The sequence below is a fragment of the Myotis nattereri genome (assembly GCF_964212035.1).
Source record: "Myotis nattereri genome assembly, chromosome: 17".
Classification (NCBI taxonomy): domain Eukaryota; kingdom Metazoa; phylum Chordata; class Mammalia; order Chiroptera; family Vespertilionidae; genus Myotis; species Myotis nattereri.
Window position 1 is genome coordinate 18,498,797 of NC_138092.1, and position 288,358 is coordinate 18,787,154.

Genomic DNA, 288,358 nt, shown 5'->3' on the forward strand with positions numbered 1-288,358 from the left:
ACGCTGCTCTCCCTGGTGCCCCACGCAGGGCAGAGGGCGGAGCAGTAAGGGGCGTGGATGGAGCCGAGACGCGCTGTGGACCCGGGAGCTCCACCACCGCGCCACCCGCACCGCCAGCAACAGCCACTAACTCCCAGCCCAGCGCCAGCCTCCGCCGCGCCCGACGCCGCTCGCCCCGCCCCCGGCGCTCATTGGCTGTCAGACCCGCAGCCTCTCGCCTATTGGTCCAGACGGGACGTGTGTGGCGGGGGGCGGAAGTGCGGGGCCCGGAGAAAACCCAGAGACCCCCTCCAGGAGGGCGTAGAGAGGGAGGAGCTGGGGGAGGGTTTCCCGAGGAGGCGGCGGCCATGGCAGCTGCGCGACGGCAACGGCGCCTGCGACGGAGCGCGCGCCCGGCTTTGAATGAGCGGGGCTGGGACTGAACCGGCGCAGCGCGAGCTCGAAGAGGCGACCGGCAGCGCGCACGCGCGCGCCTTGCATGCGTGTGTGTGCGCGTGCGCGCGCGCGCGGCCCGCGGCAGCTCGGAGCCTCCGCCGGGCGGGCGGGAGGGGGAGGGGCAGGTGAGTGTGTGCGGCTCGCGCGCGCCCGTGAGGGGCTTCCCTTCCCCATCCCCGTCGCCACCCTGGCCTTGGGGTGCCCTCTGCCCTTGTCCGGTCAGCCCTCCTCTTCGCTCCGCACTCGGCGTCCTCCCACCTTCCCCCTCGGCCCCCCCTTGACCAACTGCCTTCCTGGGATACTGTTTCCGGGTCAGAGTGGCCTGTGGGGTGAGGGCAGGGCGATTGGGAGTGGGCCCCGGCGTGCAGCCCTCGCCATGCCGCGCTCACACCTGGGGGGAAACTCCCGAGACACCCTGCCGCCTCCCCGCCCCCGCAGGGAGATGTGCGGGTCCTTTCCGCCCTGTCTTTGCAGATCTTGCTGCTTTCCCAGGCAGATGTTTCCAAAACCCAAATCCCAGCCCACCGGCACCAACTTTTAGCAGTTGAGAGCCTGTCCCAGGGCGCCGTGCGCATGGCGCCGGGTTGTGTAACCCGAGGACGCCGTTGTCGTTTGGCTCATCTGTGCAGTGGGTATGAGCCTGCTGTTGACCAGGCAGGTGCAGGCGGGTGGTCTGACATTGTCAGGCATTTTGGTGATGAGACGCCTTCCTTTCGGGTCATTCCTTCCGGAGGCTGGAGCCCGCCTGTGGGAGCGCCTCCGTGGGGTCTCGTCCTGGCGGGCCGGGCCTCGGTAGCCGGATCCGGTTCGGTGTTGGGCTGGGACCCGCTTCTCGCGTTCCGTTTCCCGTGGCCCTTCTCTCGCCACCGCCAAACTGTGGTTTTGGACATTTAAGTGCATTCAAGCAGAGTTTCTCTTTGGAGCCTGGTGGTCCTCCTTCACCTACTTCAGAGAGTTGCAGACGTGTCGAGGATATTCTGTGTTAAATCCTATGTGGTGTTTCAGATGTTGGTCTGAAAGACATGCGCAGTGTGTGACAGTCTTAGGGGTACAGCTCCTGGGGAAGTGTTGGCTCCGGGGTGCACCGACGCAGACTGTGGCTTGACTTAGTTTAATAAATGGTTATATGGTGGCGACTGAAAAGGGGCTCCCCTGTGGCTTACGGTGATTTGCAGGGAAGAGAGAGAGAATCTAATCTTTCAGTGTCTAATGCAGAATTCTGTTTTAACGTTGTAGGTGAATCTTTTCCCCTTGACATAGCTGAGGTGTCTGCCCTGTCTTTTGATTTCCTAGAGATGTCATTTCTACCAAGGCCCCGCGGATTGGTTGGTTCGTGGTTCCGAAACTTACTCTGCGATAGCGCAAGTGTTTGTATTTTCTTAGTAATTTTTAATGACATGTTATGTTTAAATTTAGATGATATTAGCATATCTGAGTTCTAGAAAATGCTTTGAAGCAACCAAAGTGCAAGTTAGCCTAAGACACATGCTTATCAAGTTGGTGATCTCAAGACCATTTCAAAAAGCAAGCGGAGGCGATGAGTGTAACATGAAAGGTTTCCCAAGTGGGATATGGCGTGGGAAGAGCCGGAGCTTTGGGTTCAGTCCCTCTAAATCCTGGGTGAGTCTCTGAGCTTCCCTTTCATCTGTTCTTAAGGTTCCAGTGAGGTGCTAGGACATACATTGTCTAGAACAGCGATATTGAAGAGGCACGCTGCTCTCCTGCAAGAATTTTTAAAGCATGCAATACCTGACTATTTAGTCAGGGGCACTGATCTCATTTCCCTTAGATTGTCAAATTAAAAATGACAACAGCCAACACAATAGCTATCTGGTGTGAACGAATCAAATTTATACCTAATTTTTTTTTTTGTCGCATTGGCAAAAATATATATATTTTTTGGTGTGCTGCAGAATTTCATTAATTAGTTTATGGGTGCTGTGAGATAAAAAAGATTGAAAATCGCTGGTCTAGAACATGTCGGGTGCTCAAGGAATGTTAATGTCTCTCCATCCAACAAATATCTGAATCCCCTACTATGTGCTCAGCATTGGCTAAAATGCTAAATTAAGCAAGACTGATGGGGGCTCTGCCTCCTTCCCTTGTATTATCACAAGCTTGGGACAGCTGAGCAGTGAACACAGCTTCTCAGTACTGGGTCAGTAGTATTTCCCATCATTCTTGGTAGAATCTGTTACAGAGTAGGTGCTAAGTATATATCTTCAAGGAATTGAATTGAATTTATTATATATCTTCAATGAATTGCATTGGAACATCAAGTAAATAGGAGTCCCAAAGAATATTCCTGTCTGCAAATCAGTGTAATTGATAAAATCAAGTGATGCTTGATAGTTAGCTTGATTGCATTTCCCCACTTAAGTGCAACTGGTTGGGAAATTTATCTTGGAAATTATAATATCACCAAATTTCTAAGAATGTTTATTGTTAGTAAGGTATTCTTGGCTTTTGAGTTAAATAGACCTAGGTTTGAATGAAAGTCATTGGGTATGGAAATATGCTTACTCTCTGTGCTTCAATTCTGTGAAATGAGAGCAATAATATCTCATAAGATGATTTGATGAGTTAAGTGAGAATATTAGATAGTGCTTGGCACACAGTACCTGGTCAGTGAATATTAGTTCCTCTCTCTCATTAATCACAAAAGCAAGTGTTTTGTAGAATGAGAAAATTCTTAATTGCTAGTATTTCATATTTTTTGTGCTCATAATTCAGAGTTTTGTGATTGTTGCTAATATAAAAAATACACTTGATTGTAGATTCCATTGAATTTTCTACGTACACACAGTTTTACTTCTTCCTTTCCAATCTGAATGCCTTTTATTTCCTTTTCTTGCTTGATTGCATTGGCCAGAACTTGCACTACCATGTTGAATAGAAGTGGTGAAAACAGACATACTTGTGTTATTCATAGTCTTAGACAGGGTCATCACCTTGCCACTAATATTGTTGTGTGTCGTTCAATAAGTATTTTTCAAATCAAATGACTTCAGTGGTAACTGGAAGTAAAATTTTCAGTTGTTTCATCAGCAAAAGTGGATCTATTATTGACAAAATATTCTCATCCTTGCAGTAGTTTCATGCCATTGTGGTAAGAAAAGATGCTTGATATATCAGTTTTCTCAAATTACTTAAGGCTTGCTTTGTGGTCTAATATATGATCTATTCTGGAAAATGTTCCATGTACTCTGGTGGTCTAATATACGACCTATTCTGGAAAATATTCCATCTACACTGTAAAAAAATGTGTGTTATGCAATTTTTGATGAATTGTCCTACATATATCTGTTAAGTCAATTTGGTCTAATTTTCTGTGTGGATGAACTATTGATGTGAGTAAAGTATTAAAATCCCCTATTGTTATACAGTGGGGCCTTGACTTACCAGTGTCCCGACTAACGAGTTTTTCAAGATAGGAGCCGTCTTTCTCGGCCGATTTTTTGCTTTGAGTTGCGAGCTAAAATTCAGGTTACGAGCCAGCTTCAGATACCCCACCGCTAGTTGGCGCAGTGAACGTCACAGTGAACGCCACAACATCAGCCCAGCTTCACGTGTCTCACTCGTTCACTTTTTGATTTAACATACGAGTAATTTGAGTCACGAGCTCCGTCACAGAACGAAATAAACTCCTAAGTCAAGGCCCCACTGTATTACTGTGGATGTCTCCCTTATGACCATTAATAATTGCACATATTTTAGTGCTTCTGTGTTGGGTGCATAGATATTTATGATTCTTATAACCTCTTCTTGGATTGGCCGCTTTGTAAATTATGTAATATCTTTATTTGTCTTCTTTTTACACTTTTTTGTTTTAAAGTCTATTTGTCTGATATGAGTATTGCTACCCCATCTTTCTTTTTATTTTCCGATGGAGTATCTTTTTCCATTTCTTTACTTTCATTCTGTTTGTGTCTTTCAGTTTGAAGTTAGTCTCTTGTTAGCAGCCACTCTATGTCTTTATTGGAGCATTTAATCCATTTACCTTTAAAGTAATTATTGATAAATGTGTACTTAGTGCCATTTTGTTATTTGGTTTTTGGTTTTGGTAGTTTTCTATTCTTTTCATCTTTTTCTCTCTCTTCCCTTGTGGTTTGCTAGTTTTCTTTAGTGTGTGTCAGGGACACCCTGTTTTTCCTGCTTGATCTCGTTCAGGAAGCAAAAGGCTCAGGGCAGTCAGTGTACCTGGGAACAGCTGTGGTGATCTCGCAGGTAATCCAAATCCCACCTTATGAATGTGGAGGGAAACTTAAACAATGATGCTCACTGGCTCCTGACCGCCGAGTTCCTGCAGCTCCTGAAGGGTTCCCATGGCTTCCGAGTCTTCTCTATTTGGTATCTTCCTCTTGTTGTTCAGAGGCTGTTTATTCAGCCCTCAGTTGTACATGAGTCATTGTTGTCTATGTATGTGTGTATTTGGGAAGGGGTGAAATGACTTCATTGTCCTCCACCGCCACCATCCTGGGCCTCCCATGATTTACATTTTAATTTTAAATTTACTGTGCTATATTTGTGGTTTATAAAGAAAAGAAAAAAATATGCCTGTTTTTCACAGCTTATAATAGGACTTTTAAGCTTGACTTCAGAACAGGAATATAGCTTATAAAATCAACTTAATGCATTTATTTTGTGTGCCTTTTCCACAGGTTTTGGTTCCCATCATGGCTATCACACAGTTTCGGTTATTTAAAGTTTGTACCTGCTTAGCGACATTGTTCTCCTTCCTAAAGAGATTAATATGCAGGTAAGTACACTTTATGTTCAAATTGACCTGTTTATCTTCTTCCTAGTTAGATACTTTCATCTGATGCATGCTTTTCATTTTTATCTTAATGAACAACTCTTAATTACTAAGGTCCTTAATTCTAAAATTGGAGAAGATCTTTTGTAAGCCTTATATTACTGTCCACAGTGCTTTTACCTATGCTTGTTTTGAGAGTTCTTGAAATACATTTTTTCTCCTTTTGTTAGATCTGGCAGAGGACGGAAATTAAGTGGAGACCAAATAACTTTGCCAACTACAGTTGATTATTCATCAGTTCCAAAACAGGTAAGTTTTTTTCAAAAGGTTGAATCAGTGTTTTGGAATCATATTTTTCAAACTGGATTTCAGATCATTTAGTATGTCATGAAATTAATTTGGATTTTTGTTGTTACATATTTTGATTCTAAAGTTTTTACTTGGTTCTTTATTTTATTTCCTATTGTTTGGTTAAGATTTTCTATTTTTTTCTTACTGGTTTCAAGAGTGTGGTTGCTTGTTGGACCACTTTTATAATAGTTATTTTAAAGTCTTAGTCAACATTTATATCACCTGAGGATTTGTGTCTGTTGATTGACTTTTCCTGTGTGAGTTGAGATTTGTTGATTTTTATGTGCTGAATAATTTTGACTTATTTCACAGACATTTTGAATATGTTCGAGACCCTTACCCTATTTAAATACTATCAAGAATGTTAATAGCCCTAATCGGTTTGGCTCAGTGGATAGAGCATCGGCCTGTGGACTGAAGGGTCCCAGGTTCGATTCTGGTCAAGGGCATGTACCTTGGTTGCAGGCACATCCCCAGTAGGGAGTGTGCAGAAGGCAGCTGATCGAAGTTTCTCTCTCATCGATGTTTCTAACTCTCTATCCCTCTCCCTTCCTCTCTGTAAAAAAAAAAAAAGAAAAAAGAAAATGTTAATATTGTTTATGTAATCAGGCAATCAACCTGATTAGGCTTAGGTTGTAAGTTCCAATCCTCCTTTTGTGGGCTGTAGTTCTAATGTCAGTTCAGTTTTCTAAGTATTTGCTTTTGTTTTGTTTTGTTTTAATGGATATAACAGGATGTCCAACTCAGAGTAAAAGTATTTTTTTTTTTAACTTTTAATGTAGTTTTGGTATGTGAAATAAAATTTATATTTTCCTGTTGGTTAAAAATGTTTGAAACCTAATGTTTTGGCAAGCCCATTTTTCTAATAAACAATGAATGAAATGTCAGTTAGGTTCTCCCTATATGGTGACAGTATTGATCAATTAAATTTAGACAGATATTGAAGAGTGGACTTCCTGGGATGAAGATGCTCCCACAAGTATAAAGATTGAAGGAGGGAATGGGAATGTGGCAACACAACAAAATGCTTTGGAACAACTGGAACCTGACTATTTTAAGGACATGACACCAACTATAAGGAAAACTCAGAAAGTAAGTTAAAGATTTGTGTTTTTAGCAATTAAACTATGAAGCTGCTTTTCATATTCCCATAGTTAAAATTAGACAGTATAACTAGTACTGTTAGAAAACCTATTTCTTATCATTGATCTGTCATGTTAAAGGTGAAAGTTTATATATTCAAGTGACCTAGACACAGATCTAGTAAATTGTACACCTTTAAAAATTATATCTAGGCAAATTCTGCTGTATATCAGAATTTGTGGAGACTAAGCTAAATGAAATACAATTCTAACCTTAATAGTGTACACAATTTAGTGATGTCTATAAACTAAGTGCTTTCTGTTGTTTGTAACCATTATAAAACTGAGGCAAGGCTCTGAGAACTTAGAGTAATTATAGTTTTGTGTTAGTCATCCATACTTTATTTAATCCCTTTTGAGTTGAATATGGATGATCACTTAAAGGGAATTATTAAAAAAAGAACAATGGCTGAGTATTTTTCTTTTTTTTAATCAAATAGTACATATACTTAATAAAATTTTTTAAATCATATTTTACAAAAGAACTTTTATTGAAAAGCAAAGGACTGCTCCCCCATCACTTTTCATAGGCAGTTTTACTTTCCAGAAGCAGCCACTCATACATAACTTTCTGTTTAGGCTTCTAGTGCTTTTCACTATATTTACATATCTCTGTCTGTCTGTCTATCTATCTATCTATCTATCTATCTATCTATCATCTTTCTATCTTGCTTAAATTGCTGTGCCTTGATTTACCATTCACAAACATTGTCCATTGATTTTATACTATGGTAAATGAGGGTTTATTTCATACTACCCTTACCCTTCTTCCCCCTCTTTCAAATTTTATAATGTTATTATTCCAGCATACCTCATGAGTTACTCTGCTATTTAAAAACACACACACACCTAAACTTTCATTTCTTGTTCAGTCAAGCACAGAAAAATTTTTTTATAAATATGCTTTATAAATGAGGAACTTATTTGTTCCACATTTCTCTTAGAGTTTTTCACCCTCTTCTACCTTTCATCTAGTTTCAGCTATATGTTTATTTTTCAAGGTTGATAACATTTACATGCTATAATCATAATTGTTTTTGTTGAATTATCTAAATGTCTCAGTGCTGAAAAGCATTAAGTTGTGTGTTTTTCAAGGAGTTTAAGTGAGTTTCTTAGTATTTTGGAAGTATATTGCTGCTCTTATTAGTAACCCAATATATTACAATAGTACCCTAATAAATTAATTAGAATGAAAATACTTTTAAGTTACAAAGATAATACTACTGGCTTGAAAAAGTTAATGTATTTATAGATATCTACATGCATAGGGGGCTGGTTATACTGTAATAGGATATAGCTTTTTTTCTTATTTAATACTGTGACTAAAAGTGCCTAATAATATTTTGGGGACCTGAGGTCTAAGAAAGAAAGCAGGGAAAGAGGAATGAGGAAGAGGAAAATATATTATTACTTTTTAAGAGAAATACAGTGTTTCTCACTATGCAACTGATTTGTGTGACAATTAAGAATTTTGGTACTTTTTATAGACTAAAATTTTTTTTACATTGTAAATTTTAAAAGAAAAAAGGTAGAACATATCCTATCCAATAACAAACATGGTAATTAACCGTACCTTTGCTACACCTCCCATTGGCTAATCAGCGAGATATGCAAATTAACAGCCAACAAAGATGGCGGTTAATTTGCGTACATAGGTGCGAAGCGGCTCCTGCTGGAGCAGCGAAGGCTGAAGGCGGCTCCAGCCAGAGCAGAGGCCTGGGTCCCAGGTGCCAGAGGAAAACTGGTGCTGGCAGCCAGGAAAAGGGAAGGCCTATTGCACAAATCTTTTCGTGCAACAGGCCTCTAGTTTAAAATAATTATAAAATGCTTGGTTAGTTAATTATTTTGTCTATATTTATGTAATGATGTATAAAATATTCCTGTAATTCTGTTTCAATTAATCTTTCAGATCATTATTAAGAAGAGAGAACCATTAAATTTTGGCGTCCCAGATGGTAGCACAGGTTTCTCTAGTAGATTAGCAGCTACACAAGATATGCCATTTATTCATCAATCAGTAAGTATGTTAATGGTATCTAAGCAAGGATTATTTTGATTCTGTTTTCTTTAAAGAAGAAGAAAAACAATAAAAATGAATTGAACATAGTATTTGTATTTCTGTTACTTTGAAACATGTTCGTCAGATTGAGGGAGGCTAATCTGGAGTTTTACTACTCCTGTTCTTTATGAGATTGTAAATTACATTAAACAGAGTCCCATTGTATACATGAAAGATAGAGACAACATGTTATTTAAAAATACGACCTTTAAAGAGATTACCACTAAAATTTAACCATAACAGCAGGTTATTTTTAAGTGAGTTGTGAATTGTTTCCCTAATAGATTTTATTTACCTTTAAAGTATGATTTGACTTTAAATGTGTCTGACTTAAATGCAATACCTTTAAGGCTAAAAGTAGTGAGGAAAGTATATAACTGCAGTTCTCAACCTTGGAAACGTATCAGAATTACCTCTGAACTTTTTAAATCCACCAAGGTCCAGACCTAAGCTTAAACATGCTTTGATAGATTATTGATTAGTAATTTTTAATTGATTATATGCATCACCTATTGTTGTAGAACAACCCCACAGGGAGTGGCTTAAAACAATAATAAACATTTTCTTCACATACAGCTTATGTGGGTCAGGAATCCAGGGGAGACTAAACTGGGTGGTTCTGGCTCAGGGTTTCTAATGAGTTTCCAGACAAATCATTACCTGGGGCTGTAGTCATCTGAAGGCTCGCCTAGCATTGGAGAATTCATTTCAAAGGTGATTCACTTACATGGCCAAAAAATTAATGCTGGTTGGTTTCACAAAGCCTCAAATCCTTGCAATGGACCTCTCCATAGGGTTGCTTGAGTTTTCTTATGACATACTGCTGACTTTCCCAGAACAAGTGATCCCTGAGAAAAAGAGCATGTAGGGGTGAAGCCACAATGCCTGTTTATGACTTAGCTCTATCAGTGACACACTGTCACCTCCACATTATTTTATTCATTGGGCACTAGTTACTAAATCCAGCCCGCATACAAGGGGAGAAGAACTAGGCTCCACCTCTTGAAAGAAGGAGTATCAAAAAATTTGCAGACATAGTTTTAAACCACTACATCTGTCTGTCTGTTCATCTATCATATTTGTTTAAACTACACAGATGCTTCTGAGGTCTCTCTCCAGGGGTCCATGTTTATATACATTTTTTATTCAGTGATCAGAAACTGTTTTTACTAATGCCAGATGTTATGCTAGGTGCTAGTAATGTCGTGGAAAGTAAGCATAGCAGGCAGGTCCTTGCCTCAGAAGAATGCATTCTCATGGGGAAGGTACAATGCTAAATAAACGATCACACACATAATAAATATTACAAACTTGGATAACTCCTATGCAGGTACATGATCATACAATAGCACAATAGCACCATAGATATTTCTCTAAAAGAGCATAACACCAGAATGTGAAATTTTTTATTTTCTGTTTTTGAATTGTAAATATTCATATATGTATGCTCCATATTGGTAAAGTCATTCAGAATTCCTCAGTGAATTAGTACATGTATACCACCTAACAGTAATTATGTGATATTATAACATAATTATAGCTCATTATAAAGTTGTAAATCTGTAACTGCTTAAAGAGTTGGGAAGGGGTAAAAAGTGTAGGTAGAGATTGTCTTCAATGCTTTTCCTCCCAAGCAGACAAAATAAAGGGTATTGCCTAGGAGAGAATGGTAGTAGACTCCTGCACTTTGTTCACTACAACAAAAATGTTTTATCACCCATTCCACAAATAAGGTTCTTCTTTTAAATTGCACATTCTATTTTTTTGGGGGGGAGAGGGGGGACTTATCATTTGTATTGTGATAGCTCTTTTTTATACTAAGGATATTAACTTTTTCTGTCATCTTTTACAGTATTTCAGCTTTATATTTTGGTTTGGATGTTTTTGGTGTATTTAAGTTTTATATAGCAAATCTATCAATCTTTTACAATTTTTTCTTTTTTTACTTAGAAGGCCATCTCTACTAAAGGATCAGATATCACTCCTTTTTATAGTCTTAGTAGTTGCATGTTTTTTATATCTAAATTTATATACAGTAAAAAGTCAAAAACCTCAGTGGAAAAATGGATAAATTTACAAATAAAATAGATGTAACTTGACAACATGAAGAAAAATAGATCTTACTAGTTCTCAAATTCAGAGTAAAATAATAAGACATCATATTTAGATGTTAAAGTAAAGATAGAAAAAATAATGGCCAGTATTGACAAAGGTACAAGGAAACAAGCTTTTACCTACTGCTGTTGGGAGGATAAGTTGGTACAACTTTTCATTGTATTTTGTTTCAGTGGCTTTAAAAATCTTTTTTTTGATTTAGCAGTTCTACTTTTTAGAAATTTATATTAAAGAGATAATTAGAAATAATTTTAAAACAATTTTAATAGGATATTACATTTATGGGTAGGAGGAGAAAATTTAACATCTTTCATTTTATTTTTAGGTGTAAGTGCTGAAAAAGAGAACATAATAAATTTGTTCACAGATTGGTTCTAGTTATTTTATGCACATAATCACTTCCACACCTCACTAGAAACATTCCAGAATGAGCATTTTCATTGTCTGTGGAAGAAAAAAGTGAACTTTTAGAATCTGGGAAACAGTGGGAAATAGTGGCCAGCCTGATGGTAAGTAGGACAGGCAAAGAAGCACAATATGGAAGCACTCCAGTAGAGTAGGTTTTGTCCGATTCCTCATTTTGCTTGGGACCCCGACAGTAAGTGTCACTGAGAAATCTGTACAGTTCTTCTGCTGAAGTGAAGATGACTGTGCTAGTTTGAAACTTGGTTTTTCTCTTCATCTCCAGCACAGAGTTGCCCAGTCAGGCATCTCTAATTCCGTCTTCTCCTTCCGCCACTTCAACCCCAACCCCTTCCTCTTGTCCATTCCAAACTATAGTAGGCAAAAAAGAAAAGTTATGTTAAAGGAGTATTCTTTAAAACAAAGGAGGAAAAAAGTGGGACTTGCCCAGGACTGGTGAGTGCTGAAAGTCAGGAACCCCTCCGTTGCAGGCAAACCAGAAACAAATCATTTGGGCCTTGTGTAGGACTTGGTGACATGGTATGGACCTGGAGCAGATACAGGGGGATGACAAGGTCTGGATTATATTTTAAAAGATGCTCTTGTTGACTGCTGAGGGGAGAAAGTATGGCTCTTTATATTGTAGTTTTGTTTTTTTATTGTAGCCTGAATTAGGTGACTTGGATACCTGGCAGGAAAATACCAATGCATGGGAAGAAGAGGAAGATGCAGCCTGGCAAGCAGAAGAAGTTCTGAGGTATTTGAGTAGCATTTACATTGCAACATGAGTAGAAGGACTAGATTTGTTCATGTTACACTTGAGGTCAAGAAAGTTTGTTCTGCCAAATGGTACATTTTTCTTCATTCTCATTTGAACCTAATATAGGATATATATATTTTTTAATTTCAGACCATGTATGCTATTTTATGTGGTTAAAACCTCACAGAAACCAATAATGTATAGTATTATAGAAGCAAATTAATAATTTTTAATGGCAAATAAGATCTTTTAGATATATATACTATATTTATACTTCATTCCCTGTAAAATATACTTATCTCTTGAAATGTCCTAGTATGAAATGCGAGTCACCACTATGTCACTGAGAAATCTATACAGTTCTTCTGTTGAATTGAAGATGACTGTGTTAATTTGAAACTTGGTTTTTCACTATGTATTCCTCCAGGTCAGAAATTATACCTTCCTTTTTGTTTTCTCATGGACTGTCATAGTGCTTAGCCCCTCAAATATGAATTAAAATAACCTATATAGCATTCTACATTTGTGTGTGTATCTGAATTTGATGCATTCAAAGCCCTATGAGGTAGATAATGTAAGTCAGGTACAGCCCATTTTACAGAAAAGAAAATATACTGGAGGGTTTCAGGTTTATTTTTGTTGGTTGGTGTGTTCTTATTTTTTTGTTTTTGTGAGTAATAAACTTAATTCTTGCTAGCTGGATTAGCTCAAAGAGTAAAAGTAAAATTTGCTTAAGAGAATTTGTGACTATCATCACTGATGAAAACTAGCTATTTAAATGTATCTAAATTATGCTTGCACCTTGAAAGATGAGATAGTAAAATACAGCTATTTTATTTTAAAAGATTGCTTTTATAATAGGGATAGAAAATGAATTTCCCTTTATCTGACTATTTTAACAAAACGAACTGATTTCATTTTTGTATGTTCTTTGCTTGTCTTTATCAATAAATTACTACTACCTTGAACAACCAGCAGAGGGTGCAGTTAAGTAACTGGAAGGCATAACTGACTTTCTATTTTGGTCTTGTCCTTGTTTTCAGGCTCCCCACTCCAACTAAGGGGTCCATTTTAAAAGTCAGTAAAATTATGAGAGTCTTAAATATTTAGTTCCTATTTGATAGTTATTCAGTAAAAAGGAAATATTTTTAAAATTTCACACACCATCATTTATATTGTATGGATTGTCCAAAAAGATAAATCATTTATTTTTTTACTCTCTTTTTTGGATAAATCATAGATACTGAATTCTGAGTATTTTAGAACATACTGGGGATTCTACTAACCACAGGATAAAGGAAAGGGCTGTTTATTTTGAACCCAGCAATCCTAATGACGGCACTGTAGAGCATATGAGTTCACAAATATCTGAACATTCGCTGTGCAAAACCTTCTCTTTCCCACCCTATCCTCTTGTACCCTGAATGAAACAAGGCCAAAAAACCAAACGTAGTGTTTCACATGATACCACATCTTAGTCAGTAGAAGACATGCTTCGCGCTGCAAAGTTGCTTAAACTCCTACCACTACTACGATCGGTTTCATTAAGGAAGAAGACTCTGATACTTTAGTAATTCCAGATGTGTATCAACAGAAAATATATTTTGTCTGCAGTAAACTCTAAGTTTCTTCTTGTGCCAGAAACATTAATTGTTGATGTTTATATTTCAGCTACTGACCAGGTCAAGGCTTGATTATCCTATTTGTTTGTAACATAGACAGCCTTTTATAATTCTTTCCCTATCTTCCTTTTTACCATGGGCATTTTGACTTTTTTAGTACAGATTATCAGTTTTGCTTGAAAGTGGGAGGAGCTAGTGAAAACTAAAATTTTAAGAATTATTCTTTTAAAGCTAGTTAATTGGTGGTGATGGTCAAAATGTTGCCTAGCCCAGATTGGTTTGGCTCAGTGGATAGAGCGTCGGCCTGTGGACTGAAGAGTCCCAGGTTCAATTCTGGTCAAGGGCATGTACCTTGGTTGCGGGCACATCCCCAGTAGGGGGTGTGTAGGAGGCAGCTGATTGATGTTTCTCTCTCATCAATGTCTCTAACTCTCTATCCCTCTCCCTTCCTCTCTGTAAAAAAAGAAAAAAAAATGTTGCCTAAAACAAGTCTCTGCTTTCTTGAATTTTGGTCATTTATAACTCTGCTTACTCCCAGTTGTAAGTATAATTGAGATTTGTATATACATGTCACTTACCGTAGTCAGCTTGCTACTACATATATAGGTAATCTACACGAGATTTTTCTCTATATAACCTAATGTGGCCTATGCCATGCCCAACTGTGCTACAACTTTCTTCCTCAACCCTGCATGTTTCTTATTTTCTCATACCCTAAGCCTTTAGATCTAGGACCAACTTCTATTTCTCTCCTTAGGCTTATTGCATCAGCCACTGCTACTCTCATGATGTGCAATAAGTAAACATCCTGCATGCTGCCCCTTTATTAGTAGAGCTGTTCAAATGTTAATCCTTAAGTAGAAGTCATATCTATGTTCTTGACATCCTTCACTGATTTTTAATTATTACAGTAATGGGAGATTGAATCGTCAGTATCAGCCTTTTCTGAGTGGTATATAAAAAAAGCAGTGAAAAGAATGAAGACTTTTTACCTACATTTGATGCTGCTAAAAAGGCACTGCTATTTCTTTCTGGAATGTATTTGCCATTTTACCTGTGTGGTTTTTTCTAAAAGTGAAAATGGGAATATGCTTCTTTTCAGGCAACAGAAGATAGCAGACAGAGAAAAGAGAGCAGCGGAACAGCAAAGAAAGAAAATGGAAAAGGAGGCACAGCGGCTAATGAAAAAGGAGCAGAACAAAATTGGTGTGAAACTTTCATAACAAATGTTCTTCAAATGTCATAGTGCCAGTGGGAGAAATATGAAATCCACAACCCAAGCAACATTTGTATGAATCTAAGAGTATTTCCCGAGTACAAACACACTGTTTGATTTAATGCATTCATCAGGCCATTCAGGACACTAGGATTCTGTCAGAGTACCTTGAACTTGTAGTGATTGAGACTCAAAAGAACAAAAAAGACTTATGAGACAATATTTTCTTCAACATGTTCCATTATAAGACAGTTGTTTGCTGTAAGCAAATTATTACAAATGGAATATACCAGTACCTCTTCAAGCTGGTGTTTCTAGCTGAATAAATGGGTGTAAATAATTTTGTGGTGGAAAGAACTCTGTCGTCTATAATGTTCTTCATTGTGCATAATGATAAAATAAATAATTTTAAATATTCACTTGTTTCCATGATTATCCGACCTAAATCAGACAAATTTGCAGGGCTTTAACTTTTCTATTTCTCTTGTCAGAAGCCGGTGTTGGCATACATTTCCTCTAATTTGGACTGGCATTGTTTATATTCAGTACAACATTAAAGAATTCAATGATTTTAGTTTTCAAGAAAATAACATTAAATGCAACTTTATTTATCATAAAGATTTTTGTACATCATTGTTTTCTTTTAGATGGTGTTATAATGTTATAAATATAATTTATATTGCATGTATAAGCACATTGAAAATCAGATAAAATGGCAAACAAATTTGTTTTACATTATTATGACTGTGAGTTTTAGAAACTAGTATCAGTAGTTTTTCCTTTTTGTTCTAGATTTTTAGGATGTTATGGTCTCTTTAAAAACCTTAGTTCCTCCTCCCCAACAACCATTCATTTACAAATGCAGAAAGCCTTTAGTTCTACTCTTTCAAAGCATTCAGATGATTTCTGTATCAGTTTTACATATCTGGTGTAATGCAGGTTACCTGTGTTGGCCACATTATTGATTTATTAAATTATAAACCAAGATAGGAATAACAATGACTTTATTTTTGGTGTCCACTAGCTCTAAAATAGTTTTGAGGAAATAAGATAACTATTGTGTTCACAGGGGAAAACATGTAGATTTAATTGTTTAAAATCCCAATAATTTTTTTCTACACAATTACAAGATATTCAGCCTGATTTTCTAGGGCTTTTGAATTTTTAAAGGTTTATACTTTCTTAAAAGTTATTGCCCAAAATTAACATTTAGTGGATTTTTAAAATGTCATACCCTATAGGCCAAATATTGCTAATATATTTGAATTAAAATGATATTTCATAATAAAGTGACAAACAATACAATGAGGGCTCTCTAAATCCTTGGACTAATCTTCCAGAGTAAATGTGACTGGAATCAGCTGAAATTTAACTTTGGCAAAAAACTTCTTTTTATAGCCCCAAAACACATTTTCAGATATGTTTATTAGAGAATTAGATTCTCTAACTAAATAGAATTAGATTCAAAATTTTAATAACAATTTTGACTAACTAAATAGAATTAGATTCAAAATTTTAACTAAATAGAATTCTAACTAAATAGAATTAGATTCAAAATTTTAATAACATATAAATGTACATTTCCGTTATTTGTATTTATTTTTAGTTATGGGAATTCAATGTGATTTTCTAAGTTTGGGGTTCATAAAGGATAAACCTTCCCATAATACAATAAATTTACTCCTTTTCCCTAATACTTGACAAGTATCAAAGTCTGCTTTAGTCATGATTTTCATGTGTGTGAGATTTTGGTTCTTGTTTATTTAGAAATAAAGACTGTTTAGGAATTATAGTTTGTATAATTAATTAGGAAGAGATTTTTCTCGTGGAAAGAATAACAGTTCTGGACATATTTTTTCACTTCTGTTGGTATGTAAATTAAATTCCTTTATTAAACTGGTTATATTGTCCCAAAAGAAGTCATGGCTCTAAAAACATACGATAAACATTTCATGGTAGCAAACCGGCTCTTTAGCGTCTAAGTTTATGGTTTCTGTTTTTGTTAATTTTCATAAGAATTACCAGTTTTAGAAGCTTATTAGAAGTAAAAAAGAAATACTAACAGGCATAAATAGGATAAGTGAAGTGCTACCCATTGTCTGAATTGAGTATTTCATGTACTGAGATAACAAGTAATCAAAGTCATGTGAAACTTACTTTTTTTATATATTCATTCATGGTTTCTAGCTATTTTAAATTATTAAGCTTTAGCTAGGGATACCCACTAGTTGACTTAGCTCTTTTTAAGTAACATGTTTGAGTGGACATTTTATTTCTTTATTATTTTTTAAAATTTATCTTTATTGTTGCAAGTATTACAGCTGTCCCCTTTCCTTTCCCCTTTGACCCCCTCCACCCTGCACCCACCCCCCTCAGGCCTTCACCATACTATTGTCTGTTTCCATGGGTTATACACATGCATATAAATTCTTTGGTTAATCTCTCTCCACCCCTAACCCCTGCCTTCCCTCAGATTAGTCAGTCTGTGGACCTTTTATTTTATTTTATTATTTTTATTTATTTTTTTTGTGGACCTTTTAGAACTGACAATTAAGACTCAACATCTGAATTGCTCAGTTTTGGCATGTGCTCACTTCTGGCCAGATCAGTGACTGCTCCTGGATGATGTTGGTGGTTGGGAAGAAGGTGGTAGCTATATAGAAACAGGCATCTGGATGGAGTTTCCAAACACCACTCTGAACCACCACTGTAGTGTAAACCTAACCAACACAAATGTTATTTACTGAAGGGTTGGTCTGAACCAGATATAGCTAACACATTTTGTTTAGTCCTTGGGGGTAACATACTGCAATGATTTTCATTCTTTAGCACCTTGTTCAAAGAAAATCATAAGATGTCTAAGCAAAGGCAACAGTTAACCAAGGTGAGTGGTTCTGGCTGAAGCCAAATTGGGGGAGGGGGTAGGGAGCTCTAGGACCTACGGTTTGTTCAGGGGAAGGAGTTTCTCCCCACTCAGGCTGATTGGTGGGCTGCAGAAGATGATGGGTCTATGAAGAGCTTATTTTAGTAGCTAATGACTTGTTTTTGCCATTTACATAGATTTTTAAAATTTGAGTTGTTCTCTCCTAGTATGAAAGAGAGCTAGCTCTTTGTGTGTAATTCACTTTAATACAGCCAAGGCTGTTCAAGGTTACAGCAACAGCTAATGACTTACATTCAACTGTTTGTTTCAAAATGTGCTTTCTATGTTTTATCTTCAGTGCTGCTTAGTCATGGCCATTGGGCATGCTCAGTAACTACAGTAAGTTTTGAGAGTAGTAAGATGCTTTTACACCAGAAGTCTCAATCTTCAGGGCTGGGAAGAGACACTGTTCTAGGAAACCCTCTTACAAAACCTCACAACAGATTTCTACCCTTGCAGGGCTGCTGCTGACACTGCTAATCCACAACAGGAGCTTTTACAGAGAAACCGAAGTGTGTGGCCTACCCGAGATCATGTCAGCCATGGCTATTTACGCAAGTACTTTGCTGATATATTGATATGATCACACCAATTTGAGAGCTTCTCAGAATTCTCAGAGCTGCTGCAGAGAAGGTGCATTGTTAAATTGCCTGAGTTTGGAAATCATTCCATGGATATAGTTTTATGGATTAACTGAGACTGTAAGTGGCACATATATAAGTGCTCAACAAATGGTAGTTGTTATGAGGCCCTGTCCACACTTCTTTATGAGATCCTCTACACACTTTTCCAAATACTGGCTGTGCACTGATATGGCAGCCCCTTAATTTATAGAGAGAGAGTAGGAGAAGTTGCAATATTAATTTTTACCTAACCGTAAGTTGATCTGCAAGTTTAATAAGAAAACATTTATCATGTGCTCAGCACTGTCTGAGAGTCTTTAGTCAATGATTCCTTGCAGTCTGGTGAGGTAGACATCCCCATTTCACATGTAAGGAAACCAAACCTTAGAAGGGCAACATTGCATGAATGGAAAGGAAAATAGCTTTGAGAGCAGGTTGTGGTAGTGGTCAATTAGCACTCTTCAAACTGAGCTGCCAAAGAGCCTTTAGAATTTCCTCTTTAATTTTAAAGAACTCTGTGAAGATGATGTTACAAATTACAGTAGATAATACCCATTTGTGTTTTCTAAGATTTAATGAATATGAAAGAAATTAGCTTGGCTTCTATTTTCATGTAAATAACTATATTTAAATATCAATGCCATGTAATTATGTATTTCCAGGTTGCTTGGTCAGATATTATAATTAAAGCAAAATGAGATGTGGTTTATATTCACACATTTGGGTGGGCCAATTAGCTCACTTGATTGGATCATAATTCTAATGAGGCCAAGGGCACAGGTTTCATGTATGTGAAGAACAGTACTGTACCCAGGACCTTCGTGCTTCAAACTGTGTCCCTGACCTTGTCCAGTCGTCTTTTTAACATGTATCTTCAGGATCTGGTTCAGAGAGTGATTGGCACAGAAAAATATCATCCTCATGCATAGAAACTTCAAAGGATGTCCTCTGAATCCATGATTTGCTGAGAGAAGTTGTTATGGTTTCTTATTCTCAGGTCAGTTTTGCCTCATTATAATATATTAACTTCTTCCTATATTGGTTTCATTTGTTAAAATATTCAAACCTTAATTTGAATCCTTAATTTTTATAGCATTGCAGTTTCCAAACCTGTTGACTATTGCTGAATAAAATAAGTGTATACCTATATTATGGAGAAAAATGACATCATCATTAGATATGTTGGCCCCTGAAATAAATTTTTTAAAAATTTTTATTTATTGATTCTTAGAGAGAGGAAGGGGAAGAGAGAGACAGAGACATTGATTTGTTCCACTTATTTGTGCATTCACTGGTTGTATCTTGTGTGTTCCCTGACCAGAGATGGAACTAGGTTGGTGTATCTATATGACGTTCTAACCAACTGAGCGACCTGGCCAGGGCCTGAAATAATTTTTTTTTTAAATTAGCTCAGTATTTATGGTAGTGGTAAGTAAGATATACATAAGGATATAGATATATTTCAGTTGCCTCATTTAAGTTTAAAGTGCACAAGTGCTTTTTATTCTTGAAGCTCTGCGGTACATCTGAACCTCACAATTGCCTGCCTGTCTTAGTCAGAAGGAACCCTTCCAGAATCAGCTTGTACATGGTGATCCTTCTAAAACCTTTTTCCATGTACTGCTTTCAGTGGGAGATGGGAACATTATTAAGACTGCTTTCGTTTTTTCATTTTCTTTCTACAACAAACAAGCTAAAAATAATGTGCTGGTTCAGAAGAATTAAAGGTCAATTTAAAATGCCAGCACCTATTGTTTGCTCCAGAAAGCGATGCTGGCAAACCATTTCAGACACTGTGAGCTGTTTGATTGCAAGGAAGGGAGGGAGGGCCTTACCGTACCATCAAATTAGAGAAATATTGCAGTTGTTAGTAGTTTTCATGTTCCAGTCCATTACAGCTCTAGTCTAGTTGGGCAAACATTTAATTTTTCAGTTATTCAAATAGCTTTGATCAGAAATGACACATACAGGGAGCCAGAGTGAAAATATCCCCGAAGGTGGGTCTGATAAGATCAAAGGGAGGAACTCCAGGGCCTCCCGGGAGATGCCTTTCACAGCACTCTCTAGGGGAGCCCGGGTGTGGGTTTTGCCTCATCATTTTACTTCACCATGATCCCAGGTGTTATGTGGCCTCTACTTGGAGCGATAGGTCCTCCTCACAGGCCCACAGAGCACTGGCCAACGAAGTGCTGGGAGAAAAGGTCAGAAAACATCTCCACTGAGCGAGCATTCATTTGTTTAGGACGGTAGAGGGTTGAGTCCTTTGGCATTACCCAGAGTACTGTTTCTGCCAGCGATTTTCAATCTTTTTCGTCTCATGGCACACATAAACTAATTACTAAAATTCTGCAGCACACCAAAAAATGTAGTTTTTGCTGATCTGACAAAAAAAATAGGTGTAATTTTCATGCATTCACACTCGACAGCTATTGTTGTGTTGGCTGTTGTCATTGTTTTATTTGACAATCTAAGGAAAAAGAGGTCAGTGCCCCTGACTAAATAGTCCAGTATTGCATGTTTTAAAAATTCCTGAGGCACACTGGTTGAAATTGCTGATATACTTCAATGAACCGAGGGTTACAACCCAGGAGATCTTACATGAAATGGCAGTTGTTTTTTAAAAATCCTCACCCAAGGATATGTTTTAAAAAAATCTATTTTCAGTCCTAGCCGGTTTGACTCAATGGATAGATCATCGGCCTGTGGACTGAACAATCCCAAGTTGGATTTTGGTCAAGGGCACATGCCCTGGTGGCATGCTCGATCCCCAGTAGGGGCCATGCAGGAAGCAGCCAATCAATGATTCTCTCATCATTGATGTTTCTATTCTCTCTCTCTCTCTCCCTTTCTCTCGGAAATCAATAAAAATATTTTTTAAAAATTTATTTTTAGAGAGAGAGGAAAGGAGAGAGAAACATTGATTGTCCCTACAGGGGATTGAACCTGCAACCTAGGTATATGCCCTGACTGGGAATCGAACCTGCAACCTTTTAGTGTATAGGATGATGCTCCAGCCAACTAAACCACCTGGCTGGGGCTAAACTGGCAGTTTTCAAAGAACTGGTTTTCAAGCTGTTCTCAGAGGTGACACTGGAACCACCATAGAGGTTGAGAAGGAAGCACGGGCAGGGCTCCAGGCCATAAAACTTCCCTTCTATGTGTTTTATGTATTGGAGATTTGTTTAATGTTGAGTACACTTTTTTTTAAAGAGAGAGAATTTTTACAAAATTTAAAAACTACTGAAATATTCCAATCTTTTAACACAAACTCTTCTGAGTAGCAGTTAGACCTCTTCTGAATTTGAAATTCAGTAGAATCATTGTTATAACCATTAGTTATCACGATCATTGTGAGTGGGGCAGGGGGGGTGGGGGATCAGTAGTCACAGCCTAGCATCTCTTCCAGGGGTTTAAACATAATGACTTGACATAATTTTTTTTTTTATTCTATTTGGACTTTCTAATTGTTTTTCTTTGCAACAACTAGGAATTTGTTGACGTTCTTTCAAGCCTTCGTTGCTATATATTGCTATGTTTAATTGCCTAGGTTACTGCTTCCTTGTATACATGTTGCCTGGTAAGACTGGAAGTAAGTGAACTTTGTAAAAGTGCTCACGGAGCCAAAATAGAAGTCAGAAACTACCCCAAGACTTTTAAAATGAAAAAATCCTCAAAAGAAAAACACATCAGACCCAACCAGTACTTAGGGAGGGCCTGTGATAAATGCAAACCACAGACTTCCTTTTTCTCCCGCCCAAATGTCAGAAACGCTTGGCATCTGAGTCCACTGCATTTTCCCCTCCCTTTTTGAACAGCTCAACTTTGAAAGGTCAACATATCCCTTTGGGGGAAAATCTTTTCTTATAAATTGGAATGTTTGCACACGTAACTGTCGGGAATGTTTAACATTTGCTTTGATGGGACAGCAATGTGTTCAGTAGAGAGGATTTGTTCTTTTTTTCCGTTTTCCTGCCTGTTTGTGCATCACAGGCATCCGAATTATGGGAAGCAACTCAGAGGCACTTCTTTCTATGGGATCAGATCATCCTGTCCACAAACGCAGCCAACGCCTAGGGCTGTGGAAAGGCAAGCTATGCTGCATCTTGTATTTACTCCAGGGGACTCACTTGTGAAAGAATGTTCTGAATGAAAGCAGTAATTTTCCACAGACTATACATACTGAAACCTTGGAGAAGGGTGGAGATGGCAGGGGAGAAACAGAAAAACAGAGTAACTGCTGGGGTGGGGGTGGGGAAGGAAAGCACAGTAGCTGCTCCAGGCCCTCCGGTTTTATCTCTGCACAGTTTGTCTCAGTGTGGATAGAATATGCAGTTAACTTTGAACCGTTTGGTTTACAGAAGGATGCAGGTTAGTAAGACAACAAAACAATTTGCTCTTCATGATCTGCTGCCTCCAATTTGATAACATAAATATTTGTGGTTCATGGAGAATTCTTTACCAGAGCCCATCTTTCCATCCATCTTGATTTGATAAAGAACAGCGCTGAATTTGTGTGGTTATAATCATTTCTGTAGTAACAAGTGGACACCAAAATCACCCTTATAATTTTTCTTAAAGTAAAAATGGGTGGATTTAGCAATGACTAAAAATAAACACAAGGAGGGACTGTAAGGGAGATAACAGCGTCTAGGTATTGGTTTGGGCTGGACTACAGGAAGGGACCTGAGTCAGCACGGCTCATTATTTTGGGACAGTTCCGGTTATTCACCTCCCAAAATAGTTTCCATTCCATTTCAGCCAAGTCTCTGTACGGCTGTGTGCTGAGTGCCCATGTGTGTTCCAATGGGAGCAATGGTCTTTCTGAGATAAACCATTACCCCACATGCACATCCTTGTGCCCCCCATCCTATTCCTTCTCATGTTCTCAAGGGCTCCCCTCCTTCAGCTGATCCTCTCTCCTAGGTCATCAATTTCTTTCTCTTCTTTGACTCAATCACAAAGTGTATAAATGTGCTCTATCTCCTCCCAATATTGAAAACTAAAACAAACCCCTGTATCCATGTGTCCTTTTAACTATCACCTACTTATTTATACCCCTTCAGTAAAAACTTAGCCTAAAAAAAAAATTAGCTGCATGCATCAATTTCTACTTTCTCTCTTCTAGTCACGCTCCAGCCCACTTCAATCTGGCTTCCATGCCCATTTATCCAAAGAAATGATCTTGACAGTCACTCAGACTTCGTGGTCAAAGCCAGTGGACATGTATATGTTCTCACGTTACTCAGCTTCTTGGTAGGATTTCAACACAGTTGACCGGTCCACTCTTGAATCACTCTCCCTTTTGGTTTTCATAATACTACATGCACTAGTTTGCCTCCTATTGTTGAGGCAAAAATTGCTGCCTTTTATCAGGCTGTTTTGTTGGGTCTTCATCCTCTATCTAAATGTGGAAGTGCCCCAGACTCAGTCTTTGGCCTTCTTCTTTACACTCTCCCTGGATGATTTCATCCATCCCATGGTTTTAAATAGTAAATAAAGGCCGAAGAACCCCAATTTTATAGCTCTAGCCCTGACAACTCCCATGATTTTCACATTCATAAAAATATGCAATTACTCACTTGACATTTCCACACAGGTGTTTAATAGACATCTCATATTTATTTTCCCAAACTTTTCTCGATCTCTTTATACTTTTAGTAAATGGCACCACCATTGACACAGGTGCTCAAGTTAAAAACCTGAGAATCATCCATCCTTAATTTCTCTCTTCCTTAAATCCTACCTCACCCCCTCCCTACATCTAATCTATCAGCAAATCACAACAGTTCTATCTTCAAAGCTATATCTTCAGTTATTCAACGCAATCTCTATATCCACCTCCAAATTGTCATAGTTACTCACCTGGACTATTTACAATAGATATCTAAATGGTCTCCCTGCATCTGCTGCTCCTGCCTGCTTACAATGCAGCCAGAAAGGCGGGTGGGGGGGTGGGGGGAGAAGGGGAGGAGAAACCAGTTTATATTATTGTTCTGTTTAAAGTCCATTAATATTTCTCATTGCACTGGGAATAAATTCAACCCAACCCTACCATGATTTACAAGGCACCATATGAACTAGCTTCTTGTGCACTTCTCCAAACCTCCTCTTCTCCTTCCCTCTGCTCTAGCCACTGACCTCTTTGAAGACCCTATAAAATGTTGAGCCCTTTTCTGACTCTTGGCCTTTGCATTTGTTCTTTTTGCAACATTTTATTTGCCATATTTTCATGTGACAGGCTCTTTTTCACCCATCAGTGCTAATTTTCCTTTCCTTCACCTTATTTCCTTGGAAGCACTTACCGCTATTTAAAATGATCTTGCTGACATATTTTATGCCTTTCACAGGCAGAATCTAAGACCTCTCAAGGAAGAAACAGTATCCTCCACCACTGAAGACCAAGCCAGTAAAGTGCCTAGCATGTGAGTACCCAATAAGAATTTGTTGGATAAATTATTTCATTTAACAGCTATTGCTAGAATCCCTACTGTTAAGTCGATGCTGAGAGGAACCAGGCTGAATGAAGTTAAAAAACAAAATTTATAAATTTATTGTTACATCTGTGAACAGAAGGGCTGAGACAAGAATGTAGTAAAATTTCTTAAACACTCACGTCTCTTGACCTGGCTCCTGTGGGCGTGGACCTAACACCTACTATGTGCCATATACTGTTCTAAATTCTTGACATAATTTATGAACAAAACAGAACACAGATTCCTGCCTTCAGAGAGTTAATATTTTATTGGGGGATGGGCAATAACCAAGGCATAGTAGATAAAAAAATAAAGTATTAAAGGTAAAAAGTTCTACATGGAAGAAGAGTTTCTGAATGAGAAGTTAGGATATTCTCCAGGTCGCTTCCCTTTGTGTGGTAAAGTGGAAAGGTATTTGCTTTGCTGACCCTTGAAATCTTGGCTTCAGAGATGAATTAGGACATTCTGAGCACGTCTTTGAGGCTCAGCTCCCTCATCTGTAAAATGGAGTAATACCCACTTCCCAAGATTGATGTGAAGAAATGAATACAGATCAAATACTATCTCATCCTTCCCCAGCCACCTACCCTCACCCTATTATTCCAAGGGGAGGAGGGTGTATGGTCCTAGCATATTCTCCCTCTCCGCACCCTTAACATGCCTGGGAAAAAATCAACACAACTTTCCTGAAAATAGTCAACATATCCTTTCTGAATAAATATGTGGAAAAACAAGTGTATGGGTAATTTAAAAACAAACCAACCACCAAAGCTACTTTTACTACTTTTAAGAAACAATGTTGTTTTTTTAAAAAAGACAGGATAGGAAATCCTTACCTTTAATAATTATGTTTCCTCGTTCTAATTTCTTAAATTAATCCCATTTTTACAGACCACTATTGATAACCATGGAAGGATCTGCTACTCATTTAATCTTTTTTTATCTATTAAAATAAAACTGCAGAGATCATCATTTTATAGGAGGATAAAACATTTATTTAACTGGAAACACTAATCTTTATTTTCATCATGCCAAAGTGTCTGGTTACAAACCATTTCCAATAAAACACTATATATAAGAAGCAAAAAATAAGTTAATACACTGTAAACTTACAGACAGTTTCATCAATTAACAGATTTAAGGACAAACAAGCCATTTTTAGACTTTGGAGCTACATTTAGTAGAAAACGGCAAACACTCAAACTTTATCAACCCCAATGAAGACACTAAAGGATTAGTCAAGACTTCTTCAAACCAAGGGCGCAAATACATGTTCATTTTTGGTTACAGTCCCCTGCTATGCACAAGACCATCAGGAATGCTGGAACAATCACACATTGGAAAACAGCACGAAGCAAAGCAAGGAGATCGCATGCCGGCAGGACAGAAGCTGTCTGGAAAGTGCAAACTTTGCATTTTCTCTTCCTGAACCACCAGGGTAAGAACGGGCACCTCTGACGACACGCAGGGTCACGAGCATGCTTTCGACACCACACGGGTGGGGCTTTTGACTTGAACCAGGTCTCCATGCCTTTGAAGATACCTCCGGGCCGCCACAGGGAACAGGCTCCCACTAAACATAGTGCAAATCAAATACCGAGGAGCAACACGACAGAACAGAGACCGCCCTGGGTCGACCTGCTGCTTCTCCACCTGGCACCACACCTCCTGGGACCCACTGGCGCACGGAACCACCACTGCTCTCTAGGTCTGGACGTGGAAGGCGGTGCGGCGGAGCGAGTGCAGGGCAACCACGCAGCAGCCCCGAAGCAAGGCCCCGATGTTGTACACGGGATCCGTGCCCCCCCTCTGAGTACTGAACACCCACATCACGGTGGGCACCACGGGGGCAGCCACGGCCAGGAGATCCACCAGGAAACTGCGGCTCCAGTACTGCCTCCCCACGACCCCCGGGGCCCGCGGGATGATGCCGTCCAGCCTTTCTTCTGTGCAACCTGCGAAATCCAGCTCTCTCATGAGACGATCTGCAGGAGCTTGCGCCTCCACCGTGGCGTCTGGGGTCTCCACGGGAGACAAAAGGATGGCTGAGTTTGGATTCTTTGGAGTTAAATCAACCATCAATGCGGAGATGGACTCCGGGAAGCTTTCTGTGGAATCAGCTGCGGACTCAGAAGGCGATGCTGAGCCCCAGGCACAGGGGTCCTGGAGCTGGAGCACGTACTGAATGAGCTCGGAGACCACGGGGCTGTAGGGCACCACGTCGGTCTGCACAGCCCGCTCCACCACCACACGGCCCACCTCTGGACCCACCTCCGTGGGGATGATCGCCAGGACCTTTGCCCCAGGGGTGCAATGCAGCAGCTCCAGGTCGCCAGCCTGGGTGGCGGTGGCCGTCTCCAGCTCATCCAACAGATCTGAGCCATCCACCATGCTGTCTCCCACCAGCAGCTCACTGTCCGCCCCTTCCTCTGTGACCTGCTCTTCCGCGGACAGCCCATCTGCCGTCCGGCCAACAGGGGTGTCTCGGGGGAAGCTTTTCTCCGGGGAATCGCAGAAGTCCAGGCACAGCTCATCCCTCAGGGAGCCACTGTGCGCCAGCTCCATGCTCTGCAGGAGGGACTCCAGCTTCCTGTTCTGAATGTTGATGTCCACAAAGTATTTCTGAATGCCTTTGTCTTTATCGGCCAGGCTGCTCCTCATGGTCTCGATGACCTGTTTGAGCTGTTTGATCTCTTTCCTGGCCTCCTTGAGGGCCAACTGGGCCTCCACCCGGTGGCACTCTTCTTCAATCCAGTCTTCCCTCATCCGGGCCAGCTGGGACTTCAGCTCCACAATTTCTGTTTCCCTGCAGTGAGAAGAGGAGCAGACCCATGAGGCTGAGAAAAATGTCATCTCTGAGCCAGCTGACACACAGGCAAATGACCAAGCTCTTCCACTTGAAACACAGACTTAATTAAATCAGTTTTGACATTTTTTCTTTCCCAGGTTCATACCCATAAATAAGCCCACCCCCAACTGTAAAATAGCTAAAATAATTCTAGTACAGGAGTCCTCAAACTACGGCCCGCGGGCCACATGCAAGTACAAATATTGTATTTGTTCCCGTTTTGTTTTTTTACTTCAAAATAAGATATGTGCAGTGTGCATAGGAATTTGTTCATAGTTTGTTTTTAAACTATAGTCCGGCCCTCCAACGGTCTGAGGGACAGTGAACTGGCCCCTGTTTAAAAAGTTTGAGGACCCCTGTTCTAGTAACTAGAATCAGAATAAAAAACACTCCTATTGTTTTTTCCCCTCTTTTTGGAGCATCACTACATGTCAGACACTGCATTAAGTATTTTACAAGCATTATACCTTATTTAATACTTAATATTTGAGCCCGGCTGGCGTGGCTCAGTGGTTGAGTGTCGACCTATGAACCAGGAGGTCATGGTTGGATTCCTGGTCAGGGCACATGCCCGAGTTGTGGTCTCGATCCCCAGTAGGGGGTGCAGGAGGCAGCCAGCTGATGATTCTCTCTCATCATTGATGTTTCTTTCTCTCTCCCTCTCTCTTCCTCTCTGCAATCAATAAAAATATATTTAAAAAGACCAACCTTAATATTTGAAAATTTATTATTAGAACATATTAGAGTCTCTCAGTTGTCCTTTTATATTCCTACTAGAGGCCTGGTGTACAAAATTTGTGCATGGGTAGGGTCCCTAGGCCTGGCCGGCAATCAGGGCTGATCGGGCTTTCCTTCATTCTGTGCCACCTCCTGGTGGTCAGTGCAGGTCATAGTGAGCAATTGAACTTCCAGTCCCCCGGTCAAACACCCAAGGGGACACTTTGCATATTAGCCTTTTATTTATATAGGTAGTTTGTGGAAGGAAAGTCCATGTCACGTTTAAAAATATATACATATTGTTATTGATTTCAGAGAGGAAGGGAGAGGGAGAGAGAGATAGAAACATCAATGATGAGAGAGAATCACTGATTGGCTGCCTCCTGCATGCCCCACAATGGGGATGGAGCCCACAACCCAGGCATGTGCTCTGATCGAGAATCGAACTGAGACCTCCCAATTCATAGGTTGATGCTTAACGACTGAGCCACTCCAGCTGGGCCCATTTCACTTTCAATCACCTACCTAAGAAGGCAGAATTTCTCTCATCATATTCCAGTGATAATCTTTTCTAAAAAATTAAATCATAAAATGATACATGTTGCAAGGACTTTGTGAAAAATTGATTATTCTATCTTCTCTCAGGTAAGATGATATCAGATCCATCCTACACTGAAGAGAATCTAGCCTATGTTTTTAGATCCCTTAAAGGACTCTACTTCAAGATCTTTGTTGAAAATTTCTTCCTTACATGTAATGCCTTCCTATGTCCACACATTCTCAGGGATATGAAGACCTGGCAGTGAGGATCTTGACATATCTGAGGAGATGTTGTCAGTTTTGCTGCTTTAAGCTTAGGCTTGAATATTCTCCCTCCCATGACTGCTCAAACTCTCTCATGGTTTCCTCAAATCATACTCCAAAGACTTCCAGAAAATAGGGTCTGACTCTGGGCAACCTTACCCTGGGTTCACAGCTACCCTGGTCGGAGCTCTGCCCATCCATCCTAAAATGTTCCAGGGGAAAACCATCAAGCAGAGAATCTCATCTGCTCCAACTGTCACAGGTCTCTTCTCTCCGAGATAAGATCTCTTAAGCATGGGCTGCTTTGTTTTGCCTTTTACCTCAACACTTGGCCAAGAATAATGAACCTCTTCCTTCAGCACAGAAATAGCTGGCAGGAATCACAGTGCACACAGCCATCCACTCTCACAGAAATAAACAGGGCTCCCTGTGTGTGACCCATCGGGCTGGAAGTATGGATTGTTGCTCTGAGTGTTCCTGCCATTTAAATATAGTCAGGCACACACCCAACTCCTCCTGTCAAAGCTGCTCACACCCAGAGCAGGTGGTCCCCTCTAACCAAGGAGGGCCCCTGAACTCCTGAAACAGCCAAATCTTCTGAGACTGAGTTATGAAATATGACAGAAATGAAATCACATTTCTTCTTTTCCACTTTTCTACAGTGTAGTTTCATATTTCATTTTATAGAAAAAAACAAAACAAAAACAACAACTGTCCTAAACCACCCTGTGCGAGGAACTGGGACTCACCTCTCGTGGAGTCGGCGCTCAGATTCCTTCAGCTTGGTCTTCAGGTGTCTCACTGTCACCTCTTTCTGCTGCAGGGGAGTCAAATACTGTTCTGGATTTGGGGGCTTCACCCCATGATTCTCACCGCAGGACATGTACCTTCCAGACCGCCTGAAACAGCCCAAGTATCGCAATGTTACCTTTAGTATAAAAAGGCCAAGAAAGGCACAGAAAAGAGCTTGAGAAGAAGTGGCAGCCGTGTGTTGAGATCTTAAACTTCAGTAACGTGTGGCCTCACCATGAAAGGGGATGGCAATATACCTGCCAGGCTTAGGATGTTCAGTACAGGGAATATCAGGGTAGTGTGTGGGGAGGGTGACGGGGGAGAGGGAGGATTTTCTATGGCTTCTGAATGATCTCAGACAAAATAATACACAATGGTCCAGGGCTTGCCTGCCAGTGCAGAGTAGCAGGCTGTTATGTTAAAGGACAATGAGTGAGGGCAGGCGGGAGGGAAGGAAGGGAGCGAGATGACCTAACTTTCCACACAATGTGCCCTTAACATCCTGATTGTTACGCGTTGAATTCAAATTGTTCCGAAACCAGTCCCTGGAGTGAGTGTGCTGATTCGGTGGGCAGTTTCCTCCTTCTGACTGGAACGAGGCTGAGTGTGTTTGGGAAGAGAGGTGCCTGATGTTCTACAAACCACCCAGAGCTGGAATCCAGGCCCCTGCCAGGCTGTACGAGAGCTGACTGATGAGAACAGACGCCCAGAGGAAGGGGCTGACGGAGGACGGCTGGCAGCTTCTTCCCTGACTCTGGACGCAGCCCAAGCCACTGCCCTCGCCCTATTCCCCCTGAGCCTGCACTCCATCCAAGAGGGCCTGAGTCCAGCTCCAAGCCCTCTGTTCCTCATGTCCTGGCCCTTTTGGATGTGCAGTTCCTTCTTTCTGCCTCCCCACCCGCATCCCTCAAGGACTAACTCATTCTTTGTTTGACCTTCAGATCTCATTTCAATTTCACTTTCTCAGCGATCCCTTCAGAGTGGGACCCCTGGCCACCTTTTACATACACATCTACTTGCAGAATAATCTTAATGAGTTGTTGTCATGAGATGAGTCAGGTCTTTCTTCTCCTCTGGGTGGTACACACAGGGCCCATCTCTGTTGCTCGCTGCTCTATTCTCAGCACAGTACCTGGCACAACGTGGTACTCAACACATAACTGGTATCTAAATGAACACATGAGCGATACCATTTTCCTCCCTACCCACTCACCACTTGGATTGCTGAAACTTAAGAGAGATTGTGGCTGGCGTTCTTTCTGCAGCAGCCCTTAAACCATGAGCTGAGTGTGGGAAAGAGAAGTGTCTTGTTGCAGAATAAGACAGCGGATCAAGAGTTGCGTAACTATTTTTTAAAGAAAACTTACCACGTAGGATGAACCAGGAACTGGGAATTGAAAGATGATTAGTACTCACCTCATGATTGGGCTACAGTCACTTCCTTTGTAGGAGCCAGAGTTGCTACTACTTGGGGAAGAAGGCGCATAGCTGGGATGGATGTTGACAGGGCTCAGCTGATTCCTGCACAGCATGGACAGAAGGTCCTTCTCGCGTGGGGACGGTGGGCTGTTGCCAGACTTGTGCGATGAAGCTCCATTACTCCGCCCGTGGGGACCTCGGCTGAGGGAAGAGCATGAAAAAAAAAACACGTTAAGCCTTAACTGGTTTGGCTCAGTGGATAGAGCATCAGCCTGCGGACTCAAGGGTCCCAGGTTCGATTCCGGTCAAGGGCATGTACCTTGGTTGAGGGCACATACCTTGTGGGGAGTGTGCAGGAGGCAGCTGATCGATGTCTCTCTGATCGATGTTTCTAACTCTCTATCCCTCTCCCTTCCTCTCTGTAAAAAATCAATAAAATATATATTTTTTAAAATGTTAAAACCCTCGAGGCTATTGGTAACCACCGCCAATGCTTTACTCCTTAGAGCTAGTTACTACTAAGGAAATCCAACTTACAGAGTTAGAAAGAGGCAATGTAATTATTGGTACAAACTGCCCTTGTGAGCAGCTTTCTTCCCACCTGCCCGATACTTTCTCTCCTTGTGCCATTGGCACCGGCAACCTCTCCCTCTGCTGTTGTTTCAAATGGTTTCTGACCACAAAGCTTGTTTTGGATTAAACCCAGCAGCCTGCTCGGAACACAAACCATGTAAATATTGATTTGGTTTAGGTTCATTCTGGAGGCAGTTTTGAAGATGTGGTGTTTGTTCCAGGACACCTGTTTCAGCTTCAGGTGGGTTCAGACGATTGGGTTGGCTCATTTGGAGAATGGGGAAGTAGGGGACTGTCCATAAAGAAGGAGGAGAAAATAGAACAATAAACACAGCCCACATACATGTATCAGGTCTATAATTTTAACCACTTATTGTTTACCCTTCTCTTTCCATCCCCCAGAACTTAGCACAACCTTTATCATTTAACTGCTGAAATGTTGTAACAGCCCCCTCTTCGCTCCCTGGCCTCTGGTCTTGACCCCTCGGGCAAGGAGGCTGGTCCTGCGGCTGGAGTGGCCTTTCCAAAATGGAATTTGAATATCACTGGCCTCCCCCAAGCCATTCGCTGGCTCCCCCACCTCCAGAATAAAGGCCAAACTCCTTAGCATGTCCGCAAGGTCCAATCCCACCACCCTGTCCCACCCATCCTCTGCCACACCCCGCTCCGCCCTCTATCCCAGCATTCCAAACGACTTACAGTTTCCTGACAATCCTCGCTCTCCAACACCTTTATATTTTTAAGCTTCTAAGGTTCTCTGCCTAGAATATTCTTCTGCTCCCTACCCTAAGCCTCTGGGGTACCCCCTACTTTGAAACTGATGGGCACCTACTCCAAGCAGCCTTCTCTGGATTCTTCCTTCCCAAGGCCGGTGCAAGTGCCATTCCTTGTTGCTCTCTAATACTCCGTGCAAACTTCCAATGTGAAACGAACCACAATGCATCACAACTCCAACCCTCCTTTCCCGGGGGATGGGGGCATGCTGTGGGCAGAAACACAGCCTGGCCTTTCCTATCCCCGCTGCTGCCTGGCACACACTAGGTGCTCCCTGGAAGACTGGTAACTGAATACACTGGGTTTAAGTCCTGGCACTGCCACGTAGTAGGAACTTAACCTACGGGATATATGATAACTTCTCCTGTCCTCCTCACAGAGTTGATATGAAAAATCAAAGAATGCATATGAGGGCATTTGGTAAGCTGTTCAGGGCAATTGAACTATAGGGTGTCATTAGAGAAGAAACTTGTTTCCACTTCCCTGTTAATCTGGTTCCAGGGGAGCATTTTGAAAAGAGTGTTGGAACAGGACACAGAGCAGTCAGTCCTGCTTTCTGATGATCCCCTTGCCATTTTAATTACCGCCATGTCCAACCGACACATCTCAATGAGAAACGTGTGTGCACGGGAATGTGAGTGTGCACGTGGGTGCACTTGGCTCCCAACCCACAGTTATTTAAAATCAAGCACAATGTCAACTAGCTGTCAACCCATAAATCACACACAAAGGAGACATCACCACGTTGGAAAGTTAAAAGGTTCTTTCCTTTTGAAATCATGCAAATGGACTCGGTCTCCTCTTCCTGAAAAGGGGGCGCTTTATGGAGAACAGATGGGCTGATGGCTTTGTGACAAACCAACTTGAGCAGCCCCGGGGGTGGGAGGGCCTCGGGAGTAGCTGCAGAGAACATGCACCCTGGCTTGGATTTGCTTCTTCATACGTCCCTTCCAGACCTGGCACCAACTGGCCTGACCGCTTCTTACTGTGGCTGTGAGGAGTTTGGAGGATTAGCCATTACAAGTCAGGGCAGACAGGAAGGAACTCGCCCTAATTGTGACCTGGGGAATCCTCTTGAGTCAACCTTCACCACGGACCCCCTGTGACTCCAGCCCTATTCCTGGTGCTTTATGAACACTGTTTCATGTAACTGACCGTCAAGCTGGATATAAAGCTGGTACAGAGGTTATCTCCCTTGTGTGATCAGTGAAATACTCCGTGAAGTACTCAGTAAGTAACTGAGGCTCAGAGAGAGAGAAAAACAAACAAAACCCACAAACAAACAAAAAAACTGGCTCAAGAGCACAGAGCTGAACGGGGAATGAAATCCAGGTCTTTTCACGCTACAGAAATGCCTCCTACTTTACCCAAGTGGAATATACTGTTTTGAGCTTGTACACAGGTACATTAGGGACTGGCTATCTATGTGGTTATTACCTGAAGAATTTGCCTCTGCCTTCTTCAGTGTAGTATGTGACTAAGACACACATTCAGTTAGATGGGGATTTTGTAAGAACTCATCTGCTCTACAGACGAAAGCAAAAACTCTTAAGCTATTAAACATGACTGAAGTACAATCAAGCCTTCAAATATATTCACATGCATTTCAGGAAATGAATGACTAGACTGTAACAGCTAACTTTTTTTTTAAGAGAAAGTACATACTTAAAAATGTCTCTTCTGTTCCTTACATTTAGTTTAATCCAAAGTCATCATGGATGATGATAAAACATTTGGAAGGAGAAGCAGGGATTCCATATTGGTCGTGGCTGTGAATAGGCAAACCCAATGCTACCCCTCCTCAGCCCACCTAACCTCCCTGGTTTGGTGAACAAGAATGAAGTCCACAGGGGATAGAACTCTGCTGACCCCACCCCAGGCCTGCAAGCATGAGTAGGAAAAATGCGAAGTGAGAGACAGGGAGACGTGAAGATGGAAACCTCAGGAGAGGCATTTTGTCATGTCAGCTCTAGCAAATTGGAATGGTCATCACCACCATAATCAGCACCACCACCATCAGCAACAGCAGCAGGAGGTAGATGCCATTATTACCCCATTTTCCAGGAGAGGAAACTGAGGCTCAGGGCTCTGGGTCATGCACCTAATAAACAGTGGAGGCTGAACTCAGGTCTGACTCCAAATCCCAAGCCCTTCTTTTCTTCTCGCTTCCATCTGCCCCTGATCAGATAGGGTTTTAGTTTAAGGAAGAGAATACCTCAGATACATCAGCAGAGTTGGCCTTCTATAAGAGATCATTTGCAAATCTCTAATGTGTTGTTTTTAAAATCACCTATCAAAACTATTCTCCCCAACTCCACCTTGTCCCTCATTCCTCTCACCCCACTTTTGCCAATGTTCCTGCCATGCTTTCTCCCAGGAGCTAATTCTCCACAGAGAAAATTCCTTTCTAACAGGAGGAATGAGCCAATTAAATAGATCACAAGCTATTACAGAATTTGGCATGGATACTGGACCATTTACAGGAGTTGCCCTCAATGTGTGGATCACAAAGACTACGTGAAATGCTGAGCTATTCCATCATAGAAATCTACTCATGGTGCTGTGCCTGGGTCAGATTAAAAAAAAGTGAGAGCCCTGACTGGTGTGGCTCAGTTAGTGGGAGTGTTGTCCTGTACACTGAAAGGATACAGGTTCGATTCCTAATCAGGGCACATACCTGGGTTGCAGGTTCAATTCCCCAGTCACTGTTCATTCTCTCTCTCTCTCTCTCTCTCTCTCTCTCTCTCTCTCTCTCTCTCTCTCTCTCTCGTTTCTTCCTCTCTCTTTCCCTCCCTCCCTTCCTCCTTCCCTCCCTTCCTTTTTCTCTAAAACCAATAAGCATGTCCTGGGGTCAGGATTTAAAAAAAAGTGAGGATAATGGATAGAACATTTCCAGCTTCATTTTTCCATCTACTAAACATACATCTGATTTGCACATAGATTTAGCTATTTTATGTTTATCATATCAGTTTTTAACCACTTAGAGATATCATGGATTCCAGACTAGCATATTTTCTCTAAGTCACTCAGCATTACTGGCATTACCTTGAAATTTAACCACAAATACAAATTCCTTTGAAAGGCTTAACAAATTTGGCTTCTTCTTCAGGACATTTGTTTTTCCTTTTGCCTCTCTGCTCTTTGATACCTGTACCATGGGTATGGGCTAATTTCTTGAATGGGTTAGATAAATGGGTTATTTTCAGAGCAAGCCACATCTGACTTATACAGAGAACGTTTATATGCACCGTCCTGTGATCTCAGAGGCACTTTATTTCCAAAACAGATGGTGTTTGGGAACAGAATGACTGCTTTTTCGTGTGGACTTCACTCTTTTGTTACAGGTTTGTCTGGCTTCAGCTTTGTTTTCAATAAACTCTACACTGTGCGTCTCAGGTCCCTCTGTAAACATCAGCCCAAGCTGCGGCTTCCCCAAGAGGAATGGAACTATTCTCTTGCTGACTCCTGGAAATGCAAGGTTTTAGAAATGGGACAGCTTTCTTCCAGGAACGGACCTTAAAACATCGTGTAGTCCAACCTCTTTTGTACACATTTGGACACTGTGGCCCAGGAGAGCCAAGTGACAGCCCCAAAGTCTAGAGACAAATCACCCCCAAGTGCCTTGTGGCTCATCCGTCGCTTTGTTCAGGTCTCTGCTCAGAGCTCACCTCATCGCCGAGGTCTCCCAGAACCCCTCTATCTGGAACACACCACACACCCCATTACTCTCCCATAGCCTTTCCCTGCATGTTTTAAAAGTAATTATATCACTTATGCATTTATTGTCTCTCTTTCCCTGCTAGAATGAATATAATTTTCATGGCAATTTGTTTACTGCCCTATCTCCAGAACCTGTCTCACAGTAGATGCTCAACAAATACTTGTAGGATAAGTCACTGATGGTGGCAGAGAATCCCTGTCCTCCTCATGTGAAGAGGCTCCCATGTCCCCTGGTCTTCTCCCCTCAATCCAAGCAGCATCCATGGCGAACCCTGTTGATGCTTCCCGTGCTCCAGGCACTGAGCCCACACTTTACCTCTATCAGCCAATCTAATCCTAACAATGAACCTTATGAGGTGGGTATGACTATAGCCCTATTTTACAGACGAGGTGACTGAGGCTTAGAGGTGCTAAGCAACTTGCTCGGGGCCACACAGCCTGTAGGTGAAGCTGCTGTTCAAACCAAGGTGTAGCCTGACCCCAGAGCCCACACACTTAGCTATTTTGCTCTTTTGCCCCTTTCTGTGGTGGCCACTCATGCCTATGAACGTCATACTTCCCTCACCCTTTCCCCACGTAAATATTGTGATGCCCACATGGTCATTATGCTTCTTGCACAAAAAGAAAGAAAGGGAAGCTCAGCTGGAAGAAAGAAAGGGTGAATTCATAATCTAGATTCATGAGGGGAGGCGGGTGGAAACTGGAAGGCCAGCTGGGTACCCAGGTGAGTACACAGGTGAGTGAGGGAGAGAAAGCGGGTTGGACCCAGAGCCAAGGCCTGGATGAGAGATGACAGAGGCCACACCACGTGACCACAGGAGGACAGGTAGGGAAAACCACCCATTTCTAATCACTAAAACACAAACAAAAATCACTCACTGACCAGTAAGATATGACTGGACAGTCATCTGGGCGGCTCTATAGAAGCATCAAGTCCAGGTGAGTCACCTGTGCAAAGGGGCTTAATAATCACAGAGCAGGAGACAGTGCCTACTTGCGTGAGAAAGAGGAGCGCTTGCTTCCCGCGGCAGACATGTGGACCTCAGGAGCGGAAATGCTGCCCGTGCTGCTCGAGGAGCTAAAATCGGCTTCACTACCTGCAAAACAACAGGGGGGAGAGGCATGAGGGGAAGGAAACCCAGGACGCAGACGCGCTGGCCAGCTCCCGGCCCCCTGGGGCCCCTGGCGCCCTGCCCTGCCTTTGCTCTCTAACTCCGCACGTGCCAAGATTCCAGAGCTCCCAGCCCCTGGGCTGTCTTCCCCGAAGCAGCCAAGAGAAGGCGCACACAGGAGGACATGGTTTCACAAGCACAGCTTGGAGGCACAGGAGGCTGGCTGACTGCAGATGCCCGGCGTCCAGCAGACTACCAACAGCGACCCACGTGGGGGAGAAACGTGCGCCCGCCCTGTGAGTCACAGGCCCTCTGAGCCTCATCCACGTGCCGGCCCAAACTGTAAGCAACACGAACAGCGTGCTCCTCAGTCCCATAGTTCTTCCGAGAGTTTATCTTTGGGCTTTTGTAGTCAGCTAGCCTAGCCACACTTGCATTTGGCACTTCGGGGTCTGGAGATAATCAACCAGTTAGAAGCGGTCAGGAAGCAAGCCTGGGCTCCAGATAAGTGCTGGAACCGTGCTATCGGCTTATTGCCTTTCTCTGACTGCGGCTGCAGGTTTGCTATAAAACAGAACCTTAACGAAAAACAGGCATTGAGTGCTTCCAAACAGAACGAAAAAAGTTCACAGTGACGGAACCTCTGAATTACAGGAAAATTGGAAAATGTAGGTGTTTTTTTTGGGGGGGAGGGGGGTGGTGGTGGTGGAAGGATTGTTCATTAGCTTAGGAAGATCGCATTGTATCTTGAGTATAGACTAGAGTCTGGTGTATCATTAGGAGTGTGGTAGAATAATTAATATGGATCCCATCTCCAACAACAACAAATACGTGGTTCTGAAATTGTAATGAAAATATTCCAGGGCTTGCCTGGGGAAGTGGAGGGGAGGAGAAGAGAGAGGCGAGAGAGAATAAGTGGGAAGAAGAAAGAGATGAAATAAAAGATGAAATTCCATTTGCTTTCAGGAAGCAAACCTAGGTGTACAAGTTATTTGACCTTGTCTCTCAACTCCTACAACACAACTCCTGACTCTCTGGTCTAGAACCCAGGGCCAGCTCACATTAGTGAGTTGAGGAAAAAATGAATAATTTAAATCCCCTGAGTTTCTAACAGGCAGTGAACAATGATTATAATAAAAACGACGTTGTGAGTGCCTAGCAGGTTCCAGGCCCTGAACGAGATGCTTTCTACTCTTTATATTTTTGACAACTTTGTAAGGCAGGCATTCATCTCACTGTTCTGCAGTTGAGGAGACCAAGGCTGATTTGTACGAGGTTTGTGAGTGACAAAGCCTGCCCAAATCCTCGTGCTACTTGTATGAACCATGCTGCATCCTTAGCAAGGCAGCGGGGAATGCGGGGACACAGGAGAGTTCTACCATCTCGCTAACTGGCAAGATGAGCCATATGTGCAAGATGTGGCCAGATTGGCCCACTGCTGAGCAGATCCTGTCGCTGACGGGTTGTATTACTAGTAGATTTGCTAGAGGGGAAGGTAAGCAACAGCAAGGAGAGAGATCCCTCCCCCGGCTGCCAGCACCTCTCAGGAAGTCCGGCCTCTTCTGGGAAAAAGATCAAGAATGATCTCTGAGCACAGGAGACAGTAGTGAATTTCACCTCCCAGCAGAGTTCTGGGAGGATTAGGCTGGCAATTTATCAAGATGGGACAGGCCAGGCCTTCTGGATTTCAGAGACTTTATCTAATGATAAATTGAACTCCAGAAGCTCCCCGAACCTAATTAGTTGCCTCTGAGAAATGCACTGGCTAAACTCGTATTTTAGTCTCAAGGATGCACGATTGGTCGTGGTACCCAGGAACACACTAGTCTGGACACTCTCCTTCAACCAGCTTTGCATACTAGTAAATGACCAGGTTGGTTATTAAATCATAAAGGCAGAAGATTTTCAAAAAGAGATACTGTGTGCCCGGCTGGCATGGCTCAGTGGTTAAGTATCGACCTATGAACCAGGCGGTCACGGTTCGATTCCTGGTCAGGGCACATGCCCGGGGTTGCAGGCTCAGTCCCCAGTGTGGAAATTCTACAAGAGAAACAGACAATTGCTGAAAATCCACTGTTTCCTCATGATGCCTTTGATCCGTGGTAATTAAGCTCTCTGAACTGGAGGGACACTTCATTGCTACAGGAACTAAATAATTGACTCTTACGTATTTGCAGGCCCTAATGTCACCGTGTTCCTGTACTTTTTGAACTTATCTTCTGCACATATGAAAGAGATTAGAAGGCTCATTCAGGGTACCCAATAGATGCATTCAGGACTATCTGAATAATATAAAAGTGGAAAAAATATGTTACTTCTCAACTATTTCAGTTTATGATTTGCAAAATTATAACTATTTCCAGTTTGGTTAATGCAATGTAAAGTCAATGCACTCTATTTAAGGCAGTGGTTCTCAACCTTCTGGGCCTTTACATACAGTTCCTCATGTTGTAACCCAACCATAAAATTATTTTCGTTGCTACTTCATAACTGTAATGTTGCTACTGTTACGAATTATAATGTAAATATCTGATATACAGGATGGTCTTAGGCGACCCCTGTGAAAGGGTTGTTCGACCCCCAAAGGGGTTGCGACCCACAGGTTGAGAACCGCTGATTTAAGGGCTACACAGAAAAGTCAATTTTACTACATCACCTGATGTACTTTCCTCATTTGCTAAGGATGATAACTGAAGAGGAAGGTTGGAGACCTGATCCCCCCTCCCCCAATTTATCTATTAGCTGGCAACACAGACAAAAGGAAGGAGAGGCACTCTTTACTCATTTCCTTTAAACAGTGAATGCAACGAGGTTATTGTTGTGGATGCTGTAGTCCATTGCTCTTTTGGTGCTGAAATCATACAAAGGGAGTACCTAACCTAAAAATACGGGCCCTGAGCCAGACAGGGCCTCTCTGTGCCTCAGTTTCTCTATTGTGAAATTGAGATGATAATCATAGCACCTGCCTCATAGGGACAGTGCAAGCGATGCATATATTCATATAACCTGCTCTCCACTGTAAGCTTTCAATAAATGTTAGCTGTTATTACTCTGAAGACGTTAAAAAGACAATGTTTACTATACTATACGTTTCCTTTATAGATAATTTAGAAAATAGCAATGGTCCAGAGGGGAACATGTAGTCTATAATTCCACTACCAAAAAAAAACCCAACTATAATCTTTTGACATATAACTCTTTAGAATGCAGACTTAATACACTATCACGTAACCTAATTGTCTTTCTTTCAATATGTGAATATCTTGAAAGCAGACCACATTTTGTTTCATTAGATCAACGACTATGGAGGCTATTTCCAGTTTTCCTCCTATTGGTAACAAACGCTATGTGCCAGAAACCATGCTAAGCATCTACCACAGGTTAAGTCATTTCTTTCTTGTGATAGCACAGACCCTATGAGGTCTGGACATGTACAAGGCAGAGAAGTTGAATGACAAAGAAACAGTGACACAACTAATAAGAAGTAGAGGCAAGATTGGGACCCAGGCCATCTGACCCCAGGGTCCACATTCTTAAACATAGGCCTAACGTCAACGGGTATCCTTGGGCATATGAATTTATATCCTTGTCTACTTAGTTCTTTAATTCCCAAAGGTAGAATTTTTAAGCCAAAGAGTATGCTCAATTTCAACACTTTTAATATTTCAATATCATTAAATATGAAAGCTTTTAATCTTTTAATATGTAAGGTGTGCCCCCATCTGCCTGTGTGCAGACACCCAACTGGGAATCTCTGATGTCACAGGGAATGCTTGGACAAAGCACGGGAAATAAGATTTGGCCACTGAGGAGTCAAGCTTGAAAAGCGGAAGGGAATTTAAAATATGCATATCTAAGTCATCCTCATCAATACTGTCTTTGTTCCTTATCAATACTGTCTTGGATCAGCTGCTGCGGTTGGCAGAGCAGGATTCCAGGACTGCACAGGCAGGATGAACTTGACCTTTCAGATACGGTGTGGTGCCAGTCCTGATGCCTGAGCACCTGCAGGTGAAGGCCTCTTCCAGCTACAAGCGACGCTCGCTGGCCTCCAGAAATCCTGGTGGTTTTTCGTTTGGTAGTCTTGCTAGATTCTATTTTTCTTTTTAAAATATATTTTATTGATTTTTTACAGAGAGGAAGGGAGAGGGATAGAGAGTTAGAAACATCCATGAGAGAGAAGCATCGATCAGCGGCCTCCTGCACACCCCCTACTGGGGATGTGCCTACAACCAAGGTACATGCCCTTGACCGGAATCGAACCTGGGACTCTTCGGTCCCCAGGCCGACGCTCTATCCAGTGAGCCAAACGGGCTAGGGCTGCTAGATTCTATTGAGAAGCATTACTTTATTCATAACGCCAGGACACTAAGCATTCTCTGCATGTGATGGGGAGGCTGGGAATTAGAGAAGGAAAAATGCAAACAAAAAGAATATGTGCAAAAACGGATCACCAGACTTATTTTTAAAAACCACGACCTGTGATGTGGTCTCTCAGGATGTTATTATTTTTTGCCTGCTTTTAGGATAATGTGCAGTCCTCATACATCAGAACATCATTGGCCTCTGAGGACAGCAATCCTGACGTCTGCAGAGTTGTATTAAGTCATTCTAAACCAGAGCTTGACACAATCCCAAACCTTCCTTCATCCTTAGGGTGTCACCACAAAGCTATCAAATTAATTCAGGCTGGCCACCTATATCCCCATCTCAAATAGAGGCAGCAAATTAAAAAAGAAAAAAGAAAAACAAAACCAGTCCCTCATCCCTTCATCCTCTCATCCCCACACAGAGATACACAGATCTTTTATTTAAAGCTCTCCAGGGAGGAGAGATGAGCCATTTTCACTGAAGCCAAGCAGAGCTATTAGGGAGCAGCTGGGGCAGTGGACAGATGTAATTATAGAAGACACTATAAAAGAAGCTGCTCTATAAAGTGAATTCAGTAGGACTGACTTTTAGCTGCAAAGCTTTGGGGGGGGGGGGGGCGGGCAGGGGGCAGCCAAGGAATCCAAAAAATCCTTCCCAGAGGACTTTTGTTTTAGATTTTGCAAACTATTCCTTGAACCTTCTAGTGGTGTTTATCTCAGAAAGGGAATATTTTTTTATATGTTTTTATTGATTTCAGAGAGAGGAAGGGAGAGGGAGAGAAGGACAGAAACATCAAGGATGAGAGGGAATCATTCATTGGCTGCCTCCTGCACTCCCCCTACAGGGGATCGAGCCCACAACCTGGGCATGTGCCCTGACCAGGAATAGAACTGTGATCTCCTGGTTCATGGGTTGATGCTCAACCACTGAGCCACACCTGCCAGGCAGAAAGGGAATATTTGATCAAAATGTCAATCAGTTGATTGGAAAAATACATAAAAGTACTGTTGCATTTCAAAACAGAAGTCTTCCTGAAAAATTTTAAGTATCATTTCCATTTATATCATAATTTCAAAAAAGATTTGTCTTCATTCTGATTGATGTGCAATGATTAGAGCTGCCATAAACACATATACACACACATTTAAAAACAAAAAGTTCAAATTTAAAGTATTTAGAAGTGAATAATTTTGTACTGATAAATCTACATAAAATAAAATTACTTATAGGAAAATAGCAGTCAAAATCAAATAATAAATTTAAAGACATTATTTGCAACATACGACAGATAAAAAGCTAATTCACCAAAGCTCATACAAATTTGAAGAAAAAGAACAGAAAAATGAGCAAAGGACATGAACAGACGGATGACAGGACAATAGAGGGGAAAAAATGAGCAATATACCTGAAAAGCCATACAATTTCACAGATAACATTAAAATGGAAATGGAAATGAGACTTCTTTCATCTGATTGGCAAAAACGTAAAAAGTCAAAGCTTGCTAATAGTGGTTTTGTGAAGGGTTTGGGGAAACCCTTTGGTAAGGGTTAGTGAGAATATGAATGAAACAGCACACACAAAAGAAAACCGTACTGCTAGGGATTTATCCTGCATAGAAGCACCCAAAAAGACAATGTAATTATCTACCAGTAAGGACTCTAGTCATGAAAAGGAGTGGCACGCACCTGTGCGTGCTGAAGTGGAACGGTCGGAAAATCGCTTATTAGTTAAGAAAACATGATGCTAATTAGTGACTGTGGCATGTCTGCTTTTGTGTAAACAACCCTTCAAGTAATACATAACCTGGAGGGATTAAAAAAGATTTGATAATAGGGCTCCCCTTGGCAAGGGGACAGCAGGGATACAGAGACTCTTGTTTTCATTTTATATCTTTTTGGAACCATTTGGCTTTTCTAACCACGTGCACTTACTCTTATTATAAAAATTATAACCAGGGGCCCAGTGCAATTATGGGCAATTAGTTTTGTCTTTTTTTCTCTTTTTAAAAAATATATTTTATTGATTTTTTACAGAGAGGAAGGGAGTGGGATAGAGAGTTAGAAACATCGATGAGAGAGAAACAGAAACATCGATCAGCTGCCTCCTGCACACCCCCTACTGGGGATGGATGTGCCCCGCAACCAAGGTACATGCCCTTGACCAGAATCAAACCCAGGACCCTTCAGTCGGCAAGCCAACACTCTATCCACTGAGCCAAACCAGTCAGGGCTGTCTTTTTTTCTTAAAAAAAAAACACCCCAAACCCCACATTTCTTAAAAGAAAATTATTTTATAATAAAAGGAACTACACCATGTAATGTAATATTAAGAGGGATTTGGAGTCAATCTGCCTGGGTTTGGATCATGGAACTTTTCTCTATAGAGCCTTGAGTAAGCTATTTACTTTCTCTCTGCCTTAATTTCCTCACCTGTAAAATGGGTGAAAATGTTCATAGTAAGTCCTACTCCAGGATGGTGGAACCTAGGTGAAACATTAAAAAAACTAGAACAGTGCCTGGAATATAGCTAACACTCAACATATGTTAGCTTTTATTATCCCATAGCTAAAACTATGGGCACAGTGGCTATAGAGCTAGAAGGGGGCTTTTCAAACATCGTCCCCTTAATAAGCCCCACAGTGGGAAGTGCCTTATTCCACTTAAGTCACACATTTCATAAACACTCTTTAAAAAGGTGGTTTTTCCCTCAGCCATTCTCCTCCAAAATCTCTGGAGTTGCCCTGGGGTTAGAACCCTGCCTTCAGAGAGCCCCAAGGAAAATGCACACAGGTTTACAACAACTTCATCTTCGCAGAGGCCAGTCCCCTGCACAAGTAGCTTGGAAGGTCTGAGAAAGGGAGGGAAAGATCGTGGGAGAGGACGGACAAGCAGGCCAACAGGGCCAAGGCCAGCTCCACCTAGCTCACTCCTTTGTCTTGCGCTGGCTCAGCCACCTGTCCTGGCAGAGACACAGGCAATCCACCTGCAGACCAGGAAAACAGGTGATAAAGAGGTTGTACAGGGCTGCACACAGGAAGGGGGAGGAAGTGGACATCTGTGCCCAGGGCGAGAGTTTACGGATTTCCTAGAGGGACCCAGGATACATTTAGTCCCCTCTGCTTCACCACCAGGGCATTGGCCAACCTTAGTAGAGCACAGGGAAGGAGAAAGGGTGCCGTCTGGCTTTGTGAATGATCACCCAACTTCCCTGGGCCTGCTCCCTCCATTAGTAATAAATAAATAGTAAGAGGTGGCCCTGTCTACTTACCAGAGATGGCCAAGAGGAGAATGCTGGAGAAGAGATCAGTCAGTTCAACCAGCGAGCCACTCAGATGCCTTGCACTACTCAGCATTGCCAGAAGGAGGCGCCAGCCTGCAGATTCACACCCACAAAGTCCATCTAAAGAAGGTGCCCCAAAGCCCAGCTCTACCTCTCACTAGTTAATGTGTTCTTGGCCAAGTGTTTTTAAGTTCTCTAAGCCTTAGTTTCCTCATTTATGAATTAATGTATACACACACATATGTATTTTTAAAGAAACATCAATGTCAGAGAGACACATCAATTGGTTGCCTCCTGCATTTGTGGGCCGATGCTCTAACCACTGAGCAACTGGCCAGGACAGGAATGTGCATTTTTAATAATTTCCATAGATGGTTGTGAAGCAAGTGACCATGGACCAGGCTGTGAGGAGGAGCACTCCAAAGATAAGAGCACCTGGCATCTCTCCCCAGGTCTGGTCAGATTACAAGGGCTCTCCTCAGCGGGAAGTGGAAAGTGAGTGAGCAGCGGCTAAGGCAGACAGGCGACCAAGAAGAAGCGTGAATTTACAGACAAAGTGCCCAGGAGCGAAGAATTTCGTTTCTAGAATGACCTGGCTCCTCACAGCTCCCGGGAACACCTACGTGGCCTACACGCATTTTCAGGGGATTGGAAGGGAGATGGGGGCCCAGAGAAGGCGCAGGCTGTCCCAGTCGGGGCAGTTCCAGCCACATTCATGCACACACACGCTGGTTTGTAAAGCTTTGGGAGACTTCGCACTTCATCCATGGTTTGAAGTCCTCCCAATCCTGTTTGAAAGAGGAGGGGCCAGCTAGTTTGAAGTTGGGGGGTGTCAAACACTATCTGTTAGAAAGGAATACCTCACAATCCAGCATGCGTTCCATTTGGGTTATCCATCAGCCCTGACCTGCTGCCTTTGGTGGGTTGTGTCCACGGCTGATGTGCTAAATGGCACCAAAGGAACCAGACGGGCCTGATCGTCTCCCACATTGGACCAGCATCGGGCACAAGCCCTTCAATACGTCAGCCAGAAGGCAGCCCTCTCCCCCACCGCCCTCCACTGAGCTGCTCTGGGAAGGGTGCCATCCACAGCGTCCATGAACTTCATCCGCATTGATTAGTTGAGGGATCTGCTAATAACAAAAGCAAAGCCTCCCTGCAGAATTTTCCAGACTCCCCCATGTTCTTCCTCCCTGATTTCTTGCTGAATGTACTGCACGTGCTGAATTTCTTCGCCTTTAAAAAGCTAGCCCGAGAGCCTACGGCTTCTATTTAAAGAGAAGTGTTTATCCGGTGTCTACCAAAATGAGGTGCCCGCCCTTCGTGTCTGGCAGGAAAACCTAAATCAGGGAAAAGCAGCAGTCGAGGTGCGGTGGTGGGGTCGAAGCAGGGGTGTCATTGTGGGGGGTGTTAACAGGAGGAGGGAGGCGATGGCGGGGTGGGAGAGAGAAATGGAGGCTGAGATGCCACCGACACTGAGAAGTCAGGGCAGGGCTAGGACCTGTCTGTGGCTTTAAGTACAGAACATGAGCGAGAAGGAAAGCAAGGGGTCCCCTTTGACGTCACCCCAGTGTCCACTCTCCTCAGTGAGGTGGTGCCGTCTGCAAGCAGTTCGAGACCATGAATGGAATAAAACACCCGCTTGCTAGGGAAAAGATGACACAATTTACAACTCGCCGCGGAGACATGTAACCAGGGCTCGAACACATTTTGTAAAACCTCACTTCTGTCCTTCAGTACAGCTTTTTTATTATAGTTGACAGCATTTCAGATGTCCCCCCATTCCTTCCCATTTGCCCCCCTCCATCCAGCCTCTGCCTTCCCCCCCTGCCCCCAACAGGCCTTCACCACACTACTGTCTGTGTCCATGGGCAATGCATATATGCATATACATTCTTTGGTGAATCTCTTCCCATCCCCCCACTTCTCCCCCCTCTGAGATCTGTCAGTCTGTTCCATACAACCATGCCTCTGGACTTATTTTCTTTGTCAGTTTATTTTGCCCCTTAGATTCCATATATAAGTGAGATCATGTGATATTGGTTTTGATTGGCTTATGTTGCTTTAAGTACAGCTTTTAAAATTGACTCTAAGACCTGTAATACTCTCGACTGCTTCTCCTCATCCCGTCCCATCAGCCTCGGGACACATGCTGCAGAACTGCTCTCCACACCCAGCCTCCTTCCCACCCTTGGCAGCAGCACCAGGTGCCACAGTCCACGGTCTCCACGGAAGTCGGGGCCACTGCTGCTCACTCCCTTGGCTTTCCCAGCAGCACTCACCTTGACCTTCACTCCTTGTAACCGTCTGCCAGCAGCGTCACATCGCTGGACCTTGTCAGCACTCGGCCATGCTCCGTTCTCATATCTGACATCCTTTCGCCACCCATCACAAAAACCGGGACACTGACACTAACTCACGTCTGCCTCCCTCATCCTGCTCACCAGGTCCTTGCCTTCATTTTTACAAAAAAAATGGTCACATCTATATGTATTCCTAAAACATAGGTTTGTTTTCTGTTTTTGTTTTTTTTTTTTAATATAAACCCAGATGAGTTGGGTTTATTTCAGTTGCTCATCTAGCTAGATTTCCCATTCTGATCAACATCTATTTGCATTCCCAGAGGCAGGAGTCTCCGTGAGAGGACAATGAAGAGGGCGAGCCCGCTGTTACATAATGTTTTCTGTAGGCAAAAACCACCGCTCTGTGGGCCGTTTGTCCTTGTACCCCTCTCCCTCTCATTGTTATGGACAATCAACTGTTCAAAGTGAAACCAGGACCTCTGGGTTAAGCTACCCCAATTTTAGGACCCAACATGCCTGGTGACCCTTCGTCCCAGGGTTGTTCGGACCCTGGGTGGCCCTAAAAGATCAGGAATTACCGGTTGGGTTTGGCTTGGGTCACTCCACGGCCCTTCCCCTTGGTCTGGGCAGTGAGACCAGCTGACCCAGAGTCACCACATTACACACAGAACCTCACTGAGGGGAAAACACCCTTGTCCCAGGGTGAGGAGGACAGGGGACAGGGAGCTGCGTCCTGTCCTATGAGGATGTGCTGGTGCTTAATGCAGCCAGGACGTGGTTAAGTTCCCAGCTCTAATGCCAAACTCTGCACCTCGGTCACGAGGAAGGGAAACACCCGAGTGTTAGAACAGGCCCCCTGTTTCAGAGAGAAACTGCTCTGCCTTAGAAAGGCGAAAGCCAAAGTCAATAGTTCTGTCTTTTGATTGGCATCTTAAGCACCTAGGTCTTAGATCTGATGTTTGCTGCTTTAGAACATCCTGTGAATTTAAATAACTAAGTCTGTGGAGCTGGTTGGGCAATTATGGAGTAGATTTTAAACCATCCTCTGCCTCTACGCCCACCAGTCATCGTCCCATTCCTCTAAGACAGTGGTTCTCAAAGTGGGTTCCAAAGGAGCAGCCATTGGTCTCACCTGGGAACATGTTACAGATTTAGGTTCTCAGACCCCACCCGACCTATGGAGTCAGCAACTCAGAGGCCAGGTGGGGCCCAGTCATCTGGGTTGAACGAACCCTTCAGGTGTCTAAAGGTTGAGAACCACTTGCTCTAAGACCCCCTCCCATAGCAGCTTCCTGAATGGCTGCCTCTGAGAAACAGAGCAGCAGGCTTGACCTCGATTTACAACAGAAATATCACAATAATAAATGTGTCAAAACGTGCCTTCCACACTAAGACCGCACACCTGCATAGAGCTCCAGAGTTGGGAAATTTCTGTTTTCCCCACAAGTGTGTGCCTTTGCAGAGGGGTTGCTGGACCCTTTGAAAATTCACTCACAGTCTGCAAAAGGGGTCTTAACAAGATGACCACCACCCCGCCCTGCTCTGCATCACATACCAGGATGCAAATAGTTAGTGAGCACCGACCACACTAGCAAGGAGACTGCTCGTATTTTTTTTTTGGCACATTAACCCTTGAGGCTGAGCCATTCACCCACAATTGAACAAGCATTTTCAACAGAGATAATAGGATTGAATCTTCATTCGAAAATGAAAAGTTAACACATTGTGAATACACCTAAAGGAAGTAAGCATTGCTATTTTAAAACATCTAACAGAAAGGGGGTTTTCAGAGTGCTGTCTGAGGACCTGGACTATTTGCTGAAAATACAGATTCCTAACTCCTACCCCAGATCTGCTGACTGCAATTTCCCCCAGTGATTCCCGTAAGGGACATTTTTACACATTGCTCAGGTGAGCTTTCTCACACACCGAAGTTGGGGAACAGCTAAAATACATAGCTCTGGCTTTCCATATTTAACTATGAATCCAGGCACCTGCTCCATTCCGTCTGTTCAGTAACTCCGTGATCTGGCTGCTCCCTCCCAGGCTGAACGCTGCACCCCAGGCCCTCATCCTTTCTCGCCCGGAATTCTGAAACAGCCACACACTGTGTCCCAGCTGCTCCATGGCCCCGAGCCCTTCACCTTCCACTCTGCTCCGTAGCGTAAATCTCATTAGGTGATTCCCTTGCAGGAAACCCTTTTACAGCAGCCGGTGTCCTTAAGATAAAGCCCCAACTCCACAGCACGATTCACAGGCCCTTTTTGATCTCTTCTGCAGCCTCCCCCGCCCCCACCCCCCCGCCCCCGGCCTTGTCTCTGCAGTGCCCCAGCCCGTGGAACCATCACCTTTGCCTGAAGGCGGCACCTCGCTCTCTAGATTCCCAGATTTCACACACGCTGTTCCCTGGACTATTTCCTGTCTCTCTGGGCCAGGCTAACTACTACCTGTTCTTCAGGTCACAGGTGAGCCTCCACCTTTAACTCCTTCATGCTCTGACCTCACCCACAATGTAACAAGCATGTATGACACTGCCCTGCCATGTGTTTGCAATGTCCCAGCACACCGGTGTCAGCTCCTTGAGGGACACTGCATCCAAGTGTCTAATGCAGCATTTAGCACACAGTAGGTACTGTCACCTTAAAAGATTTCAAAGCACTACAGGTTCCTCCACTCTTGGCACTCAGCAATGGCTTCAGGGAAGGCTCTCTACTGACTTACCTCCCTCTGTTCTTCCCTTTCTGTTGGGGTGACAGACTAGTGTTGTGACAAATAGGATAAGTATTCCCTCCACTCCCACCTCCATCCCATATGCCCAAGTTGCTTAATACTCAAGTTTTCAGCCCAAAATTTAACATGCAAAAACCTGCAGCCTGGAAAGACCTCTGTCTTGTTTATCACTGTATGCCCCAAAGCTAGTGCCTGGCGCAGAGGAGACTCAGAAGAATATTTATTGAGTGAGGAAAGAAAGAGTACTGGGAAAAAATCACAGATATGTTTGTGGAAATAGCACAAACATATTTTTGAAACGTTGCAAAGGAAGGAGGCAGGCTGGAAGTGGATAAAAGCATGCAGGGTATCCAAGGAGAGAAAAAGATAAATTCCTGTCCAGTAAAATTATAGAAGAGGTCCCTCTATAAGGCAAGTAGGAGCAGCCAGAGTTCAGTGACGACCAATTCTCACTTCCTTTTCCGACAGAGTTAGGATTGCGGGCTAATGAACGGCACACGTGGAACTCGGGAGGCACTCAGTCAAAACACTTAGGATTGTCTGATGAACAAGGCTGGCACGCGCCCGGGATGACAGCACAGTTCAGCACCCGAAGGGTGTAGACTAATGGATTGCCTGTCACCCTCCAGGGAAATCTCTAGTAACGTGTCACCTGGCTCCGTCCTTGCCCTTATCCTACTTAACATGCTTTATTAATGACATGAATGAAAACAGGGGAGGCACGGTGCTGACGGCAGCCTACCTTACACAAGCCTCGAAGGCACAACCCACACAACGAATGACGGCGTCAGACACTAATGCGACTAGACACCGTGTACTGAAACCCACACCTGTCAAGAACTCTCCACCGGCTATTTCCTCTAATCCTTCCTCTCAAAGACATGCAGGGCACAGACGAGGAATGGAGGTTCTGAGTGGTGATGAGATGTGCCCCAAATCACAGAACGAGTAAACAGCAGAGCTGGCTTGTCTGACTCCCAGAGTCTGCTTTCTTCTCTGCCCACTCTGCTTGGTACCTCATGATCAGAATTCACCAAGATCTGAGAACTGGAAACCAAGATGATACTCATGATGCTCAATTTAGTCCATTTCAAAGATGTGTTCAACCTTGCATGCGTGAAGGCACTGGGTCACGGAGAAGTGGAGTTCTGATGCTCAAGGCTCCTTTTAGGAGGTGAACTATGGAAACTAAAACAACTAGGACATGCGGCAGGACCTGAGGAGTATAATACAGACAGCGGGCACTGAGGGAACACAAGGAGGAAGACCAAGTGTTGTGGGTGCGGAAGAGGGCAGACCTTAGGTGAAAGGGGTGACATGAGCGAAACATGGAGGATAAAAAACACACAGGGGATAATTAGAATATATCGAATCCCTTGTTTAGCTGGTATATAGTGATCAGATGAGAAAATGCAGCCAAAATGGTGCATTATACCCAGAGAATTGAAGAATGTGAATGCTACACCCACACAACTGCATGGGAGCATGGGACACTAAGCTAAGGGCATTTACTCTGCAGGCAAGAGGGAACCATGGCAAGATTTGAAGAGGGTGATGATATGAACAGAGGGATGCTTTGTGGACATACTAAGGCAGCTAACCTGGAGGAGGGGCTGGAAGCTGGAAACAAGGCAGGTGGGCATTACAGTTAGGAAATGGGTTGTGCAGAAAGGGGGGAGCCCAGACCTTTGAGTCCCTATCCACATAGTTCTTAGGTTTACAATTTTAACTGCACAGGTTCAAAATCATTTAAAACCCCAGGTGAACAAAAGGATTTAAAACAGTATAAGCATAAAGTAAGTTAAACATTAAGAAACACCTCACCTCATGTTATATACTTGATGGCAGGGCTGACACAGAAAAGAAAAATTGAATGAAGATATGTTTTTAGTACAAAGAGCAGAAAAACAAAACAGGAATTATCCCTATGAAATGAAAGAGGGGGAAAAGCCTCTCTCATATTGCCTGAGGACTATGTGAAAAATTGAATAATCTAGTCACAATGGCTTGAGATACTCCAAGATCCATGCTAGATTTACCACTGTGCAGTCAATCTTTAATGCAAATATTTTTTTATCTGCAAGCACAAACATCCATGAAATGAAACAAATAAGCTGGGTAAATTCTGGCAATTTTGGCATCTATACCGAGTGTTCAAACAAAAGCCCATGGAGACATGGAAGGCCTGGTGGTGTCTGTTTTAATTCAGACACGTGTTCAAGGAGCTAACACGAGCATCGGGGATAATGAAGTCATATGAAAATGCTTCCAGGAGCAGGCCTGGCAGCACAACAGAGAATTCTGGATCAGGGGATGGGCTTGCAGGAAAACAGGTGCAAGGCAGGTGGAACAGCTCCCACCCTCCTGGCCTGGGGCACCTGTTCAAGGCCCAGGGAGCCTAGCGCAGGCCCAGGGAGGTGCCACTGTGGCCTTGGGAGCTGGGTACCTGCTGGGGAGAGACAAGGAATTCTGCAAACCAGCTGAGCTCCCAGCACCAAGCACCCGAATTTCACCTCCCTCCATTGTTGATCAATTGAAAACTCTTCGTATTCTCAAGCTTCTGAACACAATGTTTCTGAATGTCCCCTGAAAGAGTTGGCTGGGAATTCTTGTGTGGTTTGTAGCAGGTGAAAAGAATGGCGCACACCCATGGTGAGACTGTGCTCGGCACACACATTATGCCCGAGTTGCCATGGGCTTACTAAGGGAATGTTCCCCAGGATCTCAACTCCAAGTGGCATCTGGCCCGGAGCCCTGCTTCCCAGGCCAACCCTTTGCTTGTCCAGCTGCTCTCCCCGCCCCCCAAACACGTCAACTTTTAAGTCCAAGTGCACTCAGTCTTCTCTCCACCTTCCAATGTTCTCCGAAAAGCCCCAACAGAACGGAAAAGCAACGCAGACCATGACCAAAAAAAAAAAAATAAGGCCGCTCTCTTTAGGAGCACTGGGCGGGTTGCATGGCGGTGAAATGGAGAGAAGTCGAAATGGTAGTTTGGAAATACCCCCACACAATGAGACAGCACCTGGCTGCTTTCGGTAGCCTACACCTATAGGCACCCCGACAAGATGAAACTAACAAGGCTCAGAGTGAGCAAATCCACTGAAGGTGAATTCCAATATCGCCTGAGCATGTAGAATCATGTAGAATCTCAAAAATATCTTCTAGGCTCTCGGGCATACCCATTAATTCACGAATGTCTAGCGCACACCTATTACGTTTTAGGCACCGTGCTAATTATGGAAAACACAAGGCAAAGACAACACAGCTCCATGTTTAAATTTTACATTGTGTTCCCACTTATTTTTAGTGACACAGAACCTAAGGTTGTAGAATGATGTTTAAGTGCAAAGAAATGATACAACGCACATTTCAATACAGTGGTCACCTCTGGGCGGCGGCGGGGGGGGGGGGGGGGCAGGGGCGAGGTGGGGCAGAAGGGAGATCGAGAATAGGATCTGGGCGAATCCACAGACAGGTGGTAATTCTTAGGGTGGAAGGTGGGGCACAGTGTTTGCTTTATTATACCGCATACTTTACATATATAATCATTTTTGTGCATATATATATATATATATTTAAAAAAGAAATCAGAGGAACATCAAAAACTAGTTTTAAATAAAAGAAATAAAAGGAGAGGAAGAGAGAGAAGGGGAGGGAGGGAGAAAGAGGGCACGCATGATCCATGTCCTAGAGGGACTCACATCCTAGTAGAGAAAAGTCACCCGAAAGGGAGTTTTTAAATATAACATGGCAGCCATAAAAAAATAATTTTGAAAGCTCTAAGGGCATAGCACTTAAGTTAACAGCAATGGCATGCTAAGTTGAGATCCCCAAGTGTCTTTTCACTTAAAAACCTGGTTTTACCCTTTTTAAGTGTTGGCACAGCATTACTTCCTCTGGATGGCTTCCCAGACCCCCGGATCTGGGTTCCACGGTCCTCATCTGTGCATGCGTCGGACCCTGCAGGTGCCACAGAAACATACCACACAGGGACAGGGAGCCCCTGGTGTACTGTGGCGTGGCTCACTGCCAGGCACAAGATATTTGGTGAAAAAACAAATGAGTAGCATTACTGGGTTCAGTTCTATTAAATCAGGGGTCCTCAAACTACGGCCCGCGGGCCACATGCAAATACAAATTTGTATTTGTTCCTGTTTTGTTTTTTTACTTCAAAATAAGATATGTGCAGTGTGCATAGGAATTTGTTCATAGTTTTGTTTTTTGTTTTTTTAACTATAGTCCGGCCCTCCAACGGTCTGAAGGACAGTGAACTGGCCCCCTGTTTAAAAAGTTTGAGGACCCCTGTATTAAATGATGGCTGAGACTTCGGAGGAAAGGAAGGGGGGAGATGCTAAGTTGGAGAATCCCATCCAAAACTCAAGAATGCCCCAGCTTAGCACAGAGGAACCTCTTTTCCGTCCCTGGTCGGCTGGGCTTGGCAGGACACCGGACGACAGGGCACCGCCTGCAGGCCCTAAACCTTGCTCTGTATGCACTAGCACTGCTCAGCCCGTGGCTTCCCTTCTTCCTTCCCTTCTTCCACCAACCAGGAGGGTAAAGCATTGGATGTCGGGCAGTAACCCAGTATCAGGTTCAGGCACAGCCTCTCTAGAACAGTCAGGCCCGCCAGTCGCCTTGGCAGAGAAATCAGATCTTGCTGGCAGAGCCTGCCTATCTCAGCCACGGGGATGAGGACAAGAAGCCAAAGACTCGGGAAGATCCAGTTTCTCTGAATAACGCTGCCACCACCCAAGACAAGGGGCCCCCTTCCCTTCGAAGCTGCCTTGAACGAACACCCTCTGATGACAAGGAACTCAGCAAACAGATTGGTTAACTGAGAGCTCGAGAGGATATGCCCCACAGTCCAGGACAACAGCACTCAGCACCCAACAAACATGTGACAAACGAGCACCATCAGACCATGTGCCTGTATGACAGCAAGTGGGGCTTGATTTTGGTCAAAGATCCGTAGAGTACAGATAAAAGGTCCCCACGACAGTGGGATATTGCTAACAATTTAACGTTAACCTTGAAACAAGGCTAATTTTATTCTAAGTACATTATCTGAGTGATATTGCATTTGAAATCATGTTTAGCAAAATATATTTAGTACTTATGGACATACATTGATTACAAGTTCCCAGCCTCTAGAGACCTCATTTTATTTATTTATTTAATTGAATTTATTGGAGTGACCTCCTATATAATAAAAGCCTAATATGCAAATTGTCCCCTCGACTGGGAGTTCACCTGGGAGTTCAACCAGGGGACAGAGCCGGCAGCCACTAGGGACCCTACCTGTGCATGAATTTCATGCACTGGGCCTCTAGTTAGTTAATAAAATTCTATAGGTTTCAGGTGTATAATTCTAAAATACATCATCTGTATATTGTACTGGGTGTGCACCATCCCAAGTCAAATCTCCTTCCATCAGCATTTACCCTCCTTCCCCCTCTTCTACCTCCTCCCACTTCCTTACCCTCTAATAATAAAGACCTTGCTTTAAATCACATCCTACAAATGTCCTTCCTGTTTCCATTCAAGCGAGTTGGTATAATCCTTGCTGCACATGCCCCATTCTTGCCAGGGCAAGCAGATGGAAGGAAGAGAATATGCCAGAAAGAAGAAATGGGAGATGAAAATGACATGGAAGTAAAAATAAAGCTACAAAATATAATCTGGATCGACTCTTCATGCGTTTGAAAGTCAGCTCTGGCAGGCTCTGCACATATGGCGTTAGTTTTATACTTTTCTTGGCTCAGATGTCACACAGGATTAGTGCAAAAGGAAAAAACCCCAGCATGGGGCCCATTTTTATACAGATTAATCAATCATTTCCCATCTCTTCCTCTCCCAGCATTCCCCAAACTTCAACTTAATGAAACTGCTCTCTTTTCAAAGTATGTCATTACTGCATGCGGAACGGAAATCCTTTCAGGAAAGGAAGGAAGCTTAAAGTTTGAACCCAGATTTTTAATTGCCACATTTTTAATTTGTTACAAGTATTACCTGACTTATGGTATGTGGCCTAGTCTTTTTTATCTTGCATATCCATTGTGGTGTCCTACATATCTATTGTGTTATGGCAGCAAAATTAATTGGCAAACCTTCATTCTGTAAGTGCACAGTGACTTAGCAACATCATATAGCCACACATTTGAAAAGAGAAAACTAATTGTATGGCTCACATTTTGTTACCTACATTTTCATGGACATCGAATGCCATCATTTCCATCAGGATGCTAAGCACTTAGTTAGAAGGTTCTTAGTAAGTATTTGATAGGAAATTTGATAGGCTGAATGGAACCAAACCAAAAAACTGTTGAAGCTATGAGGGACAGTCTCCCTTGACTACAAGGCATTGTAAAATGATAACACATACAGTAATCATAATACAATAGCAGCTAATACTTACTGTATACCATGTGCCCTTAAGTCATTGAATTTTCTTTTTTTTTTTTGAGTCATTGAATTTTCAAAGTAGCTTTTGTCATAGGTACCATCATTATTCCACTCTATAGATGAGGAAACAGTTTTAGAGAAGAGTTCAGGTATTTTGAGGTTGAAAAAAAGTCCTTACCTATGTGGGTTTTCAGAGAGAGACATACTGAGAAAGGGAAATGGGGCTGTGTAAATACTAATGCGGTGAAAAACTTTGGTTAAATGTCATCCACGTGGTGTCCATGTCTCCAAAACCATGGTATCTACAGAGTTTGCCATGTACCCTTGTTCATCTGCTGGATGGAAATTATGTCTATAAAATATTAAGGCAAGGCAATGACCTAAAACTTGGCCCCAATGACGAAGTCAGAGCCAGAGCAGTCGTCAATCATTACAAACCGGGTGGTAGCTTTTCACCATTTTAGGCAATTAAAATTGAGCCATGACCAACAGTTGGAAAAAATGACGTCACACTGGTTGCTCTTTGCCTAAATGGTCATGAGTACAGAAAATAAAAGAAATTTACAACCTCGCACAATACTCATTTATAGGATCAAAATAAATCTATCTTATACCAAGAGTACTTGGTTTGCTTTTTGTTTAGAGCTGCCAGATGCCAGCTATCTACTATGGACGTCTAAAAATCTAAATTTTACACAATATTAAAGTTACTGAACTGGAGTTGGGGTTACCATAGGTATAGTCTTCCTGCTGCTTCTACTAATTAGTTTTAACACCACAGGCATTAATCATTTGCCCAGCAGAGGAGAATCACTTTAAGATGACTCATGTGTTTTACAACATTGAAAACCCAACCCTTTCAGCTCTTAAAATGTACAGTAAAGAGGAAGTGTTAGATCAAACCAGTTAATAAAAGGAAAACTCTTCCACATCCCAGTTCCATGGACACGAAGAGTTTCAGAATTTCTACTGGATGCCACATGGGAAAAGTAAGTTAAAACTTCAGAGAGATGTGCTCTGAATAATTTCCACGGTGAACTGGCTGTCATGGTCACACAAATAGGCTCTCTCTTGAGAATACATGCATCGCGTCTCAGCCTACACCGAGGCCCACTGCAAACTCTGTGCAGTGCCAATTAGCATTAATTGTGGCTGTGTTCATCCATTCCCCGCACACCACTGGGCAAGGCCAGGCTCTGCATTTACAAATTCAGCAGGCAAGACTCAGGATTAGAAGAGCGTGCTAAAATGTAAGCATTCATGGTCACTGGTCTTTTTTTTGGCTTCAAATCATACAAACAGACCCACCTATGACAAGGGCTATTGAGAACAATATACGTGTGTATTTTTAATAGTTTATAGCAATAGACTCTGCATTCAGAATCTGTGAAAGGCAGAGTTGAACCATTTGTTTTTAGACTATGATTTTAGCCTACCCCAACGAACTTTACACACACACATACACAAAGAGCATATCCTCTGTGATCCCAATATAATTATTTACTTACTGTGACTAATGCTACTTACTTAAAAGGTAAGCTCCGTAGACTTTCATGGCAAACACTGCCTCTGCAAACAGCCTTCCACCACAGGCTGGGTGTGTCCTGTGCAGAAATACAGTGTGTGCAGCTCATCTCTTAGTGGAGTACAGTCTCGGAGTAGGGTATCCATGGAGACCGAGCCTCCTACATGTGCAGGGCAAGGAAGTTACTCTGCTGGGCACCATAGCAACAGGAGGCAGAGGGAATGCCAGCCAATCAGGGAAGAGCACGGGAGCTTCTCCCTGGTGACTGCAGCATTTCAAATGAAACCATCGCCTCATGAATGGACACAAAGCATTTAAAGAAATACCAGATTGTCAAAGAGAAGTGAATGCCTACACAAGTCAAGGCTAAGCCTTCAACAATGTTGGAGCACGACATTTAGAGTCATGGTACCATGATTATATCCCAGTGGGCAAGGGAGAAATTACATCCAAACCCCACACATTCCTAAATTTAACGGCAAGCTGGCGAGGCTTTGAGGCAAAGGCTGGGTGTACTCCATGCATTCCAGCTATTTAAATATGCAAGGCACTTCACAGTGCTGCCCGGGAGAGAGGAGCAGGAGAGGCCCGCTGTGCCAACGGGAGAACAGGATTGAGGGCCCTCTGCAATAACTGTCGGCATATTCCTTCCAAATAGGTTGCTTAGACTAAACACATTTATTAAGCTTCCACCAAAGTTCTCCATTTTATCAGAATAAATCGTAAGGAGGTATTCCTGACAAAATAGGGCTGATACAGACAAGATGGTGAGTGGACATTCAAATGCCTTCAAGATGTGCTATTTGGAAACGTGCCTCATCTTCTCATTTTTATAACAGTAATGACAGTGGTCATTTGTTGAGCACATACTGTATACTGGGCAAATATGGTCTCTACAAACCCAGCTTCTTGCCAAATGCTGACACTGAGTTTTGCAAAACATGCAGGATATGATGAATATAGTCTTGCTATATACCAAACAGATTTTGATTCTCACAGCAACCTGAGAAGGCTAAGTATTCATGATTCGTCCATATTATAAAGAAAAAAAAAATGTTTCTTTTGTTACAAAAGAAACCCTTCCACCCATGAACTCCTTTGCGGGTGACCTGGTCCACCCTATTCCATGTCTAAATAGAAGGTGAGGTACCCTCCGCCCACAACTACCTCCCAGAAAAGAAATCCCTTTGTGTTAGTGTCTTTCCAAAGCCTCTTATTATAGAGGTCTCTCTATAATTACCTTCTTTGAACAAAAAGTCTCCATTTGGAAAAGACTCATCAATCTGAACTGACCTCCATCAGGGCTAACCTGGGCTGCCTTCGGAGGTCCACTGCCAGGATTGTTTAATATGAAGGGGGGCAAGAAACTGAAAGACAGATTTTTAATTATTCCTGTGGTACAACTCCTCCAGCCTTTTAAAGATTACTCAAATAACAATTCAGTCAATGGCGAAGTTGTAGGGATCACAAAAACTCATATCCCTTGCTAACTGAACGGCTTTGGGTACCAAGGATAATCAGGTACAGAGGAAACAGCAAAACCCACTGTCTCCAAGCTATACATGGATGCTGCGACAACCTGCCTCTTGTCCTCCAATGTCCCTCTCCATGTCCCCCTACTTCCATAATAATAGGTGACTAAGATGTCCTGGGATATAATTAAAAATGACACATTTCACTTCCGCTTCCTGGGTGCGGGGTCCTTTCCCCCCTTCCTTCTGCCTAGTCGATGACAGTCAACGACACAGCTGCCTACCAGCCTGGGTTACCCAAATACCTAGGTGCTGTTTCACAGGAGACCAATGAGCTTCGTTTACTTTTAACATCTGTATTTTGTGTGGGTCTCTTTTTACAGTCACTGAACTCATGTCCTCACAGGACTTATCTTGACAACAGGCACCAGACAATGGATTCAGAACTGCTGTATGTCAAACAAACTGATCGGAAGTGAAGATAATTTGCTCTGGCAAAGATGAAATCACGTTTTTTTAATTAACTATGATGAACAAAGTCAATGTTTTTAAATTAATAATAGAGTATAAATACATTTAACTAAAGTAACAAATAAAAAAACCCACCGGACGTTGACTATTTCTTCCACATCCCTAAGGCTTACTCGAGTGAGCGAATAAATGGAACATTTTTAATCTCATCAGGAAAATAGGGGACCTTATATTCTGTCACATACATTGTATTCATATACAGGATTGGGAAAGGGTAGGCCTACAGCCGTGAGAACACAATACATGGAATTTATTCTTGTATTATCATTTATTCATTATTGTAATATTTCCATGCAAATGATGGTAAACGTACTTTTGCCTCACCCTGTAGCCTCCTTTCTAAGCCATCTAAATTTAGTGTACTTGCTTCCAGTTTCATCTCTTCATAAGCGAAGCTCCAGAGTAGCCAGAAGCATCCAAAACATACTAAAACTTAAATTGTGTCTCTCTTCTTAAAACCCTCCAATGGCTTCCCATCACTCTAACAATACAGACCTCACCTGCTACCACCCTTTGCTTTCTAACTCATTGTCCCAACCTCCGCCCGCCCCCCCCCCCACCCCAACTCTCCCTGGCCCCTCCTAACTCTCCTTACCTGTGAAGGATTATGGCTAAATTCTCAGCTCCAAGATCATCTCCCCAGACACTTCTGTGCCCCATCCCCAGTCACTGTCATCATAGCATTGCCTTGTTTTACTTGTCACTATCTGAACTCATCTGGCTTGTCTGCTTGTGTGTCAGCCATCTCTCCGTGTTAAAGGCAGCTCATGAGAACAGTCATCTTGTCTGTTTTTTCACTCCTCTACTCTTAACGCCTGGGACAATGGTGTCAGCACAGAGTGAATACTTCTTTTTTTTTAAATATATTTTATTGATTTTTCACAGAGAGGAAGGGAGAGAGATAGAGAGAGTTAGAAACATCGATGAGAGAGAAACATCGATCAGCTGCCTCTTGCACATCCCCCATTGGGGATGTGCCCGCAACCCAGGTACATGCCCTCGACCGGAATCGAACCTGGGACCTCTCAGTCCGCAGGCTGACGCTCTATCCACTGAGCCAAACCGGTTTCGGCTACACAGAGTGAATACTTAATACATATTTGTTGAATGAATGAATGCCAGCCAGTCAATGTATAGCTGGGATTCAAACCTAGCTTTAGCAGAAATCTTATATGTGGCGAAGTAAGAGGTTTATATTTCCTTTAGAAATAGAAAGTCTTCCTTAGACTCTTACATGGTGACCTCCTTCCCGCAATGCCACAAACATTCTAGTAGACTGCATCTTAGAACATAAGGCCACTGTTGCCAGGTAGGAACAGTGACCGCATTTAACCACAACTTTCATCCACGTAGCTTACTGCCGCACCTTGGCTGCTATCAGGTACAGGCTTAGCTGGTGGAAGACTTGAACTCACTGACTTTCCCAAATGAAGATACTGTATTTTTCAACACATCACTTTTTGTCAATAACCCTACAGTACACCAAAATGCCACACAACAAATTACACCGACAAAGAAGACCGAGGGATCAGGATACTTGTCCCTTCTGGCTCCTTACCTGTCAGGGAAAGGGCACGGTTTGCTCACACATACGGTCTGGAAATTCTCTCTGTCTGGGTTCTGGGTACCTCAGCCCTCCTCCCGCCCCTGAATGATGTGGAATGGCTCCAGCTGTTGCCGGGTATTTCACCATCCCTTGTTGGATCTCCTTAACTAGGTCTCTGCCTTTACATGCAGACGGCCTCTTCAATAAACTCTCCTCCTCACTAAGGCACAAGATCAGATTTCTGCATGATTTACAGCTCTGGGTTTGTGAGTCTGTGTGTGAAAGAAGTTTCCAGGTTTATTTCTCTTGCCAGCAGTGGGTGTGTGGTCTGCTGGAGTGTCTGCTCTGTATGACAGGCTATAGTGCTTCATTCTCTACACGTTACCGCACGTAGGAAGTGCTTGGCCGGCGCCCAAATCAGTGGCTAGATTCTAGAACATTGTACATGCAATAAATCCTAGTGAGCCAGGATTTGGATGGCAGGCACCTTTGGGGAGAAGAGGATTATAACTGACGAATTCTGAGGGAAAAACCACTAGCGGACAATTTGGGAGCATTACATCGACTGGGGGCATCATCAAAAGCACAGACGGGAGAGGCATGAGAGTAAATATGTAACCCCGCCATAAACATAAACACGACGTCCACTCATCACAGTTCAGCTTGGTTTTACTGCTCTGGTCTCTGGTGGAAAGAAGCGACAGACGTTATAATCGTCCACCACAGAACAGTCTCTGCTATATTCAGGGTGAAAGAAAGTTCCAGAGGTCCATTTCAGTATCAATGCAAAGCTCTTGTTTAAGCTGAGAAGGTCTAATGATCTTTGTTTACGCGATAGGCAGGCAGCACATAAACATTTTGACAAGTAGAGCGAGGACCAGTTCACAATTGTATGGAAAATACTGAAGACCTTAACATTTTTTGATGTTCACATCCTCATGGTATATTGTACCAATCTGCATCCAAATGGCCTTATGTGTTCAACTTCCTGTATGTCATTGAAGTTACACTAATGTTCATTGATTTGTTATCAGCAACAGCCAGCAGAATCTACATATAGACTGTATCAGCGAATTTATAAAAATTAATAAGACTTTTTTTTTAGGGCTATACAAACATTAGAGGAAAATAATTTCTATCTTATATCAACACATCTTTTTCGATTATCACACTCCTCTACTGCAATTAAAATCAATCCTTTGAAAGCAGATCTTTCAACCAGTGCAGTAGTTAGGAGTTAGGAGCAAACTTATTCTGTTTAAAATCCATTTACAAGCTGTGTGACCTTGGGTGAGTTACTTAACCTCTCTGTGCCTCCTTTTCCTCATGTGTAAAATAGGAGATAATGATTTCCCTTTTTAGCACTGACATTAAGGTAAAATGAGTAGAGTGCTCAGATTTTAGCCTGGGACAGTCAGTGCTCAATAAATATTAGCTAAAAAATGTTTAAAATCCAAATTTCAGTGTTATCCAAGCTCACAATTACGTGTCCTCACAGATATTTTCTTAAGTCTCCAGAATAGGTGACAGTTGTTATTTGAGGCTGGGCCGAGATACTGCAACCCCTTTGTAATTATAAGCTATTAGAAAAATAACGCCTTGCCAAGAGTGCTGGAAGTTTCCATATAACCAAAATCTTCTCTTTTTGGCACTAAAAGTCTAGTTTTTTCTACTCTACGAAAATATTTCTCTTAAGACCTTTTTCTGCCCCCAAACACATCATTTTCTGCCAATCCCACCACTGCAATGACTCAGCCTGTTTCTAGAACATTAATTACTGCACTAAGTGCCATAAAGCATTTAAACATTTAAATGCTTTTTAGTGGCCTTTTGTCTGCTCTTTCGTATTTTCCCATCTCTTTCCTCATCGGCAATGTACCAGCTGTCAAACTGTACTCTCGTCAGTGTCCTATAGCAACCATTCCTCCAGATTTACGTAAACGGGAATCACACGACATGCTAGACTTTTGTTTCAAATAAACATTAAGTTCGGTGTAAGAGAGTTTTAAGGGTTTCCTTGGAAATAAAGTGCATTGCATTTGTGACCTATCTATTTTAAGACTACACATGACCATTATTACTGAGAAACTACTTGTGCCAGGTCCAACGCCGGGCACTTTACATTCCGTCGTCTATTTAATCTTCACAACAACCCATTGTACAGATGCTAACCATTAAGTTTCAAGACTAAAACTAGCAGCTGAAGCGCACACTCGATTTGAACCTAGCATGCCGGACTTGAGAATCTGGTAATTAGAAAGCACCCCCTTCTCCTCCTCCCCCCCCCCAAGGTAGGACAAGTTAGGTCACCTGGGGAGAAGCCCTGTTAACGCTAAGCTCCCAACTCTCCTCTAGGCAGCGCAAGTTATTATAAGAATGGCCTCCCCAGGTAAGCTGTCCGGCTCTCATTTCACAGAACTCTCTTTGAAGTGAAAGCGATGCTGGTGATAAGCGCAGGGACGTCTGCAGGCTGTGGGCTGTGTGTGAAAGGACGTCTCTCTCCTAAGGGAAGCAGTGTTGATCGGTCCCTAACCTAGTTGGTGCCCTTCTGAGTTTCCTAGCAAATGCCCCCGAATGTGGAAAACAGCTTTTTTAAAGGAACCAATCCTCTGTTATTGTCGCGAAGTTATTATGCTTCATCTGGCCAGGTTTCCAATTTCAGTGGCCTGGGTGCCATCTGATAAGGGGATACTAACGTGGTCTGAATGCTGATAAAATATGGTGGGGTGGCATCTTTCAAATGCAGATCTCAACGTTTCAGTTTCTCAGTGTGGATTTCTTTACAATCAAAGTGGCCCCGACTATTTGCTCTTTACCTGTCCTCTTAATTGCAGGTGCTGGGTTTTATTTTCTTTCACATTTTCTTAATTTTCTTGATTTCAGAGGGGAAGGGAGAGGGAAAGAGAGAGCGAAAAACATCAATGATGACATAGAATCATTGATCAGCTGCCTCCTGCATGCCCCCTCCCCCCCGCATCGGGGATCAAGTCTGCAACCCAGGCACATGCCCTGACCAGGAATCGAACCATGACCTCCTGGTTCGTAGGTCGATGCTCAACCACTGAGCCACGCCAGCCGGCACACATTTTCTGATTATTCGTTTAACGTGTTTCACTGTTTCCTTTGCTCTGGAGAAAGGATTCAGGGCTTGTATTTGTAAAACATTGGCCCTGAGTCTTTTTCTTCCAGGGTAAGATACAGTGCTCCCCGAGCAGTAAATCAACATAAACGGAGGCCCGGGAATGCCGCTTGATGTACTAGCGGTAACCCAACTAAGGCCTTTCCTTTCTGAGTAAAAAAAAAAAAATCTCTTCGGGAAAACTGCAAACTCAATATAGGAGGAGCACCTGGGCCGAGGAACGTTCCAGCCCCGAGTCTCCCACAAGTTCCCAGCTGGGATACCTTCACCCTTCACTCCTTTCCTCCTGCTCTGTGCTGCAGGCCCGGCGTAGGACAGTGTTCTCCCTGAGGTCATGAGCTCCCTAAGAGCCGGCTGCCACTGAGGCCACGGCTGCCACATCTTCCCGATGCTCCCCCCACAGCAAACAGGACTCCTCGCACACCGTGCGCCCCCCATTCTCAGTGAAGGATGTACTGGACGCCTCCTGTACCGCAGGCACCCTCTTAAGCTCCGGAGAGTCCATGTCAACCTCTGCTACACTGACTTGTAGGCAAAAGGAACACATCAAGCCACGATCCAACTGGACTGTAGGGATGTTTCCTTTTGCCCTTTGGTGGCAATTTTCCATGAAATCCGCACAGGCACTGAGAGAAGCCAGAATAACAGAAGGCTCGCTGCCTCTAAGAAGTTCCAGGAGTCGTGCCTGGCGGAGGGCAGGGCTCCCACGCTGCGTGTGCCACCGTGCCCTGTTGGGAAGGGGCAGGCTTTGCTGCTCACCTTCCTGAGCCCTTCCTGGCGGCCTGTATGAGGTGCACAGCAGTTTGCCAGGATCTAGAACAACCAACCTAAAATTAAATGGGCTCCTGTTCTTTATTGTTCAAGGGCCATGAGCATCTGTCTACGAGGCACTAATTGCTTGCTATTTTAATAAAATGGTATTGGTTCTAATGAGACGGTTTATTTTTAAAAAGTAGAGCGTGTACCAAGATCGGTTTGGGCTGAGGAGAGACAGCCACTTGGGGCTAGGGAGGAGGGGGGACATTTTAACCTGAGAACTCTGTCTTCTGGTGGTTAACAGATTAGGTCTCTGTGCTTTATAAATGTGGGAGTCATCCAGGGGCCTCATTTTCAGGATTTCCTCTCTTCATATGTATGTGACTGACAGGTTTATTCTGCTGAAAGTTCAGAGAACTATAGGCCAAGATGCAGATTTTTCTAAATACAAAAAGAGCTTACTGTACAGAACTGGGTCCCATTCAAATGCTCAAACAATGTTTTCAGGGATTGCCTTAGGCATTTTAGGCAACTAAAAAGTAAGCTTTAACCTCTGAGCTTGGTTAAACGCAAATAAAAAATATATTTGCACAAGGTCCTTACCTGCTTAGGTGATAGGTATACCTATGAGTAATGAAGTTGGAAGCAGTTGACAAAAGTGGTGTGTCAGGCTCTGCCTCTGAGAGGCAAGGGTCATTAAACTAGGATTCATAAATCCTAATAAAGGAGATCTATGAAATCTCAGAAATAGTATGCAATATTCTGTGCTTATAGGTTTCCTTCTGGAGTATGGGTCCATGACCTTCAAAATTCTCAAAAGACAACTGTCCTTCCTCCCTCTCTTCCTCTCTCTCTCCCCCCCCCCCCCACTTCCTCTTTCCCTCCCTCCCTTACTTTTTTTTGTGTCTGCATTTTCTTCATAAAGACCTAAGGCCTTAACATTCTCAGCAAGACAAGTGGCTGATCCTTAGCAAGTGAGTTAACTTCTGCAGGATCAGGAAGTTGCTGGTGTGAATTCTGTGTGCACACGTAGAGTTTTAAGTCTTATGTTAACATCACTATTCTTTATTATGATTATTAAAACAAGGAAGGTCAATGGAAATCGTAACTCCTATTTTAAACTTAGTTTGTTCTTTTTGCACCACACCTGTCTTGTGTTTCACTATTTCCTTGTGCTGTTACCACTGTAAAATGATTTTAGAATGAGTGGTGGATATTTGGGGAGATAATTTGGGGTGGATAGCAAAAATGAAATAATCTCAGGTTGCATTCTAATCCTACGTTACTTTCACAATGAAATCTACCTTTTCTTTGCAATCCATGAGGCTGACATTCTTTCCAGCATCATTTTATCTTCTCAATCCCAGAGGCCACCTTTGCTGCATTTGAGGTCAACAAACGTTGACCGAGCCCCCAATATATACCGGCCCTGTGCACTAGGAGAACTGAAAGAGGATGACAGAGTGCCTACTCTTAAACTTACATCCCATGTGTTATGAAAAGACACTCATCACCATTATCCATCAGGGAAATGTAAATTTAAAGGCACAATAAAATACAATTCCCACTCACTAGAATGGCTATCATAAAAAAAGGTAAGCAATAACAATTGTTAACAAGGACGGATGCAGAGAAATCAGAGCCCCCACACATTGCTGGTGGGGATGTAAAATGGCACAGCCATTTTGGAAAAACAGTTTGGCAGTTCCTCAAAGAGTTAAACATAAAGTTACCACATGTGTCAACAATTTTACTCCTAGCTATATATCCAAGAGAAATAAATTCATGTCCATACAAAAACCCGTACCTGAATGTTCATAACATATTCTTCCTAATAGACAAAAAGCAGAAACAACCCAAATGTCCAGCCACTGTGAATGGAGAAACAAGATGTGTATATCACAACACCAAGGCAGGAGATTAGTAACCGGGGAAGCTGGAGGTAGCACTGGTGAGAGGGTACCTGGGGACTCTGTATTCTCCACTCAATTTTTCTATAAACCGAAATTTCCTTAAAAAAAAGTCTACTTAATAATGTGGCTTATCAACATAATAGAATGTTATTGATCCGAACCCATGCTATATTGATGAACCTTGAAAACATTATGCTAAACAAAAGAAGCCAAACACCAAAGGCTGCATATTGCATGACTCCATTTACATGCGCTGCCCAGAGCAGGCTGACCCATAGAGAGAGAGACGAGGTTAAGTGGTTGCCAGGGACAGGGATGGAAAGGGAGTGTGCAGGTGACTACTTGTGTGCACGGGGTTTCTTTTGGGGGTGATAAAATGTTCAGGAACTAGATAGTGGTGATGTTGCACAACGTTTTGAATACACTAAAACCCACTGAGTTGTGCACTTCAAAGGTGTGGATTTTATGGCATGTGAATTATATCTCAATATTAAGAGGACAACTGAGCTGGAGGAGGGAGAGAGGCAGGTCTTGTCCTTGGGTCCTGAGGAGAAGCCGAGTTTTGCCACCCAAAATATGCCTTTTGGGGAAATTAGTTTAAGCTGGTTATTTTTAAGAACCAAAAGAGTCAAGAAGAGCCTTTGACTTCCCCGCCCTCTCACCTGCCTAAAGGAATTTGGATGGAAGAACCTGCTTTTTCAGGAAGCTATCACCTTAGTATAATATAAACTAAGTGTGGCAGACAGGGAGAAAGCTGCAAAGTCTGGTTGTTAGACTCCCATCTGTGCCCCATTGTTTCTGGGTGGCCTGGCAAGAATTTGTTTAACAAATTTTTGCTCTTTTTCATACACCTGTGAATTGCTTACTTCCCCTTTGAAGCCTTCTTCTTTGTCCAGAAGTGCATAAAAGCTTCAACTGCCTGATTTTTCCAGGAGTCCCATATTCTTAGGGAACCCCCGTTTATACATTTGTAATAGGATTGGTTATTTTCTCCTGTTAATCCAGCGGTTCTCAACCTGTGGGTCCCGGCCCCTTTGGGGGTCGAACAACTCTTTCGCAGGGGTCGCCTAAGACCATCGGAAAACACATATATATTTACATATTGTTTACAGTAGCAAAATTACAGTTATGAAGTAGCAATGAAAATAATTTTATGGTTGGGGGGTCACCACAACATGAGGAACTGTATTAAAGGGTCGCGGCATTAGGAAGGTTGAGAACCACTGTGTTAATCTGTCTCAGGTCAATTTGATTATTAGACCAGCCAGAAGCACTTAGAAGAGTAGAAGAAAAATTATTTTTCCTCCCACACAGTATACAAGGTAATGGTTTTATTTCTTGTCTATAATTAACATGACATTCTTTACCTCACTGCCTCTGTCCTAAGTATTGAGGACACCCAACACTCTCTTTACCATATCCATCTTTCTTTTTCATATGCTGTCTTCCCCACTGCGTATCATTCCTTTTCTTTTTTATATGATTCAAAAGCAATAGATTATTAACAAATTCATCACGACTAACATTTATCAGGAGCCTAGAAAAGAGGGGACTTCTTTTTCACACAGTTTAAGTTTTGCCCTGAGATTAAATGACGTTCTCTTTGGTTGACTAAACGCAAGATGAAGAATAATCCATTAAGATATGCTGTGCACATCAATTATTCAGGAAGAACAAAAGTTGACAGAGATGGAAGAGGATGCCAGACCTTCCAATGGAAAAGGACACCTGCCAAGCTTTGCCTCCATTGAAATAAAGCTGTCTATAGCTCCTTGCACAGTAATGTCATCACCAAACAAAAATTAGAAGACAAATGTAAGGAAAGAGGACTCATGCAGGCTATTAATCTGTCTTTTCAGGCTCATAAATATGTATAGGATAACTGTGAATGTTAAAGAAAATAATGCAATATAGATGTTGTCTCATAATGCCAATGCTCATGTCCTTTTACTGAAAGGTTAAAACTTCAGTTCTACTGAAACTATATTTGCTCACTTAGGGTATATATTTCTGAGATATAAAATTTATATATTGCAAATTCTGAAAATTGACCTTTTCTAATATTTATGGTATTTCACCCAATACAATAATGATCTCTATTTCATTGAATAGTTTTTAATATTTTGTAATCCTTGAATATGTATATTTTCATATACATAACTGGTGTATCAGTTAATAATGTGGATTTTTTTTCAATAGATGGAGTTACACATATGTTGATATATATGCGATTTGATATGTATGCTATTTTGTTGTACTGACAACAAGATTCAAAACTTCATATGCCAAATTTTCTGAAGGTGTTAACATCATAGGTATCTTTACACTTAAAAATGTCAAATTTCGTGCCAAAAAAAAGAGCATTTGCGGGAAGTTTTAATTCATTACTTTATTTGGAAGAAAAGTGCTATTAGAAGTTATCATATACTTTGGAAAGCTTAAGGTGAACATGCTCCATCTCAAGGTACTTGTGAACGCTGATCTAAACACTTTAAAAGTGATGATTTCGATGTGAAAGACAAAGAACATCCAGTCAACTGAACAAGTTTGAAGACCAACAATTACAAGCATTATTGGATGAAGGTGTGTGTCAAACTCAACAACAACTTGCAAAAGGATTAAATGTTGCTCAGCAAACAATTTCTGATCGTTTACAAGCAAAGGCAAAGATTTTAAAGGAAGGAAAATGGGTGCCACATCAACTGAAAGAGAGACAAATGGAAAACCGAAAAGTCATCAATAAAATGTTGTTTCAACGGCACAAAATAAAGTTTTTTTGCATCGAATTGAGACTGGCGATGAAAAGTGGATTTATTTTGAGAATCCCCAAAATGCACAAAATCATGGGTTGATCCAGGTCAACCATCAACATCGACTGCAAGGCCAAATCGCTTTGGAAAGAAGACAATGCTCTGCATTTGATGGGATCAGGAAGGTGTGTATTATGAGCTTCTAAAACCAGGTGAAACCGTTAATACTCATTGCTACCGACAACAAATAATCAATTTGAACCATGCTTTGATCATAACATGAACAGAATGGGCCAGAAAACACAGCAAAGTAATTTTGCTTCATGATGACACACCATCACACACTTCAAAACCGGGTAAAGACACGTTAAAAGATCTTGCCTGGGAAGTATTAACCCACCCACTGTATTTACCAGACCTTTCTCCTTCAGATTACGACTTGTTCTGATCAGTGGCACACGCACTTTCTGAGCAGCACTTCAAAATGTAAGAAGACGTGGAAAATTGGGTCTCTGAATGGTCTGCCTCAAAACAAGAAAAGTTCTATTGGGACGGTATCCACTAATTACCTGAAAGATGGCGGAAATGTGTAGCTAGCGATGGACATTACTTTGAATAAAGCACTTGTGATGTTTCTCTTGAAAGTATCATGTTTGATTGCAAAATCTGCATTAGTAAGCAGTACAACTGGTACATATAACATCATATTCATATTTCAATCTTTAAAAGCAAATAAAATAACTAGGTTTGCAAGTATGCTCAGCCCTAAAGATCTGCATCAAGATAACCTCTTCTTTTCATAATTTGTGGGCACTTTAGATGGTACCAAGTAACTTCTTAATATAATTTATGTTGGGATTAATTATAGAGTTTAAGTGTCTACTAGATCATCCAGTTTACATTTCTTCAACGTTGCTCCATCTTCTGTGTCTTCATAATGTACTCCTATCACCATAATGACTCAATTTTTAACAACTAGTGCAGAAAATATTCCACTCTTTGTCCCACATCCTTTTTGAAAACAGATGTTTCTGGGTTCTGGGTGCAGCATTAGTGTTCCCTGTCTTGACATACAGGTGTTTCATTTCAAGTGTGAATTCACTGCAGTCATACCACGCTGATAACAAGATGAATATAAGTGCATTTACCTGGCTTTACAAGGCCTGACTTGGGTTCCTTCTTATATCGAGCTGACTGGACGCTTCCCTCGCCAACCATTCCAACTGTGCATTTCTTCCTGGTAAAGTCTTCATCACTTCCAGGGCGAAAGCCAACAGGACTGTTTCCAGCATCCGAGGGTGTCTTCACAGGAGACACGGACTGGCTACTAGGACAGCCAGTGTCATCTGGAAGACAGGAACCAGCAAGTGTTCAGTGAGGAGGAGGAAATCAATGGTGGCCGAGAGAAACATACAGTGAGCCATGCACATAAGTGCGCGCATGCGCGCACACACACACACAAACATACACTTTGCTTATCAAGCCCCAGGCTAATGCCTGTAAATGATTCTCCTTTTATTTTCCATATTTCGGTCAATCATTTTAACAGAATATATCAATGATCAAACCAAAAAACTTATATGCTTATATGCATAACCCATGGACACAGACAATAGTGTAATAAAGGACTTAGGGAGAGATGGGTGTGATGGAGGGGGTCAATGGGGAACTGGACATTTGTAATAGTTTCAACAATAAAGATAAATTAAAAAAATAAAAAATATTAATGATCAAAAAACATATTTTAAGGCAATACCTTATAAGCTTTTTGGATCACAAGTATTTCTGTAATATTCATGCTCTCAAAGCCTAAAGGTTTGTAATTTACTTTTGGGTCATAACTGTCCATGGATTTTTGATGGGGTTAAGTAATAATTCAGCACAGGAACCTGGATCATTAATGGGAAAGCTTCAGAGTTGTCTGTGTTAGAAAAAAAAGTTACTTGAATATTATTGACCACACCCAGTTTTTGATCACTAACTTGGCCCATCATTTGGTTAACAGAGTGAGAGATAAGAGAGCTGGCATTGTGAGTTCAAGGAAGCAGAGAGAAGTGGTCCTGTTTTGTTATTATGTATATCCAAAAGTCTTGCTGTCTGGGGTAAATAAGTAAAATGAATTTTGATACTCAAAACGTTCTCTTAACTTCCAAGTTACAGATTACCACTGTCATTATTATAAATGAATATGCATGATGGGAAGTGACCTGTGTAGATGCTTATTCAGCAAACAGGAAAGTTGTACTGCTGACTCCTGGAAGTGCTTTCCACACTTATTAAATATTTATGATGGTTGGTTAATTCAGGTATACTTTGATGAGGAGAACTTTATGGGAATTTAATGCAAATCAATATTACTTAAAAGTATGTCCACTCAAACTAATCAATCAGTGGTAATTTTCATTACTAAATATATCTTTGTTACACAAACATTTTGATGCCAGAGTTACCTTAGTAACTAGTTAGACAAAAAAAAAAGAAGACATTTAGTAAAACTTTTAGAAGTATTATACTTTTATGAATATTAAAAGAACTAAAAATAATTTGCCATCTATGGAAATCTGTCTTAAAACTCCATAGCTTGACTGAAGACAGAAATAGAACTAAGCCTGAATAAAATATACCAATTGTCTGAATTTAGGATCCATCTAAAAAGAACTGCCATTGCTTCATTTTTGGCCTTCATTTAAGTTTCTATTATGAAATAGCCTAGTTCCTGGAATAAGTGAACATGGTTCTGGTAAAATGATTTATTTCTCCTAATATCCTTTTTTTTTTTTTAACTTTTGGACATAGTGTACATAGGACCTCAAGAGTCTACTTCTGGAAGTGAATGGTGCTTAGTGCACTGCCTGTGCCTACTGCCTTTGCGGCTCTTTTCAATGTGCTATGTTCTTCCTGAACTCCTGAATTACAGAGTGATGAGAACCCCTCTTGGCTGCTCCTGCGCAGCTATTTCATGGCTTCTTATCCCTGCCTTTCTCTTACGTTTGCCGGTCCCATGTTTCACCCCAAAGAAATCCGAGCTCCTTCTCTAAAGGTGCAAAGCCATGACCAGACAGATGCCAGCGCTTTGACAAGGCTCCACAGGTCTGCACATAGCCTCAGGAGAGTCTCTCCTGGCTTCCTACCCCAAAGCAGATCAACCCAAAAGAATGCGGCCTAATCATTCAAAATTACCCATTGCCTTTAAAGTCTTTTCTTTATGAGTCGGTTCCATAAAATACTTCTTTAGAAAGAGAGATGGCCCAAATAAATAAAAATCCATGCTTCAGATTTTCTACCCTAAAAAGTAATTTTTTTCTTGGAAACTCAGATTTCAAAGTGACACTATTAAACAATTCCTGGTGTTGAGAAACTATCAAAAGTATGCTTTAAATAAACAGAAAGCATATGTGTCCTGTTTGGTTCTATTATCATTATGGTTAAAGTTAAGTAAGAATATGTTTGTACCATGTCTTCAGTGCTAGTAATTTCAAGGATTAAGTGCTTGGGTCTTATTAAAAATTGGAAACTGAAATTATTTAGAATGATAACAATTTAGGGAAGGCTGTAACAATTTTTCATTTTCCACTTGGAGTGTGTGCCTTACCTTTCACTAACATGTATAGCCAGTATCTTCAGAGACAGGTATTGAGAATAAAATTTTTAGTATTTTTTAACTGATTTTAGAGAGAGGGGAAAGGACAGGCAGGGAGGGAGGGGAGAGAGAGAGAGAGAGAGAGAGAGAGAAACATCAATCAGCTGCCTCCTGAATGCACCCCAACTGGGGATTGAGCCTGAAAGCTGGGTATGTGCCCTGACTGGATATGGAACCAGCGACCTTTTGGTGGATGGGACAATACTCAATCAACTGAGCCACACCCACCAGGGCTACCTAAATAAAATTTTAACTTTAGTTACCTAATACATCATTTGAATCACTACATAAACTAGTGTTGATCCAGCAGCTCTTACCTGTCTAATATTGTGCTTCATATTAAACAGGAAACCATAGGAATACAAGACATGGCCTTTCATTGGTTAAACAAATATACCAGTATATCAAGCCTCAGCACTGCACCAGCCCACAGGCATTACGCCCAGTCCCATTCCGATGGCGCGTATAAATAAACCCAAAGAAGTTGGGTCCATGGCACTTACAATGCAAGTGGTATTTCCTATACACTGGCAAGCCTATTAAGGCAAATTCATAGCCATGAAAATCTGTGAGCTAGAGAAGCTGGGACATTTGCCTGTTTTGTCTAGTGGGACGCACACTAACAAAGGAATCTGGCTTTGCAAAGGGCAGGGCCATAAATTTTCCTACCCCGGAGAGCACACTTCAAGTTATGCAAAGTAAGGCCAAAGCCAGGGCCAGAGAACTTCCCATACGGGAGGGCTATCTCATCACCAGTGACACCTGAAGTATTTTCCTCCACGCAGCACTGAAGGAGTGGTTATTTTTTCAACGTCATGTTTAAGGCCCCTTTCCCCCTCTCCCCCTTCCCTCTTCCTCCTACTCCTTTTTAAATTCCTGGTCACAGTTGGAAGCAGATCACCAGTCCAGATAGAGATAATTCTCCTTTCCAAAAGTCTATGTAAAATATTCTTCATTCACATTTACCCCGAGAATAGTGCAGACACGTTGATGTTCTCTGGCTGCTCAGGCCTAATCTTCCACGAGCCAAGCTGCACGTGGATCAAGTGCATATTGAAGAGATTTATTTATTGAACCGGCTTTGGGTAAACCCTTTGCCTGTGCCTTATTTCCTGCTGCTACCTTGATTCCTGATTTGTCCTGTAGAATCCAGAGATTTAGAAATGCAACATTTATAATAGCTTCTGTCAGTTAGGTTAGTATAAAGAAATTATCAGTGAAAGGTAGTTCTACAATGATTCCATGAAAAAACTGTCTCTGGGCAGGAAACGGCAGAAATCCTGAATGATCTACCCCAAAAGCGTAAGTTGTTCCAAATTTACAGAAGCGTGCCAGAGAAAAGTGAGAGCATTTTAGTCTGGTTTTGGCACCAGGGAAGCTTTGCTCCAAGGACTTTAGGAAGAGGGTGTAGAAGGCTGTCTGCATTGGAGAGGGAGGAGTTTTTCTTTTAAAACACATAGAGGCACGTGTGCACACATCCACTCACATACCAGCTCTTACACTATTGAGTTTTTACACTTCTTTCTCTATTATTCATGGTAAGAGTGACTCTACCACACACACACACACACACACACACCAGAACCATGTTCCATGCTTTATACAATGCAGGATACATTTAAAAATATAGGATGATTTCTTCATGGGGTCAACATTTAAAATCCCACTAACAAGAGCCACTGGTGAAACTCAGGTAAAAGTGGCCCTCATCAAGGCCACATCTAAATGACCACTAACTACAGTGAAGGAGACACATTTACTAGTACATGGCTTCCTTGATGTACATTACAGAATAAGTTATTTTGCTGTTGTTGGCCTTGTTTATTTGCTTTGGACCTGTCAATATGCAGGTCTGAGAACAGTAGAAAGAATATTCCCAGATCCAGGAACCCCCAGAAGTTGAGGCCTAACTAAAGTGTTGTAGGAGATATACCTACTAACTGCTCATAGTTATAATTTGGAAAATAATAGTTTCCAAATTATTGTTAAAGGAAAAAAATGTAAGGTCTATAAAGACAGATGGGAAGACCAGGCACCACTCATAGGTGGAATCTAATGAACAAAATAAACTGATGAACAAAACAGATCCAGAGACATAGAAGCATGGAACAGACTGATGAATCTCGGAGGGAATCGGGGGCAGGTGGGGAGAGATTAACCAAAGAACTTATGTGCCTATATGCATAACCCATGCACACAGACAATAGTATGGTGAAGGTCTGGGGGTGGGGGATGGGCACGGGGGGATGGGTATGGGGTGGAGGGGGTCAAAGAGAGGAAAAAAGGGGACATCTGTAATACTTTCAACAACAAAGAGAATATTTAAAAATTGTTTATCTATTTTTCCTCTTTGCATACATTACAGCTCTTTGAAAATATGGGAGATAATTAATAATCGTATAATTACTCCACTTACAGTTCTGAAAAAGATGTGCATAGGTATCTTTTAAAATAATTTCAATTTTATTTTAAATGCAGTAGAAGAACTTATTAGGAAAGAAAATCTATTGGGGTTTTTAAAATTTTAACTTAATATTTTTATTATAAAAGTAATAATTCTCACTGTGAAAATCTGGAGTGCAGAAAAGTGCAAAACGCTAAAGAAAAAAATAAATAGGTAGTATTTTCCTATAACTGTACTAGCAACAAAAAATATTTAACAATTTGGCATATTTCTTATTAATCTTTTCTTAACTACATATGGTTGTATCTGGTTGCTTGCTTGTTGTTTTGCTAAAATTTCAACATATATTATAGACAGTTTTATTACTCTGCTACTGACCATTTCTCCCTGGAATTTGTTAGCCTAGAAAGAAAGCTATTAACAACTAACAGGAGCCAACACAAAGGGGTCCCAGTTGGCCAAAGATGGAATAATTTGGGCATGAAAAAGAATAATAAATGCTACCAACTGATAACCATTGAATATTTTTAAAAATCTGATTCACAGTCGTACAGAAAAGCAAAACTAGAGAGAAAAAATATCCCTTTCACTCACAAGAATCCCAACCCACTGGAAATCATGGGAGGTGACCCAGGGACCATGCTATATGTTGAAATTTGTTAACTGATTTTAGGAGAGAGAGAGAGAGAGAGAGAGAGAGAGAGAGAGAGAGAGAGAGAGAGAGAGAGAGATTAGAAACATCAATTGAGTGCCTCCCATACTAGACTGACCTGGGATTGAACCCACAAGCTAGGTATGTGCCCAGCCAGAGAATCGAACCTGAAACCTTTTGTTGTGTGGGACAACATCATCTGTGCACCCAGTCAGGGCTATTTTGTAATTACGTCTAATTAAATTACCTGGGCTACAAACATAATCAATGCAGTAGAGGGATTAGTACCCACTAAGCGTTCTGAGTGTCACCAACAACAGAGGACAATAGACAGACATCGTGCACCTTCTGATGGTGGGAGGTGAAGCCCACAGCATGCCCCACGAAGTATTCTCACCACCAAAAATTTCCCCTGAATCTATTCAACTTTCAAAGCTAATGTCCACCTTATAAAATACGTGGAGAAGGAAGTAATGAGTTAAGTCAGGGCTTGGTGAACTGTAAGTATATAGCCTGCAGGCCGATCCTAGTTCGCTGTCTGCGTGTGTGTACAGAATATCTCTGAAACACAGCCATGCCCAATCCTTCACACGTTTACTCTGGCTTCCACGCTCACCATGGCAGAGCTGAACAACTGTGACAGAGATCGTCTGGCCAGCAAAGGTGGAAACAGGTACTCTCTGGTCCTTTACAGAAAAAGTCTGCGGGCCTCTGGGTTAAATGATGCCATGAGGAAGCAAACAGACACTTCTGAGACAATCGGGGCCATTTCAATGTTCTACATCATCAAGGAATTATGGTAAGTGCGTTAGCAGTGAAGATGGCACTATGATTATGTAAGAAATTGCCCATTTTTTAAAATAAATGCATGCTGATATATGTAGGTAGACATAAGATGACATGATGTCTGGAGTTTTGCTTTAAAATGCTTCAGCAAAGTAAAAAAGACAAGAAAAGGGGGATAAATGTAGCAAATATGATGATCTCCTGCTGTTGCTAATGCGGGTAAAGTGAATAAGCAGCATATTGGGAATCACTGCCGTATTCTCTCTGCTTTAAAGTACATTTTACAAAGTTTGAAAATATTTTATAAAACATGTTAAATGAGTAACTTTAAAACAGATGTAGACATTGTATCTTAAAAAATCAATTTCTTCTTGTAGGATACTTTAGGTTGTTTCTAACTTTCTCCCTATTAGTAAAATTGCTTTAGTAACATTTTTACAGATAAATATTTGGTCAAGTTTTTTTTATCATCTTAAAGAATTTATCTCTAAAATTAGTGGAATTACTAAGACTTCCAAGAAGTTTGAGACAACTTACATTCCTATGTTATTGTATGAGAGTATACCATTTATTAAATTCGTGTCAGTATTGAATATGATTTTGCTTGCACGTTTGCCGAGTTAATAATGGAAAATATATTTCTGATGTTTTAGTTTGCAGGTATTTAGTTATCAGTGAGGCTTCCTGTGTCTCACATGTTCATTGGCCTTTTTACTTATTCTATGAATTGTTCATGTCCATTGACAACTTTTCTATTAAAGTGTTAAGAATTTCTTTCTGACCTGGAAGAAATCCTTGTATGTGAAAGGCATCAGCCCTTTGTCATCTTTCACCCAGTATGCTGTTTGCTTTTAACTTTATAATGTTTTTTATTTTCAAACCTTTTTTATTTCTAGTTGCCAAATCTCTCCATATTTTTCCTTTGATTTCTTCTAATGCTTTAATGCTTAGACTCTCTTTCTCTACTCCAAATCAACCAAATTTTATATATTCTTTATTGTCTTTTTATAACTTACTTTTTCATCTAAATTTAGTCCTTTTTGATGAGGTTAGATGGTAACATTATTTTTTTTAATTCTTAGAAAATTTTTCCTTTCCATATTACTGTGCAATGTTTTTCTGATGAAATTTCTATAGCAATGAATGTTTTTTGCAAAGTAAACAAAAATATCTACATATATTTTAAATCTACATTTTAAAATACTGGGATTGCCCAAAGTGTGTATATTTTATACATCATTTCCTAACATTTAACTAAAGTGCCTGACAACCAGGGCTGTGAAACACATTTGGTGGCAATTATGATGACTAAGTCCCTATTTACTCTCCTTGAATCAATTACATTCACGAATAAAACACTAGGTTCTACATGTAAAATATTTCTTGAAAACCTAAGAAACATCTCTAAAACTTTTGGTTCTAAATTTTTGAATTTAGATCTCGGAGCTCATTACTGAACTAAACAATTCCAGAAGACATACGTAAAAATAACAGGCAGAGGAAAACGTGGTCTTGCCCCCATCAGATCTTGAAACATTCAGTTATGATTTGATGCTATTCAATGTTCAGTTGGACATTTTGAGGGAAAAAAAATCTTTGCTATTTTAAGGAAACAGTACTTAAAACTATATGGAAATGAACTGATTCTCGTGAATGACAGGCAGTAATGTTTATAGACTAGTTACTCATCCATTCAAATATTTATTGAGTATCTACTATGTGCCAGACACTGTTATAAGTGTTATTATTCTTACTACTTTAGATACTGACATTTTTGAAGATAGTCTGATGAACACAGATAAAATGCCACAGTTTACACTAACTGTTAATCTGAACCCTGTGAAATACCACAGACCATTCAAATGCATTGAAAAGAGGTACAGTAAGAAAAGTATTACAATGCACGGACTATAGGTAAGGTGAGAAATGTAACATTTATTAAGTAGTTATCACGTGGCAAGAACACTACTTTTTATCATATAATTTAATAATATGTCATTTTTTAGGTGGGAAAACTGGGGCTCAGAGAGGTTAAGCGTTTTAGTCACACATCTACTAAGTAACTGACTCAAGATTCAAACTCAGGTTTGCCTAAATGTTACGAAGTCCTTGTTTTTCTAACTACCACAAGCTAGCTGTTTTCAAAAATGTTCTATGCCGTTGTTCTAAGAGGAAACAGCAGCAATTTGGGGAGTGCTCAAATTAAAAACAGACAAAGGAAGCTGTTAAAAGGAGCCATCCCATAATAAACAGACCACAAAAATCTGAGGCAAGAAACTCTAGATGTTTCCAGTTTTTCCAATATTCTTGCTTCAACACAGTAACCATATAAATGCTTGCCATTCAAATAGCTTTGCATTCCAGGTTTCCAATAGCAACATTTGAACTTCTATTCCTTCATTTAATTTTAGCATCTTTTTGGAGTGAGAATTCACAAGTCTACAAGGCTCTGCACTAATCTGGCTTTAGCACTGTACAATGAAACACTACCTAATTACCAATGTTGAAGTGTAAGAATCTCATTCATCTATCCATCCATTCATCCACCCTTTCCACAAATAATTACTGACTTCCTATACCAGGTAGTCTGCTAGATATTAGGGGTGTAATGATGATCAAGACTCTAAGATCCTTGTCAAGGAGTTCACATTCTAGTGGTGGAGAGAGACATTTAATAAACAAGTAAAAAATACATAGAGAAGATACTTTGATTGTGATGTACTTACTGTTAATGAACAAATTGGGCGATATCAGAAAGACTATCTAGGTGGGAGGTGGGGAGGTACTTCATTAAACAGGTTGTCAAGGAAGGCCCTGAAGAGGCCATTGGAGCTGAGTCCAAAACATGAGAAGAAGACAGTCATGGAAAAGGCAGGGGAAAGAACTCCAGGCAGTGGGAACAGCAAGGAAGTTGGTGCATTGGAGAAACTGAAAGGAGCCCAGGAAGGCGGATGGGGAGGAAAGGATTGATGATGAAGTCGAAGGGAGGTAGAAGCCCGAGGATATTCAGGACGGTGGCCAGGAATCCTAAGTGCGTATTAAGTGCAGTGGAAGCCATAGCATGCATTAAGCAGATGACAACAATTTTGTTTGTGGAGAACAGGCTGTACTAGTGATAATACATCCAGCTAATATTTACTGAGTGCTACTAAGTACCAGGCATGTTCTAAACCTTAACACCGACCTTAACATCTAATATCCCCCTGAGGTCGGCATAACTCTCATCCTGCTGTGCAGAGGGCGTGAAATACCAGCACTAGCGTTTAAACCACCTGCCGAGGTCACAGCCAGGAAGTGGCAGAGCCAGGACATGAATCAAACAGGCTGACTCCAGAGCCTCCTTCTTAACCATATGCTGTGCGGATGCTTCAGGAATGAAAACACAGAAGCAAATAAACCCATGAGGAGGCCATGGCCATCGTAGACGTGTGAGATGATGTGGTTTGACTAGGGAGATAGCACTGGACAATGAGAAACGTAGATGGATTTGGGATAGATTTTGAAAACATAATTGAAAGCATTAATTTATGACCATGAAAAATAGGAGGGAGAAAGAATGTCTGCTAGGTTCTTTGCTTAAACAACAAGGACTATGGTGGTCATTTCTGAGTAGGGGGTGAAATCCAGACTTCTGTTTTTGATAATGTTAAATCCGAGGCACAAATTATCCACAACTTTGGAGATATCAAATAGGCAGTGAGATAGGTGATCCTGAAGCTCAAGGGAGAGGTCAGGTAGCATCACCATCCTATAGGCGAGGGATTTACAGATGTGAGTCCTGGGGGTTGGGGGGTGAGGGGAGGACCGGAAGAGAAGAGGGCTGAGGCCTGGGACACTATCACATTTTGGGGACAAGGAGGTGGGGGTGAAGGCAGCAAAGGTGACTTAGGACTGAGATGAGAGGCAGAAGGAAAATATATCCCAAGACAGGGGCGTGTTCAATTGTGCTGATTTTTGCTGAGAAGTTGAGGAAAATAAACGCAGACAAGAGAATGTTAGATTTTGCCAACATGGTCACTCACATGCTTAACAAGGGAAAATGCTGGAGACAGGATTTTGGAGAGGTTTTGCTATGAAAAGGAGCAGAGAAATAAGATGGCAGTTGCCAGCTGATGAGGGGGTCAAAGGGAGCTTATTTTCTGCAAAAGATGTGTGTACTTGCGCATAGGTGTGTGCTGATAGAAATGAGTGTATGTGTGCTGATGGTAATTCAAATGCAGCGTCTCCGCTAAGACAGGCAACCTCCAACTATAAAAATACAGGGGAGAGTGAAGCAATTATTTAATGAATGTCTCCCTGGTTTCTTGGAGACAAAATAATCATGACATATAAACATTCCCGGGATTTCTGAGCTATTTTGGAGCCTTGAGTGCTCCTGTAAAAGTCATTCTGGTGCAGCCCCGGCAGTGCAGGAGGAAGTGAAGGCATGAAGTGGGGCAGGTCTCCTTTCCTTCCTAGAACTCCTGTTCTCTCTGAAATAAGGCCCCCCACTTGGTTTTCCTACCAAGCGTCAGTCATGTTGTCCGAGTTGCACGAGCAGCCAAAGGAGAAGGAATCTGGAGAGGAAGATATCTTGGTTCATACATGTAATGTAGTGTGAGTAAGGAATCTACCCAGTTTTGGGGCGGGAGTTGCCGATGCTGAAATTGGGGAGCAGGTTGTCTCTATCATTGCCAGAAGACAGGTGAGCCCGACAAGGGTGGTGGTGGGGTGCAAGCCTTTATTTCTCTTGCTCTTTCTTTCCTAGGGCATGATCTTTACAAAATGAGCATGTTACTAATACTTCCGACTTTCTATCTTAGCAATATGAGTTCATTTGCCGTTTCCAAGCCATGCCTTTTCAAAGACTCCGTTGGTGTTTTTTTTTCGTTTGTTTGGGTTTTGTTTTGTGTTGTTTTAGGTTCCTTGGCAGGAGAATATGGCAGAGATGGAGAGGGAGAGGCAGAGGCAGGGAGAACTGGAAAGCTAGGATAGCTTACTCTCCTGAAAACCTTACAACAAGGAAATGCCAAACCACTCTAAGGACACCGGAGTTACAGTTGGCTCCCTTATAGAAATGTAAATATAGCCCCCTCCCATCTATTTCCCCACACTGAGAAGCTGAAGATGGTGAAGGTCAACAGGGATAAAAAATGGGAGAAGGCTGAGGAAAAAAACAATGCTCATTACACAGCATTCTGGGTACTTTTTTTTTCTATTTGGAAAAAGAATTGTTTTAGATAACATATTTGTTATCGTGGTATTTACTTCAGTTTAAAGAAAGAAACATGAAAGAAAAAAGAAAGACTATGCTCAGAAACAGTCTAATTCCAGCGGCATTCATGAAATAAAATTCTGAATTTTGAAAGTTAACCTCACAGGTGAAATGTCCATCCACAGAAGAATGGCTGAGTAAGCGATGGCCTTCTGTAGAGTGGGACGCGGTTGTCACTGCAATGGATGAGGGCACAGCCATGCACTGGCTCCCAATGACCGTGCAGGGACTGCCTGGAACACACACTCCAGGACAGGAGTCCCGTCAGTATTGTTCATCGCTCTCTACTCACCTACTAGGGTGGTCCCTCCCCCACAAGAGGGGTTCAATAAATATTTACTTAACACATGAGCAGGTTAATATAGCACAACCTCACTTTGGCAAAAGGCAAAACAAAATAAATCCTATAGCCCTGGCCAGGGTTTTTCAGTGGTTAGAGCATTGGTCCCTACACAAAAGGGTCTTGGGTTCGATTCCGAGTCAAGGGCATATACCTGGGTTGCAGGTTCGATCCCCAGCCCTGGTCAGGGAGAGTTCAAGAGACAACTAATCAATGTGTCTCTCACACATCAATGTTTCTCTCTCTCTCTCTCTCTCTCTCTCTCTCTCTCTCTCTCTCTCCCTCCCTCCCTCCCTCCTTCCCTCCCCCCCACCCCATCTCCTTCCTACTCTCTCTAAAAAATCAATTGAAAAAAATCTTTGGGAGAGGATTAACAACAGCAACAACAAAATAAAATAAGTAAATAAATCTTATAAATGTGACGACCTCCACTCGGACATGTGTTTGCACATTTCTATTACTTTTAAATTAAATATATATATAGAGTAACAAGCATGGAAAAATATCTAGTCCTCTGAAACACCTCAGAATCAACAGAACTGTAGGTTAGGATCCGCAGGGTCTCAAGAATTCTGTCAGCATCTAAGAGGAATCCTACCTGCATGGCCAGGCCGCCCACACAAAAGCAGAGGGAAGGATGGCTCAGCCAGCCAGGGAAGAGGAACCCGGGAACATTCATCTGAGGGGGACGAGCTGGATGAGCCCACCTCATGAGCACTGGGGTCACTGGGACACTCGGTTTGGGTTTTCTCAAAAGAGAGAGCGGTCAGTCTGAAATGACGGGCCCCCTTCTGGAGCCAGATCGTGGCACCTGGGCAGTGGAGCGCCTGGGCATGAGGATGGCTATCCCATCCTGTGAGCAGCAGCTGGGTAGGAGTCTCTGCTGGGCAGAGGAGGGGCCGGGATGTGTCTCCAAAGCAGGAGACAGCCAAGCTGAGCAGCAGAGGCGGTTTGGGGCAGTAACTGGTCCAGGAGCCAGCAAAGCCACTTAACAACACAGGCGCACCCTGCAGTCTTGCATTTCTGAAGTCACCAGCCTCCGCTGGGTCAGCGGGAGGGGACCAGCGCTTTCTCAGAATCAAAAGCACCTGTGGAGCAAGGTGGGGTGGTGGCTAGTGTCAGGCTGGAGTCCTGGGAAAGTGGGGATGAGACTTTGTGCTCAATTCCTTCTTCACTTTAAACTGGGCTGTTGGCTTTCCCCATGGTTTTCAAGTGCCAGCTCTTCAGTGGAGCATTTGCTGATTTTCTTAGCAAGAGATTTCTCTCCCAGCTGCCCACAGCCCTGGGGGCATGGTTCTATTATGGAGATCATTATTATTATTATTTGTTTTTTTGGCTTCACAGGAACTTCTCAGGACAGGAATGTTTTCTTCATTTAATAAACCTATTAAATTGAGGACTGGGTATGGTTCTAGTTGTTTTATTTCCCCAACGATTTAATAGATTTTATTAAATGAATGAAAATACATTACTTGTCCTATTCTCATAATGATGCCTTCTACCAAATTCCAACAAATACTTATTAAGTAACTGCGACATGTCGGCTACTTAATAAGTATTTGTTCCTGCCTTCATGGAGCTTATAGTCCATCAGCCTCCCGGGGAACCAGGTAATTGAATATGAAATTTTAAAACCAGGTCATGTGGTATGGCAGAGGAAGCCTCAAACCCCTGTGCTGCATTCACATCTGGCCTTTCTGTCCTTCCTTACATGCCTTTTTTCGGTCTACCCCAGTCTCATTACAAAGTTATCACTTCTTTACTATTTTCAATACCTCTCTCTCTTTATTGTGCATTTCCTTTCAGCCTGAAAACATTATCAAAATACCTGTCATCTGATGAACACCCTATCTTCACTACACACGAAACACTTGTTTTTATTCTGTTTCCTCTTTCTCATCCCACTTCGGCTTTTTGAAAAATGCTGTCCATACTCCATTTGTCACCTCCCATTCTATCTCGGCCTGACGCAACGTGGATTCCACGCCCACAACCTCCTGGGACTGTTTCTGCCTAAGTCACTGATGCCCTGGCGGTCTTCTCCCAGAGTGCTTTTCAGTGGAAACCTCCTAATCCTGCTGTGACCTCTGAACCTAATGGCTTCTTTCTTCTTAAAGGTCTTCCTTTGGGATTGGAGACACTGGCTCCCCTCCTTCCTCTCTGAGTGCTCATTCTCAGGTGCCTTGGTTTCCTTATTCTGCCTGCTCTCGCTTTATCTCAGAGTGCCAGCCCTGGTCCTCGCCTCTTCTTCCTCCATGCACTCTCCTCGGGCAATAGCGGCAACTTCCTTAACTTCAGCGACCAGCATCTCTGACTTCTTTTCTCTCCCATTGGTGCTCATCTGGAAACTTGGACACAATCCTTTCTCCTTCCACCTGCCATTGGTGACTAAGACCCATATGCTCTAGGCCAGCTGTGGGCAAACTACGGCCCGAGGGCCGGATCCGGCCCGTTTGAAATGAATAAAACTAAAAAAAAAAAAAGACCGTACCCTTTTATGTAATGATGTTTACTTTGAATTTATATTAGTTCACACAAACACTCCATCCATGCTTTTGTTCCGGCCCTCCGGTCCAGTTTAAGAACCCATTGTGGCCCTCGAGTCAAAAAGTTTGCCCACCTCTGCTCTAGGCCCTAAGCCTCATACTATCGTTTTATCAGTCTTCACTTAGACTGTCACAGTGGCCTGCCAACCAGGCCGCCCCTCCCATCCACTGCCCAACACATAATCAGAAAGAGCTCTTAAATTACAAATCTGGTCAGAACCCTTCTCTGCTGAAAACCCTTCATTGGGCCCGCAAGATCTTTGTGAATTGCACAGCGGCAGCCATGAGCCACATCCCACTATTTATGTCTGCTACTTTGCCTACAGAGTTGGTTAAAGAGCCGAGTTTTTAAATTTCTGAATATACCGTTAGAAGGTATTCTGACTACCATCCAGTTCTAGAGTCCCCCACGACTGTCATCCACCCAGGCAGCCTCACGCTTTACATTACTCTCTAGGTCCTGTATGCATCCTTGACCTCATGGATCAAGTTCTGACCGGACCTGCCCACCCTGCTAATCTCATTTCATGCCTTTAACTTCGGTCCACTGATGCCAAGGCTTGTGTTTATCCACTACACTAATAATGTCACTTCTCTGAATCCCTGGGCTTCTGAAATGTGAGAGGCTAATGCGATCATAAGTGGAACAACAAACTCAAATTACCAGGAAGGATTGTGTGTGTGTAAAAGGGGCAGGGAAACAAAACAGGTGAGTGCAGATAGTCATGTGGGAATCACTTTCAAAGATTTGCTCTCCATGTATTTTGGTGCCAGGGTTAGGGCAGTAAAGTAATAGATGTTTCCAATCCCTGTGTTTTGTTTTTTAATCCCTATGTTTTTAAAATATGTTTTTTATTGATTGCAGACAGAGGAAGGGAGAGGGAGAGATAGAAACATCAATGATGAGAGAGAATCACTGACCAGCTGCCTCCTGCATAGCCCCTTAGTGGGGATTGAGCCTGCAACCTGGGCATGTGCCCTGACTGGGATTCGAACCGTGATCTCCCGGTTCATGGGTCAACACTCAACCCCTGAGCCACACCGGCCAGGCAATCCCTGTGCTTTTTTCATCTTTGTAGCCTTAGCACACTCCTGATTCTTAATAGCATTAAATAAATGAGTATAGGATAATACATTTCTGTGGAAGTTTACAAAATTCTGAATGTCTTCCTCCTCCCAGGCCACAGTTTCTCTCTTTTGCTTTGTCTCTTTCAGTGTACCAACTATTCAGGGTACACGCAGGGCATACCCAGGATAGCACTTTCGGTGCACCCAAATCATCCTAGCACCAGCGAGAGAAAATACAAAAGAATAAAAGCCATGGCTCAAAATAGTAAATCCAGAAAAAAAGGATTCTATGGGAAAACGGAGAAAAATGTTTTCTCCGCCCCTTTACTTTTCTACTATTTAAACACAAATTAAATCCATTACGTAGAGATAAATATTATTATTTCTAAGACTAATGGCATGGGAGTTGTAGATAAACAACGAGAAGCTGTAATTTCTAAGGACTGTGCAGGCATTTCCCTTGTCCATACGCATGGGTTTAAATGGCCTGGCTGGGCCCCACCTCCACCATCTTGATCCTCACTCATCTTGTGATGCCACCTTGGGCACACCCCTTGCACTTCTCATACAGAATCCCCCAAATCACACAGAGACCACAGAGCAGCGAGGCTGACTTAAAAGTCATCTGGAAAACCTGTAAAATACCGATTCCTGGGCCCTCCCATTCTGAGATCATGGGGTGGGGCCAAGGCACCCACATTGTAAACCCATTTTCCTGAGGGTTCTAAAGTAGACCAACACCATACGCTGAAATTGAGAAATACTGTCATAAAAATGAGTAATTTGGGACATAAAAGATGTTCACATTGGGTGCCGTAATTTGCTTTCAGGCATGGTCCAACTCTGTCATGATTGCTTTCACAGTCCCTGCTGCTAAGTATTTTTTATTATTATTAAATGTCAAGAAAACTTTGCTCTTGTCCTCCTAATGGCAGTTACCACATCCTCACAGAAATAGTGCCTGTGTAGCCTATTTCATTAGGCACTTATTTCTGTGACTGAGGCAGCTAAGCACCTGAAATACATATTATGCAACTGTGTCTAAGTCCTCTCCTCATTAAAATGATACTGAAGTCTTAGGGCCTTTTTTTTTTTTTTCTTCACAGCAGGTTGGCAGTCATTCAATTATGCTGTAATTCGGTACTGCAGCTCACTTTTACTTAAGCAGTTCATCTCAATTCTGTTCATTATGTTCAAAGGCTTGCTTATATCCAGATGCCAAGTTTCCTCCATTGGACAAAAGCATGGCAGACATATTTCTGCTTGGCAAGGCCTGGCAAATTTTTGGAGGCGTTGTCATGCCATGGCAGAGCACTAGTCAGGTTGTAATTTGCCTTAATTGTTCTTCCCACAAACAGCAACAATGATTACTTCTAGGTCATGGGCACTCACAGAAGGATTTCTCCACAGCCACTGTAAAAACCAAAACACTTTCTGCCAACATCTTACTCAGGATTAGATTGCAAAGAATTTTGGATTCTGACCATTTAGTGTATTGATGGGGTAGATAGTTTTTAATGGGTTAAGCCATAAATTTGCCTATGTATCTGTGTGTGCAGATTAGAAACGTGGAAATAACTCAGAGAAATCACTGGTCTCCCATAAAACAGTGTTCTATATGCATAATTTGTTCCACCTGCCATGTTTACAAGGCACCCCAAGGAGAGCTCGCTTAAAACCCAGCAATCCATCTGCCTCCCAGTTCTAAGGGGCAATTATTGCCCCAACTAAGCGAAGAGGAATGCCCAGCATGCTGCTAACCATGTCAGGTGACTGATGTATGTGACTGACTTACTCACCCAGGTCATCAGCTTTTCTAATAGTGGCTGGAGTCGTGGTACAATGACAAACACAATTAACCAATGAGAGAGAACGAGAGAGAGAGAGAGAGAGAGAGAGAGAGAGAGAGAGAGAGAGAGACCTACCTAGATGCAGTGGGCCATACGCGGGACACAAGTCATAAATATGGATTTTATCACTTCTCATGGGAATGTTAAAACAAGAAACACGGGCACGGGGTTTGGGGGGAAAAAAGATAGGGGAAATTTATGCCAAAACATTGGTTAAAAACTGATTAAAAATAAAAGGCAAGACATGAAAGCAGGTGTTTCGTTACTATTAACTGTATTTCCTTATGCTTGTATATTCTTTTTTTTAAAAAAGTGTTAGTTAATATTTACTAAAAATATATGTTTTATTGCTGTGTACACAAAATAGGGCCTGGCCTCCAATATGTACAATATCAATTTAACTGTACCCAACTAAGGACTCAGTGACTAAGATGAATACCGGCTGTAAGGAGTAGACTTTTAATAGAATAATGTTCAAGTACATTGCAAAACACACACACACACACACACACACACACACATCTTCAAAGAAATTCTGCTCATAAGAAGCTATTAAAAGAAGAGCTCTTTGGGGACACACCCCAAATGAATTACAAAAAGTCACACACAACTCCTTCCTGAAATGAGATAGATACAACATACAAATTAGCATATAGAATATCAAGTCATTAAATGTTCCTTATCAAGGTTCCCATGGGAAGAAAGGGGGAAGGCAGTGGCATGTGGGAAGGAGCAGAGAAAAGTGAAAATGGACACTTTGAAAACAGTTTCCCGTTTTTCAATTTCGCTGATCTATAAAATGAGAAGAAAAATTTGAGGGTGGGGATGGAGAACAAATCCATTATCATGATGTTTTTCTTATAACACAGAGCCAGACTCTCAAAATAAAGGATAATCCTTTATATTAAAAAAAAGCAAACTTTGTGTAAACTCCCTATTATCCTCCTTTTATATATATATTTTATTGATTTTTTTACAGAGAGGAAGGGAGAGGGATAGAGAGTTAGAAACATCGATGACAGAGAAACATCGATCAGCTGCCTCCTGCACACTCCCTCATGGGGATGTGCCCACAACCAAGGTACATGCCCTTGACCAGAATCGAACCTGGGACCCTTGAGTCCGCAGGCCGACGCTCTATCCACTGAGCCAAACCGGTTAGGGCTATTACCCTCCTTTTAATAACTAAATATCTTAGAATATATGATGCTCTTAACAATGAATGAAATGCCTTTGGCACAGATTTGGGGAAAGAGCCTCTAGTTTGCAGTCCTTAAAAGATAATTTTCAAATTAAATTGCATCTCCCCCTAATCCTGCATGTCCCCTTTTCCATTAATGAATGTGATGATTCATGAAAGAGATAAGCTAATGCAGAAGGACCACTGTAAGCTTACGAAGCTATGGTGGTAACAGACACCTCTAAAAAATTACAGTTTCATTCTAGCAGAGGATGGCTTTTGCAATGTTTGCAGGTACCCTGGTCTCTGACTTAACTGCCATGATTAAGCAACCAACACATATTCTGGCCTTAGTGTTAAAGTGGCTGGATTAAAACCAGCTACTCCCATCTGCTGGTTGGACTGTTTTACATTTTCTCCCGCACTGCCTGCAGCTTTAATGCTCCCCACAGTACCAACCCATTTATTTCCCATCCACTGGCTGACCTCCTAGAGCATCATTAACACGCCCCCCAAGGCCTTGCTCCTGTCCGTTTTAGTCAGCGCAGCACTCGGAGTCCTCATGGGGTTTGTCAGGGCTCTGCGGGAAAGGCAAGCAAAGACGGAAAAAGCACCAGCCCGAACCTTGGGGAGTCACCAACACAGGAGGATGAGGCCCAGGAACGAAGGGGATCCCACCAGGAGACAGGATGCGAGGCTGAAGATGGAAAGGCAGGTTTACAGACACCCATCATTAGCTGCTTCCACCACTCAATTCTCAGCTAGTTAGTGGCAGAAGGATCAATATCTACTTTCGATTTTCATGTACAGCATTATGGCCTTAGTGGGAGACGGGTCCCCTGGGAAGGAGGGGTGATCCAAGGAATGGGTCTTGGAGAGAGTGATTCATGACCAAAAGTAATAATTTTATTGGTTTGTCAAATGTATTTTTTCTAAGATATATTTGGAGTTTTTCTTTTGTTTTGACCAACTTTTCCTTTTTTTTTTTTTTTTTTTTCTGATAACACTACTCACCCTGAAGTCAGTTAGAGAAAATGATTATGTGGAGAGAATATCAGTAATAAATGTGGAACTGAGTTACGTAAACAAAGCCATGTCAGTTTGAAATGATATCCCCTGGAGATTCCTGAGCTCCAAATGGAGCGAAAGCAAACAGCATTACATTCTGCAAATACGATTCCAGTTTCTAAGGATCTTAACTGCTCCAGCTGGTCAGTTTTCTTCCTTATCAAGCAAACCCATCAGTGGATTTCCATTTTAATCTAAACTCATATCATTCCAATAGCAATAAATATTAAAATATAACATTTTGATAGAATTTCCTTTCAGAACCAAGCAGATAATCTAAAGCTTTACAAAGGAAAAAAAAATAGGCAGCACAGTATTTCTAATATACAAGTTATGGATGGAATTCTTTTGTGAAAGTATATAATAAACCCAAAGTTGCATTTTAAAATCCCTGAAAAATGTAGTTTACCAATACTAAATATAATGAAATATTATAATCTGCTAAATTAGGGCATTAATCACAGTATCTTGATTCACATATTCCTTCTAATAATAGCTTAATCTTCAAATTACATTTTCCCTAAAAGTTCTAAAAATTATCCACTATGAAGCATTTTTCATTAATCATGAGATAGTCACTCATTTAATTTTTACCCAAATTCCTAGTACTTCTGAGATAATTCAAATCCTTTGAAGTTATGCGCTTCAATGAGTAAGTATAATAGGCTCTATCAAGTGACTATGGTGGGGTGGCACCTTCTAGAGCTATGAAGAGGTTTGTACTTTTACCAAATATGCTCAGAACTTTAAGGAAACTTCCTTAATCATGTGCCAAAACTGACATTCCTAGATCTTCATATTAAGAACCATCATTTGTTAAGCACCTCTATAAGCCAGGCACTGAGCTAGGAGTACACTTAGGTATGTGGTTTCATTCAACCTCACAGCAACTCGACAAGGTAGGTATTACCATCCCATTTTATGGATGTAACAACTAAGGTTTAAAGAGCGTAAGCAACTTGCCCAAGGGCACACAGCTTGTAAATGGTGCCAAAGCCAGGGATCCCCACTCAGGCCTGAAAGATTACAAAGCCTGTCCTCTTCCCTCTGTCAAAATTCCAAGGCCAGTCCTGGGATGTGAACCTCCTGGATCCTGAGGTTTAGGAGTTGCTTTATCTTTGAGGATTCCACAAATAGCAGTCCACAGGCTTATGAAGGTTGTTAGTTTAAAATGCAAGAGGATATGTTTTCCATATTTAACAAAGGAATACATTTTTATTTTATTTTTATTTTTAGTCTCACCCAAGGATACCCCCCCCCCAATTGATTTCAGAGAGAGTGGAAGGGAGAAAGGGTGGGGGAGAGGGAGTAGGGTGGGGAAGAGAGAGAGAAACATCGATTGGATGCCTCAACCAGGGCCAGAGATCCAACTTGCAACCCAGGTATGTGTCATGACCCAGATGGGACCTGAGACCTTGTGCATGGGATGGATGAGTCTCCCATGCACTGAGCCACATCGGCTAGGCAACAAAGGAATACACTTTTAAACAGTCATGGAAACAAGAAGTTAGAATTTGCATTGTAAATTATCAACTAAAATAACATATAAAAACAGGTATGAAATTCCTGGCCCATTTACCATGTACCTGCAATGCACACATTTCATACTCTTGGTCCATTCGCCATGTACCTGCAATGCACACATTTCATACTCCGGGCCCATTCGCCATGTACCTGCAATGCACACATTTCATACTCCTGGCCCATTGGCCATGTACCTGCAATGCACACACTTCATACTCCTGGCCCTTCGCCATGTACCTGCAATGCCCACATTTCATACTCCTGGCCCATTCTCCATGTACCTGCAATGCACACATTTCATACTCCTGGCCCATTCTCCATGTACCTGCAATGCACACACTTCATACTCCTGGCCCATTCGCCATGTACCTGCAATGCACACACTTCATACTCTGGGCCCATTCTCCATGTACCTGCAATGCACACACTTCATACTCCTGGCCCATTCGCCATGTACCTGCAATGCACACACTTCATACTCCTGGCCCATTCGCCATGTACCTGCAATGCACACATTTCATACTCCTGGCCCATTCGCCATGTACCTGCAATGCACACATTTCATACTCCGGGCCCATTCGCCATGTACCTGCAATGCACACATTTCATACTCCTGGCCCATTGGCCATGTACCTGCAATGCACACACTTCATACTCCTGGCCCTTCGCCATGTACCTGCAATGCCCACATTTCATACTCCTGGCCCATTCTCCATGTACCTGCAATGCACACATTTCATACTCCTGGCCCATTCTCCATGTACCTGCAATGCACACACTTCATACTCCTGGCCCATTCGCCATGTACCTGCAATGCACACACTTCATACTCTGGGCCCATTCTCCATGTACCTGCAATGCACACACTTCATACTCCGGGCCCATTCGCCATGTACCTGCAATGCACACATTTCATACTCCTGGCCCATTGGCCATGTACCTGCAATGCACACACTTCATACTCCTGGCCCTTCGCCATGTACCTGCAATGCCCACATTTCATACTCCTGGCCCATTCTCCATGTACCTGCAATGCACACATTTCATACTCCTGGCCCATTCTCCATGTACCTGCAATGCACACACTTCATACTCCTGGCCCATTCGCCATGTACCTGCAATGCACACACTTCATACTCTGGGCCCATTCTCCATGTACCTGCAATGCACACACTTCATACTCCTGGCCCATTCGCCATGTACCTGCAATGCACACACTTCATACTCCTGGCCCATTCGCCATGTACCTGCAATGCACACATTTCATACTCCGGGCCCATTCGCCATGTACCTGCAATGCACACACTTCATACTCCTGGCCCATTCGCCATGTACCTGCAATGCACACATTTCATACTCCTGGCCCATTCGCCATGTACCTGCAATGCACACATTTCATACTCCTGGCCCATTCGCCATGTACCTGCAATGCACACACTTCATACTCCTGGCCCATTTACCATGTACCTGCAATGCACACACTTCATACTCCTGGCCCATTCGCCATGTACCTGCAATGCACACATTTCATACTCCTGGCCCATTCGCCATGTACCTGCAATGCACACATTTCATACTCCTGGCCCATTCGCCATGTACCTGCAATGCACACACTTCATACTCCTGGCCCATTTACCATGTACCTGCAATGCACACACTTCTTACTCCTGGCCCATTCGCCATGTACCTGCAATGCACACATTTCATACTCCTGGCCCATTCGCCATGTACCTGCAATGCACACACTTCATACTCCTGGCCCATTCGCCATGTACCTGCAATGCACACACTTCATACTCCTGGCCCATTCGCCATGTACCTGCAATGCACACACTTCATACTCCTGGCCCATTCGCCATGTACCTGCAATGCACACACTTCATACTCCTGGCCCATTCGCCATGTACCTGCAATGCACACACTTCATACTCCTGGCCCATTCGCCATGTACCTGCAATGCACACACTTCGTACTCCTGGCCCATTCGCCATGTACCTGCAATGCACACACTTCGTACTCCTGGCCCATTCACCATGTACCTGCAATGCACACACTTCGTACTCCTGGCCCATTCGCCATGTACCTGCAATGCACACACTTCATACTCCTGGCCCATTCGCCATGTACCTGCAATGCACACACTTCGTACTCCTGGCCCATTCGCCATGTACCTGCAATGCACACACTTCATACTCCTGGCCCATTCGCCATGTACCTGCAATGCACACACTTCGTACTCCTGGCCCATTCGCCATGTACCTGCAATGCACACACTTCGTACTGTACCTGAACAGAAGCTGTTGCTGCTAATGGTCCTCCCTGAGCGCCCGGAGCTGCTGTGGTTGAACTCTCTGCTCTCTTCCTCAGAGAAGGGAGACTCCGAGGCTGGGGACACTTTGTGCTGCTGCTGGGGCAGATGGGGCCGAAGAATCAGACGGGGAATTCGGCTTCGGGAAAGCTCCTTCTCATGATGCACTCTCTGCTCCTTCTCAGAACCGAACAGCAAAAAGAAAAAAGGAAACTTGTTTCCCCATCTGAACTCCAGTCTCTTCCTTCTGGGCTCAGTGTCCAAGAAATCACATCTGTGAATACTGACTCTTCACCGAGTAGCCCTTATCTCTGTGGCTGAAATGAATTCCACCGAGCTAGACCTTCTAATCTACTGAAAAGCACACACTCCAGCAAGGATGTGCGCGCACACGCGCACACACACACACACACACACACACACAATGTACTCGTCCACCACTGGCTGGTATATATCTGACTCACCTTCCCACTGGCTTTTTCTGCCCCATTCAAGCTTGTGGCTGTCTCAAAGGCTTTTTAGTACTCTCAGCACACTACCTGATTTCCTCTAGACTTCCATTTTGCTGTCCCTGAATCAGCAGTGACAATGTGACTTCTGTCATCCTACCTCCTCACATAGACCCTTATACCTGGAACAATCCTCTCCTGGTAGATCATGCAGCCTTATCTTTCAATCCCTCCTCTTCCAGCCAGGCTCTTAATTATTCATTAATATCCTGGTACACAAGGCTAGTTGCCAACAGACAAGCAAACAAAAATCCAATACTCTGTAAGATGGCTCCACCTTTTACACCATGGTCAGCTTTTGTTTTCCTACGGGATACGCACAGGGAAGAGATTTTTCTGTCTCCTTAAAAACACAGCATTAAATACAGAGGGCCATGTCGTGGTTTTTTTTTTAAAAAAAAATTGCATAAGAAGTAATATCTTGGCAATGTCTTTCCAGTTTTAAGGTGCTTTCCCAATCATGATTCCATTTGTCCCTTATCCTTCAGGCCACATAGAGAACACTAATTTATATCCCTATTTACAGATGAGAAAGCTGAGGCCAAAAGAGGTAACTATAGATGCTTGGCCAACACAGCACATCACCTAGAAGCAGAACCCGAAGTCCAGCGCTTTCGGGAGTCACCACCACCCTGCCTTAGGAAAATGGATTCCTAGGAGGAGCTCTTGGCAAAAAAAAAAAAAAAAAAAAAAAAAAAGCCACTGCTCCCTCCAACCTCTGCCGCTGAAAACAGGCTGCGGATTAGGTAACAAACACTATTTCGAAACATGACCTCTTGCTCCTTTCCACGCTGCTTACCGGGAAGGGTCGCTGCCAAAGTAAACACCTCGGGGAGGCCCGCACAGGGCAGGCGTGGAAGGGAAAGCCTCCGCCGGGGAATCCTGAGGTCGCCCCGGCACCCAGCCCACCCGGGGCGCGAGCCCCGCCCAGCCTCCGGGTTTCTCCCGCAGATCGGGCAGCCAGCAGGTAGCACACGCCCGCCTCTCTGCCCAGCACCCGCAGACCCCGAACCGGGGCTGGGTGGCTCCCAGCTGTCCTTCTCTCTGAGCCTCCAATACCTCCAATGCCCTTTAATCATCACACGCACACACAGGATTTCAATTGAGAGCTAGATCCCAAAGCCTCAATTTCGGGAGATGGGATGAACCCTCCAAAGGCAATCTTTCTCACCCTCCTGTCAACCCCCCACATCTGTTCCTCCAGTACCATCCACCCATCTCATCACCTGAGCAAATGGCCCTCTGCCTCCCCATCGTCCCACCACCCCTTGTCCCCGTTTGCCCTGAACGCTCCCCCTCCACCTGTCCTCCCCCCCCCCCCAACCACCCCAGCTCACACCTGGCCGCTTCTCGCCCCGCAGTGGCCATCTCCCCACTCCCCCGGCGCCCAGGGACGCCGCCACCCGCGCCCGCACGACGTGCCCTCCTTACCTTGGGCTCTCGAAGGGGTCCCATCGCGCGGCCGCCCGCCCGCTCCTCGCGCCGCCGCTGCCGCTGCCGCCGTCCGGGAGGAGGCACCTGCGCGCACCGGGGCGAGGGACTGCGCTGAGCCGGCGCGGGCGCGGGTGCGGGGCGCTGCGGCGGCACTGAGCGCCGCAGCCACTGCCGCGGTTCGCGCTCGCTCCGAGGGCGCGCCGGCCGCCCGCCCCGCCCCGGCCGGACACGTGGTGCCGCGGGCCGCCCCCGGGGCGCCGCCCCCTCTCTCCCACCTCCCGCACCTGCCGGCCCCCGCGCGCCGGGTCCGCGCCTGGGTTGGCCCAGCCCGCCCGGTTTCCCCGCGGGCATGGCCCCCCAGTGCCGCGCGCCCCTCCCTCTCTGCGGACCCGGACCCGAGGTGGGAGGGGGGGGACAGGCGAGGCTCGGCACTTCTGCATCTGGGAGGTGCCCGACCCCCTCTTTGGGGCACCTGGTCTCCGGGTGGAAGGCTCTACACGTCGGATGGAAGAACCGGGAAAAGCTGCGCCATCACCACGCGCCAAAATGGAGAAGGGAAAGTTGTTCCCCGCCGCCGCTCCCGGCCCCAAGTCAGCTTACAGCTCCCCACAATTACCTCGCCCGCGAGAGGCAGGGTGGGCCCCTCTCCACCCGGCCCCAGCCAAGCCGAGGCTGCAGAGCTGACGCCGCTGCGGGGTTCCGGGATCCCAAGGGCTGCGATTCTTCTTGGCTTGGGAGGGGGGGGGGGATGTATCGGGAGGTCCTAACCCGACAAGGCGGTTCCCGTGGGACCGGGGAGCTGGGCTGTGCGGGGCGAGAGCAGCCTTTTCTCCAACTCTGCCCGCAGCCGCCCCGGAATGAGCCCAGGGTCACTGCTATGGGAAGGACACTGCCCTTGAACTCAGAGAGCCGGGTTCAAGGCACCACCCCACTCCCTGTAGTACCTTTATGCCTAAAATTCGTGGCCAACTCTGAATGAATGGCGTCTGAACCTTGACCTTTTTGGACTTCAGCTATGCCTCGTGAAATTGAGGCATAACAATCATAATAATAATAGTTATATCTACCTCAAAGGATAGCTGTGAGAACTAGATAACGAATACAAAAGAGCTGTGCCCAACTGACAGAACAGAACTTTCCCAAGGGCAGTTATGTCCCCTCCAAGTTGTCCATTCAGTATTTGCCTCTTACATGACTGGCAGAAAAATCATTGGTGAGGCAGACAAATTTACTCAAAAAAGCTCCAAATTTTACTCAAAACTCCAAAAAAGCTCCAACTGAGGCCTTCGAATAGGCACCATCAGCTGGGTCATGGGCCTTGGTTTATTTTTACACTGGGTATACTTAACCCTTACCCGGTGATGAGCTCCACATGTGTAATACATTTATTCAGAATTGGAGAGAACTGTAAGTAGCAATGTGGGTGGGGAACAGACTGATCCTTACAGCCAAGTGTCTGTCCCCCATTTGTCCTCCAAACAGCATTTTTCTCAGCCCTCAACTGTCAAGTTTACAAAAGTGCAGTATGAGTCTAGATAGAAAGAGTCTCGTCAGGAGATTCGTGGAATCAACGGCCTTTTTACTATTCCCCCAAAGAAATTCTATTTCATACATACATCTTCATGCCTTTTTAACCTACTTAGCTCTCTTTTTTTTTTTAATATATTTTATTGATCCCTTACAGAGAGGAAGGGAGAGAGATAGTTAGAAACATCGATGAGAGAGAAACATCGATCAGCTGCCTCCTGCACATCTCCTACTGGGGATGTGCCCGCAACCCAGGTACATGCCCTTGACCGGAATCGAACCTGGGACCCTTCAGTCCGCAAGCCGACACTCTATCCACTGAGCCAAACCGGTTTCGGCCCTACTTAGCTCTCTTAAGTAGTGAGGTTGGCAATCTTAAAATTCTTTATTTGGGGGGAAGGGGTAGATTAATTAATACTTTCTATCGCTATCTCAAATAATGGACTTCAGGAAAGTGATGGTCCATGATGATTCCTGCAGTTTATTATTTCCAAAATTATGAGCCTGAGGACATATACTGTTAGATAGGAATGAACTGCTAAGGCCAGAAGGTGCTTCTGAGTTCCTTACTGAGAACTGAAAATGAAGTCTGGGGGCCTAACAATAGAAACATCCTCCACTGAGCTATCCAATTCAGGGCCTCAGAGTCATTTTTGACTTCTCCTCCCTCCCGTGGTCCACATAGCATAAACCACACGTGATCTTCATGCTACCCTGGTAATAATGTCTTGAATCTGATTACTTCTGCCCACGGATCGACTGCATTATCTTCAGTTTAAGTCTCAACCACAAGCATTTCGGGTTACTGCAAGAGTGGTCTAACTAAAATTGTCTTGCTTCCAATTTTGCCTCTTATTCCTTTCTTGCCCGTTTTTTTTTTTTTTCATTTTTGCACAAGGTCTTTCTGAAAGACCAAATTAAGACATGCTTCTTCATTAAAACCCGCTAATGATCTCCCAGATGTCCTCCAAGTGATATTCAAGCTCCTTAATGTGGCACAAAGGCCTTTCATGATCTAGCCTTGTTTACCTCCTAAATCTCATTTCTTGCCACTCCTTTCTCTCCTACCCGGTATCCTTCCCCCTTCCTTTCCTCCCTCACTACTTCCTCCCTCACAAATGGATTACCCCCCAAACTGTGGAATGTTCAGTTTCTGGAGGTATACGCTCTCTTTTTCTCTAGACTATTGTACATGCTGGCCCCTTTGTCTAGACTAGAGCAACTCTTGCACCCCACCCACACATCCTCCCCAACTCCTAAAGAGACATTAAGTTTCATTTCAGAGACAGCTTCTCCCAGGAAACCTCCCCTCATCCCCCAAGAAGGGCCAGATTCCCCTCTTACATACCAGGACACCTGCATTTATTTTACCCCCCAGGAGAACTTTATGCTCTTGCATCAGAATTCCCTATTTATTTGTCTTCACCAGGGATTGTAGGCTGTGCCTAGTACACGTCCTGTCACACAGTAGGCACTCAATATATACCAGTCAAATGAATGAGTGAATTCTATAACCCCATAAGGGGCCTGCCAGTATAGCAGGAAGAACATAGACACAACTTCTGTCCTGAAAATGACACAGGAAAAGAGCTGCCTCCATTATGTCTTTGTATTTGATGATGAGGTGGTTGCCTAAAAAAATCCAACATGTGTTCAGTGAAAGCTTTTACTGCCGAAGTGCAGGCAGCGAGAGGCTGTGCGGTGAGTCTCCCTCTTGTCACCATAGCAACCCTGCGGAGGGAAAGGCTGATGAGTTAGTGCTCAAATGCCTCCTAGCTCTGTACTTTTGGAGCCCGAGCCTGTTTTTCCACTGTTCAAAAAGGCAAGTTTTACAAATGATAGTATCTGTGTTGCCTTTAATTTCATTTGTTTCCCGTGTCACGAAGAGAAATGTCTTACAACGTTTGGATTACACCATCAAAGAGATATAATCTAATACAGTATATTATATTCATCTTTCATCTGCTTTTAAAAATATTCCCATGCATCATTTCCAGTTTCTACTGACGTACTTATTTTATGGTCTGGTTTTGTAATTCTGTGGCTTTCCCTTTAGAAATGAATGTCATGCTGGTTTTTAGAAAATATCAGCTGCTTTCGAAGGCTAAAACCAACCCTTCAAGATTAAAGACAGCATTCCTGCCCAGGTCTGGGGAGGAACAGGGCATTGCAGATTGGGGGGAAAGAAATGTGTCTGTGTAATTATGCCTCCAAGTCTAGTATGAATTATTTGATTCTTTGTTTATGTGAAATTTGCGATCAAATGATCCATACCATTCCTCTGCCCACAACTTTGTATATTTTTAGAGCGCTTTCACATACATACTCTTATTTGAGACTCACTAAAATCCTGTGACCACCCCCTGAAACCAGAGACGTGATAAAGGACAGGTTTTTATGGACAGGAACCCCTGCTCCCAACCAGCCTGCAAACTTCCCAGAAAAGACAATACAAACACACTGCCAAAGAGAAAATGTCTGCACCGTACAAGCAAGACCCCTCGTGGTCCCCACAGCCGCTCTTCCTCGGCTCACCTCAGTACGCTGGGGGCTTTCGGGGACTCGGTCAGGGCTGACACCGCACCATCTCCTAATCCTATCAGCGGTGCCAGCAAGCGCTGCCTTCTCTCCGCGACCCGGTGCTGGGTGATCTGCACAGCAACGAGGAGCAGCTGACGTGCTCCACAACACGTCATGAAGAAAAGAAACTGCATTCTGGGCATCCTGGGATTTTTTTTTTCCTTTTTTTTTTTTTTTGTTGTTGTTGTTGTAGGGTGTAGGCCCTTATTTTTCTTAACCAGGGAGAGAGCCCATTCTTCCATAGGAGCGTGTGTGAACGATCAACCCTTCTCTTATTGTAGGTGTGTTATTGTTACTATATGGTTAAAGATTTTGATGTTGTAAAACTATAATGAGTAGAATTCTGCAAGATCACTCCCTGACCAGGGGCCCAGACAGTAGCTGGGGTAGAGAGGGGAGTGGTAACCTGAGGCTAGGTCGGCTGGACCATTCATCGGGTTTGGAGTGTGTCAATTTTATCTCTATTCTGCAAATGAGTTTTTAGTCACAGGCCTTAAGGGCAAGTCCACGTGAGGAGGCAGAGGTTGGGGGTTGGGGGCTTTAAAGACTGGTAAGGATACAGTCTTCTGCTTGCCCGATGGGGGAGCCGACATGAGGTATCCTCCCAGAATGCCGTCTGCTCTTTGTGACATTTTGCCCGTTTGTGAGAACAGAGAACGGTACTAGCCAGAGACATAAGTATGGTGACTGAACGAACTGGGGACACGTGGTTGGATAAGTAATTGACTTATTGGGATGGTAGATTAGAATGACTGAAATGAAGATGCTCTGGGAAGTATGAGTATAAAGGTTGCCATCCAGATAGGAGAAATGGAGTCTTGACCTAATGAGATGCTTCAGCTGACTGGACAAGACAGGCAGATGTGTGGGTCTTACAGACTCACAGAAAGGGCAAAGGATGTTGCCTGTAAGTAGACACAGGAAGGCCTCAGTCTGGAGGCTGAATCCTGAGCCTGAGAGAAAAGCACCTTCCTTGCCCAAGAGGCTGAGACCAGAAAGTATGAGAAGGACAGGGCAGTTGAAAGCTGCCTGAACACAGCACGTAGCAGCTCCCTGGAGAGAAGACGGGGAATGAGGGCTGAACTCTTCGCAGATGCTGCAGGGGCAGAGCAGGTGGTCCAGGTCGGAGGCTCTGAGGGATTCCTTCAGCATCCACAGCAGCCTGGGCCTAGACAAGAAATGTATAGCCTGGGTTCCCAGAGAGCAGCTCTGGGACTATATTTTAATTACATTAAAGTAAAGGAATCCGTTCTCCATCATTTATTTCCATGATTTTGTACTTATTTTCCCTTCAACTTTCTGGTGAACATGCTTTGGAATTTCTAAAAAAAAAAAAAAATCTGCTTTTATTTCTGCAAAAAGATGGGGAGGGAGAAAGGGGGGGATTTTGAGGTTGTCTGTTCAAAGGACAGGAGTAGTGAGTATTGCAAAATGGGGCGCTGAGCAGAGGCCAACTACTGTAAGACGGCTAAAGGAACCCTGGGGAAACCTTGGACACACTGCACTGGCTGGACAGACATGGTGGGGGGGTGGGGGCTGGGGGTAGGGAGTGGAGGATTGACATCTGCATTTGTGAAAATGAAGGCAGTTTTGATTGCTACTTTATGTCTACCTCCTAGGCATTCTTGTGAATCATTTTCCTTCATCCCCTGAAATCTCCTGACTTAGTAAATACAGCACTTGCTATGTAGTTGTAGCTCTTCTCCAATCCGGTGCAGAAAAATCCGTAGGAAAATAAACCCAGAATTTGGGAATCTGGCCTTTGTTGTTTTGTCTGTTCATGTGTCCTCTCTAGCTATTTATAGAATGCTGGTTAACCAAAAAAAAAAAAGGGGGGGAGCACTTTAAAAAAGATAACTTGAACAGTATCTTTTTAAAGGTACTAAAACTGCATCATCACAATTTTGGAAAAAAATATTACTCATCATTTCATCACCCTAACACCAATGACCCATAGTCCTTCTGTTAAGCATTTTTGTGTACTTGCTTTCAGGCTTATCTTTCAGTGCAGCACTGTTAAAATGAGAATAAAATTCTAAATGACATTGGATGGCATTTGGGGCCTCTTGACCCCATCACCTCTGGCTATTTCTGGGTGGCTGTGGTAGGCGCCCATGCCCATTGTTTCCCCAGAAGTTACCGCCTCTGTCCTTGGAGTGGGCACTAATCTTGGATACAAGCCACTCAGTCCTAAGCACTGCAAACTGCTGGGGCTGCTGAAAAGAAACTCGAAGCTCAAGGATAGCTTCCCAGGTCCCTGGCCCTGGTGGCAACTGGACCAGCCAAAAGTTTCAGGAAAAGCTACCGGTAATGTGGTGGAGAATTAGCAAATCCCAGGCTGGGGAAATGATCTCAACTCAGAAGCTGGTAGGAAATACACCTCAGACCCTTTCCATGAGAAGCCCAGGTACTGGCTTGCATAATGCAATGCTGATTAAAAAGTCTGCAAGAGATCTGTGATGGAAAAAAAAAAGTAGTTTAATAAAGGACATGGATTCTCAAGTGCCATAGGCATGGTGAGTCCTTCTTTACCTTTCTGACTGTGCAACCTTAGGGAAGATACTTAACCCCTCTAGGGCCCAGCATGTGACACTTGCATGTTGAAGGAAGGAAGGAAGGAAGGAAGGAAGGAAGGAAGGAAGGAAGGAAGGGAGGGAGGGAGGGAGGGAGGGAGGGAGGGAGGGAGGGAGGGAGGGAGGGAGGGAGGAGGGAGGGAAGGAGGGAAGGAGGGAGGGAGGGAGGGAGGGAGGGAGGGAGGGAGGGAGGGAAGGAAGGAAGAAAGGAAGGAAGGAAGGAAGGAAGGAAGGAAGGAAGGAAGGAAGGAAGGAAGGAAGAGACTAAGTTTGCACCAGTTAATGCTTCAGGTAGATTAACTTCTCTGATTATCATTTTTTCAACTATAAAAATGGGCTATTATAATAGTTCATAATACTGATGTAAGGATTTGATAAAAATACACGCGTAGCCTCCCAATTATGTCTGACACATGGTTAGAACTTAACCTATGTCCTTCCCCCTCAGGATCACCAACATTGCTGCCCGCTACCTGCGGTTTCACATTCTCCTCTTCCTAAAGATTTTAATTTTTTAACTTTTATTAAATGTAAACTAAGTTTTTTTTCAGGTGACTTATGAGATATAAAGAAGCTGAATTTCTCATTAGAAAATATATTGACAGGACTTTCTTCCCAAAGGTAGATTAAAAAGGTAAAAGGCATGAGAAATGTCCTGATACCTACCATCCCTTCATTCATCAATGTTGATTTTGCTCCTATTCTGAGACAGGCACTGGATCAGGCTCTGGCTCCAGAGTATTCAAAGTTGAACAGTGTTTTCCGTCCTCAAGTACCTCAGGCTAACAGAGGCATGGGCATGAGCACCACTACACACCATGTTAGTGCCGTGACAGACGGATGTTCTGAGAGCTTGACAATTTCCGAATCAGACTGGGATCTGGGGCTCTCAGGGGTGAGTTTTGAGATGAATTTCGAAGGATAAATAGGTGGTATTATAATTTTGGCTCCGTCAGAGTTCCTTTCTCTTTATTTCTCCCCTTTCCTCCCCTTCCCCCACCCCCAGATCTTCTTTCTACTTCGAGAGACTTCTGATGTCCTACATACTGTACCACAATATCTTTTTTTTACATTTTATTTTCAATCACAGTTTACATTCACTATTATTTTGTTTTACTTCCAGGTGTACAGCACGGTGGTGTGATAACCACATACTTGACAAAGTGGACCCCAGGTAGTTCCACAGTAGACTGATGCCGAGAGAAACTTTACTGTCTGACATAACCTTCTGGGAGAAAGGCATTTTGCTTCAGAGTTTTGATGACCTCCATAGCATCACACACAGCACCTGGTACCTCAATCAAAATTTTGTTAATTAACATTATTTAAAATTTCAAGAACATTGTCATACTGCCACCTATTGGTTCATTCGTGTATTATTCTTCTGACAGTCTTGGTTTGCAACAAGCTCTTCACAACAAACCCAAATATTAGTAGTGCCTTTATTCAAATTTTCAGAACACACTCCAAGTTTAAGGATAGACCTCACGTAATATCAATGAACATAATCAATATTCAGAGGGTATGGACTAATAGGCAGGTGCTCTGAGGTCTGATAGACACTGCTTCCAAATTCTCTTTTTCTCTTTACCTGCTGAACCACTGCAGACACGCGAGGTAAATCATATGTATAAGTCATATGGTTAAGTCAAATTCAGATAGCTCCCACCTTATCTGTGATTTAGGTAGAACTATTTTGAAACTCATGATTTATAATGAATAGCTACTTGGGAAAGAGAATGTTACGACCCCCACACTTCAACATCTTTTTAAATACCCTTGAGATCAGCCAATGTCCTCATGCTTGAGATGCTAAGTATAGAACTGCGAGTTCATTAAAAACCAATGTGCTATGTTTCCCATGGTAAACACTTGTAATTTTGCAAATCAATTACTCACCTTTTTTTTTCTGCCAACACTGTCAGTAGTAGTCCTCTACAGTTCTAAATTCAGAAATGCCTCTATAGAAAGGGATTGTGAAATGTTGCGAATGGGGAATAAATACAGAATTAAGAATCTGTTTTTCATTTTTGGCTTTTAATTATGCATGAATGGGTATCTGAAACATTGTTTTAAAATATGAAGATTATTCATTCCTAAATACAGTGGAGCTGATGCAAGTAGTAATTAGGCAGTTTCTGTAATGCTCGCCTAAGAACCGCCTTGCAGAGCTATACTTTTACAGCTGCCAGTTTTATCCTGTGAATTTCAGACTTTTTATAAATAAGTGGCTTTATTTATTCAACAAATATTAATCAAGTTTTCCTTGCTATGCACCAAGAATTCTGGTAAATACTGGGAGAAATTTTAAGTAGGTTGCCTTGGTAGAAGGAAAGGTGTGATTTTTAAAAATTTACGTTGTGCCTTCACACGGTGCCCTAAGCAGGGTTTGGCCTGTTATACGGCCAATTATCAGACGGTTAGAATGATGAACTCCAACCAAATATTAAGCCATCAGCACTCTTTTGGGGCAAGTTTAAAATAATAAAATAAAATATGATCATTTTTAACACTTATAGGGTAATGACAGCTCATTTAATAGTAATACTTTAATTTCTAGCTTTAAACTCTATTTTAAGATAAACCAAGAATAAAAATACAGAAATAAACATGACAAAAGAATACTATTAATACAGAATAAGTGCTCTATAATTTTTTTCTCTATAATTAAGAAATGCAGTCAAGTGAAAATTAAGCAAGTCTTTTTTCCCTGTTGGCTGAATCCCTTGAATTCCTTTTCCACAGAGCACTGCTGTTTCTATAAACATTAAAAACTAAACAGACACACGACAACCCCTGGATGGTCGGAAATGTACTCGTTTCATCATTTTATTTTGCCGTAATAGCTCTATTATTACACGTTGCAACAGAATAGTCACTTCTCCATAATTGACAAATATAGCCAGAAATAATGGTGTCTTACGGGGGGTTCAAACAGAAAATTCTATTTATTTTTTATCAGAAGGAATATGGCTCCCCTTCAAAACTGAGTTTTCTGATGATCTTTGGCCAGAAGGTAATTTGTCTGTTCTGTGAGTTTTAATATAAAAAGGTCTGCAGTTGTGCATTCCTGGCGTCGGGCCTTTCATAAAAATGTGCGTTAGATATCCAAGCCCTTCTGAAGCACTCAATTCCTGCAACCTGAGTCCACCCTTTTCTTTCCACCGTTGCCATTGAAACTGGAAATGACTGCAGAATACAAATCATATGATAAATATTGGAGAATTTTTCTTTGTAGCTTTCCAGCATTTCTGCCAAATTTCTTGCCTAGAGAGCTGTGTGAGGCTTTGAATCTGAAACCTTTGAGTGATGCCATTCTTGAGCCAACTGGGTAGCAGCCCTTCCCCAGGGATTAATAAACATTTCAAGTTCTCTTAAGGCTTGCTTATTTGTTGGCCATATATTTATATCCCAAAATGTTAAACACCACCAGATGCATCTTCTTTATGGAGTCCCCTCAACATGGGATACCCACAGTTCTGAATTGCATTAGTATAAATGAGGACCCTTTCCCTAAAATGTTTACTCACAATGCTACCCCCCATTTAGCTTGATCCTACTGAAAGATGCTACCTTTGGGTTTCTTTCTGCCCCCACCAGTAAACCACTGAGTCACCATACAAGGTCCCTGTCTTGATCCTCTTGAGGGCAGAGTAGCACTATCTTAGAAGGGATGTGGCAAAGAACCAATCACACACTGTCCTTCAGGAAGACAATGCTATTTAGTGAGTAGGTCTAATATCTCAATGATGAGAGCAGGATGTAGGACAGACTTTAGGCTAGTTAACATCCTCACTTGTAGGCCTGAACTTGTGATTTTCCCACTCACCATGCTTTTTTATTATTATTTTAAAATAATCCTCACCTGAGGATATGTTTATTGATTTAGAGAAAAGGAGGAGAGGGAGAGACAGAAAGGAAGAGTGAGAGAGAGAGGAAAAGAGAGAGAAGGAGAAGGAGAGAGAAGGAGAGAGAGAGAGAGAGAGAGAGAGAGAGAGAGAGAGAGAGAGAGAGAGAGAAATATCTATTGGTTGCCCCCCCCCCCAACCTTTTGATGTACGGGACAGCGCTCCAACCAACTGAGCCACGCATTGACCATGCTTTTTACAGTGAGGCACTAACAGAGGAAATATATGAAGAAAGGCTTTACCTGTCCTGTTTTTATGCTATAACCAGTGTGTTCCATCTGATTTCCTCAGTGTTGTTAAACTCTGCTAAGGTTTTTAATTCACACAAAAAAGAGGCTTTGATATAAGTTATAAGGAGAAGTGTGGTAAAAATGTCAACAAAGCCAGTGTTTTAAATGTGTCCATAGCTGCTAGCTTTCTAAATGGTGATTAAGACAAGCTATTGAAATAAGAAGAGCATTTCTTGCTTGAGCAAGTCTTCTTTCTTCAGTTGGAGATTAGAGTGAACGGATGCTGTTACCCATTAAACCAGCATGCTTGCCATTTACATCCACTCTAAGCTCTGAAACTAGCTTACGAATTATATTCTTCAAACCTTCTGCATTTACCTGCCTGGCCTCTATTGAACTCAATAATTTAACATTTGGCAAAGCTACCTTACCCACACAGAATGTATACACCATTTTGCGGTCAGACCCATTAATAAGGATGGAAAAGTACTGAGCTTGCTGAACAGTGATCATAGATCAGGTTTGACGACTTTTCCAGTGATGTGGGTGAGCCTTATATTTACTTTCAGGAAAGAAGTCTTGCCCCAAGTCTACTGCCGGTGAACATCTAGTTGGGCACGGAGAGAAAATTAGCCAAGGGAATTTCCAGTGTGGCCATTGTGTAGGCAAGAGCAAACAACTTGGCAAATCTGCTGCCTCTTGTTTGCCTCGGCACCTTCACTTCTGTTTAGGATTGCCAAGTTGACGTTCTCCAGTGTGTCCTGGTAGGAGCTTTGCAAAGCTCATAGCTCTTTGTTGCATTTCACTGTCCAAATGTTTGTTTACATTGTCCTTTTTTTAAGGAGGAGCCCACTGTCACTGATAAAAGCAGCGCCACAGTCCATAGCGGCCCCATTTGTTTTTTTTCTTTTTCTTTTGTACACAGAAAAAAACACATTTAATAACCTCAACTCCATTTCCCTTTAAATAGGTGCAATCTAGGGAACTGTTAGTATGAGAAGGGGAAAATGTGTATTTATTATTATTAATTAGTTTTAGAAAGGAGAGGTGGGTGTTTTTGTAAAACTGTTCAGCAAGCCGGTTTTTTAAAAAATTAAATTGATAGGATCCTAACTTCATTTGAAATGTGAAAATATAAATGCTGCATGGAAAAGGACAGAAAAATTAATTTTACTTCAATATCAAACGGTATGTTTATGAATCAAGCAGCCAAAAAGCCAATTAGCTGGACAACTGTGATGAAATGACTCTAAAATATACCCAATTCTGAGTCATCTTCTGGCAGTATCCATTTGGCTTCATTTATTTCAATAAAAAATATATTTGAAGACATCCCTCCAAATTAATGTCAAATTTAAAATAAAACCAGAACCATATTTTTGTTTACAAATCAAAAAGTAAAAGCCCTTTTTCCTATTAGTCAAGGAAGAAAATTGTTCCACAGTTATTTATAAATTCTTTAATTTTTCCCCATTTACAGTCATAATAAAAAGTTCCCATCAGTACATGGTAAAAATTACAAGTTATTTTAACATCAATTTAATTATTTATATTTATTGGAAAGATGAGTATATCAAAAACTTTCTGGACTATGTCTGTATCGTGTCATATCTCAAATAATCCAATTTGGGTTCCCAGTTGTCTGATATCTTAATACTCACAATCACCATTTTTCAATGCTATAACTTATTTTCTATGGCTCAAATGAGAATTTATTTCCAAGTGTAGTGTGGCCAGCCTGCATAACTATTTGTATGATTACCACCTGCCCAACCATAGGAAGACTTTTAATTCAAGGCTAAAAAAACGACAAGTGATTAACAAGAAAAGACAGGAATTAAAAATAATTTAAATGCAATAGTCTAAATAAAAATAAGACACATTAATTTTTCTACTCATTTGATGAGAATTAATAAATATTTCTGACATTACCATTTGACTCTAATCCCCAAATTATTTCTCACTAAGCAGATGTTTATTGACACTGATACTACTTTTACTTTTGACAAATAAAGGGGAACTACTCATTCCACAGTGAGTGGAGCTGGGAAAGACATGAATTTCTGAAGGAAACTCTGGACACAGAAAGTGAACACAGATCTGTTCACATACTAACTTATAGTGGCTGACTCTGGAAAGATTATGAAATTCTCGATATCATAGCCCAAGAACTGTAAGATGAAACAGGAGAGGGCTGAAGCTACAGTGATTAAAAGGAAAAAAGAGAAACAGAAGCGTGTACACCATACCGTGTATACATCCAGTTATCTCAGACTTCTCTAGCAAATGCTGCAATATGAGCACTGAGGAAGCACCTTCTGACCCTTGAGAACGTTAAGATAAAGTCAGTGGTCTCTAAGGTGCAGAGACGTTCCCCTTTTCAGGTGGAGAACAACTAAAGCAATGGTTCTCAACCTGTGGGTCGCGACCCCTTTGGCAGTTGAACGACCCTTTCACAGGGGTCACCTAAGACCATCCTGCATATCAGATATTTACATGACGATTCATAACAGTAGCAACATTACAGTTATGAAGTAGCAACAAAAATAATTTTATGGTTGGGTCACAACATGAGGAACTGTATTTAAAGGGCCAGAAGGTTGAGAACCACTGCCCTAGAGAGACAGGCATCCTTCCAACTTGGGCTGAAATCACCAGTCTTTGACTTGGTTTTGCTTATGCAGCCTCTCCCCAACTCTTGTCTATTTCCGGGTTGTGCTATGTGAGTCTGATCTTACCACAGGATTTACCTTGTGGACCCTTTCCTCAGAAACCTTCAGGGGCTCTCTGATGTCTACTAGAACATAATGTACACCATGCCTCTGGCTTTAATAACCTGCAAAGTTGCCTTTCCTTTTGCATACTTCCTTGGCTATTCCAGCCCGTTTCCAATTCCCATTTCTGACCTGGAGTATATGTGCCCCAGAACTTAGCGCTCCCTCTCCATTTGTTTTCTAGTAACGTGGTGTCTTTTCTTCTCAATCCTGAAGATAAAGGAAGAAAGTTGTTTACTTCCTCTTTACCCTCCCAAAGCACCTGCTCCCAAACATAGTGAATGGATTGTAAATAAACACTTGTTGGTCAGTTGATTAATATATTTTACAATATAGAAGAAGTCATGAAGAATATGCACCCTGGATTAAGGGAAATTTAGGTTCTGAAATACACTCTTGATTTCTGAGATGGTAATAAACAAAACAGCTACTACTCTTTTGGGTCAACACAATGCTTGATGCCATGGTTGGGGTTTCTGCAAATAATAAGTGAATTATACCAGGTACCAGAAATACAGGGTGTCTAAAAAACGTATACACACTTCAGCAGCTGATGACTCAATTGATATTTCTTTCTTTTCAGCTTTAACCCACTGGAATGAATAATTACTCAAAATGTGTATGGGATACCCTGTATAACGAGACATAAAATACAGTCTCTTCGGTCTCCTTCACTCATCTTACGAATAAAACAAGAATCAGGGCAGAGAAAGGACTGACATCCATAGGGGCATAAAGGGTAGAATGGGATAGGCTAGTCACTAGTCTGGAAAAGATAAAAATTCAAACTTTGAAGTACTGTTTCTAATGAACGCCTATAGCTTTCACACCACGATAAAGTGTAACTCAGGGGCCATTTGTATTCGAATTTTGATTAGACAATGCATGTCTGTATAATAGTAATGAATCAATTAGGCTTTGGAATTTGGCCACTGAGTGAATAATTTTGAAAAGAATGAGTTAGTTAACATATAACCTAACCAATATTTTATGAAAGGGTTTTTTTTTTTCCTTATTGGTGTCATCTGATTGCAATAAAAATACTTCTGGTGGTCCTTTATTATTCATCCTTGTCTTTCCTTCTCCCTAGTACACTTGTTACTTTAAATTCTCTATTTCGTTATCATTTTCTAATCTTGTGTGGGCTCCCCGGTTATATTTTTTAATGACTTTACCCTCTTTGCCTGCAAAGAAATACCAAAGTTATTTATTGACTTTGTTTAGTGCTGCTGTACTATTTTATGCTGAACAGGTTGCAGGCTGCCCTAAACTTCTCCCACCGATTAGAGTTTAAATCTGAAAGTATTGCACAATAGTAAGAACTATAGGGTTTTGCTTACTTAATGTCCAATTGGTATTGCCATTATCATTAACAGGGCTGATACACATGTAGCATGATCACTTAATATATTAAGCTAAATCAACAGGTAATTAGTACTTTTGCACAGTGCCAACCAAGAAGATTTCTGGCTTTAAAAAAATCGCATTCAGTATATGTTAGGAAACAAGAAATAAAACTTTGAAAATTTATGTAGAGATATAAGATTTATATAACAGCTATCATCAAGAGGAAAAAATCACATGAGAGCATGGGCTGATTAATGGCATGTGCATTATTTCTCAAAGAGTGTTGCTAGGAACTCAATTTTGTGAAATGTGTAGAGAGAAAAATAAAGCATTCCATTGTCAAAAAGGTCTGGGCAATGCTGTGTACCAAATGGCTATTTAAAAGTTCTCAACCCAGATTAAGCTATTGAGAGCCCTAAGAAATCCTGAGATAAAGAGACCAATTTGACTGCACTTAACTCAGCATTTCCCTATTGTAACTCTGGCAGTCCCAGCATTAGAAGAGGCACAGTCTGAGAAAGGCTGGTACAGGGGACAGAGTAAGTGCCAGGGTTGAGAAATGGGAGCGACCACTTGCTGTTGGGGAAAACCACTGTGAAGGAGAGCTATGAGTATGCTGAGTTACACCCTGGCAGGCTGAGGTGGAGATGGTGCAGAGGGGGCACCCTACTAGACAAAGGGAACATTGTGAGCAGAAAGACACAGAGGAGAGAACACTAGGCTGTTCCGGGAAGGTTTGGAAGAGCCTGTTTGGGGAATCAGAAGGTTCCTATAGGGCAGAAATAGAAAAATAGAGAAGCAGTAATATTATGTCAATGGAGAAACATTATGTAAATGATGCGATGTAACAGAATGATTAGGAAACTGTATTTTTATGTTTCCCTCCATCTATATACTAGTATATAAAAGCCTAAGCAACCGTCCGACCATCTGGTAGCTATGATGCGCACTGACTACCAGGGGGCAGATGCTCAATGCTGGAGTGGAAACCACAGGCATGGAAACATGGAACAGACTGATGAGTCTCAGAGTGAAGGGGGGAGGGGGGAGGGTGGGAAGAGATTAACCAAAGATCTTATATGCATACTAGAGGCCCGGCGCATGGATTCGTGCATCGGTGGGGCCCCTCGACCTGGACGGCAGGGATCGGGCCAAAACCAGCTCTCCAACATCCCCCGAGGGGTCCCGGATTTCGAAAAGGCACAGGGCCTCTAGTATTATTATAATTTCATAGATTCATTTTTGGTCATGAAAGAGATTACTTGATTAAAACTTGAATGGTCTAGGCCACCACTGTCCAATAAAAATGAGTTACAAATGTACATTTAAAATTCTCAAGCAGCAACATTAAAAAAGGAAACAGACTAACCAAACAATATATTTTATTCAACCCAACATAACCAAAATATTACCATGTTAATGTAATCCATATAAAATTATTAATGAGATTTTTCTTTTAGTCAAACCTTCAAAATCCAGTTTCTTTTTGACATTATAACACATCTAACACTACCTTATTGGCCATAAACTAGTTGGACAATACTGTCAATTTGAATAGTTTTCTTGTAATGTTAACCACAATTGAAAATTTTAAACTATTTAAATGGCTAAGACACATTTGCTTTACTGTTTTTAGAAATATTTTTAACTGTACTTAAAATAGGCAAATAAGGTATAATTATAGATTCAAAGTAAAAAATCTCCATTTTCCCTCCATATCAGCTAATTAATCTAAATAAATTAACTTCACACTCTTTTTTGGCTCTCTTTTAACTATTAGTAAGTTAAGAAAAGTTTGTAGAGTTGTGACAGTTAAACATGAAGGCTCTACTCTATATACCACTGATTTATAACCACATACACACTCTATGAAAGTATTTTTTTCGGGTTTTTAAAATTGCAAATGATTCCTCCTGCTGGTGCAGTTTCTTCACACTTCATCACATTTCTAAATAAGTAACTGAAGATCGCATGTCCTGAAGGCATTGTACCAATACTTCCAAATGCTTCTGTTCAATTTTTAGTCCATAAAGGCCATATTGGGGGAAGAGAAACTAGAACCCTGCTCTTCTTTATGTTTTCCAACAAATTCTCTTTCTTGAAAGCTTGTACATTTCTTGCTTAGTTTCCAAAGCACATTTAATACCCGTCAGAAGCTGAGTGAACATGGCACATTCTTTAAATAAAAGCTCTGCAAAATCTGCTGCTTTAAAAATGGGAGATGAATGCCAAGGCAACTGCTGTGCTTCTGAGTGGAGAGCTCTTCTCCAAATGGCATGGCATAGGAATGAAAAATACTCAACAACACAACATAGTCTTTGAAAGTTCATGGCTTTAATCCAGGGTTTCCGAACATCAGTACTATGAACGCATTGGGCTGGATAATTCTTTGTTGTAGGGACTGTTTTTGCATTGCTTGGTGTTTAAAAGCATCTCTAGCCTCTATTCCCTGAATGCCAATTGCATCCTCCTCTGTTGCCCCCATCCAGGTCTTGTCAAATCAAAAGTACCTCCAGACATTGCTAAATGTCCTCGGGGGACAAAACTGCCCGATTGAAAACCACTGCTCTATTCTAAGTCTGAAAATTATATATGTACAAATATAGTGTGAGCTCTAGTTTCAGAGTACATACCCATTAATATTAATTCTCGTATCCCACCTTCTCAATCTCAACAATCTTGTTTTAGCCTGCCCTTTAATTTAAATACCCCACCTCATTTTTACCTGAAATTGCTATACTATCATGATAATGTCGACTTTCATACACAATCATTACGTGCAACAGAGTGAATAGATGTAGCAGCTTGAAATCGCTTAGATATATTTCAAGGGTGTTTACTGAAATTGTTTTTATAATGACCTGTATTCCCTAACTAAGCAAGATGGACACTAAAACTTCACCACCTTCCATTTGGTATCTTTCAATAGTAGCACAAGGAAGATGCAGTAATTCATGGCTTCAGTAGTACCTAACACCTTTCAACCACATAAAACTCTTCAAAGCAAGATTTATACTGCTCCTCATTTAACATCATCTTATACCTAGTATACCTTATTCTTTGTCATGTGTAAAACTTGGAGAATTTAAGAATAGCGAAAGCATATCCCAAGCTTTTAGGCTTATGCATTTGTTTCAAAACGACAGTAAAGGCAGACAGATATATTAAGAAAGCAAGAATATGGGGATTTCACAATGGCAGCATCTGGAACAATGTATATAAACTATTTGTTCTCTACTACCCCCTGGTGGTTTGTTTTTTAAAAAGAAAGTTTTTAAAAACACCTTAAAGAACCATTATTCTAATCACTGATAATATCAGTAGCCACCATTTCTTGGTAAACACTATAGTAAGCTTAATGAAAATTCTCTCACTTAACCCTTAACAGTTGCTTGAGGTAGGTATTATGGCCCACATCTGAAAATGAAGGAAACTGAAGCTTAAAGTGCTGAAGAAACTTGTCAAAATTGATGTGTCTGGTCGAAATGATATTCAAATTCAAGGCTCAAGTTCACTGTGTGTGTTACTGTTTCCTGGGCAACTCTTAATGAGAGCTGGCCGGATACCATCAGCCTTGTAAGTTAGAGAGGCTAATGGACTTTTTGGCAAAACAGAGGAGTCTTGTCATATTCTCATTTAAATTAATCATATTCAACTATTCAATTTGGGAGAGAAGGCAGAGAAAGGAGAGAGAGAGATTTTTAATAGTGTAGGCATTTTCCAGCTTAGTCCTGGAAGTTACAGTGAAATGGGAGATGTGAATCAATTATTTCTTTAGTTCTTCATGGCTCACTGAACCATGTGTGTTTCTAGTGTTTAAAGATGGAAATATCTTTATACAAGGGTTCTGATTATAAACTAGCATGTTCATCTCTGGTATATAGCTAACAAAAAGTGACCCTATTCTGACTCTAGAAGAAAACTGGCCACATAGTGAATTTACGGCCAAATTAAAGAATCTTCAAAGATTAACTGAACTTTATTATTATTGCTGTTTACTTTGCATGCTTCTTTAAAACTTCAACCCAGCAAACAACGTGATTCTATCTTTGTACGTGTGTATGCATGGCAGGAGGCTAGGGGTAAGAGGTGATTTCAAGGGGGATGTCACTCCAGTTTTCCAGTAAGATAAATGAAGCCATATTCCTCATGGTATCATTTACAATAGAAAAATGGTATCCTGCTCTTTCAGGCCATTGCTGGCAAAGATGATTATATTTTAGAGGTTCCCAGGATGGTTGCAATTCAGACTGAACCAGGGCAACACTGAATGGTTGAATAGTGCTTCAACAGAGTCACAGTGGAAAAGATATGCTGCTCACTCAAGCTCGACAATTTATAATCTGGAATCCCCCTGATTTGTATTACTTGTATTTTGTGAAAAATAGAAAAGGTGTGTATTTAATTCAATTACATTACATTTTAGTTATAAAATGGACCTAAAAATCCACATGCAGGCTTATTTCCATGACCTATTTAATTAGTCTATGAAGCAACTAATCTACGAGATTGAAAGTATTTATTGGTGCTAGCATAAACACCTATAAAATCTGATTGAGTAAATTATATTTACACAGTATGGATATATAAAACATATCAGTGTATTGGAATTTCAAGTAGAAAACATCTTATTGTCATTTCTCACTTAATATCATGTGGGGTTTTATTCAAACACCATGTTTTAATTTCTGGGGTGCAAGTTAGAGATTCTACTAACGAAAAGCTTTTTGGGATTGATGCTTTCCTTTTCCTACTTCTCTTTCTGTCCAAGAAAATGTAAGGCAGCCAGAGGTCATTATTCATAACTGGAAAAAGCATATCCACTGTTTTTATAGTGTCCAGTTGAAGGGTATTTATTTATTATACTTCAATGACAACTGCCTCTGTGTATGTATTATTGACTGAGCCTGGATCCCAGCTACATATGTAAAAATTGCAAAGTACTTTAATCCTTCAATAAGTGATGAATGCTTATAGGCATGTTTATTTTCAGTGTAAATGCAGAGGATTAGACTTCAGCTAAATAAAAGAAAGATTAGTGAAATTAACAGAATTATGGACAGAACTCTAATAAATAACACTATGATGTAGAAATTAGCTTCTATAATTGGCTATTATCAACACAATATGTGTGCATCACTGTACCAACAAAAATATCCAAATTGAGCACTAAGAAGGTAAAATTCTAAGTTAAAGAAGTTTTGAAAATCAGACTTTTCATATTTATAAAAAGAAAATTCCAGAAAAATACAACTTAAATATTACCTTATATATTTTAGTTTTACAAACCATTTTCATGTATGCTAGCTCATTTCAATTCAAAATGTCTCTCGACCCTTATTGTACTATTTTTAATGAGCCTATTGTGTAATTTTTTGTTTTGTTTTGTAGATACTATTGAATGAAGATATAAATGGTGGTTCATGTCTATCACCAGTGTTTAAATAGAGTATCTTTAAATTAAAATTTTGATTAAAGAATATTTGCCTTATCTCTGCCAGGATATATTTTTACTAAACAACCCTGATTCCTCCCTTTTTTTTTTTAGTTCCTTTCCCTCCCTCTCTCCCTCCCTCTCCTCCATATATTATATCATTCTGGGAATAATATAATTATAGACAGGTTGTCTTCAAAGAAGTAATTGAGACAACACCTCTCAATCTATAAACCTTCTAGATAAAGCTACTTGCTCTTTGAAATTTATAGCATAGTAATTAGATATGAAAATCCTGACTTCAAATGTGCAATATTGGTTTTTCTTCCCATTAGAATTCTTTTTTGATAGCGTGAACTCACGTTTACATGCAGGAAACCATTCTTCACAGTAAAAGTCACATGAAGTTCAAAATAAATTTTATTTCAGATTTATCAGGTTTTCTCCTTATTCTGGGTATGGCAGAGTGTTTTAAAAAGGCAGGAAGGCTATGTGAGTGCATATTTCATAGGCTTCGTATTCATTATTCATACCAGTAGACAGAAGAAGTGTGTACACATGGAGCATTCTCTCAGATGTGTCCTCTGAGGAGCACACTCAGCCCTACACTTCCAAAGCGCTCTGCAGTGGGGCTGGAGGGCAGAATGGGAAGAGGGCAGGTGGTGTCATCAGACATATTCTTACAGAGATGGCCCAATGGGTTCCAAGTTCCACTGGGATTCAATCTTTGGTCACATGAATTAGGCCAATGGCACTTTACCCTAAAATAATTTGAGTGAATATAGCATTCAAAAAATTTCAAACTATGTGTTTCCATATGTTTTGTACTTTGTGTTTCAGAAATATTTTCTGAAATATGAAAATAAAATAATCTCTAATTAAATATGGAAGGGTTCATGTCACTTATTTACTTATATAAATTGGATTCATGTTTCTTAGAAGAATGTACAGCCTGTTTAGGCCTATGCATTCATTAATATGTGTCAAAGATGCTGTGGGTACTTTAAATAAACTTTTAATTGTAAAAACAAGAGCATGTTTCTTCCCGCCTTTTGAATTAAAGGAGGTATTAGTGTAAACCGTTTTCAGAAAACTCATTTATGAAGTCTACATGAACTAATAAACTGGGCGCTAAAATGTGCCATGTAATCTAAGAATAGGAATGAAAACCATTTTCCTTAATATTAGATTATATGTTTTCCCTGATCCACCTGCATACTTTCAGTATAAAACAAAAAGTTACATAAAAACAAGGAACCAAAAATGAATTTGAGAAGTAACTTCTTCCCACACCTCACTTCTGCATATATCTGAGGCAGATGCATAGTTGTTATCTCAGGAAAACACTTACTGACATTAGTAAACTACTCACATAGTTATTATTATTAGAAGAAACGTATCAAATTGTAGTAATTTTAAGGGTGCTGTGAATTTATTTATTTTATATGTTAAATATGTTTGTATTGGTTTTTAGAGAGAGGAAGTAAGAGGGATAGAGAGAAACATCGATGAGAGAGAAATATGATCGACTGGCTGACTCCTGCACACCACCTACTGAGAATCGAGCCCACAGCTCTGGCATGTGCCCTGACCAGGAATCGAATCTCTTGGCTCCTGGGTCGATACTCAACCACAGAGCCACACCGGCCAGGCAGGCTGTTGTGCATTTAATAAACTGTAGTTGAGCAAGTAATCTGGGGTCTCAATATCAATAGCATATTGATTAACTAACTCCAATTTTACAATAAAGCACATACTAGTATTTCATACACAAAATACAGGATGGGGCAAAAGTAGGTTTATAGTTGTTCATATGGAAACTAATACAATAATTAATAAATAATAATACAAGAATAACCTCTGTGTTTCACACCTGTATAAATCAGCAAGAATCCAACTGAAATAGAAAAAGCATTAAGTAATTTCGGTATTGAGATTTATAGTTTGATGTCAGGAATTGTAAGATTAAAAATTACTTAGCCTTGGCCAGTGTCTCAGTTGGTTGGCGTGTCCTCCTATACACCAAAAGGTTGGGGGTTTGATTCCCCATCAGGGCATATACATAGTTTTCTGGTTCAATCTCCAATTGGGACATGTATGGGAGGTAACCGGATGATGTTTCACATATCCATGTTTTTTTGTTTTCTCTGTCTCCCTCTCCTTTCCTATCTCTCTTAAAAATCAATGAAAATATATCCTCAGATGAGGATTAAAATGTCTTTTAAAATGTTTTCTTAATAAATTGAGCTGTGGACATGGCACCCAAGAAGAAATGGGATTTGTTTCTGGGTAATTAAGAGGGTGTCAGTTTGGCATTCAATGGATTGCTTTGGCAGTAACCAGTTGTTGTCAACAATTAAATTGGCTAAGATCTCAGAGTGCCCTTCTCCCTCTTGCTGTTAAGGAAGATAAAAAGGGGGGAAAAAGCTAGAAATAATGTCTTCAGTTGGATAGAGGCAAGTGGTATACAGATGAGTTAAGATGTGAGTTGTAAGCCTTTTAAAGAACTGTGTCAATAAATGACAATGGTTGTTCAAAAAACTAAAATAATTTACAACAGTTTAAAAACAATATATACAGGCCTGGCTGGCGTGGCTCAGTGGTTGAGTGTTGACCTATGAGCCAGGAGGTCAAGGTTCGATTCCCAGTCAGGGCACATGCCTGGGTTAGGGGTTTGATCCCAATGTGGGGTGTGCAGGAAGCAGCCAATTGGTGATTCTCTCTCATCATTGATGTTTCTATCTCTCTCCCTCTCCCTTCCCCTCTGAAATCAACCATATATATATATATATAAATAAAATAACATATACAAATTGATCCTTGGAAACTTTTCAGTTAAAAAATTTACAAGCCAAATACTTGTAAATATTTTCTGCAGCCTATTTGCTGCCAATACCAAAATAAGGATGCGTTTTAATAATTTCATTTTCCTTATTTCAACATTTAGGCAAATTAATAAACCTTGCATTTTCTGCATGATTTTTTTAAGTTACTTTGAATTCCTTTAATTATTTTGAAGTGAATTAGAAAGAAATACATATCATATTCCAGGCAAAGCTTTGAATTCATTTAGTTTAAACAACAACAGAGAAATCAACATACTATATGGGACACAGTTTTTCCATATCCATTGCTTAAGGCTAATCTGGGATGTTTTAATGTTACAATAAATAAACTGAAGAAGGAAGGAAAGAACTAACTTAGATTAAGTATCAGTTGTGCACCTGGCCAGATATTTAACATGATTATTCCATTAACCCTTTAGTAATTCCTTCAATAAAGTAGTAAATCTAGCCATTTGTTGGAGATGTGGAAACTTGCTCGGGTGTTCCCCAAACTGCAGGCTGAGATGGGTCTCAGGGACTGGAGAAATGTAATAAGCTGCTGAATAATTCAAACACTATTTTTATATTTAGTTAGAGATTTTTAATTTTAATTTTACTTTTCCTTACCTGACTCCCAAATACATCAGCATTTAGATAAAGCATCCTGTTTTACACTCTCAAAACTAAATACATTTGCAGCTCTGTGCATTTTATTTTATTCATCATGCCTTGTAATTCCAGATCATTGGATCAACCTTGATATCTCCCTACTTCCCTCAAAAGTGGATAAATCACTAGTATCTACATTGCTGCCTGGAGTGGAGAGGACAGCAGTTTCAAAGGACTTTTTAAAATTATACAGGAAGATGATTCTTCTAAGGCAATGGTTCTCAACCTTGACTAAATCTTAGAATTACCTAGGAAACGAAAAAATATTGTTGCCTAGGGCCCACCATGTGATTCTAATATACAGCTAAGGTCAGAAAACATTGTTCTTAGTTTCCATCCACACCAGTGGCATTATTCTTTTTGCAATTGTTTTGCAAAAACAGACCACGTGATGTCAAATAAGATGAACTTAGGGGCACTGGGTCAGTGTGAGGAATTAGGGACAGCACAAAAATGACAGCTTTCAATGTTATTAGAATGAGATAACTGGGACATAACAATAATCACCATCACCTTGGGGTAGATGCCTGAATGTCTATACAAACAGTATAAGACTTACTGGAGAGAGGCAGTCTTAAAGCAGCAGGCAACACACCTTTTCTGCCTTGCTGAGGTGGGAGTTAAATTGGCAGCTACTTAATGACAACTGGAATTGGAGTCTATAAGAAAACAGCTATATTTAAATCCAGTTTCACCTACAAGAGTCTTCATCGAGTTGTTGCTAGACTATTAAATTCATGGCAGCTATCTCTGGAAATCTACATACTGGATAGTTTAGCAATAAATAGTACAGCACTTATACTTAACAGCAGGTATGAGTCTTTAATCCGAATCTGTGACAGCTCCCAACCAGGAGAGCATGTGTGTAAACTCTCATAGACTACAGAAGCATTCAATTTGTACAATTGCAGTACAACTAACATCAAATTACTATTAATTACAATGCTTCTAGATCAAAGAGAAGTCTTTTTGTTACATGATAAAACAAAACCTATGGTCTAGAATAAATCTGGATAGAAACTCATTTAATTCACTCAACTGCTACCTAGCTAGCAGGTGTAGGAATGTCTACATGCCACTGCAGTTAACAGTGACCTCCTGTCAACCACATCAGAAATACTCAGTGAAGAACACAGGAAACAGTTCTGTATGGTCTGATAAAAGACAAGCTGCAGCCTACCAAAGTGAAAAATTAGGGTTACTTTTTACAACACATGATTTATATATATATTTTTTGCAGGTATCATAAATCAGATGGAGCAAATTCTTTGCTGTTTCAACGCTCATTTGGAAATGTAAATTTTCTTCAGATCCTTTCCAATTTCCCAAATTAGGCTCTCTGGAAAAGCCAGCAATGTTTTCCAAATGTGGTTTCATTCACCCCTATTTTCTTAATATTTTTATGACAAATCCTTGACAAAAATATATCCCTGCCCCCCAAGCAAAACAAATATTCCTCCCTCATCACCACAAGCAAACTTACCTATTGGCAAGGAGAAGTGATCAGAAAGCACTGGGTAGGGACATATAAAGAGCTGTAGGAGGCTTCAGCTCTGGAGCCCGGGTTGGAGTCTTATTTAAATGAACCCGAGGCAGAGGGCTGGAATCTGCACTGGTGGGTAGAGCTTCCTGGTGCCTCCCTTTGTTCTAAGTAGAATGCTAATGCTAATACCGCAGTTTGAATGCCTGCTTGCTCAGGGAACACTGATGCAGTCTGACAAAGCTTCCAGCTTAAATATCCAAAAGGGGAAAAAATAAGTCCCAGAGATGGAACTTGCCTGTGAACTAGTAAAAGAAGCCACTCAATGAATGTGCAAATCTGAACAGTTGGAAATTTGTGGTCATATTAGTTTTATCTCACCTCTTTTGAAAGATGTATTCAAGAGACTGAGAAAATAAATTTTTCATTTCTTGTGAACGAAGAAATTTATGTGTGTCTTTGAATTTTTTTTTTCACTTTTCTCTTCTCCCTCATGTGCCAAATTTTCATTGGCAGGCAAAATTGGGCAGTGTAAAAAGAGGAAGAAATTCCTTAGGTCAGTGAAATATAGGTCAAGGAATAGATTAATGGAATGGAAAATGTTACGAAAAAGTTAAGGTCATAAGAGAAAACAAAACTAATAGTGTAATTTATTCATGATATGTTTTAAAGTATAGAAGACGTTTAATTTCGAATTATTTTAATGCTCTTTTTCATTATACTGGGGGAATATAAAACAAGTCAAAGAGAAAAAGCATGGTCATAGGCCTAAGAAAATCCAAAATAAAGAGTTTTTGGAAACCAAATAGAAATGGACAACTGTTGAATATTATTGCCATTGGTATATCTCAATAAGTCAAGTGTAGGAGCAAAGTGATGAAAATTCCCAAGCTATAGTTCAAATAGGTTAAAAACAAGCATTTGCCAATTCAGCCTCCGTGTTGCATGTCGTTCAAATACACAAACTTGTAATGTGTGCAAATTTTCTTGCTATGCTGGTTATAAAGTTGAACAATACATTCATTTCTAGGTCAATTTTTCTATTCTTACAAGTCATTAACTGAAAGAAGTATCAATCCTTTTCCCTCCTCTGTCTGACCCTGGGATCATTGACCAGGAGAAGTTTCAGCACCATGGACAAAGCACTCAGCCTTACTCTTGGGGCTACAGGAAATGTTCCCCTGATGTTAAAATGTAAGAAATAACTGTATAGCAGCCATCTTCCATTTTAAGATGTTTTAAGGACAAAACGAGTGCTAAAGAATGTTCAGCTGAATTATATCAAGTTTACACTTTCAAACCTCCTCTATCTTATGGAAAAACATCATGGTCCTTTCAAAGACATGCATCCCTGTGATACATGCATTTAAGTGTCATTAGGTTTAATGGCTCCTACTCACTCAGACTCTTATACCATACCTTTTAAAGTTAATTTAATGCACATTAATGGTGTGAAATTGATGAAATTATGAGTAGAGTTTCCCTGGGCACAAGTTAAATCAAGGAAGAAGGAAGAAGACAGGTTAACACTACCTTTCACCCCATGCTGCAAAAGATGTCAGCCCTGCCCTTTGGAAAAGAAAAGCTCACTGTCAGTTGAACCTAAATTGATTTTTATAGGTTTAAACTCAGGTAACTGTCTTTGGTTGGGTTACCAACGGTTTGCAGTTTTCTTCAAGGAATAAGAAGATGTGTGCATTTCTGAGATTAAATTGATATTTTATTCAGTAATTTCAGAGAAATACATAACATGTCACTTCCTTCCTTTTCTGAATTCATCTTACAGATTCAATTCAGGATTTTTTTAAATTAAATCTTTATTGTTCAGATTATTACATTTGTTCCTCTTTTTCCCCCCCATAACTCCCCTCCTCCCAGTTCCCGCCCCACCCTCCGCCCTCACTCCCCACCCACTGTCCTCATCCATAGGTGCACGATTTTTGTCCAGTCTCTTCCCGAATCTCCCACACCCCTTTCCCCCCCAAGAATAGTCAGTCCATTCCCTTTCTATGTCCCTGATTCTATTATAATCACCAGTTCATTCTGTTCATCAGATTATTTATTCACTTGATTCTTAGATTCACTTGTTGATAGATGCATATTTGTTGTTCATAATTTGTATCTTTACCTTTTTCTTCTTCTTCCTCTTCTTAAAGGATACCTTTCAGCATTTCATATAATCCTGGTTTGGTGGTGATGAACTCCTTTAGCTTTTCCTTATCTGTGAAGCTCTTTATCTGACCTTCACTTCTGAATGATAGCTTTGCTGGATAAAGTAATCTTGGTTGTAGGTTCTTGGTATTCATCACTTTGAATATTTCTTGCACTCCCTTCTGGCCTGCAAAGTTTCTGTTGAGAAATCAGCTGACAGTCGTATGGGTATTCCCTTGTAGGTAACTGAGTTTCTTTCTCTTGCTGTTTTTAAGATTCTCTCTTTATCTTTCGCTCTTGGCAGTTTAATTATGATGTGTCTTGGTGTGGTCCTCTTTGGATTCCTTTTGTTTGGGGTTCTCCGCGCTTCTTGGACCTGTAAGTCCATTTCTTTCACCAGGTGGGGGAAGTTTTCTGTCATTATTTCTTCAAATAGGTTTTCAGTATCTTGCTCTCTCTCATCTTCTGGCACCCCTATAATTCTGATGTTGGTACGCTTGAAGCTGTCCCAGAGGCTCCTTACACTATCCTTGCATTTTTGGATTCTTTTTTCATTTTGCTTTTCTGGTTGGGTGTTTTTTGCTTCCTCACATTTCAAATCATTGACTTGATTCTTGCGCTCCTCTGGTCTGCTGTCGGGAGTCTGTATAATATTCGTTATTCCAGTCCGTGTATGCTTAATTTCTAGGTGGTTCCCCAATATAACATCGAGGGTCTCATTAGTTTTCTTGTAGATCTCATTAAGTTTATCGGCGGCTTCTAAACAGTTCTTGAGAGACCTTAAAAGTGTGGTTCTGAACTCTATATCTTCCATTGACAATTTTGTCCTGTTTCTTTGTCTCCGCATTTTGTTATGCTTCCTTGGTGCACCCCCTAGTGGTCTTTGTGCCCAGTCTTATAGTTAAACCTTGATTGTTGTAGCTAATACCAGGGAGGGTTTGACCTCCAGCCCAAGTGGCTAATTCAGGATATTTTTATTTTGTAATCTCTCCCTCACATTATCACCATGTATCACACAAAATAGTGGTGTTTAATCAATTTAAAATGAGTTAAATATTATGATAATACTATTACTATTAATGTGGAAAAAAAATGGAAAAACCCATGGTCTGGTCCCAGAAACACTTGATATACCAAAATTCTGGTTCATAATAGCAGGAGTAGAATAATTTTGAACAATGACTTGCAAAAACATTAAATATGAGAAACATATTCATTTAAATTATGTTTGGAGAAAGAAAAGTACAAGCTCACCACTTGTTGTAGTTCATTTAATATTGATGGGTGACTAAGAGAAAACAGAACTTTGTAGCTACTCTTTGCTTCTCTATCAAGAAAATAATATCCAAACTAAAAAGGTAAGCTCAGGCCAGGTAGGGCTACTAACTTCTTGCAAAACATTTAGTTCACTTGACAGACAAATTATGTTCGGGCTTTATAATCTCACTGTTTACAAATGGGATTCTAATAACACTGTTAATATCTTTGTAGAATCCTGGAGATAAGGAGAGATGATGCCATGAGGTTAGAAATCTAGCAATTAAGCATATAGTTCTGAGTTTCAAAGATTATAAGTCTCTAAAACACTGGTAAAACTGAAGTGAAATATTAGGCAGTATTCTGGCACAAAACAAAACAAAAAAAGATGGTTTCTGAGCACTTAGAAGAGCAATCAGCTCGGGCTCCAAAGAGTAACTTGGGAAAGGCTTAGTTTCTTTTCTTTTTTAACAGATAGGGTTACTACTAGTAAATCTGAGAAATGGTTAGGACAGAAGTCACCAATTTAGAAGCTTACTTAGTCCAGATAATTAACACACATGAGTTAAGCGGCCCAGTATGATTTTAAATGGAATGATAATGGGCACTGTGAACAGAAGAGACTGTGCGCAGCTACCACCACTCAGCTCTAACTTTATTGTTTACTTTCCCAGGGAAGCTGGAAATCTGGGATTTTTATATTTTTAAATAAGTCTTCATTTTATTTTCAACTACATTCAATATTATAAGTTTCAGGTGTACAGCATAGTGATTAGATATTTATATAACCTATGAAGTGATCCCTCTGGTAAGTCTAGTACCCACCTGGCACCATAGAGTTATTACAATACTATTGACTATATTCCCTATGCTGGTGAATCTTTTTGATTAAAAAAATTTTAACTGTGAATTTTTGTTAATGAATACTCCCCTGATTTTAAAAACAAAACAAACCACATTTGTAGACTGAATCTGGCCTGTACGCTGCCAGCTTGGGACCCGTGGAGAAGCATATGGACCTTGGTGAGGCATCTGGCAAAGTTTTACATAATATCATTATTGAGAATTTAATAATGAGCAATAGAGACATTGCAATTAGGTGAGTTCAAATTTAATCGCAATAGAAGAATAACTGGATCTTCCTATTGATGACCTAGATTGCTCTTACACTAGAAATATTTACCTTAACCACAATCCGGCAATTCACGAGACCATATGGAAAAAACCCTGGGGCTTGACTTTGAATTTAATGTTAATATTTTCTCAAATATGTGAATGTACTTATGTATGTCTACTTATATTACATGTCTACTTATATTCAGTCATTTATTTGAAAGTATTTATTAAAAACCTACTATCGTTGCACTGGCTGAAGTGGCCAGTTGGTTGGGCATCGTCCTGTACAACAAAAGGTTGCAAGTTCAATTCATGGTCAGGGCACACGCCCAGGCTGTCGGCTCGATCCCCGATAGGGAGTATGCAGGAGGCAGCCTCATCGATGTTTCACTCGCACATTGATGTTTCTCTCTTTCTTCCTTTCTCTCAATAAAAAGCAATTTTAAAAATGTTTAAAACAACAACCACAAAACCTACTATTGTCAAGTACTATTCTAGGTGTTGGGAATAAAATAGGAACAAAAATATCTGCTCTTATGGAGTTTATAGTTGTCCCAGTTTGGACAGTAAGTTATATGAGCATTCCACGAATGTGTCTCGTTGTGTGCTAACTTCATTCTGGAATTTTCCTACGCATTCAGCATTAAGACATGAAATTACTTTGGGTAAAAAAACACATTACACTGTGGCAAATGGGTGTTGTTAATTAATACATTTGTTCATTCATTCATTTAAATTTTATTTCTAAAATATTTTACACCTGCCAAATGCTAAACCAGATGGGATATGGTGTCAATAGGTACAGCCTGAGATATATGGTCGCATTCTACATACACCGACATGTTGTATATTTTGGTGACTCAGCAGCCCAAACGTCCTATAATATCTTTAATTACCATTTCACAACTTAAATAAATAAAAGAAATAAAAGAATCATGGCCCTGAAGAATGCCTTTGTAAACATACTATTGTTCCCCCCACCCCACCCTTACTGATGAGTGAACATTCTCACTGAAGTTTGATGATCTTAAAAGTTTATTTTGGAACCAGCAAAAGCACAGTGAAAGCATCCTAAGGATTGCTGTTATTGTCCCTCCATACTATATTTCCTCATACAGTTTTAAAAAAATTTACTTTGAGAATGTAAAGTTTTTCTCATCTATGATTTTTTCCCCAAAGGAATTTCTACTCCAAACCAACTGCATATACAGTAGTCGCCCCCTCGTCTGTGGTTTTTGTTCCTCGTGGTCAACCACGGTGGGAAAATATTAAATTTCCCCAACCATGGACATCATCTGCTCCTGACTTCTGACCATTGACATCAAGGCTCAGTGATCCAGGATCACCCACAGCAAATGATCCTCCTTCTGATGTATCCTCAGAAGATCAATAACAGCCTAACACTAAGTCACAATGCTTCCGTCATTCACTTCACTTCATCTCATCACATAGGCATTTCATCATCTCACATCATCCTAAGAAGGGTGAATACAGTACAGTAAGATATGTTGAGAGAGACCACATTCACACACCACTTATTACAGTATCTACATATATAAAAGCCAAGTGACTGGAATGCCGGAAGGACCAGAACAACCGGAACGACCGGTCACTATGTGCACTGCGGCGGCCAACCAGCCTGATTACAGCCCTGGTCGTGACACCCCCCCCCCCCCGCCCTCGCCAACCACCCTCGGCCCTTCCCCTGGCCGGCCCCGCTCCCGGTCATCCCCCCTCCCCCTCCCCTGATTGAGTTCATGGCTTGGCCAAACGGCCAATTAGCCCCCATCAGGGCAGTCTGGCCGGACCCCACCAGTGCACGGATTCATGTACTGGGCCTCTAGTATTACTATAACTGTTCTATTTTATTAACATTTATTATTGTTAATCTCTTACTGTGTCTAATTTATGAATAGAACTTTATCACAGGTATGTATGCATAGGGAAAAACATAGTATATATATATGGTTTGGTACTATGCCTGGGTTTCGGCATCCACTGACGATCTTGGAACCTACCCCCGTGGATAGGGGAAGGGTGCTGTAGCTTAAGCAAACTGAGTTAACGTTCTCTGAGAAAAAGAGACTGAAAAAGCACACATACATACAACTTGGTGATTAAGCCTTGGAGACAACGTGAATAATCATTACTATAGGTGTAAAGACCAAATATAGCTTCTAGCTTCTACAGAGCTAAATATACTTGCTGAGATGCTCCACTCTGATAAAGAATAAAGGCATTTCAGGAATATTTTATAATTTTAAAAGATGAATGACAATTATTTTTTTTCTAGAAGGAGTAATAAGTAACTGATTCTCAAATGGCTAATAGGTTGTGGGGGAACCTTGACTAAAATATGAGAAAAACACAGGACTGGGTGATTTAAACATGTGGAGATCAAGGAGGATTGAATGACATACTTTCAATATATTTTGCATTAAAATAGTGTCATTGTCAAAGAACTTAAGTAACCAAAAGCTGCGTTATGATAATATATTACTGCTCTGACATCCAAAGCAAGTGAAAAACATGATTTCACTTGGACCCATCTCTTAAGGCAGTGGTTCTCAACCTGTGGGTCGCGACCCCTTTGGCGGTCGAACGACCCTTTCCCAGGGGTCGCCTAAGACCATCCTGCATAGCAGATATTTACATTACGATTTATAACAGTAGCAACATTACAGTTATGAAGTAGCAACGAAAATAATTTTATGATTGGGTCACAACATGAGGAACTGTATTTAAAGGGCCAGAAGGTTGAGAACCACTGTCTTAAGGGAACAGGTACTACTATGCTCCCAAATGTACAGGTGGAGAAAACTTGGCACAGTTCCTACCTGGCTAACTTTGCCTCCAAGGCACCCTTTTCGGGAAGAAGAAGGGAACATCCCTAAAATGTGCCTGGTCAAGTATCTGAGCTTGCAGTGGTGCAGCAGAAACTTTGAGATTCTGAACTGTGGGGTCCAAACCTGGCCCTTTTCTGAGCAGGGAGATTTAGATGCCGGAGCTGCTCTTTGCGTCTGCTGCCCAGGGTCTGGGGTCAGGGCAGAGCACCTGCAAGGAACCTAGCAGTGGAGTTCCCTGCTTTCATTGACGTCACTACTTGCTGGATGCAGGAGAACAAGATAAAGACAGGAAAGCAGTTTTCCCCAAGTGACCCCTTCCATTGAAAGCTTTAGGCATCTCTTGCCATGCACCAGTTTAGGCTCAGAGATCTCTTCCTCTCCAAGTCACTCTTATTTTAAATTCAAGCCTATTGATACCACCCAGTATAAAGACGTTTTGAACTCATCAACTGAGCCCTTTAACAACATATTGATGAAAAACGGGTCCTCCCTCCTCACCTCGAATCGTCTGTATGAAAAATCCCGGAAGAAACAGAACCTTGACAAGTGCCCAGGGTCTAGGGGCCCTGGCTGGTGTGGCTCAGTTGGTTGAACCTGGTCCAGTGCACCAAACGGCCGGCTGCCTGTTCCATTCCCAGCGCGGGTGCCCTGCAGGAGGCAACCGATGGCTGTTTCTCTCTCTCTCCCTCTGCCCCTTTCTCTAAATCAATTTAAAAAACATTTAAGTGTCCTCTGGGGGCTTTGGACCAGCCACGTCTTTGAGGAAATCTACAGCGGCTTTCCTTTTGGAGACCACGGATTCACGACTAAACCTTCCTTATCAAAAGGCACCATTTCCAAGGCCCACTCCCCAAGACAAGCAGTAAAGGGAGACCCCAAAAGACTGCTGGGTTCAGCTTATCTGTTGCAAGAAGTCCAGCCCAACCGGCTCAAAAACCAATCAATCAGGGGCACTGTCCCTTGGGTTCCCTCTGCTGACCGTCCCCATTTTCCAGGACTTCCTTCTGCGGGTCCCCTGTGCGCCCCGGACTAACCCCCCTTCACCCCCGCCCCCCACCCGCCCGGGCATGGCGGGTCCATCTCTGCCCTCATTGAACTGCAGGGGATCAGTGGCCGTCAGTGCCGGGGGTCTTACCCTTTCTCTCCCCGAGGAGCCCCATCCCGCCGTCCAGGAGGGGGCATCTCCACGCGCCCGGGGAGCCGGCGGCCGGCGGGGCCTGCAGCGGGTGCGGAGGCGACCTGGCGCCGCCGCGGGGGTGCGCTCGGACTCGGGGAGCCGGGCCGGGCCCGCTCCACCCGCGCCAGCCCCGGCCGGACACGTGGTGCCTTCGCCGCCGCGCGCGCTCGGGTCTGGGCGGCCCCTCGGGCTCCGCAGCCGCCGGGCCGGGCCGGGCCGGGGCGGCGAACCGACGGGCGAAGGGCGGGGACCCCGGGGCCGCCGGTAGGTGGGGCGCGGCGGGGTCCTGCCTCCCGTGCCCGGGACCTGCAGGCTCCGTCGGGTCCGCAGGGCCCCTGCCGCCGGCGCCGCGAGCGGGTTCCCGGAGCCTCTCGGGCGCGGCGGGCGGCGGGCGGCGGGCGGCGCACTGCGGTGGCGCCGGTGCCCGCGGTTGGAGGAAACGCTCAGGGCGGAGGCTCTGCGCTTCCCGACGCCGGGGCGGCCGCGTGGTCTTCCCTGTGGCGCTCTGGGAATGAACCCCCGAAAACCGCAGCCGGGACCTGAGGTGCCCTGTAGGCCATTTGCTCCCCGGGAAATTCCTTTCCCGCCCAGGAGACCAGGCTCACAACTGGGATGAGGACTCACCCGCGGGCACAGCTTTTACCACTTCACCAGTGACCTGGGGTGCCGGGTCTAAATAAGGGGTCCGTATCCGAATTTCCCGATCCCGGGGATCAGTGTGGCCATTCGCTTTCTGCCCTCGAGAGCTAATAGTGATTGGGTTTTAAAAACTAAATAAGCCCTGGCGGCTCAGTTGATTGGAGCTTCGACCCAGTGCGCCAAGGTTGCTGGTTGGTTCTCTCTCTCTCTCTCTCTCTCTCTCTCTCTCTCTCTCTCTCTCTCTCTATATATATATATATATATATATATATATATATATAGAATGAAAATGCTTTTAGACTAGATAAAATGCCCCAAGCATCTTTAATAGCAAGTGCAATAGAGATATACTTTGTATTGACTCTAGGTAAGATTGAAGGAATCCCCAGGACTGGGAAGAAAACAGTTCCAATCTGAGTCCAAACGAAAAGGAATCCGTCAGACACCCTACCTGCTATTCTGGGAAGGTAGGTTTTTGAAGAGATTGGTGGGAAGGTACCTTTTCCCCCTTAGAATTTGCCAGAGTCCCAGGCAGCCCCATCTAGAATATTCAGTTTAACTAAAGAGATTCATGAGGAAGCTGGTTGCATTATCTTGTCCTGCCATAGCTAAGGGTCAAAGGGCAGCCACCACCATGGCTCTCCCAGGGAGTTTCTTGTTGTCTTATTTGCTTACTCTTAATTTAATCTTCATTTTACACTTACAAAGAGCTCTCTGTACAGAGTCTGCTTCTGCAGAATAGCCTCCCGGCCCTGACCATGACCCCCTTCACCTTCCCTGCCTCCCCTTCTTCCCTAGTCACCTGAGTTTAGCACACACAATCAGCTTAAAGTACAACAGTCCTGTTTTTATGTGTGCAAGAACTCTGCAGTGCAAACTTTATACAATGGAAACCTACCAGTCTCTCATTAACTTAACTTGGAACCTACTAAATGCATGAAACATTCTGTTATTCCCAGCTCATTTTCCTCTGGTCATCTCTTCTCCTACTTCTCTCTCATCTTAAGGCTCAGATTCTAAGATTTATTCTCTCTGGTGTTTTCTAAGTCTTGGAAACCCCTTCCTCCATGGAAAATACAAATCCGTAACATGATGGAACCCCATCACAACACAACTTCTTGTCTTGATATTGCTATATCTTAGTATGTACCTTACCCTGTCCACCCCTACTCACTCAAGAGCCAGCCAGTAAATTTAAACTTTTCTTGACCTTCAACACAGGTATGTCCACCCCTTTGGCTTCTTGTCAAAACTACTTATTTCCTTCACCAGCTTGGTTGATGGTCTCCTGGGACTGTATCGTAGTTTCTGGCTGTAATTAGTTTATTCATTCAACAATATTTACCCAATACTATCTTCCAAGCCTATGCTGTTTTTCCTTTTTCTCTTTTCATTTTCTTAAGGCGCATTGGTTAAAGTGTGATTGATTAGGCTGACAGATCTGCTCCTCCATTACCAGGATGGAGAGGAGCTTACATTTGCTGAGTGTGTAAATACCAATTTATATCGTCTAATTTGTTACATTTTTCTTCGAAAGTAGTTATTCCTTGTATACTTTGCTGATGACAAATAGGGGAGCTTTGCCTTGTTTACAGTCACAAAGCTACCACATGGTGAAGTGGGGATTTGAACCCAAATCTATTTCTGATTTTTCTGTATTCCTATTCACTGCACAGGCTTCATCACATAGATAGCTTTTAACCCATGGGGTGCTTTTAAAAAGTGGATAATTTATTCTTAAATGTAAAAAGTTTTCTTTGGCCAAGTCATTGTGGTGGTTAAAACATTGGCCATGTTGCTGTGGTGGTTGAAAACAATGCCTTTATTCAAAGATAATGAGTCAAATGGGGGAAATATGAGATACTACTGCAGGATGGACAGGGAATAGATTTGATAATATTTTGTCTGCTCAACTCAAAGATGCCAATAGCTTTCTCTTTTTTTAATAGAGTTTAATCAGAACCCTTGGGAAGACTGGAAAACCATGGTAGACTCTCTTAAGCCACAAATATGAATATGTATTGAAAAATGTCTTGGAGAAAGATTATTTATTATCATTCTTGGGTCTATACCATGACTAAAAATAAAGTATTAGCCAGGCCAACAACTTTTATGCATCATAGTTTGGTTTGTGAATACCATGAGCTACATGGTAAGTCTGAGCAACTCATATACTCTCTCAGGGCCTGTAATTCTTTATCTGTAAAACAGAAGTAATCAGCATAATTCTCCAGGAGTTTGAGGTGTCAAGAAAATATTGGACACATAAGTACTTTGAAAACTGTAACTACATATAGTACATTACTGCATATGATAATAATAGCTAAATGGAAATCACATAGTGAATTGAATGGAAAGGGAATATTTTATAATTTACATAAGTTTTGATCACAGCCATGAAGTTTTTGCACAAATGGAAAATTTATAAATTCATTTTCCCCCGTTCAATAAATGAAGAAACAAATGCCTAGGGAAAGTAAATTGTTTGCAGTCACATCACATCCTTAATAATATTGCAAAGTCTAAAGTAAGGAAGTAGTACCATGGAAACAGGCAGAGTCAGTCAATGAATATTTATTGAATGCCTACAACACATCAGGCATTGTTTTAGATGCTGAGAATAGAGTGGTGAACAAAACAGATAGCATTCCTGCTCTCTGTGATCTGATACTCTAATGGAGAGAGCCAGATCAAAGATGAGTGAACAAATAAGGTCTTTCAGGCACTAAGTGTTTTAAAGAAATTAAAATAGGCAGTGTGGTAATGATGCCTAGGTTTTTGGTCTGAACAACTGGGTGGATGGAGGTGCAATTCACTTTGATGGGACTGGATTGTAGTTGTGGTTTGGTTGGGGTGAGAATGGGAGAAATGCTTACCTCTGTTTTGGTCATGTGAAATGTCAAATACCAATCAGGCATCCAGATGGAGGCGTAGAGTAGAAATTTGGAGCTTAGAGGAGAGGTCCAGGTTGCAGATAAACATTTGAGAGTCTTCATCACATAGACAGATTTTAAGCCATGAGATGTTTTATAAAAATGGATAAATTGTGGTTTTTTTACAAATACATTTTTATTGATTTCAGAGAGGAAGGGAGAGAGAGAAAGAAACATCAATGATGAAAGAGAATCATTGATTGGCTGCCTCCTGCACACCCACTACTGGGAATTGAGTCCACAACCTGGGCATGTGCCCTTGATCAGAATTGAACCCAGGACTCTTCAGACTGCAGGCTGACGCTCTATCCACTGAGCCAAACCAGCTTAGGGCTGGATAACTTATCCTGAAATGTAAAAAGTTTTCTTTGGTCAGGTTGTGGTGGTTTAAACACTGGTCATGTTGCTATGGTGCTTCAAAGCAAGATGGTTCAAAGGTGTCTTAGCTTGTCCCCCCAAACTAAAGCCACCTGAAGTTGCTCAGCCACAGGCAGGCAGACCATCACCATAGCAACAGCATCTTATCCAGGGAGTGGGGAATCTTTTCTCATTTTGAGGCTTCAGTCATGTCTGCCTTTTAAAATGAAGGTGTTCATGACCACACTGTTATTTGTTTTATTAAAGTCCAAATATATGCCTCAAATCCATTTCAGAGCTGCAGAAATTGACTTTTATTAGTGCATTATGTGTCTAAATAAACCCGACCTCTAAGTTGAACTTAAATGGTAATGGCTTCCTATTCTTATTTTTAAGATTTATGTGCAAAGCCATCATTCAGTTTTTATTTTCTTAACAAAATTATCTTGACAGCCTATTTTTGCTTATCTTTTGATTTTTATGGTATGATAGATTCTTGTATATATTAAAATTATTTAAAGTCAGAGACGATTATATTTTGGATAGAATCCACATGTTTTAATATAGCTTTTTATTAGAGTTCCTCTGTCTATCTCTGCAGCCTCAATGTTCCTTGCTTCCTAACCTCATAACATATGCTCCAGTCATGTTGAATTACTTCCAAATCTGCAAACATGCCATGTCCTCTCTCACCATCTTATTTTTGCACATGCTATTCATTCACAGTAGATGACATTCCCCCCTAACTGATTCCTGTGAATTTTTCAAAGCTTCATTGAGAAGTCTTTCCTAACACCCTAATGTTAACTGTGCCACAGGACTTAATGCATATTGTATTGTAATAATCGCATTTTTGTTGCTCCTCCTGGACAATAGATCCTTGGAGACTCTGTTGTCATTCCAGTATAACTAATGCCCAGCACAGGGCTTGACATTTGAAGGCATTCAATAATTGTTATTTGGTTGAATGAAATTACTCTTCATGTTCCATTTTATTTATTTTTTTTAAACTAGAGGCCCGATGCACAAAATTCGTGCAAGGGAGTGGGCCCTTGCAGCCGTGGTGGCTGCCTTGGCTATCACAGCCCTGGCTTTGTCCGGAAGGTCATCCAGACAGTTGTTCCTCTGTTTGGCCTTCCGGTCTAATTAGCATATTATGCTTTTATTATTATAGATGTATTTTCATTGATTTCAGAGAGGAAGGAAGAAGGGGGGAGAGAGAGAAAGAGAAACATCAATGATGAGAGAGAATCATTGATTGGCTGCTTCCTGCACACCCCCTGCTGGGGATTGAGCCCACAACCCAGACATGTGCCCTGACCAGGAATTGAACTGTGACCTCCTGGTTTATAGATTGATGCTCAACCACTGAGCCACACCATCCAGGCAGTTTTTCTTTTTCTTTTTAAAATTTTATTTTTTTCCATCACTATTTTTAAAAAAAATCACACTATTCTGACATATGTTTTCAGTTATATTTTGTAGTTTCTTGAATATAAAATCATGTTTTAGTAGTATGTAATATAAATATTGTTTCTTAGTGCGTCTTTGTAGTTGTCTGGCATTATTCACCAGTGGTCATGTGCTATTCCTGCTCCCATAAGCTTTACCTCCCCCATTTTCATGCATTTACTTGCTTCTATCGATAGTCCTAGAAGGAAATATGTAAGAAGCTGGCTCTGTATATTGTCCATCATTGTTTCCCTGGCGCCTAATAAGCAGTATTCTTCTTATTGGCACAGATTTAGTTCAAGATTCATTCTTTCACCAAACTATATGCACTTCAATTTGAACACATTGCCTCATGTGATTAAAGTAAATTGCACAGGGTATAGAACGGGTGGGCAAACTTTTTGACTCAAGGGCCACAGTGGGTTCTTAAACTGGACCGGAGGGCCGGAACAAAAGCATGGATGGAGTGTTTGTGTGAACTAATATAAATTCAAAGTAAACATCATTACATAAAAGGGTACAGTCTTTTTTTTTCAATAGTTTTATTCATTTCAAACGGGCCGGATCCGGCCCGCGGGCCGTAGTTTGCCCACGGCTGGTATAGAACTTGTAAATAAGCAACAATAAAAATTTATCATCGCATGTTTACTCAGTATGCCTGATATAATAAACTTTCTAAGAGAATATTTAATAATCTTCTCATTAAAAATGAAATTCACAACATTACTTTTTATCTTATTCCTCATTAAATGATGGCATGATTTAAAACATTTTTAAGGGGATTATGTGATTTTTATATTTCAGCAAAAGAGGGTTATGGTTCAAAATCAGTTGGGGTGTGTTGTTCTGAAGGTTGCAAATAAGTAGATATTAAAAGGCTGCAGGTGTGGCTCATGACTAAGAACATGCAGAGAGAGCTGCCGAACTCTGCAAAGACTCCTTTCAGGAGGTCTGCAGGACTCCTTATGACGAATAATTGCACATAGTTTGAATTTCCATTTGAATGGAAATAGGCACAGTAGGTCAGATCCCAGGACCTCTAACCAGGCCTTGCAGTTTAAATTCTAAATGTTTTTACTAGGAAAGAGGCCCTGATACACTGCAAACAATTCTGCCCCAGGAGGTGGAATCTTCCTAAGCCCATTCCTCTCTCTATATATTTGCCCTGGATGCAGAGGCAAACACCTAAGGGTCCTAGAAGTCACCCTTGCGGGGAATTTTTGCCAAAAGGATGCTTTACTGTCCTTAGTTTAGCCAAGCAGTTCCTATTATATTCCTTTCTTCCTGTTGGACTTATTCTTGCTCTCTATTTTTAGGGACTCCTACCTCCCAGTCAGATTCAAGGTGTCCCGTGAAATGGAAATGTAGCTGAGTGGAAAGCTAGATTGACAGTGCGAATCGTCAGTCTGCCATTTGCAAAGGATCATTTGTTCAGCATTAAATATAATAAGGTCTGCCTGACGGTTGCATTATAACCAGTGGGGTGTCTTTTCAACCCCGGGCTGGGGCACAGGTTTCCACAGCTCACTCCTCTCAGTGATTTTGCCTTTCAGTGAGAGCATCCACGCATGAGACTTAGTTCCTAATTGTCAGATATTAGTGTAATGGATTCAGCTCAAAGGATTTTAGACATTTGGGCCCATTTGGCCCCCTCTTCTAGCAGCTCCAGGTGGCGTTGTATGAATCTGTCCCTGGAGGTTGGAGGGAGGACTGTGTGAATGACTGGACGCCTGGCTTTAGTACGGTACATTTTCTGGCTCCTTTGCCACCCCACATGCTGGTTTGAATGTGCAGGGCTTAGGGCTGGCCTACCTCCAACAAACAAAAATATTTGGAGGACGTTACCGACTCCAGGGTGCACTAAATTTGGAGCTTACTTCTCAGGCTGAAATCCCACATCAAAAATATTTCATTTAGTTTCATAGTTGGCATTTCCAAGTGCTGTCCTTGTAGGAGTACCAGTTACTAATGCGGATTTTGCAATAAAAGAACACACGATAATTTCAAGAGAAACATCAAGAGTGCTTTATTCAAAGTAATGTCCGTCGCTAGCTACACATTTCCTCCATCTTTCAGGTAATTAGTGGATACCGTCCCAATGGAACTTTTCTTGTTTTGAGGCAAACCATTCAGAGGCCCAATTTTCCACGTCTTCTTACATTTTGAAGTGCTGCTCAGAAAGTGCGGGTGCCACTGGTCAGAACAAGTCGTAATCTGAAGGAGAAAGGTCTGGTGAATACAGCGGGTGGGTTAATACTTCCCAGGCAAGATCTTTTAACGTGTCTTTACCTGGTTTTGAAGTGTGTGATGGTGCGTCATCATGAAGCAAAATTACCTGGCCGTGTCTTCTGGCCCATTCTGGTCATGTTACCACCAAAGCGTGGTTCAAATTGATTATGTGTTGTCAGTAGCAATCAGTACTAATGGTATCACTTGGTTTTAGAAGCTCATGGTACACCACACCTTCCTGATCCCACCAAACGCAGAGCATTGTCTTCTTTCTGAAGTGATTTGGCCTTGCAGTCGACGTTGATGGTTGACCTGGATCAACCCATGATTTTGTGCATTTGGGGATTCTCAAAATAAACCCACTTTTCATCGCCAGTCACAATTCGATGCAAAAAGGACTTTCTTCCTTGCCACTGAAGTAACATTTTATTGATGACTTTTCGGTTTTCCATTTGTCTCTCGTTCAGTTGATGTGGCACCCATTTTCCTTCTTTAAAATCTTTGCCATTGCTTGTAAACTATCAGAAATTGTTTGCTGAGCAACGTTTAATCTTTCTGCAAGTTGTTTTTGAGTTTGACACGCATCTTCATCCAATAATGCTTGTAATTGTTGTTCTTCAAACTTTTTCTGTTGACCTGGACGCTCTTTGCCTTTCACCTCGATATCATCACTTTTAAAGCATTTAAACCAGCGTTCACAAGTATCTTGAGATGGAGCATGTTCACCATAAGCTTCCCGAAGTATACGATGACTTTCAGCAGCACTTTTCTTGAAAATAAAGTAATGAATTAAAACTTCCCGCAAGGGCTCTTCTTTGGCACGAAATTTGACATTTTTAAGCGTAAAAATATCTATGATGTTAACACCTTCAGAAAATTTGGCATAGGAAGTTTTGAAGCTTGTTGTCAATACAACAAAATAGCATACATATCAAATGGCATATATATCACCATATGTGTAACTCCATCTATTGAAAAAATCCACATTATTAACCGGTATACCTAGTATGAGATTTGTGAGGCAGTTTTTAGTCTTGTTAGGAAGTGAGCTGTGCCTGAGTTCTCAGGATATGTCTGAACTATTCACCCCCAATGTGCCAGTCCCTAGGGTTGTAGAAGTGTTGGTATGAAATAACATGACATTTCTAGTCTCTAATATGCAGAGTGTGTACCACAACCGGTACACACCAGTACACACCGGGAGATTACACCAGTTCTGGTAGGAACTCAAGCAGCATGTCAGGGTTGGGCCTAAATTTTCACAGGTTGGTAGAAGAGCTCGCTTACTATTGCTCGGGGACATTTGTGGGATTCCAGGGCAAAGATGATCATTTTGGTAAACAGATAGCCAACCATGTGGCCTTTAAGCACTGTAAGGACCTCTGACCTAGCTCCGGGAACCTTTGAATGGGGACAGGACTCTGCCTGGGGTGAATAAGCACTTGAAAATTCCCCTGGGTTAGAGTTGTGTTTGTGAATCCTTAGGTTTTAATGATTTATTAAAAATAATTCAATTATGCTTAAAACAGGCACCTTCAGGGTTTGGGATCCCTCCTTGTTTACAGACCCCGTATTGGAGTTTTTTGTTTTGTTTTGTTTTGTTTTTAATATATTTTATTGATTTTTTACGGAGAGGAAGGGAGAGAGATAGAAAGTTAGAAACATCGATGAGAGAGGAACATCGATCAGCTGTCTCCTGCACATCTCCTACTGGGGATGTGCCCACAACCCAGGTACATGCCCTTGACCGGAATCGAACCTGTGACCTTTCAGTCCGCAGGCCGACACTCTATCCACTGAGCCAAACCGGTTTCGGCGAATTGGAGTTTTTCAAAGGCCTCCCTCACCTGTGGCCCAGACTGTATTATTTCATTCCCTGCCTCCTTCCTACCCCAATCCTTCCCATTGTCTCCCAGTCCAACTGCCACAAGAGGGAAAACATTCTATTCGTGCAGCAATTTGGAAAGCCTTGTTTGTGTCTTCAGATGAGAGGATACATCAGAGTTTTGAACCCAGGGAGTGAAAAAATGGAAACACTAACAAATATTTCAATTAAGAGCTAAACATGCATACATAGACAGGCTACTTAGGCAGCAGGGGAACATTTGTCGTTGCCTCGGAGATAAGAAACGGGATAATTGTTAAGAAAAAATGGGTTCATTTCCACCCATTATCCCTTACGTCTAGCAAATTCAAGCTGTTTCCCTAACCCTTCCTTTATGGCCACTTGTCAACCAAACAGAAGGCCAGAGCTCTCCCCTGCAAGAGTTGAGCTTGATTGCTTACAATCTTACACCCCCAGGGGTTCCCCCTCCCGCCACCTAGATGAGGAGCAATGGCCCCCTGCTCATCCTGCCAGGACTCCCAGGCTGCGCAGGGGATGGGGGAGAAATCTCATTTTGGAGACGAGCGTTTTCTGTGAACTCTATTAAGCAACAAAGCAGCCAGGCTTTCACAGGGGTCACATCTCGGGGATGTAATCACCAACTTCTTGGGTGCAAAACAAGGCCCTGCCGGAGTCCAGTCTTTCCGTGTTCGTCCATGTGATTATTTCACGGTAACAGCTTCCTCCAGGGAGTCGGAGATGCTTTCTGCACATTTTAATGAGCCTGTCAACCTGCCTCATTTTTCCCCCTTAGTCTTTATTTCGTTTCTCATTCTTTCATGTTGTGAGTCGCCACTTACATTTGGGAGACCAAGAGGACAGAGATTTTAAATGTCATCCAGCAGAGATGGAAATCTATTGTCTTCTCTTGAAATATAGTAGCATTGCATTGTCTTGATTTAACAGGGGAAAGGTATTTTATATCTGTGTTCTGAGGGGAAAAAATGTAAATTGGGCATAGAATTTCAATATGTTCCTGGATGAAAAAGTCTTCTTTTTCATGAAGAATTGAACATTAAGTACAGTTGCAATAAAACATATGCTAACAAACATCTTATGTAATGAAAGATTTAAGAATCCTGTCCAAATTCTGTTTTTACTAGATTTTATTTTAAAAGACTAGATAATCTATATGTAGAAACCATGATGGTTGTAACAACTAACATTTTTTTATTTTGTTACTTACTATATAACAGCAAATACTGAATTTGGGAATCTTAAAAATGTGTTTTTTAAGTTTAAGAATAGGTTAAAAAGAATAGATAGCATATGATTGAAATATTTGATTTCATTTCTGTTACTCATACCATTCCATAATTGCTAAACTTGTATTTAGTTTTCAATATGCTTAATATTTTTTCCTCACATTAGAGTTTGATTTTTATAACTAAATTTACCGTGGGGTTTATTATAAAAGGATAGTTGAATAGGATTTGAGATTATAAATAAATTTACCTTGGGACTTACCATGTAAGGACTGTAGATTAGGATGTATTTTAATGAATTTCAACTACCCATTGGTGATTGTTTATTCTAATCTTTCAGATGGCTTTTGTTAATGAATGTCTGTGACTAACGCTCCCTGTAGCTTCACCTCTTTAAATTAATCCGGCTCTTTATCCTTTGTAAACAAATGTATGATCTGCTTCAATCAGATTTCCTGAAAACAAAGGAAAGTATTCTTCACCTTTTCCCAGGAGATTTGCAAATGATATGCATTGAACTAATCCAGTTGGAGTAATATGATTATTTTTGTGTGTGTGCGCGCAAAAGGGCATCCATTGCTTAATAACATATGAGAAAAGGGAGGTGACAATTCTCCTCCCAGCATCTTTGCATCTGGATCCAGGGGAGAAGGTGTCTGTGAGCTAAGACCCTTGTGGCCGCTAACTCCAAGACGTTCCTTACAAATGATGCTCTCCCTTCCTTTGGAAACGAGGGCACATTCTCTGGCTCAGACAAAGAAGAAGATGCACTGGCTCACCCTCACTCTCACCTGTTTTCCTAGGCACAGGGTCCCACTTGGCCCCCGGGGTGGCAGAACCGAGGCCTGGGTATTTAGGCCAGTCGGCGGAGGGAAGGACGTGCATGCCCTTTGCCTGGGCCTGGTTGTGGGTCCATGAGGCCTCTCACACACCTCCTTGGTGTGTGTTTTATTAGTTTGTTGGAAATAGTATAGATTGGGTGGCTTAAAACCACAGAAATTCACTTCTCACAATTCCAGAGGCTGGGAAGTCCAAGGTCAAGTTTCCAACACGGATGCATTCTAGTGAGAGCCCTCTTCCTGGTTCCCAGCAGACACTTCCTTGCTGTGTGTCACATGGCAGAAGAGGCTGGGCATCTCTCTGGCGTCCCTCATAAGAATGCTAGTCCCATTCAGGAATGTTCCACCCTTATGACCCAGTCACCTGCCAAAGCCCTCACTGCCTACTGCCATCCCCTTAGGGGCTAGGATTCAACTTACGAATTTGAGGGAGCGGGGGACACGCATATTCAGACCATAGCAGTGAGCTTTCTTCCTCTGCCCTGTCTTTACTGGCTGTGCTCCCTCCTTGGTTTTCCTCTCTTTTCATGCTACATAAACTCCCTGGTAATTTCACCAGAGCCATGGTTTTCGTCATCTCCTGATGAGCTTCATAAACACCCTCTCCCAAGGTGCAGACTCCAATAGTCAACACTCTATTGGATATTTTCATTTGAGTACACCATTGTTCCTCAAAACCAGCAAGTATCAAGGTGAACGAATTATCTTTATTCTCAAACATGGCTTCTTTTGTGCTTCTTATCTGAGGGAGAGATACCATCCAATTCTCCAACATGGAGCCATAATGGGTTCTTCCTTCTTGTCACCCCCCCCCCCGCCCCCCATATTCGAGGTCACTAAATTCTATAATTATTTTTCTCCTAAGTATATCTCATATTCCTCTTCTGTTTTCCATGACCACTTCTACCACATTAGGTAAGTTTGTGAATTTCTTCATTATTTTGTGGAGGAGGGAAGTGAATGGCTTGGGAGATGAGCCTTTTTTTTTTTTTAATCCTCACTGAGGATATTTTTTCCATTGAACTTTTGAAGAGAGAGTGGAAGGGAGGGAGTGGAAGGGGAAAGAGAGAAACATCAACAAGAGGAAGACACATTGATTGGTTGCCTCCCTCTTGAGCCCTTGACCGGGAATTGAACCCTAGACCCTTTAGTCCACAGGAATGCTCTTACCAATGAGCAACCAGCCAGGGCAGGAGGCGAGCATTTTTCACAGATGTAGCACACACTCTTTGTAGACTAGTAAGACACTGGATATATTAACATCACCATTTTTCTTCTTCCTATATAGCTTTTGTGAATATAAATTTAAAAGATTGTACATTAGTTTGAATTTAATGACAACCCATTTACCTGTTGATGGTATGTTCTTTGCATCAATATATTGTCCCACTAACATTATATGAAAGTGTCTTTTTATGCACATTCTTGCCAACTCTAAAAATCATCAGTTTTTAACAAGTTGATGGGCAAAAAGCTGTACTTCATTCTCTTGAAGTTATGTTTTCATGATCACCAATAACTACTAGCATTTCCATGCATTTTATTATTCCTTTCTGTTTTTTATTATTTGAGTTACCTTGTGAATTTTTCATGATAATACAATAAAACTTTGATACAATTTCCATTGGAGGAGTGCTTTATGTGGAGCATATGAGTCTTTTCTGGGATGAGGTGCGTGTGTAGTAATTTTTTCCTTTTATTCTGCCACTTGCCTCTTCATGCTTTGTCATTCACAAATAATGTGTGTGTGGTTTTTATTCAGTCTCTTGGTCATTTCCTGTATGTCCTTCTAACTCGGGGGTGGGGAACCTTTTTCTGCCAAGGGCCATTGGATATTTATAACACCCTGTATTTATGCCATCATGCAGTGTCTATTCCTCTTTGCACTATTTTCTCAATTTCTGCTGTAGCAGTGTATCTTAGGTCTTATATACTTAACTTGAGGCCCAGTGCACGAAATTTGTGCACGGGTGCAGTCCGTAGGCCTGGCTAGCTATTGAAGCATGAGTGTCTGGCATGGAAGGGCAGGTCCCAGCTGACCTCTGGGCCCTGGACAGCACCTGGGCCCTTGGGCCCCCACACACCTCCTTCTGCCTGAGTCACTGGGCCTCCACCCTGCTCCCTCAGTGCCTGGGAGCCGGGTGGCAGCCCTGTGCCCCACCGCCACTGCTGGTCGCCATCTGTGGGGCAGTCAGCAGTGCGATTGGGCCCTGCTTGCACCCGCCTTGGCCTGGGACCACCCGCTCACCTGCTCCACCATCCTGCCACGGTCCTGCTCTTGTTGGGGCCCATCGGGGCTAGCAGCACCTCCACTGCCACCTGCTGCCAGTGCTGCATCACCGATGCCCGCCATGTTCCACACCACCCCTGGTGGTCAGCGCACATCATAGCGAGCGGTTGAACTCCCAGTCGAGGGGACAATTTGCATATTAGGCTTTTATTATATAGGATAGCTTTTTTGAAAATATATAACCATTTTTAATTTAAATAAAACTAATCAAAAGGAACTTTTATATCTCTGCTGTGAATGGAGGTGCCGTGGTACTTGCAATAGATATAAGACCATAAAAATAAAAGCACAACTACTACAACAATCTTCCTGTGTCCCGTGTAAAATCATCTTGCAGGTCAACACATACTAACTTTTGGAAAGCGCTGTTCGGTTGTATCACTTATCAAATTACCCAAAAGTAGACTTTTAAAGAGAGAGATTTTTCTGGAGCAGATTGACAGACCATTGTACACTTGTAGCTTATAAAAGAGACACACATTTGTAAAAGGGCTTGAACGTGTCACTAAATAATCACATTTATTTCTAATTATTGTCACAGTTAGAAGTGTTCATCTTAACCTTGTGCAATGGAGCAAGTCCAGGTTGAACTAACTCAATCTTAAACAGTGTCATGGGAGCTTTAGAAGTGTTTCGTAGCACATTTCTCCTACGGCCTTTGTCTTCATTCAGGAGGAAAGTTTTAAATACAGTGGGGCCTTGGCTTACGAGTGTCCCGACTAACGAGGTTTTCGAGATACGAGCCGTCTCTAGGCCAATTTTTTGCTTTGAGTTGCGAGCTAAAATTCGGGTTACGAGCCAGCTTCAGATACCCCACCGCTAGCTGGCGCAGCGAACGCCACAACATCAGCCCAGCATCACGTGTCTCACTCGTTCACTTTAAGATTTGACACACGAGTAATTTGAGTTATGAGCTCCGTCACGGAACGAATTAAACTCGTAAGTCAAGGCCCCACTGTACAGATAAGAGCAAATGAGATCGCAGGGCAGTGAGAGTGGGTGCTGTGCCTCAGGGGCAGATGTTGTTGCAGAAAACTCTGTCAGGCTAAATGTTTTTGATTATATGGTAGGATGAATATGACATTAGAATAAAACACAGTATTATATTTAGATTTGGGAAGGGTCAAGGACTACCACTGGGCTAGACTTAATTACACATGCTATTTGACTGTATTAACAAAAATCTCAAAGGGGTACATTTTTTATCGTAAAAGTTTAAGTATGCAATTCACATCACTGTTAATTACTCCATCTCTTTTTTCTTTATTTCTAGGTGCTGATTTGTGCATTTAGTAGCTATGCAGTAGAAATAGTCTACATTCAAACGCTGTTATTATTTGATTTGTTAAGAATGAGTCCACACAGAAGCTGAACGCTTAATAAGTTGAGAGCTAGAAACAAAGAAAATTATTATTTAAGACATTTCAAGTTTGTTACCCTTCTCATCCTAGACTTATAAAATACCAGTTTCTACTAAATGCGTAAAAGTTCTGTCAACCCTAGAAATTTCAGAGAATGGTAAGCATTAACTAGGACTATAAAAATAGAACTTCGTGACCAGTAATGAAGGGGTGTTTATTTCCTACGTTACTCCGAAATGTATAATTTTAGTCGTTCCTTTTCAAATTACAACCGGATACAAAAAACCTCTTTTGATTCAGAAAGGATGTTATTAAGTTTTCCTTTAAAAAAGAGAGAAAGAGAGAGAGAGAGAAGCCAGCTGTGCACAAGCAGCTCTCAAAAATGGACCTGAAGATGAATGTAATAGCTTATTAACATGGCTCTATATTTTAATGAGCTGAAGTCAAACTGTGTAACTCTCTATCCTTCTTGCTGATTTCATTACCATGCACCCTTTGTGATCTTCAGTTGGGAGAAAGGCATTTAGTTGAGACCAAGCTGAAACTGCACTCATGAGTCCATGAGCTTTGGGGCTGGTAATGATTGTCCTTTGTCCTGTAATTCTCTCTGTGACTTCAGCATTTTTAGCTGACGTTGTTGGTCACAGGCCCGGGAGTTCCCCTCCCTTCAGTGAAAGCCATCTGGAGCCTCAGCAGCTGGCCACACCATGTGGTTGAGTCTCACATGACTGTTCTTGCAGAGAGGTCAGCGGGGACACCTCAGGGTGCTGGAATTTCTGTCCCCCAAATTATACATGACAGTGTTGGGGTTCCATCACTTCCAGAAGATTCTTCAAGGGTCCAATAATTTATTTATTTTTAAAATTTTATTTTTAAATTAAATTTATTGCGGTGACATCGGTTAATAGGATCATGTAGGTTTTAGGTGTAGATGTCTATGATACAAGACCTGTATAATGCATTGTGTGCCCACCACCCAAAGTCAAATCATCTTCCATCCCCATATATTAGTCCCCCTTCACCCGTCCCTGCCCCCTTCCTCTTGGCATCCACCACACTGCTGTTCGTGTCCACGAGTTTCAGTTTCATATCCCACATGTGAGTGAAATAATGGTTCTTAGCCTGTTCTGACTGATTTATTGCACTCGGCATAATATTCTCAAGGCCCAACCATGTTGTCACAAATGGCAGTATTTCTTCCGTTCTTATGGCTGAGTAGTATTCCATTGTGTGTATGCACCAAATCTTGTTTATCCCATTCTCTATCAATAATCTCTAATAAGTTGAAATTGAAAACTGCTCCTGTAATGTCCCATTTTGTTGTAATTTGTAGTCCTAGAACAATTGTCTCCACATTATGAGGACTCTAATTTTTTTTATAGGGAGATTGCTAAGATCTCTTTTTTTATATTATGGTACATTATGCATAGCATAATGTGTATCTTTCTAACTATTTGTAATTGTATAATTTAGTGGCATTGATACATATACCATGGTGTGTAACTATCTTCACTGTCTATACTCAAAATATTTCATCTCCTCAAACAAAAATTCTGTACACATGAAACAATAACTCCCACTTCCCTCTTCATCCCTGTCCCTGCTGATATCTATTCTACTTTCTGTCTCTATGAATTTGCCTATTCTAGGTGCCTCATATAGGTGAAATTATACAATATTTGTCTTTCTGTATCTGCCTTATTTCACTAAGTATCTCTGTGGTAGCACGTATCAAAATTTCATTCCTTTTATGGCTGAATAATATTATATTAGGTGTATATACCACATTTTGTAATCCACTCTTCAGTTGATGAACAGTTGGGTTGTTTCCACCTTTTGGCTATTGGGAATAATGTTGCTGTGAACATTGGGTACAAGTATCGGAGTCCTGGCTTTCAATTTTGGATTTATCCCTAGCAGTGGAATTGCTGGATATAGTTCTTGCTATTAGATTAAAAATCTAACATTAGTTTCTTCTTTTCCACCACAAGAAGAGTTTTTGCCACAGAACTATTCAGGGTCAGATGTTATTGCCCAATCAGTTGGCTGCTTGTAGCTCCTCTCATGTGAATCCACCTGGGTGGTCTCTGTGATCTCCCTGTTTTCCAATTACAAGTATTTCTCTCCTGGTCTTGCCTGGGCAACACTGGGAAACAAAATCCATCAAATAAGAAGATCATTCCCCTCCCCACCAATTTATCTAGTGTATAGATCTCATAGATCCTTTTCTCTTTCAACATTCATGACACACAAAGAGTTTTTTACTTCATGAACAAGGTCTCCTAGGCATCATTTCTATACAATTTTCAGAATTTATGTTGCAAATTACTTGAAAGGGCACCTGTCACCAATGAACAGGGATAGAAAATAAGGACATGTCATGCCCCTTGTGGAAATGATTATTCCGGACACGGTACTAATTTGCCAACCCTGAAAAAGTCAGTTTTGTTTATAAAGATTTTGACATATCCACAGAATTGAGAATTTTAAGTAAATATCATGAGCTTGTGTTTGCTGGCCCCTGGGGTAATTGCTTAATGCAAGTTCCTCTAGAGCTCTTTACTCTCAGAAATCACATTAAAACCATGACATTATCAAAGTATTGGAGGATGGGAGACAAAAAAAAAATGGAAAATGGATTTATAGTGGGAGCTCAGACTGGGAACTCATTTTCATAGAGATATTTTGCCATCTCTCTTAAACTCATCCTTATGCCCATCACAGAGGCTAGAGAGAGAATAGGCTTACCGTATTCCTTTGAGACTCATAGTTAATTATCCTAAATAATGTGGTAGATGTTCTGCTAATAGGAATGGAAATCAAGTAATCTCAGGGCCTGCGGTGCCCACTGCACCCCTTTCCCTCGCTGCTGTCAGATTTGCTCTGGATTAGCTGTGGTTCTGCAGTCTTGCCCCGTATTGTAAAGAACAGTGGACACACAGAATCAGAGTTTTTGAAGGTGTTTGTACTCACGTGTTTGAATTCCATTGGCATCTTTGCAAACGGGATTTCTGGATCTCACGAGTCGTTCAGAGGCTGAGCATTGTGTTCAGAGGTAGTTAGCGATGGTCCGGAGGTCCCCGGGGTGCGAGTCAGTCCCCTTGGATCTGACTTTGGAGCTGTAAGTCCTTAGATAAGTCACTTCAACATTCCGAGCCTCAGTTCCTCCTCTGTAGTGCATTTTCAATAGCAACTCATATGACTGTTATTAGAACTCAGTGGAAGAATATTTGTGCACTTCTGTCATTTTCCAATGGCTGCTTTGTTCTCATCACAATGATAAGTGCTCTATGTTCATGTCTCTAGCACAGTGATGGCGAACCTATGACACGCATGTCAGAGGTGACACACGAACTCATTTTTTTTGGTTGATTTTTCTTTGTTAAATGGCATTTAAATATGTAAAATAAATATCAAAAATATAAGTCTTTGTTTTACTCTGGTTGCAAATATCAAAAAATTTCTGTATGTGACACGGCACCAGAGTTAAGTTAGGGTTTTTCAAAATGCTGACACGCTGAGCTCAAAAGGTTCGCCACCACTGCTCTAGTTGGAACAGTGAAAGTGCCAGGCGCGTGTTACCTGTATCTTGAGTTATCACTCAGGCAGATTACTCCAAGAGTTTCTTAACAGTATCGAATCTCACCCCACGCCACCCACCCACCTTCATTTCTTCCTCCCAAATATGACGTAAGTATGAAATGGAAGTTTGATAAAATTATTTCCCTACTTGAAATATGTCAGTATCATCTTATCGCCACCCGAACTATGTTTAGACTTCTTAGTGTGGCATTCTAGTGCAATTGTACTCCTGCCAACTTCTAGTCATTTTTCCTGCTCCTCCCATGTATTTATCCCCAGATACAATTACATGTATGAAGTTTCGCACATGCACCTGCACAACCCCTTCCCCCTTTATCCAGGATAACATGCGCTCTGCCTTACTGGACAGGCTCAGATGTTCCTTCTTCTAGAAGCCTTCCTTGAAGCTGGCATGTAACGTCACTGCTGGTTTACCTGACTGCACTGGGCACACTGACTCCCAGAGATCAAGAACTATCTTTCATTTCCATATGAAAATACTGAGCATCATTTCTGGTTTTGAGTAGTTAACTAACGTTTACTGGATCGATGAATAAATGCATTGTCGGTCCTTTGAAAGTTATAGCATGTCTCTCTATGCCTCATGCCCTGAACTTTTCCTTTTCCTCACTAAACTGCAGGCACAAATCTGGTTACCCTATAAATGTACCACAGTGGGCTCAGCTGCCCACAGGGTGTCTAAGTTTGGCTTATGGCTCAGGCGGTAAATGAAACACCAGGGTTTACCCCTCTTCCTTCTAAAAAACCAGTGAAATGATAGTAGAAACTACAAAGGATAATACAGTCTCATGAGCACTGAGAACTGGGTTAAGGAAATCAGCAAACCAAAAATTTTAACCAATTTTGGGATACGAACAGTGGACAGGCTTACTTTGTTGGTTAAAGCAGGAAGTGGGGACTCATGGCTCAGTGTACGCAGGATGGAACCATAGTGGAAGCGGAGCCCATTTTTTTCATGATGAGTCTATCAGATTGAGCAGTGGGAGGAGGGACAGAAATCAGATGACTGACGTACTCACCAGCTCCCATTGGTTTATCCCATCTTCTTCCTCCACTGCTGTGTGTGTGGTGTGGGTATTTCCCCTCAGATTGAAGCCAGAAAGATTACCACCACCCCACTCTCCCCCCGCCCCCAAAGAAATAGAACACCCTTCCTGGGAAGAATGAGGTATCTCAGAGGGGGATTTCTTATCTTGGCATTTGGGGAGCCGTCTGCCTTGTGCTCTCACCTGCATCCCCCAACGGAAGCCTGTCTGTCGATCTCTTTCCTACACCGAGTTTGCATCCACCCATAGCGCAGTCTGTGACGTCAGGTCCACATGTTAGCCAACCATCATTCGTAACTATGAACATGTGACCAAAATTCAGCAGCCTTTTGAGGACACCCAGCAGTTTGAAAGGGGAGCAGCAGTGAGGTGGGGGGGGGGGGGGGGGGGAAGGGGGGGACATAAAAATGGCTCTCTGAGAAAAAAGATCATTTATAGTAGGACAGAAACATTTTAAAGTAATTTTCATTTTAAGAAATATCGTACCTGTAAACCAAGAACGGACTGTTATGAAGAGGAGTGGGGAACAGGCACAGAATCCATAGGAAAAAAGAAATAATTGAAAGGCTGGAGTAAACAGTCAATGATCTTCCCAGAATATAGAACAAAAGGACAAATTATAAGAGAAAAAAAGGTCAATACAGGAGAGCCAACATCTGGGTAATAATCTCAAAAGGGAACACAGAAAATGAAAAGATAGAAATAATTCAAGGAATATCAGCAAATAAGAAAACAACAAATTAAACCCAAGTGAAAATCAGCTCCCCAGGGCTGAGGAGAGAAGAAAATATTCTGATTGAAGAAGTTGCTGAGCAGAATAGTCTAAGCAGACCTTCCTTTCAACATGTCCTTATGAAGCACCATGGATAAATTAAAGATCTTAAAACTCAGAGAGAAAACAGGTTACATACCTAGGACAATGTAAAGGATTGACATAATGCAAACGAAATGATGGAAGATGGAAGGAGAGAGATAGGGGAAAATGCAGGGGGATATGTTCTGAATTACATATATAGCTCACCTTTTACAAGCCACGCAACTGTGATGTATTGCTGTTAAAAGATGAAGACAGATGGTCTCTTCTCTCATGGAGTTTAGATTCATCATATACAGAAGGTTGTCTACAGATACTTCTAAAATTGATGGATCAAGAAAATAGGTGTAAGCACATTATAAGTAGCATAAACATAAACAGTAAAATAACTAAAGATGTGATTCATGGAGGTAGGGAGGGGGGATTGGAGGAAGGCAGTGCAAAATGCTAGCTTTTACATCTTCTATTGTGAGGCACCAGTAAGTAATGTTTAAACCAATTTATCTTTGATTGAAATAGGAATAAATAGGAATAAATGTGCATAATTTGGGATTCGAGTGACAATGAAAAAGGTGAAAATAAATAATGGAGGCCCAGCTGGTGTGGCTCAGTAGTTGAACATTGTGGTTCAGTTCCTGGCCAGGGCACATGCCCAGGTTGTGGGCTCGATCCCCAGTAAGGGGCATGCAGGGGGCAGCTGATGGATGATTCTTTCTCATAATTGATGTTTCTATCTCTCTCTCCCCCTCCTTTCCTCTATGAAATCAATAAAAATATATTTTTTAAATGGTAGTGGGGCTAGGACGCAGGAAGTGAGTTTTTTATTTATTTATATCTTCTTGAATAGTTTGAATATATAGGCATTCTTCTTATAAGAAAAACATGAAAGTTGAAAAAGCAAACGAAAGCCTTTGCAGGGCCTGTAAGTCCTTTGATTATCTTATTTTTAACTCTTTTTTTTTTTTTTTTTTTTTTTTTTTTTTTTTTTTTTTTTTTAGTTTTTAACCCTTCTCAACAATCCCTGGTTATTGTGTGACTGTTACTGTGCTGTAGACATTGTGTAGTTAATCAAGACTTCTCACAGCCTCTCTACAAGAAAGCTGGTATGTTCTTCACTGTATTAGTTTCCTGTGGTTGCTGTAACAACTGGATGGCTTGAAACAATAGACATCTATTCTCTCAAAGTTCTGGAGGCCAGAGGTCCACCATCGGTGTCACTGGGCGGAGGTCAAGGTGAAGCACAGATAGCACCACCCCTTCCGGAGGCCCTCGGGGAGGGTCCAGGCCTGGCCTCTTCCAACTCTGGTGGCTGCTGGCATCCTTGACTTGTGGTTACCTCCCTCCAAGCTCTGCCTTTGTGGTCACAGTGCCTCTTCTGTATCACATCTCCCTCTGCCTCCCTCCTCTAAGGATAGATGCGACTGCTTTTCAGACCTATCTGGATAATCTCCCATCTTAAAAATTGTAAACGTATTCATACCTACAAAGACTTTGCCACACGAGGTCACAATCATAGGTCCTGGGACTAGGACATGGATATCTGTGTGGGTGTGTGGGGGGTACTTTTCTACCACACTTACTTATATGGGAATGAAGGGAGTAGGTTCACTTCCCAAGGACACACGGAATTGAGCAGCAGAGTCTGAAATTGAACCTGTGTCTGATTGATGCTAGAGTCTGTCTGTCCCTTCTTCTCTCCTACTGTCCCTAAATAATAAGCATTTACATTGCTGTTTTATTCTGAGTCAAGGTTAAAGGAAAAATCCTTGGGTTTAGGATTCAAAGAGTAGGCAATCCCGAGAGAAGTTACTGATGACACACGCAGTAATCTTGAGGTTAGTGCAACGCTTGCATTTAATTCCTTCATTGTTGAAGCAGGCGGCGAGGCCCTGAAAAGACAGATGGGGACACTCCTCCTGGGGATGGGTCAGCATCTCATTATCTCGGCTGCTGCTGGCTCTCAGCTGAGATGTCAGGCACCTCTGCTAGCAGGACGTCCTTCTTGCCGGGAGGTGTGTTGCAGTCTGCAAAACCCCAATCCAGTGTCTTCCTTTGCAGATTCAGGGAGGTGGGTACTCAGGCTCAGGGGTGGTATGGGGACCCCACTTTTGTTTTTATGCTAGAATTTCTAGGGGAAAGAGAACTACAGCAGGAAGAAGTGTTAGCTCCATTGGCTTTTGAAAAATTATTGATTTGAGAGAGAGGAAGGGAGAGAGAGAGAGAGAAACATCGATTTGTTGTTCCACTTATTTATGCATTATTGGTTGACTCTTGCATGTGCCCTGAAGAGGGATTAAACCTGCAGCCCTTGGTGTATTGGGACAATGCTCTAACCAACTGAGCTACCTGGTCAGGACAACTCCATTGGCTTTTATTTACTAGTACATGTGTTTATATGAAACTTGGTTTAGAACATAACATTTTTTAAAAACATTTTTGAAAAGGGGAAAGCATATTTACTAGTAGAGTATTTCTTAAGAACAATGTGTGTGTGTTTACCAGAGAGCACTCTGCCCTAACAAGCTCACTAAGTGAGGGGAGCGCGGAGCCCTTTGAAAAATACTTAAATGACACAGAGACAGTTGTACACAGACAGTACACATGCACACAGGGTATTCTTCCCTTGGAGGTGGCCACTGAACGGTGAATAAATTGCTGTGCATTCTTCTAGTGTCCTCTTTATGCTTGTTAACATATACATCTATTTTTTTTCAATAAATGGGATCATATTTTTTGCTACTTGCTTTTCAAAATTAACAATGAACTCTAGAGGTGTTTACAGGTCAGAACCTACAAAAGGTTGTATAGCATTTTAAAATATGGGCATACAATACTGTAATTTATTTGCTCCCTCATTGGACATTTAAATACTGCTGCTTTATTATTAGAAAGAAGGGAGGGGGAAGGGAGGGGTGGAGGGGTGGAGGGAGGGAGGGAGGGGGAGAGAGAGAGAAAAGAAAGAAAAGGAAAGGAAGGAAGGAAGGAAGGAAGAAAGAAAAGAAAGAAAGGAAGGAAGAAAGAAAGGAAAAGGTGAGATATTCACTATTGAATCAACCCTGCCCTCTTGTGGTAAAACTTAAAATTGCAGGGCATGTTTTTTTTCTCTTCCAAGGACTTTTAGAACATTTTGCGTAATGTGCTGTTCTCATCAGCTACCAATATTTTCAAATAGAATGGACGGACCTCAGTACTAGTGGTACAGACTCATAGAGCACTAATAGCTTGGGCTTGAAGTTCACAGTGCTAGCAACAACAAAAAATAACCTACAACACCACATGGAAGTAGGAGATTCTTGTTCTCTTGATTAGGGAATTGTTGGAATTGCCTGGGAAGCAATCTTCTGAAGGGGATAGTCCTTCAGCGATGATTTAAAGGATGAAGAATATGTAGTTGAAGTCTGAAGGATTTTTTTTCTTAAGATCTAGAGGAAACAATAAGGATTGTCTAACCCAGTTATTTTATTTTACAAGTGAGGAGGCCGAAGGTCAGAGTGATTAAGTGGCTTTGAGTTTAGCTATTTTGGATCCCACATATAAGTAAGGTCATACAGTATTTGTCTTTCTCTCTCTGATTTATGTCACTCAGCATAATGCTTTCAGTGTCTATCCAAGTTCTCACACACGTCCTTTTAAAGAGCTGAATAATATTCCATTTTATATCTCTATCTGTATCTCTATACCTATACCTATATCTGTATCTGTCACATTTTCATCATCAATTAATCTGTAGACAGACGCAGGTTTTTCCCAAATCGTGGCTGTTGTGATACTGCTGCAGTGAACATGGGGATGCAGAACTCTCTTTGAAATCCTGTTTCATTTCCTCTTGATATCCTGTATAGTTAAAAAGTGAGACTGTGAAATCGCAGAGCAGTTCCATTTTTAAGTTTGTAGGAACGTCTGCAGTGTTGTCCATAGCGGCTGTACCAATTTGCATTCCCACCAGCAGTGTACTAGGGTTCCCTCCGCAGCACTCATTGTCTCTAGTCTTTTGGATAATAACCTTTCTATGAGGTGTGAGGTGACCCCTTACTGTGGTTCGCATTTTCCTGAAGTAATGATGTTGAGCACATTTTCAGTACTTGTCAGTAGTTTGTAAGTTTTCTTTGAAAAAAAATGTCTATTCAGGTACTCTGCCCTTTTATGTAATTAGATTGTTTATTTGTTTGCTATTGAGTTGATTGCTGGTCATTGCTAGAGGCATTTAATCCTATACCCTGCTCAAATCCAAAGTCTACCCCTGCCAATTGGATGAGCCACCCAGGACAGGGAACAACACTGGTTTTATTTTAAATTTTTATTAATTTCAGAGAGGAAGGGAAAGGGAGAGAGACATAGAAACGTCAATGATGAGAGAGAATCATTTATTGGCTGTCTCCTGCACGTCCCCGTCCCCCCCCCACCCCCACCCCCCACCCCTGCTGGGGATGGAGCCAGCAACCCAGGCATGTGCCCTGATTGGGAATTGAAACTGAGACCTCGTAGTCCATGGGATGATGCTCAATCCACTGAGCCACACCAGCCGGGCAGCACTGTTTTTAATTGCACAGAAAAGGCAGCTGTCAATCTCCTGGGCTCACAGTTAATTTTCAAGTCCTGCTAACGGTATCGAACACCGTGCAAAATCAAATCGTTCTCACTTGTAGATTGGAAAGAGGAGGGACAGAAGGTCAGTGGTTCTCAACCTTCCTAATGCCGCGACCCTTTAATACAGTTCCTCATGTTGTGGTGACCCCCAATTTCGTGGTTACAAATTGAACATCATTAAAGCATAGTGATTAATCACAAAACAATATGTAATTATATATGTGTTTTCTGATGGTTTTAGGCGACCCCTGTGAAAGGGTCGTTCGACCCCCAAAGGGGTTGCGACCCACAGGTTGAGAACCGCTGGTCTATGTCATAAAGAAAATGAGTAGCCAAGCCAGTGTTAGGATTTTGCTCAGTCTGGGGTAAATTATTTAATTCTGTTGCCTATTCTGCACATTTCATTATTTTTGGTCTCAGAAGAAAACTTACCTATGGATAGAATGATGGGACGCAGCTCATGATAATAAAGCGAGAGGGTTCGTTTTCCAGTTGTTTCATTTCATGGCTATTCAGCTTCCGGGGAGACAAGGGAGCAAGGAGTTCAGATGAACTGTGGCAGAACCCTTTGAATAACGACGTCTTGGACGTCTTGCTCACTTCCACTGAATCCTTCCTAAAGTAGATTTTAAACACTGTCCTCAAGGATTTACCTCCAGATTTTTTTTTTAAATGCACTTGATAATTCTATTTTGGGGGATTTTAAAATAAGTATCAGTCAGTGTTAGCCACGTCAATGGGTTTCACTGATGGCTGAACATAGGAGTCTACCCCATCTACCCAGAAGCCTAGCGCACTGAAACCTGAAGCTGGCTCAAGAAGCCTATTGATGGAGGCTACTCCAAGGGTCATATTCTCATTGTTGTGGCTGGGAACATGGCTCATTGCCGTCGCTTTCAAACCAACCAGGAGTGCATACCATTTATTTCCTCGGCCATTCAGGGTTTTGTTTTTGTTTTGTTTGTTTTTTGAGCAGGCAGCACTGTGAAAGTTCTCCTAAGAAGGCCAGTTTTCATCCTAGTAAGAACATCTTGCATTCCTTCTGCAACTAGCATATAAAAATTAACATTCTGACTTGATGGTAAAATAATGAGGAGAAATATATATTCTATGACCACAAGGTGAATAAAGATAATTAAAGAAGGAGCTTTCTGTTTCATTGCTTGGCCTCTCTTAGTTCAGAATTCCCCTATTGGAAGAGATTTAGTATCTGAGAAGTAAAAGCCCTGTCCCCCCTCTCCCCCTATTTTATGGGGATTGCTGTCACTTAAAATGGACTTTTTTTGTGCCTTCCCTTCCCTTCCCGGGGCCAAGATTTAGGTTGCAGGAAGCAGAGCAGTGTTTTTAGAGGCAGTTGGGTTATTTAGGTGTCATCTCCCCAGGCTGTATGCTGTTCAGACTCTTGATTTATTCTACTTTCATGCTGTCTGTCCTATTTTACTTCTATTTTGCAGCCTAATATTCTTGATTTAAAGACGCTCGAGAAAGGAGGCAATTACTGCAATGGAGGAGGAGGACAGTGTGTTAAAACTCTTGATCAGATTAGGTCTCTCATGTTCCCTCAGCCTCATCTCCTCCATCTTTCAAAGGAATTTTTTCCCCCCAGAAGATGCCTTGCTTTCTCTTTCTCTGTGTTTGACTGTGTGTTCTGGCCAGCTGGATGGCCTTGGACAAGACAGCGAACTTGAGTAGGGCAGATTTCCCTCATCTGTACAATGAGGACATGGTTTGCTATCTGCCAGGAGACTTTGAGGCTGGAATGAGACCACATACATGGGGTTCTTTGGGAACCGTGCAGCCTTCCGTCGATGCCTATAAAGCATTAGTGAGCTGCCTGCTCTGCTCTCTAATGTGTATTCCTTCACTTCCAGTGTGATGCCTCGCGCAGTCTAGTATCTCCGCTTGGTTCCCATGGTCTCTGATACCTGGCATACCCACGCCTCTGTCCCCGACTGACCACATGGTCTGCCTTCCTCCTGCCTTCCTGGGAAGTGGGTCCCTTCTGCCTGTGGCTGTCTGACGGCTCTGAGGGGGAAAAGAGTTTTGTAACCCCCAAATGTGCCTTTTTGGGATATTGATGGCTGTAAGCTGGTATTTTTTTAAAAAATGGAAGACTGGAGAAGAGCCTTTTACTTTTGCTTTCCTAAAGTAAATCGTGAAATTTAGAATTCATTCTGTACTTGGAGCTGTGGCTTTCTATTGGCATGCTGTGGATGTGAATAGATGCGGAACATTCTTAATCATGTCAGGATGGGAGAGAAGGGAATGGAACTCATCACCCAGGTAAACTGTTGGGTGACTGATTCATCACATCTTTATTTTGAAAGTTCTATTGTTTTGTGCTTTCACAGGGCAGACTTAAAGCATGACTATATGACAGCCACTAGGTGGCAGGAGTGAACAACAGAAGTACAACATAGTTTCTAACAGGAAAAACTAGTTTTATGTTCTCTCCTGTCCTCTCCACCTCCCGCCCCTCCTTAGAAGTGCTTGTCTTCACTTTTCCCACTTCCCTCTTTTTGTCCTTCACTGTGTCTGTATTTCTGATTATCTTAAATAACTGATTCTCAAGAATCACATAGCCAATTCCAAAGAGTCAGGTATGAAAACCAGTCAGTCCCAGGTACATACAATTTAACTACTAGAGACACATTACTTTCTCTAATTCAAGAAGTCTTTTATAGCTGCTTCTACTTAAGCTGGGAAGAAACCATCGTGGCTTTGGGGGCTCAGGAAGCCTCCTGTTTTAGTCCCGCCCTCCCACTCTGGCAGATGTGGGGTGCGGGGTGCAGGGGAGCAGGACTGAACCCAGGAGAAGGGAGCGGCACAAAGCCCTTTGAGCGCTGCGTAAACCCATAAGCCGCAGCACTTCTCGGTGATACTGGCAAAGGGGTGGTTTGATAATGAAGGTGCCGCGTTGAAGTTATTCCTTAAAAAAAGCAAACCTAACCCCACAAATTCGGCAGCACAACCAGGTCACAGGCAGCCCTTGAGAGATGAGCTACCATTTTCTTAATCCATTCAATGGAGGGGAGTTCATCTGTTTGAAAAACAACCATGCCCTTGAGCCCCATGTTGGAGCGGTGTGATTGTGGCTCTCTGTTCTCTCTGCGAGTCATTGTTCTTGCTCCATAATCTTCCCTTTCTTTAAAAACTTATTTTTCTAATCTTAAAGGCTTCTCTTTTGAAGACAAGGGTTCTGGTTTCTTAAGCACAGAGTATGAATTTTATCCCTTAATCACTCAAAGGCAGGCTTTCAAGAGCTTCTTAGAGGTGAGCAAGACCTCTTGGGGGTGCTCCTTGACCACTGTTGATAAATCAGGGAAAAGCTGTTTTTTCAGACTCTAGGTATTAAGGAATTGAGGAAGAGCCATAACTCTCTCTGTCTCTTTCTCTGTCTTTCTCTCTCTGTGTCTCTCTCTGTCTCTCTCTCTCTTTCTCATACACACACACACACACACACACACACACACACTTAGTGTGCACTAGATCTACAAACATACACTTATTCTAGTTTAAAATTAAACCTGGCCCAAACTAATGAGATTATGAAAATTCCTTTTGTGATTGTTATCATCCCGTTGATTCAGTTTTCTTCGGTTGTAGAAGTTAAAGACCAGGACCCGATAAGAGGTTAGTGAATTAATTTCTGGGATCCCTGGAACTCACTTATATGAAGTACATTAGCTCCAACAAAGCTCAGGGAATTCGGGGTATAATGGTTCATTCTAACAGTCCTACATCCGAATTGTGAAGCAAGGCATGTACAATTAACATGATTGTTTTAGCTGTAACATCCTAGTGGGTGTTGAAGGATGAGTAGGATGAGTAAGGGCTTGGGATGGCCAAATATAAAGTTTGTCAGGCAGAGAAAATAACAGGGAAGGAGCAGAGGGTGAGCTGGGGTGGGATACAATTTTAAATAGGGTGGACAGTGAAGGTCTCACTGAGAAGCCCTCACAGAAGTTGCTAGCTGAGCACAGGAAACGAAGGAGTGAGCCCTGTGGATATGGGGGGAGAGAGTATTCCCACCTGAGGGAACTCCGGGTGCAGAGGTCCTGGAGCAGACGCACCGCTTGGAATGTTGCAAAAATAGCAAAGAGGCCAGTGTGGCTGAAGTACAGACCCCAGTGGGGGAAAGGCAAAGGAAATGAGGCTGGAGAGTAGCATTGTGGGGTTGATGGTTGAGAGTGGGCAGGTTATGAGCCGTTGAAATACTTCGGCTTAACTTTGAGCAAGATGGGGAATCATGGAAGGATATGAACTGAGGAATGGCAATTCCTAACTTCTGTTTACAAAGATTGTCTCACTGTGGTTTAGAGAGATAGACTATAGGGAGCCAAGGGTGCAAGCAGAGAAATCATTTAGGAGAAATTTGTAACAATACAGGTGAGAGTTGATGGTGTCTTGAACCAAAATATCAACCGTGAGAAGTGGGGGCGATCCATCGAGGAGCCCTGGCCCAGTGGGCGGGGCCTACCTCTTTGGGGCCATTGGTCACGGGCTCCCGGACTCTGAGAGGGCACAGGCTGGCCTGAGGGGACTCCCCCCCCCCCCACCCCAAGTGCATGAGTTTCATGTACCGGGCCTCTAGTCCTATATAATAAAGAGATAATATGCAAATTAACTCTCATGCCCTCATAAGATGGCTGCCTATAACCAGGCCAGCAGGGAGGTTAGTGAGGGACGACCAAACGACTGAACAGCAGGCTGCATGGGGTGACCAGGCTGGTGGTGGGGGGGGGGGGCGTGAGGGGCGACCAGGCTGGTGGGGGGGGGCAGTTGGGGGAGACCAGGCCAGCAATCGGTCATCCCCCGAGGGGTCCTGGATTGGAGAGGGTGCAGGCTAGGCTGAGGGGACCCCCCCATCCCATGCATGAATTTCATGCACCAGGCTTCTAGTATCTTAATAAAACTGAAAACAATGAAAATGAAGAGTCATCTAAGGATTTCAACATATCCCTTTTTATCCCTTTTTATTCCCAGAGCATTGACATAGAGTAGAAGTTTTGATTTGCAATGAAATATATTGGCACAATGCTTTTTATTTGGGATGTTAATTGTTCAAATGAATATGTACCAATGCTTCCGTCTGTAGAGCTCTATCAACAAGACAGAAGTGTTTCTCTTTTCATTTTTCACCTTGTCAACTGTAATGGCAATTCTGAAAAAAGAAAACGATGAGAGTGGAAGAAATTTTAATTATTTCAAAAGGGGCAAAAATACCCACATTTAGTAAAAGTGCACCTGAGTTTAGAGGTTCCCATCTGGTGTAGAGAAAAGGTCTTCCCCCCTCCCCCCCATTTCTTCAAAATATCTGAGATGCCAGGTGCATATAATCCTGCCTTGTGAAATAAAGGGAATAGAATTGATATGTCTGTCCCCTCCCCCCATAAAGTTCTGGTGCCTGTATTTGAGTATAGCAACTTTTCTAGGCACCCGTGTCTCCTTAGTCTAACAACTGGAAATTCCAGTCTGAACTGGATGGAGAGTATGACAATTTAAATTCTCCCCCTAACCGGTTTGGCTCGGTGGATAGAGCGTCGGCCTGCAGACTGAGGGTCCCAGGTTTGATTTCGGTCAAGGGTATGTACCTTGGTTGTGGGCACATCCCCAGTAGGAGGTGTGCAGGAGGCAGCTGATCGATGTTTCTCTCTCATCGAAGTTTCTAACTCTCTATCCCTCTCCCTTCCTCTCTGTAAAAAAAAATCAATAAAATATATATTTTAAAAAAATTCTCACAACTTTGCCTTAACGTATCTTTTATCTTTCTCAGGCCAGTGTTCTGGAAAAACCCCCTATGAGATTACAGAATTACTTTTTTTTCTTTCTTTTCTTTTCTTTTCTTTTTTTTTTTTTTTAATAATACATACCTTTTCAAACCTCTTTTTACTTGCTGTTCCCTTTATCTGACATACATTTCCCTCTCTTCTGGGTTAGGTAAAACCCCATATGTTCTCCAGAGCCCAGCACTATTTCTGAAATACTACCACTTCTACCACTAAAAATAGCAACAAAAAACACCACCAACAATAATATACAGGGCAATTACCTTGTGCTGGAAAATGTTTCATCTTCAGAACAACCCTACAAGGTAGGTGTCCTTAAATTCTTATTTTTCAGGTGAAGAATTTTAGACCAGAGAAGTCCAGTGATTTGTTTAGGTCACACAAAGAGCACGACTAAGAATCAGTATTCATAACCCGTATGGCTCAGTGTGAGTTGATGGTTTTAATCACAGTTTTCTGATGTACAGATATTATTCCCAGTAGACCAAAAGCTCATTGTTCAGATATGACTGTGGATACTATCTTAACAGTTTGTAATGATCACACTATATAGTAAGCTCTTTGAAAATGGAAACTTTATTTTGGTCAACTGCCTCGATATAATAGGTACAAAAAAATATTTACTGACTGAATTGGGTAGATGAACATCCTTTACAACCTTTTGAAACTCACAAGTAAGGAATATTTTGAGTTTCTGGAAGTGTTTTGGTCAGCAGTATTTATAGTTTGAAAATGGATTCTTATATCCAGAGTTTTCCTATATCCTATAAAGTGCCACAAAAGCTACAGATTTGAGAATGAAGCTGAAAAACAATTGGTATCACTAATACTTTTTTTGTTAAAATTACTACTGCTCCTACTCATGATTACACTGTCGTGTAGGACTTTTAATTACTCCTGAGATATATATATATATATATATATATATATATATATATATGTCATTAAATTTCACCTAGAGATATGTAAGCAATTCTTGCTATAAGTAAAGATATTAAAATTTTCTTTGGCGTTTGATATATCTGATACCCTTTGCTAATAAATATTTATATTTTAGAATTCTGAGTGATTCTTTTTAAAAAATTTTCCTGTTTGTTTTAAGTAAGTTCTAAAGTTTTCTATTTCTGATATGATTACAATTTAACAATTGGTATAAAAAGTTTCAAAGATTACAAGTCATGAAACCTGATATAGTGTATCCTAAGATAAAATTTTGGGGAAAGTTCACCTCTACCCCTGTCTTTGGGTTTCCACTTTATGTTTTATAGATTTTCATTTTTTATTGACTCACAGTCAGTTTCTAGCACTCTTGATAAATAAAAGCCACCTCATAATGATTTTTTAAAATTTATTTTTAGAGGGAGAGAGAGAGAAACATTGATGTGAGAAACGTCGATAGGCCACCTCCTACACGTGCTCTGACTGGGGACCAAACCTGAAACCTAGGCATGTGACCAGGAATAGAATTAGCCACCTTTATGGTTTCCAGGATGATGCTCCAACCAACTGAGGCATCCTGGCCAGGACCACAATGATTTTCTTACAGGAAATATTAGGTAAAAATTAAGTAAAATTTATACATATTTTGAGAGAGAGAGAGAGAGAGAGAGAGAGAGAGAGAGAGAGAGAGAGAGAGAGAGAAGGGCAAAATACATAAGGAACCTTCTATCCATAACAGGACTCACAGTAGATCTCCTTTAAATAAAATTGCATTAGTGAATATAACATGATTTTACTGATGAAAATTTAAAGTAAATATGTTTCCAAGAACACTAACATCTAGCACAATTCTTTGCTAATAATGAGCACTGGGAAATTTGTGTTGCTGAACAAATAAAGTAAAAGGACATCTAGACTGATGCTGAGTCTAGAAGAACGTCGGTTAAATGCGGGGAGAGGCCTGAAACAGGAAATTTGGCTGGATGCGTAATGCATCTTAAACACTTGATATGGAGTTTGGACTTTATTTGCCACAGGATGAGAAACCACGTATGGCTTCTCGGCAGAGGCTTAGCATGACTCAAGCAGTGCTGGAGAAGATGAATTTACTGCCGGTTTGTAGAACCGAGGATAGAAACATTCTGGGTGTTTAACTGGAGGACAATTAGCATAGCCTAATTGAGAGTTACTGAGGGATGAAATGGAATGAAAGCTAGCATTTCTGGCTGTGAGGTCACAGTCAAACAAAATAAAATAAAGAGGTTGTTTAAAGTAAGAGAGGGAAAGCACTTGTGTCTGTACTAATTCATTCCCATTTATTCCTTGAGCCATTTTTGAGCATTCACCTTGTGCCAACCCCTGTGTCTACCTAGGTTTGGGAAATGAATGAGATGGGATATTTGCCTCTAAGGAACCCAAAAGGGAGAAAAAAAATAAGTCAATATTTACCTACATTTAGAGGATTTTTTTTTCCTAATAGTTATGTAAGTTTTTTATGATAATCCACAGTTCCCCCTTGAGTTTGTGCTTAATAGTGTTTGACGATAAACTGACTGACCAGGGTCAGGGTCAAGTCTGTGATGGGCCGTCTATGTAAAGGAGGCGATTTAATGGGTATTTTCAGATCTTATTTACTGCCTCAGGCTCCTTGGCTGCTGTGTAGCTAAAGATAACAGAACTCAGACAGTTGAGGAGAAAAGAAGTGCAGGCTCCAGGGGAAACCCTATACACACCTAATCAACCAACTTCCAGAAACGTCCTCATGCCACCTCAAGCTTTGATGAAGCATTACGATCTCATTTTCAGGGACCAAATGCCTTTCGGATGGGTGATAGATCCTCTTGCCAGCATTGATAAAGGAGAATAGAATGGACCCTCTCAGCCTACTGCTGTCATCATTTCATTTTATTTGAACAGCAATCAACTGAGGAAGAGAGACCAAGGCTTCTAAAAAGAAGGGGGGGGGGGAATGCTTCTTTATTACTCACCAGTCGTTGGGCTCTGTCAGCAACACTGAGAGCTCTTGCCAAATAAAATGATTTAGCAGGTGGAAAGCTGTTTACAAGTGCAATTTCCACCCCTTTCTCCCTGAAAGCAGATGTCGACGAGACATCAGCCGTACCTCAGAGTGTAAATGAGATTTGCTGGGCATTTCTTCCTGGCTTGCTCGTTGGCACAAGATGGATCCCAATGTTGCCTTGTCTAGGTCTTGGGGATGCCCAGAAATGTGGGGAAAAAGCGTGGATGAGCCCAGCTAGTGTGGCTCAGTGGTTGAGTGTGGCCCTGTGAACCACAACTTCACGGTTCAATTCCCAGTCAGGGCACTTGCCAAAGGTTGTAGGCTCCATCCCCTGTAAGGGGCATGCAGGAGGCAACCAATCAATGATTCTCTCTCATGGTTGATGTTCCATCCCTCTCTCCGTTTCCCTTCCTCTCTGAAATGAATAAAAACATATTTTTTAAAATGCAAATTCTAGTACTCCACCTGCAGAGATTCTCTTTTTGTAGGTGTGGGGTGTGGTTTGGAATCTGTGCATTTTTCTTTACTGTTACTGGGGAGTCTCATACTACCTTTTGAAAAACAAACCTGCTTTTAAGGCAAAATTCACTCACATGCTCACTGTTCCAATATGCCTACTTCCTCTCATAATATTCACTCTTCTCTGCACAAACACAAACTTCATCAAATTATGTTCTTGTTAAAAAATAAAGTGATTTATTTTTGTGATTTTCATATTGTTATGTAATTCTTTGTGAATTTAGGAATAGCCTTTATGACGTCAATTTCTTGGTTTAAAATTTGCCTATGAATAAACAGTTTTCTCAGGGATAATTCAACATTTCAATGAAATAGGTAATCATCACCCACTATTCACAGACTTGACCACAGTATTTTAGAAATGGAGGAAGAATCCACAGGGTTTCTTCAAGAAAAGAGCATTTTTGGAATAACCTAGAATTTATATTAATTGAAATCAGTAATGTGTCTTTATTATCTTTTTGATCTTTTAAAAGTCAAGTCTAGCCTCACTCCAATGAAGGTTCATGGGAAGTTGAAAAACGTGAAGGCAAATTTTTAAAGGAGCTTCTTTTTGCCAAAGAATATATGGGGTGTTTGTAGTTGAATAACCACCTGCTATTTTTTATAATTTGAGAGAATTATAAAACTGAGCTCCCTCAAACTTTGTAGAAAAAGTATCTACATGATTTCTAGATTATTCTGAACTGGTGCTGGTCAATAAAACTTTATGCACTGACAAAACTATTTTATGTTGATGCTGTCCAACATGGGAGCCACTAACCACGTGTGTACTTCTGAGGCCTCTCAGAAATGGTATTGTGATAGACACAGAACTTTAATTTCATTAAATTTTAATTATTTATATTTAAATAGGTACATGTAACTAATGGCTACCAAATTAAACAGTACAGTTCTAGACAATATATTCAGAATTCATCTGTAGCCCTATAGGAATTAGAAATTTCATATACCAAGCCTATAGAAAATTCCAAGTCCATAAAAACATAACTGGAATAGGGTTATTAAATTAACCATTTGCGGGGGGGGGGGGAGGGGGAAAGCATTCAACCTTTAGGTCTTTATTTTCCGCAGTGGAATAAAGTGGAGTGTGGGCTGTAAAAGGTTTCTCCAACTTCCAACACTTTACAATTTATATTTAGATAGTTTTGAGGTAGTTAGAACGAAGAACACAGAGAAATCAAGAAGGCACTTTTCTTGGCTTGCTGGTGTTTTCTCTCTGCAGATTTTTGTGGGTTTTTTTTTGTGGGCATTTTTTGCTTTCATAAATTCAGTTATCATCTCCATGGAGATACATCTCAGCTCTAAATCTCTGCATATGACCTCTTACACATACTCTTGCTTTCCAATTAAATGATATAAGGTTCTCTTTTTTGATATTCTACTCTTAAACTCAATGTAAACGTATATGTTATGTACCAAATTGGTCCCCTCCTTTTATGTATATTTTGAAGTCCTAATCCCTAGTGCTTCAGAATATGCTCATATTGGGGGGTACAATCTTTCAAAAGGGAATTAAGTTAAAATGAGGTCATTAGGGTTGTCTGTAATCCAATATGATTGGTGCCCTCATATAACGAGGAGATCAGGACACAGACACAACAGAGAGAAGACCGTGTGGAGATACAGGGTGGAGGCCATTTATAAACCAGAGAGGCCTCAGAAGAAACTGACTCCAAAGACATCTTGATCTTGAGCTTCTAGCCTCCAGAATTGTGAGAAAACCGCTGTTTGCTGTTTTAGCCATCCCATCTGTGGTACTTGGTTATGGCAGCCCTAGCCAACTGATATAATATTTAAAACACTAATATTTTTCATCAGATTTGCACATATCTAAACCTTCTTTACTTTTTATTTTTCGTAAAGGGTACACACACTTCACCCATTCCACATTAAAGAAATCAACAAATATTTGAATAATGTGTCACATTGTCTAAAGCTCTGGGCTTTGGTGTTTCTATTACTTGTTCTTTACCCTCTGTTCTTGACAACTTTGTTGTTTTTTTCCTTTTGGAGTGTCCACTTCTCCTTGTGTGTTTGTTCTCATTCTAATTAACTTCTAAGAAGTGGCTCAAGTGGTGTCTGAAACCAGGGTGAGCTACAGATGTCCTACACTTCCATTACATTTTACATAGTACTCCATATGGCTTACCTATTTACTTGAGGCGAGTGTCCTTGTCTTATTAATTTTTATTATTTTTGTTTTATGTGTGTGTGTGTGTGTGTGTGCACGCATGCGCGTGTGTGCCTAGTTTCCCAGCACAATAGAGTTCCTGGTATTTAATAGGCACTCCAGAAACATTTTTGGAAACACACATATAATAGTTTTGACTTTAGATACAAATTCCTTGATAGTTAGTCTTTCTCATGTTTCTTCAAATACTCAGTGTTCCTTGAGCATTTATTATGTGCAAGACACTCTAATTACAAAACTTTCACTTCACTTGGGCTGAATACAAAGCTTTAGTCAAAGTGTTTTCTTTTTTCTTTTTTTTTTAAATATATTTTATTGATTTTTTACAGAGAGGAAGGGAGAGAGATAGAGAGTTAGAAACATCAATGAGAGAGAAACATCGATCAGCCGCCTCCTGCACATCTTCTACTGGGGAGGTGCCCGCTACCCAGGTACATGCCCCTGACCGGAATCGAACCTGGGACCCTTCAGTCCGCAAGCCGACGCTCTATCCACTGAGCCAAACCGGTTTTGGCCAAAGTGTTTTCTTTTTGCTGGATTGCTTTGTTGGGTAACCATTCAAGTATAAAAAAAATTCTTCTTGCTGGTAGCGTATCATTTAATAGTGATTTGAACTGATCTACTTGTGTGAAAGTGGGTAATTGTGATAGTTGGTTATGCATTGAAATAATGTGCTCTAAAATGTGTCTTTGTTCTTAAATGTATTTGTGCTCTGAAATGTATCTTTCCTCTGATTATTTATTCTTGAAATAAGATATGCCCTTGATTAAATTCAAAGAAGTCTTAAATCAGTTTGAAAACCCCAAAATTAGTATCACTTATGGACATATGGCCATAGATACCATCTGCTAGAAATTCTGTTGACTTGGTAAATAATTTCAAAAAATGAGGTGTATCTGTGCATAATCTTCCGCACCTTCCCTCAACAGAAGGAATGGAATAGTCCTGATGGGTTCAGAGTTGGGATCAGGGAGTGGGGAGTTAGCCGAATTTTTTATCTATTTACGTCTTCAACATCACACTGTATCATTAAGACATAAGAGCCTTAAGGGGACTTCTAATTCAGTTTTAAACATATGGCAGAAAAGGGGCCCAAAGGAGTTAAGATCTGGGACAAAACCAGATGTTTCCTAATTCACAAAGTAGAGAGGTAGATGGTAAGGGAGGGCCCTATTTTAGGAAGAGTTCCAAGAGAGAGGGATGAAAAGAAAGGCCTCAAGGGCCTTCCTGGGAGCCATGAAAAGACTGTTATAAACAGAGGGAATGGTATAAATCTTGGGGTTACTCTCTGAGTGTTTGAATCTTACAATATAAAGGCTGTTTATCATGAACCTGGTTGAAAACTAGAAATGGAAATTTTGAATAAAACAAAGCAACTGACACACAAGATTCAGAAGCTTACATAATTGAAACGAAGATAAATTTCTCTCTCTTTTTTTTTTTCTGATGAGATTTACTGACTTCAAAGTCTGTATTGTTATCTGGAGGATTAATGTAAAATGGCATTGCATTGTGGAAGGTATATATATTGATTTCAGAGAAGAAGGGAGAAAGAGAGAGATAGAAACATCAATGATGAGAAAGAACCATTGATTGGCTGCCTCCTGCATGCTCCACACTGGGGGTCGAGCCCACAACCCGGGCATGGGCCCTGATCAGGAATCGAACTGTGACCTCCTGGTTCATAGGTCAATGCTCAGCCACTGAGCCACTTCAGCCAGGCTAAGACACTTTTTTCATAGGACTATCTTTCTGCTCTTCAGTTCCCCTTTTGAGTTTTTTATTTCAACTATTTGATTTTCCATACTCAGAATTGTAGATTCTACCTCATTTTGACTCTGTTCCTGTCTCATGTTTGTAATATTCATCCTGTTTCTTTGAGGATGTGTTTTATTTTAAAATTATTACATAAAATTCTTATTCTATCCTTTTCTGAATTGAATATTGCCATATTTGTCAAAAATTAGTTGATTGAAAATGCATGGGTTCCATTCTGGGCTCTTTAGTCTGTTCCATTGGCCTATATATTTGTTTTCATACCAGTACCATCCTGTTTTGATTACTATATCTTTAAAGTATTGTTTAAAGTCAGGAAGTGTGATGTGTCTGGTTTTATTTTTCTTGCTCAAAGTTTTAGCTCTTCAGAGTCTTTTGTGGCTCCATGCAAAAATTAGGATTGCTTTGTTTTTCTATGAAAAATCCCTTTGGAATTTTGATAGGGATTGCTTTGAATCTATAAATCACTTTGGGTAGAACGAACATTTTAACATGAACACAGAATATCTTTTCATTTATTTGTGTCTTCAATTTTTTCATCAATGTTGTATAGTTTTCTGTTGTTAGTGTATAGAAAAACAATTGATTTTTCTATGTTGATTTTATTTCCTGAACTTCACTGAATTTATTAGTTATAACAGTTTTGTTAGTCTTTAGGGCTTACTATATAAGATCATGTCATTTGCATTTTATGGTCTCAGACCCACCAATCTCTCATTGTTGCAGTTTCTCTAGGATCAAACAGGGGCAGAGATAGCATTTAATGGTAGTTTGCCAGCTTATCTGGCCTCCCAATATCTTTACATAGCATAGGATTTTTAAACATAGCACACCTATAGTTTTGCAATATTTTATTGTCTACCTGTCATTGCTGTTTTCTAGTTCACAATTATGACACATACAGAGCATGTGATTATAGAATACTGTGATACATTACTTGGATAAACTATAATTTTTTAAATTACCCCCTACTGTTGGACATTTGGGGATGCTTTCTGTTGTCCTAACATGAGTAGTAGCATTACATGTGTGTTGGGGTGCTTTTCTTTTGTTGTTGTTTCCCAATATTCTGAAAGGGTTAAGGCAGCCTTCAGGAGCGCTTTGAATTCTGGAAGAACCTGGCTCTCTGTGTCTGATTCATTTTCTGAGTGGGTGGGATGGCGCCTTAACCTTGTCACTGACAGCAAAGTTCAGATTTCCTGCTGTAGAGAGAGAAGTCTGTCCTTGGCGTTCTCTTTGACGGAAGTGTTTATCTCCAGACAGTGATTGCACATACGCTTCCGTCAACACACAGGTCCTCACTAGTGTCAGTTCTTTTTTGAATCAAAATTGCAGTTTCCTTTGTTCATCTGGACTATTTTAAAACCATGGCAGTTCTTATTTAAAAGGCTCAGGTTGTGTTCTACATTAAACCTGTCCAAATTTGGGAATGATGATTACCCTATTGAGTGCAATCAAAATAATCAGATGAAAACCACCTATTTTCTAACTTATTTGTCCAAAATGAGCGCTCAGATAACATGACTTTAGTTTTTATATAAACTAGTAGCGTTTTGTAAGCAACATCTGAAAATAGGTTAATGAATCATCATGGGAGGAAACTTGAGAATCTTTGACTTAAAAAAGGATGTTAGCAGTCATTTAAGTCGATCTACCAGCCCAAAGCAAAACTCATTTACAATGTGCCTGATGGTCTATCAGTTTTTTATTAAACCCCTTCCATGTCTAGAAGATTACTATCACATCAGAGAATCCATTTATTCTTGGACAGCTGTAATTCTCTTATTTTTTTCTTGAATTGAAGCCTGTCCTTTTAATATCTCTTTAAAGATACACTGAGTTTTTTTTGTTTTTTTTTTGGAGCTACACAGAAAAATGCATATTTCTTCTTATAGTCCTTCAGTGGTTGAAGACAGCTATATATGTTTCCTCTTAATCTTCTCTTTTCTATTCTTTAATATAAATATACTTAGGCCATGTAGGATTAAAAAATTAAGATACTGATGTCTGTATCTCTAATCATCTCAAATATATTCCTGGGTGTTTTTTTTATTTATCCATGTCCTTGAAATAAGGATTGTGAAGTGGAGAATAGTGGCTCACAGATACAGCAAAACAAACCACTTTACATTCCACCTACCTTGACTTGGCGATATTTGCTTTAAAAGTATCTTAGAGACTTCTTCCAAATTTTATCATGTAGGATTTCCCTGTGATATACCTATAGGCCCTTAGTGTTACTCTAATCCTAGAACATAGTTGCTGAAAGATGCCACCTTACTTACAAGAGTTAGGTATACTATTAAATCGATAATTATTCAACTCTTTTATGAGGACTATGCCATAAAGCCACAGTGCTTTCAATAGGGAATATGGTTTATAGTAGGAATACGGTTTATAGTAATAGGTAATACATTGTCATTTACACTTGAGAGCTTTTAATTGCAGCTTGAATTTCATGGCCCATAATGGAGAAAATAAAATCTGAACAAGAATTTATCAACATACTACAGCTAGAAATATGCAGTACCGTGTGCCTAGAAAACTTGTGGCTTAATTATTTGTAAAGCATATGAGGCTTAGACTGAAAAAGATCTTACATAACATACCTCCCTAATTGCACAGATGACTGACCATGTTTAATTTATCTCAACTACCTGACAGTCATTGGTATTGGGAAAGATTATTTGAGAGGTGGTTTTACTTTTCTACATTTTTGTTTTACTTTTTTTCTAGTTCCTACTCTATGCAGATAATTGTTTTGATGATTTTGAACATCTTGATTGGATTCAATTAATCTATTTAATGAAAACAAAAATCAGTGAATGTTTAATAACATTTATTGTTCAAGTTAGCCACAAGAGTCAATCTAGCAATCCCCTAAAGGTATGAGAATAAAAATCTGTGGTATACTTAGTGGTTTCTCTTTTTTATATGATGAATTATATTTTAAGACTTTCTTAAATTGTGAAATTTACATACAAGTCTAATAAGTTATATATATCTTCCCCCCAAAAGTTGAATAGACATTATTAGTGCCATAAACACCCTACTAAGCACCCCTTCCCACTGTGTACACATCTTGATTCAGCCCTTCTCCCAATAACAGCCCTGTTCAGAACACAATTATTGATTTGTGCTAACCACTCCCTCTTTTTTCTTTCATTTTTACTATTTAAGTATGTATCTGTAGACAGTTGTTTAGTTTTGTTTATTTGGGGCATTGTAAATAACAGAATATTTTATATATTTTTCCATGGCTCACTGCTTTTGCTCAACACTATGTTTGCATTATAAATACATACATGGATATGTGTAGTGTGTGTTTTATTTATTTTTACTGCTCTATGGATATTTTGCAATGTATTTATTCAACTTACTATTGATATAAAATTAGGCTATTTCAAGTTTTTGCTTTTAAAACTTTTGTTAATGTTGCTAGGAATATTTTTTAGATGTTAACTAGTGCACAGGTATACGAGATTTCCCATTTTTTGTTTTGTATTTACTCTTTGTATTTTATTTTATATGAATTCAGTTCATATTATAAAGTATATTTCTCTTCTCCCTCCATCCTAAATGTTTAAAAGAAAATGCTACACAGAGGAAAAAATTTTTATAACTTTTCTATGCATATCATTTAAACTTATTTGTTATAAATACATTAAATATATTTAATACATGTCTACCATGAATATTTAAAATGAGAATTTAGGTTGAATTCTCAAAAAAAAATCTACAACCTTGATTAAATTTAAATAATGGTGTGGGAGTTTTTTCTTTCTTTTCCATTGCAGTTAATGGAGATTACATTAAATTTTATTTCATTCTTAGACATGTATCTTAAATAGTAAAATGGAGTGTTTTTATACATTATAATCATTGAATTAAAATCATATTTAAGGAACTGACTTTTGAAATTAACTTCATACATTAATTTTTACTTACTGAGCATCTGTTTGAACCAAATATTGTTAGGTATCAGGGACTAAGTGGTGAGCTGACTCCAACCTTACCCTCAAAGAACGTGTGGTCTGGTTTGGGAGAAAGAATGAGAGGTATTTATAGCAGATGTACTATGGCTGGAGAAACATAGTCTAGAAAATTCCACAGCCATTTGAGTCCCAGAAACCCAAAGGATCCAGCACAGTGTGAAGGGGATTTGGCTTCATGGAAGAAATGATGTCTAAATATTTAAACTGAGATTTGTAGGATGAGCAGAAGTTGCCTGGTTATGCAAGAGAGCCTTACACATCCCCACTCTGTTGTTCTGGTTGTTATTATTATTGTGACTATTTTTTGGTCTCTATAGGTCAGTACTAATAGGTAGGTTTTATCATTTCTCACAGGGCATACATAAGCATCATGGGAAAGGGTCCAGTCCCATGGAGAGAAGCCAGACAGAAGCCCTGAAGGCCAAATTCCTCCACCAGATGCTCTTTGCTTGGCAGCTCAGCATCTTGACCTTTTTCTTTGTAAAGATAATGTCCACAAAGAGGTTTTCAAACCTCATGTCCTGGCCCTTAGGGATATGGTCCAGCAAGTCCGTATTAAACTCTTGTCCTCCACCCAGTGGATTATGAGAAGGAAGCAGAAGAATCTTATGGAAGAAAATGTACTCCGATGTTGCTATGCTGCTAATGAAGACCAACAGAAAACTTATGGACACTTTCAGATATTGGGAAAGCCCCTTGGGGCTCATCTGAAGGGCGGCCTCACGTTCTATGAACATCTTGTCCTGCTCCTTCAGGATCACTACGAACTTGAGGTTACAGAGCTATACCCATTGGCCTCACAGTGAGATCCACGTAATCAGTTGCCAGAAGGTAGGCCCCACGTCAGAGGAAGTGGTGGCCTGGGCACGAATGGCCTGTCACTGCTTCCTGCTGTATTTGGGTGACTTATTCCGCTACCAGAATGAGGTCTGAAAAAGAGCCATTTCAAAGGTATGTTAACCTAGATCAGGGGTGGGCAAACTTTTTGACTCGAGGGCCACATGGGTTCTTAAACTGGACCGGAGGGCCGGAACAAAAGCATGGATGGAGTGTTTGTGTGAACTAATATAAATTCAAAGTAAACATCATTACATAAAAGGGTACGGTCTTTTTTTTTCTATAGTTTTATTCATTTCAAATGGGCCGGATCCGGCCCGCGGGCCGTAGTTTGCCCACGGCTGACCTAGATGCACAGAAACTGTGGACAGGGCTTCTTAAGGCAATGGTAAGCATGTTATTAAAGAAGGTACATGCCTGGGCATTAGCCACCATGACCTACCTGGTTAGGAGGTTATGATCAGCTCACCCTGTGAGCTGACTGTCAGATTTATTAGAGCCCCTTTATGTCCACAATGTGCAGGAATCATGCCCCCGAGAAAGCCTCCTGCTATGGTCTGTGATGTTTCCTTGCTCTCCTTTGTAGGAATTTTGATCCTACCTGTGTTCAGCTGACCATCAGCAAACACCCTGGTCTGGACTTAGGAAAGCACTGAGAATCACCAGGGGCTGCATGGAGATGTCACTGCTGTGAATTCATGAGACGTGTCACAGATGTCTCCTCCTGGCTTGCTGAGTGCTGGTTGCCGTATACAGAATGCTTTATCTGTGGAGGAGCTATGAAGAAGGGCAGCATCTTACTGTTATTAATTGGTTGCCCTTCACTTGGTTTACTTAAAGGGTAACCGCCGTTGAAATCTGCCAGTAGAATCATCCAGGCAAAGCCCTTTAATGTGACATCTGAGATTACTTATTGTTTCCATCAGCCCCCAAAGTGTTTGTCTTCTCAAAGCACAGTCTTTGGGTGTAGGCCTGTGGGATTGTGGACAACATTTTGTGTACCAGGAGACTTAAATTTCTCTTGTAGTTTTAGCTTCTTTTCATCATTGGGTATAGGAATGTGTACAGGAATGAAATACAAAGCAACAAGTATAGCGCCTAAATCTTAGTAGAGAGCCTCCGTTGAGAAAAGTAACTTTTAGAAGCTTCATTATCACTGAGATTCTGTAAGGAGGGTGCTGTCCATGAATGGCTCTGGTGGGAGGCGGCCCTTCTAAGAATAATAGCTTTCTCATTTTCTTATTACCCTAGAATGTAGGAACGAATCCCATTTTCACCCAGGAGTAAGGTAAAATCAATCAAGTTGAGCGGCTTTCCCAAAGACCTGCTGCTACCAAGTGACTTACCTGAGATGTGTTCCAGATATATTTGGCTCTAAATTTGTCTCAAGTGAGCAGGCCTCACGTACAAGCCCACAAAGGCAGAGTATCCAATAACGAGGCTGTCTCAGTGAAGTTCAGTGAGAACCTAGAGGACAGCTAGTGGGACACAGAAACAACCTTCATTCTCCCCCATCTCCCCCCCCCCCCTGCAGCTGACTGTCCTGGTGCTAGGCAACCTTCCCCCTGCTCCAGGGAAGGAAAAGTCAGCGGAGGGAGAACCGGTCCTGGGCCCTGCCTGGGTTGTAACTCTGACTTGGGAGGATATTTACAGAAGAAACTGGTTTAACTAGGAAGACACTGAGTTGTTTTACTAGGCAAGTTTTACATTTTGAGTGGAATAGGTTAGAAGGCACGTTATGCTCTGACAATCACTAGCGCTAGATATTTCTTTTAATATATCTGAGTGATAGTGTGTGACTTTCAACCTCACTGTAAATGTGTGTTTATGTGCTGTCTAGGCAGCCAGAGACTTTATTTATTCCGGTTGAATAATATATTTTGACTGTAACAACTTCTTGAATGAATGTAAGACTCTTATTGCCATCTATCTCCCCTACATACCTGCCGGAATTTTCTACATACAGTATCTGAAATTCAGCATGTCTAGAAGCGGTTATTATTTCTAACTGAGTTAGCCTTTATCTTGATAAGTGGCATTTAGCTAAATTTGAAACACTGGTTCCATTCTCTTCTAACTCTCCTTCCTTTCTCAAACTTCTAATTATTAACACACACACACACACACCCCTCTAAAGTTCCATTCAATAACTAGCTATTGTCTAACCAAATAGATACATAAAAGTAAATGTTATATGAAACATGATTCACAACTTTTTTTTCCCTCTTTAGCCCCATGAATAAGTAGTTTACCTTATAGAGGAAACATTTCTTAAACGAATTTAAAAATTTAAATTGTATCTATACACTACTTAAAATGTTAAAGATTCATAGAGTGAATAAAATATTTTACACAATAGAACTCCACTGCTAATTTATTTTAAATCTTTTATTTTCTATTAACATGGAGGTATATAAAATTGGGTGAGTTTATTTGTAGATAGATGACTCTGATGAATTTGTGGTACCCAATTCAAGCCCTCCTACTCTCTGCAGCCTGACGGCTGGTGTTAGGAAGAAAGTCAGAGTACATATGCAAGCTTTCCTTCTCTCTAGGTTGGCCGGAGCTGTTAGTTTACTCTAACACTCCATTTTTGAATCACTGCCTTAAAAAATAATAACATTCAGAATAAGACTTTGGTTCAGAAGTCCTGTCCCAAATGGCATGATTCTTACATTTGATTGGAAATTCTGAGGAGCAGACAGATTGGGTAGGCATGTAGTTACTATTACTTTGTGCAGAATTATGCGTGCTATAAGGAAGTTTATAAGGAAGTTTCCCTGCTAATGACACACACCTTGCACATAACATTTGCTCCATGGGTCCAATCCTGATCTTCTTTCCTTTTCTGGGTGTATAATACCCATTTTCTGATTAGGTGTCTATGAATTGTGTGTGTTCTTTTTACTCTGAATCTCCAGGTGAGCGTCAGCAATCAGCAGCTGCTGAAATGGGTTTCCCCAAAGTTTAAACATGCTAATGAGTCACAGCATCTGTCCAATCTGGTGCAGCGATGTTTTCTTTCTAGCTGAGCAGATTCTGAGGAGTCTTCTTCTAGCTTTCAGTTTGATTTCTCTGTTGTCATTTGGCTTAGTAATTTCTATTTATTGTGCTTTAAAAGAGGAAGGGATGTCAATTCAACAATAAAAACTGTGGACACTATTCTGGAGGAGTCACAGAAAGGCATAGAAAAGTCAAAATGATGAGTTGCCAATAGGGCATCACAAATTTAAAGAGTAAGTCTATTTTAAGTAGGGATAGAATGAAGATGTGTGTTAGCTAATTTTAATTTACAAAATAAGGTCACATTAACATTATAAGATGGTTCAAATAATGTAGAAATCAATGAAAGAATTGTTTGAACTATGAGAATAATAAATGTCAAACTTTTGAGAGAAAGATGCCTTTAGGGATTTTTTTACAATGTTTTATTCCAGCAGGAACTAGCTTCTTTCCATCTTGATGAAGTGCCTCCAACCTCTCTCTGGGTTTCTCCTGTAGCAGGAACTCTGGGTCTGAAATGAGGTCAGATTTTTAAGTTGCTGCTAAGTGAACATCATTTAGCATTTTCATTCTTTGAAAAGAGCTCATCAAGTAATTGCCTTCTAATAGCAGGCAAGCAGGATGACAAGCAGGATGAAGCATGATGAAGATAATGAAAATTTAAAGTAGTCTCCATTTTCTGTTGGCTTGGAAAAGCTGATGAGAGCAATGACACACCTCACAGAAAATGACAGGCCTCCTAGAATGATTGAACAAAGATATGCTGAGAACAAGATAAGTGTCTGGTTCCCCAAACCATAGCCTTTTCTCAAATTCATGGTACTAGTTCCTGGAATACTTTTTAAAATGCCAAGTGGCCTAAAAATGACTAATTCAAAGTAAAAAAAGTCTGAGATTAAGATTCCTATATCTGCTTAGAAGTGATCTTGTCTATAAGTAGGCATCTGATACAAAGATGTCTATAAAATCTTTGCCAAGGCTATCTGCTTTTAAGTAATGTTTCAAACCTACATTATTTTTTAAATATGTCCCAGGTTATTTTCCTTTGATCTCACTTCTAGTCCTAAAAAATACGTAAGTCTATCAATGGTTGAATAATTTTTTCTCAGTTTGGGTTTACCCAAAAAATCAGATGGTCAGGCAAGGATATAAATACATGTATTTGATTTGGGAGGCGAACTCAGAAAGCACAAGAGAAGGTGTGGGGAAATTGAGGAGAAATGAGAGAGCCAATGTAGAGAGCATGACTGAGTGAGTTACCAGCATGGACAACTGGGACTCACTTCCTTTGGGGATCTTTTGAGAAACTATGTTGAAATACTTTAGTATTGTCTCATCAATGGAAGAGGAAACGGGGATACTTACCCATCAATTTTTCATCCCTCTTTGGTGCAATTACTTGGCATTTTAGGCTACCTGGCATCCAAGATGACCAAACCTTTTTGGCTTTGGAGAAAGCCCTCAGACAGAGAAACAGAAAGAACTGACACTTGAGAACTCTCCCTCATGTCCTACTCATCTCCTAAAGGCCCGCCTTTTCAGGTTAGGTTTCAACATATGATTTTTTTTGGGAACACACAACACGCAATCTATAGCATTTTGCCTTTGGTCCCCTCAAAATTTATGTTCTTTTTATATGCAAAATACATTAATTTATTTAATAAGCCTAATGACCCCAAAAGTCTCAACTTGTTCCAGTACCAACATTAAGGTCTAAAATCCGAAGTCTCATTTTAAGTGTCATTTAAAGCAGAGACTTGGGGTTTGATTTATTCTGAGGAAAAATTCCTCTCCAGCTGTGAATCTGTGAAAAACTATATTATGTGCCTCCAAAGTACACTGGAGTGACAGACATAGGCAAGGCATTCTCATTTCAAAAGGGAGAAATAGGAAAAACATGTTCATTAAACAAGGAGGCCATTATACTGAATGGCTTTAATGTTTTAGTTATCTGTGTAAGCAAACCAAAATCTAAGCCTTTAATGAGTCAAAGTCAAGGAATTGAAACCCGAGGACAGCCAATCGCAAACAGCTGTGGTAAAACAAAATTCAACTGAGTATATTTGAAGATCTAATTGGCTTTATTAAGCTAACCATGGATCGGGTCGCATTTAATTTAGCAAATAGAAGGGACTTTTGAGGGTTAGCATAAAATAGAAGGTTTTTATAGGAAGAAGGATGGACCAAGGGTGATATTAACAAAAGAAAAGAAAGGATTATTTTTAGGCCTGACATCTTTTTTCAGGGGGAAGGAAACAGAATAACTTCCATCTTGCAGTCTGCCTCTTCTTCTTTTTTTTTTTTTTAATATATTTTATTGATTTTTTACAGAGAGGAAAGGAGAGAGATAGAGAGTCAGAAACATCGATGAGAGAGAATCATCGATCAGCTGCCTCCTGCACATCTCCTACTGGGGATGTGCGCGCAACCCAGGTACATGCCCTTGACTGGAATCGAACCTGGGACCTTTCAGTCCGCAGTCCGATGCTCTATCCACTGAGCCAAACCGGTTTTGGCGCCTCTTCTTCTTATGGGGAGAGGGAGAGGACCCATGTGACAGATTACTTTATTGGTGTTGACCAGACAATTCCAGACTGGTTGGTTAAAATTACATTTCTGGGAGGGGCTAAAATGCAATTCAGTTAGGTATTAAATCTAGGTTTGATATGATGAATTTTTGCATGAGCCATTGGGGTCTGTAATTTTCTCTTTAACACAACCAACTTGGCTTGCCCAAATAAGGCAACTGCTTAACTATAGCCAATCAAATAATTTATTTGCTTTGATTCTGTATCTTTTTTATAAAAGTTTTTCCTTTAGTTCCTGTCAGTGGAGTGATCCTACCTCTGATTTGCTGCTGGCCAACTTAAATATTTTTGTTCACATAGACTCCTAAAAAGTTTAATATGCCTGAAATTATCTTTTAACAGAAGAAAGGAGTGACAGTTCTCAAGCAAGTGCAAAACCTAATGGGGAAATTCCATTAGACCTTAAGTCTCAAAAAGAATTTTCTTTGACTCAATGTCTGCCTTCTAAACCTACAGAGGGTGATAATGTCACCCCCACAGCTTGGCAGGGACCCTACCCATGCCATGGCTCTCTGCTGGGGCACTGTAGGTTTCCCAGATTGGGGCGCCCCATACCCCTGGCTTTGGTCAGGGAACAGCAGGGAGACCAGTGGTTGAAGCAGAGTGAAAAAGGGGGGATAGCAGAAGCAGATGAATTTAGAGCAGAGTTGTGCCATACCACAAAGTGCTTATTGACCGCAGTAAGACTTTACATTTAACTCAGAGTAATCAAGAGCCCCTATGAAGAGTGATATGAGCTGACATTAGAAGTTTTACCCTGTCTGCAGTGTGGGGTATAGACAGCATGGAAAAATAGTAGAAGCAAGAAGACTAGTTAAGAGATCATTGCAATTCAGGAAGAGGTGTTGGGGTTGGAGTTTAGAGTGAAATTGAGAAGAACTGATAAGCTTATGAAAATATCTCCAGATAAGTGTTCACAGGATATGGTGATGAATTGCATATGAGGTGTTAGAGAAAGAGAGGAGTCAAGGGTCAAAGATGATCCACAGATTTTGGCCTGAACTGGAATATGAAGTTACCGTTTAATGAATCATAGAATAATGAGGAAAGAAGAGGTTTTTTGGCGTGGTTTTTTGTGTGTTTTTTTTTGAGAAGATCAGGAGTTTAGTTTTGGACATATTCAGTTTGAGGTATCTCAAATAGTGTGTTGAGTAGATGATTGTATATGTGAATCTGGAGTTCAGGAGAGGGTCTGGATGGAAATGTAAATGCCCAGTTATATTCCCACAGATAATATTTAAAGTTCTGACAGTGTAAGAGATTGTCTAAGAATGAGTGCAGATAAAATAAAAAGAGATAAGATCTGGGGACTGAACCTTATTGTACCACAATAGTTGGGAGCGAAGGTTATTATTAATAAAATGGGTTATGAAGGATTGTTTAGCAAAATTTTACAAGTAAGATGATTAAAAAATACCCTAGTTAAATGTTCCCTGGTAAATAATTGGGACCAAAGCCAAAGGAAATTATTTATCATTGGTGTTTGGAATTCACAGGGCTGCAGGGTAAAGTTATTGAAAAATTGAATTTGCATGTATGCCCATAGGCTATAATAACTGCCTCCAGAAGCCAATTATTGGAATTAGAAACATTCTAGCTCTGTTATTATTTTATTTGAAGAGGAGTTGAAATTTGTTTTACTCTGCACAAAGAACTTGTTTGATGTATATTTCATGAGCCCTGGTTGAGAGGGAACATTTCATATTGGAATTATATGAAAGCTTCTAATCAAACATTTATGTCAGCAAGAGTTTTCTTTTGTGGAAGAAAGTTAATGTGATGAAAAAGTAACAGGGCATAATAATGCCCTGAAGATGCTAATCTATTCTAAGCAAGATGGGCAGTAGAAGCAGCCCCAGTAATGGGCAAATGTAGGCAACTGGATGGACGTCAGGAGCCTGGGCCACAAATGTAGCCTTTGACCATAGCTTCTCCCAGTCTCTCAGTGAACTCTGAGCCCATCTGTTACATCTGCTTAGTAACAGCACTTGTGCGTGGCTGCCTTTTAATCTCTTCAGACACTTTTACATTTGAAACAATGAGGAAAATGATGAAGTATAGTTTAAGTGAATATGGGGTCTATGATGAGCAATTTCTGAAGAGGAAATAAGGCCCTTTTCACTTGCTATACCATATTTGTTGTCAACCTCTGTCTTCTCCAGCTATTCCAAGCTGACATCCCTGATAGCTTCTGGCTATGGGCTCATATTTTCCCTGGAATGTGAATAAATTTTCACAGGATCCATGCATGACTTTAGAACCTTCATTAGGTCTCCCCTTTCTCTAACTTCCTCTAACTATACTAGCATTCATACATTATAAAAATTGGATTTTTAACCAATACTAAATTTTAGCTTCTAGACTTAAGTGGAACACAATTTTTAATCCCTGTCTGAGGCTCAGTTTCACTTTTGCTGAAGTTGTGTCAATTTCATGAGCCTTTCTGAAGTCAGAAACATCTTTTTCTTTCTTTTTCCTTTGCCCCTTAATTTACATTTAGTGAATAGATTCCCATCCAGAAAGAAGATACATATTTACTCATAGTTTTTTCTATTTAAATTGAGGTAAAATTGCATTATAACATTATATAAGTTTCAGGTATACAAGATTGTAATTCAATGTCTGTATACACTGTAGGATACTCACCACCACAAGTGTAGTTTCAGTATTGAATTAAGAACAATGATAGATCTTCCTCCTTTCCCCGAACTTTCAGTCAGAAGTGAGCGATTTTGATCGAATTTCCCCCCTGTAACTTAAGTTTAAAACTGACTTGTACTGGTAAACTTAATTTTTTATATAACCTTGGTTCTATTACTGACTCTGGTCTGATTACTTTCAAAGAGAATTGAAGCTATTCTAAGGACAGCCTGTCTGAATACCTGACTTTATCAAAACATATTTGACCATTGCATGATAATATTTTAAGATATATATATTCTTTACATCCTAGTCCCAAAGTTATGTACTTCAAAAGCATAGGTACCCTTGTTATTCCTGGAACTGAGGAAAAGCCTTGAGAATACTGTGCTTATGTTCTCTAATTCCCCAGAGCCCTTAACATAATAATGATGCTTGTGTTCATGTATAATTTTATGCATTTAAAAATACCGCCATATATGCTTTGTTTTGTTTTATGGTTGTTTTTGTTGTTGTTTTTGTAGCAGCCTGGCAAAAAAAAATAAAAGAGCATGAATTTTTGAGATAACCGTAGACTTAAATCCTCACTAGCACCCTACTATCTGTGGGCCTTTGTCAAGTTTTTTTTTTTTTTTTAATCTGGCTGAGCTCATTTCCTCGATGTAAACATGGGGAGGACCACTTAGTTAGGAAAGTTGTGGCAGTTCAATCACTTAATATGTGTGTTGGTCCTGATCCATGATAGCAACCTTGAAAGATTAAGAGGGGGTTGGAATAATAATGAAAAGAAATAACTTGCAAGGACTTTCTATATGTGTAATGGATAAATATTTTCTCCTCACACATCAGTATAAGAAATGTTGTTTTGATTTAATTTCCTAGGTCAGATAAAATCTACCTATGTGCCTCTACACTCCAAGGAGGTAAGAAATGAAAATCTCAGTCATGGCTTTTGGTGTCTTCTCACTCCTTGGAGTCCCAGCTTGGAGGGGGAAAGGATACTTCTTGCACATAAAAAGATGTGGGAGGTGGAATGGCTCTCTCTGTTCTTATAGCTCCATTTTTTTTTCTGGAAAAGTTACCTTCCATTTTTCCATCCATCACCTACCAAGCCCTGATGCTCTCTGCAGGCTCAGAAGTACATTCCCTAATATTCTGTTCATTGACTACAGGCAGGGCCACTGAAGTCCTCTTCTGACCAGTTCTTGGCCTCCGTGGAGGTCCCACAAGGAATTTCCATCAGGGATATTACTTGCACTTATGGTGTCTCCTCAAACCCCTGGGCCTTACCCTGTCCGAGGAAACGTTTCCTTCACTGGTCTCCTTTTTAAGCCACAGTTTTTATCTCTGTTTACTCTATGGGTCCTCGCCTCAAATTAAACTGGTGGGGGCATGTACAGCCGCTTTTACTCTCAGATCTCAGATTCCCTGAGGCAGTGGGGCTCAGAAGCAGAACAGCAAGTTTTGGTTGAGGGGAAGAGAAGGGAACGCTGACACTCATTCTTTTGTGCATTCTGTATTAGTGAAAATAACATACTCATTAATACAGCAATAGATCACTCTGCAATGGTTTAGTTCTCCCATCACTCCGGTGACGTAAGTTCTTCAGTGACCACCCAGGCTCACTAAGGAAAGAGATGGATCCTGCCCCCCCCCCCCTCCATTAGGGCCAGAGCCTTCCTAGACTGTGATGTTGCTTCTCCTTGAGGAGAGAAGAGCTTCTTCAGTGAAGAGCAGTTCTGTCCAAAATCCTCTGAGGAGTTCGCTCATCCCTTGGCTCAAAACATCCAACATGAATATGCCTGACGTCTCCCCAGACCTTCTCAGGACTGATCCCATTATGACTCGGATGCCTTTTCTGACTAGTCACCATTAGAAACTCAACTGCCATCATCAGGTCTCTCATCCCCATGTCACCCTAATACGGTGCTCATCTTCCTCGATTGTCTGACCCAAGTTTCCTCTCTGCACAGGCTTCCCAAACCCATTCACTGTGTGTTCAGCCAGTACAAAAATTCCCTTTATCCTCATCTTATTTTTGCCTATATCCAGCTCCTTCATCTTTTTCTAATAGCAACTTGGCCTTCCCTTCATGCTACTTCAACCCATTTAAGTGGAAATATACGTGTGTGTGTGTGTGTGTGTGTGTGTGTGTGTGTGTGTGTTTTTCTTAATATTCTAACCTCAGGACCTAGATGTAGGGTAAATATTTTTCTCCTCACTCCTCTTTTGGTCCTATTGATTCCAGGAAAAGAAAGCCAAGAAAATGTCATCCAATTTGAAATTGTCACCGGCACTTAATCATTCCAGACCAGGGGTTCATGGGAACAATGATGCGACCATACAGAGTCCTCAGAACTTATTTCAATGGCATGGAAAGAAAAAGCACTCGTGCTTAGGTTGTCATAGGAGCAGAGCCTGCATTTAGATCAAGAAGTGGTATCATATGTCAAAACAATATGTGGCAACCCAAATGAGTTTTGAATACAAAACGAACACTTGTGTTTCTTTGAGCCTTTCTATCACCTTTGGAACCAGCTTCTTGAACACTTAGATGAAAAAACATTAAATTTTTCATAAATTCACTCTGCTAATTACATAACTGTTCCTAGACGAACAAAGCAAACAAAAGGGACAAAGGAACAAAGCAGGAGAAAATGACAAGCAAAGGAAACAAATGATATTCTCATATGTCCCAGATTAAACATAGGGAGGTCTGGTACTGAAAGACATAATGCCATAAGGAATCACTATACACTGAATATATATTTTGCTCAATATTGTTTAAGCACACAATCAACATATTATTATTATTTTTAAATTGAGCTACTCTCTGAATAGCAAAAGAATAATTTCTAAAATGCAGTTTGGGTAGTGGTTCTGTTTCCTCAGTTGAAAACTTAAAAATTGCGGGGTTATTGGAGCTTTGGTTGACAACAAATAAATGTTTTTATCTTGTGGTGGTCAGAGAGGTCATGGTTTTGGTGGATTGATTACTTTCAAAACAGATGTCTGACAGACACTGGCTTAAGATCTCAGCCCGGGTAAAATGCAGGAGGAGCACGCTTCGCTCCCAGATGGAAGCCTGCGATGATCAGCCAAGTCAGATGCCTGTCACCAGGCACACATCACCCAGAGAACGAAACCCCTTTTGTACACTGTGCACCCTTTCCAGACAGCATTCGTTAAAATGGGCTAATCTTTTTCTGCCTGTATTCTCTCAAACCGATTATGTGATTTTCTTGGGAAAAGATGAGGACTTTGGACAGAGCTGCTATTCACTGCTCACATCAAAATGTTAGACTCAAAATGAGATGTTTTTCATATTCCTAATCCTTAGGTCATTGCCATATTCAGACGGATATTAGATAAGATTTATAAAGCCCGTTTTCATTCTGAGCTGCTCAATTTTAGGAACTGTTAAATTTCATACCACCACTTTTTATCCCTGCACCAGCTGCCTACAGGAAACAAAGAAACTTAACTTTTTGCAAAACAAAAACAAAAAAACCCCCACAAAAAACCAAATACTTTTGCATCATGTGGAAACCATGATATTCCATAATTTAAGAATTTAGCAAATATTTTCCCTTAAGCCAGACAGATTTTCTTAGTTGTGACTTGCATTTGAAAATAGCAGTGTAGCCCAGCTAGCATGGCTCAGTGGTTGAGCTTCAACCTATGAACCAGGAGGTCATGGTTCATTTCCCATTCAGGGCACATGCCTGGATTGTGGGCTCAATCCCCAGTGTGGGGCATGCAGGAGGCAGCCAATTAATGATTCTCTCTCATCATTGATGTTTCTCTCTCTCTCTCCCTCTCCCTTCCTCTCTGAAATCAATAAAAATATTTTTTTTTAAAAGGGAGAGAAAATAGCAGTGTAAATTTTTCAAACTTCAAGTGGGATCTTACAACGTTTTTGAGGTCAGAACATAGGTTATTAGCTCTTCTTCCTTTTAAAGTGTTTATTTTTTGCCTGCATTTGCCATTTCTTCTGTCATGTGCTATAAAATATCAGAGGTGACAAATTGGTAAGCCACTATATATTATTTTCTTTCCATGAATGAGTAATTTCTATGCCAGGTGGATGTATTTGTGAAAAGGCCTCCAATTAAGGTTATTCTGTGGAAGAGAGCCTCCTTTCAGAGCCCACAATCAGATTTTATTTTCTCTTGTTTAATCTGCAGTTCTCTGCACAAGGTAAACTTGATTAGCATCTCATCTGGTGTAAAAAAGTTGATTTGCTTTCTGGAGGCAGATTTCTCTAGGGAACAACGGACCATCGTAGGCAGTGCTCTGAGAAATGTAGGGATATGAAACCAAAAATCATTATTGTTATTCTTTCCTTATGGCTTGACTTGCCTTTTAAGAATTACTTTTGGGATGCCATCCAAGTGAATAGCATCATGGAAACAACTCTGCTTGATTGAAATGGTTCAATATGGTCGTTATCTATCAACCCAGGCCTCTGAGGATGGGTTCTATCACCGAGAGTGTCGGAGGCTGGAGCCTTTTCCATGCTTTCCCGGCAGTCAGTCCGTTTCATAGCAGTGCTGCAAAAAGGGAATGGAACCAGCAGAAAGGGTGTGAGATTAAGAAACAAGCTGAGAAAGGAATCAGACAGAAAAAGACAAGAACCATGTGATTTCACTCGTATGTGGAATATGAAACAGAAAGTAACAAATGAACAGCAAAGTAAACAACACCCCCTCAGAGATGCAGACAAATAGAATTGTGGTTACCAGAGGGGAAGGGGGTTGGGACAGGATGAGGAGGGTAAAAGGGGCCAAATTTGTGGTGATGGAAGGCATCTTGACTTTGGGTGGTGAGCACACAATGAAATGGACAGATGAGGTATTACAAAATTGCACACTTGAAAATTATATATTCTTATTAACCAATGTCACCCCCCAATACATTTAATAATTCTAGAAAAACAAGGTGGGTTCAGTCTCTGTTTTGTTCCTTTTCTCCTATATAACTGGGCAAATCATTGAGACTCACCTTTTCTATTAGTAAAATGAGGAGGAATATACTGGCTTCACCTAGCTTTCAGAATTAAAAATAATCATGGCCCAGCCAGCATGGCTCAGTGGTTGAGCTTCAACCTATGTACCAGGAGGTCATGGTTGGATTCCCGGTAGGGGCACATACCCGGGTTGCGGGCTTGATCCACAGTGGGGGGCATGCAGGAGGCAGCTGATCGATGATTCTCTCTCATCATTGATGTTTCTCTCTCTCTCTCCCTCTCCCTTCCTCTCTGAAATCAATAAGAATATATTTAAAAATAATAATCATGAACTTCTAAATGCTGCAGAAAGTTTGTTATTTCTAAGACTTACTGGCATGTTTTTTCTTATCAGAGAGCTATGCACCCTCACTGCACTATTTATAGTTACTTTCACTAAACTGCATTTTAGGATTTTTCCATGACCAATTTTTCTTTGAGGGAGAGTATAAGAAAAGCAAAAATATCTACTATTTGCTTTACTGTGAACAAGTAACGAGGGAATCATGTACACCTCACAAAAGTGTCTTTTTTCATGAGGACCTAAAGGTGTGACACATATTTCTCAGAGCATCTGAGTTTCTTTTGAAGAGTTTTCTATTTTTATTGTTTAAGTCATATAGTCAATTATGTTTTCCTCTTCACACTAGCTTCTAGGCAGCTCTGAGTGAAATCCATGGTGTATATATCTAGCAAAATATGTATGACTTTTCGATGTGTATTTTAATCTCACCACTGTCTTCAACTTATTATTCCTGGCTTTATTTTACTTTTCTCCATAATTTCCTCACTCTACCCTCTTCATATAAACATGTACTTTGAAAGCTACTTGATTTTTGGAATGAGGTAATATATCAATATCAAAAATAATTTCTTCTACGAGATAAGACATTTGAAGTGGATAATAATTGGTAGTATATAGTGAACACTTACTATGTGGTAGGCCCTATGATAAGCACTATATAAATAGTACCTAATTTATTCTTCCCCATGAAAAAGGTGTTGTTTCTTATATTTTACAAATGAAGAAACAGGCTTAGAGTGTTTAATTGACTCTTCCAATGGCTCTCCCCTGATAAATGGAGGGGACTGAATTCCAACATAGATTTAGCTGACTCCAAAATGCATACTGGTTAGTCAATACACTCTACTGCCTTTTAAAACTCATGGTAATATGTAACAAATGACTATTATTATTATTCTTGTAAAATTTTAGGTGTTCTAAAACTCTACTATTGCCCTGCCCAGTGTGGCTTAATGGTTAGCACATGGGCCCACACACCGAAAGGTATCAGGAGTTCATTTCCTGCTCAAGGGCACATACCTGGCTTGCAGATTTGATCCCCTGCCTGCATGTGGGAGGCAACCAACCCATGTGTCTCTCTAACATCAATGTTTCTCTCTCTCTCTCTCCCTCTCTCTCTCTCTCTCTCTCTCTCTCTCTCTCTCTCTCTCTCTCCCTCTCTCTCTCTCACCCTCCCCTTCCTCCTCCCTTCCTACCTCCCACTGTCTAAAATCAATGGGAAAAGTATTTTTGGGTGAGGATTAACAAAAAATAAATACATACATAAAACTCTATTATTTACACGTTTGCTTGAAAATTTTATGGAGTAAATCTTTTATTTACACCTCTCCACCCCCCCCCTTTTTTTTTGACAAGAATATCAAGGTCTGTCTTCATAAGTGACTTGGTATATTACCCAAGAGTAGCTCATGTCTCCTAATGACATAGGGAAAAACACATCCAACCACCCTTGTATAGAATGTAGCACATACTGTCTAGCAATCCTCTGCCCGCTTCATTCCTTCACGTTGCACTTTAAATGCCTTTACTCTGCTCTTTTTTTCTCATGACCTTCAAATGGCATTATCCATTCCCACATCTTTCCATTTAGATTTGTTTAAATTGAAAGGTTCTGTCTAGTCTCTTTTCCTTTGGGTATATGCTAACTGCTCTAAGAGGTCTGTTTCTTTCTAATTTTATAGACGTGGCTATAAAGAAAAAAAGGTTGAGAAAATGTAGGGTGCACAAAGTTGATAAAAAATGGTTAAATAGCCAGATCCTGGCTGGGGTAGAGGGAATAGGATGTTTGATATCACAAGAAAACATGGAGTTAATAACTTCTAAACTGGGTTCATATTGAGGGGGATAGGCATATGGAAGGTGGGGTTCTTTTTCTTGGAAGGCTTTTCCTCCCTAACAAAGCCACATAAAAATCCTTCTACTGCCACAGAGCAGGTTTCTCAGAAGAGAGAAAAGCAGTATTCACAAAGCCTGGATGATGCAGTTAAAGAAATCATTTCCAGAAAAATTGGTAACTAAGACAGTTGTTCTTAAGAGAATTAATGGAGACAAGCTCTTCATCACTTTGGTTTTTAGACAGACCTGTATAGTAACTAATAGGACTGGGAACAACCAGAACTATAAACATGTTGCAGTGATGATTTTGAGCATTATATTCAGGAAGAATGAAATGCCTTTGCAATTGTGTGATCATTCCGGTGCAGACGTGCATGCAATGAGGGTGGAGGTAGAATACAAAGTAGCATCTGCCGAAGAAGCCAAAGCAGACGTCAGAAAAAGATGATAAGAAGAACCAACAGGGACTTTTTTCTCATCCACAGTTTGCTCAAAGTTTCATCAGACCCTTGGTGAAGTAGAAGTGACTTTCACACCTTCGGCTTTTATTTTTTATAATTTGTTTTGTGCAGGGTCACTTTACTCGTCATGTAATAGAGGAGCACTTTGGAAAGATCTACGAATATATTTGCAACCTGAAAAATGACTTACTGGTTCAAGACTATGGAAAAAACCACAGCCTTCAAAGAAAAAAGAATTCATACCTAATGAGATACCCACAAAACATAACATTATATTACTTGGTTAGCTGCAACTTAATTCAGTTGTTCTATATTAGGATAGAGGTTACAAGGAAAAAATATAACAAGAAAAAAATAAAATATTTGTTTCAAAATAATGAAAATCCTTTCTAAAACTTTTACAGCAAAACTATTCTTAACGTGTAATATGGGTGTTTACAAATATACCTGATATGATAGGCAGGGAGACCTTTAAAATTAAGAAGTTTAAAATTAGGAAGTTTGTTGTAAAACAATCCAGAATAAGTTTATGTACATATGTGTATGTATAAGCTTTCTCTTGCTATGTAATCAATTGCCACATATTTAGGAGATTAAAACAACATGTATTTATTACTTCAGTTTCCCTCAGGGCATGGGGTTAGTGGGTCCTTTAATGAGGGTCTAACCAAGTTGAAATCAAGGTGCTGGTTGGACCTGTGACCTTACCTGGAGACCTAATTAGTTCAGTTGGCTAAGTCGGAGTCATCATGGGAGTGACATCCATCATCTTCAGCATATTATGTAATCTAGTCAAGAGAATCACATCCCATTACCATTGCTGTATTTTATTGGTGAGAAGCAAGTCACTAGTCCTGCCCACACACAAGGTGAAGGGATTGTGCAGGTGGACAGTGGTCTAAGCATCCTAAAGTGACACATTGGGGTTCCCTTAGGATGTCTCTGTGACAATGTTTAAATTTAGTTTTTCTTTTAAAAATATTTTGTTCTCTATGGGTTCAGTTACTACCAATTATTTCTTTATTTTTTTTTATAAAGTTCTGAAATAAGCAACTCTTCCACCTAGGTTGAAAGTGGATATTAGAGCCAGTTGGCACATATTAGGTGTAGAATTAATGCATTGCAGAGAAGATTCTATTGACAAGAGAAGACAAAAGAGATACAAAACTGGGATCAGGGAAAGAGTTGTTTCTGCTGAGTGTGTGCCATTTCATGTTCCCCAAGCACTCATGCTCTAAGTGTTCCAAAAGATTTCTTGGTAAATTTTAATTGGGAGTTATGGCTGAGGTCATAGAGCAGGTTTAAAGGGTTAGACTAGCAGAGCAGAGAAGAATAAGAAAAAGTCATCAGTTAGGACTGAAAGTGATATTAAATATTGATTATAAACTTACTACTAGAGGCCCAGTGCACCAATTCATGCACCAATGGGGGGGTCCCTCGGCCTGGCCTGTGGGATCAGGCTGAAACCAGCTCTCCGACACCCCGGGAAGGGTCCCGGATTGCAAGAGGGCACAGGCCAGGCTGAGGACCCCACCGGTGTATGATTGGTGCTGGGGAGGAATGTGGGAGGTTGGCCAGTGAGGAGGGGCTGTGGGAGGGCTCCAGGGCATGTCTGGCCCATCTCGGTCAGTCCCAATCAGCCAGACCCCAGCAGCAAGCTAACCTACTGGTCAGACTATCTGCCCCCTGGTGGTCAGTGTATGTCATAGTGAGCGGTTGAGTGGCCTTAGCATATCATTAGCATATTACACTTTGATTAGTTGAACGGCCAACCAGACGACCAGACACAGCATATTAGGCTTTTATTATATAGGATTCTGGTAACCTTGCTGACCACAAATATCTGTCTTCCTCCTGCTTGTGTTTTCTCTATTCCTGTTTCTTTCATTTCCTCAAGTTCCTATCTCCTCCACATTTTGTCTTTTTTGCTCATTACCTTGCCACAGTTTGGCATTCATTTGATCATTTTAACTTTTTAACTCTCTTCTAATATTTGTTTCTGACACTTTGTGTCTTGGTCTGCTCAGGCTGTTATAACAAAATATCATAAAGTGAGTGACTTAGGAATAACAAACCTAAATCTTTCAGAGTTCCAGAGGCTGAAAAGTCCAAGATCAAGGCATCGGTAGATTCAGTGTCTGATGCGAGACTGCTTTCTGGGCCATAGATGACTGGACGATCTTTTCACTTTGTCCTCACGTGGGGTAAAGAGTGAGGGATCTCTCTGGGGCTTCCTTTAAAAGGGCATTAATCCCATTTATGAGGGATTCAGCTTCATGACCTAATAACCTCCCAAAGGTCCCACCTCCGAACACCATACTGGCGATTAGGTCTCAACATAAGAATTTTGAAGGAACACACATATTCTGTCCATAGGACTGTATAATTTCATCCTTTCAAGTTTATTACTTTCTTACATCAATAGTGAGAGAGTGAGTACATGTGTGCATATGTGTATGTGCATGCATGTCTGTGGAAATGTATGCTTCTTTGTGTATAAACTTGGTGAATTACAAGGAGATGTTTTTACATTTGTGTATTTGAGTATATATGTCTACTTTCACTCTGAGAAGGAGGCGTTAGAGTCACCTGACTCATGGTTGGAGTAAGTGATTCTTGGGACGTGCCTGCCTTTGGAAAGAGTCTGGGAACTGGAGCAGGCACCTTACTGAAGAGGCCTGGCTTATCGTTAGGGCTTCACAGATGGAACAGGATTCCTGAGGATAAAGAGAAACTTGGTAAGTCTCACAAGCAATGGGAAGTTTGTTTTAAGGAGCAGAAATACAGACCTAACCATATAGCAAATTTTTAAATTGATGTTGAGAACAGCTAAAAGGGAGGGTCTGTGGGTAATATTATTAGTTTTGAATTTACCACTTTTTGGACTCAATCTGTGAAGCAATCCTATCTGATAGGTAGTTTGTTGTTGTTTGTTTGTTTTTTTACTGGCAATATAAAACATTAAAATGGCTGTATCTGTCCAAGGCTCACAGTTTAAAATTCCTACTCTGAAGAAGTAAGCTATGCATATTTAGAAAATAGCTGCTTCTCTGTAGGAGTTCTTTATATCACAACCATCTGAAGAACTTTCAGATTGAGGATATTTTGGTGACAGAGCAAATAAAACCACACTTTTAATGCATGAGCATTTCTAGTCCTCGCCATTTTTATTTCCTCTTCTCCCAATCATTGCAGCTGCTTGAGCTACTAGCTGAAAATTGGTGGATGCAGAGCTGGCCACATGGAGTGTTCACATGATTTTTGCCATCTGTCTTTAACTTTAACACTCCAACATGTATCTCTCTGTAACATAGCAAGAAAACCTCCACCTGAAATCATTAACCATGCTGAAGTCCACATTTTCTAAACCTGCAGATTATGGAAAGATCAAGAACTAAAGGGGGAAGAGGATAATTTATGTGAGGAAAGATGTGAATATTATAAAAGAAAAAGTGAAAGAAAGTAGGTAATTAAATGAATAGCAGGAAGGAGATGGACAATTTCCAAGAACAATATATTCCTCCCACTCTAAAGCTGGGGAGATTAATTTCCTCTTTCTATCATAGTTACTGAGACAACCTCTTCAGAGCTAATAAGTTTCATTGGTTCAGTTAAAAAATTTCATTATACTGGACCTATGTAAATCTAATTATAGTTGTTATAACCTTCTATTAAAATTTTATTTTCTTAGATATTATATGTTAAATTATACTATACTGGAGGCCTGGCACACAACATTTGTGCACTCAGGGTGAGGGGTGGCGTGGGGGGGCAGGGGGCCCTCAGCCCGGCCTGTGCCCTTTTGCAGTCTGGGAGCCCTCAGGGGATGTCTGATTGCTGGCGGGCCTAAGCTGGCAGTCGGACATCCTGAGCGCTGCTACGGAGGTGGGCTGCTGCGCTAGCCAGCCTTCAGCCAGGCTTGTGGCTCAGCAGCGCTCCCCTGTGGGAGCACACTGACCACCAGGAGGCAGCTCCTGCATTGAGCACCTCCCCCCTGGTGGTCAGTGCGCGTCATATCAACCAGTCATTCCTCCATTCGATCGATTTGCATATTAGCCTTTTATTATATAGGATTTTACATAAACCTTCATAAATAGGTTAGAATCACTCTGTTTTTATTGCTAACTTTGGAGTGAATTAGAAGAGCATTAGAATGTATTAATATTAACTATGTATACGGGATCACCTTTTGAAAATACATATTTTTAAAAACTGGCTTAACCAAATTTAAGCTAAAAGAGATTCTACGAACTGATTGGAGAAAAGCAGTTCCATCCTGAAACATCGTAAAATGAGCAGGATTCAAAATTAATTAAGCTCCACTCTTGTAGGGGGATTTCTAATTAGAAGTTTCTTCTTAGAGAGTATGATATTATGTCATCAAATTTTAATATCTTTCTAATATGTTCTGGATATAGACATTCAATTAAGGAAACCCATGCCCAAAATCTTCATTTAAGAGAGTAGATTTGAACCTCTCAAACTAAGTGTGATTTTGGAAACTCCCCAATTCTTTTTCAGTTCCTAAGGGAACACTACAATTAAGTCATTTGCAGGCTAGATAATAATTCTTAAGGACGAAAGTGCTTCCTATATACCAATACTTCACTTTTGCAAGATGCATTAGAGTCCATAAAGGGTAAATCTTTGTATTACTGAGGCAGAAGTTGGTATTTAGGTAGAGAACAACGATATTATCTTATTTTGAGTTGTCTTCATATTTTGAAACATTTTGTCTGTGACGAGAATAAATGCAGAAGCTCAGGTTGAGTTAGATGGCATGAGATGATAAAACTAAGTCTAACAGCCACACCACCACTGTTGTTGAGATAAGAACACATACACATACAGCCATTATAATTTGACACTGAAGATAAATCCAGAGTTGGAACACTCTAAGTTGGAAGACTGATGATCTATCAAGACTGGAAGTCAACTATTCAGTTAGTAGGTGTCACTGAAAGAAAAATCCATAGCCCTAGAAAATATTTAAGGAAATATATTTTATGGAAAAACCCTACATAAAACCAAAAATGAGTCATAAATTGAGCCAGGAGAAAATGGGAATTTGTGATGAGTTTTTTTTTTTTTACTAAATTAAACAGACTTGAAGCAGCCTATGTGGCCATTAATAGAGGAATGAATAAGGAAGATGGGCTATTACTCAACAATAAAAAGGAATGAAATCTTGCCATTTGTGACAAGATAGATGAACCTATAGGATATTAAACTAAGTGAAATGAGTTAGATAGAGAAAGACAAATACCATATGGTTTCACCTATATGTGGAATCTAAAAATCCAAAATAAATGAACAAACAAGACAAAACAGAAACAGACCCATAGATACAGAGAACAAGCTGATGGGTGCTAAAGGGGAGATGAGAGAAAAATTTAAAAAATATTAAAAATATATAGGCATGCATAAAAAATAAACTAAACTGACTTTTAAAAATAAATTAATTTCCTAATATCAAAGTAGTCTTCATAGTTGATAAACTGGGAAACATTAGAATACTAGTTGGAGTAATAGCTGAAATCATCATAGATCAGACAGAATCAATATTAATAAACTCCATAAATCTTCTTACTGGGAATTTTCAAAATTTAGAACATTATTAAACTTTCTATATTTTCTATAAAAAAACCTACATTTAGTTTCATTTCTATTGTTTTGTAAAGTGTTTCTAATTGATGCAACAAAGGTGAAAGCCTGGCCTTCTTCCATTTGCAAAAGCTATGAAGGGGAATATACTTTTAAATTCATTGACTCATATTTACTTTGAGCAAATTAAAGGAGATATTATTTTGCTCAAATGGGACAATATTATGAAAGGCAAATACTAATATTTGGGGGTGAGATTAAATTAATTGTGTGGCTTTACAAGTAATTTGAACTCTTCTGCTTCTCAATTTCTTTATTCAGAAAATAAGGGTAATAACTCCTAAGTGGAGAGGTTGCTGTGATGTGATTAGAATTTGCAAAAACCATCATGTAAAAAATGATATTGAACTTTTGTTATTGAGATATGATTTTCTAGAGTTCATTTGAGAAAATTAAGGATGATTCTCCTGGATACTTTGAAATTACAGACAAAGAAGATCCACAGTTGGATCTTATTTCCTGTATGAATAAAGATGATCATGATTAAATTTTGCAGCAATGAATGAAATTTAGGGCACTTTGTTTTATGAGTGTCCTGCTACGTGGGCCATTCTGTCATCTATTTCATATTGTACTGTCTACTAAACTGGTTTGGGCAATTTAGCTGAGCCTTAATCTAGCAGGGAATTAGAATATGAGATGAAGAACCAATTTAGTACAACAGTCTTGGGATAAACTTAATAAAAGTATTGTATCTTGGCACATTTTGGAAGGTTCTGGTACAATATGAAAAAAATATATCACTAAAATATTGAAAGATGGTACTTCCCATTTCATTTTTCACAGCTGATACATAAGAGCAACAGCAGCATATGATGGGCGTCTAATATGCTTTGCCATCAAATGAGAAGATCTAAGATTTGGGTGTGAATTTAGGGGTAAAAGGATGAAGGAGGATGTTTAACCTGATTTAGTCTCCAGCAGTGGGTCTACCTCCAACTTTGGCAAAAGTAGTTCCCTTGTGGTCCAGCTAATACATTAAGGGAACAAAATCAGAGTGTGGAATCACACTCCAGCAAATACGTAAAACGTTTCTCTACCTCTCCTTGTTCTTTGTACATACACACCACTGAAGGATATTTTATGGAGGGATGCCTGTTTAAAAATAGATTGTGTGGATTTTATATAGGTACATTATTTATCTGTAAAACAGGGCTTATAATGTTTACTCAACTTATTTTCTTACATAATTTAATGAGACTTTTGGGTTGAAGGAGTTTTGAAATAATTGATTATTCAGGATAAGCCTAAGGTCACTAGCGAGAGCTTTTGTGAAAACTTGCACAAAGAATAAGATAGAAATAAGCCCTCTTTCACTCTTCCTTAGCCCTTTGTTTGTCCAGTTTTGCTTTTCTTTCAAAATTAGAGGAATAGGAAATGAATTTATATTAAAGACGTTTTTCTTTTCAGAACTCGCTTCCATTGTGACTTCAGTGACAGTAATTCAACAGGAGAGTTGAAAGACAATATGTGTAATTGTTAAGAGCAGGGATTTCGGAGCCAGGCTGTTGGGTTTGAGCTTTGTCTCTGCTACTTACTTCGACCTTTGACAAGTCATTTAGCATGTCTGCTCCACAGTTCCCTTTATGTCAAACAGGGTAATTCCATCCAGTTGTTTGTGAGGATTAACTGAATTATTTCATGTGCAATACTGAGAATAGTGCCTGATGCTTCCTAAATTCTCAGAAATTCTCAGGCAATTTTCTTTCTCTTCCTCTTATTACTGGAAAGGTAGCCTTTCCTTCCCCCTATCCCAGGAAATTTATGACAGCCTAAGCTGGTTAGCTGATTTTTGAATTTTTAGGGAGAATGTGGAAGGGTATTTGAAATTAGTTCCTTAATATTTGGGGAACCATACCTTATTCTTCAGAATTGGGACATCCTGACTCAGAAAAAAAATGAAGACTTTCCTCCACATTATTATTATATTTGAAGATGAGTTCAGCTTTGGTGGGAGGTGGAAGGTTTATGTTACAATGCGTTCTATGTGACAAACTGAAATCTAATTAATCGAAGGAGCCTGTCATAGCAAGAGATTGCAACAGCTAGTATGGTTCTGCATGCTCAACATGACTAAGAAATAGATAACCCCATGAAACCCTTGTTCCTTCTGGTGCCTACATTTATTGTGTAATAAATATGAATTAATCTCTGTAGCTAGGAGTTGAGGTTATTAAACATCCTTCCCTTAGCTGGAAATGTCAGAGCTTTAGGTTCCTTTTTGATATTATGTCTAGAAGAAAGAATTAAAACTTTAAAATTAAGCCAATCGGTTGCACTTTTGCTTGGCAGCCTGCACCTTGGGAGAGAAATCCTCCCATCCCTCTCTTTTTGTCTTCCCTAACTGCTTTCCTCTGATGACTTATATACCTCACAATTGTACACATAGTTTAAATACAAGAAATACTTTATAAAGAAGAATCTTGCATTACTTTGAATTGTCTACAGAATTAAAATGATATTGATATTTATTTACTAGAGGCCCGGTGCACATATTCATGCACTGGTGGGGTCCCTTGGCCTGGCCTGCAGGGTTGGGCAGAAACCAGCTCTCCTACATCCCCAGAGGGGTCCCAGATTGCAAGGGGTGCAGGCCAAGCCAAGTGACCCCACTGGTGCACGATTAGGGCCAGAGAGGGACTGCGGGAGGGTTCCAGGGCATGCCCAGCCTGTCTCTCCCAGTCCCGATCAGCCAGACCCCAACAGCAAGCTAACCTACCAGTTGGAGCGTCTGTTCCCTGGTGGTCAGTGTGCATAATAGCTACTGGTCAAATGGTAGAACATGGAATGGTTGCTTAGGCTTTTATATATATATATATATATATATATATATATATATATATATATATATATGTAGATTTCACCCATCTATATGTATTGTGGTCACTCTTCTAACCATTGGGATATAGTGGTGAATAAGAACAATATAGTAGAATGAGATTAAAGACATACATATAAAGAATAATAATTTCAGAAATTGATTAATTTTGTAAAAAAAAAATGTTAAACAGGTCAGTGTGATAAAGAAGATAGGATGGCCCTAACTGGTTTGGCTCAGTGGATAGAGCATTGGCCTGGGGGTTGAAAGGTCCCAGGTTTGATTCCTGTCAAGGGCATGTACCTTGGTTGCGGGAACATCCCCAGTAGGAGGTGTGCAGGAAGCAGCTGATCAATGTTTCTCTCTTATTGATGTTTCTAATTCTCTATCCCTCTCCCTTCCTCAAAATATATATATATTTAAAAAAAGAAGATAGGATGATGCAAGAGAAAGACATACAGGCTAGATTTGTCTTCAAAGAAAACTCAATAATAGCAAAAGCTATAACCATTACGGGCTGTATTCTTTGACTACCAAAAGTTAATGACAACACCAAATTGAAAATTAAAATTAAGGAAAAATGTTCTCTTAAGTCATTAAAATAACCATAAGGACAAACAGGGAAATCAAAATGGTCATTACAGAATCCATAGAAAGTAATGAAAATAACAAGCCCACTTATAAGATGCTACTAAGTCTATATTCAGAAGAATATTCATTGCCCTTAAAGTTTGGCTATTTAAAATAAAGGAGAAAACTTAAAAACCTGCTCTTCAGCTTACACAAGAAGATTGAAGAAGGTGCCAAGATAATTTAATGGAGGAAAGTTTTGGATTAAAACAGAAAAGGTCCATGACTCACATTTTGTTCTATACCTAAAAAGTAACTTCAAGTGGATCATAAATCTAAATGTAAAACCTAAAACCACAAAGCTTCTGATAAAAGTAGAATAGTTTCACAGGTATATACATAAACAAAAATGTATCAAATTGCAAAACATAAATATGTGCAGTTCATTGTATGCCAATTTTACCCCAATAAACCTGTAAGAAACACTTTCGGGTGCAAAAATTAAAAATGAAACAGTATATTATGCAAAAATATTCAGTGTAGTATGTATAAATGTATTGCATTTTATACATATTTATTAGAAAGTAGGAATTAATGCCCAAGTGAAACCTGGCTTAACATTTATTTCTGAAATGGTCAAAAGTAGGAAAAATAGAAACTACTCCTAGACGGAAAATAAATAAACTCAAATAGGGCTGAATCCTTTCAAACTATACTTCAATATATCCTTAACCTATATTTCCATCCCTGGCCATACGCTCTCTCTAAGCATCAGCCAACTGAATTTTAACCTTCATTAAATTAAGTACCTTATGCTTGAAAGATATTTCTATCATTCTTTACCTGGCAAAGTTCCCATTGTTATCCTCAAAATTCAGACTTGGCCAACTCTCTCAGGAAGTATTCCCTCCCCCCCCCCCACTCCCCCCCCCCCCCCCCCCCCGCCCTGCTTCTTGATGCCATTAGCATCTCCTCTTGTGCAGGAGTATTCTTCTCATCTTACATCTGTATTTGCATTTCTATTTACCTGACCTTTTTCGAGGCAGAGAAATTGTTTTATTTATAATCATATTTTCCCATTATATAGGTATGACTCAAATACTAATCATATGTGGCACAAATGTGAGAAATGAGATGCTGGGTATAGGGTTGATTGCTCTTCAATGTTAATTGGTTTCTTGTATAATAAACTCATTGGCCAGGGACTAAATGGCAGGTGTCTGAAGGCTGTGAGGGTTTAAGTTTGCCTGGGCTCCAGTAAGAAAAGTAACTCTTAGTGACAACTCAGGCAGAAGAAACAGTTTTTCCATTTCTAATCATCATTTTATGTTTATACACCACAGGAGAGAAATATCCGTGGTCTTGTTTCTGATATACTGTTTCTCTGGAAAAATTCAAAAGCATCCTATTTTGTGAGTTGATTTCTTGTTCCAGCCTGATTTGAAATATCTGCAATAACACAGCTTGCACGTCTTTATGTGTCAGAACTGCTCACAGTTCATTTTCAGAGCAAGCACTGCAACTCGGCATTTAAAATGGATTATAAGGAAATGTGTCTGACTATCATAATTTTATGCAACAAGACTAAGTATTTCCTGTCATCTTTGCTGAGGTCTTTTATAAGTGGAGATAGATCTAATTTGTTAAAGGAGATGGGAGCAAATAAAAATTCGTAAGTTTTAAAACTACATAGGAGAGGGAAAGCAGGGATGATCACGATTGTTGTTTTGATCATTAAATGCTCCTCCAGAATTTTGTCATCTTTGGTAGGAAAGTCAGTTCAAGTCTGTGAACATCAGATTCAGACTCCTTATGTCTGAATGAGGAGAAATGCACAGCTGATTTCTAAGACATTTTAGGATCTGACCTTCGAGGTGGAAGATGCACATTTTCTCTCATCTAATGGAGGGACTCTTGCATTTGATTCTCTTCATCTTGATCCTAATCAATTATCCTATATAATAAAACCCTAACATGCAAATCGACCGAACGGCAGAATGACTGGTCGCTATGACACGCACTAACCACCAGGGGGCAGATGCTCAATGCAGGAGCTGCCCCCTGGTGGTCAGTGTGCTCCGACTGGCCAGTGCAGAGGTGGTGGCCTCTCCCACCTCCACAGCAGTACTAAGGAGCAGCGAGCCCAGCTTCTGGCTGAGCAGCACAAGGAGCAGGCCTAAGCCGGCAGGCGGACACCCCCCAGGGGTCCCAGACTGTGAGAGGGTGCAGGCTGGGCTGAGAGACCTCTCCCCACCGCCAGTGCATGAATGTCATGCACCAGGCCTCTAGTTAATAATAAAAATAAGAAAAATGAAAAAAATTATCCCTGACAGGGTTGCTCAGTTGGTTGGAGCATCGTTCTGTACACTAAAAGGTTGCAGGTTTGATTTCAGGTCAGGGCACCTACCTAAGTTGTTCAATCACTGGTGTTCACTCACATTGATGCTTCTCTCTCTCTCTCCCTCTTCCTCTCTAAAATCAATTAAAAAATATCCCCTGATGAGGACTGAAATACGTTTTTTAGTGAAAAATTATCTTCTGCTTCATCTTCACGGTTAGTTTTAATAAGTGGCATTAAGTTCACGTTGGGATAAAACAGAATGCAGGGAGCAAAATATAAAGACGGTAACATTCACTCTGAACAGTTTTTCATTTTATGGTCCTAAGAAATTTCAGAATTGCACATAAGATGTCAAAATTATGTATAGTACAGTGACTCTGGGAATTCTAAATGATCAGTGTACTGCTAAAAAATATTTTTCCTCTTGGGGACTTTTCTCATTAAAACTAATGCTTTCCCACAGTGATAAATTTTACATTTGGAATAAACTGCACATTCAGAAGTTAGAGAATTACTAATGGGCTTCAGAGGCTTTTTCTTACTGAAGTTAAAATGCCGTATTCGAGAGGAAATCTTTTAAGAGGGTTATAGATGGATGTTTGTGTTTGGAAGACAAATGATCTTGGTGTGAGCTGCTCCTCTGGAGTCTTCTCTGGAGCCTAACCGTTTCTAATGCTCCTGGGTCACCGCAGAAAACGGAACACATGGGCAATGGAATTGAGTTATACGTTTCACCTTCAACATTAATAGCCTGGATGAGATCTGCATTTTAGGGCAAAAATCAGAACTGTCTTAGCCATAACATCGCTTTTCCACAGTATTTGCAGCAAGTAAAAGATTTACATAGCATTTCAACTGTAAGTTAGAAAAGGTCAGGACGGTTGAAGTATTATTTAAATTCAGAAATGATTAAAAACAATAATGGCATTCTTTATTCAGTAGGTCAGGTAACTCGCAAAGGGAGGGCTCACGAGGCAACATGGAAAAACCATTCGTCTAAGAGTTTAAAAGCCTAACTTTTCCTATAGGCCTGGCCCTTACTTTAATAGCCAAGGTGGTCTGCATGCCTGCGTTGGGTACTGATTCCTCACCAGTGAAATGGGCTCATGGAATTATAGTTCAAGTCCAGTCTCTGCCATTATTGATAACTCACCCTTTCCTTTTAGGGAATCATTTTGCATTTGACTCAGAGGCAATGGAGATCGACAGAAGGTTCTTCTTATGAAATTATTATTTTAAAATCAAAATATTAAGATACATTTCTAGAAGTGGGGTCACTGGGTCAAATGGCAGTTCCATTTTTAATTTTTGAGGAAACTCCACACTGTTCTCCACAGTGGCTGCACTAGTCTGCATCCCCACCAGCAGTGCACGAGGGTTCCTTTGTCTCCGCATCGTCACCAGCACTTGTCGTTTGTTGATTTATTCATGGTAGCCATTCTGACAGGTGTGAGATGGTACCTAATGGTCATTTTAATTTGTATCTCTCTGATGATTAGTGACATTTAGCATTTTTTCATATGTTTCTTGGCTATTTGTACTAGTATGTGTCCTCTTTGGAGAAGTGTCTAATTAGGTTCCTTGCCCATTTTTAAATTAGATTGTTTGTCTTCCTTTTGTTGAGTTGTATGAGTACTTTATATATTTTGGAAATTAATCCCTTATCAGATGTATCATTGGCAAATATTTTTTCCCCTACAGTGTGTTCCCTTTTCATTTTGATGCTGGTTTCTTATGCTGTGCAAAAGCTTTTTCTTTTATATAGTCCCATTTTTTTTTATTTTTCCTTTTTTCCCCTCTTGCCCTAAGTGTAATATCAATGAAAATACTGCTATGTGAGATGTCTGATATTTTGCTGCATACATTTTCTTGTAGGATTTTTAAGGTTTCAAGGGTTACATTTAAGTCTTTTATCTATTTTGAGTTTATTCTTGTGTATGCTATAAGTTGGTGGCCTAGTTTCATTTGTTTTGCATGTACCTGTCCCATTATGCCAATACAATTTATTAAAGAGACTGTCTTTACTCCATCCTATGCTCTTGCCTCCTTTGCCAAATAAATACTAATTGAGTATAATGGCTTGGGTTGATTTCTGGGTTCCAGCAATCCCACTGCGAGGAATATATCCTAAGAAGCCTGAAATACCAACCAGAAAGAATATATGCACCCCTATGTCATAGCAACATTATTTACAATAGCTAAGATCTGAAAACAGCCAAAGTGCCCATCAGTAGACAAGTGGATAAAACAGCTGTGGTACATTTACACCATGGAATACTATGCAGCTGTAAAAAAGAAAGATATCTTACCCTTTGAGACAACACGGAGGGACCTGGAGGGTACTTTGCTAAGTGAAATAAGCCAGAGAAAGACAAATCTCAGATGATCTCACCTATATGTGGAACCTAATGAACAAAAATAAACTGACAAATAAAATAGATCCAGAGACATGGGAGCATGCAACAGGCTGAGGATTCTCAGAGGGAAGGGGTGGGGAAGGTGGCAGGGAGAAGAGATTAACCAAATAACTTATATGCATATATGCATAATCCATGGACACAATGTTAAGTTTTTTGGCCAGTGACGTGGGTTGTGAAAAAATCACAACAGAGAAGAGATGGATGTGGAGAGAAAGTTTATTTTACTTTCCCCATAGGGAAAGGGCAGGTGCATTGCTAATCAATACAAAGGGCTAGAAATAAACAGCCACCTGCTCTTTTACAGCTTTGATGGCTGTTACTAGAAGGGAGGGGGAGTTTTGAGCTGACATTGAGCAGATATCAGGAAGTTGTAGTTTGTTAGTTCTCCAGGAGACAATCAGGGCAGATGTCCTTATCAATATTTTTCCAAAGCCTGTAAAACATTCTTAGAGTTAATGTTATGAAGAGTTCAAAAGAGGCTTGTTTGAAGGGGAAGAAGGGCAAGGAACTTTCTACTAATTATCCCAGCAGGGAGGAGAGGTATTTATGCAAGAATTTAGCCTTGAAAGTAGCTTATCCTATCCCTCAGTTTGAACAGAAGGGCTTTTGAATCAGAGGAGCTAACAATCTTGGGGTTTAATTAGCAGGTGCTTCTCATAAATTATGGAAAGCCACTGCAAAGAAAACAAAAGATCTTTTTTTTTCTTCCTGTCCTTGCACACAGACAATAGTGCAGTGAAGGACTGAAGAAAGGGTAGTGAGGGTGACAGGATCAATGAGGGGGGAAAAGGGGACATCTGTAATACTTTCAACAATAAACATAACTTTATAAAATATTCAGGATATTAAACCTTGACTGGGTGACTCAGTTGGTTGGAGCATCCACCCAATAAGCAAAAGTTGCAGGTTTGATCCCCCGTCAGGGCAAGGTAGGGGAGACAATCAATGAATGCATAAACAGGCAGAACAACAAATTGATATCTCTCTCTCTCTCTCTCTCTCTCTCTCTCTCTCTCTCTCTCTCTCTCCTTTCATTGCTGTACTTCCCATGACATGCATTAATTTTAAGTTCAGCATAAAATAAATACTAACCATACAGCCTGTATTTAGAAGTGTGTATCAAAAATATAAATTTTTCTTGGAGGTAGTATAGTATGCTAATTATCCACCAGAGTTCCTTTTATATTTAAATCCCCCCAAAACCTGAGCTGTAATGGAGTTTGTCAATCTAGAGACAGAAGCCAGTTTTAAAAGCATTAATAGGAAAAACAACAGCTGTTATAAATAGTGCTTCATATGCCATTTAAATATGGTATAAGTTGCTCCTGAGAATGAAAGGACTTGGGAATATAGGAAAATCTAGTAACACGTCCACTCAAAATTCAAATACAAATTTCAATTCAATTTAGTTTTGCAGCAATGTTCATGGTCAATGATCAACACTGTTCTGGGCTTGGTGGAGGACCCTCATAAAGCAAGCCCTCAGTGGATCTTGCAGACTTCCACTATTATTATAAAATCAGTATAACAAACTACCTTTTTATTTTAGAGAGCTTTTTTAGATAACGTATCCTGGATCCTAACATGTATAATAAATATCCACTTATCTTACAGTTAAGCTGTGTTTAGCTTTTATAATTCAAAACATAATCATGATAAAATGTATTCAGAGGAGAGAAAAATTATTGCCATTAGACACAGATATTTTGTTCTTAAGGAGAGATGTGAGTTTGTGCTTTAAGCTGAATGGCCTAGAGGCCACTCTTAAAATAAAGATTTAATTAAATAGACTAGGTTACCTATTTTTTAAAACTGGAATATTAAAGTTTATTAGATTATAGAGAAGAATTACAGATGTGGGAGTCATGGAAATGTACTGCTCAGATCTCCAGCTGCAGGGAGCATAACTGACTGATGGCTTCATCTGCTGCCTCAGTGGACCAGCACTGCCTTTATGCTAAGACCACACTTCTTGTGAGCTGCTCTCAGCCAATGGCTGAGCATGACCATGATATTAAAGCAAACTCATTCTTTTAAAAAAATATATTTTATTGATTTTTTACAGAGAAGAGGAGAGAGGGATAGAGAATTAGAAACATTGATCAGCTGCCTCCTGCACACTCCCTACTGGGGATGCGCCCGCAACCAAGGTACATGCCCTTGACTGGAATCGAATCTGGGACCCTTCAGTCTGCAGGCTGACACTCTATCCACTGAGCCAAACCAGTTAGGGCCAAACCCATTCTTTTAAGATGGTAGGCCCCTCTCATTTGTTTTTGAATCAAGAGCTCCCTGTTGGCTCAACCTTTCTTTGAACTGTGTTGCTATCCGTGACTCCTTCTGCCCAATCCTCTTTACTCCCTGACCTCTTTCCACATGAGTCACGGTGTGAAGGCTCATTCTTCCTTCTCCTGCTTTCTCCCCCAGTAAATCTCTTGCATGTAGAGTAATCTTATCTTGGTATGTGCTCCTCAGTGGACCTAAACTCACACAAGTGATTATGAGGGTGGTCCAAGAACATGGGTGGTAGGATGACAATGTGGAACTAGCTCAGTAAGCACTTAGTGGGTGAAGAAGATGCCACCTTGAGCAAATTATCCCTGGCACAATTAGGTGGCTCAGTAGCTAACTATTCTACCAGTGGTAACCTGATAAAACATGCCAGTGCATGGAAATGCCCTTGCAGAAGTGTAATGATTGAAATGTTTAGGAGATATTGGGGGGACAATGTTTATAATGACGACAGCCTTGGCTCGTTAGTGCTAAACTGACATGAATGCCATCTGCAGAGGGATAATGAGAATCTGAAAGCTGTTAGAAGCTAAGTGTGGGGACCAGGGGGCCTCTTTGGTAGCTTAAAAAGAGTCTCTAATCTTCTGAGTAGAAGAACAGAGACAGATGTACAACAAAATGAAGACTTGATAGTCACAGAGCTCCAGAGACATAGGCATGCTCATCATCTAAGGCATTCGGCATTCTGGATTAGAAACCTGGACCCCTGACCCATGGACTGGGACATTGCGGTTGATATTCCCAAGGAGGCTCGCTCTTGAGATCCTCTGAAATCCTTAGAGATTGAAAAATGAGTCCACCCTTTGCTAGAAGGCCTCAGGTGTAAGATAACAAGCATCCACCTCAGGGAGTGTTCCTGTTCCTTTCCTGGCTTCTAGGATATTTAAAGTTAAGTCCCAGCAAATCACAGGTAAGGGAAAGACTGACTATGCAGTGAATGCATCATAAGAATTAGTTACAAGGTACTGGACAGGAGTCATAGGAGTGTGCGTGGGATTAGGTTTCCAGGGTGCTCTATCAAGGGGCTGGAATGCAAGATAAGACAAGCAGGAATTCATTAACTTGGTGGTATTCTCTGGCAAGGACCACAGGGATGAAACTAACTTCCTACTCAGTTGGCTGTAAAATCTAGGAAGAATGGAAAGCCAATGCTGAGCGCTCTATAGGACATGATTCTAGAAGGAGGCCAAGAGGTTACTTGGTGGCAATCAACTAACTATGTTAAGACCCTCCGTCCTGGAATGGCTAGCAGTTTGCCTTTATAGGGATAGATACTATCTTGGGGCTATGAAACAATCCATAGGCATTGAATTCCACTCAAATTACGTCTGACCAGGGGGCCCCTTCCTCGTGGAGGAGTGGAGGAGTAGGCCCATGGCATACACAGACTGTATCCAATATTGCCATGCTGAAGCAGCTGTCATCACAGAATGCTGAAACACCCTTTCAAAGACAAGTTTCAGAAGTAACACTCTGAAAGAACGAGTAGCATTTTTCAGGAAGCAATCCATGCATCAACCCGGAGACTTCCATATGATGCTGTGTCCACAGTGAGAATACATGGGACTGCCCTGGCTAGTGTTGTTCAGTGGTTAGAGCATTGTCCCAAAACTGAAGGGTCTTGGGTTAAATTCCCAGTCAGTCAAGGGCATGTGTCTGGTTGCAGGTTTGACTTCTGGCCCTGATTGGGGCATGTGCTGGAGGTAACCAATCAATGTGTCTCTTTTCTCTCTCTCTCTCTCTCTCTCTCTCTCTCTCTCTCTCTCTCTCTTCCTCCCTTCTTCCCTTCCTCTCCTTGCACTCTCTAAATATCAATGGGAAAAATATCCTTGGGTGAGGATTAACAAAAAACAAAAGCAAAAAATAATTGGTCCTGGAAAAAAGGAATTGAAACAGGAGTGGCCCTACATGCCATTCCCAATGACCCACTGAGGGGGACATTGTGCTTCCTTTCCCGCAACTCCAGACTCTACAGGGTTAGAGGACTTGGTCCTCAAGGGAGACTTATTCATGCCAGGGGACACAGGAGGGTACATGTGCTGTCAGAGCACTTGGGATTCCGTGCCAAGGGACCAGAGGCAGGAGTCATCATCATGGCTGGGATTAGTGGCTCTGATCAGCCAGAGGATACAGGGCACTTTTATACAATGGGGCAGGACGAAATATGTGTGGTGCTCAGGTGATCCTTGGGTGCCCCCTGGTACTCCTTTGGCACACTGGAATCATGCATGAACAGACAAGCTGCCACAGTGTGATCTAGAAAAGTACAAATGCTGAGGGTCACCCCCCCAGGAAGGAGGTTCTGGGTCATACTACCAGGCAAGCCACCCTGGTAGGTCATAGTCTCTCCTGAGACAATAGATGAAGGTGCAAGGAATTTAGAATGGGAAGTGGAGAAGAATGGCAATGAGAACCAGTTGTGGCCCTGTGAGGAACTATAGTGATGAAGTTCTAGCTCACCCCACCAATTTTCCTCTTTTTTAAAAAAATTCTCACCTGAGGATATGTTTTTATTGATTTTAGAGAAGGAAAGGGAGAGAGAGACAAATATCCATGAAACATTGATGTGAGAGAGAAACATGGATCGGTTACCTCCTGTTTGAGCCTCAACTGGAGATAGAGAATAGAGGGGAGGGGAAAGGGGGGAGAGTGAGAAGTATTGATGTGAGAGAGACATATCCATTGGTTGCCTCCCAGTTGCACCTCGACCTGGGCCAGGGATGGAGCCTGCAACCGAGATAGGTGCCCTTGACCAGGAATTGAACCTGTGACCCTTTAACTGGGCAAAACTGGCTAGGGCTAATCTTCCTCTTTTAAGTGTCTCCTCAGGAATCGTGGGGGAGCTGTTCTCAAAACTTCATGGAGTAGATCTGTAAGGTATAAAGGTGGACCATGGTTGCTATGGAAATGTATTGTTGGGATCTGCTGCTGCAGGGGTCATAACTGACTGATGGTCCCTGCTGTTGTCCCTACTGCCATCCCCTGACTCTACCACTGTTTGCACCGACACCACGCTGGCTGCTCCTACTGAGCATGCAGGGGCGCTAAGGCAGGCTCATTCTAGTGAGGTATGTGTGATAAATAATATGGGTGACATATACAAATGTTTTATATATGTACATATATCCACACATGCACATGTGTATAAAACAGACATTTTTTCTATTATTTCTTTAATAAGAACTTTTAAATATCAAGAAACCCGTTTCTTGGTTTAGTGATTGTGATCATTATTTCACAATATATATAAATATTGAATAACCTACTAGTAAAACTCAAATAATGTTATATGTCAATTATATCCCAATAACAAAATGAAACCTCAGGACATACACGGGAAGTGTGCAGAAGATATGAAAATTCAGAGAAACTACTAATTACTGAACATATGCTCTCCCTGAAATGACCTTATGAAGGTTCAAGGTGTGTTAACACATCCCTAGCTCAGAATGTCTCTTATCTCCCACTTTCCCTTTCTGAATTTCTCAGGCATGTGGGGTTTCTGACTCTCTCATGTATGAGAAGTTCCAATACATATGTATGTATGACATTTGGTTATTTTCTCTTGTTAATCTGTCTCATGTCTATTTGATTATCAGACCTCCCATGAGATCATCAAGCCATTCACTGAAACAAAGGACATTGCAGTGGGGTGGGTTTGGAGGAAGCATGAGTCCAGTTTGATGTGCTTCGGAGATATCAGCAGGGATAGCAATAAGCAGCTGGGTATATTGATGTGGAAGTCAAGGACAGCTCTCTGCTGGAGACTGAAATTTGTGTTTTAGAAGTAGGGAGTGTGAAAAGCTGTTGACATATCAAGTGAGACAGAACATTGTTTAGCCATTTGTAGATTATTGATGGCTTCAGTGTAGGCTGTTTCCATGCAATGTTGCAGGTGGAATCTTAGGCTGAGGTCAGGTGGAAATGGAGATAAAAAATGCAGGCGACACTTCCAAGAAGTTTGGCTCTTAAGGGTGAAGAAAAAAAAAAGTGGCAAGTGGAGAAGGCCATGAGGATACTGGGAAGATTATTGAGAGTTGAGCATGCTCAAGAGCACAAGATGGAAAAGGCATAATCAATAGGCAGGTTGGCACAGGGATCCAGCGTGCTAGGAGGATGGGCCTTAGACAGGAGGAGGAGCAGGTGTTTACTTGGTTTAGGTGGCGAGGAGGATCTCACATGTGCAAATTCTATGTACACAGTCCTAATGTTTGGAATAAAGGAGATAAAGAGGTCCCACCAGATAGGTACAAGTTACTGCCTCACGTTAAGGGACATGGGAGTGGAATGCACATGCAGATTTCATGAGAGGAGAACAGATTTGTTCGTTGTGACAGATCATTAATGAGACCAGTAGAATATTGCCATGCAGTTTTGAGCATCTGTTGAGATAAGAGTCAATGGCTTATTTTAGTACCATACGGTAGCATTTTTTTCCAGCAAGGCCTTTTCCTAATATGGCTGTGTGGGTACAGGAGTAGAAATATCCCTATACAGAGAGAGCTATGTCCTTTCAGCAGACCTTTCCCAGTTTAAAGAATATTACATCCCCCCAAATGTAGTTGTCAATTTCTAAATAACTATTGCAGCAAAAGTACTCAAATGAAAATTTCAGTGTAGACTTTAAACCAAGTTTGGGCTCAGAGTCAAGTGGTCTGGATTGGAATTCCAGCTCTGTATTTACTTAGCTGGCTGTCCTTGGGCAAATTATTTCACCTTCCTGTGCCTTGACTGCCTCATTTCTTAAAAGAAGTTAATTAATGGACAACACTTAGAATACTGCTTGATCACAAGAAGTGCTCAAAAGATGGGCCTAATGGATAGTAGGTGAAGGAGCCAATAAACCAGGCAGTCTGGCTGCAGAGTCTAGGTTCCTAAGCAGAAAGCAAGGCTTCCCAGGGAGTTCCCATGTTAGCTGCATTTTAAAATTTATAAATACCATCTGCAGAAATATGGCTTTTTGAAGTATGCTCTTATGTTTTCAGTTTGTTCACTAAAAGTCAATGAAGAATAAGGACTTCATAACATGTATTCTGTAAGACTTTACTGGGTGACTTAGTGGCTCGACATTTCTATAATATGTGCTACATCTAAATCCCATTCAACTTGGTGTTATCAAGAAAGAGAGAGAGAAAGAGGAATGGGGGAAGAGAAAGCAGGCTCTTAGGTGTTTGTGTCTTTTCTTATAAGGACACTAATCTCCTTGTGTCTTTTCTTATAAGGACACTAATCTCCCTGTGTCTTTTCTTATAAGGACACTAATCTTCACCCTCATAAACTAATCACCCCCAAAAGCCTCACCTCCTTATGCTATTTTATTTGGGTTAGGATTTCAGCATGTGAATTTGGGGGGTTTGGGGGGGCCGGGGGGGGGGGACATGAGCATTTAGTCCATGACACTCCTGAATAGTGTTTGTGAATTTTAAAATTTTAAAAAAAGAATAGCTCATTAATGGGAAATAGAAAGTACCAAGAATAGCCTTGTATCAGGGTTACCTGCATTCTTTATTCCTGTGGCCTTCAGCATTAGTGCTGATTGAGTGGTTTCCTGGTTCTCTTGGATTTTTTTCTGTACAGATATTACTTCAGCTCTTTCTGTTCCTTTGGTTTAAAATTTTCCCCAAAGAGTGCTTCCTGACATTTCTTCTCTGCCTCCCCTTCCTCAGTTCTTAATATTTATGCATATTGCTAATTATTCTTTGAAACTTGATTTACGAAGATCTGTGTTTCCCTGTAAGATAATCGCCTACTTTTCAAATGGTGACACAGAATGATACAATCTTGGTTTCCTTGAATACTCAGGGAATGAGTCACTCTGTTCTGCTTACAAGAGTTTTTTTAGAGGCATTTAGTAAACATTGGTTATTCCGTGTTCTGTGTTTTAAGCATTTTAAAACAAATACACCATCAATTTTCTTGTGAATACTTGTAAAAGCATTCTTTCAGTTTGCCATAGAGACATTTTGATCTCTACCAGTATTTTAAAGATTCTGATTACTTCTTGGTAATTTGTTATATTAGCACGATTTTTAAATTGAAGTATTTAAATTCATTTTTTTTTTGAAAATGATGCTACATTAATCTCTTAAGAGAAAGTCATTATTTGACTTTGCATAAACACCGTAAATTATATTTTCCTCATCCTTATTTTAATACGTACATCATAACCTATGTTTCTATATCTAGAAATCGCTTTGGTGGAATGTGATACCTCATTTTGCTGCATATCAGAAACAATAATTTAAAGTGTATGTTTAGTGCCATGGGAGTAGTATTATTCATTTAATATCAATGATTTGAAACTAATAAAAATGCATTCAATTTAAAATCATTTTGCGTTTAGACTTTGCTATTTTATGCTTAATTTCAATTTGTCTCCTTCCACTCACCCTCTTTCTTCCCCACAAAAGACTAGGATTCGAACCACAATTTGTTTTAAAAGCTACTGAGGAAGAGCATTTCATCTTAATGTTTGGTGCTATGCCCAGTATGTGGCAAGATTCAATAGAGCATGAAAATCAACATTATCATTACTGTCTCAACACCAATAATTTGAAGGAAGAACAACCCTTAATTTAAAAATAAAATTGAATCAGCACTAAAAATGTTGCTGCTGCCAGCATTCTTGTACATCAGAACACTTTCCACATAATATTTTAAAATTATAAGTTATGAAAATTGTCTTCAGGAGGACTAAAAAGAAAAGGAAGAAAGCAAGGAAGAAAAAGAAAGAAAGAAAAGAACAATTGTGAATTTATTATAGGTAAACATGGGTAAAGTTTGACTATATTGCCATTTCAAAATTGCTATGGCTATAATGAAAAGGACATTCTTTCATTACCTATACTTACTATTATGGACAAAATTGAAGTAGTTTTCTGGTGATTATCTTAGTCACCATAAAAGTAATTAATTGAGTTTCAATTGCATGTAGTATCCTCCTGGTATTATACTTAGAGAAGTATTTGGGCTTTAATTACTATAGAGACATATTTATATATTTATTCAATATTGGGAGAGTGTATCTTTCCTAATTCAGTGATATCAACTTCCATTGTTGATCATAGTATAAAATACATCACTACATTCAGAGGTCTATAATATAGAAAATTTTTTCTCAAGAATAAAAAATGAACCCAAGTAGTGGACACAATCTTCTGATTTCACTAAATTCTTTTATAATTTTCACAACTTTGACTGACTCCATTAATCACTTCCTCATTCTGGAAGCTTGAGACTCTCATGATTTTTATTATAATAACCTTCAGATTTCTCTTTTTATGTCCTTCTTTTCTTTTGTGCACATTTATTCTCAGTGACTGTTACAGCATGAATCCCACAGCTTTAAGCTTTACTAAACTGTGTAAAGGACATTTTATAGATTCTTGCATTTTTTTCTTTTATCAAAAATTATGAAGACTTTCTACGCATCTGCAGTGGGTGAGGGGGAAATAAAAATGAAAAAAAGATACAGTTTCTGTTTATTATTATCTCAGATCCTAGAGAGGAAGATGGACACGGAAACAAACATTCTCCTATAGTGTTTGATAAGGACTAAGTTAGGAATACCAACAAAAGGCCATTGTGGAACAAAGGAGTGAGTCACCCGTCTACGTGTATAGGAAGGGCAACTTGACTCAGGCTTCCCATCAAGGCAAGCATCTCCAGCAACCTGCTGGCTACTTGGAGGCAGTAGTTCTAAGCAAACATTTTACTTCATACCCACTTTCAGCAAAGTCATCCTGATGTGACATCTGAACCAAGAACCATATGAGGTATCAAGTTCAAAAATTATAATGACGTGAAGAAGTTCCTTAGAGTCTTAAATTGTTTCTAACTCAGCACCTGCCCTTGCCACAATCAGGAGAACTTCAAGGAACTTAAAAACACATAACAGCAAAGAAACCTCCTTATTATGACGTGTCCGATATGAGGTGTGTGTGTGTGTGTGTGTGTGTGTGTGTGTAAAGAGAGAGGGCACATGCATGCACAATAGGTGGGGAGGATTGGTGTCTCAACTGCAAGTGTGGACAGATGATGAGCTTGCCTGGTGCTTAAATAGGAAATTTGGGTATTAAGGTGGATTGTGAGCCACGTGAGAAAGAAAAAAACAAAAGATCTAGGCTGCTAAATGCTCCAGAGATTCCATATGAGCTGAAGAAATCTCTCCCTGAGGGCAATCTTCACAGTGGTTTCCCCTCACTCTCTGTTTTATCTTTTTAAACTTTAATTAACCACTCCTCCCTTTAATTTTTGTATTGTTTTGGTTCTGTTACCCATTGGCCTTTTTGATTTACAATATTTTTTTGACATCTCTAATAGTATTTTTATAAAAATCTAACAATTATTAATTATTTTAATCAATTATTTTAATTTGTTTTATGTCATTTCTGAATGCATATTTCCTATTCTGTTTTATGGGTGCTATTCCTTGATTTTCCTTTTGAGAATCCTAGGAAAAAAAATTCTTTTCCCCCATTTTCCCATTATTTCTACTTAATCTGTTTGAATTATTCTTCATATATATATATATATATATATATATGTTATTTGTGGATATATATACACACACATACACAATTGATAGCACCACAAATCAATGAGAAATGAATGTATTATAAAGAAACTGTCTAATTCTATGCCAATAAAATAAAATAAAATTTCTTTCCTATTTAGGTTAAACCCAATTGTGAAAGGTAAAACAATAATAGTAGAAAAAATAGTCCCCTACATTATGAAGAAAAGCTTATATTTTCAAAGCATAAACCATAACGCAAAGAAGTTTTATACTTGTAGTGTAAAACAGTCATGGACAGTACACTAATAAAATTTTTCTGTTTAAAAATGAATACTGTGGACAAAGTTAATAGGTGGATGAAACAATAGGAGAAGAAATTTGAAATGTTCAAACCTCCCAAGGTTTTAAGATTTCTTAGACATTTAAAGATAAAAACCTGTTTTAAAACAATCCTATGTATTTTACCAACTCTTTTAAAGTGAACTTTCTTCTTTTATTATATATATATTGTTTTATAATTTTTAAAACGATTATTATCAGGTAGGGTATATGAATGTATAATACCAGCAAAAAATATAAACATTGTGTTTCTTAAGGTGTGGTTAAAAATCACCTTCAGAACCTGGTTAATTGGTTTGAAATGCAGATTCCCAGTCCCACACTCTGGGGTTGAATGATCGCTTCCACATGGTAGAGAGTGAAAACAGCCCTTTCTCTTAATTATTTCTGTAGTGAGGAAGTAGGATTAGCTTCTCAGTAATCTCCATAGGATTCCGTGATTCAAGCAAGCATGTGAAACTTGTGGCCTGCAGGCCGCATGCCTCACTTATTTGGCCTGTGTTAGCCTTTGAGTTTGACATGCTTGCTCTAAAAGTTGATTCTACAATTTGTTCTCCAGAAAAACTTATTTTCCTGGTTCATAGTAGCTTTATTCACAATAGCCAAAAAGTAGAGGCAACCCAAATGTCCATAAACAAAGGTGGTTCATCCATACAATGGAATACCACTCAGTCCTAAAAAAGAGTAAAATCATGACCCATGTTTCAACGTGGGTGAAGCTTTGAGACATTTTTTTCTCTTTTATTGAATTTATTAGGGTGACATTGTTTAATAAGATCATATATATATATATATATATATATATATATATATATATCACGTTCAAAGGCTGTTAAATCGTGTTGTTTACCCATATGTTCAGAAAAAAATCATTTCTACTGTCATGGTAAACAACCTGCTTCCCTATTTATAATGGTCTGGCCCTCTAGCAACTTCAGCGCGAAATTATAGCTAATTTGCCTACAAATGTCAGGTGGTCATAATCCGGCTACTCAGTGTATAGTGAACAATTCTATAATACATCTTCTGTATATTGCATTATGGGTTCACCACCCCCTGGTATCCAGAAATTTTAACACTCTTTGGCTACTGGCATTTATTTACATGGTAATTTATTTATTTATTTTTTTTTAAAAAAATTAAATCTTTATTGTTCAGATTATTACATTTGTTCCTCTTTCCCCCCCCCCCCCATAACTCCCCTCCTCCCAGTTCCCACCCCACCCTCCGCCCTCACTCCCCACCCACTGTCCTCATCCATAGGTGCACGATTTTTGTCCAGTCTCTTCCCGCATCTCCCCCACCCCTTTCCCCCCCAAGAATAGTCAGTCCATTCCCTTTCTATGTCCCTGATTCTATTATAATCACCAGTTCATTCTGTTCATCAGATTATTTATTCACTTGATTCTTAGATTCACTTGTTGATAGATGCATATTTGTTGTTCATAATTTGTATCTTTACCTTTTTCTTCTTCTTCCTCTTCTTAAAGGATACCTTTCAGCATTTCATATAATCCTGGTTTGGTGGTGATGAACTCCTTTAGCTTTTCCTTATCTGTGAAGGCCTTTATCTGACCTTCAATTCTGAATGATAGCTTTGCTGGATAAAGTAATCTTGGTTATAGGTTCTTGGCATTCATCACTTTGAATATTTCTTGCCACTCCCTTCTGGCCTGCAAAGTTTCTGTTGAGAAATCAGCTGATAGTCATATGGGTATTCCCTTGTAGGTAACTGAGTTTCTTTCTCTTGTTGTTTTTAAGATTCTCTCTTTGTCTTTTGCTCTTGGCATTTTAATTATGATGTGTCTTGGTGTGGTCCTCTTTGGATTCCTTTTGTTTGGGGTTCTCCGCGCTTCTTGGACCTGTAAGTCCATTTCTTTCACCAGGTGGGGGAAGTTTTCTGTCATTATTTCTTCAAATAGGTTTTCAATATCTTGCTCTCTCTCATCTTCTGGCACCCCTATAATTCTGATGTTGGTACGCTTGAAGCTGTCCCAGAGGCTCCTTACACTATCCTCGCATTTTTGGATTCTTTTTTCATTTTGCTTTTCCGGTTGGGTGTTTTTTGCTTCCTCGCATTTCAAATCATTGACTTGATTCTTGCGCTCGTCTGGTCTGCTGTCGGGAGTCTGTATAATATTCGTTATTTCAGTCCGTGTATGCTTAATTTCTAGGTGGTTCCCCAATATAAGATCGAGGGTCTCATTAGTTTTCTTGTAGATCTGATTAAGTTTATCGGCAGCTTCTAAACAGTTCTTGAGAGATCTTAAAAGTGTGGTTCTGAACTCTATAACTTCCACTGACAATTTTGTCCTGTTTCTTTGTCTCCGCATTTTGTTATGCTTCCTTGGTGCACCCCCTAGTGGTCTTTGTGCGCAGTCTTATAAACCTTGATTGTTGTAGCTAATACCAGGGAGGGTTTGACCTCCAGGCCAAGTGGCTATGAGAATCAGCTGTGTCTGCAGTGAGAGCACTTCTGTCCTCTAGGGAGGTGCTAATCTAGCCTTTGCCTGAGGCTATCCGGCAAATGCCTCTGTGCAGGGCTTGGGCGGGGCGGGTCGCACAGGATCAACAGGGTGGGCCAGAGAGAGCAGTTATGGCGGCTCTCAGTCCTGTCCCCAGGGGCTCTGCCTCTCTGAGTCCCAGCAATGGCTGCAAACCTCGGAGAGAAAGCTGCACTCGCTCTGACCGAAGCCAGACAGTCCCGCTTCTCCTGTTTGAGTCTGGGTCCCTAAAGACTCGCCCGGATCTGGAGCTCAGAGTCTGCGACTCCCTCCCGATTGAAAACGCCAACCGCGCCCTCCGCTGCCAGCCCGCTCCACGCACTCCGCACCTCAGAATTTGACTTCAGCACTGCGCCTCCTCTGAGTGTCCGTATGCGTTTCTCTTTCCTCCTAGTTGTAGGACTTCCACTCAGCCAGCGTTCCCGTGGTTCTGGGTGATGTCCCTTCCGTTTTTTGGTTTCACTTTTGAAGTAGTTGTTCCAAGCAGCAAACTCCTGCGTTAACCTATGCTGCCATCTTGGTTCTCTCCCCTACATGGTAATTTAATTATAATTCTCTCTGTATAGGAGATACATATGATTTAATGGAATTGTTTCCTTTGAATAGATTGAATTATTTAATTTTTATCTGAGTAGTTATATGTTTTAACATCCATATTCTGAACAAATGACTTCTTTTCTCATAATGTGATAGTGATTAATACAGGGGTGGGTAAAAGTAGGTTTACAGTTGTAATACAAATTAAAAATCCAATAATTAATAAATAACAACACAAGAATAAACTCTCCTGTGTACTCACAACTATAAACCTAATTTTGTCCACCTCTGTATTAATTTTGAAAGATTAGAGGTATTCAAACTTTTTTTTTAATGTAAAGGGCCAGAAAATAAATATTTTACATTTTGATAGGTATATGCTCTTGGTCACAACTAATCCATTTTTATTTTACCTTTGTAGTGTAAAAGCAGACATGGAGAGTACACTAATAGAGGGCATGGCTGTATTCCAATAAAACTTTATTTATAAGAACTGATTTTAGATTTGGCTCACTGGCAGTAGTTTTTGGACCCCTGGCTCAGATATAAAACACACTGGCTCAAATTTGTTGTGGTGTGTAGATCAAAACTGGTTATTGTCCCTTAAGATCAAGAGTCAGGAGCTCAGCAAATGCACTTGTTTTGGTCCCAGAAAAATAAATGTCTTGGGATAGAAACTTATCTACACAAATAAAGTCAGAGCTTATTGAATGGGAATGAGTTTACAATGACAAATTAATGCCCTCCCAGCATTAAAACAAGATAAACTAGTGGGTTTCCATTTCCTTGGAGATTTTATATAACACAATGGCCTTTTCACTCTGCCATTTTAAGTAATTACCATTAGCACTGAGGCTATTAATTCAATATAATCAAGGAATGTAAAGGTCAGCTAGCATTACACAGTATCCATCACTAAAATTTCCCTATATTGTCCCACATTCTATCACTGAGTTTTCTTGTCAGACTTTTCAATGTTATTTTGAGATTTGGCTATTCCTACCAAAATAAAATAGGATTATTAAAAAGAAATAGCATCCATTCACATTAAAAATTCCACCTAATCTATTTTTCCCGTTACATTAAGCAGAACAGGCTTTCATTTATTTCCAGTGTACCCTTGCTTGGTATGGGTGAATGGAAGGGACATTATTGATCTCAGTCAGATTTAATGAGAACAGTTACTTGTTAGCTCATGTCCTTTTGTTGCCTTTTTCTTCTCTTGTCCAGTGACCCAAACAACCATTATAACAGACTAGCTTTGTACATTTGTCATGTCCTTACCAATTTGGCTGCATTCAAAAGTTAAGCATTTTGAGCTTGCAACCCCCCAAAAATGTACACACACTTTCACAGCTGATAACTCAATGTTCACTCCTTTTCAGGGTTAACTGATTTGAAATAATGGGTGAAGCCAGACTAAGCTTTGAATAAAGAAAATGTATTCTAAAGTTCCACTAGACTTTTTAAATGGGGATACATAAAATATAAAGTGTATGCTACAAACCCTGCAACAGTTGATGAATTGAGGGCACACAGACACGACATGAAATGATTCTTGATGTTTGTGATTCCATTGCTTTGCCTTATCAGCAGTGCCTGGACCAGAATGTCATCATTGAAAACAGGCACTGACAAAAAAAATGTTTCATTTCTGTAGATTCTTTTAAATTTTGAAAATGACCTGTATGTTAATAAACACTGACTATAATCATTCAAAGTGTGTATACATATATTTGGGACACCCTGTATATAATGTTACAATTTAAAACATGATCATTCTCCAGCTCCTTAACAAGGAAATAAAATTGGAAATTATCCTATATAATAAAAGGCTAATATGCAAATAGACCGAATGGTGGAAAAACTGAACAACCAGTTGCTATGATGTGCGCTGACCACCAGGGGGCGTGTGCAGATCATGGTGGGCATTGGCCACAGTGGGGTGGTGGAGCAGGTGAGCGGGGTGCCAGATCGAGGTGGGGTGCTGATTGATGTCATCAGAAGAGCCTCTGGTGGTTACTGAAAATTCATTGCCCCCGCGTACCGCAGTCCCGCCTGGCGCTCAGCGCACACCCCACTTGCACCTGCAGCTGGCACCGGAGCCACCACTTGAGCCCACTGCCCGTGCCCGGCGTCAGTCCTGATCACTTGGCACCAATAGCGGGTGCAAGCGGCAGCTACGGGCCCTGATCGCCCCTGAAGGCTTCTCTACCTCCCCCTACTCCTGAGGGGAAATTGGGGCAGCAGCCGTCGTTCGCACCTGCTGAGGGCGCCAGCCCCACTCGCACCACTGTTGGCACAGGCCCCAATTGCTCTACACCATCAGCGGGTGCGAGCAGGGCATGGGAGTGGCAGCGGCAGGAGCGATTATGCTGGCAGACAGGGGTCTGGGGGCTGTGGTGGGAGGGGCCCAGCAGGGGCACAGAAAATGGGCCGAGACCTACCTCTGTACCTACTGCAGCTTCGCAGCCCACAGTTCCTTTCAAGGTGCATGAATTCGTGCACTGGGCCCCTAGAATTCTTCATATAATCTATGGCACTAAAAAAGTAAACAAATTAAATGCTTAATAGGGAAAAGACTTTAAAAATTGCCAAGAGCAAAGACTTATTATAAAGCCCCAAATTTAAAAGGGTTTTCCAGAAATCTAAGTTTATCTCCAAAAGTTCATGTTTAAAGCATCCCAGAAATTTAACTTTATGGAATTTCCTGGGGAGTAGGTGCCAACATCTTTCTGAATTTTATTATATCACTGAGGAGTGGTGAACTTAGTGAGTCACAGTATACTGACAGGAAAGTGGGTGATATTTTTCTCATAGTTATTCTTGCACCTACAGGTCATGTGATAACAGAAGCTTACCTTTCCTACTTCATAGTCCTTATAAAACTTTACCATTCATCTCCCAACCTCTATTCTTTTTTCATTCTCCTTCCATGCCCCCTCACCCCCCATCCATTTTCAATGACTTCATTGTTATCATTCATTGTTATCTATCTTATTGGACTTATCTGCTGACTAGTTATTATAACAGCCTCATTGACTTCTGTAATTCTTCCTTCACACTATTATCAAATAGACTTATTTGCAAACATGATTATGTCACCTTGCTGTTCAACATTCTTCAAGGACTTCAAATTGTTTACAGAAAGAAATTTGGAAACCTAAGCATTTGATCTTAGTCCAGGTTCATTGGAAAACACATCTTAAGACAAAGACCCGAATGCACATGATTAATTTGGAAAGTGTGGGCGAAAAGGGGCCACATGCTAACCTGACTAACTCCAGCGGGACAAACTCAAAATCCCCATTTCAGGTCAATAATGAACTACAGAAACAATGTTTGGAGTAATTTTCTGGATGACTCTGTGTGCCAACCCACACATTTTTTGAGCTAAGCACCATTTCCCAGAATGTTATTAAACAATTACATGGATTTTAGTTTAAAAATGAAGCTGTTTGTGACAAGATATATCAGTAATGTCACTTTTCTTCATATACAAAGTGCTTCATTTTGGTACGAAGAAGAATTTGATTGATCTTGTGATATCCTTATGTAAAATAAGTGTGAAAGGAACTTATATATTTCTTTAAAGACTTAAGTAATTATGACTTCACTTGTTAAAAAAAACACACCTTATTGATCTTTTGGCAGCTTAAACCTGATTAATGGTGTTCAATATTCTAATTGTTATTAGGGTTGCTGAGTTTTATGCCCACATTCCTATACCTCTACTTTCTTCCATATGTTCCTGTTTGGGGAGATGACATGCACTGCCCTTTTCTTCCTTCTTCTTTTTAAAATAAATGTCTAAATTGCATGCCCTTTTTTTAGAAGAGTTAGAAGAGTTCCATTTTTAACCTGGACTTCCTGATGTACATTACACAGAATCAGTGCTGCTTTTTATATCTTAGAGCCCTCCGTTGATCATATAATGTGTTCGGCATATGTAGGGGGGTGGTGGCTGAGCAGATAGACATTTCAGCAACAGTTTTTCCTAAATCTGAGGGCTGCACTTTGATTTGGTTTGCAAATCTAGTCACTAGTCATTTTTTAAAGTTCCTTGAAGATCTTAAATGATAGAGAGATGCCCTGAGCCTACTAAATATTTGTAGATCTGCTTTCTCCGCCGGCTAACTGTTCATGCAAATCCTCTCCCCTGGTGCTGATACATGAAAAGTTGGCCTGAGACTGCTCCTTCCTTGCTTTGCTTGATCTCCAAGGTTGTGATATTGGCATGGTTCACTCTGAAGTGGCTTCACTTCAACTGTAACGGGACAATCAATGGGTCTGGGCTGCCTGTCACTACTTGAGCCAATTAAGCAGAGATGAAGTTGAATCATTTATGATCATTTATTCCAGTACTGCTGGCAGTATGGGAGAGCAGCAGCAGGTCATCCACAAAAATCTGCTGTGTACCCCACCATAAGCCAGCTGCTTATATTGGGTAGCCGGACAAAGATTACACGGGGAAGTAAGCAAAAGGGTATGCCAAATGGGCAATTTACAGGTAACGCAGGCTGGAGATTTAGAGGATTGAAAGGCATTGGTCACTTAGAGAATGTGACCAGAGACGGGGTCTACCACTCTCCACCCTGAGCCCTTGAGGTCTATGATCAGACCTCAGCACTGTGAAGGTGTGAAACTCTTTAGAGAGCCCTATGAGATTCTTAAAAGAAATTTGGAGTAAAATGTTTTTGCTCTAATTATATTACAATTGACATGAAAAGTAATAGTGGTGCAGAATTTTTGACTGGAACCCGGATTCTTTGGCCGCTGGAGTCAAAGAATGAATCCACGGACAGAAGATGGTCTAGCAAAGGTGGAAATTTATTAAAGAACAAGTACAGACTCCCACGTGGGGAGAGGGAAAGAATCTCACAGAATGGACTCCCACGTGGGGAGGGGGAAAGGGTCCCACAGAGTTCCTTTTCCCTATGGCTTACAAAGGCTGCAGAGCCTGGTGCCTTGATATCCCTTCTGATTGGTCACTATTCCCTTGGACTGGTTACTATAGTAACTCCTGGGCTCAAAGGTCGAACCTCACATGAGACATGTGAGGTTCTCCCCGCCTCCTTCCTTTTTGTTTTTCTATTCCCTTTGGGCTTTCTTCTTCTCCTTCTGGATGAAGGGCTTCCTTCCCTTTATTTTGTAAATATAGACCTTTTGCTGTTCCCAGCTCCCTCATTCTGTGGAAATGTACCTGTTGCAGCTTTTCAGCTCCCCTATTCTATGGAAATATACCTTCTGCTGCTCTGCAGCCCTGTGCTTCTCCCATGGTCCTCTTAATCTCTAAAAGTTCCTAAAACCCTGTCTTTTTCACCCCTAAAAATTCCTGTTTCAATAGAATGTCCTTTGAGATACTTAAGACTTGAAGACTCATCAAGTTGCTTAATACTATGAGCAAGATGAAATTTAACTATTATAGTTTTTGTGACACTAGCTCACTGGCTTATTGTGCAGTAAAAGATTAACCTTGCCCCCAAAATAGTTTGGTCCTTGACTGGCTTCTGAGAGAGAAGTTCGAAGGCCTTGGAAGGTCCTGCCTGATAAAGTGTCTTTATTTACTAGAGGGTCCTAGGCTGTGTCAGATACTCTGTGCTAGAAATGTGACTTATGGTTGGGGTCTTGGGCCAAACAGCACCAGCTTGAGGGTCTAGAGACTCAGGTTCGCTCTGTCTATGTGACCAGCCATCAGTAGAATATTCCCTGCTCAGCTGTGTGTTGCCACACATTATTGCTGGGAGAAATAAGTGCTGCCTGCATGATTCTGCTGGGAGAAGACAACTGGAAGTTCCACACCTGATCCCTTCAGAACCCAGCTCTTGTGCTTCGTCCTTTTGCTGATTGTAATCTACATTTTTCACTGTATTAAACTGCAACTGTGAGTATAATGGCTTTCTGAATTCTGAAAGTGCTCCTAGTGAAGCCTTGGTCCCTGAGGGTGATCTTGGGGACCTCTGGACTGACACTTGGATTCCACATCCTTTGCTGCAGGACATTTGCTCTAGGTCTAAAAGTATTTGCAAACAATTTCCACCCCTTCCTTCCCCCCCCCCACCCCCCACCCCATCCACAATGAAGTCAGACTCAGCAATGCTACAGTTTGAGGCCTGGAGTGGTTGCTAAGCCTCCTTCACTGCTTACCTTGCCCCAGGGGAGGGGGTGGTTGGTTTCTGATGCAAATGCTTCTTTCCTCCATCACTATGTGACCCTCATGCTTTCCTGTGGTCATCCCTAGGCTGAATTAGGAAAGACATTCAGAATATTTCTATCCAGCTCCTCTCCTCCTTCCACCCTAACATCTGCTTGCCTCAGATTATTCATTTCTAACTTATTGAACTTTACTCTCAAATTACTATCAACTAAAACCTGCTGGTATTAGCTACAAATGGCTCAGGACACTTCTTTTTGGAGCATTTTCTTTATGTTGAAGGATACGGAACATTGGCTTTCTGAAGGAGCAGCAGTAGAGGAAGTATTTAGAACAAAGAATTTTTTAGTGCCTGTTTATGGTGGCCCCACTGGATCATGGGAAGTATGAAAGGTGTCATCTCTAAATACAACTCAACATTTCTCCTGAAAGGAGAGAGTTCAATAGAATTGGGAATAACCTTTCTTCATTAGGTTGTTTTCAGTGGTTCTCTTCGAGGCTGTATTAATGTAATAGCTTTCTCTCCACCCAGGGGAGAGATCTAAAGCACTTTATCATATGTCCTTGAGAAGAAATTTTGGAACCTCTGGCAACCTCACCAGAACCTCCCTCCTTAAGATTCACATACCACCTTCTGTTAGTCTTTGTATCTCCCAGGCTTTTGCCTCTTTACCCAGCTCTTTGGATTTAACCTTTGATTCCCCTTTTAGTTGTAGACTCAACTTCTTCTCACCTTGGATTTTGTCTTGACTTCATGTACCTCTCCATAGCTCTCCTTACATGTGTGGTATTACATATCTTCCCCTTTAGGGTGAAAAACTATGTTTAGAGGGTTTGTCCTTGTGTTTACAGCACCTAACGTAATTCCTGAAATATAGTAGTTGCTTGGTAATCGTTTGTTGAATGAATGAATGAATGAGCTGAGCGCTAAGCCCACTCCACTTGCACGTTCAGAACTGCCTGCAGGAATGTCAGCTTTGACTATAGACGTGTGGGCACCTTCAGTTTCATGGACTGAGCATTTTGAAAATTTAAGGGAGATGATAAAATAGCTGTTTTCTTTAGCTTGATGAATAAGAATGTCAGTGATGGCAAATGGCCAACAAATCCTGTAGAATATTTATTTAAAAATCAGTACTTAACAAGAAGATCAGAGCTAGAACAATTGCTACCTACACTATAACATAAAAATTGGGCCACTAAAGGCAGAGGAGCGGGAGACAGAGAGTTTCTTACAAGTTGTCACTCCAATTAAAGATTACATTCTATTTCGGTAGTGTCTTCGCTGAGAGCGTTCCCACAGTTTTTAATCGTGCAGTCTCAGCTGTCAGGAACATTGGTGGTAATTTTTTCCTGTTCAGCACACATAGGAGCCGCTGGGCCTGCTGTTTGCAGATACCAAAGTTGGCTTGTAATCATGTGACTGAAAATGTCCATCAAATATAGCTGTAAAAGTTCCCTTCTGTTTCCTGAAAACCTGGGGATGTTTTAAGATTCATCTGCTGGGATAACAAATTATCTTAAAAATCAAATCTAGCCGAAACCGGTTTGGCTCAGTGGATAGAGCGTCGGCCTGCGGACTGGAGGGTCCCAGGTTCCATTCCGGTCAAGGGCATGTACCTGGGTTGCGGGCACATCCCCAGTAGGAGATGTGCGGGAGGCAGCTGATCGATGTTTCTCTCTCATCGATGTTTCTAACTCTCTGTCTCTCTCCCTTCCTCTCTGTGAAAAATCAATAAAAAAAAAAAAATCAAATCTAGCTACAGACCTATTCAGAGATTATCTTTCCTTTTCTACATTAGGAGCCTGGTGAAAATGAAGGCCTCATTATTATTAGTTTCTGGGAGCAGGTAATTTGTATACCATTCTGATATTCACTACACGTGATGATAGGTACAGTAAGAATTAGATAAAGATCACTCCTGCATCTTTCAGTGAATTCAAATATTTCCCATTTTCAATACTCTTTTGAATCTTCTCCATGAGGGTTTGCTCATTCGCCAGTGCTGCCATAACAAATTACGACAAATTTAGCAGCCAACGGTATTCAAACAATAGCTGTTTGTTACCTTATGGTTCTGCAGGTCAGAAGTACAGGTGCAATGTGCCCAGCTAGTTCTCTGATCCGGGTTTCAGGAATCCTCAAATCAAGGTGTTGGCAAGGTGCACTCTGTTCTGTAGACTCCAGGGATGAGTCTGCTTCCAAGCTGATTGGGGTTGTTGGATGTGCTTAGAACTGAGGCTCCATTTCCTTGCTGGTTGTCGGCCAAGAGTTCTCAGCTTCTAGATGCTGCCAGTATTCCCTGGTGGGTAACTCCCCTTTCTCCATCTTTACTGCAGGAGTGGGGAGCCAAGTCTTTTTCATGCTTTGACTCTCTCTTACCTCTCCTCTGTCTCCTCTCTCCTCTGCTGAATTCTCTTCTAATTCCAGCTGGAGAAATGTCTATGTTTTAAAGGGCTCAAGCGATGATATGGGGACCACCTGGATCACCCCGGACAATCTCCATCTTTTCTGATCAACAATCTAATAACACCTGCAAAGTGCCTCATGGCAGTAACTAGGTTAATGTTTGATTGGATAACCAGGTGTCAGGAATCCTGGGAAGAACATCTCTAGAATTGCATCCAGCGCAGGGGTGGCAAGTAGAGCCCAATGTGGATGGGCAGTGGATGAAGCTTCCATGCTGACCAGAGGTGTGATAAGGGCATGAGTTAAACAACCCCAATAACCTCTGTGCATGAGGTCCTGCTAGGATGTAGGCACCTTACGCATGTGACTTAGTCCCCCCAAAAACCCTGAAAATATATGTGATCATTTTAGTGATGAGAAATGCAGATCTAAAGATGAAGGCATTAGGAAACTTTCCCACAACTGCACAATTTCCAAGCTGTAGAGCCACATTTTGAGCCCGGATCTGAATGGCTTGGTCCAATTACAGGAGACAATGTATGCACAGCATCCAGCAGAGTGCTTGACCTATATTTTATAATAACGGAGTGGCAATTAATGGGTTCTTTACAATTTTAATTTTTTATTCCCACTCTTTGTTCCCTAGCCCGCTTTACCCTGCCCCATAATCGTCTTCTCACTGTTGACTTACTACTCTCACTTCTGTAAAAATAAAGGAAGTGCTACACTAACCCACAAAAAAGAAAGAAGGAGGTAGGAATTTCCAGATATTAACAATCTACTGCATGCCAAATACAGTATTAAATATTTTTCATTCTTTTTTCATTGATGTGCATCACATTTGACGATGACTATAGGATTAGTGCAAGTGATATTTTAAGAAGATGGATTAGTGTGTGGAGGAGAAAATTATATTTATTCAATGCCCTTTAGCTACTGTGCATGCATTTTATAATTCTGTCATTTAATCTTCCTGATAATCCTGAAAATTAATTTTTATTGCTTTCATTTTAGAGATGAGGAAACAGATACTGGAAGGGGAACCCACTTGGTTCAGAGCTACAGCGATAATAAAGGAATTGATACTCTCTTAAATTCTAAACACCATTCCAGAACTTCTACAAATAAATGTTCCCTGCAAAGTAGGCATCCCGGGCCTATGTACTCAAGTGACCTGGCTGGCCAGAGGAAAGGGGGTAGGAAAGGATATAAGGAGTTAAATGGTGGTGGAAGGAGACTTGACTTGGGGTGGTGAATGCATACAACAATATACAGATGCTGTATTATAGAGTTGTATACCTGAAATCTATATAATTTTATTAACCAGTGTTACCCCAATAAATTCAAGAAAAAGAAAAAGGTAATATTCACAGAGATAAAGAGAAAGAAAATAAAGATAATTGGAAATTTAAGGATAGGAGGAGTCTTTTAGGCAACAGGAACAGCATCAAGGCAAGAAAGTATACGTTTTTTACATGGTGTGTGTGTGTGTGTGTGTGTGTGTGTGTGTGTGTGTGTGTGTGAACTCAACTGAAGTCAAACCAGGAAGGAATTTTGTTTTTCAATAAATATTCCCAATTCTGTCAACTATCTTTCCTACTGAGTAGCTGGTTTTTAATATCTCTGATCCAATTCTTTAAAAGTCAATCCTAGTAATATCCCAACTCACAATTATTCACAGTTCCTCCTGCACTGTCTCTCTGGGGGCAGTAAAGACTAGTGGCAGGTGGTGTGTCCCTCATCCTTTCTTCCTGTGTAGCTCATCCTTCTCTGGAAATCTTTAGGTTGTGGAGACCTTTGCTTTCTGGTCTATTCTTTTGGTTACCTTTACCTTTTGGAGGTAAGACTCATCTAAAGCTAATTTTGTAAATAATTGGTTCAGTCAATAGTTCCAGCTTTCCTTATAACCCAGCTCAAATTCCATCTTACTCTGTGAAGTCTTTTCCTATTTTAGGCACAGTTCTCTTCTTCCTTCTCTCGGAGTCTTGCAGACATCTGTTACCAATTACTTGTTCACATTTCTCTCCTCATGTAGAGAATAAACTTTCTGACAGAAGATGCATCATTCATCATTGTATCCCTAGTACAGGACCGGCATATAGTAGGCATTTAAGTAATAAATGCCTTTTAAATTAAGCAATGAGTTAAATTAATGCAGTTATGAATATTTTTAAATCAGTGATACAATATTTAGCAATGGCAGTATTGATTACTTGAGCCCATAGGCCCAAGATGCCGATCTTGAAGGGAAACTGTTGAAATTCTGTAGTGGAGCTTAGAATTTAACACAGTAGGTCAATCCCCTTATTATTGTTGTATCCTTGGGAGTAAATGCCACATATTGCTTTTAGAGGGAGAATAGATTTCATGTATGTCTCACCATTGACTTTGAAAGGAATTCTGAAGACTTTTGTGAGCAATGGCAGCACCATTACTATAAATGTACAAATTCCTAAGAGAGGTGATTTGGTCATGATGGGAGAGTCCTCATGAATGGGATTCATGCCCTTATAAAGGAGACCACAGAGAGATTCCTTGTCCCTTTCATCATGTGAAGTTACAGTGAAAGATGGCTATGTAGGGAGATGGCTATGTAAAGCCGGACACCAAATAGGCCAGTGACAGAAGCTCAGACTTCCCAGCCTTCAGAAATGTGAGAAATAAATGTTTGCTGTTTATAAGTCATGTAGTCTGTTATAGCAGCCTAGATGGACTAAGACAATGAACTTATAAAATAAAATTTTTATCGATTTTTCCCCCCATGAGATTTTATGGAAAGTATTAGGTAAGGTAAGGAAGATATTACAAAGAATATAATAGTAACAATACAAACATCACTCACTGAGAATTTGGTATGTTTCAGTAAAGTTTCATTGTGAATTTTCTTTCAAGATTTTATCAAGTAGAGTAAATTTGGGGGTTGTAAACATTATTATGCAAAAATTAAATCAAAATAATGGATATTAAAGTATGTGCAAAAATTAGACCCAAAATATGGCTACTTTTATGTACATTATGCTAAACATCCTACAGGCTGTTGTAAACTAGTTAAAGCTTTTACTATAATAGATTAGATGAGGGAGACATGCTTGATCGAACTGAAGTAAATTAAGGCAGAGAAGCAAGATTCAGTGCCAGAATTAGATCTGCAATCTAATAGTTTTTACTATTATTTTAATAATAGATCTTTTCCATTTTTAAGGTATAGTTTAATTCTTTTGCCAAATTCATTCTTTCTATAAATGTTAATGAAACTGTTAGCACTTAAAATTTGATACTGGTGATTATTTGACTGACAAATGATATCAATATCATTATCTCACAGGGAGCTATGCATCCGGACATTTTAATTGAAGTATAAGATAATTTTATAATAGTCAGTTTTTCACAATGTGGCACAGCTGCCTTTGTAGCTGAAGAAATTATAAATGAGATTTCATCTCTTTGTGCTTCTCAGTAAACATGAAAGCCATTATTACTTCCAGATGCAAGTGTTTTAGATATGTAATTTGGGGACAAAAATACTAACAGTATTCTAATCTCAAATATAAAATTTTAAAATTAACCCAGCATCAGTTTATTGGCTATCATATTTGCTTTGAAAGCTTTATTGTTACTCATTTATAGAAAGATTCTAATCAAGTGTGTCTGAAAGACCGTGAGCAATGATTGACAGCCATGTGAATAATAATAGAACTGAAAATTTCCACATGGTTTTGCAATATATTATTCTGTTCAAAAGCAAAATAAGGGTTCCTACAAATTCTCTGTTAGTATATGAGCAACATTTTGCCAATTTGTTGCAGATATTTTCCTTTCTGAAAGGCTGCCCTGGGAGTATGACATCTGGTTGGTTCAATAATGTTTGATCGGGGTTCATTTGAATTACTCCTGACTGAAGTAAAGGTTTAAATTAATTAGGCAGGTATAAAAATTCCCATAGTTAGGTTAGTCAAGAGTTTAAAATACACAAGGTGAATAGAGATAATGTCATCCCACTACTCTAAGGAAAGGATGGGTAGATATATGATTCTGCTTTTTCTTTTTAACTGCAGGACAAGTTGGTATTTTTTTTTCTTCATGTGAACACACCATGAGAATTAAATTATATTTACATCACATCTTCGTAGGCAGCTGAACAGTAAAAAGTTGAAAAATGAACTTAATGAGTTATTTTAACTACTTTGGTAATTGACTGGGCAGATATTTTCTTCCACTGAACTAACATGAAAACAAAGTCCTTTTAGGAAAGCAAATAGACTACATTCTGGGAATATGGAACCTTAATGTGCTATTCACTCTTACACAATTGACGTTTTCTTTGGCATCATATGGTTCAATGTCTGTTATGGGTTGTAACTGAAAGTGAAAAGACAAGATGAAACCCATAGGACCAAAAAGAGCTGAAAATTAGTTGATAATCATCACTAGAGGCCTACTGGTGATGTGAAACCATACACACTGATTTATGATACATTTTTGGGGGGGTGTTTGTAAAAAGTTACTTACATTGCCAACTTTCCCTTTACTTTTTCTGTGGGAATATTCTGACTCTAAAAACACACACACCACATTTAAAATGAATAAGATCGCAGTTTTACATTCCTATCTCAAAATAACTCCACAGATGGTCTTCACACTTTCCAAGAAAATAAACTTTGGAAAGAAATCAAACATAAGATTTTCCAACCTAAAATTACACCTCTTAACCCCAATGAAGTTATGGATGTGAGGTAACTAGAGATGATATGATTTTGATTTTCACCTTTGTTGGTACCAAAGTTGTCATTTACTGGAGGAAGATATGATTGAATTCATGCTTTTTAAAAATATACACTTGAGTTAGTACAATTATTTACGCATGTTCAAGATTTGAACTTTTTAATTTTATTATCAGCTTTAAATCAGCCCTATCATAGTCAACACCATGATCATTGCTAGCAATTACTGAAGAAGTACCATTTGCCAAGCTCTTAACCAGCTGTTCTACATATTTTTCTCATTTAACATTTAGACACTCATAAAGTTAGTATGGCAGATACTGAAGGGGGCTCACTTAATATCTATTCTAATTCCCTTTTTCCTTACCATTGTATAATATAGTGATTAGAGAGTGAAATATTAAAATTCAAGCTGTCTCCTGTAACTACATGTGCCCATGTGATACAATTGTGACCGATAATTAGAAGTGGAAATTTCTGGGAGAGCATCTCTTCCCTGAAAGGGCGAGTAGTCGCGGGGCCTGACCACGCTGCTGGTGGCCTCGGGCACCGACTCCCCAGCCCACGGTGGGAGCCCGGCGCAGGCTGCCACCCGCCTGCCGCCCCCGGACCGGACCCACGCAGCAGCAGCAGTGGCGGTGGGGCGGGGCGCGTGCCCTCGCCCGAGGAGATGGAGGAGGAGGCGCAGGAGAGTGCCTTCTTCCCGGAAGCCCAGGCCCCTGCTGGCCACGCCCAGGATTTCTTTACAATCAAGGGACCTGCACGCCAGAGAGACTCGCGCCTGGCCAATTGGCGGGGCCCACAGTCCCCTCCCCTGCCCTTACTATAAAACCCACAATCCCATCAGGCTTCGCTCTCTCTCTGCCACCTGCTGCTGTGCCAGTAAGGGGGGAGGCAGGGGAGCCAAACCTAGGTTTGAAATGAAGGACTCTTTGCTTTTGCATCGGACTCGCTGGCTCCCTGATGGGCTTTTTGGGAACCTTGAAATCTGGGCACAACATTCCCAAAGCATTTTAAGGTGATTTTTGCCCTTTGCCTTTCCCCATGTTTATCTACAACCTGCCCGGATGCCTAGGAGTGCAGCAGACACTTTGAAAAGGCGAGGAAACTGTCATGGTAAGGAGAGAGAGGCAGGAAGAACCATTGGGAACAGTAGACAGTCTATTTAGGAAGCAGCATCAGCCAAAAGCAAAACATTTCCGTGGTAAACAACAATTAAACAAGTTAACTTAATCAGAAGTAGATCTGATCTCTGGAATATTTCTCAGACCTTTGCCCGCCTCTCCTTCCCTACTGCCCCTGGCCTGGCCTTGTGCATGCTTTGCCATTTCGCTTCTCCAGGGGAGTTTCACCCTTGCATTGACTTCATGAAACTACAGTTTCACTCTGGGATTCCCAACCTCTGTATTTCTAGTTATGTGAGGAAAAGGAAGTCCTTATTTAGTTATACTCAACACAAGTATAGCTAATTCAGATTGGTTCTACTCTTTCTGTTTTATAGATGATGAAATGGAGGATCAGGGAGGTGTTGTGTCTTGCCCAAAGTTGCACAGGTTGGAAGTATTTGTAGCAAGATTCAAATTCAGTCTAGAGCAGGGGTCCTCAAACTACGGCCCGCGGGCCACATGCAAATACAAATATTGTATTTGTTCCCATTTTGTTTTTTTACTTCAAAATAAGATATGTGCAGTGTGCATAGAAATTTGTTCATAGTTTTTTTTAAAACTATAGTCTGGCCCTCCAACGGTCTGAGGGACAGTGAACTGGCCCCCTGTTTAAAAAGTTTGAGGACCCCTGGTCTAGAGACTCTGAAGCTGATCTTCTTTCCATTATATCATTAAAAAATATATAGGCTGAACTATTTAGGGCAATTGCATGTGATTCATCCTAATTTGTTAAGTAATATAACAACACATACTCATCAGAATTTTAAAATTGCATCTGTATGTTTTCTGGTCAACTGTTAAAATTAAGATTTGATTATTCTGTTGATGAATAAGGAAATACTGTAATGACTAAATTATTTCCAATGCCATTAATTTTTAGCATAAAGCACCGTGCCTAACACTGATGTGGGCTCCAAAAATATTAATTGAATAACAAATATTTCTAATTTAGTGATCTCCTTTGCAGGTGACTTTTAAAAAAGAACATGCATTTTGAAAAGGAAAGTTATTGCTTATAATACATCACTGGTCTGAGGTTCATTCTGTTATTCTTTAGAAACAAATTACTAGTTTTACCATGGGTATTCTTTCCCACTTGATCTAACACTTATTCTTATTTTAAAACATTGGCTCACATCATCCATGTTGTGAAGTCTCCCTAAGATCTACCCGAGTATTACTATGTACTTGTACATATATCTATTATTGCATTAATTACAATCTCATGTTAATTTTCACTAATTTGTGAGCTATTAAAAGAAATCACATCTTTTCTTCATCTTTATATTCCAAGGACTTAGATGGCACTTAATATTTGATTAATTAAATTTATTATTAATGATTCAAAGTTATTTAATGGCAGCCATACATTTTATAAGGACAAATTTATCTAAGAACATTTGCTTCCAACTTTTAAAATGAGATTTATGATAATGTTGGGGGAAATATGGGAACAGCATTTATTTGAAAGAAAAAGAAAGTTAAAGTTGAATTTAGAAGGGCTATTTGAATAGTTGGCCCTATAACAAAACAATTCAAAAGAGGAAGAAATGGATAAGGAGTTGGTAGCAGCTGTTTTTGGCTGCAAAGGACAGCCAGGCAACGCACATCTGTGATTTCAATGACACTTCATCGCTTGTCATGGGAAAGCAATGCAATTTGTAAAAGGCAGCTGAAGGCTGCACATGAGCAAAAATAAAGGGAAGAGCTTGATGGCTGTGACTATGGTGAAGTTTTGATCTGCTTTAGAAAGTTCTGCTTTGCTGCGGTGTTTTTGGAATGAGGTCATCATCAGTGGAATCAGGATCCAGGTATAAGATCATGTAACTTTCTGTGTGGAAGACATTTTAGATTTATGGTTGTTGAACAAGGCCATCAGCTACAGGCCCTGAGCATCTCTTAAAATTCTTGCTGAGTCTTACAGACCTTAGAGCTTATCCATTCGATACTGAGCTTATCCATTCGATCTTTGTTGCTAGTCACATAGGCAGAATGTAGGTCAAGGTTACCCGCATGGTTCCCGTGTAACTAGATGCTCCTCCAGGAGAGAGGTATTGGACTGTTTGCTGATTGCTGCTCACTCGAAAGGTGCTGGGGCCCTTGGCCTCTCCCGTGATGCAACCCACTGTGTGTGGAGGTGGCATCCAGCCCTTCCCATTACCTTTGGGAACTGGGGTAAATATGCTGCCGCTCATGCTGGTTGCTGTACTGTGCTGTAATGAAGTCCTTTGTCTTTGCCCAGGAATCCCCTATCTGCTGTTGCCATGACACTCTGACAAGTGAAATTGTTACCTTGCAAGTGGAATAAAAACTCATACCCTTCTCAGTTCTTGAAAGGTGATGTCTCCTTTATAAAAGCCGAGCTTAAAGGATAAATCAAATTCTACATCAAGGTTGAGCGGTATCCAAGAGATCATCTGAATCTAGGGACATAATACTAGTCTTTGAAAATGAAAGCTAACGTTGCTCGTAAACTGATGAACAAAAATAGATACAGAGACAAAGAAGCATGGAACAGACTGTCAAACTTCGGCTAGGAGGCAGGAGAGGGTTGGGAGAGGGGGGTTAAGAGATCAACCAAAGGACTTGTATGCATGTATATAAGCATAACCAATGGACACAGACACTGGGGGGGGGGGTGAGGGCAGGTGCTGGGGGGTGGGGGAGGCCCCGGTGGAGGTCACTGGGGGGAAAAAGGAGACATATGTACTACCATTTGTAATACTTTAAACAATATAAAAAGAAGAAAATGAAAGCTAAGAGATGATCAGAATATTGTGACACCTTGCGGTAAAGAGACTCACGTATTCTGATCAATCTGTAAGTTTAATTATCTGCCACACTGAATGAACACATCCTTATACATATGTGAAATAGGTTTTTGAACTAAGTACAGGGTGGGGCAAAAGTAGGTTTACAGTTGGGAGTATGTGAAATTCAGAGTTTATTCTTGTATTATTTATTAACTATTGCATTGCTTCCCATATGAAAAACTATAAACCTACTTTTGCCCCACCCTGTATGTCATTTAAGCACTGGGTTTCAGACTATGACTTGATGAATTTGGTAGGTAAAAGGTATAGCAGAAACCAAAAAGGACTGAGTAGTTACTGAAACATTCAGGAAATTTCTCTCATACATATATAAAAATCAATAAGTACACAGTTCTACTCAAAAAGTAACAGTGTGCTGAAGGTCAACCAAGTGAGTAATGCAATAAAAGTAAGATGCTTTTATAGACACTGGAGGACATGAATACACATATAAAAAATACAGTAAATTGTCCTTTTCCAGTACTAACACTGTATTCAAGGGCACTCAAATGAGTAATAAAATAACAGGAAGATGTTCTTATAGCACTCTAAGACATGGTTAGTTGTATTGTAATCATTGCTGACTTATGAGTTCTTTCAGTCCCTTCAAATGTTGCATCAACTATTCTAGTAAAAAAAAATGAGCATGAACAAATGCGAATTTTGGGAACTACTAACAAAAAACAAAATAAGGGAATTAGAAAGAGAAAGACAAAAGAGTCAATGATTTGAGCTTCCTAGCATATATGAAAAGACATGCCATAAAAGAAAAAAGTTCATTAAATGAGAAACTTTCACGGCTATGAGAGGAGAGATTCCAAAGTGGGCAGATCTATTTATAAACATTTAATAATCTAGAAGCAATAGCTATCTAGGGAGCAAGATTTTAATCAAATGCCTAGAGGCAATCTGAAATGATGTAAGTGAATTTAAAATTTAAAAGGAAGTAATCAGTTATAATTACAAAAATAGTTATAGATAATTAGACCGAATTTCTATAGTGATATAATTAAATGAATGGCTTGTTCTTTGGTCTCTGGTTCATTCGTTCAATAATTGAGCTGCTCTAATACACCATTCACTGTTCCTGTCTTTAAGCAGTTCATATTCTAGTGGGGAAGAAAGTATATAAATGACTGCCTACAATATGCCAGGTTTAATGAACTATTCTAATACACATACAAAGATGTTTTGAGACTAATTTCTGACTAAAGCAATCACAGAGGCTTCATGGAGGAAGTAGCATTATTTTTCATTAAGACTTGAAAATTCAATAGAATTTTTATAGACAAAGGAATTGGAAAGGGCACAACCCAAGGCACAAAGGCATGAAAGTGCTGGGCAGGTTCAGGGAAGGCTGAGTGATTGGGAATATTAGTGGAATATTGGATTTTGTTTTATTAGTCAGTCTTAAAATCTCTTTTTTTTATCCTCAAAAGATGAGTTAGACCCACTTATATTTACTGATGTGATAAATGTTTGGCCTCTGTTTTGCCATGTAATTTTGTTATACTAGAGGCCCAGTGCACAAAATTTGTGCATTCAGGGCGGGGGTCGGGGGTTGTCTCTCAGCCCAGCCTGAGCCCTCTCACAGTCTGGGAGCTTTCGGGGGATGTTCAACTGATGCCTTAGACCCTCTCCTTGTGGGGAGCAGGCCTAAACTGGCAGTTGGATATCCTTAGCACTGCTGCGGAGGTGGGAGAGGCTCCCACCACCACCTCTGTGCTCGCGAGCCATGAGCCTGGCTTCTGGTTGAGCAGCATTCCCCCTGTGGGAGTGCACTGACCACAATGAGGCAGCTCCTGTGTTGAGCGTCTGCCCTCTGGTGGTCAGTGTGCATCATAGTGACCGGTCCTTCTGCTGTTTGGTTGATTTGCATATTAGCCTTTTATTATACAGGATGACTCGTCTATTATTGGTGGTTTATTTACTCAAGCTCTTTTTTGGGGGTATACATTTTTATATTTTAGGAGGTTTTGTATTTTTTCCTAATAATTACCTTTGTACTAAAATCTTTATATAATACCCTATTCTCTCTTTCCCTCCCTCTGTCCCTCTTCCTGCTCCCTCTCCTGTCGGTTTCTCTCCCTTACTATTAGCTAATGGTTACTTACTGTGAACAATACTAAAATTATCTAGTAAATCCCTTTTCTTCCCTCCACTCCCTTTCCCCTCCATATTCTTACTTGAGATAGTATCTTCTTACTCACTGGTAATATCCTTTTAATACTCAAATTAATCCCTTTAATACTCAAATTAATACCTAAGTCTCAGTTAATATTTAAGCAATTACTGGTTTTACTTTTCAATATACCCCTCCCCATTCCTGCCCTGTCACTCATTTTTGGGTAGTTGAAATACATCTATATTTTAGAGCACATGGACATTATATAAGTGCCGCTTTGCAATCATTATTTAGGTAAATATGTTTTTTTTATGTTCTTCACCAGTGTTTTTTTCTCTCTGAAATTTCTCTTAATATATATATCCCATGTTCAAAGGCTGTTAATTTGCATTGTTTACCCATATCTTCATAAAAAATCACTTCTGTCATGGTAAACAACCTGCTTCCCTATTTATAATGGTCTGGCCCTCTAGCAACTTCAGCGTGAAATTATAGCTAATTTGCCTACAAACGTCAGGTGGTCATAATAATCTGGCCACTCAGTGTTTATTCCTCATGGGAACAATATTTCCTAAGTTATTTTATATCCTAACAATTTGTCTGCAGCCTTTAATACTTGGAAGTCAATTTGACCGGATATCAAATATTGACTCACATTCTCACTTCTTGACTATCTTAAATACATTTTTATATTCTTTTCTAGCCTAAAAAAAAATTGCTTTTGAAAAGTGTAATGCTAAACTAGCTTTTCCTTCTCTTCAAAATTCAATATATTTCCTAGAACAGGGATTCTTGAATCTGGTCTCAGGAACTTCTTGCAGTTTTAAAAAGTATTGAGCATCACTGTCCTAGCACATGTGGTTCAATGGTTGGAGTGGTGACCCTCACACCATAAGGTCACAGGCTCGATTCCTGAGTTACAGGTTTGATCCAGGGCCCCAGCCAGGACACATGCAGAAGGCAACCAATTGATGTGTTTCTCTCGCATCAATGTTTCTTTCTCTCCCTCCCTGTCCCTCCCTCCCTTTTACTCTGTCTAAAAATCAATAAGAAAAATATCCTTGGGTGAAGATGAACAAAACATTTTAAAAAACTAAAAATACTCCCCATCCCAAATTATTGAGCATTTCAGTGACTTTTATTTATGTGAATTACTTCTATTGACATTTACCTTATTAAAAATTAAAACCAAATAATGAAGATACTTATTTATTAACACAGTTAATATATAACAAAATAATATATAATAAAAAGAATATATTTTCCTTAAAAAAGTGAGAATAACTCTTCCTTGTCAAAAAAGAATTGGGAGTTGAAATCTAGTATAGTAGGATTAGTAGATGGTACTGTGGTAGTCTTGAGTAATTATAGGAAATAGCCCTTTGTACCAAAAGTCTTAATAGTTTAGTTTCCACACAAGGGCATGAAGGGGTGCAGAATTTGCCACCCCAAAACATGCCTTTTTACTATAAGGACTACTTGGGGCTGGTTATTTTGAGAAACTGCAGATACAGCAGAAGCTGTGAAACCCAGTAGAAGTTACCCTTGTATAAGAATATTTACATCTATAAGGGAGGTTTCCATTTGCAAGGTGTCTCCCTCTTTGTGCCAAGAAGAGGAGAGGATGACTAAATCTCTAGAAACTTATCAGTAAAGAGGTCAGTAACCTAAACCTGCCTAATAACCTTACCCTTGTTTTCTGGGCTTCTCCCCCCACCCACCCCATTGCCCCCACAACTGGCTCCCCCTCCACCCCAATCTCCTTTTGTCTTTAGCTGCAGATGGTATTGAAGGCGGTGGCTGGGGCCATTTCAAGGGAGTCAGTTTTCCTGCATCTCTCTCTCTCTCTCTCTCTCTCTCTCTCTCTCTCTCTCTCTCTCTCTCTTTCTGTCTCTCAATGCAAATACTACAAAACCATGCAATGATATAACCAACAGGAATGTCAGTCTACAGACAAAACAAGAAGGTGAACACACTATAAACTTGAGATTATGATCAAAGTGAAATACATTATTGAAAAAAAAAAGATACAGGTACCTCTTACTTAACATTAGTAGCCTGAAAATCCTGAAAAGCAGATATCTGCAGGAAAATGATAACTGGAAATGTATTTTTACATTAGTTCAAATGAGAAAAATTATAAGGTGTTACCAGTCATTCTCAAACTCTCAATAAATTTCCTAAAATCTAGCTAAGGCACTAGAAAATCTTAACATATAAGTAAAAAGCAAAAAACAAAATAAAAACCCTATCATGTTAGCACGCAAATTGCTTAAAACATTGTTTCGTGATTATAAAAAACTAACTTGTTAATAATTGCTCTGTATGAAATTACATAGATGGTGTGCATGCTGTGACATAAACACTGTATTTTCATGATACAGCAAAAACAGAGAGCAATAAATAAATCTGTTAGAAAAATGCAAATGAAATTTATAATAAATATAAGACACTTTTCAGTAATTGTTATTATTCAACAAGAGGACTGAAAACTTGAACTTGACTGGAGAATGGAGGAGACCATTGATGTCATCACTGCAACCAGCTGCAAAAGCTGATAGAGCAGACAAAGAAGGTGATAAAAGAGTCATCTCAGGCAAAACATCAGGTTAAGAGGATTAGTTACGGATTCCTCATCATATGGTGTTGCTGTGGAGACTCCTGAGCAAGAAGGCTTTGAAAAAGTCTTTATAAAAGGTGATGGGATTGATGCCTCAGGATAAAAGCTCTTATAAGAAGAGCTTGACTTACCTGCCCGTTTTTTACGTTGGTAAACATTAGGCTTCCAGAACCAACAATATCCAAGGTATATGTTGCCTTCATTGACACAGCATGATTTTTCAAAACATCTAACTTTGATTTTTAACATTTTACTAATTATAATTTGACCATAGCTTCAGACTTTCCTCCTAATGTTATTTTGTTTAAAAATGTTGAATTGTAGAATATGTAAATATAACAATTTTCTATATAGACATCAGCCAAAAAAGTGCACTGAGACATATAGTATATACTATAGATTTTCAATATAAAAACCATAATTGATATTACCAGGAAAACATTGACTAGGGAGGTTTCTGTGGAGGTGTGTCCATATGTTTAATTACATAAAAGGACTATATATACTCTTAAGGGAAGAAGATAGTATAAAAAAATAAAGTGAAACAAACAAGATTATGAGAAAAAGATCAAATTAGAATTTCTAGAAATACAATATAAGGCATTGAAGTAAACACTTTAATGGATAGGCTAAACCAAATATTAGAACTAGAAGGGATAATTAGTTAACAAAAAACTACATCTTATAAAATTGTCAAAATCTGTAAGACCAAAGAGTCAATTAGATAAAAAGTATTGACAAACAGGAATGAGAAATTTCAAGATAGGAATTCTGAAAGGGGAGGATTGGGAGAATTAAGAAGGTAATACTCAAATGCATTGGCTGACACCATGATGTGTTGATTGACAATTTATCAGATTTAATAAACGATGTGAGCCACCTGATATGGAGAATACAAAATGGAACAAGCATTGCTAAGAGGGCAACTTAAAATGCAGTTGGGAGGTTCTTGAGGAGGTGGACCTATCTATGTCTATTATCTCAGTTCTTGGAATTATTAAGTTGTTGACCTGTTGCAAAACTCAGCTCAAAGCAAACATGCGGGATCAATGATTGTTACATGGACATGTATGGACTTTACTTCCTTCTTGTCATAGTGACTAGACACCATCAATATTTTCACCTTGAAAGGAACCACTTTCTTTCAACAACCATCCTCCTTCATTTATATAATGGACCTAACCGATCTCAACTGACTAGCCAACACCATTCATTTACATGGAGGACCTTAATGAGAATAGCTCTTATGGTTTTGATAAACTCTCCTTTTATTTCGTCCTTTTTCAGCAAATTTGTACATCACATGATAAAGGGACTTAAATAGTAACTCTGGTATAATCATTTATTGCAATTTTTACTGAAAATTATTATTAGGAGTACTGTTAGAAATTTTTGATGATATATGATTGATACAAAAAGAGAGGGAAAGTAGTTAAAATCAATAATCAACAGACTGTACATCTATATCAGTTGTTCTCAACCTTCCTAATGCCGCGACCCTTTAATACAGTTCCTCATGTTGTGGTGACCCCCAATTTCATTGTTACAAATTGAACATAATTAAAGCATAGTGATTAATAACAAAAACAATATATAATTATATATGTGTTTTCCGATGGTCTTAGGAGACCCCTGTGAAAGGGTCGTTCGACCCCCAAAGGGGTTGCGACCCACATGTTGAGAATCGCTGATCTATATGGAGACAACATGTCAATCACCATCAGGATATGTTAATTGAGATCAAGGATAATTAGTCTGTTGTATGTATGTCTGGTGTTAACACATAAGTTTAAGAATGAAATTTTACATAAAAGGACCATATGTGGTTTTTAAAAAAATAAAAATTCTAAGTCTTGCCTTCATATCCCCAATTTAATTATAATTTTATTTACTTGTTTTATTTGACAAACTGTCAAAGCTTGGGTTATAACCCATTTAAATTAGATTGTCTAAAGTATATCTTGAGGCATTTATCCCTCTATTCAATTATTTTAATGTGTAATGCAAAGCAAGGGCTGATGTGGCTAAGGGGGAATCAATTAACCTTTAAGCTTGCGGCAGGAAGGAGTTGTTAGAGATTTGGGAGGGGAGAGGAGGAGACAGAGCATTTAGAAATGAAAGAGGTGGACTCAGAGGTTAAAACAGAAGAGAAGCATAAATGTAATGCAGAAACATCTTGGTGACGAAATATTGTTAAATGTGTCTTTAAACATTTCATTTTTTTATGGGGATTGGGAATGAATGAAGAAAAGAAGTATCTTTTGGCATATTTGTTCTTGAGATGACATTTCCATTTTAGACTATTTCTAATATTTTGAATTAATTCCATTTTAAACACAACCTTGTAGGATAAATATAGATGATTATTATTTTGTGAAATATTTTAATGATGCATTCTAGCTTTAACATTCAGATTGGATTTAATTTTTTTCTTTAGCCACATAATCATCTCATCATATCAACCACTGGGAATATTATTTTCCTCTCCAGTTTTCATTTGCAAATTTTATTTTAGCATGATATGGTTACCATCTGGTGTTTCTTATATAACATTATACTCAGGCTTTTCAGCTTTGAAATAATATTTCAAAGCAAGTAGAAATCCTTTCTGAGAATATGATTTCATGTAACGTTTATAAAACAAAATATAATTTACAATTATTATGCATATTAGAAATATGCAGATGAATTGCAAAACCACATTGAATTTTAAAAACATATTGGTTTTTAATAGTTTATTATTTAGCGTATCAAGTTCTTTAGATTAGCTTTTTTTGCTTAACATTGTCATTTTAGTTGTCTTAAAGTCTTATAATTATTTTGTAAACTTGTAAAGTAGGTTTTTGGAATGCATAAGCATGTGAGTTTGCCTTCCTTTCCTTCCTTCCTTCCCTATTGATAGGTCAATAGATTCTTTTTTCTTTGCAGATTTAACCCATCAGAATTAAAATTATGCAAAGTGTATATATATTTTGTGAAAAGGTTAAAAAGGAATTTTCAGAACTTCAGGGGAAATAAACTTAGTAAGGAGATACATAGGTCTATCTCCAGGCTTCAGAGGTCCTTAGATCAAAGATTATTTTTTAATTTGGGAGAGGATGGAAATGCCAGAGTTAAAAAAAAATAGTGTTCCAGAGTATTATTCTTAATTCTCTGTATGATTTTGCCTTTGAATTCTACCACAATTTTGGTACTAAATTTTCACTTCAAAATTACAGTTGTGGATGTGTTTCAGTTATAAATATCATTTTATTGACCTAGCAGAGAGCATCTATACATATAAAATACCAGAGACCATAACGCTTTAACGACTAGAACAACCGGTCACTATGATGCCCACTGCAGCCAGCAAACTGGCCCAATCGGGGGGCGGGGCCAGCTAGCCAACTTCCCACGGCCCCTCCCTCCACCCGGCCCCGCCCCTGATCGCCCCCCACCCCCACCCCAATAGGGGATTGGGCTGGCGGCCAACCTCCTGCAGCCCCTCCCTCCACTTGGCCTCACCCCAGATCAGCCCCCCTACCCCATCAGGAGCAGGGCCAACTGCCTGCGGCCCCTCCCCCAGGCTGCTGGCCCCCAGTTGGCCCCCCCAACCCCATTCTGGGATGGGGCCGGTTGGCCCACTGCCCACAGTCCCTCCCCATGGCTGGCCCCACCCCTGATCAGCCCCCACCACCCTGATCACCCCCCCAGCCAACTCCACCCCTGATTGCTCCCCCACACCAATCAGGGGTGAGGCTGGCTGGCCAACCTCCCACAACCCCTCCTCCAGCCTCGGACCCCCAATTGGCCCCTCCCACCTCAATCAGGGGTGGGGTCTGCCAGCCAATTGCCCTTAGCCCTTTCCCCCCAGCTGGCCCAGCCCTGATTGGGCCCTGATTGGGGCAGGCTGGCCAGCCAACATCCCACCATGTCCTCCTGACAGGCCCGGTCCCTATCTGCCCCAACTGGGGTCATGCTGGCAGGACCCCACCTGTGCACGAATTTGTGCACTGGACCTCTAGTATACATATAAAGCAGGGGTCCTCAAACTTTTTAAACAGGGGGCCAGTTCACTGTCCCTCAGACCGTTGGAGGGCCGGACTATAGTTTAAAAAAAACTATGAACAAATTCCTATGCACACTGCACATATCTTATTTTGAAGTAAAAAAACAAAACGGGAACAAATACAATATTTGTATTTGCATGTGGCCCGTGGGCTATAGTTTGAGGACCCCTGATATAAAGGAATTAACTTGTATTTAATTCACTCTTAAGGCAACTTGGGCCCAGTGCAAACACAATGCTGGGCCCATGTTTGGTGCCCATAAATGTTTGTTAAATTGTACTCAGTCTGCATCATTTGTTTTACAGGCTCCCTTAAATGTTGCTGCTCTATATGTACAATAAATTCCCATCTTTAAAATGCTCTGAATGGCTAGAAATCGTCTTATATAAATTTAGTCAGTTACACTTTTGGTGCATGACTGACACATTGTCTTCTTCAACACTCAGCATTGGAAAGAAACTCCAAAACACGATTCCTGTACTTTAATAGCTAAATTTAGAAGATATATACATAAACAATTGAGTATATGTAGTAGCCAGATTCCAAAGATAGTTTCTCATAAAGCATATGGTCTCCCTATGAACTGTTCCTCCCATAGTCATGCCCTGTATAGTTTCCTTCCTTTGAATTAGGAAGGGCCCTTAACTCACTCGTAACTAATAGAATACGGCAAAAGTGATGTTGCGGCAAATTCCAATAAGCGCCATGAAGAAGACCGAAGCAAGGAATTGGGATAATCATTGCTGAGCTGTGTGGGGGGAGGAGGGGGAAGGGAGAGAGTAAACTTTTAGGCAGTGAAGCCAGAGAGGGCTTCATTGAGAAGGAGACCCTTGAATGAGGGTCAGGAGAGACCCAGGATACACCATCTACAAAGGCCCTAAGGTGGGAGAAACCTGGCACATTCAGGAAACACACAGGAGACCAAATGGTCTAGGAAAGGGTTAAAAGGAATTGCCAGAACTGCAGAGGTAAATAAACTTAGTTAAGGCGACACATAGGTTTATCTTCAAACTTCAGAAGTCCTTAGATCAATGATTATATTTTAGTTTGGGAGAGGATGGAAATGCCAGAGTTTTAAAAAAAAAGTGTTACAGAGTATAGACGAGGGAGAAGTCAACTCTTTAATTACTAGGAAATGAGATTGATATTTTGGAACCATTATTTGCATGTAAATTGCTTTTCTTCATCAAAACCTGAGTCTTAATTGGTCATGATATAGAAATAAGGTTATAACCTCCTCTCAAGCGAGAAGAGGAATGTGGCTAACATAATTATAATACTCATTTTCAGAGTTTCGGAGAATAGAGAAGCACTTTAGTTATTTCCCCATCTTTATTTCTGTTCTCTGATCAAGTTTCCTTTTCCTTCCCAATATCGCTCCTAAAGCGCTTTCATATACAGAACTAATGAGAGAGCACTTTGTTAAAAAAATAAGAACAGACTTTATGGAAATGTGGTAGTTAAGGGCACTTTGAGTTAAAAGGAAGTAGAGCCCTGGCCTGTGTTGCTAAGTAGTTAGAGCGTCAGTACTTTTTAAAAATATGTTTTTCTTGACTTCAGAGGAAGAGCAACGGGGGGAGAGAGAGAGAGGGAGAGATCAATGATGAGAAAGAATCATTGATTGATTGCCTCCTGCATGCCCCCTACTGGGGATCGAGCTGGCAACCCAGGCATGTGCTTTGACCAGAAATTGAACCTGGGACCTCCTGGTTCAACCACTGAGCCACACCGGTGGGGCAGTAATATTTTGAATGTCATAGGTAGTATCTTTCTGGAGCCAACACTTGAAAACAATTAAGTTTTTATTCTGAGTAAAGAATAAGACAAGGATATGCACTGTCACTATTGCCATTTAATATGGAACAAGAGTTTTCAGCTAGTACAGTAAAAAAGAAAGGAGATATAAAAGATATAAGGATTAAAGAAGAAGAATGAAGTTATCATTTTTAGTTACAAGTCATATAATTATGTATATACTAATAGAAATTTTAAAAAATTGTATAATTACTGAGTGAGTTTAGCAAGGTTTCTGGATAGAAGATCATCATATAAAAATTAATTTTATTTATAAAATGCATCAGGAATACAAATTACCAAAGAACAAATCTATAGTAATAAAAGCATAATATGTTAATTAGACCGGATGGCCAAACAACCTTCCAGAAGACATTCCGGATGACCTTCCAGACGAAGCCAGGGCTGCGAGGGCTGAGGCAAGCCGCAGCTGTGAGGGCCGAGCTCCTTTCATGAATTTCATGCATTGGGCCTCTAGTATAAGATATCTCCATAGAAGACAATAAAACTAACTGATAGAATTAAAAAAGTTCCAAATAATTGGAGAGCTCATGAATAAATTGGAAAAGTTCAATATTTTAAGGATATCTCTCCAAATTAATAAATTATTCAAATTCAGCACTTATTAAATCCTAGAAGTGTAAAAATATGGAATTGACAAGCCAATTCCAAAATATATATGGATATGTAAGATGTTAAGAATAAATAGGTAACTTGAGGAAGAACAAAAAAGGAGGGCTTGCTCTACCTCAGCGGTTCTCAACCTGTGGGTCGCGACCCCTTTGGTGGTCGAACGACCCTTTCACAGGGGTCGCCTAAGACCATCCTGCATATCAGATATTTACTTTATATATATATATATATATATATATATATATATATATATATATATATTTTATTGATTTTTTACAGAGAGGAAGGGAGAGAGATAGAGAGAAATATCGATGAGAGAGAAACATTGATCAGCTGCCTCCTGCACATCTCCTACTGGGGATGTGTCCGCAACCCAGGTACATGCCCTTGACCGCAATCGAATGTGGGACCTTTCAGTCCGCAGGCCGACGCTCTATCCACTGAGCCAAACCGGTTTCGGCCATATCAGATATTTACATTACGATTCATAACAGTAGCAACATTACAGTTATGAAGTAGCAACGAAAATAATTTTATGGTTGGGTCACAACATGAGGAACTGTATTTAAAGGGCCAGAAGGTTGAGAACCACTGCTCTATCTGATATCCAGAGCTGTTATAAACAGCCAGTTAATCAAGACAGTGAGATATTGATACAAGATGGACAAATTAGATTGCAGAAAGGACTGGAAAAGCAAACTCATATGAACACTGAAAGCTCAAACTTATATGAACACTGAAAGTTCAACAAATGTCAAAGTAGTGTTGTTGTTTTATTATAATGGTATTGAGAGCTACTGCATGTTTTGTTTTTTTTAAAAAAATGAACTACCCAGCACCTACCTTAATTCACACCACATATAAATGTTGTTTCCAAATTGACTGTAAATCTGTCAAAAGAAAAGTAATAAAGCTTTTAGAAAGATTATCATGTCCTGTTGGGAGTGACAAAAATGCAACTCAAATGAACCCAAGCAATTGCCTTTATTGGGTAATGCACCAGAAAATCTGATTATGGGCCTCAGCTATCCTAAACACTATGGGTCTGTCTTCCTCTCTGCTCTGGCAGCTCATGCTTGGTTTTGTTTTGTGTATAGGCTCTCTCCTCCAGGTGAACAAGATGGCCCCAGCAGTGCCCTCTGATGGCGGCAACCCCACTGAGGAGGAATGGACTTTTTAGGTACTAACTGCTTGCTTGTTTCATGTATCCACAGTGCAGACAGCACAATGTCCAGGGGGAGAGGGCCTTGATAGGATCAGTCTAAACTCCGTTCCCCTGGTGAGGCAGGACTTGTGATTGCCCCACAAAGATGACCCAAGTGGGAGAGTAGTAATATATATATACACACACATACACACACACATACATACAGTGGGGCCTTGACTTACGAGTGTCCCGACTAACGAGTTTTTTGAGATACGAGCAGTCTCTCGGCCGATTTTTTGCTTTGAGTTGCGAGCTAAAATTTGGGTTACGAGCCAGCTTCAGATACCCCACCGCTAATTGGCGCAGCGAACGTCACAGTGAACGCCACAACATCAGCCCAGCATCACATGTCTCACTCGTTCACTTTTTGATTTGACATACGAGTAATTTGAGTTACAAGCTCTGTCACGGAATGAATTAAACGTGTAAGTCAAGGCCCCACTGTATGTGTGTGTGTGTGTGTGTGTATATATATATATATATATATATATATATATATATATATATTACTTCAGAGAGAGGAAGGGAGAGGAAGAGATAGAAACATCAATGATGAGAGAGAATCATTGGTTGGCTGCCTCCTGCATGCCCCTAACTGGGGACCAAGCTGGCAACCCTGGCATGTGCCTTGATCAGGAATCAAATCATGACCTCCCAGTTCATGGGTCTTTGTGCAACCACTGGGCCATGCTGACTGGGCAGTACTATTTTTTTTTAAAGGATGCAATGATGACCATTCAAGTTTAAAAGAAAAATAGCTAAAATAAATTTTCAGTCCAAAACTTATAAATTATATATCAGAATAATGTAACACTCATAATAGCTAGTGAAATGTTTCATAAAAATTTAAAAATACTGCATATATATTTTTTCATCAATATCAAGGAATATATTGTGTACTAAGCATCTAATATGTGCTCTGCTTTTTATATACATTATCCTTACTCTCCACAGCAAAACTGAATGATTCCATTTTTATTCCTATTTTAATAGAAGGAAAAATGTCAACATGGAGAAATTGTGATTAAAATCCAGATTTATCTTGATTTGCAAAAACTGTTGTGTTTCAGTGTACCAAGGTGCATCTCAATGGAAGATTGGTTAGCTTAAATTGCAGTGTTAGTAACTATTATAATCAGCAAAGTTTACTGGGTCGTTTCTTGGGGAATAAATTTGGACATGTATTTAAAAATAATTAAGATTTACATATACTTTTTAATTCAAAGAGGACAATTTTCACATATTAAATTTAGAGTTAGATTGCACATAAAATAGTGGTGATGGAGAGTAAAGGCAGAAATATTAAAAACAGCATACATTTTGTTCCCTGTGACTAACCCAATATTATTTACAGGTTTGGTTGCTGTGGTGATGGTCTCATATGTTCATCTTCATCCAGAAACCCAACAGAGATTTGCTAGCAGTATAAATAAATTCCAAATTAAACATTTCATTTTAAGATATTTAATTTTCATGAATACAGAGAACATTCAATTATATATAATTTTATTACATTACTACTCCTTTATTGGAATAGTAAATTAAAAGATGTATTTAAATCTGTAGCCTTCAAAGACTATATTTGGAAGAAGGGATTCTGTTTTTTTGGCTTTGCATATTCCTGAAATGCTATGGCTTGGTTCCCTTAAGGCTGGGAGACTTGTAGTAAGCTTTCACAGATCTGAGAGCACAGTTGCAACCAGGAACTTCTCAGTTTAAATTTTTAGTGCAGTCAGAATATAAAGTAATGTATCGGGAAGATAAGATCTCAGATAGGCAGCCAATACAGAAAAAAAAAAATGAGCAGAACTTTAGTTTAAATGAATTATGGCCTAGATATTGATCCCCTCTGTATAAATGTTCAATAACTCAGAGGACTAGTGCTTTTTCTACATGTCAAGTTTTGAGCCTTATAGGGACCTACTTTCTATTTCCACTCCATTTGGATATTTGATGGAGAACTTTTATTCACCTTTGAAACTTCATGGTATCTAAAATCCAAGTCTGCTGTCAATTAAGTAACTTCTCTTTGCCACTGTCATAATTTCCTTGCATTGATTTTGAAAGCTAGATCATTTAAATGTGCCATCTGTATCCAACTGAATGAGTGATTGACTATCTTCATTTTTTTATGTCTCTGGATGCTTGGATTAATCTGTACACAATATTCATTAATTTTGACAGATGATATATAATTTTTCTTTGTTTTCATTGTTCTATATTAACTATGCAATTGCCATTGCCCTTGCCAAGCTTAAAATTTTCTTGTCTAAGTTGTCATCACCATCTGAAAATGTTGCATTGATCAGTTTATATAGAAATTAAAATTCACAATCTAGTAATAAATTATCTAGAAATGACTCCCAAATGATTATGGTGGAGAATTTAATTAATGAAAATGTGAAAAATCTCTAAGTATGTGTGAATACGGCCTTTATTTCTGCATAAGGTGAATTATGATAGCAGCAGTCAATTTAATGCCTTCCTAAGTAATAATATTCATGAAATTATAACATTTATGCACCAGTTATCCTATCTTACTAATAAAAGCCTAGGTGGTCCTTATGTCATCACACTGTGATGCCCTCACACTGTGATGCCCTCACGCTGTCAGAAGATGGCTGTGTGCACAGCGAAGGCGGGGCCTGGCAGCCACTCCGAGCGGTTTCTGCTGGGGTTCCCGTGGCCCCGTGCCTGCTGTAGAGGCAGGACCCCTGGCTCTGGCCTACCTCTTGGGGGCAATCCATCAAGGAGCCCCAGATGGGTGGGCAGGGCCTACCTCTTTTGGGCGATCAATCATGGGGCTCCCGCACTGTGAGAGGGCACAGGCCAGGCTGGGGGACCCCACCCTCCGAGTGCACGAATTTTGTGCACTGGGCCTCTGGTATAACAAAAGGCTAATATATAAATAGACTGATGGCAGAACAATCTAACAATCGAACAACTGGTCACTATGAAGTGTGCTGAACACCAGGGGGTGCGCACGGAACATGGTGGGCATTGGCGATGGTCGGATGGTGGACAGGTGAGCTGGGGCACCAGACCAAAGCGGGGCACTGGTTGCTGTCTTTGGGGTGAGCCTCTGGTGGTTACTGAAAATTCTTTGCTCCTGCTGCAGGTGCTGGCCCTGATTGCCCCTCAGGACTTCTCCACCTTCCCCCGCTCCTGAGGGGCGATCCAGGCAGCAGCCGCTGCTCACACCCACTGCTGGTGCAGGCCCCAATCTCTCCATGCTGTCAGCGGTGTGAGCAGGGCTGGCACCATTACTGTGTGGGAGCAGTGGCAGCAGGAGCAGGGCTGAAGGCAGAGAGGGGACTGGGAGCTGTGGCCTGAGGGGCTGGACAGGGGGTGTGGAGAATGGGCCGAGACCCGCCCCTGTGCCCACTGCAACCTCATGGCCCTCAGTTCCTTTCAAGGTGCACAAATTCGTGCACTGGGCCTCTAGTCTTTTTATAATATACAGTAAAATAATTAATTGTAAAAAATACAAAATTGTCATATTCCACATAAAATTTTCTGTGTACCATCAGTGGTATGTTGATTGCATGTTGGAACACACTGGCTTAAAAAGATACAGCCCAGACTCCCAGGTTCCAAAACATGTTAGACTATTTATAATCTCATCCCAGCTATTTTCTGGTCCTATCTTTAGGTTTTCCCTATTACATACATATTTTTCTGTGATCTTTTTGTTGTTTACTCTATAAAGTAGCTCTTCCCTTCAACTTCTTCATTTAGAAAACTTTCACAACATTTTCTACCTACTTCTCTTGGAGCAACTGTTACATTACATTTTATGTACTTGGTTGTTAATATGTGTGTGTTTTTTTCATAGACTGTGCTTCTTGGAGAATATCTGTCTCCTGGTTTTATTGAAGCCAAGTCTTACAGATTTACTATTTACTATGAATAATATTTCCAAATATCAGTGATTTTTGTATCTATTTAAGTAAACACAGGCATATCCTTTTCTCTTTTATTCCTTGACAGTGGAATTATGACATACTCATTAGAGAAAATTTGGAAAAAATATTAGAAATTCCTTTCTACTAGGCTGGCTGAGAATCTGAGGTTGCTTTAAAGTTGAGTAATTACATGTTTTTGCAAACCAGGCCTGTGAATTTGTTTACAATTTTCTTAAAAACTTAGAACATCTGGTCTATTTGATTCTTGTCGGTTATGTGAAAGAGTAACCAATGCCAAGGATCTTGTCTGCTTATAGCTAGTAAGACCGGGGAATCTCTTCTTTATTTCCGATGTTTATGCTTGGTGCATCCCTTGTACAGCAGTTAAGATGAAATAATTTAGCATTAGTTAGTTAGCAGCCTAGCTGTCACTATCTGACAGAGGGGTCTCCATGAGAGATGATTAAGAGAAGTCACCCAGAAGCCTTATCTTCTTCTACTTACGCTATAGATGCAGTTGACTTTTCTAATCTTCCAAAGTCCCAAGTTACTGGACTCTGTCAATATCTATTACCGTAAGAACTCAGAAAGCTGCTCTTGGCAGCGCCACTCCATCTCTGCTTGCAAACTATATAACACTTGTTTGGTTTCATCCCATCTCTTCTGTACCTTGCAAAAAGCAACACCAAGCAGCCAACCTCAATACTCTGACCTTTTCCAGCTATTTCCCCTAGATCTTGAGACACAGAAAATGCATTACCAGCTTTTGAAATTTCTGCAGGAGGATAGTCAAGGCCAACAGCTCTCCAGCCCACAGTAGCTGTTTCCCCATGGTGTGTTGTCCAGATCTCATATGAGACCTGGGTTGTTATTACTGTATTTTACTTCTAGGTGCCAATTTCTTTATTAACTAAGATATAACCTGTAGATAGAGAGGATCTAATGAGAGAAAAGTTTATTTCCCTCTCCTGTAATGATATGGAGGTATGAATAAATGGCTTCATACCACAAAACCATTAAAGGGACCAGGTTCCTGCTCTTCCATCCCCTAGGATAGTGAAGGTGCCTATGAAATCTAAGGGATAGAACTGTGGGCAAGTGTAAATGCTAATGGTTTCCATTCTTGGAAAATGATAGAATTAAACACTAGCTATACCTGCATGTTAGTACTTTTATAATTAGGCCTATTATATTAATCACTTAGAAAATTTCACATTGGTTCAACTGGTTGGAAGATTTAGTTTCCCTCAACTAGTCTTTGCTTTCTTTAGAAGCTATTAACTTCAGATATGACAGGGTAAGTAAGAATATCCTAGTTGAGTGATGTCTGGGGCGGTAGGATCTGTCCAGAATTTGTCACTGCTTACAATCTCTGGTGTACCTGGGGAGGGTGATGACAAGAGTAAAGGGAAAAACTAAAATCAAGGGAAGACAGTGGAAAAGGAAAAAACAATTTTTTTAAACACTGAAGAAGAAATGAGTAAAAATCTATTGTAGATGTTTGTTCACTTGTCTTATTTTCCAAATGGCTCTTCATGGTAGTCTTAGTCTGTTAGCTTGCCCAGGTAGAAAAAATTATTTAAATAAGACGTGGAAAATAAAAGCATAAAAAGCAATAAAAGCATTATATTTGTGTGGCAATTTAGAATTTCTACCTTGCCTAAGAAAATGAAACCTAACCCTTTGACAGAACCGCATGGGAAAAAGCAGCTTAAAAGTGATAGGTTCTGAAGGAGAATTGTCTTTCCAACAAGCAAGTGCTTCCTATGGGAACCACATGTTAAGCCATCAATTTTGCACAGCCAATGAGATGACTAAACTTCCAGCCTTCCTTTGAAGGAAAATAGATGAGAATTTTTATTGATCTTGATCAAGGAGATTACAGTGGTGTTGAATAAGCAACACAATAAGATTATCCTCTTAGATTTAAAGGCCAAACTAAATTGATCTATGCTTATTCATGTAACTATTTTGTGAGCTTCTTTGGAAGAGATATCTTTTCAATACAAGCAAAGAAATAACTAGTGCCCTTTGTAATTATGCTGATATAAAAAAGAGACCAAGTAAGCTTGAGAAAGAAACAATCCATCTAGGATTGAATGATTAATCAAATGATGCAGAATTTGATTAAAAATGTAAATAAGCATTTTATTTTTAAAAATTAAAATGCAATTCAAAGGAAATTTTTATAACCCTTATATCATTGCATCTGTAACTTTCCCATCTCTGCATTTTAGGAGGCTGCATTATTAAACATTATAGGCATATCTTGGTCACCAGACGTATCAACTGAATTATTTAGAGAAGTAATCTGAGACTTACAGTGAATCACGTGTCTCCTTTAAGTGACTTAAATTTTTTTCTATGTAATAGAAATAACACATACAGACTTATGAGTGTCCCGACTAATGAGTTTTTTGAAATACCAGCTGTCTCTCCGCCGATTTTTTGCATTGAGTTGACAGAGTAATTTGAGTTAATGAGCTCCTTAACGAGCTCCTTAACAAGCTCGGTCTCGGAACGAATTAAACTCGTAAGTCAAGGCCCCACTGTATTTTGATACAAAGTTTATTGTTAAAGACAGAAAAAAATTAATATATATTTCAAATCACTTCATTTTTAAAATAAAGCCCAGTTTTAAGAGCAGTTTTGATTTACAGAAAATTGAGAATACAGTACAGAGGGTTCCCCTATGCAGACCCACAAAGTTTTCTTCTTATTAACACCTTTGATTCGTATGATATATTATTATAAGTAATGAACCCATACTGATGCAGTATTGCTGATCAGAGTTCATAGTTTATTCATACATCCTTACTTTTTACCTCCAATCCTTTCCTCTCCCAGGACCCCATCCAGTGTACCACATTGCATTTAGTAGTTCTCACTGACCATAAGAGTTTCTTCCACTTTTCCTTGTTTTTGATGTCCTTGAATGTTTTGAGAATTGGTCAGGCATATTGCAAGATGTCATATTGGAATTTGTGTGATATCTTTTTCACAATTAGACTGGGGTATGGGTTTGGGGGAGAGCCAGGGTACAACTATCAACATGGTTTATGAATTTGATGTTGACCTAGATTACATGGCAGTGCTTGTCAAGTTTCTGCACTCTGAATATTTTGTTGTCTCTGTCTATGCTGTAATCTTTTAAGGAAGGCCTCCATGCACAGTCAACACAATGAGTGTGGAGTGCTACTCTCTTCTTTAGGATGGAGTAGCTACATAAATTATTTGGAATTTTTTTCTGCACGGAAGATTTGTCCCTTATCCCTCATTTATTAATTTATCCAATCATTTATATCAGTATAGACCCATGGGTGCTTATTTTATACTTTAGGTTAGAATCCAGTATTGCTTGATTTATTTCGTTGCTCAAATTGTTCTAGCTTCGGCCACGGGGAGCTCTTACAGTGGGCTCCTCTGTCCTTTTGACATAGGCCCAAACCATGTGTTTGTTTGTTTTGCTTTCCTACTTTCTGGCACTATAAAATGTTCCTGGCTCTTCTGTTTATTTCCTGACTCAGGTCTAGAATCAACTATTTCTCCAAGGATCCGTGTGTGTGTGTGTGTGTGTGTGTGTGTGTGTTAAATTGGAGAATAATACCAAAAACCCAGATCTGAGCATTAGGTGTGCTTGATTGATACTCAGGTGTTGTTACGTTTAGCCCTGTCACCTGACATAGCAAAGAAATATATGTGTGTATGCTAATTTATTTAGGTACACATATGTATAAATATTATTATATATAACCACCTTTAACAATATTCAGCTAAACATGAGTTCATACTATGTCTAACTCTCATCAATTACCACATGGACCATTCCAGCTTCCTCCCCTTATGTATCTGTGTGTTTTCACTCCAAGAATGAGAAACCTGGCATCTATTTACTTAATTGTTCTATTCCAATATCAATGTAAAGCACCATTAAAACTGTGAACGCCTACCCCTAAGGGGAACAGCTTTATACCCTAGAGTATAGCCCTTCTGTTCAGTGCCTTTTGCCTTTAGTCTTACCGAATCCATTCATTTCCAAAGTTAGGTCAGCACTTTCTCTCCCATCTTCTTCAGTGAAATTGTTTCACATATTTATAATGTAGTTACATTCTCTTGTCACCGTCTGCATTGCTTCCTAGAATCCCCTAACCCAGTGGTTGGCAAACTCATTAGTCACCAGAGCCAAATATCAACAGTACAACGATTGAAATTTCTTTTGAGAGCTAAATTTTTTAAACTTAAACTATATAGGTAGGTACATTGTTATTAACTTAATTAGGGTACTCCTAAGCTGGCCTTTGCTAAAAACGTCCTCAGTTTGATTGATGTACATTCGCTGAGGTTGACCCCTTCCAACTCTCTCATCCACACTCGTCTTGTATACTTGTTTCAGATAGAGGAGTGTGGATGGGAGAGTTGGAAGGGGCCAACCTCAGCGAACGTACCTCAAAACAGTGTACCTCCCCCACGCTGCGTATCCCCTGGCCTGACCGGCCGACACATCCCACTTCTTCTAACGCCACTTCTTCAAAATAGACTCGTTCAGGCCGAAAACCGACTTCTGCGCATGGGCCACGAAGTTTCAATCGCACTGTACGTGCGCGCACAGTGCGCGCCCGCACGTGGTATTTTGTGGAAGAGCCACACTCAAGGGGCCAAAGAGCCACACGTGGCTCACGAGCCGCGGTTTGCCGACCACTGCCCTAACCTTTTAAATTATTATTTTAAAGATTTTTGCATACATTAGAGATTATTTTCTGTGCTGTAAAATTTTATGTTTTTTTTACAAATGCATAATGTAATGTATCTATAAGAACAATAGCATAAGAATAATTCCACTGTACTAAAATTTCTCTTTCCTATACCTAGTCATCCTCTGCCACTGACCATGAGCCTGGGAAACCACCATTTTTAGTGCAGTGAAATTATTCTGTATCATATTCTGTATAATATTAGAATTATAGATATAGAATATTATGCTTTTGTCAAAATAATTTATTGATAAATCAGATAAATCTGAGTAAGACTGACACTTAGGTACTCATCATAACATATTTTTCTTTTAGTATTAATAGCTGCTGGGTTATTTTTGTTTTTATAGTGTTGAGTAGTTTATGTCCATGCTCAGCTTAGTTTAACATCAGATATGGATTAGGGAAAGTAACACTGACATTATGATGAGGGGGTACGTAGACAAGTGGGCTATGTCAAATTATATTTCTAGAATCCTACTGTAGCTCTAGAGAAAGAACATCTTTAGTGGTTTATAATTTATGTGAATTGTACTTTTTCTTAGTGAATATACAAGAGATTCAGGAGCATATTTTTTAAAGAAAAATGTTTTTATTTGTGACAGTACCTTATGCACTTCATTACTATAATACTGAAAAACACCAAATTCTATTTGGCTATAAGGCAGAATGATGGAAAGGAAGAAATTGGTCTTTATTTCTGACTATAACTTCACCAGTGGCTCTTCTGAATCTTTAGCTTATTCACTGAAGATCTTGGGACTTGTTAGTCTCCATAATCATGTGCCAATTTATTATTTGACATATTGAATATACATACATACATACATACATACACAAATATTGGTTCTGTTTCCTTGGATAACCCTGACTAATTGTTTCATTATATTAGTGTTTTCAAATAATAAAGAAATTGCAGAAAGAAATACATTTTACATAGTGAACAAGTAAACATTCCACAACATACATACTAGTATATACTCATACATGTAAGATAAAGTTTGCCATTTCTATAAAACCAATTTTATATCAAATATTCTATTGATATCTAGTAGCTCATGAGAAAGTTCTTAAACCACCTCCCTACAAATTAGAACATATTTAATTTACCATTATAAGTGTGTCTGGTTGTCCAGAACACACAGAATAAAACTATACATAACGTTTATGCTTGATTGAGGGTTTTTTTCCCTTTTATTCCTCCATCTCAATTAAACAAGTTGTGAAAAAATAAGTTTCCTCTGTCTGTTTTACAATACAATATATTCTTTAATATTAATCCAAAATCACAATAAATGTACTATCTGACAATTATCTTTCAATATAAATGAAGAAACAAATTATAATGAAGTATAATAACGAATGAATTATAATAATGTATTTCCTTTAGGCATGAAGCTTAACTCAATTATAGATGCAGGGTTTTGAATAGCAAATGGATCTTCTAAAAGTTTTTCTATTTTCTTCAATAAAGTAATGATTAAAAGTTTGAGGCAGAAATAAGTTGTAAATATATTTCTAATTTTATTTAATTCAAACTCCCTTTGTTATTCATGTCTTCTTCAATGTAATGCAACATAATTTGGGAACATGTAGGAGATAAGGTGATGACTTTGAGTCTTGCTTGCAATAATGATAGTAATACTTTTGGAAAGCTTTATACTCAATATATGTTTAGCTGCTCATAAGGAATGCTTAAAATGTCAGTAAAATACGATAGCATTTTTATTACCAAATCACCACATAGAAAATATCTTCCAACTGTGGTTAATTTACATTTAGAAAAAAATAAAATTCACTTTGAGTTCATGATCTGTCAAGAATTGTGAGGTTTCTGAAATCCCTCCTCCCCCTTCTTGTAAGCTAACAAGTTAGCCTGCCATAGTTTCAAAAGACATGAGACTCCTTGGACAGAGATGAAGGACTTTATTATTCACAGCAAACAGGACAGCACAAACTTCGTATTTCTTCTTGCTTCCCAAACCCCACCGGGCGACATGGAGGTTCATTGGCCAGTGCTGCACATGCAGTGACTGTGCAACCGATGAGAGAGTCAAGTACAGAAGAACCTAACCTTCTAAAAGCTTCAAGTGAACATGTTCCACCTTGACTCAAAGGGAGACCTGATCTTTATTATCCTGGGCATCGCACCCATCTACGAGTGACTGAGGAGCCATGCTATTTCTGTTTTTCAACATTTCGTGCTATCCAGACATTCTTGAAGATATTCTAGAACAAATTTATCAGTGCTTCCATTTGCAAAATATCTAGAAATGCAAGGGACACATGGCAAATTGTCTCCCAGTGTAATCTCTCTTAGACTTTTTCTGGGACAACCAATACATTTCAGGATGATATAATGTTTAATTTTAGACAAAAATACTGGATATTATGTTATCACTGAGAAGTATAATTTTGAATTTTCAACTGATATATGATGTAAAAATATCATACATTTCATTTCCATATCATTTGTAGGAATGATTCTTTAGAAAGTTGTTCCAAATTATAGAGTAAAAGTACCCCTTTTTATTAGCAGCTATAGAAAATTAAGAAATTGTTTAAATTAATATTTTTCTTTGAATATATTTTTGGGATTTAAAATATTTTTATTGATTTTAGAGAGGAAGGGAGAAGGAGATAGAAACATCAATGATAACAGCTTGCAACCCAGGCATGTGTCCTGACCAGAATTGAACTGTGACCTCCTGGTTCATAGGTCAACACATAATCACTGATCTTCACCAGCTGGGCTTGGGATATTTTAACAAGTCAGCTTGCTGTATTTCCAATTACTTTTCAATGTTGACATTTTAAATCTTTCTTTTGCACGGATATCATTAAAATCAATATATTGAAATTTATTGTTTTTATTGAGTTTTGTACATTTAGCACAATTGAAACAGGATGACTTTATGAAGGGAACATGTAAATAGAGAGGAGATGAGGACTAGGATTGGCTGACCACTTCAGCCAGAAAAGATAATGAGCAGTGGGGGAAGGGAGAAATCAGGAGAGCGTGATGGGCTGGAAGACAAGTGAAGAAAGTGTTCCATGATAGAGCTTATAGTTATCCTTGTAAATGCTGCCAATGGATCCAGCAATATAAAGTATGATAATTGATTACTGGGTTCAGCATTTGATGGGGTAATTGCTGACTTGAAGTGGCTTTTCAAAAAAGAATAAGAAAAAAAGTGAATATAAAAATGTAGGGAGTGAATATAGAAAATGTTTTTAAGGAGTTTTGTCAAAATGGAGAACCTGAAATCAGGTGTTTCCTTAAGATTGAAGTAGATTCAAGGAGGTTTTTTGTTTGCTGGCTTTTGTTTTTAGGATGGGGAAAATTAAATCATATTTTTATGCTGCTGGGAGCAATCCAGTAGGAAAAGTGACAGTGGCGTAGTGAGAGGGAAAGGACTTTCTGAAGCGATGATCTAGAATTGCACAGAAGGGACAGGATGGACAGTTTAAGCCTCATAATAGGAGGAAAGGCACATAGGGATAAACACAGATACACGTGGGTGGCAGCCCTTGTAGAAAAGCTCTTCTGATTCTATTTTCTAAGTGAAGTGGAATCACAGGGAGGTGTTAGAGGTTTATATTTACTGAGAGAGTGGATGGATTCTGGAATAGCAGTATGATTGCCTAGCAGCGTCAAGAAGTCATTCGGGGTTGTAGGCATGAATGTGAAACGAGAGCAGTCAGCATATATTGTTTTTTCTGTTATCATGATCAGCTCTTCAGGGGCAGGCACACAGAGGCACTGAACTGAATTGAACTAGGGTTTGGGTTTGACCAATTGTATGGCAAGAAGGACCACAGAGCAATGGATTTGTGGAGGTAGGTAAGGGGATGATTTTAATATAAGGCAAGTAAAGACATGAAGATGGTGAGCATCCAGGTTACCCCATTGCCCCTGATGACATACCATATAGACAATTGCCAGTGGCATTTATACGAGTAGAACTCCCCTTGTGTGACGTTTTAATGCTATATATCAGCATGGCTTAGAGACAGGTTTGGGCGTGGGGGTGCTTTATGAAGGAAACCAAGGGAAACACTGGACCACATCACCTGTCAACCAATATCTTCTTGGACCTGAATTGAAGGATTGATAAGACAGAGATATTAATGGCTAATATTTCCAAAGAGCAGACTTTTCATGTTATCAAAGTGTATCAGTAGAAATATTTGTCAAATCAGTAAATTTACCAATGATAATATTTTGCTTAGATAACTTGGGCCAACATATATATTTTCTGCAAGGGTTAATCAAAAGATTTTAATGAGAGTAAGAATTCCACATTGAAACACAGCACTGAGATTTCTACCTCCATTATTTTCCTTGTGCATCTCAAACATTGTACTTAATACTAATTTTCATTAAAATGACAAATGAAACAATTTCTTGTATATATTGGAAAAACAATAAAACATGAACATGATGCCATTTCTACCAGAGATACCTCAGTAATTTCTTAAAATTGCTCTTTTCAGTTCTCAAGAATTACCTCTGTACACGCAAATGTTTTAATTAGTATTCTCAGAGCTTACAGAAAGCCAATAATTCCATTATTTATATTTCCAAAAAGTGAATATTATTTTATAGCAATAATTATTAGATTTTAAAAATACTGTCAAATATTTTCAAATGATGGGATAAAAGATTAACAGAGTTTCTGCTTTGTTTTGTTACTTAAATTTGGTTTGCTTATATATACATGTGTTGAATAACTACTGGTATTTTATGTAACAACAAAACTGAATAAACATATTTAAAAATTTCTTTGAAACACCCATATCATATATGTTTAGTACAAAAACTACATAAAACAGTTTCTTTTTCATTTTCCAAAGTAATTATTATAAAGATAATGTTTGTCTTGTTTAGTAATGACTATAAGGTGTGAGAACAACTTTTCCTTAAAAGCACCATGCCATCTCTGAGAATAAGCTGATTTTTTTCTGAGGACACATTAAACCTCTCCACCTACAGGAAATCGGCTTGTCTGCCTAAGACATCAATCCCCTACATATAGGCTGTTGGGGTTCATGAAATCTGTAATGTGACCTTTAGGAGTATCATTTCCAGCAGATGAGGATTCATTCCTGGCTCTTTCACCTGTGTATGGGCTGTATGAATGTGGACAAGTGACTTCATCTTAAGCCTCAGTTTTGTCATCTCTGTTCCCCTCAAACCCTTGAACAGAGTATTAAATACAAGAGAACAGGACTTAATGTGGTTCAACAAATAATCTCTAGGGCTAGCACACAGATGGATTCTGAACAAGTACTGTTGAGTGAATAAGTATACCAACTATATACTTAGAAGAGAACAAGAATAGCAACTGTATAATAGGGATGTTTTGAGGCTGAAGTGACATACTACATGAGGAGTACAGAAGTCCTAGGTTAAAATAACTATTCTTATTGAGCAGAGTTCCAGAGAAGCCTGGATAAGTTTGCCTTCTATGTCCAACCTCTATTTCCCCTTCAGATTGTGAATGGGATTTAACTAGTGTCCTTATGGCATGCTTTAGCACTGGAAATTGTGTAAGAGAAAAAATATTTATTTTATTACTACTCATAGCTCCTAAATCTTTCATAAAATTTGGAAGAAGGGGTAACAAGCCAAGTGAATTAAAATATTTTAGCATATAATCTAAAACTCATGCCATCAATAAAAATGTTTTTAGGGCTTAAGAATGCATATCAGAAAACCAGAGGTAGTATATGTGATAGTTCATTAATTTTAATATACATACTTTAAATTTTTACATTTCCTAACTCTGGATGCATTTTATACTTGATGGCATCTTATACTTGATTGGGTTCTGATTTTTCCTTCCTTCCTTCCTTCCTTCCTTCCTTCCTTCCTTCCTTCCTTCCTTCCTTTGTTCCTTTTCTTTGCAGTTCACCATATAATGGGATTTCAGTATAATTGATAAAATATGATATAGTCACATGTTAAAGCAGTATTGCTCCATATTTATTTCTTATCACCACCCAACCCTGGCAAGAAGCCTCTTAGCCATTTTTTTCTAATTTCCTACCCCATTAAATTTTAATACCATAGATATACTCTATATCTGTTAATGTACTACACATATATGTGTGTTTTATGAATAAAGAGTAAGATATTTTTGCCCTGCAAGAAACCATTTTCATCCCATTTACACCCACTGAGAATACAGGTATTAAAATTAAAGTGATACTCCATATTATACTTAGCTTTAAAAATCTCATTTACTAGAATATTGGGAAACATTAATTAACTATTAGGTTTAGAACTTTTGGCTTTAATTATATAACAGAATGTCTTGGAATCTTATTATTATCATGAATGTCCAAATGCTGTCAACATGCGTGCAAAGTTTGAACAGTTGTTATTTATCCCTATAGTCAGAAAGTTATCCATAATGTTTTTTAACAAATAAAAGATCTTCAAGTTGATCCAGTGATATCATTCAACGTATGATTCTCATTTTATAAAATAAGACTAATTAATGATTTCAGTATATAAATTTAAAATGTTCACTACTTCATTTTTACATGTTTATGATTTTAAAGACATAACTTGAACACGACATCAATAAATATATGTTTAAAGTCCATCTAATTTCCGTGGAATACTAAGAGATATCTGCTTTACACTCAACATATAGCCCTCAGTGTGGGGATGAAGAAGTGTGATTCTTGAAGCCACTGTATAGCATTCTTCTACTGAAGTCTAAGCAGTTGGGAGTTCCATCTATGTAACAATGGTGGAATACAGAGCTCAGCCCATTTGTGACCAGGGTTTGCACCAGAGGGAAGAAATGACTAACAAATCAGGATTTTTCTCTTGTAAAGGTAATTGTTGTATTCAACAGCTTTAATGGATGAAGAAAGGAGTGATTTATTTACTTGGGGAATATCTTTAAATAACAAAATTGTTTACTGTACTCTTAAATGTTCACTTATCTTTTCTCTGGGCTTGGCAGTTTAACATTCATTTTTTTTAAAAAATCAGTAGTGCAAAAAACTTTTAAAATTAGTGATGCATAAAACTTTAACTCTTATATGTATTGCAATATTTTACATTTGCCAATTCTCACGTGTTATATCGGTCTAGTTGTATTGGGTTGTGTTAGATGGTCATTTTTGAGACTCGAGTGTATCAAAAAACCGTTGTTGGGGAGATACGAACTATTCTAGCAAACCAAGCAACGTATCAGCAAAAATGAACACAAGAACTCAAAAGAGACTGGGCAGCAGTACACAGACAATCACATCAAGGCTTTATAGATCGAGTTAGTTTTACACAAGCTTTTGTAAATAAACTGAAAGTGAACTCAAAACCAGAAATCATCTCCTCCACTGCTCCTAGTACTTGCTCTTTCTCTGCCTTTTAGTCGAAGCATCTCCATGATGCTCCGGGCATAGACATCCCTCAAGTTCACGCTGACATATGAGTCAGTGGCTATATTCTTGGTAAGCTTCTTCAGAGCCTCGCGCTGTCTAGCAGCTGCTTCCTTGAGCTTTAAGGTAAAATAGCAAGCAGAGAAGCGGTCGTTAATAATAGCAATAGGCAAAGCCAAGACGAGGATTCCCGATAATATACACATGAAGGCCACGATTTTGCCTGTGGTGGTGTCTGGCCGAATGTCCCCATAGCCCACCGTAGTCATGGACGTTGTGGCCCACCACCACGCACAAGGGACACTTGTGAAGGTTGTGTCAGGAATGCTTTGCTCAGCAAAATATTCCACAGTGGAGAAGATAGAAATTCCCACAGACAGAAATAGGAGCAGTAGGCCGACTTCTTCATAACACTGGGTGATTGTCATTCCAAGTGAGCGTAATCCTGTAATAGAACATTTGCTGTCAGTCACTGGCACCCCTCCTCTCCTCCTCCCTCCTCCCACCCTTCTCTCCCTTCCCTGCTATCTACCCACAAACATGCATTTCATATCTACTATGTCTCCAGCACTGGGCAATGTTCTGGGGTATATGGATGACAAATCATAATCCTTGTCTTCAGGAAGCTCATAGTCTAGTTGATGGGGCTGGATTGAGAAGGATAAAAAGAAATATAATTAGACCCATTCACTTACTTGTGTACTTGTTAAACATCTACTATGTATACAGAAAAGGTGAGGAATGGAATGAAAAAGCATGGAGAGGTATATGATTGGAATGTGTACGTGAGTCTGTACAATGGGAGGTCTTTGCAGTGTTGGGTGTGGAGTGCTCACTAGGTCAGACTAGTGCCTGACTTTGACACACTTTTCTAATGCCAATTGTATGCTGTCTACTTTTCTCACCCTCCCACTAAAGTTGAACACAATGAGCGTATCATTATCTGAAAGCCAACGAAGGACATACACCAGGAGAATGAAGTGAAGCAAGTTAGGCATCAGTGACAGCTGAGGCCAGAACATCAAATGTACATTCAGAGGATAATCTTAGAGGTCTTCCAGGAGGGGTTCCTGAACTCCCATGACATCCATTGAGATTCTAGTCCTTAACACGAAAGCTCTAGGAAAATACTTCCTTTGAGTACATAGAATTTCTGCATTCTTGAAAGGAAGTAGACCTGAATATAGAACATTCCTCCACTGCAAAAAGGTATGGAGGACTGGAGCCATTAGGAAATTCTCTCATTGGTGAATTCCTCATTGCTGTTCCGAGGAATCATTGGGCCCCTGGGAGACAGACCAAAGAGAGGCCATTCCCATATCTAAAGAGATTAAGCCTTAGGGAGAGTAAGAAGTGACTGTAATGGGACTGTTATTTGAATAAGGTATCTGCCCCAACACTAGAGAGATACTGCTAAATGTGTACCCACATTTTGAAGCCATATCAACCTGATGCCACAATGATATTGTCTCTGAAGTCCAAGGCGATTCCTCTTAGAATCATTTAAAAATTTTTATTCACTCACTAGAGACTACTTGAGATGCATTAAAATACTACTGATGCTCTCATCATTTTGAATTTTGTTCTTAAAATGTTAAGATACTCTTGAATTATTTACCAGCTACTTTTGCAGATCAGTGAATATTAATTTTGAGGCTTAACTTAAAAAGAAAACTTTTTAGAATATCTTCAGAATACATTTTAGAAAACTGGCCTTGATGTGTCTGTATTGAGTTGCATTTCTGAAATAAATTGACAGCATATGAGGAAAAGCATATAGTGTTTGGAGAGACTGTTTTCATTTCAAGATGAAACCCCCTAAACAATTTTGTAAAGAAACATAAAGTGGTCTGAACTTCTTCATGTTACATCTATTAACTCAGATTATTCTTAAAATATAGGAGCTAGAGGTTGTATTTATTATTCTTTTTTACAGACAAGAAGACTGAGGCATAGACCGATAGCATCTCTAGTACAAGGCTGCAGAGCCAGGTTTTAAATCTGGCATCTCTGGCCCACCATTGCTCTAACTTATTGCATAATACCTTTCAATTTGTCCTTATAGTTATTACATGGGGGAATATGTCATCTATGTCTATATTCTGCTAAATGTTATGCTTAGGTTAAAATTGTCCAATATTTGTTCAAGTGTCCATATCTTTTTAATAAATGAAGATTCCATTAATACTTTGTATTTCTTTAGAACTGAAAAAAAAAAAAAACCTTTGAAGAGGTGACATTGTGGAAATTACTATTATTTTCTTTTTTCTTTCTTTTGGGAAAAAAATGTACTCTATACTGGGTGTTTTTAAATTGAATCCTGTGAAGAGTTTATAAATACTAGAAGCAAGCATCCTATTATGTGTGTCAGAAAACAAAGGGTAGTACTTGAAAAAGTTGTCGGTAACCCCATTATCAAATCCTTGGTGTGTGAGACTAGCTAGGAAAACACACTACCAAGATTATATTAGGATAAGTCCCAATTACTTTAGAGATGTGAAAAAAAAATACCTGAGGTTAATTTCTCTCCATGTGGAGAGACAATTATCATTAACATCTTTTAGGTGATCGGCCAGGCACATTTCTAGAGAAATAAGGTGGTAAAGGACTCTCTAGTTCAATTATTTGTATTCACATGTATTGCATTAGTATGTATGATATCAATATGGCGTTCTACTCCAGTTGTTTCTTATTCTACTCCTGTGATAACAATGTCAAGGTTTTGCTTCAAGTCCAAGAACCATCTACATCAAAATTACTTGTGAGCTTGTTAAAATCTATCTTCCTGGACACAACCCCAAATACTAGAATCTGACTCTCTACAGACTGGGGCTAAGAATTAGCTTCTTAAGAAGATTTCAAGGGATTCCTCTTTTCAGGAAAGTCTAACAGAAGATAACCCATGTAGTCCAGAGTATCCAACAGCCCCAGGGCTGCCCTCTGAGAATCACTGCCCTCAGACAGGGAAGGGTCATCTGTAATGAATTTGTGTGATTTCCCCTGACATTGGCTATCATTTTTAAGTACAGTTGTGTGGAGATTTTTCTAGGGAGAATGTTTGTTCAATTATCTAGGCCAGTGATGACGAACCTATGACACGCGAACTCATTTTTTTGGTTGATTTTTCTTTGTTAAATGGCATTTAAATATATACAATAAATATCAAAAATATAAGTCTTTGTTTTACTATGGTTGCAAAGATCAAAAAATTTCTATATGTGACATGGCACCAGAGTTAAGTTAGGGTTTTTCAAAATGCTGACACGCCGAGCTCAAAAGGTTCGCCATCACTGAGCTAGGCTTTATGGTACACAAAAAGCTAAGGAGTTCTTGTTCCCATCTCTCTCATGCATCCCAGTCAAGAAAATTCTCAGATACCAGATGAATTCGTGTCTTCTGCTTTCTCCCCAAACAAGTATTTCCATTGTTTCTTCAAAACGTAGCAGAAGGCCACCAGTGCCTGGCCATCTCTCTCCCTGTGTAGCCAGAGAAGCCTCAGCAGGGCAGGCTCTCTCTTCTGCCAAAGAACATGTGTGGCAAGCACTTTCGTGGACACAGAAGAGAAATTGGCTTATGTCCCTAAATATCATATATAACTTAGGCATATATTTTATTGTGCTGTTTATGCATATTTAATTTGGCACCTTCTAGAGGCAGAGTATCTTTAGATTTCTGTTTTTGTTTTATATTTTCTGGGCACAGGGTTAAACCAAATTGAGGTGAACAAGTGGTCAAATTATTTCTCCAGTGCCTTGGGGAGAGAGAGTGTGAGAGGCATGGTTTCCTTTGTACCTGTGATAACAACTTCAAGGTTTTGCTTCCCAATAACTTTTTGGAGATCATGGTTGGGTGGAATATGGGAGTTGATCAATATTTTTATTGATTTCAGAGAGGAAGGGAGAGAGAGAGGGAAATAGAAACATCAATGATGAGAGAGAATCATTGATTGGCTGCCCCCTGCACACCCCACAGTGGGGATCGAGCCTGCAACCCGGGCATATGCCCTTGACCAGAATCGAACCCGGGACACTTCAGTCCGCAGGCCGACACTCTATCCACTGAGCCAAAGCAGCTAGGGCGGGAGTCGGTGTTTTGAGTATCAATGCAGAGTTGCTTCCCTTGGAAAGTGGGCCACACCCCTCCTGCTTAAAAATAATAACAAATTGAAAGACATCAATGAAATCTGAATACCTGTGGAATGCCTGCCCAGCTTTAGCATGCGCAGGGCCCTGAGCAGCCTCAGAACCTGGACGATGCGCCCCACATTTTCCAGATCCTGCGTGGTCTCACTCCCACTCAGGCTCTCTACCAGAAGAGTGATGTAGAAGGGCAAGATGGCCAGCAGGTCTATGATGTTTGGCACCTTTCGGAGGAAGCAGCACCTGTCCCGCACGCACAGGAAGCGCAGGGCAAACTCCCCAGTGAACCAGCTAATGCAAAAGTATTCCAGGATCTCCAGCACCTGCAGGTCCAGCCAGCTTAACTCAGCCGACATCAGGGCCATGTTGACGACGGACACCACCACGAAGACGATGGAGATGACCCCAAAGATGCGGGAAGCTGTGGAAGACCCAGGTTTCTCCAGGATGTCCCAGAGCTTCTGGCGGACGGTGGGACAGGGTCCTTGGGAGAAGTCTTGTTCACTCTCATGTTGACTTTCCTGGTCTTCTGTGTCCTTCTTAAAGTCTAAGGTTTCACTCAGCTCTTTCCTTCTGAAGTATCTTTTAGAGAAGGACAACTTCGTGATTAGTCAACTTTTAAAAAATGCTTAAGTAAAAAAGAGAATTACACTTGGTGGTGAGGTTATGCTTCTTATTTTAGTTAAATGCAGAACATGTCCACTCATATCGTACCCAGGCTGCCTTTTGCCCACAGTATTCTATCTTTATCATTTAGGCTTATTCTTTTTAAAATGGCAAATTTGTGGTAGAAGTTCATACAAAAGCATTTATAGAGAGCAAAGCTACTTCAGTGCATTTTTACTCATTTTCTGGCAACAAGAACTGAAGTTTGCCACATGGAACTTTGTGTGTTTGTGTGTGACGGAAAGGTATTTGTGAAGAAATGACAGCAACAGAAAGAGAACTGCAAAGTGATCGTAAAAGTCAAGGAATCAACTTTCTATTTGTGTATTTAAAACAGAGTTCCAAGTTTTTAAACGAGTGTCCTGGGTTTGCTAAACGATCATGCTTCACACTGAGACCCACACCCCTATATATGCCTCTTCTGCAGCATAGCTTGTGTGACTCCTTTATTCAATCACCAAACATTTATTGCCGGCCTGGCCTCCCTCGCCCTGTAAATGCATGGGCATATGTTCATTTAAGAAAGAAGGTGCAACAAGTTCCAACCCAAAGTAAGCTTTGACCCTTTCCACCTCCCCCTCCTCCCCCCAGAACTGGCCACATATAGGAGGCTTGTGCAAACCCTCAACTCTTCACCTCTGGCGCCCTCCCTCCAATGCTCCCGCCTCCCCGCCCAGCCACCGCGCGCCTCTCGGTACCTGTCCCTGCAGCAGGAGTCGATGCTGAGCTCGTCGATGCCCCAGTACTGGATCTCCTGCAGGAAGGAGAGCGCGCACAGCTGCTCCATGACGTGCAGGCGGCCCGTGCGGTAGTAGTGCAGGACGTAGCGGAAGGCTTGCGAGCTCCGGTCGAAGAAGTACTCGTTGTCCACCGGGTTGGCGTCGTCGCAGAGCTCCAGGGGGCTGGGCGCGGCGGCCAGGGCCCCGGGGCGTCGGTACGAGGCCACCACCACGGCCAGCTTGCCCAGGCGCGTGTGCGGGAAGCAGGACAGCGCCTGCTGCGAGAGCACGAAGCGGCTGCCGCCCACGTTGACCGTGAAGCTGTCCCCGAGCGCCAGGGGCTCCCCTTCGCCCTCGCTGCAGAAGACGCTGGACTCCAGCGAGGACAGGGAGACCCTGTCCAGCGGCGAGTCCCGCGGCGCCCGGCCCCGGGGAGGCAGCTCCATCCCGGCGGCCGCTGCCCGGGGGCGCCACCAAGTTGGGGCGGTGGCACGGCCCCTGGTGGCGGCTGGGATTTCCCGGGATGCCGAGGAGGGGGTTGCCTGCCACCCGCGCACCCCTGTTCTCTCCACCCCTCGCTGCTGAGGGAGCTGCGAGTGCGCGGTGGCAGCAAATCCACGTGCAGAGCGCGGAGGCGAGGAGGGGAGGGTCGTGCCCGCAGGGCGCACTGCCTGTCTCGATGGCCCTCCCCAGACTTAGGCACCCCCTCCCCGACTTTGTAATGGAGATCCCGAGCCCACGGGGTGCAGGGATGGAAAGCCTGGTTATTTGTGGGGGCCGCAGGTTGGGAGGGGCGTAGGGAGGTTGAGAGTCCAGGAGGAGGAGACCCGATGACTCCTGGCGGGCGGGATGCCAGCGAGGGGCTGGCAAGACTCACTCCTGCACGGAGGGCACCCAAACGGAAAGTTCAGAAAGCAGACGCAGTGGCAACCCGGCCCGAGCCCCTTCCCATTTCTCTTCCGGCGGCGGCTTCACGGGCCTCCCCCGGGAGTGCTCCCTGGGGGGACGGGATGGGGGGCGGGGGGCGGAGGGCCTGTGGGGCAGGGGCTCTGGGCGAGGGCGCCGCCTCCTTGGCCCCCGCTCACTCTCATTCTACTCTGATCGTCACTCACGCTCTATTTTCCTCTCCCGGCTCTCTCGGGGGTTGACCTCCTGGTTGAGAAATAAGGATAATTAATGATGGCTTTTCATGGAAGTCTCAGGGAGTCACACAGAACGAGGGGTCCCCATGGCCAGCTCCAGCCGGGTGCTGGGGCGCTTTGGCCCCTCGGTCCAGCCATTTCGGTCCCTACAAGTTTGCCGGCGAGCCGGTCTCCGGGGCGCGCTCCCGGGCGCACAGCCGAGCTCTCATTTATGGAGCAGGGACTAGACCGGCGTGGGGAGCGTCATGGGAACAGCGCCCGGCGCAGGGAGAAGCCGAGCGACGTGTCCAGGTGAGCCGGGAGGTGTTCCCACGGCCCCGGGAGCGGCGTCCTGGCCAACCTGTTGGATAGACACCGGGCGGAGTGGGGAGGAGGGACGGGACTCACCGGCGGTCCGGGCACATCTCGGAGGCGCCAGTGGGCGCCGCTGGTTGGGCAGCTGTGCTTGACTCCTCTGGTCTCCACGTGAGGTCTGACTTGACCTTGGAGGAAAACTGTGCTCTCAGCTGAGCGCTCCCGAGCTCGTTGCCTTGTCTCCACCCGCCGCCTGCTCTGTCCCCTTGGCTAAGGCAGCGAGTGGCCGCCCCCACCCTTGCTCGCTCGCTCGCTCGCTCTGAGCCATTGGCGGTCCCCAGCACCAGCTGTGGGGGATGCAGGGAGCTGAGGGAGGTGAGGCGGGAGGAGGAAGTGAGGCGGGCTGTGACTGAATATTATATTCATCCTGAAGACACTTCAAGGATCACCGCATGCGGTTCCCGTTGCCCTGAATCTGTGTGCTCCCAAATCCAGGGAACAAAAAGAACAAAAATTTCTACTTGCACAAGTCTGCTAAAGCCAGGGTGAAGGCAGTTATTACATTAACTGCTTTGTGTGGCATGATTCAAAGTTTTTTTTCATTTCCAGCAAGCACTTGGGAATACTGCTTTTCCCCTCCCAAAAAGTCTTTGCAAGAGGGAATGAACCACATTCATTTTCCCCCGGCCCCCCCTTGTAAATAGTTTTAGAAAATCTGTACAAAGAAGAGATGAGCAGGCAGCTTGAGACACTCTGAGAAGTGCTTCATAGATTGACTTGAGGTGTGGCTGTTTAGTTCTGGCATTGCCAGCTGGCTGTGGGAACTTCAAAGGCCTCAGTGCCTTCCTCACTAAAATGTCAGGTTTTGATAAAACACCCAGTATTTATTGAGTGCTTATTTTCTGCCAGGAAATTCTAGGTCATTTACTCACTTAGTACCTTTTTAAAAAAAAAAATCATAATAACAATACTATGAAGTACCCGTATACCCATTTTACAGAAGGGGAAACTGAGACACAGAGAAATTATTGGGCCAGTCATACAGTCCAAATTCAAACCCAGGATGAATTGTCAGAGGCTGCCTTCATGAACACAATGCACGGACGGATCATTTTTGTGTCGTTTTTAAGTAAAATCGAAGTGTGGTTGCATTTATTTATTGATTTGTATCTTTCCCAATTTTACCCAAATGTTTTTTAATTTCCATTATGTACTAGGTACTATTCTAGGTGCTTCAGATAGATCCATGAAGAAAACAGGCAAGAGTTCACAGTTCTGTCGAACCGTCTTCATTACTGTGTGTGAATAACTTTAATGAATGATTAGCAATAATGGCTGCCCTACCTTTACCGATGGTGGCGAGGAAGGGGGAAACCTCGCAGAGGAGAATGACAGTTCTGGGTGAGAAGCCAGGGCTCGGACAGGAAGCCAGAGGTAGGGAGAGATGACAGGCTTGCAGGCCTCCTGCACTGCGCCCTGGCCTTCAGTTGTAATTAGTGGTGTTTTGTAGAAGTAATTTTGACAATAAGCACCCCTTAAGTGAAAGGCCCAGGCTAAGCATCTGATCACATCACTATGATCCCAGTAGGTACTGCCATCCTCCATTACAGATCTCAACTCAGAGGCTCACAGGCACTAAGTAACTTTCCCAGTCGCACAGTGAAAAGGTGAAGGAGTGTATGAAGGGATGAAAACCAGTGTCTTTCTGATTCCAGATTTCATCTCAAGTGCTAGGGTCCTAACATTTTCACTTGGGCTTTAATTATTGATGAAAACAATTTCCACTAATGAAAACAATTATAACAAGAGCGATAATGACTTGTTAACTGGGAGCATATAAATACAAATGACCCAGTTTAAAAATATAGAGTCTCTAGGTAACAGAAATCCCTGCCTTCTTCCCTGCCCAATTCCCTTTAATTGATTGTCTTTCTACTTCCTCATTGATCGGCCAGGTTTGAGTCAGAGAGCTTAATAAAAAGGATCTGATAAAGGGGGGAAGAAAGTCTATTCAAAGGATAGCCTTCCTGCTGTCTGATCTTGACCTGAAATTTACCCGAAAGTATGTCAAGAAGTGAAATGAGAATTGCTGCTAAGTAGCTAGGGGTGATGAGGTCTTGCTTTTGCTTTAATTCCTCTACAGATTGGGAGGAATGTGTAGGAGGCAGCACAGTACTGAAGTGTGAAAACTCCACCATCTAATGGCTTTGGGTATACTTCCCTAGTCACCAGATGTCACATTCAGGTGATTTTCATTAGCAGTCTTGTTATGAAATGCTCTGCTGTTATTTGGCTTTATCTATCAAGTCTTTGAAATATCAAGGTGCATATTAAATCGTCATGTACAACTACTGTTTTTAATTCTTCCAATTTTTATGAATATTTCTAAATTTATTAGTGAACAACATTTATTCTTAACAGTCATGTTATAAATTGGATTAAAACCAAAAAAATCACAGCATACTTTAAATGTGACTTGCTTGATCATAATTATGAAACAAAAGTTAAAAGTCATTTGTGTACATTAGAAACTCCTTTTATTAAAAATCTAGAGCAGCCCTGGCTGGTGTGATGTCAGGTGTGATCCCTTGCACCAGGAGGTTGCCACTTCCATTTCTGGTCAAGGGCACAGGTCCAGATTGTGGGTTGCATCCCCGATGCCTAGCAGAGGGCCTGCAGGAGGCAGTCAATTGATGTTGTGCTCTCACATCTATGTTTCTCCCTCTCCCTCCCTCTTTCTCTACAAATCAATAGACTATTCTTTTTAAAAAAATCTAGAGCATTTTATTTGTTTTTGAAAAAATAATATGAGAATGTGTTTATATTAATATTATAGTATCCTTTTCTGTGATTTGTTTAAATATGTTATGATGGTTCTGTGAAATTATTGTCATCTTTTATATGAATATTTAAAAATAATTATACATATATGATCATAAATCATTGAAACATTTTTTGAGGAAAATGTACATGCTTTATTAATATACAAATAAAATTTACATTTATTTTTTTTTAAATTTAATAGGGGAAATATAATGAGTGAATGATTTTGAATAAAGGGCTTTATATAATTCAACTTGATTAAACTCTACTTTTTCATTTTTAGTACTCTCACTGTACACTCAGAAATTTACACTCAAATCCTTTTAATTTTTATCATTCATTAACAATGTGGACCATAGTTCATGTGAAGTGTGAATACCTATCTTTGAGTCTGTGTTTGATTCCCTAGAGACTGACAACCAGATGAGCTCAATGTAATGATGCTTTAAAAAAAAAATGCCTTTAGGTATAGACAAATGGCTTTGTCCCAGTTCCCTTGAGTACGTTGGGATATGTTTAAAGGTAAAGAGAAATCTGACAAATTCTATCTATTCATCTTTCATGTGCCTTCTAGGTGCTTGGAATAAATCCGCGCAATTGTGTAACAGCCTACTCTAACGCAGAATTTAGCTTAATGTGGGCTTGTTCTGGATTCCTTCCAAGGGGAGGCAATTATCTTTGGAAGTATCCTAAAACTCATTTTTTAGCCTAGTCTGCTAAAGAGATCATTGGATGAGTTGATGATGTTGATGATGAGGATAAGAATATGATAATAATAAACGCTGCCTTCCCTAGTCAACCCCTGCTCTGTCTTTTATTAGCTGTGTGACATTAACAAGTTTCTTAAGCTAAGTCTCATTTTCCTTATCTGTAAAATAGGGGTGACAATAGTATTTACCTTATGTTGTTGTTTTCTTTTTCAAATATATTTTATTGATTTTTTACAGAGAGGAAGGGAGAGGGATAGAGAGTTAGAAACATCAATGAGAGAGAAACATTGATCAGCTGCCTCCTGCACATCTCCTACTGGGGATGTGCCGGCACCAAGGTACACGCCCTTGACCGGAATCAAACCAGGGACCCTTCAGTCCACAGGCGGATGTTCTATCCACCAAGCCAAACCGGTGCTGGCTACCTTATTTTGTTTTAAAATTAAATGAGATAATCTACGTAAATGTTTAGTGCAGTGTCATTGTTCTTGCTGTCACTTTTACCATTACTATAACATTTCAGGGTGTTTTTCTGAACCCCCTTCTTACTGAGTAATGTAATAGGCACCATGTTAAGACCTTACTTCATTTATAATTCACATAACTGTATGAGGAAAGTATTATCAGCATTCTGACTTTATAGATGAGAAACCAGGATCACAGTGTTTAAGTAATGTCTCAAGTGCCATCTGATAGTTGATATAGACTTGATCACACTTGTTTGACTCAGCCTCTGAAGGTCATTAATGTGAAAATAATGTGATGATGAGAAATCGCTGTTAGAAATACTCCTTTCTAAAAGTCCTTTATCATGAGAAAATGTCTGTTCTATTCTTCAAATAATTAGGAGGTCATTATACTTTACAGATCGTGACCAACACATTGCTTGTGATTTCACATTTTACTAAATTGGATCTTTCTTCTAACCTCCCTTAAGGAGATAGTTGAATGGATGGGGCATTAAGTGATTCTCACTCTGCCACTATGATATGCAAAAGACAGAGTCAAAGTTTTCCTGAGCTACCAAGAAAATGTGTAGAATCAGGCACTTATTGTTCACTAGATTAACTCCTATAATTACACTGAAATTCAACGTTTATAAACAAGATTTAGAAGCAGTGGAGCAAAAGCAGGGCAAGTGCTGTGCTCATCATGTTCTGAAAGCTGTGAAGTGAACCCAATATTGAATTTGAAAATTTCAATTAAATCCCTTCTACCCAGCTCTATTGAATTTCCTTCTGTTGATAGAGAGGTTGAGTCATACGGAACCATTAAACACTGCTTCTCATCAAGCATATGTAATTTATTAATATTAGGAGCAAAGTTGCATTTAGACTCATCCTTATTCTACTCAGTATTTTCTTCTATTATCAAGGAACTGTAAACTTGAATTTCTCCCAGGAAGTCAGGACATCTTTGTACTCCATACAAGGACTGTTAAGTTGCATTTCCATGATTTTCCTGAAATCAACTCAAAATGGAAAGTTTTCCAATCAATAAATATTTATAGAAGTGCAATTTTGCAAGCTTTGAGGGTGTGGTTATATTTATGTGCAGATAATATATATATATATATAATATATATCATTTATATGATATATAATATATATGAATACATGCACAACATATGCACACATGAAAAAATAAAAATATAATAAGGTTAACAATGAGTTCTGTGTCAGTGGATCACATTGTTATCACTCTATGCAAGAAAACTAGTGAGCAATAGAAGGAAAATAGAAGAGATAAGTAAAGAGGAAGAATTTTTCTTTACAAAATAGTTCTTAGTTATATAGTGTAGTTCCTTTAAATCGTATCTTCATAGCATTTAAAATATGATCTAATTAAATAAAGTATGAAGTGACTTTTTAGAAAATACATGCTGAAATCCAAGCCAAAGTATTTTTGTTAACTGGATTATAAACCTAAATAGAATACCTGCCATTATAATCTGAGCTTAAGCACATGGAACAACTTAATTGAAGTAAATCTTTTATATATTAAATTCACTGCACACAAATGGGAAAAACTCAGTTCTGAGGTCAAAATCGCTGCTTCTTATCTTTAACCATATGTTTCACTTATACTTTTTCCACTGATTCAAAAGCATAGAAAAATGGGTTTTCAGTCAGTACACGTTAATTCGGCTGATTTGAAAAAAGAGCCTTGGATCAGTGCATGCACCCAAGTATATTTCTCTCTGCAGTATAATTACATTGCTGAGAACTGAACATAAAAATGTGTCGTTTTTCAATATGAAAAAACAGCAGTGAGCCATATGGCTTCTCCTTTACAAGACTGCATCTGATTGACAGCTCTGATATAGACCCGGCCTCCCAGTTCTCTCACAAACAGATTTCCCAGAAATCTAAACCAAATGGGAATCCAGAGAGAAGTCAAAGCATAGAAAATTTATGCTGCTTTAAAAAAAAATTCTATTTGGTCAAATTTATCCATTTTAGTAAGTGGGGATGTTTTATTCTCATGGCAGCAACAAGGAATGTTCAATTCAGTATCACCTGGTATTTTAAATGAAAATAAGTCTCAATTAAATAATTTCTGAGGAGAGAAATAAAACAAATAGGGATTTTAAAAATAAAATTGTTAACTTAGCAAAAGATTCAATATTTGCAATAACTCTAAGGCATGTGTGTTTTACTTTTAACAGCAGAAGCTTATGAAAAATCAAGAACAGAGAATTACCATATAGAAGTTTTGAGAATAAAAAGCAAGTTTTATGGATATGTATTTATATGTGTGTATACAGCAGGTATGTTAATTTGTGTGTTTTAAAGATTAATTATTTCCTCATTTGGAATTGCTCAATGAATAGAAAATTATCACCCATAATTTTCAGCATACATTTCAAAAATTGGCTAATTAATTATTTAATTATTAACTAGTAAACTAGTTCATTTTGGGTGAGCTTCACTTTTATTCTGTTAACAGCATTAACAATGGGCAACAAAGATCTTTGCTAATATTTTTTGAATGATTAAAATGTAAGTAAAAGTTTTGATGGACTTGAACAAAATAAGGCGCTTTACAAGATTACATGAATAAGACCATGATAGGAGAGCATGTGGCCCCTTTTAGTGTGGTGAACACGGGCAAGCATTGAGTGCAAACATGGGAAATGGTGATCTAGTTTCATCTCCTATTTGAATGAATCTCTGGGTCAATGAGTCACAAAGTGAGTGGGTCTCTCTTTAGTGGATTGTTAGAGATCACTTTCTTCTAGAATATGTACTGGATAAGGGACACTATTAAAATATTTGTTTTCAAGGTTCCAGGTTTTCAAATATGGCTACGATAGAAGATGACTGACCCATGTTTCTAGGCAGTCACATCTATTGATATTTATCATATAAAAAATTAAAATATATATTAAATCTGTCAAAAATTACAGCAACAGCTCACTACATGTTAACAAAATAACATGTTTTTTGAAAAGAAAATATTTTCCAATACTGCTTAATTCAGGAGAATAATGATATTGGTTTATAGTTTTTCATTTCTCTTTTGTATCTGGCATAATATTAGACAGCAATATTTTCACATCTGCTTCTCCATTCAAACTGTTGCAATTTGACATTTTTGTCAAAGTTGATGAAGAAAATCTGGTAGCTAGAAGATAGGTAGCTGGAAAAAAGAGAAGCATTTAATTTCTTTTGCATACAGTTTTGTATACTCTTTTGTGCTACACTAGAACTTGGCATGTTAGTTCCAAAGTGGAACCTGAAACTGTATCAATGAGCTCTTCATATTTAGTTCCATTAAAATCCATTGGTTTATCTTGCCCTTGGACTGGATTTTTTTTTTTTTTTATCCATACATGATTTTATGTCATGCATTATTCATTTGGAAAATGTTGGTTCCTTGGTTATGCAGATCTCCAAAAAGTGACATATTAGATTAAACAACACATAAAAAATCTCATTAATATCACCACCAATTTCATCAGAAAAATTTTCAACTATTGGGAAGTTATCAAACTTATGGTGGTGGTAGTAAAGAGCTTTCCAAAATTCTAATTTCAGCATGGAAATTCAAATTTTATCATCAGCAACAAATATTGTCAGCTTTTCTTGACAGTAACCAGATCCATTCATTCTTTTTAAAGAGGCTATTCATAAACATTTGAGTAATTATAGTTTTTATGTCAATCATGTTTTCAAGTAAAAATGGTGATTCATGGAAAAAAAGGAGGCTAGTTCAGCTTGTAACAAAATAATCACACAAGTGTTTGTTCTGGAGACAATCACATACTACAGTGTGCTTCAGTACATTTAGTCAAATAAATTTGATGAGATTTAATCAAATTAATATTTTAATAAAATTAGTAGTTGTTATTATTGTTCATCAAAGCCATTGTTAAGTGAACCTGGCTTTGTGTCCCCCTTCACACAATGTTGGTGTGAAGAATACAATGACAACTAGTACAGTTTGGTGCCACTGCTTTGAATTGTGTAAAAAACAAAAGCAATTTTACCCCCTTGCCTCCATTGCTTTTATACCATTCGTGCAAATGTAGATTCAGTGGAAAATACAAATATTGTCTTATTATTATGAAAATGATTTTTTAAGTCAAGCACTCCTAAGAAGGAAGGTCTCAGAAAATTCCAGGGGTATATGGACCACATTTTGAAAACTGCTGTCCTAAGAAATATATGTATTTTGATAACTTAAATACGGGATTTATGCTTACCTTGCTAAAAAAATTAAGAAAGGATAGGACTTTTACACTTTGTTTTGCAAGGTTTTATCAAAAAATTTCCTGTACCTAACAGAGAGATAAGTATATATACATACCCCCCTACACATAGATTTTATACACATATACACACAGAGAGAAACGTGATCAAACGAATGTGTACAGATGGTCCTTTGCTTAGAATAATTTGACTTACGATTTTGGACTTTACAGTGGTATGAAAATGAAATGCAGTGAGTAAAAAGTACTTTGAATTTTGATATTTTCAGGGCTAGCAAGACAATACTCTCTCGCGATGCTGGGCAGCAGAAGCAAGCTACAGGTTTCCATCAGCCCGAGATCATGATGGTAAACAACTAATATTTCACAGCGTAGCATTAAATGCATCTTGACTTATGATATTTGAACTTGTAATAAGTTTATTGGGATGTAACCGCATCGTAAATCAGAGAGCACCTCTACATGTTTTCAGATATGCAGAGAAAAGGTAACTAATTTTGGCTCCAATTGATGAGCTATTTCATATATATTTCTTCACATTGGATATCAGGTAAATCCTAGGTTTTAGTTAAATCAAGTAAATTTAATATAATGCTAAAACTAATTTTTTAGATAATGTGTAGTCTTTCGGGGATAAAAATGCTCAGTCTCTTAGATTTTTGACATCCTTTATTCCTCACTCAGATGGGTAAGCTATGGCCCAGGAAGATCAGATTCTCCATATAGATTACATTAGAGGCCCAATGCACGAAATTCATGCAAGGGGCTTGGCCCTTGCAGCAGCAGCTTCATTCGGAGGGTCGTTCAGCTGTCTGGTCTAATTAGCATATTAGCTTTCATTATTATAGATGATACCAATTGAATAATCACTGGCCAGTAGGAGGGTGTTTGGGACTAATGATTTCTGGGCTATGCATGGGTGTGAAGAGCTAGAGGCCATGGTTGGGCATCTGCTTCTGGTCTTTACATTCCACCTCATTTTTCTCTTTTCTTTTCCCCAGTTGTAAGTGATTAATCAGGCCTCTCAAGCTGCTCATCTCTGTCCTCAGCAGTGCCGGGACCCACTTCCGGTGTCTCTATCCTAGGTTTATTGACCTATAGTTTTCTATTGTTACTTTCTCATGATCACACCTGGTCCAAGTTAGAAGTGGCTGGGGATGGGGTCCCTCCTAGGAAGCTTGCAGCTTTGAACTCGAATGAATGGTATAGTGTTAACACACATTCCTGGGCTCTCCTATATCTCCTGGAAATTTCTACAGGCCCCTCTGGGACCTCCTGGGGTTTATCATAATGTGTGTTTGTGGGGACACAGGAACCTTCAAGCCGATCCATTTGATGTTCCTATCTCCCTCTCCCCCTTTTTTTTCCTTATAATTAGTCATGTTTCCCCCACCCTGCTTCTGAGTTGTTAGTTCTCCATCACTGTTAGTACTCACTCTTTAAAGAGACACCTGGAAGTGTGGTCATGGTGGTGGTGTGAAGCGGGGAGGTTGTTTTTTACCTGTCCCAATGATGGGAGCATATTATTGCCTACCTAGCAGCCAGACATGCTGTGTACTTACCATATGTGGGCAATGCAAATCGTCATTGCAAAAATGCTAATAGTGCTCTCATGAGAAACATTGCCCTAGGATACAGATCCCTCAGGTCCTAGAGAAGGAGGCTTCACAGCCTGGTCATGGTCTCTAATGACACACATAACACTAATTATCTAAGTCTTGTCACCATCCTTCAGATGGATACTTTGGGCTGACTGAAAAAAATGTCATGCATTAGAAATACAAAAAGTAATATTATAATTTTATGAAGTGTACATACATTAGACTTTTGAATTATACGACCAAAGGGATGACACATTAAACAGAAGAACTAAATATATAAATATATGTGCATATATTTAAAATGTACCGTAAAATAACATTGCTTTCTTGTGATAACTGTGGAGATGGTGCCGGTTCTTAAGAATGGCACACATTTTAGAAGCAGCTTGTCATGCATGCTCAACAGCTGAACCTACAAGGCTTCTAGAAGAATCCACAAAAATCCGAGATTATTTTGGTCTGACTTCTCAAGGACAGAATACCCTAAATGATCTCTGTGCTAGCTTCCAGCTAATCATTTTACCTCCAAAACTACAAACAGGATTTGCCGTGTCCAGAATGTCTTTGCTGTGATTTACTAGCCACTTTCCTACACGTCATCAGTCTGGTTTTTCCTTTATTAACTCAGTTTATCAACTGACTTCCTCACATGTGACAAAAGAGCTTGCATGCAGAAAAAAGCTAAAGGAGTGCAAATAATTAATTACATGTCCCTTAGATATTGTGTTACTGTTCACTCAGAATATTCCAAACTTTGGTATTTGTTTAATCAATTACATATTAAATGCAAAATACTCATACAAAATTCCTAGAACTCTACTGGCAAACATTGAATTCTGAAATCAGAATTCTTACAACTTATTTATATGATTTAAATTCCGCTCAACCATCTCCACAAGTGACGCAATCAAGGAACAGAGCCCTGCTGAAGTAAGTCCTGCTCCCTGGGGGGTGGGGGGAGGGCGAGGCCTTCACAGCTGATCCTCCACAGTGGTCACAGCCAGTCCTTGCAGCCAATTAGTCTGGGGAGAAATTCCTCCCATTGATGTGTCAACAGCAATCAAGGCTCAACCACAAGAAGAGGGTGTACACTGCCCACAAAGCCGGGGGATAGTGTATTGGAGTGCCCAGCTTGGGTGAATAAGACGGCCACTGGACCCTACAGGACAACTACTACATTAGGCCACTCAACCAAGCCCTGGAGATGTAGCTGCTTTACCTAATACATAGAAACAAACACAGGGAGGCTACCAAAATGAGGAGACAAAGAAATGTGTCCTAAATGAAAGAATGGAATAAAACTTCAGAAAATGAACTAAATAAAATGGAGACAAGCAATCTACTAGATGCAGAATTCAAAACACTGGTTATAAGGATGCTCAATGAACTTAGGAGAAGAATAGGTGAATTTAGTGAAAACTTCAACAGCATAAAAAAGGACATGGAAACTATAAAAAAGAAGTCCGAAATAAAGGATACACTAACTGAAATGAAGAATAATTTATAGGGAATCAACCAACAGTAGAGAAAGTGATGCTGAGTATCAAATTAGAGATTTGGAAAAATAAGGCAGCAAAAAACACCTTAAAAAAAGGTGAATTAAAAAAAAATTTTTTTAATGAGGGTAGTATAAGGATCCTCTGGGACAACTTCAATCATACCAACATTTGCATCATGGGGTGCTGGAAGGAAAAGAGAGAGAGCAAGGAATTGAAAATCCATTTGATAAAAATGACAGAAAACTTCCTTAACCTGGTGAAAGAAATAGACAAGTCCAGGAAGCACAGAGTTCCAAACAAGATAAACCCAAAGAGCCCATAGCAAGATACATCATGTTAAAATGCCAAAGGTTAAAGACAGAGACTCTTAAGAGCAACAAGGAAAAAACAATTAGTTACCTACAAAGGAACTTCCATAAGACTGTCAGCTGATTTCTCAACAGGCATATTTCAGGCCAAAAGGTATTGGCACAAAATACTCAAAGTGATGAAAAACAAAGACCTTCTTTAAGAACAAGAAAAAAAAATGAAAAATATGAATAATAAATGCAATAAATACAGATCTATCAACAATTGAATCTTAAAAACAAAATAAACATACAAGCAGAATAGAAACAGACTCATAGATACAGAGAACATTTTGACAGTTGTCAGATGGGAAGGTGTTTGGGGCAATGGGTTAAGAAGGTGAAGGGATTAAGAAGTACAAATTGGTTGTTATAGATTACTCATGGGGATGTAAAGTACAGCACATGGAATATATTAAATAATATTCTAATAATTTGTGTGGTGTCAGATGGATTCTAGATTTATCAGGATGATCACTTAGTAAGTTGCATAATGTCTAATCACTGGCGTGTACATCTGAAACTAATATATGTCAGCTGTAATTGAAAAGTTAAAAAAAGAAAAAAGGCAAACAAAATAATTAAAATCGGATATTTTTAATTGGAATATGATCTATTTGCAAAGTTAAATCTTCCTTATAACTATTTTACAGTTTCAATTTATTTAATTTTGCCAAGCCTTTTTTCCCCAAAATGCATTCATGAATGGGCATATGTTATGCCTGATGAAAGCAACACATTTGAATTGATTTTTTTTTTTGTAGAGAACATTGAAGGACTTGCATGATGAGCATTTCTTGAGTTGTGATTCAGGGTCAGTATAGTTTTGAGATGTTTTAATTTGGGAAGACAAATTAAAGACAATAATGTGTGAATTTTCACACAGGTTGCAAAATCTGTAATAATATCCAGTACTTGTGTATACTTTAAATGAGCTTTCCTGCCTGACAGCATGCCTGAGGTGAACTAGCTGTTTATTGACACCAATAACATGAGAGAAATCCATGTCATCTTTTAGATTTTTTACCTTTGATTGATCTTCTCCATCTGGTTCTCGATTAAAATGTCACATTGAAAATAAGAATAACCTTTGTCAGAGACTGACTTATTTTCGAGGCTTTAAGAGATAACAATATTGTGTGTTTTGAGTTAACAATATATATTTACAACTTTCATTGCTCACAAGTTTGTGACTATTGCTGTTCATTTGCTTTCACCTCAGTATTGATTTAGGAAAATTTGGGTAAAGATGCATTTGTGGTTCAAAGATACCAATAACCATAGTTAGGTCACTTAGAAACAAAATATGTAGAGAGTTAAACTAAGTGTCCATCTATGAAACAGATGGGATAGGAGCATTTTCCCTAAGACAGGCAAAGAGTGAAAAAGAGGGATGAACCCTATCAATTGGGTCATCCAGCCTTTTTTTTTTTTTTTTGGTGGTGAAATCTTGATAAGTTTTTGGTGTTTGGAATATTTGAGGATTAAGCGAGATCATATGTAAAAAATGTTAAAAGTTATAAAGAATTTATCATTATTTTTCTTTTCTGGGCATACAAAACAAAGGTGTTAATGAGATTCAGTGACTGTTATTTGTATGTTCGGGGGGGAAAAATGAAGTTGTAAATTCTCAATAGTCATTTTCCCCTGCAGCATATTGTAGACATAAAAGACAGTTATTCTACTCATGATTTCAGTCACTGTTAGAATCTGTCTTCTTTTAAAATTGATTTTTAGACACAAAAAGAGCCAGTTGGTCTCTGATTACTGAACACCTGGCAGGATTAACTGCTGTTCCATCTAAGCATCCAGGCAATCTTTTTTATTGCTTGAAACTGTGATTCAGCACACCCTTAATGATATTTGTTCTCTTTTTCTTGCTTTGCCTTTTGATGGCTCTGCTTTAGCTCACCATAAATCTTAGAGGTCTGGGTATCCTGACCTCACCCATTCTCCCCATATTTCAACCCAGTGGGGTGTGAAGTTAGATTAGGGCTGCCTGACTTCTCATTTTAGCAATAGGCCATTTATTATCCGTGAGTCTGTGAATTGTGTTGCAAGAACAGTCCTCCTACTGGTTTTTGATGGTCCAGGGTATGAACAGATGTAGTTTTGGATAAGCCATTTCTATTAACATTTCACAAGTCTTCTGGAACCCTCTCAGACTATTGAGGTGTTTTATGAAAAATATACTCTTTTGTCAAATGTGTTGCATTTTTAAAAATTAAAGAGCTTTGCTTTCCCAAATGTTTTTTTAAAAAATTCATTCACTCCTCTACTTCACTGTTATTCTAGTCCAGTGGTCGGCAAACCGCGGCTCACAAGCCACATGCGGCTCTTTGGCCCCTTCAGTGTGGCTCTTCCACAAAATACCATGTGTGGGCCCGCATGTACAGTGCAATTGAAACTTCATGGCCCATGCGCAGAAGTCAGTATTTTGTGGAAGAGCCGGTATTTTGTGGAAGAGCCACACTGAAGGGGCCAAAGAGCCACATGTGGCTTGCGAGCCGCTGTTTGCCGAGCCGCAGTTTGCCGACCCTGTTCTAGCCTATCAACCCTTGGTATCCATTAACTGCTTCCTTGTTCCACTCTTGAATTCTACCAAATTTCTATAGGCTGTATCATGATACACAAACATTTTAAATCATGCAGTGTGGCTCCCTAATTAAAAGCTTTTATTCTTTTCATTGCACACAGATTGAAGTTTAAATTCCTGTCTTGTTCACCACTTTCAGGGCTCCTGACCTCTCTAACCACTCATTTGTAACCTCATGGGCTGGGCAATGGATCTGCTGCAACTTGTCTCCTGTGTCTTATTTAGCATTAGTTACAAGATGAGGAAAGAAAAGAGCCTTCTTAATGCCCAATTATCCCTCATTTCTCTGCAACACATCCATGTAAGCCTCAGGAGGGTAGTGGTCTTGTCTGTATTGGTCAGCACTGTATTCTCAGGGTTTGATACTGTCCTGTCTTATCACATAACTAGAGGCCCAGTGCACGAAATTCATGCACTTGGGGAGGGGGTCGTCCCTCAGCCCAGCTGCTCCCTCTCACAGTCCAGGAGCCTTCAGAGGGTGTCTGACTGCTGACTTGGGCCTGCTCCCTGTGGCCACTGTGCTCACCAGCCATGAGCCCGGCTTCTGGCTGAGCAGCGCTCCCCCTGTGGGAGTGCACTGACCACCAGGGGGCAGCTCCTGCATTGAGCGTCTGCCCCCTGGTAGTAAGTGCGCATCATAGTGACCAGTTGGTCCGCCATTTGGTCAGTTTGCATATTAGCCTTTTATTATATAGGATTAGTATTAATAGGTACAGATTGTGTAGACCAGCAGTTCTCAACCTGTGGGTCGTGACCCCTTTGGGGGTCGAACGACCCTTTCACAGGGGTCACCTAAATACATCCTGCATATCAGATATTTACATTACGATTCACAACAGTAGCAAAATTAGTTATGAAGTAGCAACGGAAATAATTTTATGGCTGGGGGTCACCACAACATGAGGAACTGTATTAAAGGGTCACGGCATTAGGAAGGTTGAGAACCACTGGTGTAGACAATGACATGTCAGAAACTTTAATATGCTACTGTGCAATATAGCAGTTCTTAAAACTCAGGTTTGGAAATATTTGTTTATATATGTAAATTTTCAATTTCCCAGACCAGAGTTGAGGATATTACCATTTTTTTTGGATAGACTGGTTGTGGGACTTGTTTATTGTTCTCTCCTAGAATGTTGCATAGGTATGTCACCTCTTTTTGGCAACTGGCAATGTTTCTTTTCTCCTGATTTAGGTAATCTCCACAAGCCTTTCAACAGGATTATAACAGAGTATGTGCTCAAGTTCAATGTTCTTGAATGCCTGTAAAATGCTTAGAAATGCTGTGAAAAATATTTATGCAGATTTACCTAAAAAACATCGGGTGCCATATGCCAGGGTCCTGCCCCAGCAGGTCCAGGGGTCCCCAAAGGTGTGGACGGAGTCGGCGAAGAAGGAATGACACGGAGACAGCGTTCAGTTGATCAGCAGCCTAGCCAGGATCTCTAGCCAGGATCTCCAGCCAAGTTCTGGTCTGGATCTCCAGCGAAGTTCTGGCTAGGATCTCCAGCCAGGTTCTGTGTCCAGTTGTCTTGCTAGGTTCTCCAGCCAGGTTCTCCAGGTTCTCCAGCCAGGTTCTGTAGCCATGTTTCCTCGCTAGGTTTTCCAGTCAGGTTCTGTCCAGGTTCTCCAGCCAGGTTCAGTCACCAGGTTCTAGTCAGGTTCTCTTGCCAATTTCTGTAGTCAGGTTCAGTCCAGGATCTTTTGCTATGTCCTCTCGCTAGGTTCTGTCTCTAGGTTCTGAGGCCAGTTTCTGTCCAGGATCTTTTGCCATGTTCTCTCCAGCGAAGTTCTTCTGTCTCTAGAGAACGTTCTGTGTAGGTTCTGTGCCAATTTCTGTCTCTCTCTCTGTCTTCTTAGTTCTGTGTTCTAAGTTCTGTGTTCTTACATCTGTATTTATACCAGTTGATTCCAATCCTATCAATCTCTATTCCAAAGGTTAGGGCGTTTCTTATCTCCATTCCAGGGAGTAAAGATTATGTAGCTTAAGCATGATTGTTTGTAGTGATTAACTACCCGCCTGGCACTTAGTTAAGGAGTTTCACCCCCTCCCTGACTTCAGGGAAAAATTCCTACCTGGGGAAACAACCTTTCTAGGAGAGGCATCCCCTCCCTGACTTCAGGGAAAAATTCCTTCCTGGGGAAACAACCTTTCTCGGAGAGGTGACCTTGGTTAAAACACACAGCGCTAAGGGGAGCAAACATATTAAGAACAGTATGCTATATACGCCAGGTCCCTTGAAACATATGCTGTGCAGATGTTTCTTTCCTGCAGCGACTGTGTCAAGCAGCAAGGATGGACCGGCTTCCGGCAATTATTCTAGATACTCTACATGTTTTTTTCTTGTTGATTTAGTCATATCATTATCAAAACATTCATTGGGAGCATGCCAAATTGGTCTAGTATGAATATTTTAAACTGATTTACATTTTGGTGTATCTTTGTTGGTCTATGTTGATGGACTTTATGAGAAAGAGCCTTAAAGTAGCTCATCTTTTGTTTACTGTAAAGATGCTTTTGAGGATGCTATCCATTCCATTGCACAGTACTCTCTCTAGGAAGACCTCTACTATACCATTCTCTTCTTTCTCAGGTAGAAGAATAATTATTATCAATTGATTGTTTTGCTTATGGACATTGGAATATAGAGGATTTATTCACAAATTTTTGAAAACATTACATTAATATTTATCAAATGCTTACTATGAGTTAGTTATCTTTATAAAAAGCATTTTATATAGGTTATCCCATTTCATTATCACAATGACCCTATGATGTAGGTATTTTTACCCACATTGTTATTTTACAGATAAAGAAACTGAGACACAGAGAGGATAGATTGTGCAACATCACATAACTAGAAAATATTGGAACCAAATTGTGAACACAGCCTAACTTAAGTAGCTGCCTGTCACATGGATCTAGTTTATTTTCCTAAACTTTCTTTTTCTTTTGTCTTATTTTTAATCTGCTTCAGTAATCTTAAATTGTTGTGGGGAAATTCAGAGTATAATAAAATGAAAAAGTTGGATACCAAGCTGCTTTTTCTGATGAACGGTATGTCATATCACAAAGCTCAAATAAATTTATTGGTAGGAAATAAAGTAGCAAGTGTTAGAAAGTGCAACTCCATTAGCATAAGCTGTTTACAAACTATTATTCTCCTCTAGGTACATTATTCAATGTGGATTGTGTTGCAAATTAACTTCCACTTTTGGAGGGTTACTTTCTCGAACTAAACCCATAGGCAGCCAACCTAACATGTTATATGAAGATTAACTGTGCCTTTTAGTATTACATTTAGTCAATTATGAGAAATGCTTGGCATTTCCATAGACTTCATTGAAAGTAAGAGTAACTAACAAGATGTCCTAAGAAGTACTAATGAACTAATTA

General features: G+C 40.4%; 3 protein-coding genes across 7 annotated transcripts; 1 reads left to right on the forward strand and 2 right to left on the reverse strand.

Moving 5' to 3' along the window:
• The first annotated feature begins 300 nt into the window (after positions 1-300).
• EBAG9 (estrogen receptor binding site associated antigen 9) lies at positions 301-15,849 on the forward strand. 2 transcript variants are annotated; one of them, XM_081111604.1, is made up of 7 exons: positions 301-560; positions 5,097-5,194; positions 5,422-5,500; positions 6,476-6,634; positions 8,594-8,701; positions 11,926-12,017; positions 14,745-15,849. In XM_081111604.1, exons 2-7 carry the CDS (start codon positions 5,112-5,114, stop codon positions 14,863-14,865), a joined length of 642 nt encoding a protein of 213 aa, XP_080967730.1. In that variant the 5' UTR covers positions 301-560; positions 5,097-5,111; the 3' UTR covers positions 14,866-15,849. The 2 variants fall into 2 exon arrangements, with proteins under 2 accessions (XP_080967730.1, XP_080967729.1); XM_081111603.1 differs by lacking the exon at positions 301-560 and adding an exon at positions 767-2,055.
• Positions 15,850-25,850: 10,001 nt separating this feature from the next.
• On the reverse strand, positions 25,851-130,848 carry SYBU (syntabulin). 3 transcript variants are annotated; one of them, XM_081111311.1, is made up of 8 exons: positions 130,769-130,848; positions 96,914-97,000; positions 94,952-95,150; positions 71,502-71,699; positions 37,519-37,621; positions 31,455-31,658; positions 29,996-30,145; positions 25,851-27,683 (listed from the first exon to the last, which is right to left on the reverse strand). In XM_081111311.1, the coding sequence occupies exons 2-8, from the start codon at positions 96,935-96,937 to the stop codon at positions 26,582-26,584; spliced, it is 1,980 nt and encodes a 659-aa protein (XP_080967437.1). In that variant the 5' UTR covers positions 96,938-97,000; positions 130,769-130,848; the 3' UTR covers positions 25,851-26,581. The 3 variants fall into 3 exon arrangements, with proteins under 3 accessions (XP_080967437.1, XP_080967435.1, XP_080967436.1); XM_081111309.1 differs by lacking the exon at positions 130,769-130,848 and having other exon boundaries at positions 96,914-97,086; XM_081111310.1 differs by lacking the exons at positions 96,914-97,000; positions 130,769-130,848 and adding an exon at positions 95,760-95,829.
• Positions 130,849-263,569: 132,721 nt separating this feature from the next.
• On the reverse strand, positions 263,570-270,948 carry KCNV1 (potassium voltage-gated channel modifier subfamily V member 1). Of its 2 annotated transcripts, XM_081111313.1 has the most exons (5): positions 269,215-270,948; positions 267,903-268,432; positions 267,090-267,254; positions 263,972-264,156; positions 263,570-263,830 (listed from the first exon to the last, which is right to left on the reverse strand). In XM_081111313.1, the coding sequence occupies exons 1-5, from the start codon at positions 269,679-269,681 to the stop codon at positions 263,645-263,647; spliced, it is 1,533 nt and encodes a 510-aa protein (XP_080967439.1). In that variant the 5' UTR covers positions 269,682-270,948; the 3' UTR covers positions 263,570-263,644. The 2 variants fall into 2 exon arrangements, with proteins under 2 accessions (XP_080967439.1, XP_080967440.1); XM_081111314.1 differs by lacking the exon at positions 267,090-267,254 and having other exon boundaries at positions 263,570-264,156; positions 269,215-270,387; positions 270,765-270,948.
• Positions 270,949-288,358: the final 17,410 nt, after the last annotated feature.

Excerpts from the sequence above, each read along its gene's own strand:
- SYBU (XM_081111311.1), bottom strand. The coding sequence starts at position 96,937 with ATGGGACCCCTTCGAGAGCCCAAG. Across the intron at positions 37,622-71,501 it reads GTCAGGCCTTGTAAAGCCAG|GTAGTGAAGCCGATTTTAGC; the intron begins GTAAATGCACTT and ends GTTGTTTTGCAG. Across the intron at positions 30,146-31,454 it reads GACTGTAGCCCAATCATGAG|GCGGTCTGGAAGGTACATGT; the intron begins GTGAGTACTAAT and ends GGGCTGTTTCAG.
- KCNV1 (XM_081111313.1), bottom strand. The coding sequence starts at position 269,681 with ATGGAGCTGCCTCCCCGGGGCCGGGCGCCGCGGGACTCGCCGCTGGAC. Across the intron at positions 267,255-267,902 it reads GCTGGGCAGGCATTCCACAG|TGCTTGCCACACATGTTCTT; the intron begins GTATTCAGATTT and ends TGTCCACGAAAG. Across the intron at positions 263,831-263,971 it reads CCACAACGTCCATGACTACG|CTCAAGGAAGCAGCTGCTAG; the intron begins GTGGGCTATGGG and ends TTTACCTTAAAG.
- EBAG9 (XM_081111603.1), top strand. The coding sequence starts at position 1,852 with ATGATATTAGCATATCTGAGTTCTAGAAAATGCTTTGAAGCAACCAAA. Across the intron at positions 5,501-6,475 it reads ATTCATCAGTTCCAAAACAG|ACAGATATTGAAGAGTGGAC; the intron begins GTAAGTTTTTTT and ends AATTAAATTTAG. Across the intron at positions 12,018-14,744 it reads CAAGCAGAAGAAGTTCTGAG|GCAACAGAAGATAGCAGACA; the intron begins GTATTTGAGTAG and ends GCTTCTTTTCAG.